The sequence below is a fragment of the Pleuronectes platessa genome, chromosome 5 (assembly GCF_947347685.1).
Source record: "Pleuronectes platessa chromosome 5, fPlePla1.1, whole genome shotgun sequence".
NCBI lineage: Eukaryota > Metazoa > Chordata > Actinopteri > Pleuronectiformes > Pleuronectidae > Pleuronectes > Pleuronectes platessa.
The window spans coordinates 21,440,101-21,681,885 of record NC_070630.1 but is presented as its reverse complement, the minus strand read 5'-3'; the positions used below and the strand labels follow the sequence as shown (position 1 = coordinate 21,681,885).

Here is a 241,785-nt window from a genome sequence, read left to right as displayed (position 1 = left end):
CCGTGATTATAACATAGTTAACTTGACGCAGGTACGTTTACAGAGTGATCCAGGAGGGATCAGTGTTGAGCATGGTGTTGAGGTGTGTGATGTGGCGCGAGACAACATACATTTAACAAATTCACCGCAATATTCCCCAAAACATTTGCGATAAACTATCAGATTTAATCATCGCTCGGGGCGAATAGAATGAAAACAACAACACCGAAGTCTCCACGACACTTTCATCTGTCAGAGCTCCGTTTGACAGGTTTCACAGCGGAAATAAGTGTTCAACGTTTTAATGGCGAAAAGGCGACATATTAGTTCAGTGTAAGAACAAAGTCTGGAGTTGAAGGAGGAGTGAAGTGAAGGAGAGAGAGCAGGTGAGAGCAGAGACAAAGAAAACACTGGACAGCGCCCGTGGTTTCGATCCCGTGAGGGACTGGTAATCGTTATGGTTGAAGTAACCACTGAGCTAAACCAGCGCGAAATTACATGTGGGAACGAGAGGTTATATTGAGAAGTATATGAGTGACGTAGACGTGTCTGTAGACATCGTTGTCTCCATGATAATACAGACATTTAATCATCCCTCGTTTTATTTTCTCTTTGCCAGGTCACAAAACATTTAATGACTTTATTTCCTCAGCGAAGAAGATTATTGTTTGAAAAGTTTGTTTGTTATTTGATTAATTTGTAGAATTAAGTGACATCTAGTGGTGAAGTTTCATGTTGCAGCTGAATACCCCCCACCTCACCTTCCCCATTCAAACATGAGAGAGAACCTGTGGTAGCCTTCAGTTTTCATAAATCCTAAAAAAAGGTGTTTAGTTTGGCCAGTTTGGCCCACTGTCAAAAACATGGCGGCCTCCATAGAGAGGAGCCGCTCCTGACGTTAATATAAAGGGCCCATTCTAGGGTAGAGAAAACAACAATTCGAACAGTTTAGATGATTACACATTATTGAAAATATCGCCAGGATTATTGTATATACAGCTTCAGCCAATAGCTCCCTTCCACCTAAATCTTAGACACAGAACCTTACAAATGATGATGTCAAAACGACTAAAATCGTTTCCATGAATGAACAAGGACAAATACTGTCCTATGAACCTGTTAGATACAACTCTCCTTTCCTTTTCAATAATACAACTCTTCTATTCCTACAGGACTGACCCATATTAAGAGAAACTACATCTGAATTGCATTTTGATGTCATCAACATATGAGAAAGAACGTAATATTAAAGATATCCAGCAAACTTGTTACGTAATGTTAGATAACCTGTCTTTGAAAAACAGAAGCATCTTTGTGCCCAGATCCTCTGCGCATGCGCCACAGGAAGTCAAGTCGCGCATATCCAGTTTTCTTTTAATTTTCAAACTGAAACCTTCTCAAAGTACACACAAAACACTCATATATACGTTTGGAGAACATATAAAGCTGTCAGCAGGGCTGTAAATATTAAGCAGAGATTATCCTGACATTGTCTTGTGTATATTAAACATCCTGTATTCACTGATCAGCAAGAAAGAGAGTTTTATTTATGGTTTTATTTTGACACAGCAGTGGTTACAACATAATTAACTTGACGCAGGGACGTTTACAGACTCAGCCAGGAGGGATCAGTGTTGAGCATGGTGTTGAAGTGTGTGAGGAGGCGCGAGACAACATAAATTTAACCAATTCACCGTAATATTGTCCAAAACATTTAATAAGATTTAATCATCGCTCGGGGCGAATAGAATAAAAACAACAACATCAAAGTCTCCACGACACTTTGATCTGTCAGAGCTCCGTTTGACAGGTTTCACTGCGGAAATAAGCGTTCAACGTTTTAATGGCGAAAAGGTGACATATTAGTTCAGTGTAAGAACAAAGTCTGGAGTTGAAGGAGGAGTGAAGTGAAGGAGAGAGAGCAGGTGAGAGCAGAGAGAAAGAAAACACTGGACAGCGCCCGTGGTTTCGATCCCGTGAGGGACTGGTAATCATTATTCTGAAAGAAAGTAGATGAAGTAACCACTGAGCTAAACCAGCGCAATTCTCATTGTTGGAAAGAGAGTATATATACATGAGCATATGAGTGACGTAGATGTGTCTCTATACACTGTTGTCTCCATGATAATACAGACATTAAATCATCCACCCGTTTTATTTTCTCTTTGCCAGGTCACAAAAAATTTAATGACTTTATTTCCTCCGCCAAGAAGATTACTGTTTGAAAAGTTTGTTTGTTATTTGATTAGTTTGTAGAATTAAGTGACAACTAGTGGTGCAGTTTTATGTTGCAGCTGAGTACCCCCCACCTCACCTCCCCCATTCAAACATGAAAGAGAACCTGTGGTACCCTTCAGTTTTCATAAATCCTGAAAAGGTGTCTAGTTTGGCCCACTGTCAAAAACATGGCGGCCTCCATAGAGAGGAGCCGCTCCCGACGTTAATATAAAGGGCCCATTCTAGGGTAGAGAAAACAACAATTCGAACAGTTTAGATGATTACACATTAGTGAAAATATCGCCAGGATTATTGTATATACAGTTTCAGCCAACAGCTCCCTTCCACCTAAATCTTAGACACAGAACCTTACAAATGATGATGTCAAAACGACTAAAATCGTTTCCATGAATGAACAAGGACAAATACTGTCCTATGAACCTGTTAGATACAACTCTCCTTTCCTTTTCAATAATACAACTCTTCTATTCCTACAGGACTGACCCATATTAAGAGAAACTACATCTGAATTGCATTTTGATGTCATCAACATATGAGAAAGAACGTAATATTAAAGATATCCAGCAAACTTGTTACGTAATGTTAGATAACCTGTCTTTGAAAAACAGAAGCATCTTTGTGCCCAGATCCTCTGCGCATGCGCCACAGGAAGTCAAGTCGCGCATATCCAGTTTTCTTTTAATTTTCAAACTGAAACCTTCTCAAAGTACACACAAAACACTCATATATACGTTTGGAGAACATATAAAGCTGTCAGCAGGGCTGTAAATATTAAGCAGAGATTATCCTGACATTGTCTTGTGTATATTAAACATCCTGTATTCACTGATCAGCAAGAAAGATAGTTTTATTTATGGTTTTATTTTGACACAGCAGTGGTTACAACATAATTAACTTGACGCAGGGACGTTTACAGACTCAGCCAGGAGGGATCAGTGTTGAGCATGGTGTTGAAGTGTGTGAGGAGGCGCGAGACAACATAAATTTAACCAATTCACCGTAATATTGTCCAAAACATTTAATAAGATTTAATCATCGCTCGGGGAGAATAGAATAAAAACAACAACATCAAAGTCTCCACGACACTTTGATCTGTCAGAGCTCCGTTTGACAGGTTTCACTGCGGAAATAAGCGTTCAACGTTTTAATGGCGAAAAGGCGACATATTAGTTCAGTGTAAGAACAAAGTCTGGAGTTGAAGGAGGAGTGAAGTGAAGGAGAGAGAGCAGGTGAGAGCAGAGAGAAAGAAAACACTGGACAGCGCCCGTGGTTTCGATCCCGTGAGGGACTGGTAATCATTATTCTGAAAGAAAGTAGATGAAGTAACCACTGAGCTAAACCAGCGCAATTCTCATTGTTGGAAGGAGAATATATATGCATGAGCATATGAGTGACGTAGATGTGTCTCTATACACTGTTGTCTCCATAATACAGACATTTAATCATCCACCCGTTTTATTTTCTCTTTGCCAGGTCACAAAACATTTAATGACTTTATTTCCTCCGCCAAGAAGATTACTGTTTGAAAAGTTTGTTTGTTATTTGATTAGTTTGTAGAATTAAGTGACATCTAGTGGTGAAGTTTTATGTTGCAGCTGAATACCCCCCACCTCACCTTCCCCATTCAAACATGAAAGAGAACCTGTGGTACCCTTCAGTTTTCATAAATCCTGAAAAGGTGTCTAGTTTGGCCCACTGTCAAAAACATGGCGGCCTCCATAGAGAGGAGCCGCTCCCGACGTTAATTTAAAGGGCCCATTCTAGGGTAGAGAAAACACAGGTCGAACAATTTAGATGATTACACATTAGTGAAAACACCACCGGGATTATTTTGTATGCAGTTTCTGCCAATAGCTCCCTTCCACCTAAATCGTACACACAGGACCTTACAAATGATGATGTCAAAACCACTAATCTCGTTTACATGACATTTTATGTCGGGTTGGAACATGGCCCAATTTACATTTTGTGTAGATGAAAGTTTCGCGAAACAAGTTCTGGTTAGAGAGAACTGCATCGCATGCCACTTGAAGGTACTCTTATAACTAACTGTGAGGTCGGGTCTGACCTACATATCTGACTGTCTGTAGGGACGATCAAAACTTTATTTTTTTTTTTGTGATCAACTTTTTATTTTACTGAGAAATGTAGCAAGGTACAGATCAATGTTACAGTAATCAATAACAACATATATATTCACATGTACTCATACCTGTCAATGTATATAGACACACAAAGGTAAACAATAAAGGAAAAATAATAACTAGGAATAAGTCAAATAGTAAAATAGAAAAAATATATATATATGAAAATATTAAATAAACAAACACAAATATACAATAGGTCATTAATACAAAAACAATAACATATGTATGTAATAAAACACAGGGAAATAAAATAAAATAAAATAACATAAATGAATAAAATAAAATAAAACTATCCCAAACATAAACCACCCACATCCCGGATCCAGCTTCCTAAAGAAACCTTAATCACATATTACAGTTGAAGCGCACGGAGGACAGTTAGGAGCGATTCCCAGGCCTTTATAGCGGATTCTTTGGCTCCATGTACTCGAGCTGTTGACAGTTCTAAATAGACAATGTCCAAGTATGTTAAAATCCATGCTCGGAAAGAAAGTGAGTGTGGAGGTTTCCAGCGTGTAGCAACAAGTTTTTTTGCAGCAGTGAATCCCGCCAACAACGCTTTCCTCTTGTCCAGGGTCAACCCCAGTCCTGATAAATCATTTAAAATGAATGTAGCAGGCAAACAAGGCAACTTAATATTAAACAACTTAGATAGATTCAAGGAGATCATTTTCCAAAATTCTGCCACAGGTGTACACTCCCAAAACATATGAAAAAAGCTGCCGATCGCTTTGGAGGAACATAACGTACATGTAGAATCATTTATAACTTTCATCAGATGAAGCCTTCTAGGAGTAAAATATACTCTATGTATATAATTATAGTGAATTTGTTGATGGTCAGGATTTCTGGATGCTAACCTCACATCAACCCATACTCTACCCCAGTCAAATGTAGTCTTCAGATTTGGAATATCTTTTCTCCATATTTTATCTAATGCCAGAGGTCTGTAAGAGTGTTGCAGAACAAACCAATAAAGTCTTGAAACAAAACCACTCGTGCCTCCAGCAGAGTCAAATAATTTGCGGATTGGGTGTGTTTCAAGAGGGCTCTGCAGAGAAATACCACTGCTTTGTAAGGTAGATCGCAGTTGTAAATAAAAGAAAAAAGAGGTACGCATTACACCATATTTAATACAAATGTCCTGAAAGGAAAGTAACCCTTCTTTACGATCAAAACTTTATGAACAATAGTGTGAGTGAGCATGTGGCAAATAGTGCTGCACAGAGCAATGTGCACAACTACAAGTCAGCAATGGAGGATGACACAGCTAGAGGTGCAGGCGTATGTTATTATAAGAAGTTTCAAAATAATGGTTTCATAATGAAACTGTTGCAGTATTATTCTATCTATTTTTGAAGAACATGGAAAAATCCTGTCCTATGAACCTGTTAGATACAAGTCTCCTTTCCTTTTAAATAATAAAACTCTGCTTTTCCTACAGGACTGACCGATATTAAGAGGAACTCCATCTGAATTGCATTTGGATGTCATCAACATATATGACGAGAAATGTCATATTAAATATATCCAGACATTTTTTCTAAATATAAACAAAATCTCCCTGATAGGTTTATATCATATTTAGAAGTAAATCTTAAAAAAACATGTTTACCTCGAACATTTTGCATCCCTTGCAAAATCAAAAACCTCAGTCTCAAAATTTGGTATCAAATCCATCCAGTGAATTCTATCATTTGCAGATGAGCGCAGAATCGATAAGTCTTGTTAATATTGTGGACATGGAGATTAAATTTCTATCATTTATTCTTTCATTGTAAAATAACATCAACATTTTTATGTGATTTAAATCTTCAGACTTTTAATAACACGAATGTAACTCACTGTTTTACTCTGAAATAAGTAAATGTATTAATGTGTAACCTGTCTCTGACAAACAAAAGCATCCTTGTGCTCAGAACCTCTGCTCATGAGCCACAGGAAGTCATGTCAGGCATTTTATACGATAAGTTCTCTGTTTTATTCATGGTTTTATTTTGACACAGCAGTGGTTACAACATAGTTAACTTGAAGCAGGGACGTTTACAGACTCAGCCAGGAGGGATCAGTGTTGAGCATGGTGTTGAGGTGTGTGATGATGCGCTTGACAACACGATTTTAACAAATTCACCGCAATATTCTCTTGAACATTTACAGGAAACAATAAGATTTAATCATCGCTCGGGGCGAATAGAATAAAAACAACAACATCAAAGTCTCCACGACACTTTGATCTGTCACAGCTCCGTTTGACAGGTTTCACAGCGGAAATAAGCGTTCAACGTTTTAATGGCGAAAAGGCGACATATTAGTTCAGTGTAAGAAAAAGGTCTGAAGTTGAAGTAGGAGTGAAGTGAAGGAGAGAGAGCAGGTGAGAGCAGAGAGAAAGAAAACACTGGACAGCGCCCGTGGTTTCGATCCCGTGAGGGACTGGTAATCATTATTCTGAAAGAAAGTAGATGAAGTAACCACTGAGCTAAACCAGCGCAATTCTCATTGTTGGAAGGAGAGTATATATACATGAGCATATGAGTGACGTAGATGTGTCTCTATACACTGTTGTCTCCATAATACAGACATTTAATCATCCACCCGTTTTATTTTCTCTTTGCCAGGTCACAAAACATTTAATGACTTTATTTCCTCAGCGAGGAGGTTATTGTTTGAAAAGTTTGTTTGTTATTTGATTAGTTTGTAGAATTAAGTGACAACTAGTGGTGCAGTTTTATGTTGCAGCTGAGTACCCCCCACCTCACCTTCCCCATTCAAACATGAAAGAGAACCTGTGGTAGCCTTCAGTTTTCATAAATCCTGAAAAGGTGTCTAGTTTGGCCCACTGTCAAAAACATGGCGGCCTCCATAGAGAGGAGCCGCTCCTGACGTTAATATAAAGGGCCCATTCTAGGGTAGAGAAAACAACAATTCGAACAGTTTAGATGATTACACATTATTGAAAATATCGCCAGGATTATTGTATATACAGTTTCAGCCAATAGCTCCCTTCCACCTAAATCTTAGACACAGAACCTTACAAATGATGATGTCAAAACGACTAAAATCGTTTCCATGAATGAACAAGGACAAATACTGTCCTATGAACCTGTTAGATACAACTCTCCTTTCCTTTTCAATAATACAACTCTTCTATTCCTCCAGGACTGACCCATATTAAGAGAAACTACATCTGAATTGCATTTTGATGTCATCAACATATGAGAAAGAACGTAATATTAAAGATATCCAGCAAACTTGTTACGTAATGTTAGATAACCTGTCTTTGAAAAACAGAAGCGTCTTTGTGCCCAGATCCTCTGCGCATGCGCCACAGGAAGTCAAGTCGCGCATATCCAGTTTTCTTTTAATTTTCAAACTGAAACCTTCTCAAAGTACACACAAAACACTCATATATACGTTTGGAGAACATATAAAGCTGTCAGCAGGGCTGTAAATATTAAGCAGAGATTATCCTGACATTGTCTTGTGTATATTAAACATCCTGTATTCACTGATCAGCAAGAAAGAGAGTTTTATTTATGGTTTTATTTTGACACAGCAGTGGTTACAACATAATTAACTTGACGCAGGGACGTTTACAGACTCAGCCAGGAGGGATCAGTGTTGAGCATGGTGTTGAAGTGTGTGAGGAGGCGCGAGACAACATAAATTTAACCAATTCACCGTAATATTGTCCAAAACATTTAATAAGATTTAATCATCGCTCGGGGCGAATAGAATAAAAACAACAACATCAAAGTCTCCACGACACTTTGATCTGTCAGAGCTCCGTTTGACAGGTTTCACTGCGGAAATAAGCGTTCAACGTTTTAATGGCGAAAAGGTGACATATTAGTTCAGTGTAAGAACAAAGTCTGGAGTTGAAGGAGGAGTGAAGTGAAGGAGAGAGAAAGAAAACACTGGACAGCGCCCGTGGTTTCGATCCCGTGAGGGACTGGTAATCATTATTCTGAAAGAAAGTAGATGAAGTAACCACTTAGCTAAACCAGCACAATTCTTATTGTTGGAAGGAGAGTATATATACATGAGCATATGAGTGACGTAGATGTGTCTCTATACACTGTTGTCTCCATGATAATACAGACATTTAATCATCCCTCGTTTTATTTTCTCTTTGCAATGTCACAAAACATATAATGACTTAATTTCCTCCGCCAAGAAGATTATTGTTTGAAAAGTTTGTTTGTTATTTTATTAGTTTGTAGAATTAAGTGACATCTAGTGGTGAAGTTTTATGTCGCAGCTGAATACCCCCCACCTCACCTTCCCTATTCAAACATGAAAGAGAACCTGTGGTAGCCTTCAGTTTTCATAAATCCTTTCTCTCTGGGTGTCTCTGTCTCGTCTCTCTGGGTCTCTCACTCTCTCTCTCCCTCTCTCTCAAATTGACACAGTCTGTCTCTCTTCCCAATACAAAAAAGTTTAGTCTGTGGATCCGGCAGCAAGCAAGGCACCCATTCGAAATTTCTTGGCAGGAGGAATTTTCTAGTTATTAGTAACATTACAATTTATATAATGTGCCTTTCAAATGTGAACAGCGCCGCAGGAGATTCCTGAATGGAGCTGGATTCTTGCCAAAACAAAAGTACAGAAGGCTGTGAATGCTGTATGGGTGTAACTCATGAAAAACAAGGGCTTACAACATCAAATCTTCTCTTGATAGTTAATGTATGGTAGTTACATTTACATTTAAATCTTAGACGTCTGTGAACTTGTTGCAGAGCAGCAATGAGGTTTCTCTTGTCAAACACTGAAAGGTGTGTCTGTGGGATTTACTGAGATAATGTCTCGTCCTCACCCATCAAGGATTTTCTTTGGTTTATCTTTGGTTTATATGTTAGGCTAGGTGATTCTGTCACAGCAGGAAATATACTGCACATTTATATCTCACTTATTTGAAACCATGTGAAACATATTCAATATTGGACAGCTTCTGTTGTTGTGTACGAGTCTGACACAGACGATGCTGCTTCTTGACATTTGAAACACAAACTCCTGAAATTGTCTTTCTAAAATCAACACACAAATCATTGTTGGATCAAGTCTTTATTGATTAATACAAAACCAAGCTAATTAGCCTAAACCCCAGAAATTGAAGCCCACATTTAAAGGATTAAGCCTTTATTTGAATATCTCCCTCTCCTGGTTCTGTCTACTGAGGCGACGAGAACCTGCCGAGGAAGAGCAAGGACTTGGTTTTGTTGTGCCTGATGAAGAAGAGGAAGGGGTGGTCTGCTGTGAAGTGTTCCTCCTTCAAGATAGGGCCACCCGGAGTGACCACGGCTGGTGTTGCCGCAGCCGCCTCCTTGCCCTCCTCATTCACCTCCACGAAGGCCTTGTGTACCACTGTAGACAGGAAGAGATCTCTTCCGCCGTTCATGCCAGACAGGTCGGCCTTTGACGCGCAGAACACGTCGGTCATGCCCAGCTCGGACAGAGGCTCGTTCAGCTTGTATTCCTCCTCCAGCTTGAACTTTGGCAGGTGAACATGGATGTCTGAGTGGACTAACATATTCTCCCTGTCGGTCCATCCATTCAGCATCTCCAGCGTCAGCTCTTCCTCCAGCTGGAACAGAGCAAATACATGTTATCACGTCTCTAAAGACTAAAAAGAGGGTGTCTTGTGATTAAAAGGCTGAAACATGTGACGCGATAAGGTACACAACAGAAGTTATGTCCCTAACACCAACTGGTGGTAGGCATTAATAACTTCATTACAAGGGATATTCTCCATCTTGTTGTATATTCCACCCCCTAAAAAAACATTCATCGATTGAGTTGCTGTTGCCTCCTTTTAACTAAACTTCAGTTGTTTAGTAAACACAGTTTCTGTTTAAGACAAAAAACATTGCACAGGTTGGTAAGTTGTAAGATGCATAATATACACATGTAGTAGTTTCACCATTTTGGTCTCTACCAACTCCTCAGGAAAATATCTGGCTGTTTAGTGCATAGATGTTCTACTTATTTTCACCAGCTTGTCTCCATCTTTGTCTGTCTGCTGTTAGGTGCTCGACAGGGAGTGAGCAGTAGGTTTTATCTGAGCTTCTCAATAAGAAAAAAATCTATTGATTGAACTCTGTGTACCTTCAGCAGAGGGTCGGATCCGTCTGTGGACTGGGCAGGCAACAGGATCAACATGCTGAGCTCCTCCTTCTCATATGGCAGCTCCAGGATCTGCAGACCACCGATGGAGTTGTAGCGCAGATTCTTCTTCTGGAACATCATCTGGACTGGTTTGCTCACAGTCTGACACAGAGACACACAAACAACTGAGCCGTTTGGATCAAGTTTCTAACAAATCCCATTGTAAGTTTAAGTGAAATTAGTATCTACTCTAGTTTGAGGAGCTAAGGGACATAGAATGTAATAACCTTAAATGAAAGTACACTTGATACACAACATGCTAAATTGTGATAAGCGACTCTTTTACCTGGCTGACTTTAAAGGGCATCTCTTTGGTGTTTGCTTCATCAAAGCGATACATCCAGTTTCCCTTAAAGTAGATGGCATTGACCAGAGCCAGCCTCGTACCATCAGAGACTGTCTTCAGGAGATCTTTTATTTTATCTGAAATGTAACAGAACACCTGACAATTCAGAACAATGTAGAAATATTTATTCCCTTTTTCATTCAATTCAGATGTAAAGTCGTACTTTCTGTCTGCTTCTCGACCCAGGTGTTGATCTCTCCTCTGCACGCCTCCGCGGCCCCGATGAAATCCACAGTCTTCAGGTTGTCCTTGTAGTACTTACCTATGGCTTCCAGGAATGTCTGCAGAGAGCAGATTTCATCTTATACTTTCAAGGAAGTAAAAGATAAAAAACTGTTTAAGTATCAATTTCTGCTGTGATAAGTGGAAAATGAAAACTCACAGGGAGGAACTTTGTGGTTTTCTCCCCATATAAACGATTGGCTGTTTTCAGAATGTATGATGCCGATGGTGAGTTGATGTCTGCGATTAGCTTCATGGAGTCAGCGTGGACGTCTTCACCAGGTTCGAATGCCAGGACCTGTGTTGAAGTTTGGATTGACACATGACATTTAAATGCTTTCAGATGTGCACCTAAGAGTCCAGGGTCTGTAGGTGAGGAAGCTAATCTCCGGGTCAGTTGCTCAGAACATTTTCTGGAAGTTTTCCTGCCAGCCCACTTGTAAAATGTCTATAAAATGTAGAAATCAGAAGGCGACAAAATCTCCTCTCTCACCTTCAAATTCTACATATTCTAACGAAGAATCTGTTTAGAGAGATTTCTTGTCTAGAAACCCGAGTGAGGCACTGCAGATTAATATCTGCACATTTTCAACACTGAAGCCATTAATAGATGAGACGAAAATAAGATACAAATAAGAAACTGTAAGATTTGTTCTTCTGTTCGGAAAGCAAACTGGTTTAATGAGCTGAACTCAACTGTCAGTTTAATGTCCTGCTGTCAGAGAACAGCGCATACTGGAGCTTGTGTCCAGGGATTTATCTAGAGTCAGAAGTACAGATGGTTTAGAAACCCTGTTCAGTCTGCTCCATCATAACCAACTGCTCCGACAGCTCTGACTCTCTGAATGACAGGTAACAGAGACATGGTGTGATGTACCTTTTCCATTTGATAAGCTGTTTCTCCGCTGGCTCCCAGGTAGACCATAGCCAGAGCTGAATGGATGCTCAGCGGAGACACAAACATATTCCCTGATGGGTTTGCATGGCTCAGAGTCCGGTACAGCAGCACATCGTCTGGGAGGTCGACTGGGCTTGCGAAGTTAACTGTGCCTGGGTTGGTGCCGGTGAAGTGTTGGTGGCTGCTGTGGTTGCCCATGGCTGAGGATGTACAGTTGTCCTGTAATGAACAAAATCAGCTTTTTAGACATATATTTTTAAATCTGAACAGAAATGCACCTGATTGCTGCTTGATTGTATTACAATTTTTTTGCGGGAACAAAATGTGCAGAGACCCCTGAGACCCACCAGATGAGTTGGGATTGAACCAGACTCAATTGTATTTGTTTATGGCGCAAAATCATAACAAACATTCTCTCACAGCGCGAGAAAAATCCCCAACAAGTCAAATCAGATACGAAAATAATAAACGCAAAATACCTGAGAGATGAGAAGATGTGGAAGCAGAGGATGTGAACCTGGAGGTTGAGCCGCCAGGAGAGGAACACGTACACCAGTATATATACAGTATATGTGAGGGCGTGGCGTGGGACTGGGCAATAAGCCACTGACTGCCAGCCAACTTTCCTCATAACACCATTATGAGGAAATGTTTGTTCTTTGTGAGATGACTCTGATAAAGTGTCTTATTTATCTTTGTCACTTTTACTGAGAATCTGAAAAGTGCTCTATAACTACAGCTTATTATTAATATTAATCGTGTGCCTTTCAAATATGAACAATGACTCGTCAAAATAAAAATTACCACTAAATGCTAAATAGCAGGCTTCCTGTTACTTTTTTGAATTGCACCTCAGACTTTTTTGTTTGTCTGGTCATGATACACCTGTGTCTCGATTTTTATGAAGATCAGTCAATGTGAATGCGTTCCAGGGGGCGCGGGGGTCACCGTTGAGCCATTTTGCCACGCCCGTTTAAAATTGCTCCAGAATACTTACATTTTCACCACTTTCTAATTTTTTGCAAAGCCCTCAAAAAGCCAATTCATTTGCCTAAAAAAAAAAAAATCCTTACAATTTCAATAGGGCCTCCCACTGTCTCCTACTGTACGGTGGTCGGGCCCTAATAATAACCAGCTGCTCCTTTGCATCTGCAGAAAGCGCAGACACTCACTGTGCCACCATGTTAGAACCAAGCCGAACATCAGCGTTAGCAGACAGGATTTCAGTCTTACTGTTATGGTCCTGTGATGGAAATCTGGAAAAACAAGAGGCTGGAAACTAAATTTATCTACGTGTATTTTAATAGGGGCTTTCTGTGATAACTTTTCTATAATTTTGACATTTATATCAACATAGGAGAATCCACTACTACGGTAAAACATCCAATACATCAATTCACAAGGATTCTAAAGGCATCACCAACAATACTGTTGAAGAAAGCAAACTGCTGTTGCTGTGGACACAGGCACTGACATGTAGATTTACAATCCTGTCTCACCCTCGCGTTGCATGGGTTTATAAAAGGTTGTAGAAGGAAGCAAGGAGTCATAAGGAGTTCGTCTAAAGGAGTTAGTTATTTTTCAACTACAGACCTTAAATAACTTCTCGGCCAGTGCGGTCATTGCCTCCTTCACTATCCAGCCATCAGTGAACGCATTTTGTGCTTTTTCGTTGGCCTTCTTCATCGGTTGGATGAAAAGACATTGCTGTTTTTTAAGTGTTGCTTTTAGCTGGTTCACCTTTTTTCAGTCCGTAGCGAGCTGCCTGCAGGAAAATCATGTGCAAAGTTACCGTGGACTTGAGTGAGGTGGTGCTCCACGTTACTTCTACTTCCAACTAAAACGCTGGTCCCGCAGATAAGGCACATACACTTGTCCTTCACATTTGTAAAAAAAAATCACTTTCCCACTCAACGTGGAAATAGTACGTTTTCTGCTTTTTCTTGGCCTGGCCACCATCGTTGTCCACCAAACTCCAAACTGTAGCTCAGCTTGCCTACAACGTAACTAGTCCAACATGTAGGTGCAGGTTTGCTGCTATGCTGCTGTAATGGGTTTGGTTCAGATATTAACAAAAAGGATAACCTTTTTTATTGACAGCTGATAAGCCTCTCTGATTATTTTTTATTGGAGGGGGTGAGACTTATCTGTGCTTGATTGGTTTGAAGTTGGAACAGTGGCGTTTATTGTCATCGTTTTTTTTAAGTCACGTTTTGCACATTTTTCAACCCCTCTATTTTCCCCACTGTGGCACGTTTCTTCAAAGCAGCTGCAGGAACAGATACTATAGTGGGAGTACTTGGATCCTTTAGTTTGTCAAAGTTACACAAGATATGAATGTGAGTTTGGTTCTCCCAAACGTGTCATCTGAGGTCAATGGAAGGATTTAGAGAATCACTGCTGCTGACCATCCAGATGGTTTCTGGAGAACCAAACAAAATGATTATGATGAATGATTTCTCATGGTTGAACATCTTTAGGGACACGTTGGAGGTTTATATTTCAGTCTCGGTCGTCACACTCACACATTCATACAGATGTTTGCATGTTTGTGTGGCATCAACTTTGCCTGAGACAGAAACTGTGGGCACGGTGGTGTTCAGGTTGTGGACGATGTGGTCATCCATGGTGCACATCACCTTCAGCACCTCCTGAGAAACCCACAGCGGGAAACGAGACAGCCAGCAGCTTCAGGGCAACTCCAAACCATCCAAAACAAAAATATGTTGATCATTCAAAATATAATTGTGGTGTTGCTCTGTTCTGGTGCAAACATGCAGAGCCGGAGGGAGGGAGAGCACACCTCCATCCACCATCCTTCCTTGCCAGAACATCTGCAGAAAGTTGGAGGATTTTCAAATAGTTGAACACATCATAAAAAAGTGAGGCAGGCAAAGTAATAATGCCAACATTATATCACACTTTAATCAACACTTACAAGAACAGTTGTGAACAAAATATGCAATTTTTTTGCTGTTTCAAAGATCAGCTTTAATTTAACTTTATACAAAGTGTTACTACTATTTGCATAGTGTAATCACCCCATTTGCTGGTTTTCTGTTGTTTTTTCTTGTTAAGTGAGAGAAATCTAGTCTGTTTTGGGCATGAACAAGTGCACTGAAGTCAGGTTGAATATCTGAGGTGGAAATGTGAAGGACAGCTGACAGGTTTCATCAGTGAGAGAGGATCTGTATCTGGATTTGTTAAACTTTATCACAGAAAATGTTTGTTCACATAAGTAAGTAGATCCAAAGAGAACCAACATCTTCTGAGCATGCCTCCTCATGTTTGGAAAGTTCTCCTCTTTGAGAGATGAATAAAACCTCAGCAGCAGAGCTGCCAACTCTCACGCTTCCGCCGTGTGACACACGCTTTTGCATGTTTTCACACGCACTCACGCCACACATCCAATTTCTCACGCCAAAAAAAACCTGGATCTTTTAAGTGAAGTGCATGACTAAATCTATTTTAACTTGTTGACGATACGAGACGAAAATGTTGGCGGTTGACTAAGTCACGATCATTTTTTAAAACATCATCGTATCAGGCCGTCATGAAGTACCAGGAGCGGGCGAGTGTGTGTGTGTGTGTGTGTGTGTGTGTGTGCCCCAGATAGCGCACCGGTCCCGAGGCTCCGCCCCCCGCCCCGCGCACTCGCTCAGAGACACAAGACCAGAGCTCCTTCACGTGAAGGAGCTGGTCACTGACTCACCGGCTGCTCAGTGGAAACAGTGAAAACACAGAGTTTCTCTGGTCTCAGCTGATCAGAGCTCAGCGTCTTGATCAGAGCAGAAGCTGCAGTTGGTTTCTACCGAGCTGCAGTTTCTGTGTCCGCCTCCAGCCTGACCTGCTCTCACTTTTCGTTTAAATATTTCGCCAACTAAAATATATATTTTTAAGCTATTAGGCTGCAGCTATATGTTTTTATTTATTTAAAAATAGGGTACTTCTTATTTCATACATTTTCCACAAATACGGGGAGGACTCAAATAACCCTACAAAGGTCTGTGTTTAATTTATTTCAAAGTAGGCCGACACTTGCCTGTGTATTTTCTTCTCTTCATAAGCGTTTGGTTTTTCCTTTGTTGTAACAGGTAAAAATATCAATCAAATGTCAACAGTTTTCTGTTATATTGTTGTTCGATAATTTCATAAATGCAACAAACCATAGTTTAGTATAGTATAACTTTATATAAAACTTTATTAGCTTTGTTATCAAATATGTTTTTCGGCTCCAGACAAATTTTATTTTGGGGAAGAGGGTCCATTGTGTTGCTTAAAAAGGCTACTGTTTAAGCACTTTATTTGTTGCACTTTTTTGTGTGATGGAAAGTGTGTTGGGAGGCGAACATAAATCATTAACTGCTCTTAAGAATACAATTATTTAAAATATAGGTTAGGTTTCAGTTCAGAATTAGTTGAAAACCATTGTAATCAAAATGTCAATCAACCTACCTTGGTCAAATCTTAAACAAAGGTCTATTAATTAGGCTATGTTGTGGTCATTGAGGCACAACAATAGTTTTCTGGTTGAATGTTCAGCTCAAGGCTAGAAGGCCCTACAAGTCATGATCAGAGGAACATGAATCAGAAGAAGTTCAGGTATTGCACATCTTTAGCATACCACCCAAAAATCCACTAGAATGCAGGAAACAACATCTACTTAAACCAACATTTCCTGGGGGTGGACCTTCAGCTATGTCTTTGCGTCACAGAATGTAACCAATGTTGTCCATCTCCAGTCGGCTGCTCCTATCAACGACTTCGGGCCCCAAAGGCCACCAGAATGCAGCGAACAACATGGATACAACGCCAAATTCCAACAATTCCCTGATATTTGAGCCACCAACGTGTGTGGCTGTGTGTGCGGCAAAATGTTGGTCACCCCCGACAAAATCTCACTCCAAGGTTTTTTGAAAAGTTGGCAGCTCTGCAGCAGTGATACTGACTTAAAGTGCTCTGCCAGTAGTGTATCAGACTGCAGGTCAATGAGTTCGAGCTGAACATCACTGGGTGCATTATCCACGCTGTACGTGAAGGGAGCAGAAATCATGTGCATTTCACTTTCAACTGTTTTGAAGTCTTCAAATCTTCTTGAAAACTCACCAAGCAGTAGCCCTAACATGGATGAGTACCTGCGGAGGTGATCAACTGATGGTGTGGCTTCTTTCAGTGTTGGCATGTGGTTAAGAATGTTACCCTCCAACTGACTTGACAGAAACTGCAACTTTCTCATGAAAGCCTTCACCAGGCTGTACATTTCATGTGCAAATAGGCCCTTGCCTTGCAGCTTGGTATTTTGCTCATTCATTAGTGCAGTGACATCAACAGCAAATGCTAAATCTGCCATCCAGTCTGCATCTGAGAACTCTGGGATGTCCTTTCCTTTCTTTTCACAAAACTCTCGAATCTCTTCTCTCAGGTCCCATACTCTTTTAAGCACTTCGCCTAGACTGAGCCATCTGACAGCTGTGTGGGAGCCTATGTCACCATGTTCAGTCTCATGCTCCTCCAACAGTGCAACAAACTGTCTGTGATTCAATGCCTTTGGCCTGATAAAGTTAACTAATTTAGTTACAACATCAGTAACATGATTCACTTTTAGCACTGACTTACACAACACCTCCTGATGTATAATACAATGCAAAAATAGCAATTTAATTTCTGGGTTAATTTCCCTCACTTTATCTTGCATCCGCTTCAAAAGTCCGACATTTGTCCCTGTCAGATTTGGACAGCCATCGGTTGTAACACCTGCCAGTTTGTCCCATTTGAGTCCCAGCTTGTCCAAGCATGCAGTTACCTCCGTGAACAACTCACTCCCAGTCGTCGTCCCTTTTATTGACCGCATTGTTGCCAGCTCCTCCGTAACCTCAAAGTCTTTCGTCATCCCACGTACAAAGATGAGTAACTGGGCTGTGTCGCGAACATCACAGCTCTCATGCAGAGCCAAGGAGAAAAAGTCAAAATCGACCACTTTCTTTTGCAGCTGAAGCTCGAGATTTCCCGCGATGTCCTCGATCCTTCTCGTTACGGTTCGTCTGGAGAGGGACACGTTCTCAAATGCCTCTTTCTTCTCAGGGCATATTAGTGCAGCGGAGTCCACCAAGCACTCCTTGATAAACTCCCCATCAGAGAATGGCTTACTGTTTATGGCGATTTTGTGGGATAGCACAAAGCTGGTCTTTACAGCTCCATCCCTGGGGGTGGGAAGCTTGGTAATTAAACCTTTTTGCTTCCCCAGCTTGGCTAGCAAAGCGTCCGATGTCCATGCACGTTCTTCATCGGTCAAGTTTCTGTAAGTCTCTCCGTGCTTTGTCTCGTAATGGCGATTCAAATTGTAATCCTTAAAAACAGCGATCTTTTCTCCACAAACCAAGCACACAGCTTTCCCTTCGACTGTCACACCGTGGTGAGGTCTGTCTTGTCTTGGGTTTTTGTCTCGTAACTTCCTGTTTTATTTTGAAATCCTAACTCTCCTCTCGTTTCAGATCACTTGCCCTTCCTCATGTGTCACTGATTCCGGATTGTTTCCACCTGTTCCCTTCACCCTCATGTGCTTATAGTCTGCGTCTCCCCTTTGTCTTGTGCCGAAGTGTTTCGTTCTTGTTCGTGCACCTAAGCCCTTGTCCACAGCCATAGTCGTGTTTTGCCTTGATCTTTGCTACACCACGTAAGTTGTTTTCTGTATCCTCTTTGAGAGTGATTTTTTGTTTGTTAAAGATTTTCTAGTTTAGCTTTGTGTTGTGTTCTTTGGTAATCTGTTCTTCTTCCTCCCTTTTGGAGCGATTTATGTTTAGTGAGTTCTAGTTAGTTTGATGAGCCTCCTGTTTAGGTGAGCCTTTTCATTTGTCCTTTTTTCATAGCTTGGTTTTTCCTCCCTCGGGAGCGCTTTTGTTTTATTACTCGAGCCTTTTGTTTATCATCCTTCGGGAGCGATTTATGTTTATAAACCTTCTTTTCCTAGTGCATATTTTGAATCTTTTAGGGAGTTTTCTTCCCCGGTTTATTTTTTGCCAGGTCCTAGAAATATTTAGTAAGTGTTTCATAGCCAAGTAAGTTGTCACTCATCATAGAGGATCTGAACACAATAAAGTGTGCTGTACGTGAAATCCTCTGCATCTGAGTCCTCATTCTAGTCCAGGCCTGACACTACACTTCGGCCAGTATGGACTCAGCAGGGATGGAACAACTCACGGCAGCCCTGCGAGCCCAAGAAGCCCGGCTCTCCCGTCAGGAGGAATTCCAGACCGCCATGGCATCCCAGATGGGGCATCTCTTGACACAATTTCAGGGCCTGCACGATCATCTATTGCAGACAACCACAGCCACAGAGCCTCCGGTAGCAGCGGCTGCTACACCCGTAGTACCCGTCCTAACTGGGCCGGCTGTTGGAGCAGGATGCAAGCTAGCCCCACCAGCACGATTTGCTGGTGAACTGGGGTTATGCAAGACATTTCTCATAGACCGCTCCATACACTATGAACTAAACCCCCATGCTTTTCCGTCTAACCGATCCAAGATCGCCTTTTTGATTTCCCACCTTACCGGAAGAGCCAAGGCATGGGCCTCCGCAGAGTGGGCCCTGGATTCGGCAGTTTGCCACTCCCTCACAGAGTTTGAAGCGGCGCTGCGGAAGAGTTTCGACCCGGTAACGACCGACCGGGAGAGGGCTGGGGAGCTGAGCGGGCTGAGACAGGGCAGCGAATCTGTGTGTGATTACGCTATCAGTTTCCGCACCTTGTCGGCGGAGAGTGGCTGGAATGCAACTGCCTTATACGACGTGTTTTTGAAGGGGCTGGCAACTCCTATCCAAGACCTTCTGGTTCCCTTGGACCTACCTACAGATCTCGACTCATCGCACTTGCCATCCGGACAGACAACAGAACCCTTCAAACAGGCAGCAACGTCTCTCGAGACCCACAACGATGGAGAGACCCCTACGCACTAAAGCACCAGGATGCTCTCAGGGGCGGTTCTGGCTAATTGGAGGCCCTGGGCAAAGAACAATTTTGAGGCCCCCCCCCCCAAAAAAAAAATCTATTTTGACTATGTGTGTATGTGTGTGAGAGAGAGAAAGAGAAAGTGATTAAATAAGTGTGTGAGAAAGGGAGACATGTGAGTTAGTGTTTGTGTCATACTAACCCAGGGGTAGTCAACCTTTACTATCGAAAGAGACATTTTGCCCCCTCTTCCCCCAAATTAAATCTGCCTGGAGCCAAACAAATATTTGATAACACAGGTTATAAAGTTATATATATAGTTATACAATATATATAAAAACTATAGTTTGTTGCATTTATTAAATTATAGAACGACAATAAAAAAACTGTTTAACTGCTATTTTAACCTGTTACAAAAAAGGAAAACACCAAACTCTTATGAAGAGGAGAACATAATACATGTGTAGGCCTACTTTGAATTAAATGAAACACAGAACTCTGCTTTTTTTGCTCATCTCCAGCTTGGTACTTTTCAGCAGATGCTGTGTGCTCGCTCTGGAAATGTCTTTCAACATGACATTGCATATTGTTTGCTAATTCCTCGCCACATATCAAGCATACAGGTGTATGACAATGTATGGTGAATTGTCATACACCTGCATCGTTGCATCGTTGGCAGTGAAAGCAAATTAATCTGTCCACGCAGAATTAAACTCTCTATTTACCTCATCTTCCATCCAGTCTGCATCTGAGAGCTCTGGGCTGTCCTTGACTTTCTTTTCACAAAACTCTTGAATCTCTGCTCTCAGGTCCCATACTGTTTTAAGCACTTTGTCCAGACTGAGCCATCTGACAGCTGTGTGGGAGCCTATGTCCCCATGTTCAGTCTCATGCTCCTCCAAAAGTGCAACAAACTGTCTGTGATTCAGCTCCTGCCCTGATAAAGTTAACTAATTTAGTCACAACATCAGTAACATGATTCATTTTTGGCACTGACTTACACAACACCTCCTGATGTATAATACACAGGGTTCATACACATTTTTAACCCATGGATTTCCATGACTTTTCCATGACTTTCCATATCTTTAAACCAACTTTCCATGACCAAACATTTTGTGAGATCTCAGTGTATACATGCAAAAGAGACTAAATTTAGTATTTAAGCCAACAATGAGAATTTCAAAGCATACAGTAAACCTTGAATTACACAAATGAGTGAGACAATAGTTTGATTGACGTCTGTTGTAACATATGGCATGTACTTTTCCATTTGTAGCCAAGCATGGTTAAATCTACACTTCCCTGGCGTAGTGCATTATCTCACCTGCTTCCCCACCGAACATTTCAATTAGTATGAGATGGTATGCCTACTTATATTTTGAGCGTATTTCTTTTAAAAGCATTTGAATTAATTAAAACTCAGCGTAAATGAACGATATGAAAATATGAATATAACAAATCTCCATGACTTCTCCAAAACTTTGGGGATTTTTTTCAAGCACTTTTCCAGGACTGGAAAATAAACATTTAACAATTCCATGACTTTTCCAGGTTTTTCATGACCGATGTCCTCGATCCTTCTCGTTACGTTTCGTCCGTAAGAGTCTCTCCGTGCTTTGTCTTGTAGTGGTGATTCAAATTGCAATCCTTAAAAACAGCGATCTTTTCTCCACAAACTAAGCACACGGCTTTCCCATTGACTTCAGTAAATAAATACTTAGCAGTCCATGTCTCGTTAAAAACTCTATCTTCTCTTAACGTGGGCTGACATTTTTGCGGACGCTCGCGGCATTCAGGATGTACGTCAGGTAAATGTTAAAAAAAGGCACCTTCAAAATAAAAGAAATTTTGTTGTATTCTCTGCATGAATTTCACTTATTTACATGTGATTCCTAATATTCCGTTGACCTCACGCGGGCCGGTCACAGACAGCCAAAGGGCCGGATGCGGCCCGGGGGCCGTACAATGTCCAGGTCTGCTGTACAGTGTTGTGCGGGCGAGTGTGTGTGTGTGTGTCCCCAGACATCACACACAAACAGGCCCCGGGGCTCCGCCCTCTCACATTCGCTCAGAGACACAGAGTGAGATCAGAGCTCGTTCCTGTTAAGCAGCCGGTCAGTGACAAACAAGACACAGTGTTCAAAAACCAAGTTGAAAAGAAAGTACGATGAAGCCTGTCTTGCTATTGGGTTCATATTGAATGAAGGAGGACATGAGGAGTGATTTATTTGAAAAATAAAGAAAAAAATCATAAATACGACGAGGCCCCCTGGTGGCCGAGGCCCTGGGCAACTGCCCGACTTGCCCAATGGGACGCGCCGCGCCTGGATGCTCTACAACCCGTCGATCACCGCCAGAGCAACATCATCATTCCCCTCCGGAAGAAGAGGGAGACCCCATGCAGCTAGGAAGAGCTCGACTAACACCCGGGGAACGACGGAGACGTCTGCAGGAGGGCCGATGCTTCTACTGCGGTGAATCCGGTCATCTCGTCGCCACCTGCACTGCCAGAAGGACCATGGTGGTGAGTGAATTCAAGGGTTCTGGCACCACCTCACGCACTCTCACGACCGTCCAGGTAATGCACCACACCACCACTGAACTCAAGGCGCTCATCGACTCGGGGGCTGATGAAAGTTTGATGGACTGGGAACTAGTAGAACAACTGGGCCTTCACACAGAACTTTTAGCTAAGCCCATCAGAGCTAAAGCACTTAATGGACAGGAACTTTTTACTATCACACATATCACAGCACCTCTCAAACTGTGCATTAACCATCACCAGGAGAACATTCGTTTCTCTGTATTCAAGTCACTGTCACAGACTCTAATTTTAGGACAGCCATGGTTATTTCAGCACAATCCCCATATAAACTGGAGAACAGGAGAGATCCTGGGCTGGGGAGTGTACTGTGAGAGCAACTGTTTGAACCTCTCGGTTCGGGAGGAGGGAGTCACGAACATTAGATTGATCTCTGTCAGTCCCGTCGCAGATCCCAATTACCCGGACCTGAGCTCCGTGCCTTCCTGCTACCACCACCTCAAAGAGGTTTTTAACAAGACTAAAGCCCTCTCACTTCCTCCTCACCGACCCTATGATTGTGCCATTGAGCTGATTCCGGGCTCAACCATTCCCAAGAGCCGCCTGTACGCGGTTTCTGGACCTGAGAAGGGAGCCATTTGGGAGTACATCGAAACCTCCCTGAAAGCGGGGCTGATTCGCCCATCATCAGCTGGAGCCGGGTTTTTCTTTGTGAAGAAGGATGGCTCCCTAAGACCGTGCATTGACTACAGCCCACTCAATGACATCACTATAAAGAATCGCTATCCACTTCCTCTAATGTCATCCGTGTTTGACCAGCTCCAACAGGCCAAGATCTTCACCAAGTTGGATCTTCGCAAAGCCTATCACTTGGTGCGGATCAGAGAAGGTGATGAGTGGAAGACTGGATTTAATACACCCAGTGGACACTATGAGTATAAAGTCATGCCTTTTGGTCTCACAAATGCTCCTGCCGTTTTCCAGGCAATGATAAATGCCGTGTTTAGAGAATTTCTTGACCTTTTCGTGTATGTTTATTTGGATTACATACATATCTACTCCTCTGACCTGAAAAAACACCAAGACCATGTAGCTCAGGTACTGAAAAGACTGCTAGAGAATAAACTATATGTCAAAGCAGAAAAAAGTGAATTCCATGCCGAAACTGTCTCCTTCCTGGGCTTCATCGTAGCCCCTGGAAGAGTGCAGATGGATCCGGCTAAAATTAGCGCTGTGGTCGAGTGGCATACACCTGATAGCCGCAAAAGGGTTCAGCAGTTCCTTGGGTTAGCTAACTTCTACAGGCGGTTCATCAGAGGCTTCAGCGCAATAGCTGCCCCTCTCCATGCTCTTACCTCCACACAGGTGCAGTTCCACTGGTCTCCTGAAGCTGATGCTGCCTTTCGGACCCTCAAGCACTGCTTTACCTCGGCTCCCATCCTCACCCTGCCAGACCCTCAACGACAGTTCGTGGTAGAGGTAGACGCTTCCAACAAAGGGGTCGGGGCCATCCTCTCCCAGCCGTCAGAGCAGGATGGTAAGGTGCATCCGTGTGCCTTCCTGTCGCGGCGGCTATCCAAAGCGGAGCGGAACTACGATGTTGGTAACCTGGAATTGCTGGCGGTCAAACTCGCGCTGGAGGAGTAGAGACACTGGCTCAAGGGGGCTGAACATCCGTTCATTGTCTGGACAGATCATAAGAATCTAGAATACATCAAGAAAGCCAAAAGACTCAATTCTCGCCAGGCCAGGTGGGCGCTATTTTCCCCGGTTTATTTTTTGCCAGGTCCTAGAAATATTTAGTAAGTGTTTCATAGCCAAGTAAGTTGTCACTCATCATAGAGGATCTGAACACAATAAAGTGTGCTGTACGTGAAATCCTCTGCATCTGAGTCCTCATTCTAGTCCAGGCCTGACATCGACTTCAGTAAATAAATATTTGGAAGTCCACGTCTTGTTAAAAACTCTACATTCTGCATCGATCTTTCTTCTTTTAACGTGGGCTGACATTTTTCCTGACTTACAGCTAACTCCCATCTCTCCTAAACTCCGTTCGCCAACACATGATCCGCTCGTGGGCATTCAGGATGTATGTCAGGTAAAAAAGTTGAAAAAAGGCACCTTCAAAATAAAAAATGTAGTTGTAATCTGGGCATGATCACTTATTTACGTGTGATTCCTAATATTCCGTTGACCTCATGCGGGCCGGTCACGGACAGCCAAAGGGCAGCATGCAGGCCGGGGGCCGTACAATGTCCAGGCCTGCATTAGACTCTACTTTTCATCACTTTGTTTAAAAGTCCACACCTTCAGGTTGTAAAACAGACTTTATCACTGTTTTTGTTGCAACTACTTTAAACCCCCGGCCCCCGTTGTAGGTTGAAAACTGTTGTAGTGTGGACAACAAAAACGCAGACATTTGAAGCCAATGACCCAGTCATCAACATTCACTTCCTGATTGGTCCTTATCAGTCCTGACTCAACTACCGGCGGCGAAGGCAAAGCGCTGTAAACACTTAATGTCAAAATATAGTTCCACCTCGTCGTCGTTCTGAAAAAACACATCTTACAGCTTTGATGTGTTTTTTTTATATTAAAGACAGGACGGACTTTGGACTGCTCATTCCTGAGTTGTTTGATGACTGCCAGGTCCTCGCAGTCTTTTGCTCTTACCTCACCCAGCTGTCCCATCACAGCAGATGTTTTGGCTATACAGGCCTTGATAGCTTGGTCTCTGCTCAGATGGGCCTCCATCATCTGTGTGACGCACGGAGGACAAAAGATGCCTTGTGGAGAAATCTCTAGAAGGGACACTTTGGAGGTTTATATTTCAGTGTCTAGCATGAAACGAGATACTGTATACCATGGATCATAGTAGATCATACTGAGAGTCAAAATTGAACTTTTTTGAATTAATAAACTACTGAATAAATCTGATTTGTTGTGTATCTTTCGATGTGTTGCTTTTCTTTCCACGCTGGTTTATGATTTGTAAAATAGCTGCAGGAACACACGCTTGCTCCAGAAAGTGTTCACACACAGTCACGTTTTGCACATTTTTCAACCCCTCTATTTTCACCACTGTGGCACGTTTCTTCAAAGGAGCTTCAGGAACAGATACTATAGTGGGAGTACTTGGATCCTTTAGTTCGTCAAAGTTACACAAGATACGAATGTGAGTTTGGTTCTCCCAAACGTGTCATCTGAGGTCAATGGAAGGATTTAGAGAAACACTGCTGCTGACCATCCAGATGGTTTCTGGAGAACCAAACAAAATGATTATGATGAATGATTTCTCATGGTTGAACATCTTTTTCCAATGAACTCTAGAAGGGACACTTTGGAGGTATATATTTCAGTCTCGGTCGTCACACTCACACATTCATACAGATGTTTGCATGTTTGTGTGGCATCAACTTTGCCTGAGACAGAAACTGTGGGCACGGTGGTGTTCAGGTTGTGGACGATGTGGTCATCCATGGTGCACATCTCCTTCAGCACCTCCTGAGAAACCCACAGCGGGAAACAGAGACAGCCAGCAGCTTCTGGGCAACTCCAAACCATCCAAAACAAAAATATGTTGATCATTCAAAATATAATTGTGGTGTTGCTCTGTTCTGGTGCAAACATGCAGAGCCGGAGGGAGGGAGAGCACACCTCCATCCTTCCTTGCCACAACATCTGAGGAAAGTTGGAGGATTTTCAAATAGTTGAACACCGTTTTTTTCCATGAACTCATATGCCTGGGTCAGAGGTGTTGCTTCATCTTGATTTCCATGGAACTGATAAGATATGTCAATAATATTTTAATAAAAAAGGGTTAAACAAAAAATAAATAGAAACTATTTTACTGGTCATTTGTGGTATTTGGAGACAGATGCAGGTCAGATAGTTTCTTTAAATTTTCCAGGATAAATGTTTGTCAGTGTCTTAGATTTCTGTTGCTGATACAGAGGAGAACTTAATCAAAACCAAACAAAACCCCCAAAGAGTGAATGTAAAAAGAAACTAAATAGAAGTCGAAGTAACAGAGGCTGAAATATTGTGACTTTTAGTCTCTAGTATGGGACAAACTGTTACAACTCAAGATCTTACATTTCCCATGATGTTCAATAGTGTGTTCCATTAGACTCTACTTTTCATCACTTTGTTTAAAAGTCCATACCTTCAGGTTGTAAAACAGACTTTGTCACTCTTTTTGTTGCAACTACTTTAAACCACTACTAATAAACAATGTCACAAGGTGGACGTCTCAGTCTACATCCACACGACAGTTATAAAAAATGCATCACTGTGACTATTTCACACGACTTCCAAGTTTTTGCTCACCTCAATGGTGAAGTTTGGAAATGCCCCGGCCCCCGTTTTAGTTTGAAAACTGTTGTAGTGTGGACGACAAAAACGCAGATATTTGAATACAATGACCCAGTCGTCAACATTCAGTTCTTGATTGGTTCTTATCAGTCCTGACTCAACTACCTGCGGCGAAGGCAAAGCGCTGTAAACACTTAATGTCAGAATATAGTTCCACCTCGTCGTCGTTCTGAAAAAACACATCTTACAGCTTTGATGTGTTTTTTTTATATTAAAGACAGGACGGACTTTGGACTGCTCATTCCTGAGTTGTTTGATGACTGCCAGGTCCTCGCAGTCTTTTGCTCTTACCTCACCCAGCTGTCCCATCACAGCAGATGTTTTGGCTATACAGGCCTTGATAGCTTGGTCTCTGCTCAGATGGGCCTCCATCATCTGTGTGACGCACGGAGGACAAAATATGCCTTGTGGAGAAATCTCTAGAAGGGACACTTTGGAGGTTTATATTTCAGTGTGTAACTTAGTGGGGATTTGTTGTTTCGTAAAATATTCATTTTAGGACAATCATCTTTATGTATAAGCTGATACTCATAGTACAGCTATCTAAGCAAGATGCCTTAAGCCTCAGTGTACCCTCAAGTTCGGCCTGTATCTGTAAATTACTAGGTCAAAACACTTGCTGAAGCTAATTTAACAAGAGCTGATGCTAGTGTTGCGGGTGGAAATCAAAGGAGAGGAGTCGTCGTTCTCAAGTTGAAATTAAGCAAGTTTATTCAGAGGTCACAGGTCAGGAAAACGCGGTGTCCAGCAATTGAACATCCATGGGTCTCTAGTTCTACGCAGGAGGCTGCACAGGAAAAGAGGCGCTTAAACAGAGTGCGCACATAGATTATATATTGATATATTGGGCGTGACAGGGGTTCTTCTTGGACTGGTCAAAACTAGATGGAGGCTGCTGCATCTAGACGGGACGGTGCCTCATCCTCTTGGAATGTTGTGTGATGAAGACGTCGTTCGTGCAATCCGTTGTCTTGGTTACCAGAGGTGATAATGTTCCTTTCTCAGAGCAGCTGCCTGAGTGTGTTGTTGGGGAGAGATTGTAGGCCAAGGTCTACCCATTATCTGCTGTTGGTGTTCTACTTTGTGTGTGTGTGAATTGAAACAGGGAGCTGGGATGTGTGATATAAAGTGTTGACTGTGCATCAACAGAATGTAATAAAAAGGTATAAGGAATATATGTGGTATATCAATATGTGTATGTGTTATGTATTTGGTGTATGTCAATATGTGTATGTGTTATGTATTTGGTGTATGTCAATACTAGTGTTGATGTGCTGTTCACAAAAACACTTGGAGATCCTCTGCAGGTCTGCCAGGCCATGTGTGAAAATGGAATTATCTGAAGGGGGGGGGGGGGGGTGTCAACAACCTGTTAAATATAACAACTGTCAACTTAGTTGAACAGACCCTCAGAGGTTCACCCCTTAATGCTTGAATTAATTTCCAATTATATAAAAAAAATATTATTTGTGTTTTTGGCTGTCATACAGATGCTTCATTAATTGGAGATTGTTAATTTCAATATATCATATACAATAGATATGAAATTGAGGTATGAGGCAAATTAGCGACATTAGGCATAATTGGGGCATAACCTTAATTTAACACACTTTCCAGTCTCTGGTATGTAGATTGATGTTGCTTTTCCTTGAAATTGAAAAACAACATATGTATCTGTACAATCATTGCGGTTCCATCATCACAGTATTTCAAATACAGCTTAATACCTCAAAATAACTTTGCTGAACAGTCCCAAGGGGCTTGTATATATTTCCCACTCCGACCACCAGATGGCGGCAAAGTGCTTCCAATACCTTCCTTGGTATGTGTAGTATTTGCACCATCAGAAACAATTGTCACCTCGGTGGCAATAAGACCGGAATGGGGTTTGAGGCGAATTCGCGACATTCGTCCACAAGGGGTTAAATACCTGCAACCTTCCATGAATCACTTAGAAGTGAGGAAGCCTCTTGGATGAGAGAGGAAGTGTCTTCATGAAACACAGGCAAGTCCAGTTATACAACCCCTGAAGATACCATGACCTGGAGAACTGAGAATGTTCACAGATACACGCTCAACATATTTCTTATCACACTGATGTTTGTTCAAGTGTTAATTGTCCAGGCAAGTTTGGTTTTAATTAGTTATTTCAGGGGTTTTCAAGTGGTTTTGTCCCAGGGACCACCATTCTGACTAGAAAGTAATCCGCGGCCCACTGATGTGCCTACGCGCGCATGCGTGCCTACGTGTGTGTGTGTGTGTGTCTCTGTGTGTGTGTGTGTGTGCATGCGTGCAAGTGGATAGAAGGAAGTTTTAACATTTGGTTTTCCATGTTGGTTTTATTTTAAAAAACCAAACAAATCTACAAAAATGGGTAAAATCCCAAAAAACTGTTGCTTTTCAGTGCTTAAGAATTGAAAACAAAATAAATGCAGTTTGTAGTTGTACTGCATCTCAGAACCATATGTACCTCAATATATAACGTTCATGACTTAAATCTACAGACATGTAGCTGAAATGTTGAGAGAACGTTAAATTAACGGTGATCAATAACAATCAACATAAACTTGGGCTACAACTGAATAGGGAAGATGACAAAGTAATGCAGAATATGTCACAAATGATAATCATACAATATCACACAAACAATTGAGGCCTACTTAAATTTAACCTCATGATCCCCAGCAGCAAATCCCTCCTACTGCGTGAGTAGTACTTCTGTGTGTGTGTGTCTAGAGCTCTCTTAAGAAATTGTTTCTTTTGTTTAATTTAATATTTTCATTATTAACTCTGCCCTTTTGGGCCTTCTTTTTGGGAAAATAAAAATTCCTATCATAAAAACTACATCTCCAAGGCCTCCTGAGAGTTTTTCTACCTAGCTCAACCGCTCTTCTACATCTACCTTTAACACACATGCACAGCGGAAAACTATTGGCAGTTTCTAGCCCCAAGCCGGTTTCAAGGTTCCCCTCATCACCTTTATATTATATTAGACATGTTTTTCTTATTTTAAATGTTTTTCACGATATTCAAGAGTAATCTGGAAATGTGTTGAAATATCAAAGCAAATTTCGCGGACCCCCTGCAATGCCGTCGCGGACCCCTGGTTGAAAACCCGAGTTGTTTGATACTGTATAAACTAAAGAAGGCATGTTTGAAAGCTGAGCTGACTTGAGTGTGTATCGGCTGGACCTCGATACCCACAGCTTCATCTTGCTCCACATGACATCATCAGCATGAGGCCTCAGCATTCATTTTCAAGATACTTTGGCTTAGTTTCTGGATAGTGGTAGGAAGGGCAGATACATCAAGCATCTTTATATACAGTTACTGATCTAAACAAAAGTGTAAATCAACATTATCTGAGCTGATCTGAGGTTTGGTTAATTAATAAAACAAGAACGGGACGGTCAGGTGTAACACAAAACTCTTTATTGACATATCGGTGTTTCTAATTTGACATGACTTCCACATAAGTGTCACAACATGTTACCGTGAAACAGAATCTAAATAAAAGAACATTCAATGTTAACTCATACAGAAATTAAAGCTGAAAAATAATTATGGCAGATATGACCTCCTTTGTCAGGAGGTTTAAATTAGGTATAATACACAATAAAGACCTAAAAAAAAAAAGGTATACAACAACACACTGAAGACTAAAGATCTACTGTGATTTCAGAGCACAAACAGACAGTTCTTAGTTCTGCATTTCTGTAAGGCAGCATATTCAGTTTACTCAGGCACAAATGACAGCTGGCACTTTGATAGAAGCTATAGGAAAGTTGACAAATCATTTACGTTTATTGCATTAGGGAACCTATTATTGTTAAGCAGGTTGGAAATCTGCTACAGCATCAGGTTTACATAAATTGTACAAAAACATAAACTGCCAACATTTTGAATATGTCTGGATGAACTATATAGAAACGCATTGTATTCACCAACATATGCATTGGCATATCTATGTTGTAATAAGGACTTCGCAACTCAGGATAACAGCATAAATATCTTGTTGGTGATTAGATACAGATTCCATATTTATGAGTTTAATGATTATTCATTGTATAATAACTTAGATTTTCTCAAGAAAACTACACCATGAATATGAAATCCATCTCAGGAGATACAGATGTAATTATTACCAGTCAATATGAAGTGACAATGAATGAATTTCTTATGTTAGGTGAAGCAGGTGATTCTTTAAAATTCAGCACAACATAGTACCATCAACATGACTGAGTCCATAATGCTAATTTAATCAAGCTTTGAGCCAGTGTTTAGAGTGTGGCAATACAACAGTAATATATACTGATAAGGTAATGTAATATTGTGCATTATTTTCAATGAAATAGGGTCTGTACTAACTCTACACAACAGGAGTATCCCCCATAGCCAACACACGACAGCTTATAACTTGCTGTGCTTCTGTATCCTTCACCTTTTAAACAGTTCATTCTACTCCTTTATAATCAAACAACGTAGCATTTATAGCTTAGCTAAAACCTAGTTTGCTGCCTAGTCTGTTACAGATATTACAACCATTGATTGAGATGCTAGAAGTGCAACATAAACAGGACAAAGTAACACTACACAACAGCCCAGACCGCATTTAAAATCAAAGGCAAGAAAACAGAGACCACATGAACTCCAGAGTTCACACCCAGTCACGTTTTGCACATTTTTCTACCCCTCTATTTTCCCCACTGTGGCACGTTTCTTCAAAGGAGCTTCAGGAACAGATACTATAGTGGGAGTACTTGGATCCTTTAGTTCGTCAAAGTTACACAAGATACGAATGTGAGTTTGGTTCTCCCAAACGTGTCATCTGAGGTCAATGGAAGGATTTAGAGAAACACTGCTGCTGACCATCCAGATGGTTTCTGGAGAACCAAACAAAATGATTATGATGAATGATTTCTCATGGTTGAACATCTTTTTCCAATGAACTCTAGAAGGGACACTTTGGAGGTTTATATTTCAGTCTCGGTCGTCACACTCACACACTCACACATTCATACAGATGTTTGTGTGGCATCAACTTGGCCTGAGACGGAAACTGTGGGCACGGTGGTGTTCAGGTTGTGGACGATGTGGTCATCCATGGTGCACATCTCCTTCAGCACCTCCTGAGAAACCCACAGCGGGAAACGAGACAGCCAGCAGCTTCAGGGCAACTCCAAACCATCCAAAACAAAAATATGTTGATCATTCAAAATATAATTGTGGTGTTGCTCTGTTCTGGTGCAAACATGCAGAGCCGGAGGGAGGGAGAGCACACCTCCATCCACCCATCCTTCCTTGCCAGAACATCTGAGGAAAGTTGGAGGATTTTCAAATAGTTGAACACTGTTTTTTCCCATGAACTCATATGCCTGGGTCAGAGGTGTTGCTTCATCTTGATTTCCATGGAACTGATAAGATATGTCAATAATATTTTAATAAAAAAGGGTTAATCAAAAAATAAATAGAAACTATTTTACTGGTCATTTGTGGTATTTGGAGACAGATGCAGGTCAGATAGTTTCTTTAAATTTACCAGGATAAATGTTTGTCAGTGTCTTAGATTTCTGTTGCTGATACAGAGGAGAACTTAATCAACACCAAAAAAAACCCCCAAAGAGTGAATGTAAAAAAAAACTGAATAGAAGTCGAAGTAACAGAGGCTGAAATATTGTGACTTTTAGTCTCTAGTATGGGACAAACTGTTACAACTCAAGATCTTACATTTCCCATGATGTTCAATAGTGTGTTCCATTAGACTCTACTTTTCATCACTTTGTTTAAAAGTCCATACCTTCAGGTTGTAAAACAGACTTTGTCACTCTTTTTGTTGCAACTACTTTAAACCACTACTAATAAACAATGTCACAAGGTGGACGTCTCAGTCTACATCCACACGACAGTTATAAAAAATGCATCACTGTGACTACTTCACACGACTTCCAAGTTTTTGCTCACCTCAATGGTGAAGTTTGGAAATGCCCCGGCCCCCGTTTTAGTTTGAAAACTGTTGTAGTGTGGACGACAAAAACGCAGATATTTGAATACAATGACCCAGTCGTCAACATTCAGTTCTTGATTGGTTCTTATCATTCCTGACTCAACTACCTGCGGCGAAGGCAAAGCGCTGTAAACACTTAATGTCAGAATATAGTTCCACCTCGTCGTCGTTCTGAAAAAACACATCTTACAGCTTTGATGTGTTTTTTTTATATTAAAGACAGGACGGACTTTGGACTGCTCATTCCTGAGTTGTTTGATGACTGCCAGGTCCTCGCAGTCTTTTGCTCTTACCTCACCCAGCTGTCCCATCACAGCAGATGTTTTGGCTATACAGGCCTTGATAGCTTGGTCTCTGCTCAGATGGGCCTCCATCATCTGTGTGACGCACGGAGGACAAAATATGCCTTGTGGAGAAATCTCTAGAAGGGACACTTTGGAGGTTTATATTTCAGTGTCTAGCATGAAACAAGATACTGTATACCCTGGATCATAGTAGATCATACTGAGAGTCAAAATTGAACTTTTTTGAATTAATAAACTACTGAATAAATCTGATTTGTTGTGTATCTTTCGATGTGTTGCTTTTCTTTCCACGCTGGTTTATGATTTGTAAAATAGCTGCAGGAACACACGCTTGCTCCAGAAAGTGTTCACACACAGTCACGTTTTGCACATTTTTCAACCCCTCTATTTTCCCCACTGTGGCACGTTTCTTCAAAGCAGCTGCAGGAACAGATACTATAGTGGGAGTACTTGGATCCTTTAGTTCGTCAAAGTTACACAAGATACGAATGTGAGTTTGGTTCTCCCAAACGTGTCATCTGAGGTCAATGGAAGGATTTAGAGAAACACTGCTGCTGACCATCCAGATGGTTTCTGGAGAACCAAACAAAATGATTATGATGAATGATTTCTCATGGTTGAACATCTTTTTCCAATGAACTCTAGAAGGGACACTTTGGAGGTATATATTTCAGTCTCGGTCGTCACACTCACACATTCATACAGATGTTTGCATGTTTGTGTGGCATCAACTTTGCCTGAGACAGAAACTGTGGGCACGGTAGTGTTCAGGTTGTGGACGATGTGGTCATCCATGGTGCACATCACCTTCAGCACCTCCTGAGAAACCCACAGCGGGAAACAAGACAGCCAGCAGCTTCTGGGCAACTCCAAACCATCCAAAACAAAAATATGTTGATGATTCAAAATATAATTGTGGTGTTGCTCTGTTCTGGTGCAAACATGCAGAGCCGGAGGGAGGGAGAGCACACCTCCATCCACCCATCCTTCCTTGCCAGAACATCTGAGGAAAGTTGGAGGATTTTCAAATAGTTGAACACTGTTTTTTCCCATGAACTCATATGCCTGGGTCAGAGGTGTTGCTTCATCTTGATTTCCATGGAACTGATAAGATATGTCAATAATATTTTAATAAAAAAGGGTTAATCAAAAAATAAATAGAAACTATTTTACTGGTCATTTGTGGTATTTGGAGACAGATGCAGGTCAGATAGTTTCTTTAAATTTACCAGGATAAATGTTTGTCAGTGTCTTAGATTTCTGTTGCTGATACAGAGGAGAACTTAATCAACACCAAAAAAAACCCCCAAAGAGTGAATGTAAAAAAAAACTGAATAGAAGTCGAAGTAACAGAGGCTGAAATATTGTGACTTTTAGTCTCTAGTATGGGACAAACTGTTACAACTCAAGATCTTACATTTCCCATGATGTTCAATAGTGTGTTCCATTAGACTCTACTTTTCATCACTTTGTTTAAAAGTCCATACCTTCAGGTTGTAAAACAGACTTTATCACTCTTTTTGTTGCAACTACTTTAAACCACTACTAATAAACAATGTCACAAGGTGGACGTCTCAGTCTACATCCACACGACAGTTATAAAAAATGCATCACTGTGACTACTTCACACGACTTCCAAGTTTTTGTTCACCTCAATGGTGAAGTTTGGAAATGCCCCGGCCCCCGTTTTAGTTTGAAAACTGTTGTAGTGTGGACGACAAAAACGCAGATATTTGAATACAATGACCCAGTCGTCAACATTCAGTTCTTGATTGGTTCTTATCAGTCCTGACTCAACTACCTGCGGCGAAGGCAAAGCGCTGTAAACACTTAATGTCAGAATATAGTTCCACCTCGTCGTCGTTCTGAAAAAACACATCTTACAGCTTTGATGTGTTTTTTTTATATTAAAGACAGGACGGACTTTGGACTGCTCATTCCTGAGTTGTTTGATGACTGCCAGGTCCTCGCAGTCTTTTGCTCTTACCTCACCCAGCTGTCCCATCACAGCAGATGTTTTGGCTATACAGGCCTTGATAGCTTGGTCTCTAAACAGATGGGCCTCCATCATCTGTGTGACGCACGGAGGACAAAAGATGCCTTGTGGAGAAATCTCTAGAAGGAGTCTCACTCTGTGGGTGGTTTCTCAGTCATTTGTCCAGGCTTGTTGAGATCAGAACATTGATGATCCAGCACAAAGCCAGACCCTGAGGTGAAGAAGCACAAGCTGAGAAATATGTTTGTTACCAGTTCTCCATTATATTTTTGCATAAATTTCTTAAAACCTACAGTTCCTGCTAGGTTTTGGTGTTCGTTTTTGTATCCTAAGCTAAATTAGTTAATATTAATTTGCTACTTTCAGCCTATGTTAAGTTTCTGTCGATTGTGAAAAAAATATACAAAGTGTTCCAGAGTTGTTGTGCAATACAACATAACTTTATAATGCCACAGGGTGGTTAAACTTAGCAAATACAGTTATGTTCTGTCCCTTATTGTCATTCACAATGTTGTGCTGCAAACAACAGGTTTTTATCCCATCGACCACTGGGGTTTGTTGTAGTCTCTTACTAAGCCTAAGTGTGTAACTTAGTGGGGATTTGTTGTTTCGTAAAATATTCATTTTAGGACAATCATCTTTATGTATAAGCTGATACTCATAGTACAGCTATCTAAGCAAGATGCCTTAAGCCTCAGTGTACCCTCAAGTTCGGCCTGTATCTGTAAATTACTAGGCCAAAACACTTGCTGAAGCTAATTTAACAAGAGCTGATGCTAGTGTTGCGGGTGGAAATCAAAGGAGAGGAGTCGTCGTTCTCAAGTTGAAATTAAGCAAGTTTATTCAGAGGTCACAGGTCAGGAAAACGCGGTGTCCAGCAATTGAACATGCATGGGTCTCTAGTTCTACGCAGGAGGCTGCACAGGAAAAGAGGCGCTTAAACAGAGTGCGCACATAGATTATATATTGATATATTGGGCGTGACAGGGGTTCTTCTTGGACTGGTCAAAACTAGATGGAGGCTGCTGCATCTAGACGGGACGGTGCCTCATCCTCTTGGAATGTTGTGTGATGAAGACGTCGTTCGTGCAATCCGTTGTCTTGGTTACCAGAGGTGATAATGTTCCTTTCTCAGAGCAGCTGCCTGAGTGTGTTGTTGGGGAGAGATTGTAGGCCAAGGTCTACCCATTATCTGCTGTTGGTGTTCTACTTTGTGTGTGTGTGAATTGAAACAGGGAGCTGGGATGTGTGATATAAAGTGTTGACTGTGCATCAACAGAATGTAATAAAAAGGTATAAGGAATATATGTGGTATATCAATATGTGTATGTGTTATGTATTTGGTGTATGTCAATATGTGTATGTGTTATGTATTTGGTGTATGTCAATACTAGTGTTGATGTGCTGTTCACAAAAACACTTGGAGATCCTCTGCAGGTCTGCCAGGCCATGTGTGAAAATGGAATTATCTGAAGGGGGGAGGGGGGGGGGGATGTCAACAACCTGTTAAATATAACAACTGTCAACTTAGTTGAACAGACCCTCAGAGGTTCACCCCTTAATGCCTGAATTAATTTCCAATTATATAAAAAAAATATTATTTGTGTTTTTGGCTGTCATACAGATGCTTAATTAATTGGAGATTGTTGATATCAATAAATCATATACAATAGATATGAAATTAAGGTATGAGGCAAATTAGCGACATTAGGCATAATTGGGGCATAACCTTAATTTAACACACTTTCCAGTCTCTGGTATGTAGATTGATGTTGCTTTTCCTTGAAATTGAAAAACAACATATGTATCTGTACAATCATTGCGGTTCCATCATCACAGTATTTCAAATACAGCTTAATACCTCAAAATAACTTTGCTGAACAGTCCCAAGGGGCTTGTATATATTTCCCACTCCGACCACCAGATGGCGGCAAAGTGCTTCCAATACCTTCCTTGGTATGTGTAGTATTTGCACCATCAGAAACAATTGTCACCTCGGTGGCAATAAGACCGGAATGGGGTTTGAGGCGAATTCGCGACATTCGTCCACAAGGGGTTAAATACCTGCAACCTTCCATGAATCACTTAGAAGTGAGGAAGCCTCTTGGATGAGAGAGGAAGTGTCTTCATGAAACACAGGCAAGTCCAGTTATACAACCCCTGAAGATACCATGACCTGGAGAACTGAGAATGTTCACAGATACACGCTCAACATATTTCTTATCACACTGATGTTTGTTCAAGTGTTAATTGTCCAGGCAAGTTTGGTTTTAATTAGTTATTTCAGGGGTTTTCAAGTGGTTTTGTCCCAGGGACCACCATTCTGACTAGAAAGTAATCCGCGGCCTACTGATGTGCCTACGCGCGCATGCGTGCCTACGTGTGTGTGTGTGTGTGAGTGTGTGAGTGTGTGAGTGTGTGTGTGTGTGTGTGTGTGTGCATGCGTGCAAGTGGATAGAAGGAAGTTTTAACATTTGGTTTTCCATGTTGGTTTTATTTTAAAAAACCAAACAAATCTACAAAAATGGGTAAAATCCCAAAAAACTGTTGCTTTTCAGTGCTTAAGAATTGAAAACAAAATAAATGCAGTTTGTAGTTGTACTGCATCTCAGAACCATATGTACCTCAATATATAACGTTCATGACTTAAATCTACAGACATGTAGCTGAAATGTTGAGAGAACGTTAAATTAACGGTGATCAATAACAATCAACATAAACTGGGGCTACAACTGAATAGGGAAGATGACAAAGTAATGCAGAATATGTCACAAATGATAATCATACAATATCACACAAACAATTGAGGCCTACTTAAATTTAACCTCATGATCCCCAGCAGCAAATCCCTCCTACTGCGTGAGTAGTACTTCTGTGTGTGTGTGTCTAGAGCTCTCTTAAGAAATTGTTTCTTTTGTTTAATTTAATATTTTCATTATTAACTCTGCCCTTTTGGGCCTTCTTTTTGGGAAAATAAAAATTCCTATCATAAAAACTACATCTCCAAGGCCTCCTGAGAGTTTTTCTACCTAGCTCAACCGCTCTTCTACATCTACCTTTAACACACATGCACAGCGGAAAACTATTGGCAGTTTCTAGCCCCAAGCCGGTTTCAAGGTTCCCCTCATCACCTTTATATTATATTAGACATGTTTTTCTTATTTTAAATGTTTTTCAAGATATTCAAGAGTAATCTGGAAATGTGTTGAAATATCAAAGCAAATTTCGCGGACCCCCTGCAATGCCGTCGCGGACCCCTGGTTGAAAACCCGAGTTGTTTGATACTGTATAAACTAAAGAAGGCATGTTTGAAAGCTGAGCTGACTTGAGTGTGTATCGGCTGGACCTCGATACCCACAGCTTCATCTTGCTCCACATGACATCATCAGCATGAGGCCTCAGCATTCATTTTCAAGATACTTTGGCTTAGTTTCTGGATAGTGGTAGGAAGGGCAGATACATCAAGCATCTTTATATACAGTTACTGATCTAAACAAAAGTGTAAATCAACATTATCTGAGCTGATCTGAGGTTTGGTTAATTAATAAAACAAGAACGGGACGGTCAGGTGTAACACAAAACTCTTTATTGACATATCGGTGTTTCTAATTTGACATGACTTCCACATAAGTGTCACAACATGTTACCGTGAAACAGAATCTAAATAAAAGAACATTCAATGTTAACTCATACAGAAATTAAAGCTGAAAAATTATTATGGCAGATATTACCTCCTTTGTCAGGAGGTTTAAATTAGGTATAATACATAATAAAGACCTAAAAAAAAAAAAAGGTATACAACAACACACTGAAGACTAAAGATCTACTGTGATTTCAGAGCACAAACAGACAGTTCTTAGTTCTGCATTTCTGTAAGGCAGCATATTCAGTTTACTCAGGCACAAATGACAGCTGGCACTTTGATAGAAGCTATAGGAAAGTTGACAAATCATTTAAGTTTATTGCATTAGGGAACCTATTATTGTTAAGCAGGTTGGAAATCTGCTACAGCATCAGGTTTACATAAATTGTACAAAAACATAAACTGCCAACATTTTGAATATGTCTGGATGAACTATATAGAAACGCATTGTATTCACCAAAATATGCATTGGCATATCTATGTTGTAATAAGGACTTCGCAACTCAGGATAACAGCATAAATATCTTGTTGGTGATTAGATACAGATTCCATATTTATGAGTTTAATGATTATTCATTGTATAATAACTTAGATTTTCTCAAGAAAACTACACCATGAATATGAAATCCATCTCAGGAGATACAGATGTAATTATTACCAGTCAATATGAAGTGACAATGAATGAATTTCTTATGTTAGGTGAAGCAGGTGATTCTTTAAAATTCAGCACAACATAGTACCATCAACATGACCGAGTCCGTAATGCTAATTTAATCAAGCCTTGAGCCAGTGTTCAGAGTGTGGCAATACAACAGTAATATATACTGATATGGTAATGTAATATTGTGCATTATTTTCAATGAAATAGGGTCTGTACTAACTCTACACAACAGGAGTATCCCCCATAGCCAACACACGACAGCTTATAACTTGCTGTGCTTCTGTATCCTTCACCTTTTAAACAGTTCATTCTACTCCTGTATAATCAAACAACGTAGCATTTATAACTTAGCTAAAACCTAGTTTGCTGCCTAGTCTGTTACAGATATTACAACCATTGATTGGAGATGCTAGCAGTGCAACATAAACAGGACAAAGTAACACTACACAACAGCCCAGACCGCATTTAAAATCAAAGGCAAGAAAACAGAGACCAGATGAACTCCAGAGTTTAACATGGATTCTCCAATCATTAAGTCAAACTGAAATAATAAAATATACTTGGGAGAAAGCTGTCAGCGTCAGAAAAGGCTTATCGTCATGTACAGTGCCTTGCATAAGTATTCACCCCCTTTGGACTTTTCTACATTTTGTCATGGTATAACCACAGATTAAAATTTATTTCATCGTGAGTTTATGTAATGGACCAACACAAAATAGTTCATCATTTGGAAGTGGGGGGAAATATTACATGGATTTCACAATTATTTACAAATAAAAATCTGAAAAGGTTTGAGTGCATATGTATTCACCCCCTTTACTGTGAAACCCCTAACAAAGATCTGGTGCGACCAATTGCATTCACAAGTCACATTTGCAAGTCACATAATTAGTAAATAGGGTCCACCTGTCTGCAATTTAATCTCAGTATAAATACACCTGTTCTGTGACGGACTCAGAGTTTGTTGGAGATCATTACTGAACAAACAGCATCATGAAGACCAAGGAGCTCACCAAACAGGTCAGGGATAAAGTTGTGGAGAAATATGAAGCAGGGTTAGGTTATAAAAAAATATCCAGAGCTTTGAACATCTCTCTGAGCACCATAAAATCCATCATAAGAAAATGGAAAGAATATGGCCCAACCGCAAACCTACCAAGAGGAGGCCGTCCACCCAAACTGAAGAGTCGGACAAGGAGAAAATGAATCAGAGAAGCAACCAGGAGGCCCATGGTTACTCTGGAGGAGTTGCAGAGATCCACAGCTGAGGTGGGAGAATCTGTCCACAGGACAACTATTAGTCGTCTACTCCACAAATCTGGCCTTTATGGAAGAGTGGCAAGAAGAAAGCCATTGTTGAAAGGGATCCATAAAAAATCCCGTTTGGAGTTTGCCAGAAGCCATGTGGGAGACACAGCAAACATGTGGAAGAAGGTGCTCTGGTCAGATGAGACCAAAATTGAACTTTTTGGCCTCAATGCAAAACGCTATGTGTGGCGAAAAACCCAACACTGCCCATCACCCTGCGCACACCATCCCAACAGTGAAACATGGTGGTGGTAGCATCATGCTGTGGGGATGCTTCTCTTCAGCAGGTACAGGGAAACTGGTCAGAATAGAGGGAAAGATGGATGGAGCCAAATACAGGGAAATCCTTGAAGAAAATCTGATGCAGTCTGCAAAAGACTTGAGACTGGGGCGGAGGTTCATCTTCCAGCAGGACAATGACCCTAAACATACAGCCAGAGCTACAAAGGAATGGTTTGGATTAAAGAATGTTAATGTCTTAAAATGGCCCAGTCAAAGCCCAGACCTCAATCCAATAGAGAATCTATGGCAAGACTTGAAGATTGCGGTTCACAGACGGTCTCCATCCAATCTGACTGAGCTTCATCTTTTTTGCCAAGAAGAATGGACAAACCTTTCCATCTCTAGATGTGCAAAGCTGGTAGAGACATACCCCAAAAGACTTGCAGCTGTGATTGCAGCGAAAGGGGGTTCTACCAAGTATTGACACAGGGGGGTGAATACTTATGCACCCAACAGATGTCAACTTTTTTGTTCTCATTATTGTTTGTGTCACAATAAAATGTATTTTGCACCTCCAAAGTACTATGCATGTTTTGTTGATCAAATGGGAAAACGTTTATTTAAGTCTATTTGAATTCCAGTTAGTAACAGTACATAATGGGAAAAAGTCCAAGGGGGGTGAATACTTATGCAAGGCACTGTATATGAAATAAATTCTCTCTATATAGTAGCTAGCATACTCTGAAAACATGGTAAACCTCCTTGGCTAAAAATGTTACAATCAACATGAGCTGAATGAAGATCATGCAGAAAGAAAACCTCTGTTTAAGGAGCCTACATGTTAAAACACAATACTTTAACACTCCAGTGGATGAGGTCGGATCAACTTGTGAAGGTGGAATTTCGGAAAAGAAAATCCTCAACCTCCATGGAGTTTAGAGCTGACAGCTGAATGACTTAAATTACATATTTATTTACATTTCACAGCCTCCCACCAAAATGAGCCGTATTTCAGTGGTTAATTACGAACCAAAACACAGAAAACGTGCCCATGTGCTTGGAAACAAGTCTTTGGTACCATCAAGTCATCCTTTTCCAAAAGCTAGTACAGATAAAAGCTATGAGAGGAGCTCTGGTTTAACAACCCTTTTCTACTTGCTTGGGGAAACCGATACTGGATGCTGATAAAACTTCCTTTGGGAAAAATATACAAATGTTGTATTTTTCTGAGACACTGATACTGTATTGATATGCTTTAAAAAACAATGCAGGGTTTCACCATTAGGACATCAGCCAGTGATGGTACTCTAAGGCCAGCTGACCACACTACCGCAGAGGTTTAGGTCCGCTAAAACTGAAACGTTTGGAAAACTGTTCTGGCCCCGTTTTAGTTTGAAAACTCTGGGGTTGTGTTTTAGTCGGGACAGATAGACTCAGAGATATTTGGAAACAACATAAACACACCAACTTGCTGATTCTGTCTTTTCGGTCATGATGTAGCCTCTGATTCATCAGGCTCCTATCACATGACCCTCTTCCGGAAGAAAACAACAGGCATCGGATCATCAATGACAAGTGTGGCGGAGCGTGCTGCTTTTGCTAACAGTTGTTGTGCAGCTACACTGTTTTCAAACAAAATTGTAGTAGTATAGATGCAGCCTAAGGGCTGAGGGTTAGGTTTGTGTTACCGTTTGAAGGCCATTTTTTGCTTCCCATTGTTCATCACAGGTAGTTTGTCTGTGACTCAGAGGATAGCTCCATGAGGTACTATGAACCAAGATCAAGAGTGCTGCACACGGCAGTGACTCTGAACAAGAGGATATTGACAGGAGACATTTTATCAGACTAAGCACAACATTGGTCCAAGTAACAATTTATTGGCTGCTGGCCTAGCTCAGTTGGTGCAGAAGGTGTAAACGCCACCATTTTGCTCATTTTAAATGTGTAACATTAAATAAAAAAAATAAAAAAATCAAATCTTTACTTGACACAAGACTGTGACTGACTGTAACCGAGGACCCAGCCAGCTGTGCAGCCCTGCCCCTCAGTGGAGCAGGATTACCTGGCATCATTAAGCTGCCTGGCCACTGTTAAGATCTCCTTGGCTCCTTTGCTCAGCAGTAGGTTGGCAAGGTTAAGCCCCAGCCTCTCAGCTCTGTCTTGGGCTTCACCTGAGATCTTGGTGGCTGTCACTCCCACACGTTGGACCTGCTCGTCCACCTCTTCCGAGCTCTGTCACACAGAGACACAATTTCAAAGTACAGTTAGGGAGGTGATAACTAACTCACTCACTCACTCACTCGCTCACTCGCACACTCGCACACGCACGCACACACACGCATGTTTGTGGTCCCACATAGTTTATTTTTTTTTTTTATGTGTTTGGCTGTTACCTTGTCAGCAGTAGCAGCAATACTAGTCTGCATGGTTTCCTTCAGACTGTCTGATCCGTCCAGGCTGTACACTGCTCCTGTCAGGTACAGCTGAGAAAACACAACAACAAACTCTATTCAATGTTGTTCTTTCATCATTTAACAGTAAATATTAATTAGTTTAACCCAGTCTCCTAGTCTGCTTATTTTTTTTACTTGTAGTCCTAGGACCCAAATGAGTCACATAACGTCACTTGATGTCTGCCACAGAAACTGGGAAACATGAACATGCCCGGTTGAGTGAATTCATTAAAATGGAACGACTAGTTTTTAACCACCTATCTACCAGGCGTATATGAATGCCGGGGCTTGCTGACACTTGGATGACACCACACAAGCAGTATCTAGGCATAATGTGTTATTTCAGTCGTTTTATTTCGTCTGAAAAGGTGGTCACTAGTTACTTCGATCAAACACTTCACCCAACCCTCCATCGGCATAGTGCTGAGTAGATAATGAGTGAGTTTTCGATTCTGGGTGAACTATCCCTTTAAGTGTAACCACACATTTATTGTTGAAATTGGGTTGTGCAAGTAACTGAAGAAAATCTTTACTGCAGTAACTTTGATTACTTGATTGCAGTCCACTAATAGCTATAAACAAATCTTATATTAGAAGACAAATATAGAATAAACTAGTGACACACATCCCTTTTCTTTCACTTTAGTCTGGTATCATTATAATCAATTCAGCAGCAGCCAGTCCGTACAAAAAAAGTTATGGGTTAGGGTTAATTAGGGACGGATACAGATGTTCAAAACATTCCATTCCATGCAGTCTCAGGCAATAGATATGGTTATATGAGTTTAACCAGATTCATGACGAAGTAAAATCATCACTCAGACACACAGCTTTTGTTTTGGCTTCTCCAAAAATATCCTCTATTAGCTTAACCAGTGAAGCATCTCCTCTGAAAGCACTGTGTGTTAGCGTGCAAGCGCGGGTCAGGTCGCCTGTCAGTGTTTGTGTGCTATCAGGGTTAAACCTCACTTTTATTATATCACACATATACCAGCTAGTTGGACAGACCTGGCGTAGAAGGATAGACTCTTTCAAACATTTGCTCTGGAGGAACTACAGAGATTTAGGTCCGGACTCTTTCCAGAGGTTTATTTTGATACGCGAACAATGCAGCAAGAGATTCTATGCTCAGACGTGTGCACACAGCAACAAATCCCTCTCAGGATTCAGGTGTGTCTGAGTAGACCTTGTAATATTACCTGGGAGTCTTTCACTTCGGTGTTCACAGCCACTGGAACGCTGCACCCACCCTCCTGCAAAGTGGCAAACATATTTTATTGATTACACTGTGTATGCCATGTTCATAGAAAAGGAAAATGAGTGGAGGGATCTGTGTGTCTGTGTGTGTACCAGCTGTTTGAGGAAGGCTCTCTCAGCTATGCAGCGCAGAACAGTTTCAGCGTCGTGAAGGACGGACACCATTTCCAGGATGTCTACATCTCTGGCCCGAATCTCCACTGCCAGAGCCCCCTGGAAAAAACAGGCATACACACATATTAGCATAATCGATCATCAGTCGTCCATCAATTATCCTTCTCTTTTATGAGTCATAAGTTGTATTCCATTACCTGTCCAACAGCGTACATACAGTCTTCAGGCTCCAGGACCTACCAGTGGAAAAAAGTTTGTTAGATGAGAAAGGTCACACAATAAAGATTTAAACAGAGGACCAGGATATGGTCAGAACTGTACCTGGCTGATCCGGTTGTCCCAGCCCATCCTCTTGAGGCCAGCAGCAGCCAGGATGATGGCATCAAAGTCCTCCTTCTCATCCAGCTTCTTCAGACGTGTGTTCAGGTTTCCACGCTGAGGAATAAAGTTAAGGACAGAAACTGCCTTGCTCATGAGAAAATATATCCTTAAACCAAAACAAAAAACAGACGGTTTGTTGTGTGGTAAAACACAAATCATTTCGGTCTCATTTTCAGCTGCAATCATTTGCTTTCTTGGAGGATACGATGTCTTTGAACACGAGTTGGGGGAATCTCTTCTTCAGCTGAGCAGCGCGGCGCAGTGAACTGGTGCCGATGACACTAACCAAACACACAGTATGAGGTCAAGCAATTCATACCTTTGAAATGACTGTGAGCAAGTACAACTAAAGACATCATTCATTGTGCTTTACCTGTTTTCTGGCAGAGAATCAAGAGTTTTCCCTGCATTTTTTGGGTGTAAAACCACTGCATCATGGGGATTTTCTCTCCTAGAATGAATAAAAAAGCAAAGCCCGGTGAGCCATTACACCTGGTCAAAACAACCTTAAAGAGTTAGGTTTACCCAAATTCTATAGGGATCTGCAGAACAGACAATAAGCAACATTTGACTTGTATGAGATCAATTATGGATCTGGGAAATAGGAACCGTTTGGGTCCCAATGACAGCCTTACAATCTCCACTGTTCCACTTTAAAATCAGAGGCTTAAAATAATAAATGACGGTGTCCTCCTGATAAAGTTTTACACCAAGTTCTCTACACAAGTTTATCAAAAGTCATTCTCCCTATAGACCTCCCTATAATTCTCATGGAAGGGCTGTTATTTAAATGATTTTAAATCTCACAACCGAAATAACACACTTAAAATATGCAGACTTCCTCTGTGTGTCGGCGCACTTACTTCAACACAGCTCCAATGGTGAATCCTGGAGGCAGAGTGGTGGGAAGGTCTTTCAGTGAATGAACAACCAAATCAACCCTGTAGGACACAGAAGAACCCAGTCATATACATGATCCTTTTATGTTTCAATACATAATACAACCACTCAATGGTGAGACATATGTTATATCTTCAAGGCAGCCACAGATCAGAGAGATGTGCAGCATGTGAGGGCTGCAGGAGAAATCAAAAGGATTTCTCTCTGCATGGATTTCTTTTGTTGTTGAGAGGAAGTTAAATGGCAGCTACAATACAAGAAGTATCAGTCTTCCAACGTGAAGCCCATTCAGTTAAACCGTTTGTGTCAGCTGGTGAAACAATGAAGTGAAGACAGTGTGGTGTCAGCCACAGATGACACAGGTCCTACTCACTCATTCCTCTCCAGAGCAGTCTCAAGCTCTTTGGTGAACAAACTCTTCTCTCCAATCTGCAGGACAAACAAAACACATTGTTATTATACATTCATCTGTTATAGTGAATATGAGATACTTCTACATTGAGTAAACATGATCTGCATTTTAACGCAATTTTGTATTTGACTTAAAAAATCTGTACAATTTGAATAAAGATAAATAAATTATACCAGGAATCGAGGTTAAATGTAAGTGTTATATTTGAATATGCCACCTTGGGCTCTGGGATGTTGTACAGGAATTGGGGATGGCATTGTCTGGGATATTTTGAGATTAATCTAGAAAACAATCGGCAGAAATTTAAAAGTAACAATAATTGTCAGCTGTGACCCGAGATGTGTTCATTCTTCACTTAAACAATGGTCACTTAATCACCTTTGATAGAGCGGTGTCAAGGATTTTGTCCCCTGTAGTAGACATGCCAACTGAAAGAGAAGACAGAGTGATTCCATTTATATAATCAACCACACACAGAACGGTGAAAACACAGATCAACAGGTTTTGGACACCAGTAATTTGTCCCCAGTTATGACACAGAGGACATAAAGGTGAAGTAACACACCCTGTAGCAGGGTAATGAACGGCTTCAAAACCGTAACAGTTTTTTTATCAGTGAGTCAGACAAAAGGAATGACTTAGCGTTGTTACTACGAGTATATTGGGCTCAATTTAAAAAAGGACCTTTTCATAGTTCACAGCTACAAAAGTGTATTTGACATGTGCAATGCATTTGTTGTTATCAAAAACAAATAAGTAAGTAAAACAGAAGTTTGGGATGATTCTCACCTATTTCCAAGTTGAGTTCAGGGTAAAGGCCTTTCAGCTTCTCCGCCACACTGTCAGTCTGGATGCGAGCCAACTGGGATAGAAAATAATAGAAACCTTCAACTTTAGCGAGACTTTTTTCATATTTGTTAAAAAAAACTAAACAAATTAAACAATCAAATGAAATGACCTTCCAATCAGACTGAAGGAGGAATCGTTATCTTAAAAAGACCTTGTGGTGTATATTATCTCTGCAAGAAGAGCTCCAGACATCTCTCTTTACTGTATCTACAGCAGCATACAGGAACGGTGCACGAGATAACTGGCAGTTAACTGACACATTAGGAATCTGCTGGATCTAAGTTCGCACATTTTCATCAAAGCCCCCTAAAAAAATCCTGGAAACATACAGTTGTACTTTACCTGACTTTTGCGGGTTCCGATCCGGATGACCCGACTAACCTTGCCATTCCCATCCTGCAGGGGCAAAAGAGAAGTTAGCTGAAAGACTCATTGTCTGCAGAACCTCTTCCTGATATTGTGGCTGGTGTTCATCAATCCCCCTACACGTTTATATAAATGCAATGGAACCCTTTCTCTGCTTGCCTCACCGTGATGTATTTGTAAGGTCCAGCCTCCATAATTCTGAGTCCGTACCGGGTGTCAGCACTGTGGAGCCTATTGTGTGCTCTGCGTGGCTGGGAATGCCTGCTGTGTCTTGGTAAGGAGCTGTGCTGAGGTCATATGGCCTCTACATACTAAACAGAGGTCTTTTTTACCAGGAACCACCCCACTTCTTCAAGATCTCCACCCCAAGATATCTCTGGTCCCTGAAGATAAGGGCACTAATTCACCCGAGTCCGTTATAAGGGGCAGGGAGGGGCAGCTCCAGGGTATAAGGTGTGGTCATTAAACACACTGTGTTATAAAAATATAAAAATATTGTAAAACTATGAAAATTCAAATCACAGTTTTGCTGCTACTTGAAAGGAAATGTGGAATATCATTAAAATAGCTATATATACAGAATGAGGCATCATATATAAAACACTATGCACTACAATATCTTAAAAATGATCTACACATATTCCTCCTGTATTAAACATTTGTGATGAGGAAGGAATAATGTTTTATTGAAAAATTACCTTTTTTTATTATATCTAATTTGTTGACATTTTCTGCTAAGAGATGTTGAGGAGAGGAGTATTGAAGATAATAATACTGTTATAAATAATTATATTGTGAAATAGAACATATAAGAGAGTGCCTGAGAGAAACCCCAAAAGGAAACAGTTCAAATGTTTGACCATTGACCTTCCCCATGTGTATAATAGGGCTGGGCAACTGAGGAACATCAGTGATTATAGCAATATAATTTCCTCAATAACAACAGTAGATAAGTCCACTATCATACTTATGACTCAAACACAGTGAGAACATATAACACATCATTGATCTACATTAGATTTAGTTTCTCTTTTTTCAAGTGTTTGTCATTCTCCCCCAACCCTAAATTCTTGATATAACTTTGGTGGGTCAGCATTTTAAAAATGTCAGATTATCTGTACAAATACATCAAATTTCTTTATGTTCTTCATGTTATTGAAAATAACTGTTTCATCTGTTTTTATATACAACAGTTCATCCTATCAAAAAACCTTGAGGCTGCAATTGAACTGTTTAGTTTGTCAAGAGCCGTCCCTCAGAAATCTAGCTTTTTACTTGAATCCCGCCAAACGATGTCTTACTACACCATGGAAATTACTCAATGTGTTCTTACGGGAGCTTATAATGGACACTTCCATTCGGCATCTTTGCAATAGAGTTTAAGGCACTTTATAAACGAACACTGACACGATAAATCGTGTGTCCCTTCCTGACAAATAAGAAACGTGAAGTTCGCAGAACTAGTTTTAACAAAGTAAAACACAACAGATGTGTTTCTGCTCGGTTTCTGAGCCGAAGATCGGGGTCACTTCTTTTTAAACGTCAGAAACCATGACCCTGTCAGAGGCGTCATTAGTAACATCAGCCAGGGAATCAAACTCCAGAGTAACCGCTTATCCACTTCTTCTTTTACACACCCCGCCCCTCCTGCTTCATACTGCCCAATAGAAAACAGAATACTAAAACAGACCGAAGCGTGAGCCAATCCCCGCGCTCCATTTTACGTCGCATACGGAAATGGCGGTCGCCAGCACGGGGAGCAGTGAATGAAGGCGCCTCATGCCTGATGTAAAAAAACCGGCACAAAGTGAGAGAAAACCTACCGGAGAGTTTTTCTCCTCCGACATGTCGACGGTCCGCTTCCCTCTTTCGATGTTCAGTCAACAGCGCGTCTGCGTGGACGATGACTCCATTAAAACTCCGTAAAGCCTTGAAGTAGTGGCAGTACTTCTCTCAGACAGCTCCCACCCGGAACGTCGTGATGTCATTGGACCGGTTGGAGGTCATTTCCTGGTTTAGTCCTGCGGTTTCCTATTGGGAGAGAGCGTGAGAGAAGTCAGGCTATCACCCTATCCGTGCTAGCTGTGTAAATCCTTATTCTGTGTGAGGATAGTGAAATTATTTATTTACATACTTGGATCATGAGAGGATGTTTTAAAAGCTTATTTTAAACAATTATTACAAACCTTTAACTTAAGGTATTTAGCAACATTTTAAAGGGATTGTTCCCCCAAAAATGTTCACCCCAAAATAATATTGTATTTGATTTGGCTGAAACTCCAAAAGTGTTTTTGTGGACTCAAACCCTTCACCCACCTGGCATAGTAGTGAGTAGATGATGAGCGGATTTTCATTTTTGGTTGAACTATCCCTTTAAAGCTTTAAACTCGAATTTTTGATTCTCAATTTATAACATTGAAAAATAAATTGAAAAATACTAATTTGAAGACTGAAATTCAGTGTAAAAAAAATATAACCGCATAATTTCAATGTAAAAAAAATTCAGTGCTACAAATTTTTAAGGATTTAAAATGGCCAACTATGATTAGACTGATTTACTTCCATAATATAAATGTTGGGTGGTGGAGGAAACACTCAAATAGTTTACGTTGGTTAAAGTACAAATAATACAAAATAAAAGCACCACATTCATTTTTCTTGCGTTCAAGTAAGCAAGGAATCTCTTTTTAAATATACTTAAAGTATTATTAGTACAAAACTCACAGTGTCTCCTATTCTCTAATGCCATAGGTCATTGTGGCTGAGTATTCAGAATCCACTTTCTTCAACAATGAGAACGTGTAACAAAGTACATTTAAAAAAATGTCACGTAGTAGAAGGTACAAATATTTGCTCATACGTGAGGTGGAGTAAAAGTACCTGGAAATAAATGTTCTTAGTCACAGTACAGATACATGAAAAATGTACTAAAATGCATTAACAAAGTAAATGTACGTCGTTTGATCCCACCACTGGTTAATTATCCAATTGAATGGGGCTGACAATGTGGTTCTTCGTCTTCTTTTCATACACAGTTGAAATGGTGACATCTGGTGACAAACAAACGCTACTGCAACATTACGAAGTTTGTGACAACGCCATGGATTGTATATAGGGCAACACCCACCTGAAGGCCCTTGTGTCACTTGATATGGTGCTTTATTGCCACAAACCAGTTATAACACTGTACCAAAGGCAAGGCAAGATCACATTGAACGACAATGAACAAAGAAACAACAGGATTAGTGTTCTCTCTGAACTAAAAGCTGGATCATTGATCATGCAGTGTCTTTTTACCGTGTCTTTTACTTTACATATAATATGCTATATGTTATCTGTCACTTTTAACTACTGTATTAATTGTGTGTATTCTTTTATAACTAGCAGTCCACAGTTTCCTGTACAGTGATGAACCTCAAGTAATACTGACAGGGCATTTACAATTCTTCATTTCGTGTTAGAAAAAATTTGAAAATCCAACGAGAGATCTTTTTTTTTAAAAGGCACATCTGAAATGTTATGTCAACACTGACTTCAATTGAGATGTCAATCTGCATGATGTATGTAGCTCAAGTGAACCTACCTCTATAACCTGATGTTTTCATTTTGCATAACACACGTATATTTTAGTTTCATTTTATTCTTTTCACATCTGTTGCATTTTCACTCTTACATTTCTGCCATATTTTCATGTGACCTTTTAGCTCTTGTCTAATGTTTGCCTTCAGTTCTTCATTTGGGTTTATCATTATTATCGAGCTATTATGAATTATTATTATAAAGTTATTATTATTGTTGCTGTTGTTGTTATTACCCATAGACACACACAACCTGTGTTTGATTTCTAAACGTGACGGCATTTTACATGTTTTTACTGACATGTTTCATATTTACATCACACAGGCAAGAGCTGAAGATGGACAGTATTTAGCCCCGTGTTGGAAATCTGATCAGTGTGAAGAAGAACCGCCCGTGGAAGTCGCACTAGTAAGTTATTTATGCAACAACAGTTTGGGGCCCACGTCACTGGTTCCACAGTGGGCTGATCTAACGCTGCTCTTCCGGTGGAGACGTGGCTCTGTGCTGCTGCCATATTGACGCTAGCTAGCTAACAACCACACAACGAGAAGTCAGCTGCACAATCGCTCCTTGTTATTCCAGAGTGATACGAAATCCCCTCAAAGCGAGACACGCGAGAGACTGAAGACCGCCATACCATAGCGAGGGACCAAAATGGTGAGTTATTTCCCTGCCTGTTATCGGGCCTTGCATTTATCATAACATTGGCTAACCTGGCGAGAAGCTAAAGCTAGATGGGTCTCGGTTAGCTAGCTTCTCGATGAGGAGAAATACAAACGCGTCCTGTCAACTCCGTCGGGTTGACAGGTTCAACTCACTACTAACATGCTAAAGTTAGACGAACGAATCGTCGTTTCGTGACCCAGTTGAGCGTGTAGTGAATGGACGACGCTGAATGTGCTGATACGGCTGACGTTAACTAGCGCTACAAGCTAGCGCTGAGGTTAGCTCCTGTCATTAGCCGGATCCGGGCTAAACCTGCCAGACTGTCCCCAGCCAGACTACACCGTGCGGCAGAAAACCAGTGACATGTGTATGCAGGTATAATTAGTATCACTCGTATTATTACAGTTGCTGCTCGTTAACATCAAGTTGAGATACATTGCACTCGGTGTCTGTCATTCCCAGCTTCAGCCATTGTCAACGTGGAATTAATGCACCAACCACCATTCAAGATTGTGGTGATGCAAAATGGGTTTTACGACTAGTCAGATATTAACACAACTTAAAAACGACCTAACTGCTGCTGGAACGCAGTTACATGTTACAGACAGACACGTTGTCTTTGCTCATAGTGGATCTGCCATCTACTTCCATAGTCATCATTCTCATCTATAGTTGTAATGTTAGTTGTAATATTATTTTGTGTGTTGCACACAGAGTGCCGATCCCTCATGGGTTCTTAACTTTCTGGCCATGGTTGTCTTTTTCACCAAGATCTTCTTTTAAAAACTGTCCTCCCCGAGCCAGAATAATTTAACATATATAGAGGACGTAAGCCCAGAAGACCTTCCCATATGTCTTTGTTGACAGCACAATAGAGCAAAATGTGAACTTTATTCCTAATTTCACAAAATGCACTCAACAAACATAATTTGGCAACACTTTCTCTCACCTGAAACAACAAACGTTTGGGGCATCCGGAGTTAAGGTAAAATGATGAATCATCACCTTTATTACTAAGTTCCTGTAGACACATAGTTTACTTCTGCCTTTTGGTCTCATTTGTACTCTCACACTGTGACTGTCCAATATGTTTTTTTTTAATTTACGGTCTGTAGACAAAGTAATCATGATTTCTCATCGCCTGCAGGTGCTGTTGGCAGCGGCGGTGTGCACCAAGGCCGGGAAGGCCATTGTATCGCGGCAGTTTGTGGAAATGACCCGGACTCGTGTAGAGGGTCTCCTGGCTGCATTCCCCAAACTGATGAACACGGGCAAACAGCACACCTTTGTGGAAACAGACAGTGTTCGCTATGTGTATCAGCCTCTTGAGAAACTCTACATGGTCCTCATCACCACCAAGAACAGCAACATCCTTGAGGACTTGGAGACGCTCAGACTCTTCTCCCGCGTGGTAAGAAACAATGTCGTCTTCCTGTATATTTCTGCCACATCTGCCAGATATTTATCCAACAGATTATAGATATTTAACATTATCTACATTTGAAACCTGAGCGTAAAATGGTTTAAAGTCTGCTGCTTTAATCTTTTAATCTAAGTTCATAATCAAAAAAGTTGAGGATAATATTTTTCTAATCTTAATTTCACTTGTAGCTTTGATCATATTTTCCCATACTGCTTGACTTGCATAGATACTTGTTCCAAAATGAATTTAAATAAGGAAAAACTGTTTGTCAGACACAAATGTAAATCAGTTGATCAACATTCACACCCTGTAAATGTGTTTAGTTTACTCATTTGGTACAACTAGTTCTCTTGTGACAACCTGAATTTATGTCTACAGTGTAACAGCAAACACTTGTGCACTGCCTTCCTCTTTCATTTTCTCATAAAAATGTTGGTAGCACAGGAAATGTGACATAGTTGAGACTGGGTTGATGTTTTGAGCCAGAAGTTCATATTTTCTACCTGGTCAGTCTAACACCTAGTGATTGCTGGTAGATTAGTGCAGGTGTGTGATCTTGATAAACTAAAAGCTTGAGGCTGAAAAACAGCAAATGTTTGACACTATTTGAAATACATTGAATTTGAATCTAATGAAATCAGATGCAAGACCTCTCCACTTGTAGCATCCAAATATAGATGGGTGGCATCAACGTATGTTAAGATCAGGATGCACAGCCACACAAGCTGTTTTCAGACATGAATACTGGGTCCAGACTTTCTTCAGAGGTTGCCTCCTGTCTTGGAGGTCTGGCACTTAGATCACGTGGCGCTGCTGCCTGTGATATGAGCCTGAGAAGAAAACACATGGGTAGTCTTACCAGCATGAATGCAACCCCCAGTGAGGCTATCAACTGCATCAGTTATTTAGGTGAGCTATTCTGACTCTGGCTTCGGGGATGGAGGCTTGTCCAGGATGGGCAGAGATGACTTAGTGGATGGAGCCCCAATGGGCCCACATTAACAAGCTGTTGCGCTGGGTGTTAGGCCCAACTTTTCACTGCCAAAGCCAACAGGTTTGATGTGTAATGAGCACCCTATTCATTACTTTGTCATCTTTTGTTGCTCTGCTTGTTTAGCTCATGAGATTTAATGTCAGTAGGTGGCGTTAATTGGCTGTGGATTTACTAGGGGCTATAGTGAGTGGGTAGGGAGCCATTCAGGCTCGTAAAGCTAATTACTGCTGAAAAGAAAATAAACCACTATGGTCATTCCCTACACATGACTTTATTCATGTTAGTAACTAAATTTAATATTTCTGAAACATTCATTTTATTATTATTATTAAAGTTGTTGTTTGTTAAATGTTAAATACATTAAATGTGCATGGATTATTCTCTAGTGTTGGCTTGTTAGCCAGTAGAACACTGACACTATGTTGAATATTAACAGTGTTTTTGGAACATCTTGTTTCTTTGTGACTTCAATGACGAGGAGTTTGCTTTAAGTATTAGTTAAGGCCAATGGGTTTGTTGAAATGATAAATGTAAAGATTACATTAACCAACATCAGATAAAAACTTATTAATGTCTGGATATGGACTTCTCATGTCAGCTATTGTGCAATTCCTGTGGATGCATATCTGGTCTGTTCATATTAGTGAAGACTAAGAATAGAGCTGAGACATGGACCATGCATGAAGCATAGTGAGTGAATTTGGATGAGAGAGATAGAATGTTGAACAGTGTGTACACAACAGCGGCTGTACAACATTTCTTTAAAGCGAACCTTGTTGGCTGGTGGACTGTCCACAGGAAACCACATGAGAGTGTGCTGTGTGTGTATTCTGGGACTCACTGGTCATGAACAACCAAGTTAGTTATTTCACGTGACATCATTCTACAGTAATCTTTTTCTCCCTGATTCAAATTATTCCTATTAATGTCCTGATCCTTAAATAGTGGGTGTCTGCCGTGTCCAATCTGATACTTGTTTTTATGTTATTTAAAAGGTCTATGTATCTGACATCTATCATCTTCCATACATCATTTTTGTTAACTTCTTTTTCCAAATCCAGAAGGACAGTGGTTGTAGGGCAGTCAAGCTTTTACCGTCATAAAGAAATTTGTTTTCTTTAATTTATTCTAAAAGTACGCATCTCTTCCTCAATGCAGTGTTTAAATGTTTGCCCTGATTCAACTTGCTGAAATCAAACTCTTTCCCCCCCACCTTTTCAGATCCCAGAATACTGTCGTGTGCTGGAGGAGAGTGAAATATCAGAGCACTGTTTTGACCTGATCTTTGCCTTTGATGAGATTGTGGCATTAGGCTACAGAGAGAACGTCAACCTGGCTCAGATCCGCACCTTCACAGAGATGGACTCCCACGAGGAGAAGGTGTTCCGTGCTGTCAGAGAGGTGAGAGATAAAATAAGATTCACGATTCGCAATTGGGTCATTAAAGTGACATCCTCAAGGGATAATACAAAGAAATTTGATTATTTGCAAACATAAATATAGTTTATATTTTGAACTTTTGGCCAATTTCATGTATTTATCAGAGACAAGAGTACTGTAAACATCAGTGAAAGTGAACGGGTGTCTCTCTGTTGGTATAACAACTTCTACCTGACCATACTACACAGACCCAAGAAAGGGAGGCCAAGGCAGAGATGAGGAGGAAGGCCAAGGAGCTGCAGCAGGCTAGACGGGACGCTGAGCGCTCCGGAAAGAAGGTGCCTGCTTTCGGCGGCTTCGGCAGTGCTGGCATGACCAGTATCTCCTCAGGATCCATCATCACAGACACCATCGTCGAGCCGGAGAAACCCAAGATCACACCCAGTACAGCCAGGTACAGCTGGGAGAAGTACACAAATGAACATTGTTTTTTTGTCATTGTTTTGGTTTGCATTATAATTGACATGTATTTTTCTGGACAAACTTTGTTGTTTGGCAAAAAATGATGAAGCCTTTTTTATTTTATTTTTTTTATTTTCAGATCAAGTGGACCCAGTAAGGCTCTGAAACTGGGCGCTAAAGGGAAAGAGGTGGACAACTTTGTTGACAAGCTGAAGTCTGAGGGTGAAACCATCATGTCCAACACAGGAAAGAGAAGCTCAGATGTATCCAAGGCTCTTCCTCCGCCAGTCAATGTGGAGAGGTACAAACACACCAGGGACTGTATATTAATCTTCTGATATCTTTTGAAATCAATACTTCCTGTCCTAACCTAAATTAAGGGGTCTTCACAGTGCATATCCTGTCTATTATGAAAATAAACAAAAAAGATACTTAGGATTGTTTTAATTATCTTAGATGATTGTAATAGTTTTGTTGTATATTATGATCATGCCAAACTATATTAATGAATATATGACCATGCAGCTCATAGTTTGAATGTGTTTTTACCCTAGTGTACATCTGCGTGTGGAGGAGAAGATCTCGCTGACTTGTGGTCGTGATGGTGGCCTGCAGAACATGGAGTTGCTCGGCATGGTGACGCTCCGAGTCATGGATGAAAAGAATGGACGCATTCGCCTCATCCTCAATAATAATGACAACAAAGGGTTGCAGCTGCAAGTAGGTCAACACAAATCTTATTGTGACTGAAAAACAAAGATGTTGGAGGAAATCATAAAAGTTATTTTTTGAAATACCTGTTACTATTGCTATTGTTACTATTTATTTATCAGTTCAGTACTAGCAACCACTATTATGTCTGGTGTACATACAGTGGATTACATAAGTTCTGGGTGATAATCTTGTTTCTCTATCTTCTCTACTCAGACACATCCCAATGTGGACAAGAAGTTGTTTACAGCGGAGTCTGTGATTGGCCTGAAAAATCCAGAGAAGTCCTTCCCTCTCAACAACGATGTTGGCGTGCTTAAGTGGAGGCTACAGACCACAGACGAGGCCCTCATACCTCTAACCAGTACGTCCTAACATGTGCTTTATCTGGGGACTTGAGGAGTAAAGTTTAAATGATGCCACTCTATTTATTTCTGTAGATAATCTGAGCACTATGCTGCACATGTACTGTGACCCCTTTACACAGTTCATACACATGTATTTGTATGGCCAATATCATCATAAACTAACCTCTATAACTCTACTGCTGCACAACATGCTCTGTTTTCCCTGATGGCCACAGTTCACTACAGGGGCTTTGGCACTGCCATAACCAATGTAGTATAACTGAACAGTCTCCTGCTGCTGTCTCCCCCTCTTCATATTTCTCTCACAGTAAACTGCTGGCCTTCAGAGAGTGCTACTGGCTGTGATGTCAACATTGAGTACGAGCTGCAGGAGGATAGTCTTGAGCTCAATGACGTGGTCATCAGCATCCCTGTACCGTAAGTCCATCAACTAAACAAATGTTTACGCTCCCACTGACTTTGGTCGATGGGTTGTTGATGTATTAAAAGTAGCTGTAATTGTAGTTCCAACAAAAAATGATACCTAGCAGTTCATAGGATTTAAGAACTTAGTTATCATCAGAATTCACTCTTCAATCTATCAGTTTGTGGGTTTGTAAACTTAATCGTATTTGGCTACAATTAGTTGATTTTGAATTCAAAACCACAAAGGCTAGAAAATTATCTTCTTTTCTCATTTAGTTTTATTGATTTTTTTTATAATGCATCCATAACGAAGATCCATAGATAAATGTTTTGGGATACTTTGTTTTATTTAGATGCATTTTTAATAAAAAATGTGTTTTCCTCTGCAGGTCTGGGGTGGGAGCTCCAGTTATTGGTGATTTGGACGGCGAGTACAAACATGACAGCAGGCGAAACATCCTTGAGTGGTGCCTACCTGTCATTGATTCCAACAACAAGACCGGTAGCCTGGAGTTCAGCATCGCCGGACAGCCCAATGACTTCTTTCCTGTCAACGTGTCCTTTGTGTCCAAGCGCAACTACTGTGACATCCAGGTGGGTTACTAATCAGACATGTTACCTGTCAGGAGTTTCTGTGCGTTTGGTGGCAATCCTTTTTTCACCAATGTCTTCATGAATGTTGTTATCGTGTGAGTTGTGGTGCCGAAGACAGTTTTTAACTGAGTTGAGATCTCAAACGTTTGCAATTTAGGCTCCAAGAGTCTGGATGTGTTTGTCTCTGAAATGCTTTCAGCTGTTGGTTAACCCTTATGGCACCCTATGGATTTTCACCTTTGTGGCAAAAAATGCCCCATTGAAACTCACTATAACTGCCGTATATTCCCCTGTCCTGGCGACAGCCAGTGGTCGGAGGCATTATGTCTTTGGGTTGTCCATACGGACCTACATCCATTCCTTTTGAGCGTGATATCTCAAGAATGCCTTGAGGGAATTTTCACAAATTTTGTACAAACATCTACTTTAGCTTGGACTTCATCTCGTTAGCCAAAGGTCAAGGTCACTGTGGCCTCACAAAGTATGTTTATATTTGATATGTTCTTGAGGTCCTGTCTTCAAATTTGGTACAAACTTTCACTTCAACTAAAAGTAAGCGGTTATACAACCGCGGTGTTGTAATTCCAGTTTTAAATTTGACACTTCACCACAAATAGTATTGCATTAAAGTCAATATTTTTGCTAATCAATGACATATGCCAGGCTGTATTAACCATCCAAATGAACTGATTGTGCTCATTGATGATAAACTTCTTACACGCTGTTAATTAACTTCCTTTTTTCCCCCAGGTTACCAAAGTGACTCAAGTAGATGGCGACATCTCCACTAGATTTTCTTCAGAAACCTCCTTCGTTGTCGACAAATACGAAATCCTGTAAAATATTCAGAAAACCATAAAATCAACAAAAAAAAATCACCAACAAAAAAGTTCTATGCTACAGAGAAAGATTGAAGGTTTCTTGCCTGCCCACCCTGTATACTATTTCAAAGACTGTGTACATCAACAGGACGACAACAGCCCTCCGGTCGAGGCCTCTTCCTGTGGTGGAGCAGAGCAGCGGTGGTGTATTTATATGTTTGTATGAGAGAGGATCATCTATATATAGAGTTAATTGAACAGGTAAAACCATCAAGCCCACACAAAAAAAAGAAAACTACACTGATGCTGTTGTGTTGGCCAACCAGAGCAGTAAAGACAACTTTAGACAAGTAGAGGATGACTGGGGGGACTGCATTGGCCATCTCGTCATCAGGCTGCCATGTGGTAGAGAAGAGAGAGACAGGGAGACCACGGACCTGAGGCCATTGTTTCAGTCTCCAACAGAAAGAGCTGGTAGTTGATCATCCTCCACAAACTTTCTCATTCTCACTCACATTGCAATGGTTCATCAAATCTTAAATGGGGTTCTTGCTTTCTGTTATCCATAGTAACTGCAGCATTGTAGCTGTCTCAATCATTATAAGCCTGTTGCTCTTTAATTGTTAAACTATTGTGATTTGCTCTAATGATCTGACTTCCAATTTCTTTGTTTTTCTTTCTTGTGGAGATTTGATTTTTCACTTTTTGTAGGGAGGTAACACATTTGTTCTTCGCTGAAAAGCTAAATATGGCTTATTGCTAAACATCCTTTATTTACTGTCTGTGGTTATCATCAGCAAAGTTGTCCTTTTATTTTTAACTTCGATATTTTTTACTGTTTGCTGTATAATTTGTCAATGTTTATCATTAATTTGGATATTGAAATTTGACAGTGAAGAGCAGGACTTTGTAAGGGAGCCTCAGCTGCAGGGCAAAGTGAATAACCAGTAAATATATTGGACTTTCGCATCAATTGAATGTTCTGACTTTTTTGTAACATGAGCGCAACCACTTCTCACTTTGTCAGAAGAAAACGTAGCCATGTTTCATTTTGCTCCATTTAAGTCCACTAATCAGCCCTTAGATACGTCGGAATGAAAAGTTCTTTGAACACAGCCCAGAAACAACACGCAACTAATCTTACACCTGCACCCCGCAAGGCGTTGTTGATCTGGAGTGGGAGTGGGTCTGAGTCGTTTTGATGGTAGAAATCCGTGCACAGCAGGAGAGCAGGGATCAGACTGTCAGCCTGATAGTCAGCCCCACAGGTTCGAGGTAGGCAGAGAGACTACTGGAGCCCTCGCAGTGAAGTCTGCTGCCGACCACCTCTGACCATTCACCCAATCATCCTTTACTTACATTCTCACTGTACATCAATATTATTGAAAACACTGTTTTTCATCTTGGTTTCTTTTCCTTTTATTTTTCATTTGTACTCCCCAAATTACAATTTGCCAGTGGATGTGGGGTTGAAAATGGCTATTTTGAGCATTTTTAACTATAGTTCTGAAGGGGAATCTTAACATTCCAGTGTACAATTAGGAAAAAAGAATCTTTAATGGAATAAAATGTATTATTGAAAATGTAAGTCTGACTTTTTTTTTTTTGCCCCGGGGGGGGAGTTGGTAACTTAAATAGCTTATCTTCATTAACACAAGGAATATCTAACAATATCAAACTCAATAATTATACAATGGATAAGAAAAGTCTTCACACCCCTGTTAAATTTCAAGGTTTTTGTGATGTAAACAAATTAACATGAATAATTCAGTTGAACTACAAACAAATCTATTAGGAGGAAAAATAAAAAATAAAAAAATTACAATAACCTGGTTGCATAAGTGTGCACACTCTTAACCTAATACTTTGTTGAAGCACCTTTTGATTTTATTACAGCACTCAGTATTTTGGGATAGGAGTCTAATAGCATGGCACATCTTGACTTGGCAATATTTACCCACTCTTATTTGCAAAAGGGCTCCAAATCTGTCAGATTGCGAGGGCCTCACCTGTGCACAGCCCTCTTCAGATCACCCCACAGATGTTCAATTGGAATCAGGTCTGGGGTCTGGCTGGGTCATTCCAAAACATGAATCTTCTTCTGGTGAAGCTATGCTTTTGTTGATTTGGATGTGTGCTTTGGGTCGTTGTCGTGCTGATTGGTGAAATTCCTCTTCATCTTCAGCTTTCTAACGGAAGCCTGAAGGTTTTGTGCCAAAACTGACTGGTATTTTTTAACTGTTCATAATTCTCTCCACATGGACTAAGGCCCCTGTTCCAGTTGAAGTTAACAGCCCCAGAGCATGATGCTGCCACCACCATGCTTCACTATGGGTATGGTGTTCTTTGGGTGAATGTGCAGTGGTGTTTTTGCGCCAAACATACCTTTTGGAATTATGGCCAAAAAGTTCAACCTTGGTTTCATCAGACCATAACACATTCTCCCACATACTTTTTGGAGACTTCGTGTATGTTTTGGCGGGCTTGGCTGTTTTTCTTGGTAAGAAAAAGCTTCTGTCTTGCCATCCTACCCCTGAGCCCAAATATACGAATAATACGGAAGATTGTTGTCACATGTAGTACACAGCCAGTCCTTGCCAGAAATTCCTACAGCTCCTTTAATGTTGCTGTAGGCCTTTTGGAAGCCTCCCTGACCATTTTTTTCATCAATTTTGGAGGGATGTCCAGTTCTTGGTAATGTCACTATTGTGCCATATTTTCTCCAGTTGATTATGGCTGTCTCCACTGTGTTCCATGGTATATCTAATACCTTGGAAATTATTTTTTGCCCTTCTCCTGACTGATACCTTTCAACAATGAGATCCCTCTGATGCTTAGGAAGCGCTCTGCGGACCATGGCTCTTGCTGTAAGTTGCAACTAAGTGAATGTCAGGAAAATCCTACTAGAACAGCTAAACTTTATTTAGGATTAATCAGAGTCACAGTAAATGATGGCAGGAGTGTACTGACTACTATTTAACATGAGTTTGAATGTGATTGGTTAATTTTGAATACAGCCACATCCCCAGTTATCAGAGGGTGTGCACACTTTTTCAACCACATTGTTTTATTTTTATTTTTCCCTCTCAAAGATTTCAGTTTGTTTTTTCAATTGAATTGTTCCTGTTATAGGTCACATTAAAGCTGGAAAAAGTTCAGACAGGATTAATCTTTGTCTCATTTCTTTACATCACCAAAACCTTGCATTTTAACAGGGGTGTGTAGACTTTTTATATCCACTGTAAATGCTGCTTTATTTAAGTGCAGGAAATGTGGATCTCCCTGACTCTGGGCATCTCGTGACAATCTTACTCCATGCAAGTATAGAGTGATGTCGTCTATTTACAAATGTCTCAAGCATAGCATTTGTTATGATTGTCGATGCATCTCAATTTCCTCCCAATTTTCAGAAATTTGGCTAAAATATCCTGCATACAAATGCTGCCATCTTGTGCTGATGATGTCATTTTAGATTCTACAGTAAGTGTTTGGGAATGGAGCTGTGGCACTCAATCAGCCAATCAGAAGTCAGTCTGCTGTCAATCATGACATTTTACCTTGTTTTTATAGCATCAAATCGATTAAAAACCAATCTTACCAGAAACATCCATTACACATACATTAGTTTAGTAAGATCTACCTGAAACGACAGAAATGGGGAAATCTTTTTTAGCTTTTTTAGCTTGTTACATGTTCCATCTGCAAACATGGAGTAGGCAGGATTAGTAACTTATGATGCAGCCAGCCAACAGGGCGTGATTGAAATGTGGCTTCACTTAAGGGGGGCTATCATATCGTCCATTGTTATATACGGTTCGAAGTAGTTACACAAATAACATTTTCCCTTTGCTGCTTGCAAGGCAGTTTTATATTTTAATGGCATTTCAAGATTCAAGAAGATCTATTGTCATTTTGAAACATGAGGTACATGAGAGGAAACATATCTAAGTACAGAGGAGTAATGTATATATTTAACTTAACACTAGAATGTAAAAACCAAGCAGACGCAGAAAATGACCACATTGAAATAAAACAAGAAAACATTTATATTATATATCCGAGGCGATCTACACTGTACAGTAATGTAGATAGGTAATGCCTGTTATTTCTCTAGACATTTTCTGGATTAACTCAGATAAATTGTGTTGTGTCTCTAAGATGACTGATCACAGTCACTTGTAATCCCTCACAATGCTTCATCCTTGGAGGGTGACAGAGTCCAGACCAAACATGGAGCTGTGAGCCGCAGGTGGAACTCTACGTCCATGACTCATGTCTGCTCTCCACAGGTCTTTTTCACTGCAGACATTTAGTTTGCTTGTTCGTCTGTTTGTTGTTAGCTAGCAACAATTATCACAATTATTGGAACGATTTTAAAATCAATAAACAAAGTTTAAAAAAAAAGTAGGTGTCCTAGGGACATCTAGGGATGAATTTGCATGTTGCAGTTGAATACCTCTCACCTCACCCTCCCCCTCCAAACCTAGGCTTATAACACAGTGTAAATGAACTCATTTTGAGTGGAATATGAACGTCCGCCTCAAGGACACCTGGACGACAGCACAGAAGCAGTATTGCCGCATAAAGCATTTAGTATTTAAAAATACTTTTTCATTAGGAGGTAAGCTGCTTCCAGTTTTATTAACTATTGCTATTTGCCTATTTTTTTTTTGGTCCCCTCTGTTTGAAAAACATTAGCATTATAATGTTTAAAACTCATCTCCCCATACCTTGATTTCAAATAGTTAGATTCTTCCTATAATTTTTTTTCTATGTCATACAGACAGTATTCTATGATTGTAAACTGATCTGACTATATAATGTACAATTAACAAAGCAAATTTAAGAAAATAATCTTTACATACATTATTTATCCACTACACAAAATATGCAAGATGGTAAATTACAACATAAACCATTTAATATTTAAAAAAAGTTAGTTATCGCCAGTTTAGAAACATTATCACATTGATTGTAGTACAAATGAAATCCTTAGGATGTGGCTCAGGGGGAGAGAGGGCTGTCCACTGAGGGCTGGCGGTTCAATGCCTTGCTCCTCCAGTCTGAATCCCAACGTGAACTTGCCACTAAGCTATACGGCTTCGATGAATGGTGTGGGATAGGAGAAACCCATCTAATGCTTCTGTGTGTATGCAGCTTGTATTGTGAAGTACTTTGAGTTGTTGCTAAGACTAGATACATACAGCTGTATGTATTTCAGTGATACAACCAGTACTTTTGAATCTTGAACTGAGTGACATTCCAGTTAATATAAATACTTACAACAAAATAAGAGCACATGTCAACAGGAGTTTATTTAGAGCTACAAACTTTATTAACATGTTAAATTTGTGGAAGTTTTCACTTCAATTAGACTTTATGAGATTTACTGGACACTGTGTGGTCTATATGGATTCGAGAATCATTACAGCCCTAATGAACACTAACCCACTCATATAATGAACCATGAAAGGGTTCTTCCAGCAGATGGAGCTGGATTAAAGAAAAACTCTGAGCTGGTAACAGATTTATCTTTACATAGTTGAAGATGATCTTAACTGACTTAACAGCCAAAGTTTAATAGAGCTCATAAAATCATAGTATTCATTACTGGTGATGTTCGGGATCACCAGGGCAGCACCTCTCCACTGAAGCTCACAAACGACCCATGATCCTTTTCACTCAGGCCACCAATCACAGACAACATGGAGGATATGCTCTCTTCTGGACTCAATGGAGCCTGGAAAGACACAAAAACACACAAAAACCATGATGTGTACATCACTCAGAACACTATTGTAGTAAATCGTTTGAATATTTGGAATGTTATAGACAATTCTCACTTCGATTTATGTTGTAACAGCTGGAATATGTTCGGGATTTTAATTCTCACTTATCTAAATAAGAATTCTTTCTAATATTTTATTAGTGTTCAAACAGAGTTGTTTGCATGATCTTGTTTAAGTCAATCTTTTGCTCTTTTTAAAGCAGAAAGCCGAGGCCCGTCTTCTGCTTTGTAAAAAATATCTTTAACTATATGTACAACACAGTCGTAGGGATTCTTATACATCAGGGTTAAATGACTCAAATAACCATATAGCTTAGGCTCTACAGATTTTACGTAAATGTGCAGCATTTGAAGATTCTCTCCGACGGCACTGAGACACTCTTTCTATCCCAGAGGATGATATGACTGAAAAACAGTTTGTGTTCAGAAGGACTGTGACTGTCTGGCTCTTACCTGAGACCCCCCCATGTCGGTGTGGACCCAGCCGGGGTGCATGGCCAGACAGAGAATCCCATCAGGCCCGAGGTCTGTCGCCATACAGCGACTCACCATGTTCAGGGCACACTGAGGAGGCACATCAAACTACCATGAAACATACTGCTACACTCATCCCACTATAGAGCAGTTTAACACATCATCACAGCAGCTGACACTACACCTTGGATGTCCTGTAGGGGTACTCTTTGACATTTGCACTCTCCCCCCAGTTGAGCGCCACAGAGCCCAGCTGAGAGGAAATATTGATAACTGCTGCCCTCTGGATGCTCATGCTCCCTGAGCCGCCTGCCCCTCCTCTGGACGCAGCTGCTTTTAGCAGAGGGAGGAAGGCCTGGGTACAGACGGAGGAGAAAATATATACATTACATATTTTATTATAAACATGATAGTTGAGACCGAAACACAACACATGTATAGATATAAAGTTATTAGGAGACTAAAGCGTTCACTGCCAGATTCAAACATACATAACCATGTTTGGAAACAGACAGTCAGTATCCCCCTCTGGAGGCAGAATTTTATAATTTCAGAGAGAAGGGCTGAACTCTCCATACAGACTTTTCTAAAAACAATATATAATATAATATAAAGCATTTCCGGCCACGTTAAAGTTTTACAGTGAAGCCTTAAGGTAGCAATTGCTTTTTTACATTTCCTTTTTTATTAAAGTTTCAGATTTAAATCATTGTGTTTATAAATAATTATGAGTGCCATTTTTCTCAGTTGAGCCCCTTCCCCCCAAAAGCACAAAGCCTATTCATAAACATTACCTTGGTGATCATTAGAGGAGCCACAGCGTTGGTGCGGAAGTTTTCTACCATCTTGTCGGCAGTAACAGTGTGAAAGTCGGTCCTAATATTAATCCCTGCATTGTTGATCAGGCAGTTCAGACCCTCGTCTTGCACCAGCCGGCTCACCTCCTCTGCACATTTATCTATGCTCTCCTGACTCAGTACATCTGGAAAAAGAGACATCAACACTGGACATGAGCAAAAACAGGGACAAAAAATAAAGAAAAGTGGAATATACCATGAGGAAAGGAAATGAATACTTTGAACAGGTAATGGTTTATGTCGCTTGAGACACATGTAAATATTATTTTCCATTTCTATATGATAACAACTTTATTTTGATTGCACTTATCTCAACAAGGTTACAAAGTGCTTCACAAAATCAATGGCAAAAACTGAATTAACTAAAATAAAAGGTTCTCAGTCCCTAAAAATCATAGAGAAACAACAGTTCCCACAAAGAGCAGCACTTTGGCGACTGTGGAGAAAATTAACCTCCAGCAGAAGCAGACTCAATGCTGGTGGCACCTGCCTGGACCCGGTCGGGGGGAGCAGAGAAAAATGGGGCATTGTGCATTTGAGTAGTTGACTGTTATTGATCCTAATTGAATCGAGAGGCTAGTGAAGGTGAACTATTGAGCACTCAGTCATCACAGACACGTCAGACGGGCAGCACCTCCCAGCTCCTGTTCCAGTTGTGCTGGGTTTTTTTTGCTCGCGACTACCAGTTACCAGTGACTCGAGTTTACAGCTAGACAAAAACACCAATGTAGAGAAGTTGTCTTGGTAGCGAACAGACAGAAGATACAACAAACACCATCTAAATGTATATTTTGACGTTTTCTTTCTGTTAGAGTGAAAGACGAAATGGAAGCCAAATAGACCAAAATCTCAAAATTGACCAGTCCACGAAAAAATGGTTTTGCCTGTAGTCTCCTGCCATAAACAGTAACTGCATCATTTTGATTGTAGGCTCCTAATTTAATAAGTGCTCATTAGTTGTTGTTTGCCTATATATCATTATCAATACATGATACAGACAGCCCTCCCTCAAATGTTAGAGGGATTTGTAGGTATTGATACTGAGTCTTTGTCAGAATCAGTTATTTTGTGTGTGTTGTACTTAAAAAATGTCTTAGTGTAGTGAAAAATAACTAAGTGTGGTTGAAACCTACTTTATAGTTAAAGAGACTTTTTGCATACCTGTCTAAGTCTCCATGAACTGAAACCTGTATGACCTTTCTATATAGCCGTTTGACCTTTCCATTACTTATTGACTGTCTAAAGAACCCAAAGGAAATGTATGCAAATCATTCTTTTTGTGCTTTAGTTCTGGTCTTAAACTACGCCTATAGAACCAGTCTGAACTGGCTCAGGCAAACAGCCTTGTTCTCCTATGTAAGATCCTTGCATTCGATTGTTCTCGAGCTTCACTCTGAGATCCCTGTGACTCTCTGTGTTGATCCTTTCTGCAGAAAGCCCCTAATCAAATACATGTAGATAAACTTGGTGTTCCAACCGCTTATATTTACAGATTTCCATCACAGTGTGTTATTTTAAATATATACTGGTAACTAGTAGCATAGAAAACAAGCACATTGTGGCCTATTTTCTTTAGCTGTTTCTGCTCTTGTGATAAACCTAGTGAATACTAAAGAAGACCATGGTCTCTGTGAACGGTGTGTGTGCGAATAAATACAAATATATTGTTAAGCAAGTCAGTGATATGATACTATATTTTACTTTTGTTTTAAAAACTTTTTTTATAAATTATTATAGGAAGTGCCCTTTTCTCACTTGATCCCCTGCCCCCCAAAATGTCTGAGCCCTGATAACAATTACTATGTGATTCTTATTATTACAGAGCTGCCAACTTTTCAAAAAACCTTGGAGTGAGATTTTGTCGGGGGTGACCAACATTTTGCCGCGCACACAGCCACACACGTTGGTGGCTCAAATATCAGGGAATTGTTGGAATTTGGCGTTGTATCCATGTTGTTCGCTGCATTCTGGTGGCCTTTGGGGCCCGAAGTCGTTGATAGGAGCGGCCGACTGGAGATGGACAACATTGGTTACATTCTGTGACGCAAAGACATAGCTGAAGGTCCACCCCCAGGAAATGTTGGTTTAAGTAGATGTTGTTTCCTGCATTCTAGTGGATTTTTGGGTGGTATGCTAAAGATGTGCAATACCTGAACTTCTTCTGATTCATGTTCCTCTGATCATGACTTGTAGGGCCTTCTAGCCTTGAGCTGAACATTCAACCAGAAAACTATTGTTGTGCCTCAATGACAACAACATAGCCTAATTAATAGACCTTTGTTTAAGATTTGACCAAGGTAGGTTGATTGACATTTTGATTACAATGGTTTTCAACTAATTCTGAACTGAAACCTAACCTATATTTTAAATAATTGTATTCTTAAGAGCAGTTAATGATTTATGTTCGCCTCCCACCACACTTTCCATCAGACAAAAAAGTGCAACAAATAAAGTGCTTAAACAGTAGCCTTTTTAAGCAACACAATGGACCCTCTTCCCCAAAATAAAATTTGTCTGGAGCCGCAAAACATATTTGATAACAAAGCTAATAAAGTTTTATATAAAGTTATACTATACTAAACTATGGTTTGTTGCATTTATGAAATTATCGAACAACAATAAAGAAAACTGTTGACATTTGATTGATATTTTTACCTGTTACAACAAAGGAAAAACCAAACGCTTATGAAGAGAAGAAAATACACAGGCAAGTGTCGGCCTACTTTGAAATAAATTAAACACAGACCTTTGTAGGGTTATTTGAGTCCTCCCCGTATTTGTGGAAAATGTATGAAATAAGAAGTACCCTATTTTTAAATAAATAAAAACATATAGCTGCAGCCTAATAGCTTAAAAATATATATTTTAGTTGGCGAAATATTTAAACGAAAAGTGAGAGCAGGTCAGGCTGGAGGCGGACACAGAAACTGCAGCTCGGTAGAAACCAACTGCAGCTTCTGCTCTGATCAAGACGCTGAGCTCTGATCAGCTGAGACCAGAGAAACTCTGTGTTTTCACTGTTTCCACTGAGCAGCCGGTGAGTCAGTGACCAGCTCCTTCACGTGAACGAGCTCTGGTCTTGTGTCTCTGAGCGAGTGCGCGGGGCGGGGGGCGGAGCCTCGGGACCGGTGCGCTATCTGGGGCACACACACACACACACACACACTCGCCCACTCGCCCGCTCCTGGTACTTCATGACGGCCTGATACGATGATGTTTTAAAAAATGATCGTGACTTAGTCAACCACCAACATTTTCGTCTCGTCTCGTCAACAAGTTAAAATAGATTTAGTCATGCACTTCACTTAAAAGATCCAGGTTTTTTTTGGCGTGAGAAATTGGATGTGTGGCGTGAGTGCGTGTGAAAACATGCAAAAGCGTTTGTCACACGGCGGAAGCGTGAGAGTTGACAGCTCTGTTATTATAAACATCCCAGCCTTAGTTCTCTCTCTTACCCAGATGGATGATGTGGACGTTGGGATGTTTCAGAGCCAGATCCTGAAGTTTCTGTTGATCAAAAACCAATCCAGTTACAGGGAATAAAAACAGATTTACACCGGTGGTCTCTGTGATTCAATCATGTACATGATACACCCTCAGCCCGGCGAAGACCCAAGTTTGACCCGGTGTCACAGCCCCACACACTCGGCGGATAATCAGTTAGTTTAGAGGGTGTTTGCCTGGGCGCCGTCGGGGTTCCGGGTCGTGGCTAGAATCTTCCCCGGGGAGAAGCCTCCTCCAGCCAGGCTGCCGACCATCTGCAGCCCGATCCCGCGGCTGGCTCCGGTCACGAGCACCGAGCCGCACTGTCCGAACCTCGTGGCCCCGCTCATCACTGCCTCTGACAAAGTGCTGGAGTCGTTGCAGCGGAGGATCTCTCTACTTCAAGATATTATCCGTGTCTGGCGCGACGCACCTCCGGCCAGTGGAGTCTCCACTGTCACATGACACACCTACGGCCAGTGGAGTCTCCACAGTCACATGACACACCTCCGGCCAGTGGAGTCTCCACTGTCACATGACACACCTCCGGCCAGTGGAGTCTCCACAGTCACATGACACACTTCCGGCCAGTGGAGTCTCCACTGTCACATGACACAATGTCTGCTGCGAATTAGTGCAGTGGTGGCAGCTTGGTCCATAGATATATATGTATAAAGGCTAGATGTCTCGTCCGCGTTTCCGGCCAACGGAGACGAACGTCCGCACATGGCGGCCATCTTGCCACAGGCAGCTTGCCCACCCATAACATTGTGATCGTAGTGAAACATGTACTTTTTAAATAAAAGAAAAAAGAAAAAAAAATCTTAATGTATATTTGTAAAGGAAAATCTTGTACCTATATAGAACATTATTCTATTTATTAGAAAATAACATAATTATTCATAAGTATGCAGTGTCATAACTACATCTCTGACGTTTGTTACAAACCGAACCGTTTAAAAATCGGTTGAGAATTTAGCAAGTTATGGTTATTTAAAAAGTACGTAACACTACAACACAATGTTATGGGTGAGCGAGCTGCCTGTGGCAAGATGGCCACAATAAAGAGCCGTGTGACATCAGTAGAGAAACTCTGCGTCATGTTCGGGGGGGGCTGTTACATTAACTGTTTCTCTCAAAAATGCTGACCGTGTTGGTAAGCTCTCCGTGTATCCTTAAATTGTTTTTACAACCCCGGCAAAAATCATTTTTACTGATCTTCTTCTACTTCTTCCAGCGTGCGTGCAGTTGAGTTCTGTTGACAACAACTATGCTTCGCTTTACATACGTCACATACTACGTTGCTCTGATTGGTTGTAGGTCTCACTCGTTTAAATTATATAGACGTATTTAATGTCACATCTGCATTTTAAGAGCAGCTGTTTAAAGTAGCATTACGTTTCCTAAAGCTCTTTATTCAGAGTATTGATGTTAATGGGATGTAACGTGTTACAGTTCTAAAAGTGTTAAAACTAAACTTGTCTGCTTCATTCAGTTTTTACATCGTTATTCTGAGGTGGACTTTACTGAATTATTGTGTGGACATAAGTGGACGTACAGAATAATGTATTTTTGTCACATATAAATAAATTATAGAATTTATTAATTTTCCTGGGTGAAAAGTATTGCACATATTACATGTATTAAATAATATATGCAATATTTTGAAAGTGGAAGAACTCCATACTGTACATTCATTGTCTTGGTAGTGCACTGTTTAATCCAAAACCATATTCTAATACATAGTTGAAAATCCACAGAAAATAAGTATACAAACTTTGTTCATAAGTAACACTTCCTCTACAATAATGCCTTATGGCAAAGAAGATAAATAAAATACTGGGTTTATATCTAAAGTGTGGCAAATCAGAAACTAAAAGATAAACATTGTTCTGATAAGTGTTAATTTGTTTAACCAACCATAATGAATATAGAAAGGAACTCTATTATCCATGACACTTAGCAATGACTGCCAGTTAGCAGATGTTAGCTCTGCGGGCGTGGCTCAGCTGTCAGTCTTCACTCGCGCTCCTCCTATTTGCCCATTTACGGGTTAGCAAGGAACTAGGAGGAGTCAGCGCGGGCAAGATAGCGCTGGGTGAAAACCTACTGCAAGCCTCTTTTTCACTCTTCAGAAACCAGCAGGTGACGTCACGGACCCTACGTCCATCTATATACACAGTCTATGGTCTGCAACCTTTGAAGATATGTCAAGCCTCAGTTGAAGTTTGAGCTAAATGTTAAAGGGATAGTTCACAGAAAAATGAAAATTCCCTCATTATCTACTCAGCACTATGCCGAAGGATGGAGGGGTGGGTGAAGTGTTTGACCCTTTAGGATTTTCAGGGGTAAACATTGTTGCAGGCAACAATCAAAGTAACTGGGGACCTCTTCTCAAGCGTAAAAAAAACACAAACAGAAAAAACACAACATGCCTCCATACTGCTCCTGTGGTGTCATCCAAGTGTCCTCAAGCCCCGACATTCATATTTAACTGGAAATGTCGTCATTTACACTATGTTTTAGCCTAGTGTCTTCTGATCAGCCTGTTGGAAATGTTATAGATGTTTAGGCATTTGGTCATAGATCTAAATTCATCCTGAGGGGAACATGGAAGTCACTACTGGATTTTAGATTAACCATTGACTGAAACGGTCACACAGCAAAGGTAAGGACATTTAAATGATTTTAGTTTAGCGAAGTATTTTTCTTCTTCTGAGCTTTCAACTTGTAGGCGTCAAGTTTTGTTCGATTACCAAATGAGAGGCCAAAAACAAACTTATTTGAAATCTTTGATATACCAGATGTTACTATTGTGTGGACATATGGGGAAACACCGAACACAAATCAAATCACGTTACAGAGGAAGGCTATAAGAATTGTCATTCCATCTGGGTACTGTGAACCAGCTAACACCACATATGAGAGAGAACCTGTGGATCCTTCAGATTTCATAAAAACTCAAAAGGTGTTTAGTTTGTCCAGTCTGGGCTACTGAAAAAAACATGGCGGCCTCCATAGAGAGGACCTTTTCTTGATGAAAAATAAACAGCTTTTAAACAAAACGGCCCATATGGGTAAACAAATATTCATACAATTTAGATCAAACACACTAGTGTTATTTCATATTAAATTTCCTCCAATAGATCCCTTCATCTTACACACTGGACCTATAACTACCCGTTTTGGTCTTTCACTCTCTCTATACATATATCTATATAAATATACATTATGTATAGATATATATACATTCTTATGCAAATTTGTTTTACCTATTGCTTTATTGTTTTTTACCAAATGTATGAACCAAGCGGGGGCAACACTGAGAAAAACACACTTTAAAATATTGGGAACTACATTTAAAAATGTTTATCATTAAATCAAAGGCACAACCGAGTTTCTGTTTGCTCTTTGATGAACTCCAAAGCTTGATATAGTCCAGAGCATGAATGTAAGGAAGAAATCATTAGGTCTGAATGTATCCATCTCTCTGAAAAACATGTGAAATCACATAAACACAGTCTTACACAAAATAATGTTGTCTAACTTATTTTCAACTTGTTACTTTCTGAATTGTGTAGAAGTTTGAAATGTGTTTCTGTTGGGCCTTATTTAATTTTTTTTGATAGTTGTGCTCTTAAACTAGCAATTCACCAGAAAGTCATCTCATTTAATGGGAGATATGTTTAAACACTGGAGCTGCTTCACTGACAGTCAACAGGTGACTAACGCTGTGAACCAATGTGGTTTTTATGGGGTAGACATGTTTAGTGTGTATGTGTTTTCAGTAGCTTGAGGTCTAAGGTCAAGCAAACATGTCCCTCTCGTATTACTTCAGTCACATTGGGTCTCGCTGTTGTATTAACCTCATAGATGCAAAGATTTTTGCCCTCCTGTAAAGTGGTCACAGCAATGTCCGGAAATCTTTTTTGAACGTCTCACTCATTTTTCAGTGCAGTGATCAGTGACCTGTCGCATATGTGAATTCATTTGAATTTACTGGAGTGTAGATAATCCTTTGTTCTCTTGTATCCTGCACATACAGATGGATTATGTGACGATGGGAAGCGGAACAGCCCAAAAGATGAGGTGAGTCAGCTGAGACGCTGCGGCCAGACAGATGGGTAAGGGTTGCGAGATGATGAGTCTGGGCGGGGGGGCGGGGGGCAGCAGGGCTGTAAAAGGGTCAGAGGGGGCGAGTTCAAGAGGGCTTACCAGGACCCGTATATGGACTGTGTGGCAGGGGAGGGATGGGGGGTGTTAATGGCAGCCCTCCAGTCATAAAAAGAGGGTGTGTCTGTTTTACGGATGAATGAGCAGGCTGATAAGCTTTGTGAAGGGTCTCAGAGGAGGGCGAGGGGCGAGGGGATAGCAGGGCGACACTGAGGCAGACACTGTTGTCTTTGGCATGTTAAACACACAGGGTGCAGGCAGACAGCTCACTCTGCAGAGCACACAGTGACTCAGGCTGGATGTTGTGATTGGACCTGGAATCAGAGGATCTCAGCTGATTGGAGTTTTGGTGGGGGTCTTTTTTCTCAATGCAGCGTGGAGTTGGGAAAGTTTGGTAACATCTCATACTTGTTGCTGTTTTGAATTCAAGGATGATGCTCAAGAAAGTCAGATTCAAGGTAAGAAAGTTCACCCACTTTTTTTCACTGTAAAGCTCATTCGCTTTTCCTGCATGTATTCTGTACTAATGCGATTATAATATTTCAAACGGTCTTGTGTTATAGACACATTCAGCTTGATGACTGTCCACAGGCTATCACTTTATATAGTGTACTTTCTGTAGAAATCCTCTTTAGAGTCAGTCGGATCAAAGTCACACTATTCAGGTCTAACATGTGGAGGTGCCTAAGAGTTTATGATGTGACATTGTCATAGAAAAAACCTTCATCTTGTTGCTCTCAGTCTTAAGATACCACAGTGATCCAGCCAGTATCAGCTTCATGAATCTTTTCCTGTGGATGCTCTAAACTCCTAATGGTTCCTTCCTGAGGACACTCGTCTGTCTCACAGGATGTGTTCTGTACTTTTTCCAAATGATTTGAAAGATAAAAAAAAAAGAAGAAGAACCATCAAAATCAATCAAACTAAAACCCCATTGGCTGACTTGTGATCTGCTGAAAGTAAATATGAAAGAGACAACAGAGGAAAACCCCCATGATGGAATAAACAGTAAGAAACAGGTTACTTATCCAATCTGTGTAACCACTTTACCCATGTTAAAAAAGACTTAATCCACCCGTAATCCACAAGCTTTGTGTCGCATCCTCCTTAAAAAAAAAACTACAGTGAGCGAGTGAACAAAGCTCTGCTGGGCCTCTGTTGGATTTCCCTCATCCGCAGCGTTTGCCTGCAGTTCAAAGAGAAAAGCTGCTGCCTGCTGCTCAGGCTGTGTGGTGACACTGAGATGATAATTACAGCACAGGGACAGCAGCAGAGAAGCTGCAGCTCCTGCTTCTCACCATCCTTAAATACGGCTGTAAAAGATTTACTATTATCACTAAAGTGGCTCTGGAACAAGAGACACGGCAACAGCTCCCGACATTTAAAATGATTTCATTGAAATATGACGCATTCTTGTAAGTAACTCATATTTTCTTCTATATTCCCATGTACTGCCTTTTTACATTTAGTATAGTAACTACTTATTTAAGTTTCTGTATTTGCACACCTTTTAACCTTTTTCATGTGCTTGTTCCACAACATTATAAAACATACACGTATTATTAAATTTAATCAAAATCATCAAAGTCTCTTAAATTGTGTTTTGTTGGGTGGCTTCACTTTGTGGCTACCCTCGCTTTTGTTCGTTTTACCTAATGCTAACAGTTTTGTTTTAACTCTCACTGTATTCTTTGGATTCAAAGCATTTAGTCTGGACACTAGAAAGTAGAAGCTGGCTACTGATGTCCAGCATTGACTTGTGTGTAAAGAACAAAATACACAGATGGACTAGTCTCTGTAGGGGGTGGGGCGGGGACACAGCATGCGGCGCTCACATCAGGGGGACGTGTGACACACCATTATTTGGTGTTACAGTTTTACACAATTGTTAACACACGTTTTTCAAAACAATAAGGGCTTTCTCAAAACTGCACACAGACAACTGAAAACCTCACACACAAAATGCTAAACCTGACACTCCCTTTGCAAGATGACTCTTTGCCATCAAATCACTTAACTTTTCACAAAATGGAACTCGTGTTTTCATTTGGTACACACAACCATATTTTCAAATGACACACACATACCATTTATTGAGTACAAACAACTAAGCATTTGCTTGCACACCACCAAGCATTTACAGCACACTGAAGTGCAAAATTGAAAACACAATCATCAAAATGGAACACACCATATGAATGACAATGACTCTGGAGAATGAGCCATTTCTCCTTTTGAAAATGTCTCAGTGTAGGCCTACTTTTTTCATAGTCAAACATAAAACAGCACACAAATATGCAGCATTAAAAGGTTTATATTGGTACACACAGAGAACAGTAAAGTACTGTAAACCGGCCTGCTCAACCCCCCCCCCCCCTTCACAAAAATTACCCCTAGGTGGGCATGACGGTGCAACATCCCATGGTGATTCATTGCAGCACACAGTGTGATGTTCCCACCACGCTGGCCAGGGACCTCAACATTGGCCCGCTGACCAATGACATTTCTGCCCCGTCGCCTCCTCTTCACCAGGTTGAATCCCACCTCATCAATAAAGATGTACTGGTACATCACATGAGCTGTGTCATACTCCTGGATCCACTGACACAGACAGCATGAGAATGCAAGTTACAGTATGGACACAGAGAGGTCAACACAGTGGGCTACAGTGAGACACTGTAGAAAAAGGAACAATATTGGATTACAGGTACAATACATGCATGTGTCAGTGCTGAATGTTGGTACTTACAAGAAAAAGCTCTCGCCGTAACTCCTTGATGGCTGTGTTCCGTTCTAATGGGACCCTGAACACTTGTTTCATCCACATGGCATTCCTATGAAGAATACGCTCCAATGTAGAGATGCTGACGGTCTGGACGTTTCTAAATGTACCATGGTCAGCCAGGATCCTAGATTTTATTTGTTTGAGTGTGATAGAGTTGTTCTCACGAACCATATCTACAATTTCAGTCTCCTGTTGGGCTGTGTAAATGCGTTGAAATTGCTCAACAGACCTGAATGTGTAGAGATTTGATTATTTGTGTGTTGTAGGTTGTTGCTTTGAGATTTTACTTGAGAAGTGTGTGCAACAACTGAACATTGTGTGTAGTGTTTTGACAACAAGGTGATGTGTAATTGACATCAGAGTGTAAAGAAGGAAAGTCAGAGTCTAATGCTGATAAGGGAGTGTGAAGTAGTGCCAAATTGGGTCGAGCGATTGGTACATGAAGTGAAGGTTGTGCAAATTGTGCCGAATTTTTGCTTTTTGTGTACAACTGAGAAAAACTGTAATGTAAGGAGCCTGATAGCACACGGTTGCTGATGTCCTGTAAGTTAAGTCAAATGATGCAGGATAGAGTAGGTGGGACTGATCAAAGTTTCATTCATAAGCTGAAGTCGTCTACTTCCTACAACCCTCACCTGTTACTGCAGCTGCTCCTGTCATCCTCTCAGAGGTGACACTTTTCCCAGGCAGTGTGTCAACAGCAGCGAGAAGCAGAGGGACACAAGTGAGAGTGAGAGAGGCCAAGTAAACACTAATTGTGAGAGAAAGGAGGAGAGAGTGATAGAAAGGTTGTAAGAGTGAATATATACTGTACACTCCAAAAAATGATCATGCCTAAAACGGTGACTTTATGTATTTCAATGACATATTAAATTGTGTTAAATGTTTATTTTTTACACAAACAATGACCAAGTTATTTGATGTATTCAATCTAACTCAACATGATAGACAACACTTCACCAAGTGTGACTCTTTAGTCTTTACATTGAACTTATTCAATAAAGTTACCTAGAAATTTAATTTGTGATGAACATACATAAAATTAGGATTATTTTTCTGAGCGTATATCAGACTTGACAATTTTTTTTAATTTATAATTATAGTTGCACTTTCTATAGGTTTAGGTCCAGAGTTTAAAAAAAAAGGAAAATATTAACAAAGACAAATATTAACTTGGAACATACTATAAACTATTATTTACTAACCTTTACTGGAAACTCATGCAGTTGCATCAGTATATTGTCAATTTATTATCAATAAAGAGCAAAGTATATGTCAGAAAGTTTTGCGGCCTCACAGAGGATATTGGATGAATTCTGTATGTGTCTGTGGAATTTCCTGTGACTGACGATCAAACTGTCCTCAGCAGCTTTTTGTTTGGATCTCTCCTCACACGGCTCTGCTACATTCTGTCTGCAAACCTACGAAGCAGCAGCTTCTCTTTGACAGCCACAGTTACTTCAGGGATTTCAGAGCAATTGCAATTGAAGGTTTTGAATAATGGGATGTGCTCAATCGATTATTTTTTGTAATTTGGAATAATACTATGAGATGACATTCCAATTTCGGTAAATGAAAACTTTTCTTCCACTTGACGGGAAAAAGAGGGAACTTATCAACTGAAGTCAATGAAATGTAACAGACAGACAGGGCATGAATTCACAAATATATTAAAGGTTAAAAAATGTCATCAATCACCTAATGCACAAGCTGAAGAACTGGATGCAGGTGACAGTAATGGTCATTTTTAGCCGATTTGGGACAATCATGAACTTCAATTTTTAAACAGTGATTTATCTCCAAATACGTAGATAAAAATTTTACTATGCTAAATTAGAAAGAAACAGAACAAATAACATTAAATCAGCGAAACCTGTTTAATTATAACTATGAACTTGTTAACACGACAACATTCGCATTCAGCTGAAATAGCCACCATGTTTAACCAACGCTTTGTTAAACTAGCATCTCCGCTTAGTTAAGCTAAGAAATTTAATAGTGGGACATATTAAATAATACATTTTTCTGTTCCTCATTTATCTTTATATAAAGTTTTTTGAAAATGACATGTTCCAGAATAAAATAAAAATGTAGTGTTAATTTGCACAAAACTAAGTCACAATTTTTCTGTCTACATGAAAACGATAACATTTTTGCAGTGAACAAACTCTGGCGGCCCTTTTTGATCAGATTCAGTCACTGTTGGCATCAAAATTGTGTTTATTACCAGAGCTCTGACACCCAGAAGGCAGAGGGAGAGGAGGCAGAGCACTAATCATTGCAGTACTGATCAATTTAATCTCTCTTCTTCATAACCATCATGCATAATTATAACTCAATAATATGTGTAAAGCTGCTGCCTCTAATTTCTCCTGTGGGCCATGAAGCAGCATGCGTCAGCTGCACTAGATGGCGCTAGTGTTTTGTTTTTCAACTGTTTCCTGGCTCAGACGCAGACTGATAAAGAAATGATGCCTGAAGCTAAACTCTCAGTAATCCTTTGGAACACCAAGACTCCCAGACATGTTGTCTATTATTAAAACACTGCTGGCCATTGTCGGAGACAGGAACAACATTTCAGCGCTGAAAGACAGAGCATGACATGAAGCTTGACGTGGAAGTTATTGTAGGAATACTCGGTCACTCAGCAGTAGTGTTGTTCAATAAAACAAAGCCGCAGCTTCCTTCAGTACGGCCCCGGGCTGAGGGGGCAACACGTGGGAGTCTGATCCACCACCCGTCAACTGCAAATACATCCTGGCAAAAAATGATGACCCATTTCCTTCAAGTCTTCACAGAACATTCCTCCCCCTTTGCCGGCCATGAATCGCTTGGTAATTGAATTTTCCAGCCCGGTCGACAGTATCAGAGGCGCGCAGAGACGTCCAAGCTTTTTGTTCACTGAGTGAGTTACTCCAATCATCTCAAAGGATCAAGTCAGTGCCCATCGAGGCCTTTGATGTTCATAATGAGCGCTTCCCTCATTTCAGCCCTGCAGCGCTCTACTGTATGTTTCTATAAAGGCGTTAGGATTTGAAGGGGTGCGTGGGTGCTGCTGTGGTGCAGGGGGAGAGAGGGGAGCCGAACCAAATGTGCTTTTCATTAAAGATGAAAGCAGGGAGAGCTTTTACTGTTTCAGACGTCGGTTTATGCTAAGTGTGAGGGTGTGTGTATGTGTGTATAGACATAAAAGAGAAGTTTACCTTTGACCCCCCAGGGATTTGTTGTTACCTGAGGGCACGGAAGTGGTGAGCAGAGGAGGCTCAGTGCCACATCGGCTAACATTTGTCTTTTCCAGACAGCCGCTCAAAAGGAAATTGAAGGTCTTCATTGCACGCTTCACTGCATTCATCTTAAAGCTGCTCAATCATGCACATATTCAGCTCACAGAGAGAAGTTTACATTCCCGGCATCTGTGGATAGAAATCCAACTGGTTACATCAGTCAGACGTGCGTTAACGTTCCAGTTACAGATATTACTAATAGATTAAATGTCTACTGTGATCGATGTGGCTTGTTGTGACTCAGTTTGGTCAAAGGGGAATCTGTGGAAATTTGTCCAGTAGTAGCGCCATAGAGCAACGTTTTCATTTGTAGTTTCCTGTTATGTTTGCATTGGATGAAGGTGGATTCAACTGCATTGCTTGAGCATAAAGTGAGACATACTCATGTCACTGACTTCATGCTATTCTGGCAAAGAAGCTTAGCGATGTGCCCACAGAGGCAGGGAGTAAGAAGTGTGCTGGCTAACACACATGGATGTAAATAATTAGGGACTTGGATTTTTTTTAACTGGCCTTGTAAACGTTTCATGAGGAATTACATTTTCCCATGGACAGTATGTAACACTTTCCTTGAATAAAGCCAATATATTCTGGATACAGACGAAGCCATCGGGGGATAGATCCATGCTTTCTACAGTAGATTGCAGCTCAAGGTGCAATGTTCTGTCTGACTCTGACCGAACCCGAGAGAAACCTTTTTTAGTCCAAGCTGGTCGGGTCAGATGGGTTCGGGTATCCTGACTCTAACAAGCTCAACCAATCTTGAGTCAGTCTCTGCAGTCAATCATGACATTTGTGCCATTTTTATAGCATCAAATAATTAAAACAAAACTGACTGGAAAAAATTGCGCTTGATCATTAAAGTGACAAGTATAAACAACCTAAAATGACAGAAAACCTTTGAGAAAGAGGAATTTGATGTGTATTTCTACTTTATATTTTAGGCCCCGGGCCCTTCCACTAACACTTTGGAGCTAGGGTTTACTGCAGACAGCCACCAGGGGGCAATCGAGAATCTTTGGCTTCACTTTTTGGGAGCTGTCATGTCGTCTATCTTTTAATACATATGCAACGTGTTTGTTATATGTAAAATCATTTTGAGCAAACATGAAGTAAGCATCAACAGAATTTTTGATTTGTCCATAGGGAACCTTTAAGATTTCAGGATGTGTTAAATGAACTCGAGGCTAAATGTGAAATGCATTGAATCATATGGGAATGACAGCCCACACTTAACACTGTTACACACTCATTTTGTTTGAAGCTTTGAGGTCCTTGTTGTTGTGGTTTTATTTATGTTTTCTTCTAACTGCTTCATAAATTTTATATCAAGTGGGCAGGGTTTTGTTTTTAGTAAAATAGGTCCAATAAACAAATCGTATGCTCTGTGTTGAGCATCAAACAGAAACACTCACTAACAACAATAAGTTAGCGAATAGACTATAAAACTAGTGTATGGATAAAAAATAGTTTCCAAGTGAATCCATTCACTAGTTAGTCTTTTTCGGTAAAACTTAGAGAAGGTGATCTCAACATGAAATATAACTAAGACGTTGACAAAGACAGCAGTGACGCTAGACAATATATGGACAGCACAATATCACATAAAGTAACTTGAACAGCACGGAGTGAACTTTAAACACAGTAAATACTGGATTTGTGTTCATCAGCTCCTGACCTACATCCACGTGTCCTTATTGCGTATCGCTGCTTAGACGTGATTGGCTGATTGGATAATTGGATGAATAAGCACGTGTGCTGTCGTGCACCTGCAGAGAAACACGGACTAGGATATTTACAGCCAACACACATGTCTGGAAGAAAAGGAGTACACAACCATGCAACTGGAAAAACTGAAGCAGTGACAGCCCTTCAGCTCAAGATGCGCTGTTGTAGCTGAGCACTTGAATCTGTGAGAAGGTGGTCACGGTGGGAGGCAGAGCTTGCTTCTTAAGTGGTGATTAACACTCCTATATGCTCATGTACGTCCGCAGTGACGATTTAAATAAACACATTGAACATGTTGGGCCTGGTTCAGTTTGGGATCTTCTTCTCTATAACAGCTGTGTGATCTAGGCTGACAGATGAGTGTGCTTCATATAAATCATGTTAATTCCCACCCAGGCTCACAGGAATGTGAGGCATGTGCCTTTTGTCATACAACTAAAAATCAAGCTTTTCCAGATCAGGACATGTGTATTCACACATTAAAGTGAACGCAGCGGTTTCACCAGGAATTCAGGCTCATTGATTTCACAGTGAGGAGTGCCTGGACATTTGCATCATATTTATTTTCACATAAATCTATAAATGTTCTCTGTCGACAACAATCATTGAACACAAACTATAACAGATTTTCATGATGTCAGTTTGCCAAGTCACAACTTAATCTACTAAAGCTGCAGTGAGAATGAAACAATGCATAATGCCAAATTTTCGTCCATGTAATCCCTCATTTCTCTCACCTAATCAGCCCCCTACTGTCTCTGGGTCCAGGATTGTGGCAATGTTCTTTACAATTGTTTGTTTGATTCATGTATCTATCTGTGTTAATTCACATTTTTTCGAATGTGTCCACAAAACTCTGGATGTGGATTTGTCAGTTTAAAAAAAATATAGTCATGCACAAGGCCTCTGTAGACAATGTCCAGTACACGTTAGAGAATGGCGTTCAGATTAAGCTGCTTAGGCCCGACAGAATCAACGTCTGTTCCCCTCACTGTATGCTCAGCGCTCAGCGAGTCTGGTTTAAGGTTAACTTGAGCAACACAGGATTTCTTTATCCAGAAGAATGAGGGCCTTGTGCACTGTAACCGTGTTGGGGCGAGGCTGACCGGACAGGAAAACTGGGAGAGAGAGAGAGGTCCATGTGTTCAAGCAGTGTGTGTGTGTGTGTGTGTGTGTGTGTGTGACTGAGTGAATAACGCCAAAAGAGAGAGAGAGAGAGAGAGAGAGAGAGAGAGAGAGAGAGAGAGAGAGAGAGAGAGAGAGAGAGAGAGAGACCAATTGGAGAGTGAAGAGATGGAGTGAGAGGGAGGGGACCAGCAGCAGCCAGACAGTGTGTGTCAGCAGTGTCGACCACATGGCTTTAGCAAAGTGTGTGTTATGACCGTGAGGGACATAAAGAGAGTGTGTGAGGTGTCAGAAGAGAGAGGGGAGGGGGGGGGGGGGACACACAGAGGAAGCCACTACTTTGGATGTCAGTCAGAGATTTGTGTCTTTCCATGTGTTTTTGATCTGTGACACGAGCAGTGCCGTCCCGTCTTCATGAGCAGCAGTGGTGTGTTTGTGTCTTCCTGTGGTGTTACTGGGCCCTCCCACCACACACACCCACCACTCAGCCAGGTACAGTGGAAGTTTCACACTTGGGTGATACAAGGCCTTTGCCAGACTGGTAGTTTTCAAAATACTGCGGTTATGTGTGTATTTGTGTGTGAGTTCATGCTTTGTGTATTTCTATTAGTTAACAAAGTCAAATTTGAATTTAAGTTATTATTGGCAAATTCTATTTGTGTCTATAGAAGCTCCTCAAAATGTGCACAGTGCTGTGGTGGTTAGCATCGTTTCCCAAAAGCAAGAATGCTCCCAGTTCGACTCCCAGCCCGGGTCTGTGTGTGTGGAGTTTGCATGTTGTCTATGTGGGTTTCTTTGTGCACTCCAGCTTCCTCCCACATTCCTAACCCATGCAGATTGGGGTTAGGTTAATTGCAGACTGTGAGTGTGTTTAGTTGTTTGTCTCTCTATGTTGGCCCTGCATGCATATACCTCTCACCTAATGTCAGTGGGGATTGGCTCCGGACCCCTGTGATGAGCGCGATAGATAATGGATGGATGTGTTTTTCCCTGTGGGACCTCTGTGTTGTTTTCTCCTTCTGAGGTTCATCGTGTCTCACGTTTATCAGCAGCACAGACACAACAGTCCAGGCTGAGCTTGTCAGGTGCAGGAGTCTCAGACAGTTGTTTACCTTGAAAGAGTTTGTGTCTATTCCACTGAGAATGATCTCCTGCCTCAGCAGCTCCTCTCAGCGCTACAGAGCCTCTTATTGCCTATAAACTCATTGTTTGTTTTGGTGCCCACAGCTTGACCAGTGTGCCAGAAACATCAGGATGTTTTAAACATTAACAACTAGCATGCACAGTGGAGCATATAACAGCTAATGATACAGAAATGTTTGTCAGGAGTGGGTAGAGACCAAAACAGAGGCAAAAATAGAGGGGTCGCTAATGTTGCTTTGTGTCTGCTGGATGTGTAAATATACCATAATTCACCATAATAGAAAAAGATAATAATACATCTACCTCCAAGTACATTTCATTATTTATGCCTTGAGTGTATGTTTTGTAATTCTACTGACTACAGATTACTGTGAATAATGCCACTGTAAATACCTAATCATATTGTGATACTAATTTCCTACTGTCTTGAGTAATTATAGTTTTTGAGACTAGAGGACATTTGAGGAGAACAGCAAATCATGTTTCTGTGAGAGGCAGTGCCCTCTCAAATGCCACGTTAGTGAGTCGGTCCACCCCCCCCCCCCCCCTCCCCCCGAAACACAGGCTGCTTTATGGGTACAGAGAGAGAGAGAGAGAGAGAGAGAGAGAGAGAGAGAGAGAGAGAGAGAGAGAGAGAGAGAGAACGCCTGCACAGAGTTCCCAGACTGCAGCAACTCTCCAGCCAATGATAATAATTCCTTTGTTACGTGAACTCATTCTGTTCAGGGCCCAATCAGGCCAGCACAGAGGCACTCTATCTACTCCCCTCATCAACCTCACCCCATCACCCCCTCACCCAACATCTCTCCGGTCCCACTCTCGTACTGTGATTGGCTCTGAATGCCTCCTCTGCGTTCTGGCTGCTCCACTCCTGCTGGTAGCGATACTGGTGACCTTCTGGTGAAACATCTTGATTTTGTTTTCCCTGGATATTCACCAGCAGAGGACTGTTATATGCTTACGATGTCAGTGGCTCCCGGCTGCTCAGTTTATGACCCGTGGGAGATGAATGAATTTAATGTGGAAAAATGAGCAGATGCTGGCAGTTATCGGTTGTAAAAGTGGAGCAGGAGACAGAGCATCATTACATGAAGCCAATTTGCCTCATAAAACATCAGATTATTTGTCAGTCGTGTGAAACTGTTCGAGTGGTAATTGACCTCCGTGTGGTAACTGGAGAGGATGGGTACTACAGATGTGGTTGTGCTCATTTATTTTACATGTCACTAATTGAGTGTAGGGAGGCTTTATGAAAGGTTCATATTTGCAATGAGCTGCAGAATTAAAAACGACTGCACAGAAGGGGATCCTTAAAACTTTATTTAAAATACACACTGAAGAGATGGAGGTTCTGTAATGAAGGAAACAAAACGGTCTTGACTAATTCAATTTCAGATTGTAATAATGATGATATTTGAAATATTCCCCCAAAAATCTGAATGGAGTCTTCTTTACAACCTTCTGATGACTCCCATGAATAAGTTAAGCTGATTGGTTTTATTGGGATGAATTATAATTAAAGGGTTAGGGTTAGTAATCCCGATGAAATGTTAAACATGTCATAGGGCCAAACTCTTGTCAAATTAATGTTGCCCTGCTTTGAAAACCTTTGACAGACTGAAATGTATAGTTGAAGATGTGAAAATCATAATGTGACATCTATCACTATAATTATTGATACTTTACTTTATTGAAATACATTTTAATCTTGTTATAGTTCTTGGCCATATCGTCCAGCTCTAATCAGCAGTGGCTCAGTTGTACCTGTGTTATGTAAGATATGGCTCGTAGTGACTAGCTCACCGACTCCCTAGCACCTTTCAGCTCACTGGTTTTGGTTTTACAGGCCACAGCTTTACTGGTCTTGTTTGGTGTCACCATTCTCATTAGTGTCGTTCACAGCAGCAACAGGGCGCTGGCTTCAGGAAACACAAACTCTTTGTACACTCGCTGGCAAGCAGCAAACAGCAGGCACACACAGTTAACAACCAGTGAATGTAGTGGAGCATTTAGCAGCTGAAGAGCCACACATGTTTCCAAAGAGTTGATGAAGGTCGGAGCCACAGGAGAGTGAATGTTGGACTTACATTCATCAAACATGATTCCAAATATTTGATAATATCACTAACATGTAATCTTTAACAGCTTTTTCCACTTCCACTGTTTATTTCTGTCTGATCTCTACATTAAACTTGATAATGAGAACGGAGAGAGCACATATCTCCACCAAGGTCCAACAGTTCCCTGTCGAAACAACATTTAAATTCACTTGATCTAGATTCTCATATATATCAGTCCCCTAAAAATGTTCATCAAGATCCATGAATTATTCCATGAAAAATGCCCCCAAAAATTGTGATAAAAGGTTATTGTTGATGTATTGTTAATGAAAGTGTTTGATGAAAAAAAACCTCACTGCACTCTGCTCCTCACACAAACAGCCTTGCAGTGTACTGTCTGCTGCCACACACACACACACACACACACACACACACACACACACACACACACACACACACACACACACACACACACACACACACAAAGGCAGCCAATCAGAATGCATATCTTCTGCAGACTGGGATATGACCTCTGCAGATATTTCCCCCCAATATTCTTTCCTCCTCTATCATTTCCTCCCTTCATGTTGTTTCTTTTTGATCTGCAGAATGCCTTAAGGCCAGAGATTCAGCCCCAAACAAAGACTGAACCATTATCAGACCGCTCACCTCACCTCACCTCACCTCACCCCACCTCACCTCACCTCACCTCACCTCACCTGGTTTGGGGCTGCAAATAACTTCATATACCCTGCAGTTAGTTGCAGCATCTAACCGTCTGTGAGGAAGATACTGCAGTCATATATATATACACAAAAAAACACACATCCCATCCCAGTGTTTTGCCCCAGGAGGGGTTGCCATGGTAACTAAGGATTTGGCAGAGACAGTAGTCTGGTAAGGGATGAGATGGTGATTAAGCTGCTGCTTCTCATCTTCACCAGGCCAACAGACAAACACACAGCTTGAAACTCTGTTGGGCAAATATGGTGTGGACAACATATGGTGTTGACAACATATTAATTTGAATTTGAAAATATGTAATATATTAGATAAATATAGTATTAATTAAGATATTGCTGCACATAAAATGTATGTAGCAGGACATGCTGAGACGAACATTTAAAAAAATATGTCTGTAAATCTGATATTTACTGCAAAACATCCTGTATAAGTAAGACTTTTAAAGAATGGGTATTCATCAGATGAAAATGAGGCAAACATGTGTAAACGCATCATATATTTTGACTTTTCCATTTCTCTATTCAAAGCTCACTTTTGCAGAAATCTTCTTGCAGTTCTCTGTACAGCTCAGCTCCACAGCTAATGTCACATCTCTGGATCAACTCCTGAACAGAACACAACATCTGTCTCTCAGCAGTGACGCTTTGTCGCTCAGAACTGAGGGACCTAAAATCTTGTTAACAGCAGGTGGCATTACAATACAAACCAATCTTTTTATTTGAAATAAATCACTTTATTTATTTATTTGGCATTAACTAAGATTTCATTAAGAATAAATAAAAGTCATATAGTTATGTAGTCCAAAACTATACATACCTCTATAGCATATCTGCTGATGAAGACATGAAGCTCTGTTAACTAGTCAGTCCAGTCTTCTGCATCGGATCACACATTCTGATCAATATTGTTCTCTGCCCTGCAATACACCGGGGGAAAGATTTATGTTTATTTTTTGCATATCTGATCCATCCCTGACAATCATCTGCAGATGTGTGCAGACGTCCAGTATAACTGCGTAACCCTCCACCTCCACCTCCATGAGGAGAAGAACTCCTCTGTGGAGCTGAGGAATGCAAAGAAGGGCCAAAAACTACTGTCCCGCACAGAGATGAGGATTTGACCTCACCTCGCTCCTTTCCCCCTCACCTGGCAGCCACAAGTCTTTTTTACGTGGATTGAAATATGAAGTCAGTGTTGTGCAATGTGCATTGAGCGAGCGCTTTACAAAAGATCTCACATGAGAGAAAGTGTTGAATACAGACAGTGTGTGAATTCACTGGTGATATTATACATGTTTTCCAGAGAAGGAAGCACAGTAAGTGTTTCCAGTGTTTCTGCTGGTTGTCCTCAGTGTAATGAGGCTGAATGACTGGACAACACATGGAGGTAACAGAGGGCTCATTGGCTGCCTATGAGCATGTCTGCTCCTTGGATCAGATTCCATGACTCAAAGGGATATCCCACGCTGCCTCCAGCCTCTCTCCATTTCCCTTCCCTCCCCACCACTGCCTCCCACTCCCCGTCACTCCCTTCTCTTATAGTTCCCCACCAACAATGTTCACTCCAAAAATGCGACTGTGCTGGGAGCAATTTGGACGTATGAAAATATGGACACAGGATGGATTTTTGAAGCTTAACTTTGATTGAACTGGAGGCATCAAACTGCAGAGAAGAGAGAGGGGAGGGTGAGTGACAGTGTGTGTTTGTGTGTTTGTGTGTGTGTGTGTGTGTGTGTGTGCGCGTATCCCATTAACGTTAAAGGATTAGTTCATAGAAAAAACAATATTCAATCATTATCTACCCACCACTTGGATGACACCACACTAGCAGAATGGAGGCATTTTATGTTTTCTTTCAGTGTTTTTTTTTTCATCTGAAGAAGGGGTCCCCCATTTAATTCAGTTGTATTGGATTTGACTGCAACACTGTTTACCTCTGAGACTCCAGAAGTGTCTTTGTGGTGATTGTTCAACGGCATAGTGGTGAGTAGATAATTAGTGAATATCCATTTTTCGGTGAACCATCCCTTTAATGCTGCATCTTCAGGAGAGAATAGTTAAACATTATGTTTTTTGAGACAAATTTAAATAAAAATAAAAACAGTTTAAAAGTTCTTTGTACTATTCTTAAATATTTTCTTTCATGAAAAAATATAAAATTCATTTTTTCTACTGTAATTCTATTTTAGGCTGGTCTGAAATCTTGGCTGCGTAAAACACCTTCCTTACCACCTGAATGGATTGAAAATGTCCCATTACCTCATTCAATAACTGGTAGTGAGTAAGCACTGGCCCCATATGTACTGGTCTATTCCTTATACCTACAAACACATGTTCCTCCTCTCTGGCGTGTAGTGGTCCTGCAGTGTATGTGAGTCGTGGTGTGGGTCCTTCAGTCCTGGACGCAGCAGCCGGCCAGTAGCGTTCCCGCTCCTCCTCCAGAGGATTACTGCTGTTGAAAGAGTCTCTTTGTACCACCAGGCTGGAATGCCTGTCCAGCTCCACGCCTTTGGGAAACACTGAGCCAAAAGTCAACGGAACCACTGAGCAATGGAATCCCCCACCCCACACTTTCCCTGTCCAGTCCCCCTGCTCCAGAGCTATTGTGGATGTGACACCTGGCGTTCACACGTGCATTTACCACTTTATTCCAGTGTATCATCTTCATTACTTTATGAGGGCTTTGAGGCAAAACAACAAGCACAAGAGGGTTTGTGCTGGTTCATCACTGGGAAGACAATGTTTCTATATTTCACCCAAAGTATAGAACAAATTGAGAAACAGAGCAGTGGTGCTGCTGGGATGATTTGAACTCTGATCTGAACAGAACGCTGATAAAAAATGTATCACCTCGTGAGACTTTAAAGCTGCATTGATCCGTGTTCTGTCCACTATGAGGAGTAATGTGTCCAATATATAAGCAGTCAGTTAGACCCATGTTTGTGTCCAGCTTAGCTTTGTTTTGTGCTTCACTATAATGAATGATAAATGGACTATATTTTAAAGAGCTTTTTTCTAGGATGAGTCAACCACTCCAAGTAATTTACTGTACAAGTCATATTCACGTTTCAAACATCTTGTCCAAGGGCACTTCGGACTGGAAACTTCAGGGATCAACCTCCTGAGTCACAGCAGCTCGCTGACTCCCCAGCTGTTTGGTGCTGGGGCTGAAAATGACGTTAGTGAAATTTGCCAAATTTAAGCAAAACAGTAAAGTTGTCGCTGTTAAAGCCAAAACAATCAAACCATCAGAGCTGCTAGTGCTGAGGGGGAAACTGAGGCCTGGTAGTAAGATTCACCTTCACATTACATACAGTTATTTTATCAAACGTTCATATTCAATTATAAAAACGTTTGATTTATGCAGCTTTGAGTTCTCATAATCTGACCTTCTGGATGACATACCTTGGGACCATTAGAGGAAACACTTCTTTGAACATGTCGGAATCAGATTCGGGAATAAAATCTGTGGATTATGATTTAAACTGGACAAAGAAAAGAGTTTACAGTGATTTTTCAGAGTTCCCTGAAAATCCCAAATCTCAGTCTGTTGGTTTATCATCAGCTTTTTTTGGGACGCTGACAAACTATTCATGCAACTCATATCATCACTGATAATATTTGCCTGCTGTGACTAACCATGTTTTGAATCTGGTCGTGTTTCTCGTCACCGTCATTCTTATCACCATATTATTAGTCCTTGGCTCTCGGGCCTTGGTTGGCGCAGCAGCACACTTACAGCTGTTGTTGCTCTTGGACGGTACTTTAGTCTCAGTAGATTGACTCATTTGAAACAGGGGAATTAAAGGAACAGTTGGTGGAGGACATTGTTTTTGTTTTCATTACAGACGTGAGCGTGATTCACAACAGATGGAGTTCCAGTAAAGGAACCTTTCATAACTTACTATCGGCAACACAGCAAATGGAAATATTGCGTGGTTGGAGGGGAGGGAATTCTTTTCATAAAGTTAAATAAATCATATTTAATAACTGTTTCCACTTCTACTCTTGAGTAATGAAGCACTCGGAGAAACCCTGAGTCATCTGTGCCTCAGGGTCTCAGTGCAGTTGCTGTTTTGCTGTGCTCGATGACAGTGGTTTGGATGGTGACAACATTTCCTTCATGGAGGCATTGAGCTGTAATTTCTACTGTCACTGGAGACAATAATCTGATAATGGCAAGTCCTCAGATCCCCAGAAATGCAGAGCAGCAGTTTCCCTGCGCGTAATAATTTCAGAGCTTTGCTGAAAAACGCAAGCTACAACAGATCCACAGTCAGGTTGTTATGTCATGATGTACGCTGGGCTTACTCGTATCTTAACCCTTATTCATCTGTGGAAAATAACCTGAGTGATTTTTCAGCCACAGATCGTTACTGCGAGATATAGTTGGATAGTTCGAGGGCATCACAGCAGTAGTCATTAAGAAGGTGGGATCTATTTTCATTCACTTAACTCACATATTTTCTCCCATTCTGTCCTGGGACGCCTCTCATTTCCTGCCAGTCCAGTGTTTGTCTATGTGTGTGCACACTTTGTGTGTGTTCCTACCACTTTGTGTGTGTGTGCGAGACGCAGAGAAGGGGCAGCTGGTGTGTTTAGCTGCCTGCTGATAGTGGCGCCTCTCCAATGCTCGGAATTTTATGCCAAAATCATGAATCTGTGTTTACTCATGCTGTCGGGCTACAAGGGACAAGCTGGTATCTCACTGTGCATAGATTTGCATTTTAACGTGTAGTTCCTAGGCTTATCTTTGGAAAAATACTATATTGGGTTGGGATTGGTCGGCCCTACCTTCCTTTCTTTTAAAAGAGGGGGGTGAGGGCTGGGGGCTGGGGGCTGGTAAGTAATCTGAACTAAAACATTCACAAAAAACTTAAATCTAGTGAGAATGTAACTCCTCAACGGACAGAGTCCCTCCTAAGAGGTCTGGGAGTGGTCCAAGTCAGGTAGAGGGATAAGATCTGCCCAGGCAAGCGCCCTCCTCTGGGCCTGGGCCTGGCATTTAAAATAGGGAAAAGGAACCAGGTCCACATCTGTTTAAAACTGTAGTGATATGTTGATGTATAAAAGAAGGGAATATATATATATATTTTTTTCCAGTTATATATATTTTTGTCAGTATTAAGATATTATAGATGCATAATGAACTACATTTTTGTTTTAATGTCACTTTGGGTCAGAAAAAATAAAGTTTGACACCTGTTGTCGAAGGAAACACCATTATTGAGAAACATCCAAAATAAACCTGTTAGCTTAGCATAACGACTGCCAACAGCAGGAAATAGCAAGTCTGGCTGTGTGATAGAATACAGCTGCTAACACTTTTAAGACTTATGAATCAAAACATTAGATTGGATTCTGAATTATTACAAAAAGTGCACAACAACAAATTAAAATACAAGGCTCATGTTAAGCTAAACGACTGCTGACTGTTGCTTCATATTTCTTTGCAACTAGTTTAAGAGATGCCGAAAAAAATGATTGAAGTTCACCTGGACTTTATCATGGAGGCAGACAAATATTCATGAGTAAAAATATATCAATCTACATTTTTCTCTATTTTTCTATTGTTCACCGTTGAGACCAGCTTGGTCCTGCAACAAAGGCCAACTCTGACCTTGGCCTGTGTCACTAACAGGAAATGGTCCCTGGAGCAGTTCGCTGTACAGGAAGTCTACATATAGTGACACTTAGTGACAGCGCAGAACGGAGCGTCTCTGTATGTCATCTTCTTCCTCAATCTGTCTCACACTTCCTCCTGTTGCCAACACACTCTGTTTCTGTCCCTGTTTAAGAATGTATCTGTTTAAAGACAAAGGGCTAGTGGGAGATGATCCCACATTGTAATCTACATCAATGGAAATGTTCAAATATAGTGTTTTTCTTATCTAGAATAATTTGTCAGTTTGGTCTTGAAAACAAACTTGATTCATTATTAACCCCGTTAGTGGGACATGAATAACAAAACTGAAGAGTGTCAGTCTTAAGATAAAAGAATAGGGGTGTTGTCTCAGAGGTAGAGTGGGCCGTCCACTTTCCAGAAAGTATGCAGTTTAATCCCAGTCTCCTCCCCCTTCTGCTTGCCGAAGTATCCTTAGGCAAGATACTGGACCCCGAATTGCACCTGATGGCTGTGCTGTGCAGCAGCACATTGATGCACTGTATTCATGTTTGTGTGCTTGTGTGTGTGTGTGTGCGTGAGTGTGTGTGTGTACGATCGGGTGAATAGTAAAACTATATGTATAGAAATTAACTCCAGAAAAGTCATTAAGTCCATAAGGGCTCCACATGAAAACAGTTATTATATACATACACACGCACACACATTATATTTGTATCAAATAGATGACTATTAATTTTGGTCAGGGTTAAATGATTTCCAAGTTGACTGTTGATCTCATATTTCTCAGTTCAGCTCTTCAGTCACACTTTTATCTGTCAGCCACATTCTTTGTGTCGACGAGTTGCCAGAGCACAACATGGAGAAAGTTTCTGCTGTGGTTTTTGTAGCTTTTTTGAAGCTGAGACACCACAACTGAAGACGCCACTAACCAAAGCTATTCATGCTGAGGGTATGAAGTTTGTACATGATATGATTAAGTTTGAATGCCACTGATATTTACTGTGCAATAAATAATGGGAAAATGGGAACAAGTTAAAGGACCTGTTTTCGTACTGTGTCTCACACTAAAAAGTAACAGCTCCAGGGTTTCCACTGACCTCCACAACATTCAATTCTTCAAAAAAGAAAATGTATTTTATGTTCCTTTAGGTCATCATGAGTTTATTTGTGTGCTTTGTGTAGTTTGATAAAAAAAAACACTTAAATGTATCCATGGTTTCATCATATTAACATGTCTTGGGGTGGGATGTTTTATAGATATAAGGACCTGGTTGCATCGATATAAACTGTTAAGTCTGGTTTGTGCCATTTGTTCATGCGAACATGTATCTGACCTGCGTGTGTTTCCAGTGTCAAATCCACATGTGTCCAGTTGTAACAGAATTCTTTTTAGCTCCTGCCTTATTTTCTCAAACAGAACTTTGGTAATTTTTAAATGAATAAATGCAGTGGGTGGATGAGGTTTTGGGTGGACTGAACCAATAGGGTCTGTGGGCGGGTGTATGAGATCAGATACAGGCTGTCTGCTGGCTGTTGTCAGACTGTGGTCCCATATAAAGCGTGTTGTGTGTGAGCCATAAATCCTTTGAGCTCGGTGTCGGACTGTGCATTCCATGAGAGTAGACTTGTGTAATTTATGTGCTTGCTTTTTAGGTGTTTTATCTTTTCATTGATGTTAACATGGTGTATCCACATAAATGACCTCATAGCAAAACTCCACTGTGCTGCTGAGCCACTGACCTGAGTCATCCAGCTGAAAGAGGCTTTTATCTCAGGGTTTTTGACACCTCTCTATGTTGAGCAACATTTTGACCATTTGCTTCTTGAGCTGTGCAGCTGTATATAAACAGCACATTGGCAGGCCTGTCTGAAAAGGAACCTACAGTGGATCCACCCTTCTCCACTCGGCACAAGTTTACCGCATTTCTGTGGTGGATCTCTAAAAACGGAATGTGTCATTTTACTTTGGCCACATCCAGCAAGAAAATACTACAAAACACCTCACCATACACACACAAGACTGCCGGAAATGGCAAGCATTCATCTCTTCATCTCTTAGGCTGTGACGGCTGCTGGAAATCCGGACACCTGTCTCTGAGCGACTTTGTGCAATTTTCATACAGTACGTTTACCTGAATTGTAGCACGAGGCATTATTTGGACCAGATTTTTGACAAAATGTTTGCATATGAGTGTGTATCTGTGAGAGAAAATCCTTAGGTCAGAGGGAACGAAAAGGATGAGAAAAAAACACTTACGAAGAAGAGGGAAATATAGAGGATTACAAAGATGGATGTCCCTGCTGGAGGAGGACTATATGGCAGGCTTCATTATCAGAGGCCAGGAAACAAGACCAGAGCTGTGTGTTGGCAACTGGACCCTTGGTCTGGCTGTTAAATCAGGTCTAACCAACCGGCTGTTTCCTTCCTGAAATAAGTAAAATGTCTCACAAATTACTAGTGATTATTGCACATTGAAAGCACAGATACAACTTTACATGACCTCAGTCATTGTGCTTTGATTCCTACCCCCCCCCTGCACATGCTGATCACTGATGATGTCATCCAGAAACCCTTTTTGGTCTCGCTGTTACACTGTCATGTCTACTGCGATGGAATCATTAATGTGATTAATGTTACACATGTGGTTTTCCTATAAAAGTCAAAATATCTGCTGTTTTGTGCGTTACTGAGCTGAAACGATGACTGACAAACCGAGTCATCGTTGACTGACGACAGGCTGAAAACTCACAAGTCCACATTGAGTTTATTCATATTGAAAGCTACAGAGTTCACTTATGTGTAAAAGATATTTCAAAGGATAAAGAGCAGAAAGGAATTTGACATCCCTCTGGTATTTCTGTGTCTGTTCTCAAGCCAATCTGAGAACAGTATCATTTAACAATGTGATAGATCATCTGTTCAAGGGATTTGAGAGGCTCAATAAGTTAAGAAAGATGTAGGCCTGAGTGTAGTGATTATTGGATATGTGTGTGTGTGTGTGTGTGTGTGTGTGTGTGTGTGTGTGTGTGTGTGTGTGTGTGTGTGTCTGTGTGTGTCTGTGTGTGAGTGCATGATTGTCACCAACACACCTCATAAATCACTATTTGTAGTCCCAGTAGTTAAGATTAAACATTTCATTTCTAGCGGCACCCGTCTAAGAACTAAATGGAATTAAATTTGAATGTTCAATGTGAACATTCAAAGTTTTTCCTTTTTTTTAAATAGACGAAAGAAACCATGATTTATTCAACTGACAGATTTTTGAACAGTGTTTGGTGGAACATTCAGATAATCCAGTGAACGAGCCAAGTTATCCCTCTGAGCTAATGCTTTTACTAAATTAACAAACAAAAGACTAGTGGCGGAAAATCATGAGCATGATGAATAGATACATGCTCAAATCTGAATTGTTACTTTATTCAAAAGTGTGTGAGTCAAAGTCACATTTTGTCTGATCACTGGAGAAACGACATATAGGTTAAGAATAGAATAAGAATAATTATGAAAAAGTTGAGGTTAAACAATTATGAGTGAGACTGTCTCTGTACAGTGACCATGAATCCAGACAACTGATATAAAAGAGGAGGTGGATTCATGCACCTGTCAGGGGCTTATGAAATGTGTCATCTTTTTCTCTTTCTTCACATTCCTGATTATTTCCACATTCTCTGAGAGCCGGTTTATTTAAGCTGCAGTAGTGACTGGAGCTGGAGGAGAAGCTGCGCAGCATGAAAAACACAGATTTTGACTGCACTGCAGGTTCTGTCCACGTCTGATGCCCTTAAATAAGTCATATGATCTGGTTTGATTCCAACTATTTCATGGCTTAATTACAATAAGGTGCTGGTATGTGACTTTGGGTGTTGGTTCATTAAGAAAAACAGATAGTGCTGCTAATTCTCCAGTCCAGTGTCTTCAGTGGTCACCGGGGTCACAACTTTTTTTCACCAAGAATTTCAATTTAATAAATAGACATATAAACAAGCCTATAAAGCTATTGGTCGGAAACATATTATGCTGTTGGAATATTAATGCTCAGGGTAATTTGAAAAAGAAACAGAGACATATTTTAGAATTTTAAGAAACCACATAAACAACAATCAAACCTACATTTAATAACATAAAAAACAAACTACAGGTAAGTCAGTGAGGATATTCGAAGATAAAATATTTTTAAATTTTACTGAATAAAATCAGTCTCTCTGCAGCTGCATTCCATTACACCTTATTTTTCTCCCTCTATCAGCTAAGTTATTCATTTCAGCTCACATTTGTATTCTACTTGGCACACTGCAGCTTCCCTCGCGTCTGCATTTCAAATTCCAACTAAATTATGAGCCTCTCTCGCTTTCATAACCCCATCAAAAAAAAGATCCCCTCATGTGAGAGAAGAGGTCCATGCCTGTGCAACGGAAAACAATGCCAGCCTTTCTGCCCCTGGCATGAGAGGAGGGAGGGAGGGATAGAGAGAATAAGAGAGAGAGAGAGAGAGAGAGAGAGAGAGAGAGAGAGAGAGAGAGAGAGAGAGAGAGAGAGAGATGGAAAGAGATGGAGAGATTGAGTTTTCTTTGTGTGTCAGTGAGACTTGGTGGATGTTAGAGAAAGAGAAGCTGCTGATGTCCCTCCAAAATCTGACACAACTGGACGTCAATATGGTGAGAACAATTAGTCACACTCATCAAAGTTCTCTTTTAGAACATTTAATTTAAAATCAAAATAGGAATTCTTGCTGAAAAAACCTTTTAATTTTATTTAGTGAAGTCTGAAAATCAGCCAGTTAGATTACTAGCTCACTTAGATAACTATACTGTTTGGCTAATGTGGTTAGTTCCAGGCTAGAGTAGGGCAATATATAGTTTATGAAAATTAAAAGATAAACAGATACAAAAATTCACGTCTGTGTCCATAAGCCCCGACATTTTTATTCGACTAAAAACAGCGTCATATCTCAGTTTACTTCAGAAGAATAGCTAGTATAACTAAGCGGATCGTGTTGGAGCTGAAAGATGTTGAAGAGCAATAACTTTTTCTCAATGAACTGCAACAAAAAAAAGAAAGACGCCATCCATGTTTGCTCCTTCAACACAAATCAAAAATGAAGGCGAGTCTGTCGGAGATGCGATGCTAACAAGCGGACCAATCACAACTCTTGTGGTCTGCTCTGCACGACGCGTGGTAAAATTGTGGGTGATTTGCACGTCAGGGTTAGGCGTAGGTCTCTGCGTAAGGCTACACGTCTACGCGTAGTCTATGATGTAACTTCACTGCATGGATGGGAATTATTCTGCAGATGGGTCAAGAGCGCGTGCACAAGGTTAAACTGATAGTAAATACAACGTCAAAATGTCTGAGGAGCTTCGAGACTGGATACTTTGAATTTGAACAGATCACTGCAGGTTGAATACGAACTTTTCCTTCCATATTGGAATTAATGTTTGAATTTCCATTAATAAGTGACAGTTCTAGATGTTAGAGGTGTCCACTTGAGAATGCATTTTTTTCAGCCCATCTCAGGACACTCTTACTTTTCCATCCACCTTACTCTCCATTCCTCAGGCCCACAGAGGAACTCTTTTCCTCATGGAGGTTGACATTATTTGACCACCAGCCACAAGATCGGATGTCCTTGTTGGAACCAGTGAATGCTGAGTGTCTGGACATACAGCATCTGCTGCCAATTACCAGGACGCATCATGCATGTGAAAAGAACTTGTGGTCAAGTGCAGAACACAGGGTTGACAAGTGTGGTTGCACTTCCATGTCTGTAGCTATAATGTACTTGTACTATAAGTAGATATGTACAGTTTTTTTGTGGAATTACTTTGGTTTCCTGTTGTGCACTTAGAAATACTATAATGTATATAGTGGCAGTTCTGATTCATTTCTCTCCATACAGTAGCTCAACCTTTAAAACTAAACAAATACATTGAATACATAAAACACAGCAGTGATCCACATTTTAATGCCACTTGATGTTAGTGTTGTCAGTTCAGTATTTCTTGTTGGAGGACAAATGGTGTCAGCCTCTCACACAATAGTTCATCCAGATCAGTGCAATATGAGACTAACTGTAATGCTAAGAAGCTATAGAGACTTTTGATTAAACTATTCAATTAATTAGATTTAATTAAAGTAAACTGAGAATAGAGAAATATTAATTATTAATACACACATAAATAATGAATAAAAAAGGAAAACATTTTCTATCATGATTTGAGACCTCCAATGGAGCACTTCCATGTATGTGTTGGGAGGCTTCAACGTAAACTCTGCTAATTCACTTCGCATGGTGTGACATCAATGCTTTGTAGAATTGCATTGTGGTTCCAAGGCTTCACTGTGCTTGTGATGTGGGGTAGAAATTGAGACGGCAAGGCAAGTTTATTTGTATAGCATATTTCAACAACAAGGCAATTCACAGAGCTACACTTAAAATATCCAAGGCATCGTGGTAAATTGTAAAAGCAACATAAGACAATATAAAAAAAATATGCATTTTAAAATAAATTAAAAGTTAAAAAGGTTGAATACAGAATTAAACTAATAAATAAAATACTAAATAACTAAAACATTGATAGCAACAGTGAATTATAGATATTAGTAATTATTTTATTTAATAAAAGTCCATGGCAAAGTACATTTTCAGCATTGATTTAAAAGAACAAAGGGTTGGAGTGGACTTGCGGTTCTCTGGGAGCTAGCTCCACAAATACCAAGGATAAAGACTTAGCGCTGCTTCTCCATGTTTAGTTTTGACTCTGGGGACAGAGAGCAGACCTGTTCCAGACGACCTGAGGGTCTGGATGGTTCATAACGTAGCAGGAGATCAGAAATATATTTAGGCTCTGAACCATTCAGAGTTTTACACAGAGCTCTAAAATGAAGTCTTGAGGTTTTCCACATGTTGGACTCACATGGGTGATCATCAAGCTACAGTGCAGACACCAGCCAATCCCATCACGTTATTACAAATATTCAGGCAGCGACGATAGCCTATCAAATCCCGTTGATGCAAATACAGACAATGTCTGACATCCAAAGTTAGAACAAGTTTAGAGCATGGAGGTAGAGGCAGCTGGTGCACCTGGTATTTTTTCATCTGGTTGTGTATTTCCTTTGTAATTTCCTTTAGCACTGCATGTATAGCTAGCATGGCACTTCCGCACCAAAGCCTGAGTTGTTTGTTCAGAGCGGGAAAATATGGAAGCCAAGTGTCAGATGTCAATATCACATACGGGTGAGGGCTCAGTGAAGCATGACCTCTTTATATTGGAACATAAAACCTACTGTATGCATTATAGTCATGCCTGTTCAGTCATGCATCATGGTACATCAGCGCAGTGTACAATACAGAGCTCCCCCTTCCTGCTTCTACAAGTTCACCACTGTATCACTTCATTTCTATCCTTTTGTTTTTTTATGAAATCATTTCACTCGTCACTCTCTCCTCCTTTACCCTTTCTTCTACTTCTCTCTTTTGATCCTTACTTACACACACAGACACACACACTCACACACTCACTCACACACACATGCTTGTTTTTCTTTCTTTGTGAAACCCCTCGCTGAAATGTTGCATTTTATTGCCCCATACCCGAACCTTCACCATCACAACCAAATGTCTAAGCTCAACCTTTAACCTTCATCTAACCTACACCTGATTCTAACTCTAACCTTAAAACCAAGTCCTGGTTTTTAAAAGACACTGAAGATGGGTCACAAAGTGACCCATCTTCAGTGTCCTAAAATGTCCTAATTCTGAAATCGGTCATGACAATGACACAAGTACAAGTAATCAGACAAACATGTAATTGTAGGTCATTTTTTGAGAAATTATATGTATTCATTTCTATAAATTTGACCTGAACCGTAGCCACATCTTGTGTAACCCTTTAATTTGCACATTAATCTAACCTTGACTAAATTTAACCTATCCCCATTTGGACAATTCAAAACTTTGTACACAGTATGTATGTATTTATAATCAAGTTTTTAAACATGTTAACATTTTTCACCTTTGTGCCCTTAAATTACAAAAGACATATATTAAACAAGAGTCAGTATTTCCACATTAAAAAAAACGAAAACAAATGCCAGTCTAATAAAAACTGTTTCATACAGCCAGGGTCTGTTCTGTGATGTCACAAACCTAGGAAACCTATCCTGGTTAATTGGTGACAGGAAGGAGGGGAGGGGCTATATCAGCATATTTAGAGAATTATGTCACAGAATTAAGTTTAAACCACTTGAAGACCAGGAGGAGATTTTTTTATGACAAACCTGAGGAACTAAGAATAGTTTTAGGGGGTGTGATAAGCTACTGTAGTGGGACTTGTTATATTTGATCACTTTTTACAAATATCTAAAGTTCAAGCTGTATGTCTGTCGGGGTGTATATCCGCCGATTCTTATCCTCCAACTAACAGGTCATTAGCCTGCAATATGTTCCCCAAAGTAGCCTTCATCATGCACACACACACACGCACACACACACACACACACGCATGCACACACACACACCTCTGTTATCTGGGACTGTGGTGCTGCCAGTCAGGAATGTAGGTCTTTAGTTGAGCAAGCAGCAACAGGTCCACCTCCCGAATGGGAGTTTGTGGAGGATCCAGCACCGGTAGCTTGAGACAAAAGCCTCAGATCATCAGACAAAGAAACAATCTGTGTTTCATGAGGAGAAGCTGCACTGGTCACACTTTGTTGAATTCAGTGCGCGGTGTTAAGAGGTGTCCTGCTCAATCAAGTTCATGCTGATAGGATTGAGTCAGTAGCCCGGAGCAGCTCTTCACCATGGAGGCGATGCATTTGCTGGACAACAGGAGGAAGGTAATTGTCACTTATAGAGACAACGAAGGACAGGTTAGCATGAAAAAGTTGGATGGTTTATTTCCTCTTCTGGCTCAGAGAACAGTTTCTTGTTGCAGTGGGAGACTTTTGCAGATGGAATTCTTGAACATTGAATTTTTGTTTTCTGGGTGTTTTGTGATTTACTGTTTGAGGCTTGCTTGAGGCTGACTCACTGAATATCATTCCGCCATCTGTCAGAGGAGCAAATATGATGATACTGCTGCAGTGTTTTGTTATCCTGAGGGCAGACTACATCAGAACCACAATTTCCATCCCTGTTGCACAACATTTTAGGCGAGCAAACGACTGCGGGTCCTCTGATTCCCTGTGATTGTGATAATTATGTGTTTTTTAACCTTTCCCTGTGGTTTTCTGTGTTTCCTCACTACCGCAAGATAATGACTGTGAAGGTGTTTTCTCCCATATATTCACCCTCATACAGATTTCACCTAAAACTTGTCCTAATATAGACGTGGGATTTATTTATAGCCACTTGTTCGTAGCTGACTTGATGGAAATACCTAAAACTGAGTTAGTAAGTAGGGAGGAATTTGTGTGTGTGTGTGTGTGTGTGTATGTGTTTGTTTCAAAGAGAGAGAGAGAGAGAGAGAGAGAGAGAGAGAGAGAGAGAGAGAGAGAGCTCTAGTGAATGTGTCAGGAGATTTAAATGCGTGTGTGTGTTACTTCCTCTAAGTGTATTGCTAAATTCTTTCAGCCATCTGGTGTGTGTGTGTGTGTGTGTGTGTATGTGCTGACAGTGTGATACATTAATGGGGAAGGGGGAATCCCAGTGAATATTAGTCAACTTTCTTAGGCTACAGTGGGAAAATGTGTGAGTTTAAGATAAATTAGAAAAATAAAACCTTTAATGTATAATTCAGATGTAACCAGAAACTGACCATTGTCTTCCAGCACAGATCAAGTCACCCATGACGACATTTGTTACTCATGTTTTGGCTCACATGGATGTTGTCATTTCCCCTCTCAGGATCTTCATGTGACGCAGGGAGCCGTGGACAGCTCAGTGGACATGGACCGTCTGAACAGGAACATGCCCGAGTGTGGACGGCAAACCCACCAGGTGTTACAGGTGAGTCTGGTTCTGGTATGTGTATGTGTTAGGCTGTGGGAGATGGGAGAGAAGATGCAGAGCGGGAAAAGAAAGAGAAGAGGAATGAGTTCAGAAAGAGCTTTATTGTTCTAAACTTGGCAGCTTTCACAGAAAAACCCTGTCATATGTCGTCAGTGTGTCAGTTCTGATGCATGTCTCCAGTCACACACACACACACACACAAACACACAAACACACACAGTGAGCGCTTTCTTCTTCCGATAACTGGAGCCACAGATTTTAAATGTCATCACTTTGGAAGCTCTGACAGAGTGTTGGCTATCAAGTCTCCATGGATGATAAAAACCAGAGAAGACTCATCTAGAGAAGGTCAGGTGGGGCCATGACGCGTCCTGACAGCTTGTGTCAGTTTGTTGTCAAGGAGGAATCTTCTGCCAGAGTCAGTAATTAGACAGACCTGCAGATTGGATGTCTCGTTTCCCACCTGCTGGCTCAGACAATCCTATCAGGCATTAAGTTTGGGCTTTGTGTGTGTTTGTGTGTGTGTGTGTGTGTATGTTTCCAGTTTTTGCATTTATATTAAACAAGAAGAACAAGAACCGGTTGATAAAACGAGATAAAAACGGAATGAAAAAATGTATCTCATCCCAACACAAACCAGAAAGTACATTGAATTTTATTATTTAAAATTAAACTAAAAATCCGCCCCAAATCGGCAATAAAAGATTTGAGCAAGTTTATATACAAAGTGTGAGTTTTGAATTCTATATAGATTATTTACTGTTCATGTTTTCATTTTAATGGGGAGATCCTGTGGCGGGGAAGTTCACTATCAATTAAAAAAGTTGTAATTTTAATCATTTTATTATAAATAACTGTACGAAGATAATGGAGAATTATACACAACAATTTTCATAATATGTATATGTCTCTTGTTGTGAGAAATGTTGCAGACTACGCTTTTTTCATTATGCTTAAAATTATATATATATATATGTATATATACACATAATGAAGTATATCATAATTATTATATAACAATAACAAAAACAACAACAATAATAATAATAATGCAAACATACATACATTACTACTTTAGATGTTAGTAAAACATTTTACTGAAAAAAGCACCAAATGAAATGCATGTAATTCATAATTGTAGTCAAAATGCAGTGTTTTCCATGCACATCAATTTAGATGAATGCATTACAGTGCACAGTGTGTGTGCAGACAGAGAGAGAGGGAGGCAAGCTGTTGAAGTGTGCACCACATGGGAGCAGCAGCACACTGCAGATGAGGCCGTATGAATCGTGCAGCGTCCCTCCCTGCTCCTCTCATCGCTCCCAGTGAAGCCTCCCAGTGCCTCGCAGCCAGTCTCTCAACAATCCTCTTAGTCTTGACCCCACTCCACCGACAGCACCACTACAATCACATAATCCTATTAGGAAACACACAACTAACTAACCAGCCGTGAGGCTGAGTCAATGATCGCACGCATTTTGTCAAACAGAAATGTAGGGGCTCCAAACTGGGACAAAAAGAAACAGCCACAGCTGGTTTTAAAATGCAAGACCATGTCAGTGAGTGACTCCACACTCCTTACAGTTTATTTAACACTTTCAGCACTGTTACATAAATAGGACTATCTTTTTAAGTGGTGGTTATTAAGTCAATGCGATCTGGATTGTGACCAGATGGGGAGTCATCGGAGCGACATGGTCCTGTGAGACTGATATATTATATGCTTTAGTTGGTCAGGGGATTGGTGGGAGCCCAGTAAGTACATTGGTAATGCACAACAACAACAAAAATTGTAAAAACACAAAGTGCTACGCTACTTCTAAATAGGAATCTAACAAGGGAACAGTCTGCTTGCAGCTAATAGCCTTGTCAGTCTGTGAAAGGGGTTAAGAGAAATTATATTGCTTCATTTGAATCTATTCATTTGAAAGCCAGAGAGGTTGGAACCAGTGTTGTGTCTTCTGTATCACAGGTCATGTTGACATGTCACTGGAGATAAACCACAGGTAAATGATCAAATGAGTTATAAAGATCAAATGAATGATAATTATGTTGCTCACAAGGAGAACAAGTTCAATTCTATCCTATCAAGTCATCAAATAGAGTTACAAGGCAGAGTAAACACAACAATAATAAATAATACATTTTGCTATGTGTGTGTGGGCTAGTTTCACAGTGAGAGCATCACTGAAAAGCAGAATGCTCTTTACATTTAGACATTGCTGTGCTCATCACAAGCTCGCTGAACACCCTGCAGGAGCTTCATGTTTCTTAATTGCGGAGTGCAGTTGCTATGGCGACATCCCTTCCCCCTTGCTGAGCCGACAGCACATGGTGGTTTGGCTCAGGCAGAACTAACACACACACACACACACACACACACACACACACACACACACACACACACACTCATACACGCTCACACTACTCGGTGTGTAGAGGAATATGTAAACAGCCAGAGCAGCCAGCTATAGAGCAGCCAGCTCTCATGGTGAAGACATTCAGACTCCTGTTCTCCTCCCCAGAGCAGAGGATGAACCTCTCTGTGGCTCTGATGCATCGATGAAGCAGTAAAACTACAGTTAGTGCTCGACAAAAAGATGAGCCTCATATCTTTTTTTGTGATTCAGAGACAATTAGTTCAGCTAATGGACAGGAAATGATTGCCTATTGGGTCCCATTCATGGAGAGCCACTTACAGTCCACACATAGCGTAGCTGTGGAGACAGAGGAAGTGACCTGCTTAGGTTTAGACATGTAGACACTTTATCAGATTAAACACAATATGTTGCATCGTCTGCAATGAAACCTTCAGTGTTGGGGATTCCAGTCATCTACAAATCCTCTTATTGCACCTGTAGCTGTGAATGAAATGTTTTTCTAAATTCTTGTTTTGATCATCTAAAGTTTTGGATTTTTTTGTAATACAACATTCTTGTGTGTTTTAAGTAAAATTGGAACAAAAGGATAAATTCCAACAATCAATGGTGCTAAAATGCAAATAAAATCCAACCAAACCAGTCAGTGCAGTCTTATTTTACAAGCAACCTCATTTAGAACAGTCAGAATTGTTATGGGCACACCACAAGTTCCACAAGTGTTTTATTTTTCTGCCAAAAGAAAGATACTATCCAATCAGTGAGTTTGAAGTATAAAAACCGCTGAAAATGATGAAAAAAAAAAAAAAGAATGGCACTCAGTAGAGTGCATATCTGCACCAAGACCCTTCCACTCCTCTCAACATCAGGCTGCACCAAATTGCACTCACTCAAAGATATCAGTTCTATTAATAAAGAGAAATACGTTTCCTGGATCAGGCCCCTGATTCAGATCCACACCAAAATGTGATGACTTCTTAATTAACCCAAATGTTTAGATAATAATAATCTCTCTGACATTTGACTTTTTCTGCAGAGCACCCCACTGGACCTAATTGAGACCGGAAAGGGGCTGAAGTTTCAGGCGGAGCGCCCCCACCTGGTCAGTTTGGGTAGTGGACGCCTAAGCACTGCCATCACCCTGCTGCCCCTGCCTGAGGGTGAGACCGCTGCTGCAACACCAACACCAACACACCAGTAACTGTAGCTCCAGAAACACCATGAACCAAAATCGAATGCCAGTGCTACAAAATACACAGAATCATTCATGTTAAGAAAAACTCTTTTGAAAATTGCTTCCTAAGCTTGTCCTGAGTCACTGGTACAATTACATTGTCCCATTCATAATTACACAATTACCTTATTGTGGTAATGGCTTTTTTTTAAACTACATATATTTAAGATTATTGTATTACAAGGTACCACAACAACACACACTTGTGTCTGTGCTGACCTGACCCTGTTATCACGTCTATATCCATCTGACGTCCTTCTCCGTCTCTTTGTCTGAACAATCGAAGACAGTTTTATCTTGTAAATCTGTCCGGTGACTTTTTGACCTGAGGTCTTACTTGTCTGTCCGTCTGTGTGCTGCCCTTCCTGTCTGTGTTTGTACTTCAGCAGGCTGATAATTCCCCTGTCATGAGTCAATGGTAGGAGCAGGCAAAGAATATGTGTGTGAATGTTCAATGTGTGTGTGTGTTTTTTTTTAACTTGCCTGTGACATTTTATTTGCTCTTGGCCTCTAATCTCGAGGATCTGGACAGATCAGGTGTGCTCTTGTGACCTTCTTTCCCCTAAATAGTGTCTTATCTCATCTTGTTGTTTGAGGTTGAGTTGTTTAACCTATTTAGCTGATAAACAGTCTGTTCCCTCTGTGTGTTCAGAGCTATGTGACAGGTCTTCAGGTTACAAACAGACTAAAAAAGGATATTGTCAATATAATTTTGCAGATTAAAGAAATAGAACTGAGCATGAGTCAACAATACAATGGTAACTGCTCTTGGTTGTACATTTTGTAGTAAATGTTACTTATTGAAAAGTCCGGCATCTATAGAGAAAACGATTCAAAGCATGGCTGCAGAGCAGAGGTTTACAGAGAATATTTTCTAATACTATTATGTTGAGCCCAATAAACATACATTTATATATGTTTGCTTTTACAAGAATAATAATGGCTTGCATATAGATAGTGCCTTTCACAGGACCCAGGGACACTTTACATATATAAATATAATTCACAATGATATTTATAACCAAACCTACTTTGTTGTTACTACAGTAATCATGATTATATCTAAACCTGATGGAGTCCAACCACTTGACACCACCAGTGTCTGTAATAATATTGCATTGTTGTCAAGTCAGGTTCATCCTCTTTGCTTTTATTATCCATACGATGTTTTTAGAACTTGACTGAAGTTCACCTGTGGCCATTTGAAGTGAATTAGACAAAGTTTAGAAAAGCAAACACCTGTGTGTATATAAGGCCCCACAGTTCACACTACAAGTCAGGACAAGACACAGAGCTATGAAGTCTGAGGAAGTCTCTGAATTTGTCTTTGACTAAACTGTGTCAAAGCATAAAGGTATATTACCACATGTCAGCTGACAGAGCTTGAGATGAATGAGAAACTGTCCAAATACAAATAAACCTGGATGATTGTTTCCAAAGATTTTTCTAAACATAACTGAATAAAGGCTTTTAAAGAGGAAGATGTTTTGATAATATGAATTGTAATATAGTGATATTTATATTATATTATGTTATTACAATGTCATGCTTGGTAAAAATGTATACATTTGAAAAATGTATAAACTATGTTTTCACTTTTATCATTTTAAATCTCTGAAAGCACATTAATCAGCAAAAATATAAATTTAACTCAGCTTTGGCTCAGGAAATAGAGCGGGTCGGCCACTAACCATAAGTTTGATGGTTCAATACCTTCTGTTTCTATCTTTGAGCAAGTTACTGAACCCCAAATTGCTAATAGCTGCTATGAAGACACGTCTGAATGGGGAACCACAGTTACTTCTTCACATCAGATTTTGAACGAACTCTTCTTCCTCCTCTTCCCTCAGGCCAGACCACTCTGGGTCGTGGTCCCATGGACATCAACCTCCAGGGCCCCGGGGTGGCTGCCCAGCACTGCTACATAGAGAACAGGTCAGGGGTCATCACGCTGCACCCCTGTGGGAACCTCTGCGCCATAGACGGTCTCCAGGTCATGCAGCCCGTCCGCCTGTCACAAGGTAACAGTCAGCTCCAACATGTGCCCTATGATTTACTTGGAAGGTTTCTGCTTTTGAATCTTTCATAGCACTTCTGATGTGCAGTCTAAAGCAGTGTGAGCAAATTATTGGCCACATTGATAACAACAGGGCCTCTGCTGTGTATGGTTTTCCATCTTCTCCTCTGTAGAACAAACATTACAGGAAATCTATGACCATACATTGTTATTTCACCTGCCGGTCAACGTGTATGATCCCAGCTAAGCCAGAGATCAATAGACCAGCTCTCTGACTGGTCAATGAAAATGCAGCACAAGAGCCAGCAGGTCTGCTCAATAAAATGTACAGAGTGCTTCTAAATAGCCATCGACGGAAGTACGGCCCGAGGTTTCTGTGTTAATGAGGTAACAGGGTGAGTTCTGTTGTGCCCAGGCATGCAGATATTATGAAGAAACCAGAGGGGAGACGCATTGATTTTTAATCTGCTGCATCTTAGACTGATTGCTGTGGAGGACTTTACTCAAATGATCCCCTGGGATTTTCCTTTAAAGGTTGTTCACAGAGTAATTAAGACTTCCAGTGAATATAACTGGACTCCTTGACATCTGAAGTCAATGATAGTCAAGAAATGGGAAATAAAGCAGAATGTATTGTCAAAGCTTGATCCAATAATTATTACAGTATGGAGGTTTTCAGAGTTGCAGTGAAGAACCTGAATGATTCGGCACTTTGTGATGTGTCTGAGCTGCAGAACAAAAGTGAGACGTCACCTGACACTTTCAGTATTGTGAACAGTATTGGCTTTAATTGTCAATATTAATTATTTCACATTTAATTGTTATTGTTGATCAGGAGTAAAGATTTTATCGAAATCGAGACCCTGTTCTTTTGGACTGGCAAAGGGGCCATATCTTTACACATTTTACTTGGGTAAAATCATGAGTGATAGACAGAACTTTCAAAATAAGTAATAAATAAATGTTACTTCTCCAATTAAATTAATCAAGTCATAAATATACTAGTGTAGGAGTTTTTTTTTTTTCATTATGCGCAATAATCAGAACAAAGTTGAACTTGTTATGATTAGTCGTGTAGGTGGGGCCAATGTAAGTGTTTCAGTAAAGTCACATTCATAGACGTTTACATCAGAGCCTCAGAGGAAGCCCAGTCTGCATGAGAGTGAGTTATAGACACTCGACTCACCATTACTCACAGTGTAAACTTCCATCTGTGCTGATGTGTAATCACACACTGCAGCGTTATTACTCACTCTCCAACAGTGTTCTCCCTCACAATGAAATACTAATAGGGCAAAGAGTACATGCACACAATATGTACTAATGTTATTCCTTTGTAAATGCTCTCTGCACTAAGTATCCAGTGTCCTGCATGACTTGATGTGATGTGTGGGTGTGTGTGTGTGTGTGTGTGTGTGGGTGGGTGTGTGTGTGCTGTCTGTCAATTTGTCCCCTCTGTCTGTTGGTATTTCAACCTGGGCCCTGACAGGGTAACCTGAGAGGGGACACAGTGCTATTTATACTGCCCCTCCTACCCCCAGACAGATCCGACTTTAGCTGCAGAGTGGGTCTCATGGTGGAAGCATCAGTGTGGAGGGTAAAGTTGAGTTCACTGTCGGGGTCCTGCCCAGTGGGGAGAGCAGAAGAGGTCATGAAAGAAATAGTCTTAGTTGTTTACATGTTATTTCCTCAGTGATACTGGAGGAAGACAAAATGGAACACAGGAAGCAGATCAGACTTTAGTGGTTCCTCCAAAGAGTTAGTTTTGCCAGTGCAGTGCCTGTTCTAAACCAGCCTGAATGAGGTTCTGTTCTCTTGTCCTGTGTTAAAGCTCCAGAGCTATACTTCAAAAGCATTCCTTGTCATTAGTGAGTCCACAAGAAACAGTTTCACAAGATACTGTCACTTATATACTGTTGATAATCTTTGTGTTCATCCTACCTGGTTTATCTACAGTGAAGATTTTATAGTTAGTGTTTTTCAATGTAACTGAATTTGCTTTATTACTGTTCACGTGAATGGTTATAACATGTCGACTATTCCAGAGGTCCGTTAAGAAACCAACACGTTGGTCATTTTTAGACTTAATGAAAGCTCTGTAATTACAGCAACAAAACAATTGTTGTGCTTCAACTTTGGAGACAAATTGCTGAAGAGAAAGTGATTGTTGTTGTTGCTTTGGCTGATATCATCACCTGTGACTCATGTGAATGTTCGATATGGTGGAATGAAAAAAATCACAATATTAAAATAATCTAGTGCTGATTTTGGCCCAGCACTTAAAAAGATTGACAATACACATGCAAAGTGTGAATCCGATTAGATGAAAAGTTATGGAGATATGCATTCCATATACAGAAAGACTAGATTATATATATGAGTGATACATCAGAGGACACCTCAATGTTCCATCATATTAAATGTTGTTTTGACACTGACATGTGTCACAGGGAATGTTACGCTGTCTGCTCTCTGTATTTCTACACCTGGCAGATGAATAGTTTACAGCTGGAAATGGCTTTGAAACGTCAGCATTGCAGTTTATAGAGAATCAAGCAGAAACAAGTTGGTATTGTTACAAAATGAAAATGTGCTCAACTTGCGTTTAGTGGTAATCCCCGGGGATTTACAGTATATATCAGAAGAGCTGTCAGAGGGAAATCCCAGCAGTGAAAGGGCATGTTAAAACTAAACCTGTTTGTTCTGAACGTTTTAAAGGGGCAATGGTTGATCGCTTTGATTCAGCCTATCGGGAAAAACACAAGGAGATTATTTTTTCGAAACAGTTAACGATTATCTCGGACGGAACAGAACACTGTACATTTTACTTAACTGCATTTATCTGGCAGCTATAATTATTTTTCTGATTCAGATTTTGCATATAACATATTATAACTTATTTAAAAAAGGATACATTACAATAGATTTAAATATGCAGCAGTTAAAACACTCTACTATGACAAGTTACAGAAGTAATATGCAGTTTACAAATGAATACATCTGTATCAATAGCCCATGATTTCAAATGTATTTTAAAAAACCACAGTAACTTTGGTTACTACTTTGGGTATTTTACTTAAGTTTGCTGCTGATACATTTACCAGAATATGAATGTAAATATTTTTTCACATTCTACATGTTCTATTGCTAGTTTGGTTTCAGCTGTAGAATTTCATGTCCCTTATTGATTACAGTAAATTGTATTGTTTCATTCGGAATATTACAAAAATAATAACATTACATCTTCATTATCATTACATTTATTTCAGAGACTAATGTTCAAGAAGGGAACTCTTATCCTCACTTTTTTCTTGTAACGTGTACTTTTATGGCTTTTTATAGATTTAAGATGATGTGACTTATAGCAAAGAAATGTCTGGCATTACTTTACGCCTTCACCTTTGGTCTTAAGCTATAAACAAGAATATGACACACACACACACACACTCACACACACTGCGTCTCTCTCTATAGTTGTTAGGACACACATTTACCTAACGCATTCCCTAGCCCCTTACCCTAACCCTAACCCTAACCATCACAACGAAATGCCTAACTCTAACCTTAACCTAAACCTAATTCTAATCCTTCCCGTAAAACCAATTTGTCTATAACTATCTATAGACACGCCCACACACAGACACACACACAGACACACACACACACACACCCACACACACACCCACACACACACACACACACACACACACACACACACACACACACACACACACACACACACACACACACACACACAGACACACACTTGCTTAGATTAAATCCTATCATGAGTTTGTTTCCAAAACAGAAATGGTCCGACCTCAATCATATGGAATATATAGAATTGATCATCAGCTATCTGATGTGTGTGTTTCAGAGATAGAACCCCCCACCCCCATCTCTTTCTCTCCCCCTTTGCCACCCCACTTCTGAATCAGGAGGAGGACCCCCCCCTTCTCTCTTTCTCTGTCTGTCTCTCCCTCTCCCCACTCAGGATCAGGGTCTCCACCTTCCTCTGCGAACCCTTCTCTCTCTCTCTCTGAGTCAGGATCTTAACCTTCTTCCGCCCCCCCCCCCCCCCTCTCTATCTCTCTCCCTTCTTTCTCCCTCCCTCCTTCCCTCCCTCCTTCTCTCCCCCCCTCTCTTTCTGACTCAGGATCTCCACCTTCTTCTTCTGCCGCTCTTTACCTCTCTCCCTCCCTCCCTCCCCCCCCCCCCCCCCCCTCTGACTCAGGATCGGGGTCTCCACCTTCTTTTCATCCCTCCTGCTCCTCCTCCTCCCTCCGCTGCACTCTCTCTCTGACAGCAGTGGTTTTGAGGTGACTGCCTGTGTGTGTGTGTGAACCAGCTGTTTCTTCCCTCCGCACTGTGTGGGTGAGATCCAGCGTCTCCAGCGTGTGAATGGCCCCGGGAAGGAGACAATGGAGCAGGGATCCCACTGCAGACAGTAGAACTCCCGCACTGGTTTGAAAGAGCTGGGATATACCACCACAGCAGCAGCAGCAGCAGCGAATGGAGCGCGGTTTAACAAGTGTCCGGGACGCTCACCCACTCTTTAGTGAGCGCTCAGATATGAGCAGAATATATTAAGTCTATATAAGGATTATCATAACAAAAGCGCGTCGGGACAAAAAGCTCATAAACGCGCCCGTTGTTCCACATTAAACTAGCAGGGAGGAAAACACGTGGCTTTATTTAAAGGAGCCGAGGCGATGAAAACACCGGAGGGAGAGAGAGTCTTCATTCACTGGAGTTAAAGTAAGTCCTGCTTCTACTGTTATAGTTGTAGGGTGTGCGTGTGTGTGTGTGTGTGCGTGTGAGTGTAAGTGTTCGCGTCACGCTTATAACTAGTGAAGCCTGTGGTTGACTGAAGGAAAACTGCGGACAAATAACGGGCCAACAACTAGATCCTTACATCTTACTTTATGTGGCTAACTAACAGAGTGCGGACACTGTTCTGCTGATGTGGAAAATGACCAATTTTAGCTTCACTTTTCTTTCCAGTTAACGTGCAAAACCTCCGCTCGAAAAGCTCTATAATACAACACGCCTATGTTGTTCCGATTAAATGGTTATCTGATAGAACAATACTTACTTTTTATAAATTATAATTAGACTCTGTTCCATTCGGCATACAGCCAGCGAACATTACTTAGCCTAGTTTTTAATAATTCCACTATCATGATGTTCTTTCTCAGCTAAGTCGTCCACTGAAGTTCTCACTATTGGGCGGTAGTTAGCTGTGCTAGCAAATTATGACAGTTTCGATTATGTTATCATAAAGGACTGCTTCATGTTATTTCTTATGCCGATTGTTTTCTAATCATCCCTTAGACATGATTTCGTTGTTTTTTTCATAATTGAACACTAAACATGTTACCTAAATGGAATCAAAGTTAAACTTGGCAGCTTTTTTGGATGGAGTTTGGTCTTTCACCCCACACATCCAACTATGAACACCTGCTCCAACTTGGCTGTCTCCTGCCACCCAGTCCCCAGCATTCTACATCCCTGCCTCCATGTGAGTTCTGTTTATAGACTACAAACATATACAGGTCTGTCAGAACACCCCGCCCCCCTGCAGTCTGGCATAACCAGACCCTAATGTGTCTGTATACTGTTACACAGCTATTCCTTGTTGCCAGTGTGACCTGATCAGGGCTGGTACCTGGAATAGAAGAGAGCTTTCCTTCTGTGCATTCTGCTTCACCAGAGGCCTCTGGGTGACTGGGTTCTGCTCATATTAGAGCCCCCCCAGGGGCCTATTTCTCTGAGCCGTTTGCACCATTCACACTCCTTTGGAAATGTGGTCATGTCTGCTGCTTCACTTCTCAACATCTGTCATCTCTGACATATTGTGTTGGCGCCCTTGTAAAGAGAGTAGTCTAAGACAAATGCTCATCAGGTGGCTGCAGATGTGATGTATAGGGCTGCTCCAGCAGGCCCAGAGCACGGGTCAGACATGTGTGAGAGAAGAAAGAGCCTGGCAGCAGCTGGTGTGCATATGCTGCGTTAGTGTGTCTAAGTGTGTGTGTGTTCCTTCATGTTGTCTTTGATCGCACATCCTCTGACTACACTTAGGTCAAGGCAATATGTCCAAATGAGACAGTGGATAAATACTACAAATAAGCTAGTGCCTTGAGTAGACCGGGGTCGTGCTCACTCTATATAATGAAATCCCAACTATTCTTTATATGCTCTTTTTTCTTCTTTTTTTATCTGCTTCTCTCCTCTTCTTAATGGTTATTATGTATTCATGAAAGGGACATAACATAGGACAAATGTGCGATACAAGGAACCAGTGTAGTTTGATTTTGAAAGAGGTTTCCTTACTCCTGAAACAGAACCTTGAAATATCAGTTTCACCTCTCCCCTTAATTGTGGAGGCAATGCTGACATATGCACTCATCCATTTGTCTCTTTCTCCAAACAGATTCTGATCCCTCAAATCAGGGTATCTGCTTATTCCCAAGCACCAATTCAATATATCAGTCGTCTGTTTTTCCTAGATGTAAACTCGCCATTTGCCAACAATTCCTCCAACTCAAAAGAGATCATGTGAAGGAAATCTTGTGGACGTTTTCATGTTAACCTCAGATGTTCGAAGCAGCAGCATTAGGTGAAGCTTGATGCATCGAGGAGAAAATGAGCAATACTAGTTGATAGGTTACCAATGCGACCCCAATCTGATCCATCCCTACATGAGTAGCTTCTGGGTATAATCCTATTTTTTTCCCTAATCCCTTCCAATCTTACCTAACTCACTTTTTATATCTCAATACTTTGTTCGAATAAGAAACACCTTGTGTCAGAAAGTCACCCTGAGAGCCCAAGGTACCCACTGCTTATCATAATACTTTGCTTTCTGGCTGCCACTGGTCACCTTGTCTGTCTTATCTTCTGAGGGCCACCGCCACAACCTTGGCCACTGCTGAACTGGGCGTGTTCATAATTAATCCAACTAAATTCAGATGAAGCCACGCCCATTTCGGCTCATTCTAAGCCTCAAGGCAGCGACCAGACCTATAACCATAAAGAATGTGGAAGTTGTTTTATCTTAAGTCAGTTAGGTATAAAGATAATAATGACACATCTACACAGATGTGCTAGAGAAACAGTGAACTGTAGTCAACAGTAAGTGATAACAGACTAACAGATAACAGTCTCAAAAATAAGGAAAATTCCATCTCATTTCAGATACGACCCAAAATAATGTACCAACAGCAACAACATACCGCACCTTTGTCATCATCGTAACAATAATACAACCTGTAGGAGTTTACCAGCAACAGGTTTTCATCATGGCCATAATAACAAGCAGGAGGTTAAAGCTGTGACCATGGTTTGGTAGAGTTCAGTCACAAACTCCTTGGTTATAAAATAAATCATGGTTTGGATTAAGAGTAAATGCTTCCTTCAGTTTAGAGGACCTTCGTTCCAACACAACATGATTCATAAATATCTGGAATCTCAGTTTATTGCTGACTTTAGGGTAAATGAACGATTGGGAGCAGTAATGGTTATGAGTTTTGAAGCTTGTTTGCTTTTTACCAACAAACTAAATGTAGCAACATTTTGATTGACTTTATTTTCATAAAAACAGCCAAATAAAAATAAAACCAGCCAGGAACAGTTTATAACCAGAAAAAAATACAACCAAAGCAAATGTGACAGGGGGAGTACAGAGAAACTATACCTGTGAAAGGCCTTGACAATTATGAGTAAGTATGCAGGAACACAACCTGTACAATTGCACTTGTCACTTCATGTATTTTGAACCTGGACAATTCTGTAAGTGACAGGTTTGTGGACATACGATTTTACTGAGTTTGCTACAGCAGCTTGGGATATGAGTTGTCACCTGAATTTAAAAAACCAGCTCACACCGTTCTGTTTGATACTGATTGATCCTCAGACCTGCAGCCATCTGCCTGTGGAAGCATGTTCTAACAGCAGGGGATTTGCTCAAGTAGTTGTGACAAAAGGAGAGGGGGGGGAGGGAGTGGACGGGGGAGGCTGGGCAGGGAGGTAACATCTGTTTGGACAAGCAGTAACCAGCCTCCAACCGTTAATTGTGACGAGCGTCCACTAGAGACGGCAGCTGACGGCACTGCTGCAGAGACGGCATCTGGTCTGTGGGATGTGGATGCTGTGAGAGCAGAGGGGACGTGAATAGGGCAGAATGTTTTAAAGGTGCATTCCACTAATTTTACACATAAAGTTGAGTTTACTCTCCAGGAGGGGCACGACTCAGACTGTGCAAACAGTTGTATAATGTTCTCTTGGTCGAAGGAGGGAGCACTTACTTTAGCCCAAACCACAATCTTTTCTTAAGAGTAACAACGTAGTTTTTATAAAAGTCGTAAAGGTTACCAAACTGTCACCATTCCAGAAGTGTAACTGTGTGTTTGTTATTGTAACCGTGACCATGAAGGTCTGCAAGACCTGCGACTGTTTTGGACAATATTTTATTAGTCGTGCCCAAGGGTAAGGGCCAATGACGTCTGAGGACGTGTGGAGAAATCTTCCATAATGGCATCAGACTGGTTTGAACATGTGATCACTTCTTCCAAGTCATTTCTTCTGAACTTGTGTTTGCTCGGATGGTTTTTCCTAATGTGAATGCAGGCTTTGACCCCTCCTCCTCCTCTTCCCTGTATACTCCTTTCAGACCAGTCCTATATCTTTCTCTGGTATGTGCATCTGTGTTTGATGGGCCCTGGCTCAGTGAAAGGCAGTCATTGATTAACTGGTGGGCTTGACTCTCTGGCCTTTGCTGAGGCTGTAAACCATCAGCGTTCCATAGCAACTGTCAGCCATAGTTGCGGGCATCCCTTTGTCTACACCTCCTCTCCTACTTTAGTGACCTGGTTTAGTGGCAACGCCTTTGTCATCCCCGACAACAAAATCACAAGTTTTTTTGCCTCTCAGTAAACTAATAGTTGATAAAAAGTTGCTGTTAGTACTCTGGCCTGGAGAACACAGTTTGGCTGAGAGGATGAGTGGAGTGATGCTCAGCGAAGCTCCATAGCCTCAGGGTTTTACACAGATTTTTCGACTATCTGAATTACTTATATACAAGTGAAGATTTCCTAGGCTGGTGATATCTGTAGTGGTCTCATCGTCATGGAAATTATCTAAAGTAACAAGGCACACCTTTAATATTTTCTCTAAGCAGGTTATGTACTGTAAATAATTTTGTACATATAGTCTAAGCTCTTCTTTTGAGCGTTACTGTCAGTTTGCTGACTCCATGATTCTTACACAAAGGTAAAAGAAGAATGTGAAAAACCTCACCAAGAGAGCTGTCATTCATGTCACCAAATGATCAGAGATCACGCGCTTGTTTTCACAGCACATTGACACCAGTGTTGACTCTTATCACCAAAAGCTCTTGAATCTTGCTGTCTTTTTCAGTTGACAACTTCTTCTATTTCTCATCCTTAGATATTTGTATAATTATAATAATTTTTTTTCTGTTTTGCTTATGCTAATTACATCATTAACTCGCTCTCTGTGAATCATCGGGAGAATCTCCTGCTGTATATGGGCTCACTCCGAGATTACCCAGAGTTTTTACTAGAGGGCTAGCTGGAGAAATTCTAGGAGAAAGCTCAGAGCCTCTCACTTGTAATATCACATAATACCTGTTGAAAATGTCAGGTGATTATCCAAAGTTCGCTGCAGGTCTGAAAACAGATTATCCTATTCATCCATCCAATGAAAGTGTCAGTCGATAATTATCGGTTGTTTGCAGTAGCGTTCATTAGCTGCAGTTCCTGTCTGTCATGTTGACCAATTGTTGCTGCCGATTTAGGAGTTATTATGTTTTTAAGCACAAACTTTTTTTTTTGTTTCTGTTCAGTTTCTGAGATGACGTATTTTAAATCCTACCAACAAAGCTCTGATTAGCTCCGTTATTTTCCAAACAGCTGTCACTGAGTAGAGAACCAGGACTGTCTGAAACACTGAGCAAAACTGAGATGAGGTCTGGAACCAGGCTGCCTAAACCTCCCGCTCTACTGCACTACTTTCTCCAACAAAATTCAGATGATCCCACTTTTTATTGTCCGAGGTCTCACAATCTGCCTTCAAAAACCATCATATTTGAACATGAGAAGAAAAGCCGCTGTACATATGGAAGCTTCCTCAAAGAAAATCCAAGAAGAAAGACTTCCACAGTACGGCAGATAGTGTTAAACCACCAGTATTCAGGTTTCTTCGTTTCCTGCTTGTTCTTTTTGCCATGGTGTTGGGTGACAGTGATCCTATGAACATGCTTGAGATGAAAATGTGTTTTCACAGCTTCTGACAGACAGGCTGCTGCAGAGAGTCTAATTGGACAACACTCGTGAGCCGGATCTGAAGCCACAGACGTGATGTGCTACTCAACAGAGCAGAGCCAGTGTTACTAGCATGTAACGTTTACAGAATAGCATTTCTTTAACATATATAAGTGTAACTCTAGCACTTTAACCAAACTCCCTTGACTCTACATGAACTCACTCTGGTAGAATGTGAAGCGTTCTCTCTCTGACCACCTCTGGTTCCTCTGATCTAATCTTCTGGGAAATGTACTTGAGGCCGTCGCTCTGGAAAGATTTAATGTGGCCGCACCACAACCCATGGAATATTTGTACCACAGACACTTTTCAGATCAGGTCCAGTGCTGCCAACCATTTCTCTCTCCAATGCCACAGTACCCTTGAGGCATGATATGGCATTAATGCTGATTGGCATGAAGTATCCCAAATAAATACTCAGAAGGGTTCTTAAAATTATTAATCCAGACAGCTCTGGCATTAAGTTAGAAGATTTAGTAGATGTTCCTTTTTTAATGATTTTTTTCTAGACTGACTCAGGATTAGTAAAATGCTCTATGTGTGTAAATAATGTATTTATTTTCTTGGACTTAAATCAAAGCCACAATACTGGACCTTGATTGGTTCAAGTCATCTACTGGATTTCAGTTATTCTTTAACGACAGGTTCAGAACAGTACATTTTTCTTCCATCTGCTCCTGGCTTTAGTTTTTGGATTGTTGGTCGGACAAACCTGAAAAATCAATCAGTCAGTTTGAACTGTGACAGGCATTTGTAAGAATCACTCACAGATGAATCAACAATGAAACTAATCAAGAGTTAAAGCCTTATTAGACTTATATTGCCTCGAAAACCTGGGTGAAATTAAACAAAAACAAGGCAAATTCAACACATCTTTTAACACATGTTTTATACTTCACAAAAATGTATTAAATGGCAATGCACCTGCATTTCGTTAAAAAGGCTCCTCTAAGGATTATTTTGTGGGAAAATGTCCGTGTCCTATTATTTCGCTGACTGACAAAGACTATTTATAGATTGCCACCTTGACTCAATCTGTAGCAGTGTTTTCTCTTACAGTATGTGCTCTATAATCCACTTATGTGTTCCTGTAGTTTTATCAGAGAATGGGGTCATAGTGCCCTTGTGGGAAGGTAGGGATGACCTTTACAGTAAAATGTATGTCCTCACTCCACATGATGAGCCTTATGGTAAATTCAAACAGGTATTCGGTTTTTACAGCAAAGTAGAATTGATGGAAATCCACATTTTCTTATACATATATTGTACTTTTAACCCACATTCCTGATTAGTATTTGGTTTTCTCTTTGTTAAAGTGGAGCCACGCAGGAGCACAGCACAGTGCAGGGCTGAAAGATGCTGTTCTTGCAGTAATGCTCAGAGTGCACTCTGTGTGATGAAGGCGGTGATTAGAGGAACAGTTCCTGGAGTGTTGGAGAAGAAATTGTTCTTTCACACACCATCGGGAGAATCAATCTAACTGATTAACTCTCACACACACATGCACCACTCGTCCTCCGCTCTGTGACTTCAATCACTCTTACCAACATTGCCCGTCCTGTTCTATTTGACTTCATGCGTTGTAAATCAGAAAATGGCAATGTGTCATATTTTCCTGCTGGAAAGAGTATGAAAAGCAGCCGTTGATTAAACTGATCTCAGTGTCTGCAGCTCATTTCACTGTGTTCAGCCTTTCAGAGAGCTAATCCTCAAATGTTTGTGAACCGCTGGCTCCTGGAAGAATCTTGACATGCTTATCCAGGGTCAGGGGGTTCTTGTGAAGGAGGGGAAAAAGAGATACTGCTGTGTTTTCAATGTCTGAAGCTAACACAGTCATGTCCAATGTGGGGCTGATACTGCACATAACAGAAGAGATCCAAATCACTGCTAATGGACTGTTGGTGACTGGTGCATAGATGTGATTGATGTTTGTTATGTTGAATGTGAGGAGTGAAAATATGAGCCCCAAAATACGTCAGAGCAAGTCAAGGAAAATGACTCGTATTTTGTTTTCAATTAAGGCTTAGTGCAAGAACAAGGTTATTAAGAAACCTCCACATGGTTTGGAACAATTGAAACCAGATTGTGGTGCAGTGGTTGTCCATGGAAAAAATGATGCCACACACAGTTTGCTATATTCGCCACCAACTACTGAAAAACAGACGGGAAAGAGCTTCTGAGTTGGCACAAGGATTATTAGTGGAAACTGGAGCCAAAGAATATGAATTGGGTCGAGGTGAAACCAAAATACAAAAGTTGCAGTAGAGATGGCTTTAAAAAAATCATGAATTCACCAGATTCAGATTTTTATGCACCGAATTGCCCAACCTCATTGATATCAGTCCCCCAATCAAGTCAGCCTTTTCCATCATGGTCCACGTATTATTCTCTGAGAAATTGACATGTTAAAGAAAGTGGGAAAAAAATGTCCTGGCTTCTGATCCGGGTTTTCACCTAAATTGATTGGCTTCTTTCCTGACCCGTACCACATTCTTCCACCAAGTTTTGTGGTAATTGTTTTTTACGTAACCCCGCTAAATAACAGGCAGACAAATGCAGATGAAAACATAACTTCCTTGGCAGAGGAAATTATGCTATTTCTCATTGGATCTAACATTACTGCTACAGTAGCTGAACCTTTTGAAACTTCATTAATAAATGTCAAAGAGACCACCCCTCTGCTGTGGAGAAAGTTGATCCCCAGAGAGCTCGACCTCCATCAACCCCTGGTTCTCCTTTCCTGTCACCGCAGCTGATTAGCTCCTTAGATCACTGAGGAAAACATGACCTTTGAAGACGAGGCCTCACAAGTTGAAGCTCAGGATACACAGGAGAACGTTTTGGGGAGCTCTGGGCGGCTGTGGCTGAGGGGTAGAGTGGTCGTCTTCCAATCTGAAGGTTGGCAGTTCACTCCCCAGTCTGACCCATCTGCATGCCGAAGTGTCCTTGGGCAAGATGCTGAACCCTGAATGGCCCCCCATAGAATAACAAAGTGCTGCGAATAGATGCACTGTATGAATGTGTGTGTGTGAATGGGTGAGGGTAAAACTGTACTGTAAAGAGCTTTGAGTGCTCATCAAGACTAGAAAAGCACTATATAAATACAAAACCATTTACCATTCTTTACACGAAAGAAAGCATCTTAGTGCTTTGCTCAAAGAATTGTACAGAACTCACTGCTAACTTGGTGCTTTCCGCAGAAGCTGCGACCAATTGGATGTTGAGCCCTGTTATGTAATTTTGAGGATTCATAAATGTGCTGAGCAGCTCACAGACATACCAGAAAAACAGACTCATCCAAAACATCTCTCACCTAAAGCCCTCCCAGTCTAAATAGAGGATTTAGTGGTTTGGGGTGTGGTTTATGGATGGTCAACAACTCCACCCATTGGTTTGGTTGATATGAGAATGGTATGTGGTATGTGCTGGCGATAAGGTGAGAAAAATACCCTTTATTTGGGTGGAGACTGGTGTTTGAGACCAGAAACAGCTGCTGTTACGTAAAGTTACAGTTAACATAAGTGATTTACTAGCTCCGTTTTTTTCTGCTCCTTCAATCTTGGTTTTTAAATGTTGTTCAAGTTGGAACTATCCCAACAGACCTCTCTTCATACATCGGTCATTCACAGTTCATTGACTTTACACAGGTGCTTCCATTAAATTAAACTGTCATTCCCGTAATTGCGAAACGAACCACTGCTGTTTCTCTGTGTCAACACTTGCAAGGGTGCTCTTTAATGGATAACTGTATGATTTACGATCCGAACCATCCCCACCTTCTCCCCTATGAGGATGATACATGGCCTGTTTAGAGCAGCTCCATATTCCTAACCATTCCAGGGACCTGGATAAATGCTCCATGTCTCACAGGATCATAAATCTACTGCTACTTAGACGAGATCTATTGTGTGACGCTCCCTGCAGTGTGGCTCCTCGCTGCTGGAGGATCCATCATGATAAGTAGCTGTGCGGTGTTGTAATGCTCGACTAGATGAGTGCTAATTGGTATCAAGAGACTGCCAGTAATGGTCTTCAGACAGCATTTCACTAAAAGTCAATGGATTGATTAGGAAGATGCTGTGTGTTCTGCCTGACATTGGCTTTGCTTCGTAAATAGTTTTTTCACTTTTTTTTAACTGAGCAAAGATGTGAGGTATTTTGGGACGATTATGTAGCTATATTATTAAATGCTGACTAATTCGGGATCGGAGATTATAAAGAAAGTTGTTTGGACCATATGTAAAGGCATCAACCAATCACTCTAGACTGATGTAGTTAAGGATACAACTTACCTTAAACTGGCCCACACTGGGTCAACACACTCCTGGTTGTTGGTCCTCTGCCTCTACACATCTGGTGCTAGCTTCCCAAGGACGCAGGACTGGTAGGATCTCAAACCGTCCCAGCGACTTCTTAAAACATGTGCGTAAGTGCTGGGAGTAGAGCTTCAGCCCCTGTGTGAGGCAGTGGAACCTACCCTTTTTCTTTCTTCACCCTGTAGAATGGGAAATGGGGAAATGTTAGTGAGAATGAGGACAAGATCGTCTTCACTGGATGATACTGAAGACGTTATATTTTTCCAAAGAATGATCTAATGCGCGTCTATTTGAGACTTTTATTGAACAAGTTTTGCAACGGTTGCAAATTTTCAGCTGCTGGGAGTAGTTTTGATGTGAAATATTTGCAGGACTGTATTTCACTTTTTCATGTTTTTATCCATCACAAACCCTGGTGGGTAAAGACAGACACGTGTTTTGTGCCAACATGGGCAAAGGGATTTAAATTAAAAGTGTTTTCACCTTCATGAAATGAATACAACGGCCAAATATTTGGTTAGTGATATAATGTTGTTAGTCAAGTGGGAGCTAATGCTATTGACAGTTGTCAGATCGTGAAGTCAGTGTTTCTAAACAGAGAGATTGATTTCATTTTGGTTTAGGTAATGTAAAGTAGGAGAAACGTTTACTAGAGCTGGTTGATCATTTAATATTCTCAATTATTGATTTTGGCTGGCAGCTAATATTATAGTTTTCTAATTGTTCTACAAAAGTCTTTTATCTGAACAATTGTTGAAATGATTAGCTTAATTTATGATCTGATCAAACTTGGGGACATTTTTGTTGAGCATAACAATCATTTGATCGTATTATGTAGTGTTTTTGGACTACTGGACCAAAACAACAAGATGTAAACACATGCTCTGGGTTTTGGTATATTGTCCTAACATTTTTGCTGTTTTGTTACATTTGAAACAAAAATCACTCCTGTAATTCACAAAGACATTAATTTCTCATTACCACTCTAGTCTAACTTCTGATTCCAAATGTAGTAAAAGCTTGAAAATAAAGTATGATAGTGAAACAATGCAAATAAATCACACATCAATTTTTCTATGCAACTATCAAGTCAAATTGTGATTTGTTGATATGGGCTACTAATGCTGCATCATAGCCAATGCTTCTGAATGAGCAAGTGTGTAGCGTGTGTAGACGGTATTTGTGTGTATGTGTGTGTCTTTCTGCTCTGTTTTGCTGACTCATCCCTGGTGGCCACTGTCCTGTCAGTGACCACACACAGGGCGCTGAGGGTGCACAGATACAGGGGCCGGCTCCCTCAGGGGCAGCAGACCTTTCAGTGTTTGAGTGAGTGTCAGCTGCCAGCAGCAGTTTGTGCTGAGAGAACAGAGGAGAGGAGGAGAAGTGTCTTTTCTCATCCATCAGCAAAAACCTCTGCCCCACTCTGGTGCCTGTATGTTCATGCACACATTACTCACAGATACTCTTTGTTAACTCTTGGAACTTCAAAAGCATCAACTGAAGTTCATAAGTTGTGGGAAAAAATGTATATATATAACATTTAGAAAACAGATGTGTATGGGAACTTTTTGGAGATTTGTCCATTTAGTTTTTTTGCCATTTGTTTTCCAGTTATCAGAATTACCAAAACTACTTTTCATGCAATTTTGTAGAGGGGTGGGGCATAACAGTAAGGTGCCATTGAATTTTGGCGCATCTCCGGATCAGGGTGCGGATCCAGGAATTTTTCTAAAAATTTCTTACATGTTGTGAGAGGGCGTTTTTTAAACATGTTTGTTGACTTTTCATAGAATAATTTATGGATCTTGTTGAGGTTTTAGGGGCTGATGTTTATGAGTGTGTGCAATACCTTGCTGAGCCAAATGAAAATCTGGATCTAGTGAATTCAAATGTGGTATGTTGGGCTTTGGCAAAGGTATTTGCTCTACTGAGTGACATTCTACGTTTTATGTTTATTTTATATCTTCAGAATCCCTGCTTGTTAAGATCCATGCTAATTGTGTATTGAGTGCGCTAATTTAAATACAAATGAACAACTAGGAAGTTAACTAACTAACTAATATGAATTTAAAAGGAATTAGCTACAGCTGATGATTGTTATATAATTATTTTTGGAATAGAAAGACATAGAAAAAAGCCAGCTTGATGCCATCCGTGGTACTTTGAGCTAAAAGATGCCTGTTCCGTAATATCTTCATGGTCTTTTCATAGAACATTTGAAGTCAATAGTTTTTACTGCTGCCAGATATGAATTTACTTGACCTGGAATTCAAAAGGAGGTGGTATTAGTGTATAATTTAAGATATATGCTGTTAAATAACAACCTTCCTCTTCTGGTTTTTCACAACCAGATAATATCTCACTGATATAGGATTTTCATTTACCCCTAAAGCAGGACTTTATCAAGTAATTTATAACAGGACACGGTTGGAGGTGTAGAAGTGAAGTCATCATTGTTCTCCCACGTCTCCTGTCACTGTTTTTACCCAACTGCTGAGTAAAAATGTCGCACGGTGTGCCACAGAGCCAGCTCTGTTATGACTGCGTCAGATACATGCGATTTCAAGCCATGCTCTTTTACCTAGCATTCTTCCATGAAGCACCTGAATTGATCTTTACTGGGGAAATCGTGTTAGAGCAAGTCCGAGTTAGCAGTACGTGTTGGGAGTCAGGGAGGTGACGGGAGGAGAGGTAGCAGTACGTGTTGTGAGCCAGGGAGGTGACGGGAGGAGAGCGCTGCTGGCAGAATCCAGAGGAAACAGGAGCTAGGTGAAGGAGTCGGATGACGCCTGAAGTGGGGAGCATGAAGACACGGTGGCTGAGCTGACGTGGCTCTGCAGACCGCGGTATTAACATCCCGATGGCTGCTTCCAAAGGCCTTACTCAGCATCTTTTTGTTTTTCCTTTCATGAGCGAACTGATGGTGTGCTCATTTTCCTGCTGATGAAACGTCCAACTATTGACAGAAACCCTTTCAACTGTGGAAAATACAAACCAAAATTATGTTGAGGATAGTGTTGTAACCACTGAGGGAAACGCTGATGGAAACTTTAAAAACAGGCTTCTGCACCACTTTCTCCAGATACTGATGGTAAAGAAGACTTACTAATGCAAACAAGCAGAACTCTATTGGCTCATGCGATATGTAGCACTTATTGTACCAATATAAAATATCTATTTCTAAATGCTTTTTAGCACTGTCCCTGTGCTAGTCAGCAATTATTTACAAGCTTAGGATTCCAACTTGCGGATGTTACTGTTCATCTAAGTTATTCAGAAATGTTTGTGAAGAGATTTCTTATAGTTCAGGGAATTTAAAATGTTTTAAGAACAGCTGCCATGATTCACAAGTGTGGTCGTGACCAAAAGGTTGCTAGTTCAAATGTTGGCATTGTTTACACTTGGGTGAATAAAGACCAAAGAAAAACCACAAATCAACACCCAACAACAACAAGTGGCTTCTCCGTTCAATATAAAGAAGGGCTCTTGCTTAATGTGTTTTCATCCCGGCAGTAATTATCCCAACCCTGATGACTTGCATGAACTTGTTGTAGCTTAAGCAATCAGTTTGGAACTCCTCAATACACTGCACCATTTGAATTAACACTCAAAGCAAGGTTGAGTGTTCAAGAGTCCTATCTTGTGTGGAATTTGATTGTTCTCTAAGTGTCTTGATGGGATTCCTTGTGTTGCTCCAGTTTTCTCCCACTGTGTTAATACTTACAGTTTATTTGGTGACCCTCAACTGCCTTGTGATGTGTGTCTTGGTGGCCCTGTTAGACTACATCCATACTGCTACCTTTTTGGATGGAAAACGGCTTATGTGACCACTTACATGTCGATGTACACAGATTGATAGCTAGGAAAGAATAATTCATTTCCTGAGCATGTAAGCAGTTGTATCATTGTAAAATACAGAATTTACCGGCACAACAGCTGTTAGCAAACACAACGAGTCAACACAATTTTTATTGATTATCCATGTTCAGTTCTACACCGGTAGCCGAGTGTAATGCCAGTTGTTCTCTTCTGGAAGAGGTTATGCGATAGGAGTGTGAGGAATCAGCAAAGGCTAAATTGTATCCATAGCCAGGTTTATGTATTTTCAAGCAAGTTAGTTAGTTCATGTGTTGGGTGAGGGAGCCCAGTGAACGTGGAAAGATTGGGTAAGACTTTTTAAAAATAGAAATGGAATTATGGTATTTTCTGGTGGAAACCGGTGTGATGTCTCTTCTGAGTGACTCCTGAAGTGTCTCTGCTTTTACTGACCTGTTCCGCTGCCTCTGGGCTGCAGATTTATCTATTTGTCACACCGGCCACTTTCCATCATTGTGCGTCAGTTGTGTCCGTGCCCGCCGCTTGTGATCTAATCAGGTGTTTCCTCCCAGCCTGTCAGTGTGTGTTTGTCCAGAATAAAAGGGCATCTGGCTTTATTGTACATCACCTGTGTCATGGAGAAGTTTCCACCTTCTGGTTCTCCTGTGACGACAAGCAGGAATCTTATCTCTGCTCTGCCTGGAAGACCTCTCCCTCATAATCTCAGCAGGACAATGGCGCTAAATTGAGAGGGCAATTAACATGTGACCGCTTATCTTTTATCGGCCGTGTTGCACATGAAGAGGGTGAATTATTTATGTGCATTACGTGTTTTGACCTTTCAAATCTTTATGGAAAGTGGATGTGATTGGTATCACCATAGAGACTGAGTTAGTTTGTAGGGTCTGGGGCCTGATCAACGTGAGGATCAGCTGGGTCACTTCATGACTAGTGTTTTTAATATTGTGCGTCTGCTGCTTAATATTAAGAAAAATAATCCTCAGCACATTTGTATCCCTTACTCTTGAATAAACACAAACAAAATATGTATCACACAAGTAATGGATGTTTAGGAAGAATTTGGGAAGAATTCAATATTCATATATTGTTAGCCATCCAAAGTGGATATGGCACATTTGCTAGCAACATTCGGGTGGTTGCAGAGCATGAGGTAGAGTGAGTTGTCCATTAACCATAAGGTTAGTGGTTTGATCCCAATGCACCTCCAGGCTGCGGGCCAGTGTCCCTGGGCAAGATACAGCTGTGCCGGCAGTGTGTGTGTCTGAGTGTGTGTTTGAATGTGTGCATGAATTGGTGAATGTGACTTGTATTTAGTGTTAGAAATTCTATAGATGTTGACCTTCAGAACAAGGCGAAAATGGTTGTTTGGTTTAATGCCACATGAGACTCATGGTCATTTTCTCCCGTTGTTGTTATAAAAATATTGATAAGTACAGCCAGCGTTTAAACGTTGAAACCTAAATTGAGGCACCACTGGCTGCATCAGCTGCCTTATAGTAGCACTCTATGTATTTATACATTAACTTTGAACTTTCTAGAAACAAATGCAAATATGAAATCATGCCAAAATATCAAGAGTTACAGCTTGCACAGTTTGGTACATATTCCACATATTTTTTTGATCTATAAATTAATATTTTTCAAACAGAAGACTCAGTCTCTCATTACTTTGTCTTGTGTGGGATTAATCATCTACCAAAACAGCATTTTTCCAGTTTATTATCTCCATAATTAGATGCATTTCCTGTAAGGATGTTGTGGCAAGGCACATCAGACAGTTTGAATGTCTAAACCCATGGGTTTAGTTTACGGAAAGAAGACTCATTTAGCGTTGGGGGTATTTTACTAATTAAAAATGTAATTAACATTCCTGATGCAACTTGCTGCTTTCCAGAAAGAAAAAAAAGAGGCTTTGAAATGCAAATGAGATGCTAATGTTTTTTTGTGTAAATTATGAATTTCTCATTTTGATGCAAAGCCCAAACTGGTGTGATTCTTAAAGATGATTGCTGCACTCTGTCTTTTATGTAAGCAGTAATTTGTATCATGTGAGTTTATCACCTCACAGTGATAAAGGCGCCCTAATGCTTTGTTTTTCCATAAGTCAGTGTTGATGATGTCATCTGAGTTAGCACAGCCTTTTCATACGGTTGGTTCCTGTTTTAGCAACTTGCACTGCTTCAACACCCCCACCCGAGCAGACACACACACACACACCTTGCCAACCTCTCTTGGCTATTACGACATTCCTCTGTGTCTCTGTCCAAACTGTGTGCTTAAAATAGTTGCAAGCTAGGTTAATGTTTAATTGGAAAACTTAAAAAAGTCATTTCATATTTCAGAAAATAAGCTAATTTGTTTCACATCTGAGAGTCAGATGAGAGGGAGGGCACCGCTCACACATCTGTACACTTCATATTAGGCTAGATATAGCAGGTGAATAACTGAACTTACCATTCAGACTGGTAGCTGGGGCCTCTGAAGCTTACTGATTAACATGCTGTCTCGTTGTGTTTACTCTGTACACCAACAGCTGGGTTATGGTCCCGAGTTAATGATATAGCATGGCTTGATATATTCAGAAGTCTCACCACAGATATAAGTGCATTCAGTTATGTAACTGTAATCTTTAGTTTATTGTCTATCCACTTTTATCTCGCAAGAAAAGAGGTCCTTAAAGAAAAGCTGAGGCAAACTGCTGTCATCTGAGGTACAGTGTCAGCGTACAGGCTGCTGTGCATAAACAAATCAAATCAGTTTTGTTAATAACAGGCACAATAGACCATAATCAATAGTTTGTCTACTTGATTTAAAAAGTTAAAACTCTACTTTCTAAATCTGCTCAATGGATTGTCACATTGACTCGTCTATCCATCTTCTGAGATAAGACTGATAAACAGGAAAAAATATAAACAAAACTACAGTATTTGAACATTCAGAAAAGGACTTCTTGACTTGTTGGCAATCTATCATCCTGGGACGCCACTCAAGCTGCTGCTCCTTTTTGCTTTTTATATTGTTATTTAGTTCTTTAAATTATAATTATAATGATATTGTATAGTATAATATATGTATAGAATACAAAATAACAAGGCCCTAATTCTGTTCTCCATCTAGTGTTTTGCACATGAATTAAAAAAGAGACTCACTCCTACATGCTTATCTGCCATGTGTACTAATATGTTTATTTATAAGTCTGTATGGTCTGCATTTAAAAAGTGCTTTTTAAGTTTTGATGACCACTCAAAGCTCTTTACAGTTTATGTACTTTAAAGAAATTGCACGTTTAGCTCAAGTGGGATTCTGAGCCTCACTAACTTCTGTAGTTCCCTGAAACTAAAGGTAGAACATTTTAAACTGTGCTGTTTTTTGTGTGGGTCTAAGAAATTAATAGAAACTACATTTGTGCTCTTTTCCAGGCTGCATGCTGTGTTTTGGCCAATCAAACTTCTTCCGCTTCAACCACCCTGAAGAAGCCTTCAGAATGAAGAGCATGATGCCCCAGGGAGGAAGCGTCTCCACGGGGGACTACAGAATGCGTGCAGGTAATCTAATCAGGCACTAATGTACACCTTTATATTAAACCCATTGATTTGTGTGTTTTTCTGCCTGTTTTCACTCAAATGCTCTGTCCTTTTCCACCTCAAAAGAACACAAGGCCAACATCTGGGCACATTTCCTGATTCATTAAGGTTGACATTTAAGTCATTCCTTGTTTACTGTTAGTTCTATAGCTTTTAGCAAAGCGACACATCACTGAATATATCTTTTTTAATTGTTCCTTGTGGACACTGTTTTCAAAGAAAATTATTTTTAACAATTGGTCATACTTATTGTTGGTATTGTTATTTTTTTTTAAAGACTACTGACTGGACAGGGGCTGTTCAAGGGGACAATCATATTCTAGCTGCCAACCCTGAATTTGTCTCTGTATACAGGGCTGAGCCAATATATTGCTTTTGCACCTTGATTACCTTTTCAGATTTAGCTTTTTTGTGTTTTAATTATTATTATTTATTTATTTTGTATTAATAAGCTAAGGGAGTTTACACCACTTTTGCTGTTAGATCTGCTTTAAAGCATGGGCACATTTCATTATTTTTAATGCCCCAAATGGTTCTGTCTGAGCATTTCTACATTAAACATGTTGACTATGTAATAACAGCTCTGCTACTAGAGCGTTATTGTTGGTATCAGCATTTAAAATGCAGCACCCTTTGAACCATGAAGCCTGAAGAGTGGCCAGCATGTTTTATGAGCATCTCATTCCTCTACTACTACAAGCAAAGTTTTTATCTATACGTATGCCTTCGTATATTCTGAATATTCCTCCTCATAGGCTCACTACTATAAGTGTATCTTTTCTTGGCCAGCTCCACTAGCATGGATCTGCCACGGCGTTGTGTCATTTCCCTCCTACTGTTGACGCTGCCTGCTACCAGGGCACGACTGCAGCGCGCAGTCATGATCGCCGAGTGCTTTGTTCTTCTTCCCCGGCTAATGAAAGCCTTCCGTTGTTTAGAAACCTACCATTTTCCTCAATTATGCATTCCTGAGTTGCATCCAGATGAAGACTGCTTATGCCACTCCCATGATAAAGAAGGCATATCTGTCATATCTGCTTGGAGAGACTTTGAAATTGCACTTGTTATCTGTGTATGGACTCGTTAACCAGAGTTTTGGCACGTACATGCCTAGTGTACGTGAGTTGCACGTGATAATGCGTTTTAATGCGTGTTATTATTGGCTGAGATTAAACATGATACAGAGTGAAAGCACTTGCGTGCATAGTTTGAAACTGCTGTTTTCTATTGGACCTAGTGATATGGATGTAGCATATAAGTGCCAATGTGTTCAGTAAGATAGGAGATCAGGTAAAGGTCAGGTCTATTACACATTGGTTATGAATATGAATTGGAAGGTGTCATGCACCATGAGGCCAGCAGCAGGTGAAGTTGGGAAAAGAGGAAACAAAAAGTCCAGTCAGTTACCTCAAAATGATGAAGTGTGCAGACACCAGGCTGAAGTTGGTTTGATAATCACTAGCACGTGTTGTACCAAAGGGTCTGTATATAGGTGAAGTTGGTGAGAAGTTTACATTGACCCCCTGCATGTGTCAGTCTTACCGAATGTACACACCAGCTGTGATGAAGATTAGGTGACTGGTACATTTGCGTAAAAGTAGCTTTTCCATTTTGCATCTGTCCTCCTCCTGTGTCCATGTGTCACACAGCTTTGCGGTGCCGGTCACGTTCACCTGTCTGTTGTTGGGTTTTGGTGAGCCTTGCCAGGTCAGTGACGGGTCCACTGACCAGCTGTCTCCAGCCAGCTGTCTTCCAGCTCCCACCTCTTCACTGATTGGACGTTTCCTGTGCCTCTCTGCCAGGCCAGCAGACGGCTTTGTGGCGCTGAGCTGTTTGCTTAAAGAGGCCGAGGGCTGGGGTTACAGTATCTTTCTCAGAAACTATTTATATACCTCCAGTTCGTTCTACTGTCTGCCACCTCTGCCCCCTCTGCCCCCTCCATCCCTGGGTTACCCCTTCAGCTCCCTCTGCACTCCCCCCCACCTGCCTGCTATGTGTTTGCTTCGTCCACCTTCCGTCTGTGGTGCGACGGCTGTATCCGACACCGGCTGCTCGAAAGTGTTTGTTAAGCATAGCTGCGGACAGAGCTGACTGTTTGGGATGCGGTTGATTGTTATTGTGGTTACTCTATTATTCATTATTCATTTTAGATTTTATTACGCAATAAAAACAATGGGAGAAATAATCGAAATACAATACAATAGAGTTTGATTATTTACAGGACAACAAGAGAAGTCTGTACCTTTTATTCCGTTAACTCCGTTAATGGATTAATAAGGTCCCTATTTTAGGATGCATTTGTTTAGTTTTATTCAGAATTGTATATAAAAAAGCTCAGCATAGGTATGGTACATACAGTATAACCTATTAAATAATTGTTCTGCATTTGTTGTTTTTTTGACAGGACATATGACAGACTGTGAAAACTGAATATTATTGTTAAGACTGTATCATATTTTATTTGATTATATTATAAGCATGTGTTTAAATGGTGGCAGGATATAATTAACTCAGTTAACTCAAGTATTTTTATGTCGCTCAATTTATGACAACACCTACTGCAGTAAAAATGTTCTAATCCATACATAATAATTAACTTATACAAAATATACAAGTATTCCAGTATACCATACACATTGCCATTTATTTGTTGCTTTATAAATACTTTTAATTTTGATACTTCAATTCCATTTTGTAATAATAATTTTAATTTATGAGACATAATTAAGTATTTCCACTGCAGGAATTTTTCTTGAAAGAAACCGTTAACCGCGCTTAGTTTTGGTGAGTGTCATAAAAAATCAAAGAAGTTTACGGTCATATAAAATATGTTTATGGCTTGAGTTCTTATTGTCGGCTGTGTGTGTGTGTGTACCGGCAACTTCAAACAGATGCACTAAACACAGTGTTTTTAAATTAATTAACTTCCACAATAAGAAAACAGTTGTCGACAGAGCTCAGCGTCGTTTTTTCTTCACAGTTTACTCCCATTGGAAGTTGTTGGAATAAGACTTTAGTTCCTGTTTAAGCTAATGTTCTGTCCTGATTATCAGACTTTGATATAAAAAAATATATTTTAAAAAGTCTCTCATTGTAACTGAAGAAAATCAGTGAATGGCATTCATTGGTGTTCCGATAGCAGAACAACTCAATGCACTTAATGCAGTTGAAATACCAGTAAAGTAAAAATAATTATTTCAGAACAAACTTCTCATCTAAAATTTGGAAAATAACAGAGAACAGTCCACCGCTGACAGAGTACAGAGTACAAGTTCACAGCAACCTGAATAGGAAGCGCGACGTCACCTCAACCAGGACACCGGGAGGAGGACGATTTTACCTTCAAAATAAAATACAACATCATTCGTTTGCTAGGAGCGGTCTATTTAAGAAGGTATTCAACTCAGCATTCTGGTATCATGTTTTTCTTAAAATACAGTGTACAGTGTAGAGCCTGCCTACTATTACCTGTCATAACTCAAGTGACAGCGTTGGTATTTGACGTAACGAAAATACACTTACTCTCACACATCTCACTCACTTACTCTGAGGACATCACATTTACCCTGAATTTGTTTGGTTATAAGCGATGTCACGAGGTTTACAGTAATATTTCCCGCGTGCACTTAAACATGACCGCTGGTTTTATTTTGAAGGCCGTGGTGGGGACAAGACGTGTTTTGTTTCCGGTAGCTTGACAGCGGAGGTACCGTGGGCAGCGGCGGTGCCTCAGGTCCCCAAGCCCCGGCTGAAACATCCCCCTCGCCGGTGAATCTCCAAATTTCCCTCGGTGTGCGCAGAGCCAGGCGCGGCAGGGCTCCGTCACACCCCGGTGCGTCTGTCCGCGGGGTCCGGAGGATGTGGGCCCCAGTGTGCGGTCATGTTAGCAAGTGAAGCCCGATGACACTGACCGGGTCGCAGTTGTGCTCCTTCATGTGAGTAACCCCGCTGCTCGGTGTGTGAGGGCGAGAGAGGTGATGAGGCACCGGCCACAGGACACGAGACCGTTCGCTTGTTTGTCCCGGAGGTTTGACACAGGTCTCCAATAAAACACCTGATCAAGTAGAAAAACACACATATATTTTCTTGGAGCACCGAATCACAGTGTGAGGGGGGGAATGTGGGGGGACAGTAGAGGATCCTCATGTTTTTGTATCGTAACAAGCTCTCGCTGATGATGTCACCGATGCCGAACAGTAGACGTCATCGTGTTTAACCACATCTCTCGTGTCGTGTCGTGTCAGACTCGCAGTTTCACCGCCGTGGCAGCGAACGTCAAATAGCCCGATTTTCCAACGAGGTTTGGCATGGTGCACTCAGAGGCGATGACATCATTGCATGGGTTTTCCCTCAGCAAACGGATGCATTTATTTTTGTCGCCCCCTCCTCTCTGCAGCCCACCCCCCTTATTTTTGACCCTGCACGTAATAACCCATCAGGGTTGTTGTCATTGAGATTCACGTGGAGCTCAACAGATGAGGCGTGTCTGTGTGACCGCCTGCAGACCACGATGCTCTATGATGCTCGTGTGAATGTGTGCAGGTGTCGTGAAGGCAGCGTCATCGCACGGGAGCAGGCAGCGTCCATCCCTGCCGAACACAGCTGATGCATTATTTGTGCCTATTCTTTTGGCTGATGGTACTTCGCTCTCTGACGTCATCTCCACTAAGAGACACTAAATTGACTTCTGTTTCTATTCTGGTCTGTCTTTTGTGTGTTATCTTCTGCTTGACTCCGTTGTCATCTGTCTGATTTCTAATGTTATTACAACACCACTGAACATGACAGCTCTATTCTTCTGTCGTCTCGCGTTACCTCTGTGTTCGCACTAATGACTCCTCACTGCAATTATCCTCATGTTTCCATTGAAACAGACATCGAGTCAATTTACGCAGATTTCATTTAGCAGTAATAGAACCTGATCTGTGCTCTGATCCTTGCCCTAAGGCCACGCTGGTGAATCTCCCACGTGGCCATGTGTTTCTGTTGTAATAATCGACTATGCTGACATTAAAGAGAGATGGTTAAGATTAGATTATTCGGCCTGTGTGCTACGTTGCTTTCGGGCTTTACTGTAATTGGGTTACGCAGGCACATTTTCTCCTGATCCCTATCCATTGCACACGCCTGTCTCTCGGTTCATCTCCTCGCCCGTGTCCTTCCCTCTTTCCTCACCACTAATACCTTCTCTGCCCTTGTGATTGTCCGGAATCTACACTGGGCCAGGAAAGCATGGATATTTAATGAAGAAGTTTTCCAAAGATCAAGACTGGACGTGGAGGTTCTGAATTATCAAGCCAATTTGTCATCATTCCTGGAGGAGTCCGATTCTTTTGCAGTGATTTGCAGTGTGCGATTTCTGGACAGAAACACAACCTGACCAAACAAGGCACAAAATAACACTTTGCAGGAATGAAAGCAACGCACCTTGTATTAGTGATGGGAAGATAAGGGGCAAAAACAGCAGCAAATATGAACAAAATCAGTTAAACCATATTGCAGTAATTCGCTGTCAGAGTAAGAGTCATTGAGGGTACTTGTGCTAAGAGCTAAGGTGAGTTGTTAAGAGATCTGTGAGCAGAGTCTTTATTCTGATGAATAAAGAGCCATGACACTGGTTGTGTTTAAGTTCTTACTTGTGAGAAAGTTAAATGCAGTGAAAGGCGGTATTACAGCCATGAGTCTCAATATTTAACACTCTCCAAATAGTAATGCTGTGACACACAATTTCCAACTCTGCAAAGTTATGACAGTGTCACTCAGTTAATCATCTGTTTTGCCAATTTCTGGGTAAACAGTAGAATTACACTGTTACACACTTGAGAGACATATCCTGGGGATATGGGCTTGAACCCATTTGATTGACAAATGCAGAACTCTGCTGGATGACTTTACATTGCATTGCCAAGTTTATCATTCTTGTTGGAGAAGCCTGAAAGTTTCTTGGCAGAGCTCTCAGATTCAAAGTTAATGTCAGTGTGATTGTTACACATAGCCCTTCGTTGTATCAAGTCTTTTTAAACCCAAAGCTTGATATTCTTTTCCTGTTTTCTCCCCCTTTAGACACAGAGAGCTTCGTCAATGGGAATCACCAGTCCAGTCCCGCCAAGTCGCCCTCAGCTCCTGGAGAGAGAAACCAGTCTGAGCACAGTGCAATCGTCAGCTCAATTGAGAAGGACCTCCAGGACATCATGGACTCCCTAGTCATGGATGACCCTCAGTCTTCTTCCTTGGAGGCCAAAAAGCCTCCTGGAGGCCAATCGATTCCTCACTCGCCTCTGTCACCCATGGTTAATGGGGGAGGACGTTATCTGCTGTCCCCTCCTACCAGCCCGGGGGCCATGTCTGTGGGGTCCAGCTATGAGAATAATTCCCCTCCCTTTTCCCCCCTCTCCTCACCCTCAGCAGCCAGCAGTGGGAGCTTTACCAGCCCATCTCCCAGTGGAGGACCCCAGGACCAGAGTTATTCTCTGCCACCAGTGCCTGTACGCTCCTCTAGCTACAATTTCACCTCCCAGCCTCCACCTTTACCCCAGCCACGGACCATTTTGCCTAACTTTAGCAGCGGGGGGGCTGGTCAAAAGGTTCAGGAAAGCCCCAGGCTGCAAAGGAAGGTCCTAGCAGAAGCTCCTCCGAGCCCTAAGCCAACTCGCAGAGGACTAGGCCAAGATGGCTCTGAAAGCCCTAGACAGATGTCCCTGCTGTCCTCTTGTGAATCTCTCAATAGTAGAAACATTGTGCCGAGTAGCCCCAGACTCACTCCTAAATTTCCTACTTGTTCGTCCCCATCTCCCTCTAGTCCCAGGACCAAGTCAACCACAGTGCTCCATGAAAGACCTGCCAGCCCCTTTAGAGAACAGACCACTATAGCTGATCGCTCCCTCACCTCTAGCCCTTCCAGGCAGCTTTCCCAACCCATCAGAACCTTCCAGCCTCCTTTGGACCCCATTGTGCATGTCATCCAAGGTTCGCCGCTTCAGCAACACCCACGTTCACTGCAGCCCCCTGAGAGCCCTCGCATGGCCAGGCGGAACCTGGAGCTGAATGGTGGGAGCGGAGCAAGTAACACTATGAGAGAGCTGCCTCCTCTCAGCCCCTCCATGGCTCGGAGAGGGGTCCCAGTACTCCCAGGAGCACTACCAGGGACAATCCCTTCCTTGAGGACCCCAGATAGTCCCTCAGGTCTTTGCAAGCTTGTCCCAGAGAGTCCAAGGCTCAGACGAAGGAGTGGATCTACATCTGAGGAGCAGATGTGCAGCCGGGGAGTCAGAGCCCGCAGTCCATCCCCCACCTCTATGATGATGGAGGGCAGTGGAAGTTGTGCGGGGGTACGGAAGGCGAGCGTGGGGAATACCCTCTCTCCTGCTTACAGTCTGGGCTCCCTGCCTGGCTCGTCCCCTGCTGCCAGTCCCAGGACCCACAGGAAGATGTCTTCAGGGAGACCCCACCCTGGGATGAGGGAGAGGAAGAACAGCATCACCGAAATCAGCGACAACGAGGATGAGCTGTTGGAGTACCACCGACGACAGAGAGAGGAGAGGCTTCGAGAGCAGGAAATGGAGAGACTGGTGAGTCAGGATCACATGTCAGCATGAAAAACTGTAATTCAGTTTAAGAATAACTCTCAACATCTCTTTACAGGTTAAAGTAGTTTTGCTTAATACTTCAATTCATTTCTGTAGCTGCTTTTAAAGAGATTTTTACTCATTGTTATGGCTTAATTTGACATTTTACTAGTCTTTTACGAGTTTGTCACACAGCATCTTCGCTGTTATATACTTGATACCGAACCGTAATACACAATATAAAAGTTATTCTGTGACAGATAATGCACTATTGACAATTGTTTTTTATACTGAACATGATGGAACCCAAGGTAAATATACACATTTTGTCGAATCAACAATCTAGATGAAAAGTAAATCTTTGATACTCTAAGTTGTGTGCTAGCCAACTGAAGGCGTTTAGTATTTATAATTACAACTATCTCTGCAATGTTCCCTTGAGCAAGGCACTTAGCCCCCAAATTGTTGTGGTTGATTATTTGAAAAGTAATGGACCATGCATGTTTAAACAAGATTATGCAAATGTACTATTTTCAATAAGTTTTGTGTTTTAATGAAGAAAAAAAGCCTCCATGAGTGGTAGCTATTTCTTTTGGACTTAAATTCAGATTTTAACTTCTTCTTGAACATATTTCAGGTCTGTGATCTGCTCAGCTCCGAGAATGTTTTAAAGAATTAAGAATCAGTAATATCTTGATGATATTACTGATATAGTGATATCATGTCCATAGATTGAATACATTGGTACTTATAAGACAAAGATTACTTGTGGGAGTTGATTTGGGCTTTGTGAAATAATTCTTTCACTATATTATTGTTGAATTATCGTGAGTTGCAGCAGTAAGCATGGATATGATTACTCATTTAGTTTTTTCCCCCCAAGGTGATGTGTGAGGATTTTACTGAGGATCTAAGGTTTGTAAAGACCCTCAAGCTCCCTCTAACGCATCTGAAGAAGTTAATTAGAGTGATTATCACCTGAGGAATTTCTGTTTGTGATTACATTCTGCTTGTCTAACTCTTATCTGTCTGACCTCCTAGAGGAAGGGAGTGTAAGGCCTAGAGTTATCTCCATCGAGATAATTTTCGGAACTGGTTACTCCTTTTCCAAACAAACACAAACTGTCTGCAACTTGGCTTGTCTGTCTAAACTGCTGCTGACATGCGGCCTCAAGGCGCCAGATGAGCCCATAGCAACCAATTGTTTGTTGTTTCCTAAACCCAACAGAGGGGGTGGGGAGCGGTGGTAGACATCTTGAACTTGTCTGCCAGTCTGAATGAAACAGCAGAGACAAAGTCCCTTTAAAGACCCTTTACATGCGTTTGTGCTTGTGTGAGTAGGCGTCTGCCCGCCCTGCTTGTAATTACAAAGTGTGAGACTGAGTGAAGCCAGCTCGGTTGGATAGACTGAGACGACATGCCCTCTATCCCTATGTACCAGGTCATGTAGTACTGGTACCTCCTATAGAGACTTGGCAGCGCTGCATTCATTCAAAAGACCCGGTCTAACCCTTTATAGTGAAGAGAGCTGAGGTCTCTGCTGCAAGGCCAGTGAGAGAGAGATCTACTCAAGTTACTCATGTCAAGACACACTTGACTCATTTGACTACAACAGTTGGCACATTAACATTTTTTATAATTATTATTGTTATTTGGTACTTGTTATTTGTTAGATTTGGTCCCACCATGGATTTAGATTCTTTACTGTTTAGATAATGTCTTCTGAAGATCCTGATTGGTCCCTGCATGATTCTATGCATTGCACTGCTGGTTCATGATTGGCCGATTTCTGATTGAAGGAATCAGCAGCAGTTCCTTTAATAGTGTCAGTAACATTTGTAGTAGTGCAAAATGCTTGAAAGACAAACTACAGTATGAGAATGAACAAAGAGGGTAAACTGTATGGACATTTTACAGTCAATAGACATTATAACAAACAGTTGAAAAGAAATATATGTTCAGAAAACTGTTAAGAGGATGTGTAATATGCACATTGCTGTGTTGCACACATTTTCATGAGATATGTAGGTTTTTAAATCATGAAATAATCAAACTGTTCTATCACTAACTCATCTTTGAATATCAGTACTAAACACATGAAACAAAAAAGCTAGTATAGCTTTAGTATTGCATAATATAAAATCATTTAACATAACTACAATGACAGTCAGAGAGCGCAAAACTCCACCACATTTGCCAAGAGTTCCTTAATAAAACCACGTTCACATTTATATGAATTCATTAGATCCAGAATTTGATTTGGGTCTGTACCGAAAGCACACTTTCATAGATATCAAGATTTACGACTTGATCTCAGAGAAATAGATGATTTTCCTCGTACCCATGCACACCTCCCCCCAAGTTTGGTTTTAATCCCTCCAGTCATATTCATATTAGACCCAACGTCTTGAAATGTACTTCTAACATGTACACACTCACTTCTCACTCGCTATACACAAAGTTGATGGAGCATCCTAACACACACTAGTTAGCTCTCAGTATTTAGATGATATGTCATATTGGTGGTTGGACTTAGTTTGGAGCGAACTCCCAGTAAAACTTCAGGAAAGGCTCTAAAACGTTATACCCAGCAGTCTGCATTATGTTGGGTGAGTCCAAACCTTTGAAAATGTTCTCACAGGTTTGTCTCTCCCTCCACTCCTGGACAACAGATTAATCCTGAAAATGTTGCACCTTTCTCCAAATTAATGTGACACAGGCAATTTTTTTACCAATTCATCTTTACTGCACATATAAGCCGTCACTTACGCCAGTCTGTCAGACCTCACATCCTTTGTTCTCATCGTCTTTAGCCACCACAACCTTTGGACTAGTACAACAATGGCCACACTAAGGATAATATTTGCTTTAGATTTGTGCAAACAGCCCACAGACTACAAGGTCAGAGATACATTTGTATGGAGTAAATAAGGCTCACAGGGACAAGCAGCCTGAGAACAAGGCAAGATTCCTCAGCAGCCTGTTATGTTATTGTATTTTTCGAGTGCAGAAACTCAGGCGTGGAGCTGCAGGCCCTGTAATTAGTCACAGTTGACTCACTGTCATGACAGATTTTTCTTGCCCCGGAGCGTCTGGGTTTAAAGCGCTTCACACACAGCCTGCTTACCAGAAAACAAAGTTATGAGTTCTAAGAGAAGTTTGTTCACTGAAGAGACTCTTATTGTGAAATCAACAGGAGTACACAGCTCAGAGGCAGCAGGAGGCTACAGCGACTCTCTTCCCCACATACACTGATGTATTTGCCTGATGTTAGACTTTGAATGGGTTGTAGCACGTGTCTTTTTTAAAGGCATAAACCTGTGACAATAACCTGTCTTAATGCAGATCTCTTATATTTATATAAGGTGAAGCTAGTAAGCTCAACATTTCACTGTTTTAAAATCACACATCTATTTTGATATTTATGTGCTGCAACGTTTGCAGACACAGATGCTGAATACTAGTATACTATATTTGCAAAAAGTTAATCAAACCAGATAGTATTTGAAGTGCAAACTAATAGATTTATATGATATGATATTATAATTGTTGCCTTCTGTTAAATGTATTTGGTCAATCTGGAGATGTAACAAACTTCTAAAGCAAGTCCCCTTTAATAGGCCTGTGCTATTCTGAAACTGATTCTGAATCTGTGAAACGAAAGTCCACAATTGGTTTTCTATTCAAAGTTAGGGAAGTATCTATATACTTTTCTTTAAATTTCACATACCATATATCTTAATTTCTTACAACTGGAAATTGAATGCGACTACTTTGGTCCAATCATTTCTGAAGGATCACGCCTGCATTCACAGTTTTTCTGCCTGGCTCCAGATGAATAATAACCCTGAGAGTGCAGAACCCACAGACACATTCAGGTCAGCAGTGTGGGAACATTTTTAGTTTTTGGCTTGGTCAGTTTTTAACCCTCCTCTCATTGGTCCCCCAGTTTCATGGTGGCGCTGAACTAAATTAATGCGACATTTTGACTGGACTTCACACAAGTGTACACAATATATTATTATCCTGTGTCTCCCTCAATTTGTCATGCTTTTTCACAGGAGACTTTTGACGAGAAACAGGTGGCAGACCAAACATCTCAAGTAATTGTTGGGAAAGAGGATGTGGATGATGTGGGCATTATCATTTAAAAAGATCACCCCCCCTAATATCAGTAGGGGTGTTTAACGACAGGGAAAACTCCCTTAAGCCTCTTTTACTTCTGCTCATATTCATGTTTTCATTTGGAGCATTGGGGCTAAGTCCACTCTAATGACCCGTCTGCAGGGAAGACCCTTTTCCTGAGTCCATCTGATCCAAGCTGTCAGGCCTGGCACTCCTCTCTCCCCTCGGCCACCCGACTGACGCGCTGTCTTGCCAAACACAGTTGGCATATGAAGCGAGTCGCAGCATGTTTCATCGGTGGCAGACACTCGCCCCCGCACGTCTGTCCACGAAAGATGACCTCATCTTTCCAGTGACGTTAGATAAGAGGACACCATTGTTTAAATGAGGGCTAACTTTTTTGGAAGGGACTGGATCAGTGTGTGCTGTTACTTTAAAGGGGGCACAATGAGAGTTTCAGATGACTTCAAATGACATGGAAAGTGTTTCATGCAACCAGAGCTGCAGGATATTTTGGTGGGTAAAAAGCCTCGAAGCTTCTCTTTCAGAAAATCACGAAGAAGCTAGAATACTTGCTTTGTTAATCGCCGTCTCGGAGGATGAAGAACTCCTGATTGATTTCCACTGAAATTAGCCAACTCGACCTTTAGTGAGATGACAGGGAGCTGGATTCAAGGAATGTTTTTTTCAGGGAACTCCACATGACATATCATGGTTGGAGCTCCAGCTCCGAATATATATCCTAGGGCGAACATTCGATTCGGTGAGAATTTAAGAGGAAGTTGGCCTTTATTGTCGAGTAGTCGCTATACCACTAACCACCTGAGCCAGTCTGCTATGTCCCCTCCACCTTCTCTTCTGTCACAAATGTTGTCACGCAGAAAAATCCCTCCTGCATTGTTGGCATCTTTGCCGCTGTTCGTGTGGATTAACAGACCAAATATACCTTCGCACTTGTCAACCCCACATGTTTACCAGCATCTTGTAGAAACAAATATATCCAGCTCCTCTGGGACACCAGACCTTCCCACCTAGACAGCCAAATATATCCTGCACCTACACTGATACACTGCTGCAAGAACCCACTGACCAGAGGGTGTAACTTTAGTCATGCTGAAGTGGTGACTTAGGAGATTTGTATTTGAAGGAAGCAAATGAATGTTTGGACTACTCGATCAACCCAACCATCTGCATGTTTGTGTTTAAATCGTCGGTTGGGTGTCAGGAGGCAGATTACTGTGATTTTAAATGTTTTGGTTGAAAACTTAACAGAAAGAGAGAGAAGAGCTCGGACAGATAAGACAGTTGAGTCGACTCTGTGGCTCTTTATCTGGGACAGCAGCAATACATCTGTTTCTGTGCCCGTCCAAAGGAAAGCTGCACTAATCCAGTCTTGAGACTGCCCCAACAAATAAGCCACGTGTGGATTTTCTCCTCCGAAGACAAGTGGCAGATCAGGACACATCATGTCACTTGATGCACTGTTGCCTCTATACTTCCTATATCGATGCTATTTGCCTAGTCATCAGTATTAATGATGATTTATCAGATGTGTCTTTTTTTTTTTATAAAACTAAAAATATCTTGGTATCGAGGTGCTGCCTGCTGTTTAATGCCCTCTCCACTAGAGGGGGTCATTTAACTGTTCAGGACTACAGTGAAGTCCGCTCTTATATTCATTTTATTCTTCACGGACCAGCTTCCAATTCATTTAAATTGTTCATTAAGTTCATGGTAAAATGTTTAATAATAATTAATAACTAAATAAGATCAATTAAATGAATAGTCGCATGAATAAATACAGTGAGATTAAATAATTCAACAATGATTAATTTAAATAATCCAATAAATAAATAATAAATCCAATCAGTCCTTTGTCTTGGTTTAACGTCAGCGGAATAACCGGTTCTACTGTTGCTGTCTCGGCCGATAGATTGTGATGAAGTTGCCATAGAAAGGTTTTTTTAGAATTTTTTAATAAAAATGCAGTTAATTCCTTTATTGTAAGAAGAGGTAGGATTAACAAATGTAATAGTAATATCACAGGTTTGCAGATTTATTGAATTATTTCACTATTTATTTTGTCTGATTGTGTCATTGTAAGTATTTATTTCATAATGTCTTCTTTTTCATTCATTCATTCATTTCAGGTTGAATATTCTCCGGCTACATTGGAATATAGAGTTCAGAGAATGTTAACACTGAAGTGTTGTATTTCGGGTATTAACTGCAAAACCAAACAAATATACAAGCCATTTTAATGTTTTTTATATTATACTAAATATGTATTGTGAATAACCTCAATTATTTTAGATGAATCATTTGGTCTGTAAAATGTCAGAGTATACTGAAAATGATAATCACAAAATAAGAGTAAACTAGGCTGTGGCTTTCAGATGTCCTGTTCAAGCAACAGTACATGTTAGCTTACACGAACAACCACGACAAACTAAAACGCATTATTAGACAGTTACATATTAGGTGGTGTTTTAAATTGAACAATTTCTCCAGCTTTCAAATTAAATGAAAAAAAAATTGTCTATCAACTAATAGATTTGTTGAATAAGCATTGCTTACCTAGTATATCATTTTTTTCTTTCGGTACTTAGAGAAAATAGACAATATTACTTTATAACACAACAATATATAACACAAAGTCAATTCAGTATTTTGCAGGGTCGGAAGACCGGTTTCTGTGTCCTCCCCATCATTAACATGGTTGACCCACATAAACTGATAAACTGTCGGCAGGTCTGTGTTCTTTGTGTATACACAGGATGTTCTGCATTATTTAACAGCCAAGAGAGAAATAATTACACAAACTTAGATCGTGGGTAGATATGCCTCATACTTTTGAAACAGTTTAAGAGTCCTTCAAAGTAGGGCTGTCTGTCACTGTAACAGATTTAGATCATTATGACCAACAGAATTCTTGTTCATATTATTGTGACAATAATTAATTCCAGATACACATGTCTGTCTACATGAGGAGCACATATCTCAATTCATCTTATCAACTTCACACTTGGCGTATGTATTGTTAGAGGCACAGGGAAGGGCTGTATTGAAATAGGTACAATTTGGACATGTGTCAATATTGATAAAACGTCAATAAATGGCACATTGCAGTGGGGGCGGGGCCCTAACAGGAAGTTTGTGGACCGAGTTAAAAGAGCATTTTGATCATTTGCTTATTTTTTTTCACAATATCAAACTGACACAGACATTCCCTGTTGCAGTGGGTGCTGGTCTTTATTATGGCAACAACAATCATAGAATCCCTTCCTGTGTAGCAATAGTCTTCAAAGTAAAAGCACATGTTCATCTTGTTGCTGTAATGCTTTATATCAAGTGACATCTGAAATATCATTTAAACGTACATGTTAGCCACACGTGAACAGTAAAGCAAATTCACTTTCATTACATAAAAAACATTGACTATAAAATTGGTGCAAAAAGTGCTGTTGATCATGGGTTTCAGTTTCAGAACGAAAGCTGCATAACATGTTCAAATACTACAACATACTAACACGTACCTATGCTTTGTGGGTACAAGCTTTTAATAGAGTGTTCAGCTCACACCATTATTTCATTTTAAAAACATCAATTATAAGGCAACACCTCTACTCTAAGCCTGTTATCTAAACCACTGAGTTCTGTATTTATATCATTTGAAACTGAAGACATTACAAATTGACACTAGATTATACTGACGGCCTATTTCCAGAAGCGAGCAGACTCTGCAGACTGTTTAAAGTTATTCTTGGTATATAAAGTTAGACACTTTTCTTTTCGTAGAATCAGCCTGTAAGCCTGACTTCAGGAAGTCCTTACAAATGTCAATCTCTAACTCCGCCCCCCCTGTTCTCACAGACTCCTCACCATCTCTCACAAGACTATGGTAGGGGTAGGGCTGAGGTAGGGGGGGGGTTGGTAGGTTGCTCGCCCTTCGTCCCAAAGTAGTGCAGCCGGTTCTGAAATCACTTTACAGTACAGCAGGAGCTGCATGGAAGCAGAGCTCTGAAGACTGAGTCATCTACCAGTCCTACTACCGACCTGCAGAGTGTGGATCCTGTGTGTGTAGTTGTGTATGTGTGTGAGAGAGAGAGAGAGAAAGTGAGTTTGTGTGTGTGTCTCATGGACCGGTATCATGTGCTGGGGAGCAGGACTATACCGGCTAGACGAGGTCAGAGAAGGAATCACGATGGGTTGTATATGCTCGCTCTGGCTAAAGAGAAGCCAGTCTTCCTCAACAGTGTGGCAGAACTCATGAAGGTAACTGATGCTGCTGCTGATATTAACAAATATCTAAAATACACAGTGGATTTCCCTGTGCTGGGATCTTTGGATTTGATCTGATCAACGAGTGTGCTGCTCAGGGCCTGTTGGCTACATGTGATTATGTGTGGTTACAAGCTTTCAATTGATTCAGTCATTACCCGTTCAGCTCAAAGGGAGCTTTCAGGGCCGTTGGACTTTATGAGTTGAGCTTATGCTATGTTACATATATTCCCATTATGGCTGAGGAAATTACACAACCTTTAGTCTGTGGAAATCTCAGATCTACAGGGGTTCCTGAGCTTTTCAACCCCAAAATAACTGCAGATTTAAACAATGGCCAGAGATTTGGTAACAGCATACAAAGATTATTGATTTGAGCTAGTTTGCTAACAGATCCCCTCTGTGCACTCGGGCTGTCTCTTTTTATTCCAATATTCATTCAAAGGTTGGGCGGAAAGTTCTTATTCGACCTGTAATGACCCGTTGAAATTCAAAATTGACGGTCTAGAAGCGCATTTGAGGCTCTGAAGCAGTTTGTGAACTGGTCCAGCAGAGGGCAATCACTGTCGACTAGACACATTGCGTGGAACTCTTGACCTATCAGTAAAATAATGCCGTAATGTTTTTTTGGGGGGGAAAATGGAGGTCGTAGCAATCGTCACACCAGCACCACCCGCAGCAGTGTGTGGAAGTGTTTTGGATTCTACACTGTTAAAGTAGATGTTAAAGTAATGATCAAAGGTGCGGCTGTTTGTCGTCTTTGTATCAAGCAACTGCCTAATAACAAATCTGTGGGCTCACCCGTTAGCAGCAGCTGAGGAGGCACCACAGACGATCGGAGCAGCATCAAGTGTTCAACCTCTGCGTGCAGGCGCGTTGTTCACGTGTCGCAGTGGGTCATGTGGCGCTTTATGCTAACATTCTGCAACTGATGTTATCGCTAATCTGTCATGATAATCGGGGAACACGGGACTCAGGGAATCACGTGGCGACTGATTACATCATTTTTATTTCCATTGTTTTATGTTGAATTTAACTACTATTTTATCCTGTGGAACAATTATTGATAAAAGAAATAAAATAAAAACGTGTTACAGTTATTTTGTGTTTCAGTCTGTCCCAGAAGAAACCTTTGATACCGTTGAGCCATTTTGCCACGCCCATTGAAAATTCCTCCAGAATACGTAAAATGTCACCACTTTCCAATTTTCTGCAAATTTTGGTAAGAATTTTAGTATGTTAAAGCCCTCAAAAAGCCAATTAATTTGCCTGAAAAAAACAGAAAATCATTTATTCTGTAGAATGAACTGGAACTATTGTAGAGAGTGGTTAAGTCATGGAACTGACTTTACTGATTCAGTCGATGCACATGGAGCAGAGGAGTGATAAATATGAGGGGATACAATGATGACAGATAGGAAAATAGAGAAACATTTATCTTTGGGTGAGAGAAAGTGAGAGTGTTGTTTCCATCCATCTTTAAATTTTCAGTTTCAGAGTTTCAGGAAGCTGCGAACTGTATCAAAATCTATCTGAGGTTCCATAAGCTGAGGGAAACATGAGAGAGCAGTGTAGTGCACTTTGTAATTACCAAGGAACATCACTGGATGCCATATTGATGTTTTACAATCATCTGAGAACATTCACAAAATGTTTTCACCTCGTATATCATCTGTCATATGCAATTTGTCATGCTTGTTAAGTCTGACATTTCTGGGGAGTGGTAAAAAGATTCCTAGCTCAGTTTGCCAGAGCCCAAACAGACTTGTGACTCTGAACAGTGTATTTTGGGCAAACAATACTCAAAACCTTTCAGTTGACACTGATATAAAACCCCAAAACGCAGTATATTCTGCAACGGTTTGGCATATTCACAGGCTGCGTGGCTCTGTGGATGGCAATGTTTATCTGTTGATTTTTTTTTTATAGCAAATATATATATTTTTCGCGCTAATAAAGATACACTACTTGGTAATTTGCCATGAACTGTTTAAATAGACAGCGGGCTGTGGAGCTGCAGGCGGCTGTGTGCATCCTCCAGTTTGACAGCTGGTGACCGTTTGCTGCTGTTTACTTTTGCTGGTATGCTCACTATAAATCTCCTCTGGCTAAACAGTCTCACATGGATATTCAGCACAATGGTCCACTACTGTACCGACCCCGTGCTGTTAACTTAGAGCTTTCGGGGGATATTGGCATTTAATATCACAGTTGCTTGTTCACAGCAGAATATTAAACAAAATAATGTTCTTTCAACTGACTGCGCACCTCACAAACGTGATCTTACCTCTGCCCCATAACATTTACCAAATCATAAGCCTGTTGATTATCCCCAACAATGTTTTGAAATTGTAAAAAATAAGACTCCTGTCTCGCCTCTAATCACTGTATCCAGTCTGGAATAGTTTGACATGATGACTGGAAAGAGATGCCTCCAGGGCTCAGCATTTTAAATGGCAGCCACCCCCACACGGAGCAGCAACTCCATAATTTCATCTGGAAATCAGTGCCAGCGACAGCCAACATGGGGGACCACCAGCTTGTTATCCACAGAGGTTTACAGCTTCAGGAGAACCTCCTTGTCTTATTCTCCCTGACTGGCTTTGATGCTTATGTGTTCAACAAGGCTAGAGAAAAGAAAACTGCAGCTGGAAATGAAATACAAATATATTTCTTGTTTGGATCACGATGAAGCCTCTGGGGATCAGTGTGATCATGAATGAGGTTTGTTTCTGTTTTTGGAGACGCTGAGTGTGAGTCTCCCCCTTCGTTTACCCTTGAAATACTTCGCACGGAAGATTTACACCTGTGACATAGGTGCGCGCTTCAAGGAAAGAAAGGAATAACTGCTCTGATCAAAGGTTTACAGATGTGGGAGCAGCCCTGGGGTGCTCGAGGAGGAGGAGGAGGAGGGGGAGTGAGAAGCAACAAAGAGGCTCTCAGGGGAGAGAGGGAGACACAGGGACGAGAGGCTGCTGGGAGGAAGGAAATAAGCAAAGAGTAAAGAGAGCGTTGTGAGTAAATGAGGGAAAACTGACAGAGGCAGATGCTGGATGTCACAATATAAAACTGTCTACACTCCATAGCAGAGTAAATTAACTGGGCTCATTCCTAATTGCTGCACTTTAAGTGTAGGAAATGTTTTGTGTACAACAAACAGCATTGTTGCATCAATTAGAATAGGAAACAGCAGTTGACTTAATAATACTCCACAATGAGATTAAATGAGCCGCCTTGTTATATTGGAGATTTTATACTACAGCGTACTTGGTTTGATGAGATGGACATGGTGCCTAATATAAGCAAACCAATACACACAAACAACATCTGTGTAACACATCTCTTGTGTTACAGTTATTTTGTGTTTCAGTCTGTCCCAGATGAAAACTCCAATGATTAAATAAATAAAATAAGCAAATCACTTCTGGGTTTTGGCAATCTCTCTCATCTTTTAGCTTGCTTAAAAAATTATAACTTAGAACTTTACAATACAACATTCTCACTTTTATTTCAACAACTCATTGTCATCATAGCACCAGTTTAAAAGGGTTGCTGAAGATTGGATTTTCACCTGAAGTGCATTTTAACAGTTTAGTTCTTTTAAGCCACTTTTCTTAGATGCAGCAGCAGCCTCAACCCAGAAATCTCTTCATTAGTTATAATGAGAGCCACCCACTAGGTGAGACACGGGGGGCTGTGGAATGTGTGAACTGTGGGAATCAGGCATTCCTCAACAGCCCCATGGTTGTTTGGTTCATAAAGAGTCACGTGACTGGGATTTAAACTGACTGCACACCACATCTAACAAATACTCTGTTATTTTTAATAATGACTGTGGGTCTTAACTGGTAATTAAAGAAGAGAATAACATTTCACATTCTCATTTTATAGCATTTGTTAGATGTCCATTGTTTACTTCTTCTGCTGCACTATATCTAGGAAGTAAGCTAGCCGATGGTGCTATTTACAGTTGGAACGCTTATAGTAGTGATGAATCAGTGAGGGAAAGTTTACGCATGCCTTCATATGGAAGTGAGTGCACTATATATGACTGCGCTGCCTTTCACGGGCTGTTTGGGGAAACATGTCTGGACTGAGCTGTGTGTTTGTATGTATCACATCCTTGGTTGTTTCACACTTGGGACTCAGCTGTTTTTTCAGTATGCCCTGATGACACAGCAGGGTTAACAGAAGCAGCTTGGACTCCGCACACACATATCAGCTGGTGTGGCTCGGTGTAATATAGTGAGCTTGTCATACATTCCTCGAAGGAGCTAGTATGCAGCTTAGGGTTAAGTACAGGTTACAGTGTTATTGCTGCTTTTCACCTGATCTAACTATGATGTAATGTAAAGTGTGTGATGTGTGGGTTTAATGTGGGATTTGTGTGCAAGAGGAGAGCAGTAGACACAGGTGATGTCATGCAGTCTCCTTCCATCACGTCACTTGACCTGTTTATTATCGCAATAGATTTCATATACACATCATTGTTTTCTTTTAGACATAGATCTGATCAGCTTGACCTAGACAGCATTGAGGTTTCAACTTCAAGTTTTAATGTAGTGGTTGATCATGTGTATATACATTTTGTAATTGTTTGTTGCCTTGATATTATTATTTTTATTATCATTATATTTATATTATTACTACCATATTTTTCCTCTAGTTATCAGTCAGTTTTTTGAGTTCATGTTGTGTAGGACTAATCTGGGACTGGGAGTATCACATGAACACTATCTCAAGTCGGAACAACATCCCAAAGTTATCACTTATAAACTGATTCATTTCATTTTACAATCAGCTCTAAATTAAAGCTTAAAATGTGAACTTGTTATCTAGTCACATGAATACTGCACGTCCATCTCTCACAGACGTGTAACACCAAACCTTTTAACCAGTAGAGACGTTACTGAGTGTTTGCTTACAATTAACACTGAACATTATAATTTGATACCTTTACTAAATAGAAATAGTACCACTGTACTAAGTTAATTGCAGAGAGATAATTAATGTTGTGATTTAGTGCTTTACAAATAAAACTGTACTTAATTAAATAGCGGAACCTAATTAACTGGTGTCTATGAGCTGCATGCAAAGTCCCAAGTAATACACTATGTTTCAAACAGAATATTTTTTACAAATAATTATACGCGCTAGCTGACTTTTCTTCCACCAGTGTTGTACATTTGATGTTCAGCATAAGTGAAGACAGCAGTTTTTTCTTTTGCACACCTTTTATATGTTGACCTTGAACACAGTTTAAATCTCTATAAAGTGGTAGGAGGACTAACAGTTGCCGTGGAGTCACATCCAAACCTCCCAGAGAATGGGTGGGTTTGTTGTTACGCTGGTGTCAGGAATTGTGGGTGGTACCTAGCTTTCAAAGGCCAGTATTGGTTCATTTGCCTTTTGGCCACGCTGGCTCAGTCTGGATGAGAGCCTCATCTCAAGATTCAAGCTGTTACTTCTCACAGTGTCCATCATGAGAGTGAGTATAAGACAGATTTTGTCAATTTCTCTATTCTTTTTCCTCCAGGATCACATTCAATTTGATTTGCCTTGACAAGGCTAATTTAAGAAAAAGAAAGAAATGGCTAGTTGCAATCTTTGGGGACGTCTTTCTCATCAGTTTACCCTGGCAGAATTAATAAGGCTTAAACTGCATATGCTTATTGAACCATCGTGCAACCTCAATATTTCCAACCCGGACATGGGAGCTTGCATTCTGGCCAAAAGTTTTGGATTAACACACTGACCTGTTGTACCAACTTGTTCTCTCCCAGGCAGCTCTGAGAGCTCTGAGAAACATGCTAATGATATCTGCAGAGAGTCCTAGATACTTAGAACTTCTAAAAAAAAAATATTACTATAACCTGTATTTACAACATAAGATCATAAACATTCTACTGACGGTTTAAAAAAAACAACCAAATCAGAAAACCGATTTGAAAACCGTCAAGTTGATTTATGTTGAGAGTGTGTCTGTGATGCTGCTACTCATCCACCACACAGGTTTGTTAGCCTGGAGGCTGTCTGGCATATACAATGATGGTGCTGGCTCTCAGAGACAGGCATCAGAACGCTAAATGGTCTAATCTATGAGTATGTTCAAGCAGATGTTGAGTGGGAGGACTCGAAAGTAGTCATTGACTTGCCAGAGAATGTTTGAAGTTTGACTCTGTTTCTAGTGAATACTGCTCTGCAGCCTAAAGGGGGTCTTTTACTCCCACCCACTCAGTTAAAATCTGACTGGTCCCAGATTACAGGTTAAAACCAATCTTCCTCATGCAGATGCTAGCTCAGTGGGAACGTTATGCTGAAAAGACGATGCACCTGGCTTGTCAAGCATTCCAACACAAGAACCCCCAAAAGGTTTTATAGTGTGTTAAAGTTTGAGTTGACAGTTGTATATGACAGTTGTATTATTTTGAAATTTGACCATTTTATACCTGACAAAATACAAAAAAATCCTAATCTTAATGCATAACTAACATAAACGTGTGTCTACTAACGATGCAACGATTCTGAAACCGCCTCACAAACGTCAACATTCTCATATCGCGATACAGGGGGATGGAACCAAGATACCTCAACTTGCTGCCCTCTACAGGCAAACTATAGTAACTATAACGCATGTAAATCAATCAGGAAAAATAATACAAACAGAACCGAAGATCGAGGTCTGAACTAAACTGTTAAATTTGGAAAATCATTACACCCCTATATTGTACTTTTTTTTTGCATTTATCTGCGTCTTTCTCAGCAGGTTTGCTCAGAAAGCTGAAATCAGTAGAAAAGCTAGTAAGTGTACCTTGAATCAAGATATCTATCACTTGAAGACATTAACATATAGGATTAGTCACTATTCAACTTGAATACTGATACTTTCAAAATATTTCTGTCAGCCCTTGAAATCTACATATAGTAGTCAGATCACGGAGAAGCGGAGTCAGTTATTTATGAAGGCGATGTGTGATGCAGTTCTGCTCAGCAGACGCTCTGTCTGCAGCTGACGTTTTAGGGTTAAGAGGTGACTCTGTCGGCCTGGACTGCCGGGACCCCCATAGGTGGGCTGACCCCTCCGTAGTGACAGCTGGACAACCAAGCTGAGTCTGAGTCGCAGGCAGCACCCAAGAGAGAGCATTGTGTGAAACGCTGTGTTGTTTCAGGCGTGAGAAGAGTCTTGATGGACTTCGTGCTCTTACTGAAACTGAGGCTGGTTGGAAAATCTTCATTATAGAGTCAGATCATCAGTTTGGGTTAACTATTGATGTGAGACTGGTTAACTGTATTTAACCAGTCAAAGGGATAGTTGACTTGTTGGTAGCACCTGCAGTTCATTCAAATCTGTACTTCAATTGAATGTGATTGTTCTATAATATAATCATAGATACAACAGTCGTGCCTCATACATATGATATCAGTGTTTGCCTTCAAGGTGAGGTGACTGACCTGAGCACAAATATGCTCATGTTTATTGAACACACCCATCAGACATCAGCTCGGTCATATTCTGAGGATGTGTAGTTTGATCGGCTCTGGTCTGGACTCTGACCAGGCCACTCGTGGATTTACCTGATGTTATTGATCATTGTGTTGCTGCATCATCAACCTCCTACACAGTTATAGTTTTTTGTGTAACTCAGATTAAGATCACGTCATGTTTTCTGCATACATGTTTTAAATGTATGCAGAATTGCTGTTATTTTCCTAGAGCTCACTTAACTTTTCTTGCCCACAGGACATTAGAAAACATTCATATATTCTCTACCAGGGCTGGTTCCGATGTATAGAAGGAAGCTAATGCTGACAAAACAGCAGATGTCATGGTCAAACACAGGCACAGGTTTAAGAGTGTGTGTAAGAGTTAATGTTGATATACTTTAAAAAGCCAAGGGCAAGAGATGTGAGAAAGAGATATTATTTGTTCTCCTTGTTTTTAAACTTGTAACCATTTGCTTGTCTTTGTTTTTTGCCACAGGAGAGACAGAGACTAGAGACCATCCTGAACCTCTGTGCAGAGTACAACAAAGGAGAGGGCACCGCTCTGGACCCTCTAGGCCTTGGTAGGACGGGTTTCCCAGGGGGGCTGGCTGATGGCTCTGGGCAGAGAACGTCCGTGGAGAATGTCCACGGAGGGACACCGTCCTCAGCTGCACTACGCCTGGCACAGAGAATGAGGGAGAGCGACGAGGAGAATCTGAAGGAGGAGTGTAGTAGTACAGAGAGCACTCATCAGGAGGTGAGGGCATCTCCTGCTGCCAGCACAGCATCAGCACTGCACAATGGAGACAGACAGGTCAGGGGGAAAGCATGTTTTCCACTGAAGACGCTCTCTCTGCATGTCGCTGTGGAAACCAGCATGTGCCAGTGATTTCCGCGACTCTTTCTGTATCAGTTGCTCTTTAAAGTGAGGAACAGGGACTGCAGAGGATCCTGAGCTGAATCCTGCAGAAAGAAAAAGTTTTAGAAACACATGGTTACATATTATTAAACCTCAATCCATGTTACATAATAGTACAAAGCTAATGGGTCAACTTCAGTCTTTGAACAAATGTGAATATTACTGTAAATATTTCTTGCATTTGTCAAAATATCAAAGAAAACACACAATCATCTTCTTCCTGCACCCTCCTTCTCCGTCTCATTTCCATCAAATTGATTTCAAGGGCTGTTAGTAGGTAGTCTCTGTGGCTTCTGCATGACCTTTATTTATCAACCAACTCCTTTGTTCCCGCTACTTTGTTTCATATGTGTCTGTTTTCTGTGACAAGTTTCTTAATGCTTCTTTAAGTTGTCATATAATAGATCATACATTGTTTTATTATCCAACATTTTCCTTATTGATTTCAACAAACGATTTTGAAGAGGTTCCTTCTCAGTAAGATAGAAAATCCACTGAAACGACATTTAGACCAGAGACAACAAGCATCAATAGCACCGGGAAACACGAAACCCTGCAGAAGTAATAACCCTGATTTCAAAATACAAATTAAAAAACATAATATAAACATATTCTGGTTATCAGTAGGGCGCATACCTCCACTCCAACACTCCCCTTAAATTCAATCAAGCTGCAACAGATTGCACACACTCATAGATGTAATAACCCCTTAATGTATTTTTATCATTAAGATAATCGTTCACTGTGAAATCATTGAAAATGTCAATCTCACAATGTGAAAGTGATACAAAATTCCTGGATCAACCCCTTTGTGCAGACTTGCTTAGATTTTACTGGGTTTTATCCTGGCCAATCCTTACACAAAGGTTCAAATTTGTTGTGTAATTTGTTTTGTAATCCTGTGTAAGCAGATGAAAATGTCCAAATATAATAATGACAAAGCTAAGGCTTAATTTAAGAGACTATACAACATAAATATAAATCATATGTCATTTAATATCTCACGCACTAAAAAGGTGTGTATTTTCTGGCTTCACTTCCTTTCTTGAAAGCCTGAGCTCCTCTGTTCTCCCTCCTTGCAGCACGAGGACTCATCCAGCACCGCTCGTCTGGAGCTGGGCTACATGGTGGAGGAGCGGGTTCGCGTTCTTTCTCGGATCGATGAGCTCAAAACCCGACTGACAGAGCTGGAGCAGCAACTCCAGGAGTCCAAACAAGAGGTAGTGTTTAACGGCGGAAATCGGACACCTTCAGTCTAAACCGAGCTTAAAGAATAGAGGTAGAAATGTACAGTTCCTATGTAAAGGGTCTTCGGGTCCCGCTTTACAAATGCAAGATATTATTATTATTATTATTAGTTCATTGTCACAGTATTGTAGGGGTTTGGCGATGTTGTTATGTGGAGGGCTGGAGCTCAGGCCAGCAGCGTGACTGTGTTTGACGCTCTCTTCCAGGCCGAGATGGAGCGTGCCTTGCTGCAGGGCGAGAGGCAGGCGGAGCACGACCAGATAGAGGCTGAAACGGACATAGTCACTCAGCTGCAGCGCAAACTGGATGAGCTGGAGAGCGCCATCCAGAGGGAGAAAGACAAGGTAGAGGGACCAGTGGGGTGGATACATCTCACCTTTGAAATGATTTGAATCCATTGATTTTACAGAAGATCCCAGGTTTACAGGATTCAAACATTTTTTTACTGATGCTTTTACACATTGTTTGACACTAAGAGACAAAACACACACACACCCACACTCACTGCTTGTGTCTTACATTTACTACTGGGTCAGTACTGTTTGAGTCCCAGTTCTAAGTTTACAGTCCTGTCTGTTTACCTGTTATTAGAGAATATTTGGCCACATAAAGGTTTAAATATGGGACCTGGCTGTTCTCTCTTGCACGTTTTCGACTTAGTAGTTTGTCATTTTAATCTGTTTTCTCCTCAGCTTGACTCCGCTAACTAACTGACATCCATTAACCTCTAATGTTTCTCTCAAGTCACTGGACCTCTGATCCACTCGGCTCACCTTTTTCCTCCCTGTGTGCATGACGGACTCTGTCCACAAAGACAGCTGCCCTCCAGTGGCTGTCTGGGCTCTGTCTATGGTTGTAGTACACGGGTTCTGCAAGATCATTTTGTGACGGTGTTCCAGTAGCTGAAACTACCTGCATGTCCTCTATGGTTTATATAGAGCTCCCTATTTTTTTTCTTCCTTTTACTTACATCCAACACATTCAAGCACTCACAAGAATGAAAAGAAGTGTAAAGAAAGCACATTTAACTTTGTTGTTATATTGTTTTCAAAGTCAACTCTTGGGAACATTTTGTCTGCACATCACAAGGGTTACAACAAAAAAGTGAAGGTGTCATTCATGTTAATTTTATTGGGGGATGTGTCAGGTGACCATGAGTAGTGACAGCTCCGTTCAGGTGTCTCAGTGTTACCTGGCCTTGGAATTTTGTGCCTTATAACAACCAAGAGCCCAAGTCTGCTTATGTGTGAATGTAATGAAACCCCAGTTAGTGTGAATGAGAGGATACATTCTCCATTAAGCTGTGGCTCTGCAGCTAACCAAAACAGTTTGCCATAATTTTGACGGTTTCTTTTAACTGTTCTAGGCTCTGTGCTGTATAATTGAAAAAAGACACTGCCTCTTTGTCTTTCATAGTGAGACTCCTGTTTGTGCTGTCAGTCCTAGAGGACCTTTGGTTTTTCACATCAAACACAAAGTATTATTGATCGATCCCCAAGTCTGAAAGTCAAGCAGCACCCAGGAGAGATGAGGCTTCTGTAGTTTAACTGTCACTACTGTCAAGTTAATGTTGCTCACTCAGCAATTACTTTTTTAATTTGAGTGTTAGTCTGGTCCATTGACTGCCCATAACCATAAAGTGCTAGGTTTGCTGTTAAGACAGTTGCAAACATTTTACTACAAAAATATGTCAAGTAGCGGAAGAATAGAGCTTTGAATTGTCATTAAAGCAAAGTTTGTGCAATGTAATTGTCATTTCTCACTAGTATACAGGTCCAAGTTGAATTCAGAGCACACGTTTGTAGTTCAATAATCCCACACTGTGAGTTGTGTCATCCCTAGCCAAGCCCTGAAAATCTGCCACAACGAGTCTATGCTAACACCTTGCAGGTTTTATTTTTTTCTTAAATTTGCATGGCGTGGATATTGAGAAGTGTGTTTTTCTTTCTGTCTCTCTCCGGCTTTCTATCTCTCTCTATCTCTCCCCTCACCCCATCCATCCTATGTGTGGGTGTGTGCTGTGTCTTTCTAGGAGAGGGCTAATGTTGAGGCCGAGCGTCGGGCCCTGCAGAGCCTCCAGGAGGGCTACGCTGAGCTGAAGAACCAGCTTCATAACTGTCCCGAGTCCCTGCGGGAACAGTTGCAGGAACAGCTCAAAAGGGTGGGTCATCAAGTCAAGCAGAAGCACCTAGAGACCACCCCCCTCACCTGCCGGCCTCGGTTGCATTATCCTGCCGCGTTTGAACCTGCTAAACGTGACCCAGGCCGTTCACCCCACACGCAACTCCCTCCTGCCTTCATAGATAGTAGCACCGACCTAGTTACCGTCTTTTAAAAAGAGTGTGAACCATGTTAAACACCCAACTGTAAATTAAGAACTTATGACAACAGTTTTTTTAACAAAGCGTGTTGTAAAGTTAGTACTGTGTATAGGGGGTACTTGCACTGGACAATACACATTCAAAGCAGTAGTCACATGTTTGGTCAGAAGTGAGTTAAGACCTGCATTTGACTTCTCTACATCAGTTTTACTTCTTAAAACTAAAATGACACTTATATTTGGAGCTGCTCCAACCTACACATAAACCAGATCTTTTCACCAAGATCCAAGATTTATTGTCTGAGAAGTCAACAAAAATGTGGAAAAATGCCACAATATTAAAGAAAGTGAAAAAAAAAATCCTGTTTCTCCCATATGAACCAAATCGTCTCCAAAATGTAATGGACTGTTCCCTGATTTACACCCTAGAGCAAGAGTTTCATGGAAATCCGTTTCTGTGTAATCCTGCTAACTAGCAATCAATGTCATAAATCTGTGTTATTTCTCTGAGTTTATATTTTTAGAGTAAAAACCATCAGCCAGCTAAAATTAAGAGAAAAATGTAATGACAGATTTTTCCCATGCTGTCAAAAGTATTAACTTTGATAAACTGACATCATGGATGTTCAGTTTGTTATTTCACATAACCAAATGATGCTTCTACCTAAATCCTGTCATGATGAAACTTGGCTAAACTCCTGCTAAGAGTTACTAGCTTCTAGCTAGCTTACAATCTCAGCCGAGTGGATACTACGTGATTTAATGTTGTTTAACCACCATTAACTGATATTTAAAAAAGTTGTATTATGTTGTTTGTGGGGAAACCATACAGCAACCTATTAAACAGGAAACTTATATAAAAGAAACATTTTAAACTATTTTGTTTACTCCCTACTTCTCTCTGCATTGGTAGGCAGTGCATGTTTCTCCACTCGGCACATACAGGTGCCAACACACACAGTGCTACTGGCCTGACCTTTAACCCTTCAGCACACAGTTTACATGCACATGCTCTCTGCGTGTTCATGAGCCGCCCCCTCTCAGTGCCCTGCTGCAGGAATTCTCCCACCTCCTCGCCGCACCTACGTGCTACTGGAGCCCTGGGTTCACACAGGAGCACACAAATGGCCCCTGGTCACTTCAGCTGCTAGTGATGCATTTTGGTTAAACGTGCTCCATGTAATACGAACCCCTCCCCACTGCGCTGCATGCCCGAATCTGATGTGCATCTCCTCTGAATTGTCATGCCTCCCATAATATGTATAACTCCTCACTAATCAATTAACATACGCTCTGACTAGACCAATTGTGTGTCTGTGCTTAATCTCTTCCTTTGACTTCTCTTACGGAAACTACTGTTGTCGATTTAGGGTCGAATGTGAATTTAGCTTTCTTTACCTATCAGAATGGTAAAGATTGTAAAAAGATGCAATTTTACCAGACAGAACAAGATTTTATGTAAAGTAAGAGGCTTTTTTTAAATGAAGTAATATGAGTCATTTGTTTGGATCCCACTCAGAGAGTAGAGCAGCCAGTCGATATGAATTCTGAGATCAGGATGTTACGACGGGCAAGTGGGAATCCCAGGCTCAGTAAGGAGAGCGGAAACCCATTGCAGTCAGAGGTGTAAAGGAGATAAAGTCAAAACAAAAAACAGAAGTTATTCCCGAGGTGTCTAGCTGTTTGACATCCGAGTCCTCAGTTCTTGTGTTTTGATCACTTGTAAGAAGAAGTCATGTTCATCACACACATGCATGTCAGTGACTAGACATTACAGGCTGTTGGGTCACAGGAGCTATACGCCGACTCAAGAGCCTTCAGCGATTTATACTACTCTACGAGTTATTGTTCATCGTTTATGTATTAGTTTTAGAGTTTCACTTTATATGTCTACATTGTTAGTGTTTATTCCTTATACTAGCAAGAGAGCGAATTGGAAATGATAATGGGAAGAATCAAATCAGATTTTAGCCATAAATCTTCCATCTCCCCGCCCACTCCCCATATTCTATAGTAAATCTAATGACGAGGCACCAGTAGCTGTGCTGCAGTAGAAGCATGTGTTTCACGGCTGCCTGCTTGACTGAGCACGAGCTTGCTGGGAAAACTATTTTAAAACTATTTCATGCATAAGTGTCAAATATGTTTTTGCTTTGCTGTCAGCAGTAATGCTAGTCCGGTGATAGACGATGGCTTTAAAATGAGCAATGTAAACAGTGCGTTTTTCTGTATATGATGTCACCGCTCATTATGTGCACGCGCCTCCATCAGGATGGAGAGATGCTGGAAGCAGGAACCAAAAAGTTTGAGGACCTGGAGTTTCAGCAGCTGGAGAGAGAGAGCAGCCTGGAGGAGGAGAGAGAAACCATCAGCCAGCAGCTGCTCCAGGAGAGAGCGGAGTACCACAGCAGCGTGGCCAAGAGGAAGGTGAGGAAACGCCTGATCGTCTGTGGAGGAACAGGAAGACTAGTAGATCAAGATTATGCTCTTAACAATATGTTTTTTTGTGTTAGAGATGAAGCTGCCTGTGGCAAATAAGTTACTCAGCTATGCAGTATCAACTTAGTCTGACCTTATTTTTGCAAAGTTGTGCAATAGTTGGTGTGCTGCTTGCATTGAAAGTCTAATTGTTTTTTGTGTTGTCCTCTGCACAGGAGAAGGTGTCTGCTTTAGAGAACCAGGCCAACCAGCTCAGCCTACAGGCATCTCAGGAGTGTGAGCGTTTGGTTAAAGACAGAGGCCTCGTACTGCAAATGCTCCAAAAGGTACAAACTCATCCGTCAGTGCATTACATAATGTTCTAATGTTCTAATTTGAAAGTATAGAGATTTTGTGTTTAAGGAGTTTACAAGAATACTGATGTTTCAGGCACATTATCGATCAATCAAAGTTTGCCTGAAGAGCCGATATTCACATATCATATTTTGCCTCGTAGGTTTTATAAGGGAGCCCCATCTTCTTCCCTTTAGAGTAAGAAAAAAACACAGAAGAACAATATTTCAACAGAGGACAAAAAAAAAAACAGCGACCTCAGAGAGTCACAAGTGAGGGATCCCTCCCCCAGGACGGACAGAAGTGCAATAGCAAAATAACATTCATGAGATAAGACCGTTATTTATAGTGGTATTGGCAGTAATAGTTGTATATGTGGGCATATTGCACATCTAAGCAATCAAGTTGTAATCATAATCTACGATTAGCTGCCAACACGATCCTTCGTGTGGCTTGACGATAACAGTAATGAAGGAGTTGATTGAGTACATGTATTGATGAGACAATAATGTGATGAATCTGTTTCTTTACGTTCTAGGAGAAGGAGAGACTGTCAGCGCTGGAGAAGAGATACCATAACCTGACTGGAGGAAAGAGCTTTCCCAAGTCCTCCACCGCGATGAGAGAGGTGAGACAAGGGTTGAGGCTCAGTGTGTATCCGGTGAAAACAAACACTCATTCACACTCAGTGCTCCAGGCTTGAAAACGACACAGAGCTTTGATGACTCACAGCTGATCCTTCACCACGTTCGCCTCTCTAACTGGCTGGGATTGGTTGCAGTGTAGACTCATGGGTAATCCCTTGGATGCTACATGTGGGGAAATCAGTCTAATCTGCAGATTTATGTTGTGATTCAAATGCTCTTTCACGATGAGCTCTTAATTAATATTGTGTTGAGTGAACTAATTCTTATTGGTCACTAATTCCATTCACTTAAGTGTATAACTTGTTAACCTGTTGTCACTGGTGAGGGCCGCCTGAGGGAAGGCAAAAGACAGAACGCCTGAGCCGTACATGAATTTGTTTCCAGGCATTGAACACTTATTCCCGACTGTTGAAACAGGAAATGCTCCAAATCAGCGAGGCTGACCTGTTGTCGGAGGATGTCCACTCCTCCCAGCATTCCCTCTGTCAAGCCTCTCCTCCCTACTTACATCCCTCCCCTCCCTCTCAGTTGTACCCCGGCAGCCCAACGGAGGTAATCAGACTAATGATCCCCTGCATGAAGCCCACTACTCCCTCACGGCTTTTAATGCAACTCACCCCAAAGGTCATTCATTGCACTGTGGGTGTCGTACTCGCACTGTGGCTATAATGACGTCTGTGATGTATTGTGCTGCACTATGTTGGCTCAGGCTGATGAGTTTTTCAATAGAACATCATTAATGATAGTTAAGAGGAGCAAGCACTGCAGCTTTAGGCTGAAATCGGGTTTTGTCAAGGGATGTAGTGGATTAACTCACCTACATTCTCCTCTGCTCACATATTATGCTCAGCAGAATCAACACTCTCCTCTCACAATTCTTTATTTGCATTGTGATCAACCAGAGGTGAACATTTTAGATTTTTCTTATCGGCCACTACATCATTGGCTGTTGTGGAAACCAACAGTGCCTGTTTGTGACCTGATTGTGTGTCCTCCATGTTTGACGCTAAAGATGCTCTGTGTTCGTTGCTTAGTGTGTTCCTCTCTCTTTTCACACACACACACTTGCGTACATACAAACAACAGGCTGCTGAGGAAATTCAATTCACCTCAAATATGCAGATATACAGTGGAAATGTACCTGTTCACAAATAGTAATATTACATCCTCTCTCTCATGTCACTCACACTGTGCACGTTTCATTTAATATAGCAACAACCATATAACACATGGTCGTTGGCTCAAATAATCTCTAAACCAAACGGCTCAAGGCATTGTGGGAGGCCTTCATTTGTGTGTCTGCGTGTGTGCGTTTATATCTGTGTTTCTATTTTCATATTTGCATTTTCCTCATGGCTTCTCATCTTGTCTGACTGTTGTTGGCTGGTGCCTCAGGAGTATATGAAGCTGTCGGACGTTTATAAGATGTACGACGGTGGCAGCCGCCATCGCAGCAGCAAGTCCGCCTCACACGGCCAAGTGTTTGCCATAGATGCTACATTAGCTGGCGCCGGCGAGGTACCATCACTTCCTGTCTGTCTCCTCCCTGACTTCTTTTCTGCCTCTAACTCACTCTGTCTTCCCATCCCTGCGTTTTCATGTCACGCTGCTCCCTCTGCTGGCTTGCTGTGTATCAGCCTGACTCTTCTGTTGGCCTTGTTTGTACTCACCCTCTGTAGCTGTGAGGCAGTGTTCATTTCACCACTAAGAGAGCACATCAACATCGTAACAATATTTACAACATTCAGGAGAAAAGACAGTTTTTAAGATAAGTGAATACCGGTGTCAGTATAATAGCTGTTTTTTTGCAAACAAAATAAGGTATTCAATAAAGGTGGTGGAAATGAGGGTCGAGTGAGTTGGTTGGTAATCAGCCAAAAGGACATCCCATATATAAATATATAATATTTTATCATTTTATGCTTTGTCTCCTTTTTAACAAAAGAAACAAATCATATTAAATGGATTTCTGTTTTGTAAACTTAACTAACCATAATAGACCAAAACCATTTGACCAGTTTCTTTTCCAGTTAACTGTGACAAGAAAAAAACAATAATAAAAAGTGATTCATATGTGTCCGTTTATGTCACATTTAAATAAATTGAAATGAAAGAAAGAAAGTGTATAAATACAAAATCATACTAATCCCAGGATGTTGCTGGTGAATGATGTAATGAGGCCAGTGATGGTTCTATATACTGGTCTGACTCTAATGCAGATTGTGTGTATTGTGTTGCCCTGTGCAGTTTGTTTTAATCCAGTGTGTGTTTTGTTTCACGTCCCTGCCTCCCTCACACCTTCATGATGCAGTAGGTCACTGCTTGATATGTTTCCCACCTGCTGCTTCTCCTGCTGACTTATCTCTCCGTCTCTCTCTCTCTCTCTCTCCCTCTCCCTGCATCTCTCTCTCTCTCCTCCTGCTCGTCCTCCTTCTCCACCTGTATGTTTGTGTGTGTGTGTTGAAAGGAGTATGTGACGGTGGGCCAGTTAAGTCAGATGTATGGGATGCCAAAGGTGGAGTCGTCCCCTACCTCCCCGCTTCGCCAGCCCCTGCAGTCTGGAGGGGTAGACCCCGCCTTCTCCTGCCTCCCCTCTCCTCATGGCTCCTCCCTGTCTCTCTCTGTGGAGGTGTGTGCCTTTCTTCCCTTCTCTTCTCCCGCTGACCATCTGTGTGCTCGCACTTGTTTGAGGGTGTAGGGCAGTATTTGAGAACCCTGCTTAAAAGGCTTAGAGCTCATAATGATTAGCAGTTGTGTCTGGGGGCTTGAAGTAGTTGTGCAGTTGTGGAGGTTATTAAACAGCAGATATTTTGACTTATTACAGCAGGAAAAACATGCAGTGGACCACTAATATTCATTCACAACATGTCTGTTCCATCCAGTGTCTGAGGAAACTTTCCCAGTGGGACAGGAAGTGCAGAACCTGGTTCACACAAGTTGTGTCTCAACTAAAAGTTTTAATACCCCTTATTTTTTAATGTGTGTACCATCTGCTGGCCGGTTGTGTTGAAGTATGACACTGAAGAATTGGGCGTCTTGTCGTTTCCCGGCGGCATTGTCATCACTGAATCTCAATGAATCATGGGATCGATGGGACAGGGAAGGATCCATCAAAGGAGCCTCTGAAATCAGCTTAGTGGCGTCTCTGTGATGCAATTGGTCTTCAAATGCAGCCTCCAAAGGACGCCGCCCCTGAATTGAGACACAGCTATAAATGGAATGCACCCTTCAATAATGTTATTAATAATATATTTATCTTTTCCTGCTTTGACATGAATACATGTCTGGTGTGAAAGAGCCCTGTTGTTTAACCTCATGAAATGGTTCCCAGACAAATTCAAGAGACGAGATCAGTGCTTTCCTAATCCATACTATACAATTTTTTTTAAATACAGCTTAATTAAACTGTGACTTATGTGCATGAATTAAAAATTCTACTTATTTTTTAATTTCCCCTGCTCTTTCTGGCGATGTTTCACCGCTCACAACAATGAATAAAAAGTTTTGCAGGCGTCAGCAGTTCACTCTCTCCTTTTTTGCACTGCATTCTGGGAGAACAGTGTACATCAAACATTGACTGCACTTAGTATGCAAACTGTCTGCTTTAAGTACAGTTTATTTTTCCCTTAAATGAGACAGCCCTCCCCCTTTCTGTCTTCTAATCGCCTCAATCCTTTGTATAACGGTGCCTTGCTCTGCCATGCATCTCCTCCTCACAGCCTCATGCACAAAAAGGAAATCTATTTTGACTTACTTAAAGATGTAGTCAGTGTATATTGCTTTAAGCACTACAGGAGAACACTGAAGCCCATGAAGACGCTAAACCCTGCGATGCTGCTGAATTTGTCAGTCTGGAGCTGTTGCTGTCTATTGTAGTGCAGCTTTGCCTGAAGTCACAGACGCCCATTGTTTTCAAAGATCTGCTGCAAACCGCTCGCAGTCATTCTCATAGTTTAACTGATGTAATCCGTCACATTAGATATCACCTGTGTTGCATTTTCCCCCCAGTCACTGCTTCTGTAGCCTCAAATTAGAGAGTCGCAGCTTTATTGAACATTAATAAGTCACCGTTATCACGTCATATCCACGAGGAGAAGACTGTGGAACAAATAAGGACAATTCTACATGGTTATTCTCTGCTAATGCTGGTCATGTGAGCAGCAGATGTGTGTGCAGCATTTCTCAGTCAGCTGTTAAAAAAGCGCAGCAGAACTATTGAGATGGAACAGACCAAAGTAAAAAACTCAGCAATAACATCTGCAAAATGACAACACAAATTCTCATGTTATTCTGTAAGAAACTGTAAATCCTAAGCTGCAGAGATACTGTGGGTATTATGGTCCAAGGAAAGCTGAAGTGAAGTGAAAATTAGAGGAAAACTTGAATGTTCTTGTGAGAAACTGGGTCAATGCAGAAGAAGTAAAATACATGTTCAGACGATTGAGCAGCTGCAGGGTATAAAGCATAAAGCAGCGCACAACAATAAAGTGTTGCAGATATTTAATTTCCAAAGCATAAAAAACCTTAATTACAGCTTTTTCAGAGTGTACAAAGCAAATGTTTCTACCCTCTTCCTTCCTACTGTCTTTGAATGCTTTCTAATCTTTTTCTTGTCTTCTTTTTTCACTCTCTTCTCTCCTCTCCTGCTGTGCCGCTCCTCTGTGTGCTGTGCAGTACCAGTCTGAGGGCAGCAGGCATCACCTGCCCAAGCTAGATTTAGAGCAGTGGTACCAGGAGGTGATGACTGACTCCAGCCAGCTATGTTCTCCCCCTCTGCCATCCAAGTCTCTCTCGGGCCGCAGGCCTGTGCTGCAGGTAGAGGGCCTCCTTTCCTCCTTCTCCTCATTTTTTCCCCACTCACCCTTTTGCTGTTTGTGTGTTTCCAGAGGTGGGGTATGTTCACCGGTGTCATAGTCATCACCCATGTGATAGTACACTATAATAGGAATTGTGCAATACCGTGAACACCGGGATAAATCAACAGTTAAATTATATTAAAAAGTTAAACATAAAGGCTCTATCAGCGACTGTCTCTTACAATGTGCATAGTAAAAACATGGAGCAGCCCAACTGATCTATTAGAGCGCCTAAACTTAGAGAGATGAGCAGAGTGTCGAAGCCAGACTAGGACACAGAGGCAGCCTCAAGAGTGAATACTCGGTTTAAATCATCCCACACGGAGAAAACGACAGTATTGGGCTTGGGTAATTTTCCTGTCTGTGCCTGTCCAAACCAGAAAGAAAACTAACTGAGCCTAACCCTAAGGGAAGGCTCTCTAGTTTTTTTCCAAACCCGACACGAGCCTGATGTAGTTATTATAATTAGAAATTTAAAAAATCAATAGCTCAATGTCACAGAACCCGTGAATATGAGGAGGGGACCCGGGTCAAAACCAGTGTGTAGACAACCAGCGCAGGTGGAGCACATCCCGAAACCACACCAGTGTCACCTCACGCATCGTGTACCACTGGAACGCCATAATTGCCTGGACTGGTAAGAGATGGAAAGATATCATTAGACAGAACTTGAAAATAATATCTTGATATGAGACCGTAATATAATACTGTCACCCATGTATTCCTCTGCCAACTTTCAATCTGCTGCTGCAGACTCACACCCAGAGAAGAAGTTGGCTCTGTGTGTTTTGTCAAGAGGATGTAGAGAAGAAAATAAAGCTTTTTCATGACAGCTGTGTCATCATGCTGCCTTCACATCAGAAATAAAAAGTTTGCAGTGACAGTCTTCCCCCTTGAAGCCTCTTGAAAGCACCAGACACCACAGCAGTTCGCTGTGACACTCTTTGAAGAGACGCTGCAGGTCACAGATGTGTGCTGTGAGCGTCTCTCTTATTTTCACTGTTTCCTTTGGTGTATAACATGAAGCCATTTATGTGCTTAAGGTTGGAATAAAACTGAGAGTAGCTGTCTGTCGCTCGAGTCCACAAGACACTTCAATCACTGCTTCAATCTCGTCTTGACTTTGAAGGAGTCCGCACAGTTGTTAAAGTACATGAATGCAGCATTTGCTTTTGGTGGCCTTATTAATGAAAAGGGGCTGTGCTGCTGTATCAGGTGTGTGTTGTGTGTCTGCGTGTGTGTTAACTCACATTTGTGTTCTGTCACTGAAGTTTCTCCATGCAGACACTGGAATAAACTGTTGATGTAGGGATACCAGCACTTTGTTTACTGTGACTACATCAGTGATCAGTAATCTCAGCATCATGCTTATCATACTTTCAACCTCACGTTACCACCAGGTTCTCACAACTCATCCATGGTGGATTTCATTTGTATTTACGACCCCGGTTCGAACATGCCAACTTGCAGTAAAATTGGTTGGTTTTAGCACCTATAGCCGGTGATTCCTAATGTTGACGTCTACATCATGTGTGGGTTCTCACTCAGGTGTTCCGCTCCAAGCTGGACAGTGATCCAGGCCTTTCTCTCCATCAGCCCAAGTCGGGCTCCGCGTCCCCCCTGCAGCACGGAGCAGCGACGCTGGGACGCAACACCAGCTCCAGGGTACACTTCAATCTCAAACCTTCTTTGGGAATGTTGAGCTCACATCTGCAGTCTAGATGAATACGTAAACACAACATTACATTCTGATATTCTTGTCCTCTCCATCTGACCCAGCAGAGCCCCCTGCTGGTGGCCAACAGCACCGGCAGTCTGCCCAGGAACCTGGCTGCGACGCTGCAGGACATAGAGACCAAGAGACAGCTCACTCTGCAGCAGAAAGGTGAGTGACCTGCCCTGCACCTGAGTTTCACTCAACTAACATCAACACGTCTTGGCAAGGAAAAATCCATGAAGCAGGTTGTTTCATAATAATTAAATAATCAGGACCATATATCTCTCTGAACATAACACAGGCATCCAATTTGTTACAAGCAAAGAAATCATGGTTTATTTATCCATGATAAATCAGTCATTGGCATATAATGACACAGTTATTAATAGATGAAATAAATATGTGCTTTTCTCTGTCAACTTTCGTCATCTCGGGAACCAACCCCCTCCGAGGGATTGCAAGATAAATGTGAGGTGTCGTAAGACAACAGGATAGTAAAGCGAGGATAAAAGAAACCATTTGCAGCACAGTTTTTTTTTTGTTGGTCTTTAATCTATTTTTTTTTTTTTCTCCTTCTTCAGGCCCATAGTAAAAAATAAAAATACCCTATTCCTTTTGTACTCAGTTGGAACCAGTATGTTACAAGCATAAAAGGTTTTGACGAAGGTTAAACATAGGTTAAAGGTGTTCACTTTTCCTGAGAGATCAGTTGACTTACACTGCGACTTTAAGTGTTTAACACAGAAAACAAATGACAGCTCGACTGTGGACTGAGGAGCAGACATGAATGATAAATCTGTCTGAGAACAGAGGAAAACATCAGTCAGTTATTCAGCTGCAGTTGGCGCCTACAGCAGTGCACACTCAAATTCTCATTAACTTGTTAGTGGTTATTGTGAAGTGTTGCCATGCCCTCTTTCATTGAGCTCTTTGCATGTATCTGAGCGACATTAGAGAACAGTGTTGCTGTTTGACTAAATGGATCAATGCAAAGCAGCTGTCTGGTGCTTAAGCTCAGCTGGCTGCCACCCACGGGTGCTGCGTTTGGAGATGGGAGCTGGTCACACTCGTCTGCAGTTCAGGGGTTTCCTTACGTCCCAGTCTTTGTCTGTGAATGTGTCTCTTCCTGTGCTGTTGCACCACAGAGCCCCAGACCTCCAGACAGAACCCCGTAGAGGAACGCTCAGCAGGTAGCTGGGTCACAGTGTCCAGGAGTCGATGAGTTCTCATGTTTTCTACATTTTGTTCGGCGGGACTCGGCATCTCGTTTCTCTCTTTGTTTCATCTGCTGTCTCTTCATACGTCACATGCGGTGTCTGAAATTAAATGTTTTTCTGCCATGAATAATCTCATGTTCACCCTTAAATCCCTTAAAAAGTGGTAATATCGATTGAGCCGCTTTCTGACATTCTCAGGAGCGGCAGAATGTGAGAACCCAAATGTCAGAGTTCAGACATAAAATAAAATAAAACAAATATCCCAGGTTGAATAACAGCTGTGACATTAAAGTCAAAGACACACACACACACACACACACACACACACACACACAACAAAGATGTCAAGAGAGCTTTTGTTGTTGGTGTCTTTGTGCTGTAAACAAAAAAACATGTCTGTAGAGGAATGAATAAGTTACATCCTGCCTCTGCCTTCTTTACAAGCCCTCACCTGCACTCAGGCTCAGGAGATTCATGTGTTGTTGTGAAAGCGTCTGAGCGGAGAATCTCCTGCGGCACTGCTCATATGTGAAAAGTCTGGACCCAATTTTACAGACATCCTCCGGAGGTTGTGTCTGAAAACAGCTTTGCAGAGTTTAAATTCATCATTCAGATAAATTTCAACAGCAGAGCACAGAGCAGCACGCCAGGCAGCCAATCAGCAGCCTTTAAACTTCAATACATATAAAAAAAACAAAGACTGTGTAATAACCATAAAAGTTTCGTCCATGTGTAAAACCAGTCTGGCAGGTTTGATTTCTCTATCGAAGGTGATGTTTACCCGAACTTAACACTCGGTGACTGTTAATTTCAGACCCTGTCTTCACCTCCCCCTCCTCTCCTCCTCCTCCTCTCCTCCTCCTCCTCTCCTCCATCTCCAGTGTGTCATTAACTCTTCTCCCCCAAAAGATTTCTTTTCATCTTTTTTTCTTTTATCTGTAACATCGAACGCTCTTTCTCGTTCCATCAATCTTCGATGAACGTTCCTGCTCGTGGAGAATAAATCTTGCATGTTCAGTGTTCAGCGCGCCGCTCCTCCACTGGAGTGCACCGACCTCGGCGCCTCTATCCAGATGCAGCTGCCCGGTATCAGGTTCTCACAGCAGCATGGGTGTGAAAACGTTACACGTGAGATAGAAACTTGCCCTTTGCGTTTGCCCCAACTTTGTGGTGATTTTGTTCGGGTTCCACAGTCATCTTTCGAGCCTGTGATTCTGAGAGAGCACATACTTGTATGTGTGGTGCATGGTTAATGGTCTCATAGTCTGTGGGCTGGTGCTGGTTGTTCATTTTGTGGGTCTTCAGTTTGATATGCTTGGGACGACCTCCTCCACAGCGACTTGTTGGTTACTGTAGGAAACACACAGGCCTCTGCCGGTGTTTTGATGGTTTTGCCCGCGGGGTCTCGGGTCAGTCATTGAATCTGATCAGATCAAAATCCAATGATCTGCTCCCTCCCTCCCTCCCTCCAGGTCATCAGGTGATCGAGGAGCAGCGCCGGCGCCTGGCCGAGCTCAAGCAGCGAGCGGCGGTGGAGGCTCAGTGCCAGTGGGAGGCGCTCCATGGCTCTCAGCCCCACCTCATGTCCGCGTCCTCCTCGTCGCCCTCCTACTCCCCCGTCATGACCTACAGCCCTACGCTGAGCCACAGCTCTGGGGGGCTCCCGCCTCTGGTTCACCACTCCATCCTGCACCACCATCCCCCGTCAGCCGGAGAGCAGCCCTATGACACCCTGAGCCTGGAGAGCTCGGACAGCATGGACACCAGCATATCCACGGGGAACAACTCGGCCTGCTCGCCAGATAACATGTCCAGGTACGATTGAGGAAGAGACACACGAGTCATGGCCAAGGTCAAGGCTTTATATTGATCACTTTTCAATGAAGTCATTGTCACCGTCTGATGACATGAACCAGAATTAATATGACTGATTACATAGGTATCACAGAAGTAGTCAGTTCTACTCAGACTGTATAACAGAATAAAGAGTGAAATAAAAATTATAATTTCCACTGAATATCTGACAAAATAATGGCTGTTTGATTTGCTATTACTTAGATCGCTTCTCCAGCCCCTAACCTAAACCTCATTCTAATCTTAACCCCAAAACCAAGTCTTAACCCTGAAACAGCTCATTAAGAGTGTGTCAGTAAGTGACGACCGGCCAAAATGTCCTCACTCTATAGGTTGTAGGCTTAATGGTCCTCACAAAGATATCTGTACAAGTACCCGCACACACACACAGCAAGCCGTCACACTCCCAGATTGCTCTGCACCACTTAAAGTCTTTATCCACAGATCGGTTAATTTGGAGACCATCTGTCCATGTGACTGTGACTCTAAGCTGTGTTCCGTATCACACGTGTTCACCACAGCAGGCTCCCAGCACCACACACTGTTCATATCTCCTTTATGGCTCTCACGAGTGCAATTCAAAAAGCTATTAGTGCTACTTTGATTTGTTGGAGATACATTTGATGGGATTTGTTTTGTAATGAAGAACGCACAGTAAAGACAGTATGGAGGAAAGGGTGAAGAGGACGCAAAGTTTAAGAGACAAGTTTTGGCCAAGACATAGTTTCATAGCATTATATCAGTAACTTATTTGCTATGATTTCATATAAATTGTAATAACGCTTCATTAAAATATCTAAAAACAACTCCACCTGCAATGTTATTTATATATATATATATATTTCCAATTTTATTGGCAACAAGGTAACAGAACATTTCCTTTTAGTCAACTTTACCTGTGGCTTTGTTTGTCTCTGCTGTAACTTCAGGGGCCAACAACATTTCCTTCTGCTGTTGTATTGTCATGGATCATAATTATTCATTGCCGTTTTCTACGTAACGTGCATATGTTATAGTTTTTATTGAAAGCCCCCCTGCTGACAAAGTAATACATTGTACGTTTAACAAAATAGAAACATTTTCACCCTCCCAATTCACTTTGGTTATTTTAACGTGTTAAAATGTTTCCGTCTGTGAAATAAATAATAGCTTCATGTCTGTGTTATTCACAAAGTTGCATCATATAATGTGCACACTCTCTTGGAGCAGTTAGGAAAAACTACATCCTTACAACGATTCTAAGGTAGAGGAGCTGTTATTAGTGTGTTACAGTGAGAAAATACACGAGACGTGTGTTGTGCTGGCGAGCGGAGACGGACTGAAGATGTCTATATTTCGTCATATTTTCAATCGCAGATCCTCACAGCACAATAACATCAATTTTTAAATACATTTACCTGCTTGAAGCTCTCCTCCAGTGCGGCTCCGCAAACTCTCTGGAAACTAAAGCAGGATCAGACTGGTCGAAAAAACAAACTGACACGTCTCTCTCAGATCTGCTCCAATCAGTGTCAGCCGCCTCGGGTGCACAGCGTTCGGCCAAGTTTGAGTGAACCCATGTTGTGGATTATGACGAAAAGCTTCATATTTAAAGGTCTAATGGACATCTAAGGTTAAATTTGAGTGTGGGGGGGGGTCCTCAAAACAGGTCAATCTGAGGAGGGCTGTTTTAGACAGGGTAAAAAAGGTGCTGTTTTAAATGATCCTTGTGATTTTTTGACCAAAATATGTTACAGACATTTCATTAAGACCCCAAGGAACCATATCAACTGTGGTGAAATGGGCACAATATGTCCCCTTTAAAGTCATGAATTATCATCATTAGTGTGGCCTTGCTCTTGTTCTATGGGAGTGTGAAGAATTTTTGTTTTGGCGAAAGTAGTGAAGAACTATAATTTATCTGTGACGAAGTTCAGAAATATCTACCCCTACAAAATTACCCTGTGGATAAAGATATTGTATGAACCCTTTGCATAAGATTTATTTGTGTTTGTTACATTGTTCAATGTAGTGGTTGGTTGTTGCATTAGGTTATAACATTTGAAAAGTTAGAATAGATGTAAATGCATGAATGAACGTTTTCGTTGTTGTTGTGCTTGTTACCAGTGTTGGAGGAGTGGACACCCTGAAGATAGAGGAGATGGAGAAAATGCTGAAGGAGGCGCACCTGGAGAAAGCCAGACTTATTGAATCGCGGGTAAGACAACTTCAAGGCTGCGTGTTGCTGCATGAGACTGGGATTATCCTGAATCCATTCACAGTGACTGATGAGAGCTCTTACAGCGTTCCTGTCAATAGTTTTCTTTTCCATATAAATGACCTGACAGCAGCTCAGACCTTTCATTCATTTTTATCGGCCCCCTTGTTTCAAACCTCTTTGTGCTTTGACGAGGAAGTTTAGTGTGAAGTACAAAGGCCAATAATGATGGTCCAATCAATTTTCTGCTCTGAATCATTTTCTCTCACATGTCCCTTTACTCTGCTGAACATCCATCCATCTTCACACTCCTTTCTACAAGTTCTACTGTATTGATTGAGTCAGTTGAGGTGATTTAAACCTGGATGCCACCGCTCGGAGTCCGACTGGTCTGGTTTGAGACAAAGTAAACATCACATATCATAAACATTCTTTTACACCAAAATTAGCATGAAGGTTTTTTTAACACAAGGCTGCTAAAAAAGGTGATGAAGTCCTTTTCCGTTACGCGTAGAGGAGTTCACCTCTCTTTATTTTGTTCTCCCCTGGAGCGTCATGGTTAACGTCACAAACACACTGAAAACTGAGCGCTCTCTCACCTCTCTGTGTTGTTAAATGAGCGTTCAATCAGATTTCACATTTCCATGACTGCAGAGTCATTTGACCCTGGAGTGAATGATCGAATCCATTTCCATTGGAGACGAAACCCAGAGTGGATGTTAGTTGTGTTTTTACCAGTGGAAAAGTGGCTATAGGCATATTCGGCATGTTTAAAAGCTTTAGAACTTTATTTAATTATCACAAAGCTCATTAATACCTGAAACTCCTATTACTGTAGGACGTTAATGTCTGAGGACCAACATGCTGCTCAGAAAGAGGACGGCAATGTGCTGGACATTTTTTTTTTGTTAAAATGAATGCATGAATGTGAGGCTGAGCTCTGCCCTGCTAACGCCTTTCAAAGATCAAAAACCTTTATTTAACCGAAGCACTCTCCTCTAGGAGCGAGAGAGCCTGGTTCGCCGTCAGATGCTGGAGGAGGAGAGGAGGAGGAGGGAGGACGCAGAGAAGAGGCTGCAGGATGAAACTTTCCACCGGCAGCAGCTTGTGGAGAAGGAGGTCAAGATGAGGGCCAAGAACTTCTCTCAGGTCAGTGAAATGAGACTTAATTCAGTCTGCACGGTAGAAAGGTGTGAAATCACTTCAGCTCTCTGCTGAAAACATGACAGGGCTTCACAGATGTGGGCACCTGTAGGTAAATATACATTTTTTCAGACTGGTAAATGGCATGCTCATGGCAGTGATATGTGCCAGTATTCAACATGATTACAATTCCAATTTTTTTGGTATACAAAATTTAAAGCAAAAACTAATGCAAAACAACCCTGGGACCACTGAAGGACACTCAACCTCTGCAGGAAAGAAAGGGATTTCATTTCACTTGTAACCAATCTTTGTAATATCCAACCTATTAGATTGTACGGGCTAAAATATGAACCAATACTGCCCCATCTCATTATGACAGTGCACCCACCCTTTTGTACGAGTTGTTTATTCTCCTTTATTTTTGTCTGATTGATCCCAGGCCCGTCCGATGACGCGCTACCTGCCCATCAGGAAGGAGGAGTTCGACCTGCGCTCCCACGTGGAGTCGTCGGGCCACAGCGTGGACACCTGCTACCACGTCATCCTCACTGAGAAGATGTGCAAGGGCTACCTGGTCAAGATGGGGGGCAAGATAAAGTCCTGGAAGAAACGCTGGTTCGTCTTCGACCGCCTCAAGAGGACCCTCTCCTACTATGTTGGTGAGAAGAGTGAAGACACGAGATTCATGTTCTAATTCGGTTTCAGTGCTCTGAGCCACGTGCTCGGCTCTGTGAGGTTTCGGCTGCAGACTGGTCTCATCCTCCTCAGACCATCTGGCTCTTGAAGCAGTCGGAATTATTTGAGTGAGGGACTCTGGTGACTTGTTCCTTTTGATATATGGTTCACTAAGGCATTACTATCCCAAAAATATATTTGTTTTGTCTGCGGCAAAAAAATGAAGTAACGTAAATTTGCGAAAAACATATGGCAGGTCAAAGTGGATTTACTCTCTATTCACCATCAGTCTAGAGACGTGCAGGTGCTGTAAAGGTATAGAAGGTGTGTCGGGAAAACAGCATCACCTTGTAATATTAAATATAATACTGTATACACAGTTTATAATGTGATATAATGCTGTTGAACAAGTAATTAATTGTATTTTATTATGGTTAAAGGTAAAGGAAGTATTCCAATGCTTTACTAGCTAACAATCCTACAATGAAGCAATAGTTGATAAATGTCTGAATTAAAAAGGTATTTTTATGTAAAATGCACTTCAGGTATTAAAGGTGAAAGTACTCATAATGCAGTAAAAATACTAATTATACAGTTTATGATATAATTGGATTGTGAATACTATTGCTGTAATGTGTAAACACCATTTTATTGATATAGTTAGTCAAGTCGCTGGCGCTGACTTGAAATTACTTTACATTTATATCCTATGATCTACAACACTGCATCTTATTGCATATTTTATCATTTGTATGTTACCCTTACATTTTTACTCAAATCATCAAAAGAGGGAAAGAAAAGCAATTTGCATACAAATAAACAATTTAATCTCACAACAGAATTTAACAAAATAAAAGCATTAAAAACAACTTTGGATTAAGAACAATCAGAGGAATCAACATTATCAAATTGTAGAGAAGCGTAAAAAACAATTTTGCAAACCTAGAATACTGAATAAAGTACAGTGATCTGATAATCTGTAATGCAGTGCAGGTACAAAAGCACGATAATTAAGTGACATTTTTTTCCTTATAAATACAAGTTTTCACTGAACCACTGAAGTACTTCTTTTCAGTACAAATGATGATGATTGCAAAGTGTCCTGCTCATCCATTTAATAAAATAAAATTGTATTTGTATAGCACCAAGTACATTACCTCAAGGAAGTTTACATAGCACCTTTTTTTTTAATCATATGTTCCGGTAGGTTTGCTGTTGAAGGGTTATTTACAGCAGTCCACTTCACACACAGTCAGAGCATGATATAACATCTATATGGAAATGTTACAGGTCACAGATGGAAGATGGTTCTCAGGTAGAACATGTAAATAGGCAGAAATCTGCTGCCACGCAGGAGTGACGCTGAGAACATGCGTCCTCTGCACCCCGTGTTGTACGAGGCGCGCACGCTGCTGTAATTGATCTCGGCTCTGTGAGCTCTGGGACTCTTGTTTGCTGTCGGGTCTTTGAAGTCCCTCAGAAGGTTCCGCTTAAAGCTTCTTAAAGCGTTACCTTGTTGAAAGTGAGCCAGGTGTTCTGAGATTGCTCTGGCAGGAGTTAACATGCGCACGGTGCAGCGCTCTCTGAGGACGCTGATTGAGATGCAGCGCTTACCCTTGTCTCTTGACCTTGAACAGTTGAGTTACCGGGGAGTGACGAGAATAAGTCATGAGCGCCGCTAATTCCCCGTTAATCACAGTAACAAGCAGATTCTTTTTGTGATTTGGATGCAATGGAATTCAAATGAGATGCAAATGCAGGGTTATTTGAATGCTAAAGAGGTCATTAGCAGATAATAGCTGCGTGTTAAGAGGAAAATGTTATTCCTCGAAATGAAGCGCTGCATTTTTTACCTACTACTCTTAAGTTGGCTTGTGGAGTGTTTGTGCCTGGAGGTAGAGAGGGGTGTTGAGTTCCCTAACGGTTCCTTACTGCAGTTCTGCAGTGGCTGATGAAACAAACTGCAATGATGTACCAGAGTAGCGTAAGAATGCAGTCAAGTCTGAAAACACAATGAGAGCACCGTTGGTTTTAAAAACAGCCAAAAGTGCTGTGCTTGTCTTATTCCATCCATCATCATGAACCATAGATTGGTCATGATCAAAGTATGATTTCTGTTTTTTTGTTTTTTTAATGACCGTATCGTGTGTTGTCACTGTCGCTGTTTCAGGTGACTCAGAAGTGATGTGCTCTGTCTTCTCCCGCCAGGACACGTCTGTTGTCGTTTTCAATATAGTTTTGTCCAAACCCCTGTTTTTTTCCCCATCCCCACAGATAAACATGAGACCAAACTGAAGGGTGTGATCTACTTCCAGGCGATAGAAGAGGTCTACTACGATCACCTCCGCAGTGCCACAAAGGTAGGATTTCCATCACATCGGAAAAAAATGACAATTTTCTCTGTTATTTCAGTTTTTCTCTTATTATTTTCATTCAACATGTTTTTTTTTTTGCTCCTGTGGTTTTTCCTCTTTTCTCTCTGTTTGTGCTTTTGCTTTGTTGGCCGTTGGCACAGAGGGGATTTTTCAACTTGAATATGACCAGTGTATGTATCCGCGCTCTCCGTTTTGCCGTGTTACCCTCTTTATAGACAGTCTATAGTGCAACCCCCCCCTGAACCCTGTGTGTACAAACCATGTGTGGTCATTAGAGTAAGGGAGGCGACGACGCATGGTGACCAAGAAACAAAAGAAAAAGAAATGAGCAGAAAGTGCACTGGTTTGAATCATCTGTGTTTGTGACTTGAGTTGCTAATCCCGTTTGATCCCTCTGACTGTCAGTGATCCCAATGTCATCCAGTGGAGTGGTTTCAAAACAGCAGCTTTCTTATTCATATTCTTTTACTGTAACAGAGGAAAATATCCTCATTAAGTTTTTAAGAACAGTTCATTTTTGTATGAAACGGACTCATGTAGGGAAGAACAATACTTCTGTACAGTCTGACACATCTTGACATTTGTGTGTGCGTGTGCGTGTGTGTGTTTGGTTCCGCTCTTGAACTTTGATTTTACTTGCAGTGTCACGTGACAAAGACAAAAATATCAGACTGACGCACAAAATCACCAAACATCACAGCTTAATAGAAGAAACACTTTTTTTACACATTAAAAAATATATTTACCGAAATCATACAGTTTGTTACAAAACACTCTTTTTTTTTTTTTTTCCTACAATTATTCTTAAACTTGTTTTCACATTGTTATAAATGGGTTATTGAGTGTAGACTGGGCAAAATATGAAGGGGAATTCCATTCTTTTTCAACCTGGATCCTATGTTTCTAAATGTTGGTGTGTAAATAGTAGGTACAATGTACCTGATGGAGAAGCTATGACAGTTCACGAAATGTCCATCGCTATTCTGGAATTTTAAGCCATGTATTGCCGAAAAAACACATTAAATGGACCTTTCGTGAACTGTCGCAGTTGCCCCCCACGTTTTTTGCAGCTGCCAGCCTTTCATGGCGGCTGACGGAACCGATCAACTGGACAAATATTAAAAGTAAAAATTCCCGAATTTCCCTTTCATTTATGTCTTTAGAAAATTACCTCCACAACACAATAAAGCATCAACTAAGGGGTCTGAATAGTTTTGTCAAAATAATCTGTGGGTTCTGGGAGCGCAGCAGTGTTCTCATCTTGTTTTTCATTGTTCTCCTCCTTCAGAGCCCCAACACCTCGCTGACCTTCTGCGTGAAGACCCACGACCGGCTCTACTACATGGTGGCCCCCTCAGCAGAGGCCATGAGGATCTGGATGGATGTTATCGTCACAGGAGCCGAGGGATACACACAGTTCATGAACTAGGGGACACGTGGCACAGTGGTCAGAGTACAGGTGATGAGCAAACAGTTTCGGCAGGGACAGACTCTACAGGCCCTCCCTGTTCCAAGTCCACAGCAGACACAGCGCCTTGTCTGTTACTCATTTCTAATCTCACAGTTTGATTTTACCAAGTAGATGTTCACCTCAACATTTTCTATGTCGTTCTGTTTGGATTTAAAAAGGGAGCCCTTGAAGGACACACACACACCCACACACACTATTGTATATAAACCAAAATGTATACCTGTCAGACGTTTCAAAAGCCTTTCTATATTGCCAAATGGAGATCTTCTAGTTACCGTTTGTTGAACCTTTTGTATTATTTGTTTCGTTTCACTCTTCTTTTTTCTTTTTTTTTACTTTTTAAGAAAATTGCCAAATGACATAATGCCAATGTTTTGCTTGTTCCATCACGAATATGCTGAGTATAGACAAAAAAAGAGTTTGAAAGGATCGTCATGGGGTGGAAGCCTTTAAAAAATATATATTTGAAAGAGTTGTATTCAAAATGTTGTACAAATCTATAAATTATGAAAGAAATCAGTCAGTCAGCTGGAGATGATCTACGAGTCCAGCGACACAGTGAAGCACTGCTTCCTCCATGTGCACAGCGGTCACTTCACCCCACTGCTGCTCCTGTAGATTGACACGAAGTTCAGCTATAATGAAGGTATCCGGAGATTCACCCAATTTATTTTATTTCACCCACAACAAAGTAATTGGAGCCATTCTGTTAGACTTGGAGCCAGTACAGCTCAGGAGTTCATGCTCTGGTTTTCCAATATGGAGTTTGACAGAAGCCTGTGTGGATTGTCGCATTAAGGGATAAATGGTTGTGCTCATTTGCTTTCCAGAGGCACAAGACGATTAGCTTAGCCTAGGATAAAGTCTGGCTCTAAAACAAACCAATTAGCCTTATTTGAAAATATTGGAATATTTGGAGAGACTACTCTTTTCCACCTTTTCCTTTTTTGTTCTGAGCTAAAGCTAATTAGCTGTTTGCAAAAGCACCATATTTAGCCAACACTCAGACACAAGGGTTATTAATATCTTATTCTAAAGAAAGAAAATTAGGGTGTTAACCAAATGTGAAACACGCGTCAATTGGAGCTAGAATATTCTCTAGATTTTCAATTGTTCTAAAAATTGAAATAATTGAAATAATTTTGCTTAAAAAAAAGTGGTCAATCACGAGCCTGAGGAATCAGCCGAGGTCGACTCCCCAAAAACACCAACTGTCTATTGGTTAAACCATAGCTGCCACATTCTTGGTGTCCTTGTGAATATGTTGAACAGGAATATCCCATTGTGTCTGTATGACGCCATCATGTCACCACCTCCAGGTGCAAACTGCATGTCCACGTGTGCACACAAACACACTAATAGAAGCTTGACTGTTTTCCAAGTAGCCTTTCACCAACTTGACGCGACCACAGAGCCGGGATGCTGCCATTATCACTGCCAGCCTAAAGCAACAACCCCTAGAGGGCGCTACAGAGACCACGCTCACACAGGAGCGCACACGATCACCAATACGGACTAATGCAATTCAGAACTGTGCCTTGACTACGTGTCGTTACTGATGTGTCTGAGTCCAGCACAGCCTCACTGGAAGGATACAACCATTTGAATGCATTAAATGCATTACACAGCTGTAATGCTGTGTGGACAGATACGCATGGTTAACTTCTTTATAATGGAAACGTCTCCCCGTAGCATTATTACAGACCGTGATATCAGAGGCGCTGATCACATTGGAGATCAGCATTCATTTAAAGCCCTGAATACACAAAATGTGTTTTTAAATGAGCATTTCCCCAGTTTAAGTTATCAAAGTCACTTACCAGCCAGGAGGAGTCCTGATCAGTCTGAACAAACAGTTAAATAACCCTGATGAAATCTGTCATGTTATCAACTTCAGTCTGCTGCAAACTGGTGGTTTGAAGGATGTGGTAGATTGTTCTCTTGACCCAAACCAAAGACTAAAAGTCTGACATCTCTTGTTCCTGCGACTAAACCAGCTGGAACTTGGATTGTGGAAAAGAACCATAAACTTAAACAAATATTCCTCATTTTTTACTTTCATTATTGCAGTTAACTCTTTACGTACTTTGCCTACTTTTTGTTTGCAAAAGACTGCTGACTGTAATATTCGCATATTCTACAGGACATTATTTAAGTTTTTCGTTTTACCTTAAAAACAACAAATCACTTTAATTTGCTGCAGCATTATTAAATACCATCAGAGAATAACTCAACCAAACTCTGCAAGATGTCACTTCCTGTTTTGAATCCCCACTGTGAGCGGAGTCCTGCGTGCACGAGGACGGTTAAAAGAAGCCTCACATCTTCAGCTTTAACAGACTGTGACGGACGGAGCCCGCCCGGCACCACCGTGGTCACGTTGTGTATCGGTTTGTGTTGGGACAGATCCCGGACGCTGTTTTCTGCTGTGTCGAAGCAGAGGACAGACCTGACGCTGTGATTTATGGAGCATGTGGAACCTTTGTTGTGTTTCATGTGTCGGTACAGTAATGATAATTTATGATTGTGGTGCCTGAGGTAGTGACATGTTTACTTCTAGAACATGAAGTAGAAGACCTTAATATATTCTGTCCCCCTTGCCTTTTTAACATGTTCAAACCAAACTATTCAACACTGGCAAGGCTGTTAAATCATGTCTGTTGATAGTAGATGGTATATACATTACTGTTATATATGTTGAAAAGAAAGGAATCTAAATATACTGTAGAGGATGCCTGAATCATAAAAACATGATCTTACTATTGAAATGAAACAGTATTGTATAAAAAAAAACAAGTACAATTTTTACTTATTTTTGTCATTTTAGAAATTTTATTGTCAGTCAGTTACATTTTAAATTGTATGGTAGTGATGTATCAATCTACTTTTTTTTTATTACTGCTACAGCAGAACACAGAATTACTCACTTAGCACTCATGTGACTGTACTTTTATTTCTAGAAAGTAGTTCCTGTTTCATACACACACATACACTCTACTCGGACCATACTGTGTTCTTGGTACCCTGTAGGTCTCATGCGTCACTTTCAGGTATGAATAATATGGATTTTGTCAAATCTATTAAAAACAGAGCTGTTACAGAGTGTTGTCGGCTTTTCTTGAATTCAGTGGGTTATATTAAAGGTTCCAGTGTTGAGAGAGAGAAGCAGTGACTACTGAGAGGAGCAGCCGATAGCAGGAAGTAGAACAAAAAGGAAAAGCAAAAAAGTTAAAATGTTTTCCTAAAATTACACACAAAGTTGGATTCATTCATTGAAAAAGATAGAAATGTTTAAAAGGAGAAAGAGAATAAACATCTAGAGGTTTCTTTCTCTAACACAGTGTTCCTCTAGCTGACAGAGGTCCTGTCAGGACGCAGCAGAGCTCCAGGTGGATGTTTTACAGCTGGTTGATGCCGTCACCTGCAGAGAAAACTGTGTTATTCACATTTAAACTACACACGTGTTATATCTGCTTTCAAAGTCAGTATAAGAAAAACATTGCAGACTTTTCATTGTTTGACCTGGGACCCGTACTATGAAAGAGGATTTGTGATTATTAAGGTTCAACTGAGTTTCTAAATTCTTTAACAGGAACTTTCAGTGTGTGGATTTTCTCAATTCGTGAGATATCAGGTTCACAGAACCAAAAACAAGGAGGTAGAACAAGTTAATGATAAGCTCGCTGTGAGACATACAATCTACTTGCTGCACTTACCCTCTGCACAGGGGGATGTGTAGTCAGTCACTGCCTCATCACCTGCAATGCAAAGAAAACCAATCATTAAAACGACGTGTGACATTGAGTGACGTGAAAGAGCAAATGGAGAGGCCTGCAAAAAGTCCAGTGGAGTGTATGGAGAGAACAGCAGGAGATCCTCCACAGGAGTCACCCTGGTCGAGTAGAAGATGCAAAAAAGGAGTTGTTGCTGTGTTGGACTGAGTGGAGAATCTAAACTAAACCTCTAGAGAAATTCTGGACCAGAATCTCCGGAGTTCCTCCAGAGAACATGAAAATGTCTTTATAGTGAAGCAAACCGATCAGATACATAAGGAACGAAGAGAAAATGATGTTGAAGAGGTTCTTACTTGTCTGGTAGTAATCATAGACTTTGACCACAGCCGGCTTCAGGTTCCTCACAGGAATATCCTCCTCCAGAGTCACAATGAGCAGCATTGTGTCGTCCTTCTTCAGCTGCACACACACACACTCACAAATCAGGCGGCTGATGAAATTAAATTTTACTATTTACCTTTTAACTCAAATATGGAGATATATAACGAAAATGTACCGGTTCACTAATCCTAATATTACAGAACAGACCTTTCTCACACACACACACACACACACACACACACACACACACACACACACACACACACACACACACACACACACACACACACACACACACACACACACACACACACACACACACACACACACACACACACACACACACACACACACACACACACACAGCTTCGTACCCCATCTAGGTAGATGTTGATGTATCCTTCCTCCACGTCCACACGTTTCACTGAGCGGTCGCTCTTCAGCTGCAGCAGCACAGAGACACACACTCAGCGAATCATTTTAACAGGATCAACAACACAACACCAACACAAACAGTGTGTGTCCCTAACGGCTCAGTGTGTAAACTGCTGCCTCTGTTGAATTACTGACCGGTTCCAGGGACTTCTTATCCAGGATGTAGCCAGACAACAGTTTGATGTTGATGATCACCATGTTGGTTTCCTCTCTCCTGCCCTGGTACCTGCAAACGCACACACATTAACACTAACTGCTCGATACAATATAGAGTTCCTTGTTGTTCTAGCTCTGTGCTTCAGTACATACAATTTGAAATAAAAAAATAAATACGACATGAAAGTTATCATTTATTAATTTGAGAAGGTCTAAGTCTAGATAATAATAACTGTGAAAGAAAAAACCCTTTAAAGTGCTGATATGGGACATTCTGGGTTGGTTGTGGTCGTCTCAACTGCTCATGGACTAATGATCTCACATGTGGGTCACAGTTGACTGAGGTGCAGTTGTTTGTCATTATGAGAAAGAGGCTCAAAAATCTAAAACCAAAATACATAGTTGGATACATTCTTTGAATAAAAAAACTGAAAATAAGAAGTTTGAAGAAAACTAAATTGCAGATTAACCAATGACATCTGATCAGTTAAAAAAAACAAAACATGCAATCTGTAACAAATAATCATCACACACACACTTACCTGACAAGCACAAAGAGGATGAGCTGGGGTCTGCTGGCATTACACTTGTCCACGACGATACTAGAGATGTTGAAGGCGGAGAAGTCCGGGGGAGGGGGGATGTTGTAATGCATGGAGATCTGTGCAGAGACAGAATGTCAATAAACATCCGTGCACACTCATCAACATACCACAGTGAAGACAACCTTTACTGTCCTGAGTGTGTGTCACTAACACGTGATTGAGGTACATTCAATTCAAACTCCCACTGAGCAGGAGGTGAAATGTCAGGAGTTGCTCTGCTCCTCTCCCCCTGCACTGGGTACAGGTTTGTCTACTTCAACCACTTCATACTTCTACTTGATCTGAGAGAATTGTTGTGTTTTATACTCCCTTGCATTTATTAGATAGCTTTAGATCCTTCAAAATTAAGATTTTAAACAATAGATAGTGTGAGAAGCTGATAAAACACATTGTGAAAGACTAAACCAGTGGTTTCCAACATTCTTCGCGTCAATGATCAAGTATCTCTCCACAAATCAAGGAGAGAAACAAGCTCTCACAATATACCTAACGTGCCTGTATAGGAAACTGTTAATGTATTTTACTGTAGCTTCACTTGCTGCTTGCACATCTGCCTCGGTATAGATCCGATGATGTCATAGAGCTTAATAAAATTAAATAATAACCGGTCAAACAACTACTTTTACTTTAAAACTAACTACAGTCAACTAGACTACGTCTGACGGTGTCAGGTGTAGTTAAATTTAAATATTTCAGACCTGAAACCTCAGCAAAATGGTACAAACATGTTGAGATGAAATGTTTGTCACGTGACCAGCAGGCAATTCTCTGCTCAGACGACAACACAGAAAAACAAAGCAAGACGTTCCTCGTCCCACATGCGTCCCTCACGCAGCCAGTGTGACCGGGCGTATTCCCTGCTGCTCGATGCTCAGCTGCCGAGTGACTCAGCGGTGAACGTGGCGGTCGAGAAATAATTCTTGGCTAAACAAAAAACGCCCAAGACGGGCGACGCCCCTGCATAGCAGAAGAGGAGGGACCAGCAGAAACGTATTGGGGCTACCTCATCCTTCCTGTCTGGTCCGGACAGACAGGGGCTCCTGTAGCAGAAGTGATGACATGCACTAAAGGTCCTGGGTCGCTGCAGGACTCAGCCTTGCTAGTGGCACGAGCTCTACCACCCAATCATTTTCCTTTTTCATTTCTTCTTCACCATTAACTTCTGTACCTGTGCCAGCACACAGCTCTGTCCCTGGGCCTGGACTGTGTACTCTCCAGGGATCTCATCCAGCTTCTCCTCCTGGAGCAGCAGCCTGTTGCTCTGATTCACCGTGAACTCTTTGCTCAGGCCCCCTAATGATGTCACTTTCACTGCCGTGCTGCCCTCCTGGCTGTAGGTGGCAGCTCCGTACATAGAAAGTGCCTGAAGGGCCACCACCGTGTCCTGAGGAAGAAGGTAAACGTGTTGTTAGCGTCAATTTAGGGTCAAGAGTTTCCCATAAACCACCGGTGTTGCGTGTCGTCTGTCATACCTGCGTGGAAGAGAAGCCGCCGTATGGGTTCTGCTTCTGAGCGAGCCAGCGGACAATGCTGGAGGAGTAGTCCAACCCGAAGTCAGGCATGCTGGGACCTGAGAGCAGAGCCAGCAGCACGTAGGAGGTCATCTCCACCTCCAGAGAGTCCAGGCCTTTCTCTGAGGCCCCGGCTCGGACCCAGTGACGGCTGCCCGCTGTCGGTCACCACAGAGGAATCATCCGTTAGCAGGTTCATGTGATCCTGTAGGTCTACTGCAGATGTTCTCTAAACTCTACAGTGGATTACAGAGATTCTCTCTCGCAACAACAAACAAGATTAAAAAAAGGTGTTTCAGAAGCAAACGATCAAACCTACCTTGAAAAATCCAAAGCTTCCACTGTTGCCCTTTTTATAACCTGTGCTTTCAGGGTTAAATTCATCTAACCACTGTTTACAAGACAGTTTATCATCAACACTTCAACTGGCACCTCAACTCCTTTCAGGTCTATAGTCACTTCAACTTCATTCAATGCATATATATTTATCTATCATTTTTAATTATTATAATATGTGTACATTTGACAGCCACTTCAACTACAGCGCCAACCGTTTTCAGGATTTCATTTATTTACTTCATGTGTTTTGTGTTAAATCTGTAGTGACAGAAACATGTGTCAGTGTTCATGCTGCTCAATGGAGGCAGGAAAATTGTTTGTGTGAAATACAGAAGAAGAAGTGCAGGTGGAGCTGGTGGTTTCACTGCGTTACCCTCTGTGCTGGACTTCTGGTGCAGGTATGTGATGAGTTTGCTCCTCATGTCCTGGTCTCCAGCCAGAGAGAAGGTGTATGCCAGCAGGGCTGTGGTGTACAGGTTGTCCATCTGACCGGCCACTGCTCCCTTCAGACAGCTCAGACACCTCTGCATGATGGGATCCTGTCAAAGAGCCGGCAAAGACAAAGATGAGGCCGTGCACTGGAGCATGTGTTATAACAGATGAATATTAACATGCTCCTTAGTTTAGCTTCCTGTCTACAAATATATCATCAAAATGATGCATTCTAAAAATATCTCTTTAAATTAACATAAATATTGGCTCCCGGCACAGGCAGGCTACTTTTTGAAGACATTTTTTAAACAAATATTTCATCAGACAGATTTCAAATGACTGAACATGGGAAGCTGAGACAGATGAGACTCACCGTGGTGCTGGCATTCAGCTCCAGCATGGCGGCGGTGATGTAAGCCGTCAGGGACACGTCATCGCTCACTCCTCCCTTGTGGAAACACAGGAAGCGTCAGTTCCCTAACTCAGCAACCTGGCTTTTCTTTTCACTGAACTGAAAAAACGTCAACACTGTTTCTCTCAATAATCACAGAGAACGAAGGAGCATGCAAACTGTTCCAGCACCTCCACCAAGGCCCAACAGTCCCAGTAAAGTCCATCAGGCTGCAGCACATTTCACACACTCACAGATACAAGTTCCCCATGTGATACGGATTCTTTTAATTGAGATTCATGAATCATTTCCTGGGAAAACAGTGAAAATAATAAAAAAGTCCCATCTCACAATGTTAAACAAAGTGAAAATCCTGTATCGCCCCCTGATCAGGATCTGCACTATATTTAAATTAAAAAAAATCTGACCAATCCGACTTTCGTGGTTTTACGTTGAGTAGCTTTTGCCTAATCTTGCTCACATACAAACAAACGCCCGAGGGGGAAAACATCCTTGATGGAGGTAAATAAGTGTCATAAAACTTTGTACTTTCTAGGTCGACAGTTTCAGAGTAAAAGCCTAACACAGTGCTACAGACAGAGAACATCATGAGGTGAATGCTAACTTATAAGGTAACTAAGGACTAAATAATACACTATTCAAATGATCATTGAAATTTCTTCAATCAAAAACTGTCTCTTTTACTGCAGTTCTCCCCACATTATATAACAATGTTGTGCTCTGTATATTTTCATTACAGCACATGTAACACAGATCCCTGTCTGGATTAGAACAGCAGTGCAGTTCAAGCGTGATGTCTTTATCCCACAGGCCACCAGGACATCCCCCCCGCTCTGTTTTCAGCATCAGACATTAGTTCTGAGGCCACATCATTGAATATAAACTCAACAGAAACCTGTGCAATAAACACGATGATGAAACACTCGTCCTTCTACTCGTCCAAACATCATTTGAAGTTGTCACTGAGCCAAATTTATCAGAAAAGACTTGGATTTCGTTTTTTGAAGTTCTTATCTTGTGTGTAGCAGCAGAGCAGATAAGCTCATATCTTATTGGACACCATGTCTTGGTACAAGATGGTTCACTAATTAAAAAAAGATTTCTGATGCAATTAGGACACAAGGAGAAGTAGTGCAACTGGCATTTGCTTTGCTCATCCCAGTTGTAAACCGTTTGAACACTTACACATCATAATAATCCTCAGTACGCGGCTGACAAAAAGATTTTCATACATAACAAATAAAAAGACAGGTACCTGGCTTCCTTTTGGAAAACCCCAGTGGATTCCTCAGACACACTTGTCAGAGCTTTTTGGCTACAAATAATTTGTTTGGGATATTTCCTTCGCTGTGTGTGTGTTTGTGTGTGTGTGTGTGTGTTTGTGTGCGCGTGTGTGTGTGCGTCTGCGTGTGTTGCCCTGCAGGCCCGGGGCAATCTCCTGTCTCAGCATTCACTTACAGCTCCACAAGACTCTTCTCCATTCCAACCAATCCTCATACTGAGCTCCTCATGCGATTTTTATTTTACAGGACAAATTCACCAGAGCAGGAATATGAGACCATGTTAAAAAGCATATGATATATCTCAGCTCATTACCTTCATGCCGTTGTGGAAGAGCTTTCCGACGGATCGGATGCATCCATCAGGTTGCTGGTGTGTTGCCAGCCACCTCCTGGCTTCAATGATGTGTTTGGGATCCACAAAAATGTATGGTCTCGCCCCCCCGAAGGACTTCATCACAAAAGAGGTCAGCCTGGAAGGTCAAACGCACATAAACACACATTTATTTTAACAAAGTAAACCATTCACATTTCCTCTGAGCAGACAGAGAATCTCCTGGGATATTTTAATATCCACAGCCTTTACGATTGGGTAATGTTTTCAAAAACTTCTCATGAGTCAGGCTTCTGAAAGATCCCAGTTATAGACGTTCTACACACAATGAATTGTACAATGATAAATCATACAAATATTTCAAACAGCAATTTTTTTTTGCCACTGGGGGGCAGTACAACAGGCTGCTAACACAATACTGAAATATCATCGTCCCATTCTGTCCTCTTGCGGGATCCAGTCAACGCTATCTTCGTCTGTCTGTTTGGTATCGAGCAGGTAATTTACAGTGGGTTCAAAACAGCTGGATAAAATGTTGCCGACCAGTGTTGTAGTTTATAAGAGGATGTAGAGGAAAACCTGTTGAACTCTGGCCACATACTGAGGGCACAGTGCTCCGCTGTTGGACTAATTGTATACAAGTTATCATGAACTGAATATGACCTGGTGTAGGAGTTGTTATTCAGTGCTGTCTGGAAAATGTTAACCCTAACCCTAACCCTTCTTACACAAGAGTTAGCCTGACTAACCACTGCTGTGCCTTGCCTAAAGTTGATTTTTAAGGAACTGTCTGTTATGGTTATGAAACCATAAAGGTTATTTCTCCATTATGTGTAGAATAGGGTATTACCAGATAAAGCAACACCCCAAAGAGAAGGAGTTATCAAGAAATTAAAACCCCACCAAAATGATGTGTTGTAACTTTGAGCTGTGCAGATAAAAACACTGTTAGGGAAGTTCCGTTGAAGTTGGCTGCAACCTACTCAGAGGTGCGGACTTCCCTTGCAAGTAAAAACTGAGTACTCGTGTATGTCTGGTGTTTGATTCTGATTCAGTTCTTACAGCATTGTTACATGTCTGGGTGAAATTCCCTCGACACCCGCCCACACTGGCTCAATGCCTGTTAATTCAAATTCTATTAATATTTAACATATTGCTTGACCAAATTGCACCAAACATCCTCTGGCCATAAACAATACACAAGTCCGAAGCCGAAAACACTTCGTGAGATATGTGATCCACAGACATTTGTGTAATTAGTAGGTGGAAGCACAAAACTAACACTGTCATATAGTGTTATCAGGATTCAACAGTATCCATCACGTGTGTTTCACATGGTGAATGTAGCCTGGAATCCAGACCAATCATCGAGCTCGTGCTTTTTCACTCTTGCAGATGCTCTCGTTCAGATTTCCACCCGTCCTCAGTCAGGCTGGGCCAATCACAACTAACAACTGATATGTGCCACGGCCGCTAAATCATTATCATTTAGAAACAGGATGGTAAGATCCAGACCCTTTCCCAAATGTGTGACTATGATGAATGTACAACGAGCACAATATTCAGTCACCTACTCCACCAATGTCTGAGAAAGTGGCATTGACGGAAACAGCAGTCGTTTCTTTGAGCGACTCTCTCATGTTACATAAGCCGCTTTTAGAAATGACCTGTAGACTTTATCTGCTGTTTTTGTTTGCATGCACAACGCAGGGAGAGCTTCTCTGCACAGACGCTTTCACAAGAGCAACAAGTCCTCCATATTATTCAGGTGAGGGGTTGTGCAGCAGGCAGAGGGTAACATAATAATTCGTTTTGTCAATTTCTTTCATTTTTGCGTCTGACGCTTGAGGCCAGGCAGAGACAGTCCGCAGAAAATCCAGAGCCTCTCGCATTTTCATTCAAACACGCACCTCCTCCTGAGAAAGTGTGGAGAATCTGCATAGTTCAGTGCAGCAATATATAAACAATACACATGTATATGTTTGCTCACACTTTGATAAAAGTTTCAAAGTTCAAAATCACTGCATGCGGTTATTTTCATCCAATATCCAGATGGAATTCTAGTGTAATTGAACAATTAAGAGCCCTAGTTTCTCCTAATCACAAACACACACCCACACACACCAACTGCCAAACTGCCCAGCACCCTTTGAAAACAGCAGACGGTTTGTTTAATCCCCGCAGGCTCCGTGCTTTAAGCCCATTACATGAAAATATTAATATGTTCTGCCATGTTCCTCAGAAAGTAAAATTATTAGAATGCTTGCTGGTGCCAAACACCAAAGAGGACACTGAGTGGATGCATGTATGTGTGTGTGCGCGCGCGTGTGCGTCTAACACCCACCATTTCAACTTGTCGTTTTCTATTTTCTCATCAAATGAAGTGTGAGATTTTAGGGGAAACGTTCAGTTTAGCAGCAGAGCTCTAAATAAAGGTTTTATTTTTAGTAGTTAATTCTTGATTGTGGTAAATTTATGAAGTAAAAAAACAGGTTAGGACTAAGAAAAGGGCTTCCTTGTTTATACTTTCATCTAAATTCGACTCTTGTTTGGCAAAATTATTTAAAATGATTTTATCTCAACTTAAATGTAGAAAATAGAATGAACATAAAACACTCCGTATCCAAAAATGTATGATGAAATTAAAAGCTTCTATATAGAATATAGAACAATATAGAATACATGTATAATATAATTTTGTGTGGGTTTATGTCAAGACTATGACAAGATTTTGTCACTGGTTTCAAATGTTCAATATTGATATAATATACAAGTTAAAAAATGGAAAGTTTTGATTAGCAGCATAGAGAAGCTGCTGCTCTACATTCATTGCTTGAAGTCATTACAATCAAAAATCCCTTTGTGTAGTGCAACCATCCGGAGCGGCATCTAATAGTTCATGTTACTGAAGCAAGTGTGTGCATTTCCACTGACCAGGTGTTTCCAGATTCATCGCTCTTTCCGAAGGCGCTGTACGAGCCGTCATCGTGCTTGTAGGTGAGCTCTCTCTGATATCCTACAACACAAACACACAGGCACACACACACACAGTCAAATTAACATTGTTAAGCTCCTTCAATCCCACAAGACCTTTAGCATTAAACTGGGTATTCACCTTAGAAAAGGGTTAAATACTCAGATAATGATGCAATATGCAGACCAGAGCAGACGATTTAAACTGTATTCAGTGAGAGATGGTGCAACTGACAACCCGCTCAGAGCGACAGTGACCTGGGTTCACCCCCCGTCAGGGGTCCATCTGTATGGGTCCACCTGCGGGAGCTCAGCACGAGCTTCGGAGAACTGGTGTTATTATCAGGAATGCAAATTTATTAAATGATACGGAGATAATAGAAAGTGTAAGTCTTGTGTTTATAAGTCCTTTCATCCATTTCGTTATCTAGCAGCCTTATCGTTTGGGGGTCGCTCCGGGGAGCTGGAGCCAATCCCAGCAGACATTGGGCAAGAGGCAGGTCCAGTTCATGAACACATCACAGGGCCGACATACAGGGATCATCTGCTCTCTCCGCAGGCGTTTGGACTGAGGGAGGAAATCCATGCAGATGTGGGGAGAACATGCAAACTCAACACAGGAGAACTGTGGTCGGCCAGGTGTTTAACAGTTATGGAATTCACACTGTAGACTAGAGTCTCTACAGTTCTAGTCCAGTGAGCTATGTCATACATAGGTCTGCTCTCTGAAAGATGGTATGAGAGAGAAACCCATGGGATAAAGCCTTCACCTTTTTTAATAGTAGTTTCACTAATGTAAGTCCATCTCATACGTTTCTCTGACGTTACTGACTTTAGAGGCGGTCCTAACCACTCACCGCTCTCCAGGAAGCGAGTCGCCCTGTCACGAATCTCCTGGGTCAGCTGACCGGTGCTCTGCAGGTAGTTGAGGATGAAGATGTTTGGGGCGAACAGCACCATGTTCTGCTCCCCACAGCCGTACGGCATGGCCAGCAGCTTGTCCAGGTTCTTCATGGCTCGGCCCATCAGATCACCTGCAGAAGCAAAAAAAAGGGAAGGTAGAGGATTTCATCCTGCAAACATTTCCTATGTGACAGGGTAGAAGTATGCTCTACTAAGTCATGATAGCAGAGAGTAAGAAACCTGATGTTACTGACCCAGTACAGAGACGGAGGCCCTGGCTGATCCAGCCACGAACATCTCAGGGAGCAGAAGAGAGATTTTCTTCTCCACTGGTCCTTCTGGAAACAGAGAAAACACAACATATGACACAAACTGGAGGTGAAAGAGGAATGAGCTCTCTTTAACACTTCCATGCAACACATTATTGCATTTCTAATGTAGGATTCAACACTGGTGTCTTTTGGATTATGTCTCTCATCCTTTACTTTGCACAGGTTTACTGTGAGCAAACCAACAATTCCAACTGAAGTTCAAGATGATTTCATGGACTAAACACTAAAGTTAGGCCACCAGTTGATTTACGTTCAATTATATATAATAATCCATCATAATATTTAATTATATGCAGTCAGGCCCAAAAAAAATCACCACTCATGGTACAAATGATGAGCTAAATGTCAATGCATCAGTGTAAAAATATGCCAAACAAACATCTGTGAGAACTTTAACCTCCGACCCAGACGGACATAGGTCTCCAGAACAGAATGACATTTAAACATGCATCTTTTGAGCTCTCTGAACGAGAGGGTCAACATGGCCGTGTGCCTGGAGGCTTTCAGATAGCTGCTCGTCTGAGAACGCTCACCTGCAGGGCAGAGGAGAGCGTTGTGACTGACCATCTGTGGTGTTCCTTCAGCCTATCGGAGACACAAGAAATCCAGAAGTTAGGGAACAACATTGATTTTAATTGATTCATGCACATGAAATTAGACTTAACTCTGTGTTTCTGATTGTCTTTATCAAACTCAGAGATCCGTGGTTGGATTGGTAACTCTGATCTTGTGACAAACTGCTCAAGTGTCATGTTGTGACAGGCACTGACCTCCACCAGCAGGGTGCGCACCACTGTGTCGATTGCGCCCATGTCGGGGACGGTGGCCACCTCGTTGCCACACAGCGTGTCAGTCTTCAGGGCCTCAGCGCTCACCTTCAGTTTCACCTCACCTGTGTGCACACAAACAAACATGCCCTTATTCTGAAAGCCTAGGATTGGTTACAGCTCCCTTGCCCTGTCACAGTCCCATTTTGCACACGGAGGCAAATATGACTTCCCCATCTGCTTTCAATCCAGCTCATTATCCACACTCTTCCTCCATCCCTCCTCTCTGTGTTGTACTTCCTCCCCCTGCTTCCTATTGTATTTGCCCTCATTAATCCCCACTTGTTGCCTTATTATGCTGCCTCTCTCCCACACGGCTCCATCTCCCACACCCCTCCCTTCCTCCCCTCACAGCCCACAATCCTTCACACAGAGGACAAGTACAGATCAGCCCCCGAGGGAGAGGTTTCTGAGTGTTTCGTCAGAGATACTACCTGACTTGTTAGTACAAGTGATTGTCAGCATTCCTCTAAGGGGGAGTTAGAGGAGTGCAATTTGGCATTCACAAGAGCTTCATCTCCATCCTGCCTGATGGGGGCTGATGGAAACGCTCTGCCTTCAGCCCAGGCAGCGTAACGACGACAGACGGCTTGTCTTTGCTTCCAGCAGTGCAGACACAACAGCTGTCAGCGCCTTTAACAGGGATTAATTAGCTTGTTCTGTTTTATCTTCATCACTGAAAGTACACTGCTCCAAAAAATTAGAGGAACACTTAAATCAGGCATCAGATCTTGACGAACGAATTATTCATGTTGTAAATCTTTACTGATGTGCATGTATAATTTTGTTGAGAACAAAATGACGCAACCACGGTCAATGAAAAACCAAAATCGTCAACGCGACAATGGGCTGGATTCAAAACCACACTGAAAATCATAGTAAAACATTTTAATCACAGGCTGGTCCCACTTGCATCATCACTTCTACTCTTAATGTGACTCAGTAGTGTGTTTGTGGCCTCCACGTGCCTGCAGCTCCTGATGAGTCTGGATGGTGTCCTGGGGGAATCAGGGCATCAGTGAGCTCATGGACTCCTATGGCGGTACTTGGCGGCATCGGATGATACATAACATGACGATGCACAATGTCTCATAGGGGCTCAATTGGATTTAGTTCAGGTGACGGTGAGGGCCAGCCAATGGCATCAATGCCTTCATCATCCAGGAACTGCCTACACACTCTGGCAACATGAGGCTGGGCATTGTCCTGCACCAGGAGGAACCAGGGGCCCACTGCACCAGCGTAATGTCTGACCATCACTGAGGATTTTACCCAACAGCAGAGCACAGGTCTCACTAGAGGACGTCGGGCCCTCATGCCCTCATGCCATGTTGTCATGGAGTCTGTTTCTGACAGTCTGGTCAGAAACATGCACACCAGTAGCCTGCTGGAGGTCATTTTGCAGGGCTCTGGCAGTGCTCCTCCTGTTCCTCTTTGCACAAAGGAGCAGATACCGGTCCTATTGCTGGGTGGATGACCTTCTACTGCCCTGTCCAGCTCTCCTTGTGTAACTGTCAGTCTCCTGGTGTCTCCTCCATGCTCTTGAGACTGTGCTGGGATACACAGCAACACTTCTTGTGGCTGCATGTAGGTATGTATGTAGTCCAGCTCCTACTACCTGTGCAACCTGACTGGGCTGCAGCTACCACCTCACGATACCAGTAGTGACAAGGACACCAGCAGAACACGAAACTAGAGAAGAATCAGTCAGGAAGGAGAAGGAGAGAGCCACTGTCTATAGCCACCACATGTAAAAATTATCGCCATATTATCAAGGTTAATGTAATGAACTATATTAACTCTCTAAAACTTTGATTTTGATACGGGAATGAAAATACAGCATGATTTTTGTTTGTATATTAATAGTTATAAATAAGTGGGGGGGAAAAAGTTAAAATTTAATCTAATCTGTCAATAATTATTATTAACGTAATATTCATGTTGAGTTGTCCAGATAAAAAAAAAGAAAAGTGACCTTCTAACTGTGCAAGCTCAATGTGTGGTGTGAATAAATATATAGCATATATAATTTGTAATAAAACAAGACAAATATAAAAAAAGATCCATACCAAGGGCAGTTGGAGTAACAATCCATGAGAAGGTCCTGCTCTCATCTCCACAGAGACACACAGTGTACTGGCAGCCATCACAGTTTCTGAGAGTGTACTGGTCTGATTCAGCCAGTGTTACATTCACCTGCAGGCAGGCAAAAAATACATAACAGCTCAAATATGTTAAGTATAAGGCACAAGGTTCATTAAATATTTAAAAATATATTTTTGTTTATCACATGTCTGTAATCCCTGACGAGCTCACAGCCGTTACAGTTTGAATAAATCTTACCCACGATCAATCTTTACATACTTGGAACTAACTGAAAGTCATTCCATCCATCATTGTCATTCAAATATTTACCATAATGCATTTGGAGAGATAGTTGAAGACAGTGGCTTTGAGTGTAAAGACCTCCCCTCTGATGACAGAGTAGGGCAAGGTGAGACTGACAAAGAATGGCTGGAAGGCCGTCAGTCCGATGTTGGGCGCGACGCCCAGGCCGACAGAGGAGACGCAGAATGCTCCAGCTGCCCATTTAGTGATGGTGTCAGGGACGGTCTTCTCCACATTCACTGAACCACTCTCACTGCACAAACAGACAAGCATTTTAACAAATCAACAGCTTCTAGTGGCATGGTCTTTCCCACAAAGTCTGATAACTGGATAAATGAATATGTTTTAATACAAATTTCATGGCAATATGCAGTAAAATGTGGTGAGATATATAAAATTATCGAAACGATCTTGCGGGACAGATATAATTTGTGGCAGACCAGTTTTAACCCACGGGTTGCCAGTTGTCGGCCACTGCTCTAATTTATCTAAAAGCAGAGGAAGACATGTTGAACTCCGTCTACAGACTGCCTGTTAAGCATTGCCCTGACAGGAATTTTACTCCTGCACAACCAGGGCACCCAAAAAATAACTATAACTATGACTCTGCAGTCATGTAAGAAGCTGAGGCTGTGTGTTGTACCTCATAACAATAATACTACTTAAGGCAACCAACGAGCAACCTCCAGACTGTTGTTTAGCCTGTCACTGGAATAATCAATTCAGTGATTTACTGCAAATCACCTGAGAGACCAGGTAAGCCTCACTGTGGTGCTAAGGGAAAAGTCTGCAGATCACTTAAGTCATTTGGTTGCTTTGTCTCGTAACAAAGTAGCCTGACGTTGTCAGACTCACAATTCTAGTCAGAATGTGAGTCTGAGACCGCTCCATTGGGCTGTGATTATGGGGCGTGTTTCAACTGACCAGGAAGTAAAATTCCTCTTCGCTCAATTGGATAGACCTACAACCAATCAGAGCAACGTAGTATGTGACGTATGCTAAGCAACGCATTGTGAGTTATTTACTAACGCCGGGTTCGCACCGGACGCTTCCGCGCAGCTCCAAGCCTTAAATAACAGCTGGCTCCCATCCACTCCCATGTTAAAACTTTGTGCCGGTCACACCGGAGGCTGAAGCACCGCGAGGCAGCCTTGGCGCAGCGCGGTGCTTCAGCCTCCGGTGTGACCGGCACAAAGCCGTGCAGCGATCTACTGGATCAACGGGTGATATTATTAGCGCTGCCCGGCGGTACAGCGTCGCTTCAGTGTCCGTTGTGAACAGCCAAGCGCCGGGGCGATAGGGATTAGCGCGGTGCTTTGGCGTCGCCTCCACGTTCTGTGTTCCTCTTTCAAAATGAATGCGCTGTCGATGTCTTCTAAAACAGACTCAATGGCAGCATCTACACATCTCAGCTCGCCAGCGGCAGGCATGTTTGTTGAAAACGAATTCAACCCAAGGGCACTTTGATGACGTGGTTGATTACGTTACCGTTGATCATCTGTCAATCATCGTATAAAGCCCGCCCTGACAATCTGATTGGCCCGGTCGGGCCATAATTTTTCCTCAACGGAGCGACTCCAGACCGAACTGCCCGACCTAAAATGTTGTGGGCGGGGCTAAGTTCGTCTGGCATCCAGGCTAGTAACAAAGCAACGTCAGTGTCATTGTCAATGTCAGTACAACATTTTATGCAAATCCATCCTAGAATTCTGAAGACATTTTGTTAAACAAGCCTATAAGCAAGATTCTCCAGCCTCCACCACCATCACAATCCACAACCAGCTGCTACCATGATCACAATCCACAACAACTATCAACCAATAATTATGTGTTGATCTATTAAGTAGATTCTATTTCACAGAATAAGTTGAACCAATTGGTGGCATTAGTGAAAACCTTAGACAATCTCCAAAGTTATGAAGAGTCTGCTACAAGTCATGAATATGTGTATGGAAAAGCTTTTTAATAGCAGTTTATTCAACCGTTAAGATATTTTGGTAAAAACCAACTTTTACAAAGTGCCAAACCCTTAAACCACATTGCTACAGTGGCTAAAAACAGAGTGCCTCATGGCACATGATGTTGTTAAAAACATGTCAACAGTGGTAAAACAAACATTTTAAGTCCTTAGAAACTCATTTTGCCAATACGCTTACTAATCCTACTGTGAGTGATGGTGTACAGAACTAGCATGTCTGTTTTGGCTAGGAAACAGAAAAGATGTGCGTTTTGTTTTCCATTTCTTCTAAGTTTCACATAGCTTCATAGTTTAGATTAGTTTCACATGGGGAAATATGTGATGTTACATCTATAAATCAATCTGGACAAAGCAAACATTTACTTCAGGGCCTCTGGTAAACTGCAAGTAAAATTAAGACAAATTTAATATATAAAAGTCAACACTTTTCCTAACATATACTCTGCCAGCTTAAAATGCACATCTCTGAAAATAGGAAAGATCGTATGATCTCTTGTTGGTTTCATATGATTATTACCCCACAGTAACTAGGTCCCAGATCCAGGTTTCAGGGAAGAATGTCCTGACGGTTTCCTTCTTGTGTTCAACTTTATCTCTCCGCCCGACACCTGGTTCATCCGGCATCATGTTGAAGGCCATGGGGACAGGAGAGTCTAAGGCATCTAGGAACACGTGGATACAAAAAAAAAAAAAAAGAAAAAAAAAAAAAAAGTAATTACATAACTTACCCAACAAAAAACAGCTCCCAGATCCAGGTCTCAGGGAAGTATGATCTAATAGTCTCCTTTGTCTTTCCAGTTCCTTCTAGGTGACCTTCACGTGCCAGAGAGCCTTGTAACATCACTGTTAAATATACTTCACAGTAAAATGACAAGTTTCTTATTCTGGGACCAGTATCAATGGACAGTTGGGTGAGCAGCCAGTGGACAATACAAGTTGCATGTTGTAAAATAAAAATCGTACCTTCTTGTATTTCACCATACCGGCGATTACAGTCAATAGGTTTTTTCACATCGGAGTTGGTCACAATTTTAATTCCAATTCCCTAGAAGAAGAGACAGAGTGATGATAAAACCAAAGGAGAAACTGTCAAGTCATAACCTGTATAGAATTTGATCGCTAGTGGTGAACCCAGATGCTAAACCTCATCTAAACTGTTAAAGGGGACATATTATGCCCATTTGACCACAAGTTGATATGGTTCCTTGGGGTCTTAATGCAATGTCTGTAACATATTTTGGTCAAAATACCACAAGGATCATTTAAAACAGCACCCTTTTTACCCTGTCTAAAATAGCCCTCCTCAGATTGACCTGTTTTGAGTGCCTGCTCCTTTAAAAGCTAATGAGCCAGCCCAAGGCCATGTAAGAGAGACTCCCATTTCATTGTGACGAGAGACTGATACGGAAGCTCATTCTCATTCACTCAAGCATGACGTTTCTGACGTAGAGGACCCCTAAGACATCGCGGGAGTTGTTTTTTTCCACAGTTTTTGGGTCAGTAGATAGCCAGACACCCAAATTAACGTGTAGAAGCACTACAAAAGGGGAATTTTCATAATATGTCCCCTCAAAATACTAAATGAAGCTAGATCAAGGCAGCTAGAGGAAAAATCAAAAGAAATAAACAGAGACAGAAGGAGCCAGAGATAGAACGATACATAAAGACGAAAGAGAGAAGGAAAGAGAGGTAAGAGGTAGAGACTGAGAGAAATAGAGTTAGAGTCAGATTTAGATCTAGAAACAGAATAAAAAGTGTAAAGAAAAAGTACTGTACTAAAAGAAAGCAATCCACAGAGATCAATGGACTTATAAATATGCATTAGCCCACATATCTCTGATCAATATCTACTTTATCCCCTTCCAAACAAATGATTCCAAAATTGTTACTTTAAAGATGCTGTAGACGTCGTTGTTCTGCTCAGGTTCATAGTAGATTGAGCGTGACGCTCGACGAGGTGCGCTGAGTACAACCAGGCAGGGATATGGCTCTCCGTCTTCAACCTCATACGTGTAACCTGACATCTTCTGTAAAGGCAGCTGTTTGTACACCTGCACAACATCACCAGGGTTAATAGGGGTATGTCAGCACACTGAATGATGGGAGCTCCACACAGTGATGATGTAAATGCTGAAAACACTGAGACATTGGGTTTTGTGGATAAATCGCTACTTCCACTTATCCCTAAAATCAAGGCTTCATGTAATTTACATCCAAACACCATGTAACATTTTGCCACCGGATTAGTTGTTGACATGGCAAAATAAGCAATGAGGATCAATGTCTTACGTAGTTGATAGAGAGTTCCTGCTGTCGCTTCAGCAGGAGGACACTCTGGTCGATGGCCCTCACAGAACACATGGAGCCTGGGTGAGCCTGGAGACTAAGTGTGGTCTTCTCCGCTGGAAGATTCTGGATGGAGGAGAACTTCAGAACCACCTGCACAGCAGACAGCGAGGGGCAGTTGCTTTAGTGTCCGAGCAGATTAGATGACATTTATGTCTATCCTCTTGTCAAGCCTCAAATTTATGTACAAAAATAATCACTATATCTTTTTATACATCAAAGGGTCTTGTATTAATTTAATAATCCACCTTGTTGTTGAGGCAGAGCTGAATGGGGAAGTCCTGGCTGTCGGCCACTGCTTCTCCACTGGGCATCAAAGTGTAAACTACCACCTGGGCAAATGGTGCCAGGTTGGTCACCTCTTGGAGAGATATGGACAACTCCCCTTTGTTGACTGAGGCATGAAACACAAAAGGGACAAAGAAACGTGACAATTGTCAAAACACATATATAAACAGAAATTATATATTTCTTGTTTGCCGAATGAAATAATATTGTTTAATGCACATGAGCAACTATTAGGTTGCTACTTAGGCCTGAAGCAAAAAAAAAAAAACATACTTGTGTTTAACCTCAACCATGCTCCATGGTAAAAGGAATAGGAGAAAATCAGACTTGCCTAGACTTAATTTGAGGGTTCCATCCATATTTTCATTATGAAATCAGTATTTTCAGACCAAAAGTCCACAAGTGTTTTGGCTCCATATCAGTTATATCAATATCCAGGCCAACAAGCCTGAAATCACCCATCATGTGACCCTTTACAGTCACTGGTCATGTTCAACATTTCTGGTTCTCAATTACAGAGTTTTCAATATAAAATAGGACCAGCAGCATTTCCGAACTTCTATTTAGGGCTGCTTGATTATGGCAAAAATCTGCATCCCAATTATTTAACATGATTACTTTGGAAACATCGCTCTTAACTGAACTTTGAAGAACAGTACATCATTTCGGCGCCATGGTCTAAATGAGCAGCAAGTGTCCGGCACGGCGTGACACTGTGACTCTGCTCCTCTGTTCTTGACCAAACTTCACCCACAAATAGAAATGATCTTCATGAAAACCTGCTGAATTCATATTTTGATACTTTTGTGGATTCAACAAGGCATTGCTTCTTATGCAACAATGAAGTTAACACACAGCGTTGCCTCATAATCTGTTGGCAGAACTTCTCTTCTGTCTGCAGGAGTGCTTGTGTGTGTGTGTGTGTGCTCATCTCCGTTACTCTTCACGCACAAACTCATAATCACATTTATTCAGTTATCAATAAATGTTGTCAGATCGTGAATCCGTTCCAGACGCTTTAACCCTGATGTCCCGGTTGTGTGCATCACGTCTCGTCTTCTCCTCCTGTGTGTGTGTGTGTGTGTGTGTGTGTGTGTGTGGTATTTGAACAAAGTTGCCAAAATGTTCGAATTTTTTTCCATGACTTTAAATATGGGTCACATAGACTCCAGAGCCAATCAAACACACGCAAAGTCAATTTAAAGTACTGAATATGTCTTAATATCTTCTGATTAGTGTTGGTGTGTATTGTTAACGTGTAAAGTGAGTGCAGGTCAGCAGGAGAGTGAGATGGGAGGACATGCGGCAGTGTGATACAGCACCATAAAAGATACTGGCAACTTTAACCCTAACCATAAGAGTAGTGTCCTGAGCCTGACTTTTTTTCGGGGACAAGCAGCAGAAACGCTGCCTGTGTGAACAATGGAGCTTTAATGCAAGACGAAAAATGGGATAATAATGGTTTAATGTCGGTTTTCATAATCATCATAATTCATGATCATTAGAAGCTGTAATCTTATTGAAATGCAATGACTAAACCAGGCGCTCTCTGTTTTAGCAGCTCTAAAATGATGGAGTAGTGTGGACATATCTTTAAGCAGAGTTGTGTTAAAAAATAAAATGTAGGTCTGTGGGTGCCTTTCTAAAATACTTCACATTAGCTTGTGGTCTTTTCATGAGGTTTGTTGTATGCAGAATATCACCAAGGTTTCTTTGTTCAAATAACAAAATATTCTGTACCAGTTCCCTCTTTAACAGCCACTGGGATACGGCCATGCTGCACAATTCGTCCTCTGGACATCACCTACAAAGAAAGAGGAAGGAAAGAAATGAAAGACAGACAGGCACAGATGTGTTTTTTTCACATTAAAACCCCTCTTTGAAATTGAATTAAAGATTTACCTCTGCTTCTTCTCTGCAAAACTTTGAGTAGACACTGAGCCATTGGAACGTAGCCATGAGAATTGGGTTTAATTATTGGTCATCGAAATATCACCATAATGTAATACAGTGGAAATAGCTTATAGTTATCATATCTGTCCCATGTCAAAATTATCTCTCTCTGCTCTCTCTCAGCTTAGACATTAATTTAGTTAAAATGACACCACAATATCAACACTCATCATCACATAATAATAATGACGACGATACTTTTCTTTAACAAGTAAAATCTCTTTCTCTCGGGTTGACATAGACACGCATACCGATACGCTCACTCTCACAAACAAACGGTGCCATCAGACCCGTGTGAACTCAGACTGGGTTAAAACAACATAATCTGTTGCAGGAGATGGCGAGTACTCAGTTTAAAAAAATATATATAAAAAAGACCCAAAAGGAACACTGTAAGCAGATTACTTGATATGTTTAGGAAGGATCCTGTCCCAAGCTTTTTGATCCATATAAATGAGTGATCACTATATCCGGTTTCCACTGTATAAATTAATCAAAGAGTTCTCACAATATGATGGATGCCACAGACATTGCTTCCGGTTAATCACTATGTCCCTATGATGTTATTTGTATAGACTGTGTTAGTAAAAAAATAACACAGGCAAAGATGGATGTTACAATTTTGAGTAGCTTAAAACTCCGTGATACATACCAGGTAAAAAAAGTCAAGGACTTCCTGTCCACTGTTTAGCTCCTCCCCCTGGATGATGTACTGAGCGCGCACAGTCGCATCTTTGTTACAAGGGATCTTCTCTCCGACCTGCATGAGCTTCAAAAAGCTACTGCTCTTAGAGTAGAACACGTTGACTTGGTGGAAGGCCGACCTGTACGTTGGACTACGCAACCTCGGCGAATATGGTTCGTCCAAGTTGTGGTTTTGAGACTTTGCCTGTTGACATAAATAGTGACAGGTCAAAGGTCAAATTCACACTCAACTATCAACAACAATATCTCCAAACCAACATGACTGAGTAGAATATAAACCTAAGTGGGCCACCTTCAACATAATGGATGGAATGACAGTTGCTATAGTTAAATGTTGATTGTAAATTTGGTGGAAACTAAAAGAAATGGGGGAATAAATCCTGAAGAGCAGTAACCCACCCGCAGATTCACTGTGTCCTTCCAGAGAGATGTGTCCAGAGAAAATGAAGCCATGCCTTTCTTGTCCGTAGTGAGTGTGAGGTTTTGTGAGGGGTCGGCAAGCAGGTCCACCAGCTCGTTGGCGACAGGTTTATTGTCTGGACCAGTCAGTTTGACCTGCAAACAAGACAAGAATACAAACTCAAACTTTGCAGTGGTGTCATTGAAGTGGTCATTTGATTTGTTACTTCTTGGAGCTTGAATGTGCTCAGAAATAGTATTGGCAATCTGACTTTAACACTGCAGCTTTATAAGGAATGGTGCTAGAGTAGTGTAGGTGGCCAAAGAGGAACGTGAATAGAGTGTCTGAAATTTAAATAGTTCCTCATCTGGTAAGCATCAAAGTGATCAGTCTTAACTGAGATGGTCTTATCAAAACTCGGGGGACCAGGAGGATTTACAGCCTTTTGCATCGTTACCTGTTTAATAGTTGTTAAGCTGCCTTGGTATGAGGTTAAATATAAAGTTTGATGTCCTGGTGGCCTGTGAGTTAGTGTGAGGGGTCTACAAAAACAAGTGTTCACCTACTGGCACTCTAATTAACCTTTTTCATTATTTCATGCCCATCAGGGTGGATGGTGAATCAGGAATCGGTGAAATGTCCACTACAGGTTCAAATTGTTATTTTGGCATATTTGCCAACAGTCTGAGAACATGAGAAGAACAATGATAGGCAACAGGTCAAGAATGGACATCGAGCTGCTGCATGGTTGAGAGTGAGACTTCTCAGTGAGCTACATTCCGTGGATGGTCGCTATTGTAGCCACTGCAGCCATGTCTCAGGTGCTGATGGCGGCGATCCCCTGGGCTAATTCCAAAAGTTGTTGTATGTACCATTCAATTACACTACCACATTTGTTAACATAGGGTCCAGGTTTAAAATCACTGGACGTCAATTAGTCCAAATGTTGAGTAACTGCATTTTGGGATATTTGGTTCCTTGTTTTTCTGAGCAGAAGTTGAAACATAATACCCACAGGAACAAACACCTTCGGAAGTGAGACGACTAAGACTCCCAAGGAGCATTTCAGTCAGGAACATTCAACCACCAAAAATCTGCTACAGTGTCGACTCTAAATCGTCCGTCTGCTTTGTTGGCAAAGCAAGAAGATCATCAACATGATTCATCCTTATGGAAATCAGTCCAATATTTGTTTAGATATTTCAGTCTGGACTAAAGTATTTGGTCGTCTGACATCATCAACCCTATGCCACAAGCACTGATAGAAAGAAATGCATAAACATATCCAAACAAATTACCTTTCCTTCAAATGGAATGCCAGGTTTGTATGATTCAGGTACATCCTCAAAGCTGACAGTTCGGATGAGATAGTTGAAACTGGTTTGTCCACTGCCTGTAAGGGTCACCCCTGGATGGTGATAAACAGAGGTCGTAGCTCATTAGGAACTGCTGCTCACTCCTTAATGAACAGTGAGCATCCAGTCAACCTACCTGTGCCATACTCTTCCATTTCAGCAATCACCTCGAAACCATCCTCGTAAGTGGTCTTGTAGGGGCAGAAGTCTGCTACATTTACAATTTGTGTGGCACATCCATTCTTATCCGTCTAGAAGACATAAAAAAATAACATTAAAATATTCTGAAAGTCAAATTTCAGAATAAATCAAAGTGATAACAGAGTCAATCCATTTTCCTCTGGTATACTCACAGTTAGCTCATAAGTCTTGCAGATGTCCTTCTCTTGGGCTCTTGAATACCAGTATGAAATGGTAGCCTTTCTACAGAGCACTGCCTTGACTGAACCAACAACTGGTTTCCCATAAGTGTATCTGCAGGAAACAGCACAAACAATTGATTCTGATATTACACAGATCAAAAAAAAAGCTGTTTACTTAAACTAAACCATTTAAAGCCGTGTGACCACAGCAAGTGTAAAATGGAATGAGAAAGCGAAAAACTAAAAACAGAAGGATATTCATCATGTAAGATGGATACAAGGTCTAAATTACTTAATTTAACAATTACTGTTCTTAATTTTGCACTCATGACTGACACACACACACACACACACACACACACACACACACACACACACACACACACACACACACACACACACACACACACACACACACACACACACACACACACACACACACACACACACACACACACACACACACACACACCCCTCTTCTCGCAGATTATGACGCAACGCAGTGTTTTCAATTGAAATGATACAGCGCTATGGCTGCTGATCATTGATGGTACATTAAAGTACAAAAGTTGGAATGAAATTTTCAGTGTGACTCAACAAACAGATGGTGCTGTCCATCCTGAACATCAGTGACACTGTGAATCTCTATCTGTTGTATTCCAGTGGGACACTCACTTTCCACAAATCTTTAGCAGTGCCTCTTGATCCAGGATGCTTATGACACTGGGCAGGTCAACCTTTACCTCATACTTTGGCAAAACTAAAGCAAAGGAAACAAAATATTACATATAAAAAAGACTTTTTACTAAATGTGAGATATTTGTTGGGATGTAACTGCTGCAGACCGTATTCCTTGATGTCAAATTGGTGGGATTCTTGCTCCCCTTTGTCCGTTGAGGCAGTGATCTTGTAAGTTCCCTGCACTGCTTCAGGAATCATGGGGTGGGAAAGATCAAGGATCCCGCCGTCAATGGGCCTATCCAACCACTGGGCAATGCGATTTGAATTGGGATCCTACAAACAGTAAAGAGACATTTACTCAAGGCTGCTCCAGCCTTCATTATATTGAAGCATCTAGGTTTAGTATTGTCAAGTCACTATTATGTCAAATAATGAACATTTGTTTTTAGAAAAATTACATAGGTGAAGTCTTGAAAGAGCTTTCTGCCCTTTCACCTCAGTGGGATTTGATTGGTTGATATCAGTGCAGAGCTGGCTATTATTGGTACAACTGGAGGTTAAAGTCAAACACATAGGGGCTTAAAAGGGGGCCTAATAAGAGCCCAGTACAAATAACTATTTTACAATGATGTATATAATAATAATAATGCCTTGACATGAATTATACTGTTGGCAGGAGTCAATTAGTTTTCCTCACCTGGATCTCCACCACTTTGTACTGAAAGAAAAAAGATACAACAAAACTTTAATAACCAATATTGTATTTTTTACACTGTGATAATGTGATATAACAGTAGTTTCGAAATACATAATTAGTTCACAGAGTTAGTTAGTTTACAGAGATAAAACTAGTCCATTTGGCAGACTGTGTGTTACACAACATTTTGGAGGGAAATGCGTTAATGTTAAGAGACTTTTGCTCCTCTAAAAACATATAAATATTGTATTATATGACGTGTCCAAATAAGTAGAAACATAGTGTTTGATGCTGTGGTGCAGTGTGTAAAAATACTTAAGATTATACACATTTCAGCTTTAATGTTCAGATCATTTGAAGTATCCTTTTTAACTGATGGGATGTACTACGAGCACGCCACCCTCATGAAGCGATATATTTGAATGGATTTCACAGTCACTGCACACCGCTATGTTTCCAGCCTCTCATCGCCAACGGAAAAGGCCTTGAGCCCATATTGACTCAGATGTTTGGGTCAAATGCAGTGTGCGCCAAATGAACTCTGACAGCATGTTTATCACACTACTCCACACAGCGCCACACACCCACGCTGTCTTCAAGATCAACAAACAGTCCTCCTTTCCCCTCCCACTCTCCTGAACCAAAATAGACCTCACTGTAAGATTCACCGACTGCTTGGTGGAAAACACACCACATTGCAAAAGTTCCCCGTTTGGAACGATTGCACACATCACACGAGACGGAAGAGAGTAAATAAAACTTACCACCCGAGCCACAGGGATGAAATTCGTATCCATGGACACGATTCGGAACTTGACTTTAAAGCAAAGGGAAACAAACGATGACCATCAATCAAAATGAAGCGAATGGACAGAAATAAATTGAACAGAATATAACACTTTCCTTTGAGTTCTAGCTCAAAGGAAAGTGAGAGAGAGACTGTTCAAACAGACAATTGTGCTCTAAAAACAATCACACAAATACAAAATTAGGGGGGAAACCCCTGCTTAAAACCTGCATTGTATTTTTTTAAGGCTAAAGTTGTGGATTATAAACAACTTCACCAAGAACTCAAGAGGAACAGCCATTTACAGATAATTCCTAAAGTTGTCAGGCCGTACCTCAGCATTATGCAGATTCCATGAACTAAAAACCAAAATTTTTTGCAAGTACAGCTGAATTTGTAAGCAGTCTAGAGATTGGGGGCAATAACGAACAGTCCAATCGCAGCAGAGTATTACACGTTCTACCACACATCATATTCTGATGAGTCATGATTCACAACGCGAGACACCTACCAGTCTGTCCAGGTTTGTAGATTGGTTTATCGGTCTGCATAATATGGATGAAGGCAGGAGGCTCAATGAGAACTTTAGTCGTCTTCCTTATTGAGTCACTCTCGCCCTGAACAGTCACACAGAGGTTTGCCACAGTTTTGACGGGCACCGTTGGGACCTATGGGATCAAAGAGAGCAATGTGCAGTTTTAAATGCTGTCTCATGCGAAAGCACAATTTGTTCTGTACGGAATTGAACTTTTTCCGCATTTTCCTTCTTTGGAGTGGGTTTGCTGGGAAACATCTGTCTTCTATAATGTTACAGAATGAGTACTTGGTAGCAAATCCATCTGAGTATGATATTGAGCAATATCATACCCTTTCCACTAAAAAAGGTTAATGAGGAAGTGCTGTCGTACGTGCACAGCATATGTTTTCACTTAATAATGGAGCTGCCGTTACACAACAGGGACTGCAGCTACTGTCAGGGGGTGATGTGTGTGTGTGCGTGTGTGTGTGTGTGTGTGTGTGTGTGTGTGTGTACGTGTACGTGTACGTGTGTGTGTGTGTGTAGACTCAGAGTAGGGGGTCAGAGGATATTTCCCAGAGGAATACAGGTACATAACTAGCCTTTGCAGCCTTTGTTTAGTTGCAAATAAACTAATTCCAGACCAGTCCAGCTCGAGGCCCAAACAAAGGGGAATGAAGTGAAACTAAGTGTTATTGTCAAAGAGCTAATTGGGGTTGGTGGATCGTTTCGCATCAATATGTAGCAAGGCCCGTAAGTTGCATAACAGCGAGCAGCGATCTGACAGAGACCAGAGCAGTAATTTACAGAGCACCATTGGAGTTGACAGCCTCAGTCATGGCGGCGGCTGGATAATTAGGTACATATTGACCACAGGATTTGAGCAATTAGTTTTAATGGAGGGCTAAGGGATAAGGAAACAGCATTGTGCGTGGAAAATATTTTTGTTAACATTTGCGAGCAAGCAAACTGTGTGTGCATGTGCTGAGTCAGACCTGGAAATTCAAGCAGCGGTAAAAGTCCTGTTTGACAGCTTCCTCCAGGAGGACGGTTTGACCAGAGCCCATTTCGAGGGCGACAGTCAGAGAGACGGGCTCTGTGGGGCCGTGGATCTGGGCACACACAGTCTCTTGTTGACCTGCTGTGAGGCGGGAGCTCACGGTCACTGCGAAAATACTGGAGGTAGAGAAAGGATTAGCTGGTGAACATACAGGAGGATATTCTTCGCTGTTTACGACCCTGACCTTTCTTTTTTTTCTGGAAATGGTGGAAAGGAAAACAGAGCTAAAAAGGAGAGTGAATATTGGACTCAAGTTTAATCCAGTAGCTGGAAACTTGACTCAATGCAAACAATGTTGCCACATGTCTGTTGGATGTGTAAACAGACAACTGTATGCTCAAAAGTTTTCCACATCGACTTGAACAGATAAAATCAGTTGCTGCTGATTTAAAAGCACAAATATGACCAGCGGGGACAAGTACACTTCAGATGTCCTACTTTTTACTTCTAATCTGCTACTTTTGAGAGAGAAATACCATTTACTTTACTGTACTTGCAATATATCTGCCACATAACTCAGGAGCTTTTGATTTAGAGGTGCAGTTTGATGATTAAAATATGAATGCATGTGGAATAGAATGTGGCGAGGGTGCTTTTGCTAAAACAAGTAATACTTCTTCCACCATTGAGATGGATCAACTATCTTCTGCACGACAAGCAGGAAGCTGCTGGTGCCATGTATAAATAAAGACACATTTAATTAAGCAATGTGTGTTGCCAAAATGTAATTTTGCACATTAACGTCCTGTTGCATGACTTAAATGTATTACTCCACATGTACAGCTCTTTTCATATCCTGCTATATAGTATAAGCTACTACTATAGCCATAATTTATCACATTTATACTCATTCATTTACAGTGGACTTTCTTGTGCAATCCTCCTGTGCCACTGCACTTCACACAAGTACATTTCTCTACAAATACTTTCCGTCTTCTTAAGTAATAAGTGTATATTTTTTTTATATTATACTTTCATTGACCTCATTTTTATCTGCTGCTCTAACCAGTGATTTTTTTTTCCAGTGTGGGATTAACAACGTTTTATCTTATTGAGTATCTGACTCGGATACTGATCTTTGAGAAGCCTTCTGAGTCATGATGGACCCAGAGCTGAACACCTACGCACCTCCACCTACACACACACACACACACAGAAACAGACACACAACAGCAAACAAAGATCGGAATGGAAATCAATATCCAGGGACAGTGGTCATCATGAACAACAAAAATCAGTGAGCTCCCCACTTTAGTTATGACAGCACATTCTCTCATTGTTGTCCAAATAACTGGCAGATACAAGCAGATCGTTGATGGGATGGTGGAGGGACTTTTGACACACGAACAATCACACACAAACACACCACACGCACGCACATGCACTCACGCTACACTCCTCATTGCGTAACGGTGTCCTGACAACAACCGCTGGACTTTAATTGGGACCAAGTTATTGACGATAACAAACACGCAAAAAACAGACCGCGACACAACTTGACTTTTTGAGTAACTTTGGGTTAACCCAATCACGCACAGCTTGACTCGCATGCATTTAAACAAACCCTAAACCTGGCGCGTGCACTCGGCGTCTTGCTGGCGTGACGCACATGCCAAACTTTTGCAGCGCAGCAAAGGGACTTACTGCTCATTGAGATGCGCCGACGTGTTTAGGAGCACCGACGCCTCAGTGGGCAGGAGCACCGACGTCGCAGTGTGCAGGAGCACCGACGCGAGGATGACAGCGCAGAGCTGGAGCACAGGTGGCATGTCTGCAGACAACACGACAGAAAGCGGACTGAGGCAGAGGAGGAGAAGGACGAACTTCCTGCCCGGACTCAACCAGAGGGAGAGAGGGATGTGCACAAAGTTGACCAAACGCAGGGGGCGGTGGTTTGCTGTCTATAACCCAAAAGCACCTCCACCCCCCCCCTCCATCGGAGTCACTCCCCCAAGTTGGTTGGAACCTTGCAGCCACCTCCCCATTCCTAAAAAGTGAGATCTCATAGTCCTTCCAGTATCCTCCACTATCGACTTTCTGCAGAACTGGGAGTTTTGGGGAGGGCCTTGTGAAATACACAACAGGTCCCCATGCAGTTTCAGCACGGTTGAATAATAAACAACAGGGAGCTCATAGTTCGGAGGAAAACAGAAAACTTCTCCAAATAGTATTTAAGTGTCTCAGAGGAAAACAACGTGCCCCAACAAACTGCTCTGTGGAACATTTTACACAGTGTACGTGCCCAGATTACAGGTCTGTGGGGGCCCTGAATAACTTTATGAAGGCCCCCTGTGGTCCTGTCTTTAATATGTGTAAGTATAAGAATAACTTATGTCAGCAAACATTTTGTAGCTATAACTATTTCTATATGCTGTTCTCTGTTTCAGCTGTAAAGATAGAAATACCAAACTGGGTCAACATTTGAATAATGTCACTAAAGGCAGAATTGACGGATAAAGTTCAAGAGGCCCCAAAATGTTCTATTAGGTCATGTGACCTTGACCTTTGACCGTCTGGATTTAATCAGATAATCTGTGAGTTTTATAATTGAACGTCCGTGCCGAATTGGAAAGGATTCTTTTAAGTTTTTTTTAAGATAAAACATTCACAAAAATAGTTTTGTGAGGTCACAGTGATCTTGACCTTTGACCCTAGACCACTAAATTGTAATCAGTTTATTTGAGAGTCCAAGTGAATGTTTGTACCAAATTAGCATCAATTCCCTTCAGGTGTTCTTTGGATATTCTGTTCAAAAGGCAAACAAATGTTTTGTAAATTCTATCTAATCTAATCAGTCCAATCGAAATTATAAAATTGTAAGAAATTCCCCAAAATTTTTCTTGAGATATCGTGTTAACAACAGACAGACGGACAGCCCTAAAACATAATGCCTCAGACCACGAGCTGTCGCAGGTGTGAAAAAAAGTGAGTTTGGTAGTGAATTAGCACCTGAAGATCAGTGAGTGGGACAATATTGTGTGTGTGGTAGTGCTTGTGCATGTGCATTTCATAGCCTATAAATCAAAATGGATGGTGCTTCTTGACTTCCAGACATGAGGCCAAAATATCCACGATAGGAATGCTGCCATTTTGTTTACCCTGCACAGGAGGTGGACCCACGATGGGGAGGTTCTGTCAATACACATGCTCGACCAATCCTGAGTCGGTCTCAGCTGTCAGTCATGACGTTTCAACTGATTTTCATGGCATCAAATAACAAACAAATACACTTGGACATACATCTGTGTGATTAAAGATGCATAAGAAGCCAGAAACCATCCATTTTACTTCTACTCTGACTCTTTAATTCGGTCCATGTCCAATTAACTGAAATGGAAGAGGCAAGGTTTATGAGCTTTGGCTTCCCTTTTGGAAAACTGTCATGTCATCCATCTTTGTTTACAGTCTATGAGTTCAACCAGTAACTTGACGGAGGTGAGTGAGTCACACAACAGAGGGAATCTGCCACATGACATTGTGTATCAAGAGGGAGGAGGCCAGTCATCCTGTGAGGAGAGAGGAAACGTGGGGTGAATTCCTCTCTGGATATTAAAAATATTCTCTCAGAGTATGGTCTGAGCTTCCCAGTTTGCAAATTTAAAGTACAAGACATTTGCATAAAAATATGAAGTGCGATATGTCATGGTCTGCTGGGTTGCCTGTTAACCAGGACCGGAGGTGACATGGTGACAGTTTTTAGGATGTGTTATCTCTGACTCTTCTTTTATCTTCTTTAATCTTTTGTCTCCTTTAGCCTTTGATCACTGCTGCTGAAAAAAATCAATCAAATACGGGAATGGATGGCAGAGAAATGCCAACAATGTACTGCACTTCAGTCAGACAGTTTGCAGACCTATTTTCATCCATCTTAAATGTGTCAGCTTTACCTACATTGTTAGATTTCTAGTTTAGTCTGAGAGTCTGTCCCTGCAGTCAAAATCACTCCTCAGGTCAGTGGATGATATATTGCACAAATCAAGGGTTTGGGAGCAAGACTGCATTCAATATCCAAAATTATTTGTTATGTCCTTAAGTCAAGTTTTCTATAGAACATATGTGTGTTCCATATGTGTTTAGCTTGTTATGTTTAGCCTGTACAGCAAAAATAAACCAGAACTACCGCACTGTGGTTGTCTGCCGCTGCCGACCACGGCAGTTTCCGTCTACATTAAAGGGCCCATATTTTACAACTTTCTGGGATTTCATTTGAGGTATTGGTACCCCTAAGATGATATATCAGTGGTTTAAAGTAAAAAAACTGCTGCAATTTGTATTTCCATCTCTCTTCTGCCTCTCTCTGGAGCTTCAGACAGAACAGGCTGTTTTTGACAGCCTCTTGAATCCCTCCTCTGATTGGCTGACTGCACTTTGAGTGACCCGCGACCAGGCCTATCACTGGTCTCATTCTGGCGCATTCTGGGAAACACAGCTGAAAGATATGTTTCTAAGTTTGGATATAGCTTTAGAAGACCAGCCACATGTTTACAGTGGGTTACAACACGTGGTTTTCTGAGGTGCTCTGGAGATATTACATTCACAAGGTAAAACATGAGCTTTAAAATTACAATGAACTTTACCTTGGACCACCAAATTATAAACAGGTCCCCATAAGTGATTTATTGTGTTCGATTTTATCAAATTCACTTTGGGCATTCCTGATATATCGTGTTCAGAAGAACATGGGGTCACGTGACCTTGACCTTGGCCACCAATATCAGTTAATCCTTGAGTCCAAAAATCATATTGGCTTTCAAATCAGTTTAGGGAATTTGCACCAAATGTGAAAGAACTCCCTCTAGGCGTTCCAAGTTCACAAGGCAAAATGTTGGATTCGTGAGGCCACATTGAGCTTGATGTTTAATCGAACACCAAAATCATCCTTGAGTCCAAGGGAATGCTTGTGCCGAATTTGAAGAAATTCCCAAAAGCTGTTCTATAGATATCACATTCACAAGAAGGGGACGGTTGGACGTCCATACAGACGTAAGGACATACAGACAGACAGTTGGACAACCCAAAATATAAGGCCTCTGGCCACTGGCTGTCACCGACAGGGAGGCGCCAGTAAAGACTGTTATTGACTCATCACATTGATTCTTTTTGGCTTTATTTCACTCCAACTACTAGTAACTCACAAACACATTTTTATTTGGAGGTTATCAATACAATATGCCTTCAGCCAATAGACTAACACTATCATGGCTAGCATATTTAGTGCACAGTATTTCTGTAGCAAGTAGTATATATTTTTGGTTTAATATAACCATGATGGGCATGTGACAGCTGTGTTTACAATGTTTGTGTACTTTAAAAAATCATAATGCAGAATAGGAAAAAATTTCGGTCCACCAAGGTGTCATGGCTGTCATTGTGAAACCATTGTACATGGTTTCTAAGCACAGTGACAAAAAAACCCTGTTTTCTCCACACTTTACTTTTAAGACTTGAGTCAATTTTGCTTGTTTACTTTTAGCCAGGTAACAAAGCAGTTTTAGCTTTGACATGAAAAGAGACTTTTCTTTTCTCCCTCTTAAAATATCTTTAGTTAAACACATTGCTCAATGTGCATCAACTTTACTTACAGCAAAACAATCAACATGTTAGTAATTTTTGTAATTAAACCCCAAAACATACATAATGCATCAATTAAAAAGAGTGTTTATTAAAAATGTATGAAAAAGCAAAACCACCTTTAGCACATTTTTGAAAATTCTGGGACAAGGATGTCATTAAAGTTAGGTCATTAGGACATTAAAAAATGAATTAAATATTTTGACTCCAGTTTATCAAATAATACAGATTAAATTGGAAAAAACATGGGCAAAAAAATGGATATGTGTATTTATATACATACACATACACATACACTCCAGATCAAAATCTTAAGACCAGTTAAAAAATTGCATGAATTTGCATTTTGCACTGTTGGATCTTAGGAAGGTTCTAAGTAGAGTTTTTGATCAGGAGTGTATATAAAAATTGAGAGCAACTGGAAACCTTCAAACTAGATTCACATTCACGTTGCTGTTGACCTAATCGGGTGCTGATATCGATATTGATGCATTTGATATTGCATTTGCAATCAGCTCACAGAATTATTTCACCAACCAAAACTCATGTTGTGAAATATTACCTGAACCCAGCTTTTCAAAGTCTCAGTAATGTCAATTGTTGCTCTTTGATTTAACATGACCAAAACAATGCATCACATCAATTAGAAACCAGATTTTCACACAAAGCTGCAAGACAAGGAAAACAAGGTCGAAACATTAGTTGATAATAAAAATATTAAAAGTGTTAAGCTTATGTCCACATTAAAAAAATTACAGAAACCAACTGACATACCAGGAACATTCTTGGATTTTACAATCATACTGGCAGTGGGTATGGGTAATTATTATTTGGTTAAATGCTGAACAATAAGTACTTTGTTATTAAAACACTTAATTGGTTTCAACATACCTATTGTATCAGAATGTGTGTGTGTGTGTGTGTGTGTGTGTGTGTGTGTGTGTGTGTGTGTGTGTGTGTGTATGTGTATGTGTGTGTGTGTATGTGTGTGTGTTCACAGCAGCAGACAGGGGAGGGCAGCAGACATCACGGCTGAGAGCAGAGTGTTTGCTCCATGTCTCTCATTCCCATTACAGGGAAGGGCTCATTAAATCTGGCTCCCCATCTCTGGCTGATGAATTCTTTATTAAAACAATATGTTCACCCTGTGCTCCTACAAGGATATCATATAAAAGTTCAATTAACTGGGGCTTGATGATCTCAATGAGAGGATCTTTTACAGCTAAAAGCTCCCTCTACACTGGAGCCTTTCCAGAGTGATAGCACATACGGCAAAACAGTGGAGGAGCATCCACCAGTGAATAACAAAGGGAAGTCAGTCGCTTGCATGGGGATTTGGATGTTCAAAGGAGCAGCTTACGCCTCTGGGCCATGTAGGGCCCTCTTGAGTCGGAGAATGAAATCTGTTGTTTAACAAGCCTTTATTGGAATCCACACTTCTACCAAAATGTTGAAGATCAGGGACAAACAGAAGCCCACAGCACTGGTACATGAGCCAGCGATGAGCACAATCCCAGAGAATTTTTGTCAGTGAGGCCATATCACACTGTATGATTCCCATATTGGTATAAGAAAATCAATGTGTGTCAGTGTGTGTGTGTGTGTGTGTGTGTGTGTGTGTGTGTGTGTGTGTGTGTGTGTGTGTGTGTGTGTATGTGTGTGTGTGTTCCCACAGTGCCTGGGCAGGGATATGCAGAGCTTCAGGTGGTGGATATAGCAGAGAGCTGGCTGCCTTTGGTCTCTTCAGTTCTATTGGCTGTGTAGTTTCCAGGGGTTTATTGCCTTGGTTTGATTCAACAGTCCCATGGGTGCACAGGCAACGGGACACTTTGAGGTGTATTGTGCTTTGCACTTAACAACTTAAGATTTAAAGCTAGAGTCCTCTTCAGACACTTTCTGTGAGATATCATTTTATGACATTTCGCTTGGTTTTTGACAAGTTATTTGTGTTCATATTGTGGCCAATTAAATAATTATTGTTTGCAGCTACTTTATTCACTTTATTCAGTTTACACTTAACTGCAGTGTCCGTTCTCAATCTGCTTGTGTGCTCGACCTAGACAACTTTGTGTTAATCCTAATTGGTTTATCTTCAATGACGATTTTATAGTCAATATTTTCATAAAATAAAACTGAATTTGCTTTATTACTGTTCACTGGGTAGTTTATATATATAAATTTGATTGACTAGCTGTTAAGGTTTATTTTTTTTACATTGCATGTCGGCTAATTCAGTTCAATATACAGTAAAGCATTGCAGCAACCAAACGAATATATACAAAGGATATTGTGTGTGTGTTAAGACAATAACAAATGTGAAAATGTGTTGAAAATTCATTCATTTATATTGAGCTGGAATAGGTTTTAGCGGAAAAAAGCAGGGACATGTCGGCTGTGCTAATATATTACATTTCTCTTTCTTTTTGCTAGCTTTGAATAAAGAAGTTTAAATTTACCATAAGTCAGAGATGGGGATATATACCTGAGCTGTATTCATTGAAGAAAAATGTCCTACATTAGTTTTTTCTACACAAAGAAAGAAATTATTAAGATTATGATTGCAATTCTTGTTTATTGTTGCAACTGCTTGTTCCTCATTGGTGGGTTTGTCTGAGCTGATGACATAAGCATCCATTAAAGCCTGCAGTGAAGCAGTGTAGTAAACAGTATATGCTCCAGAGATCTATCAGTGCACTGAAAACACATGTTTAAACTATTACATATTTAAGACCCAGGCTCAGCTATTGTCAATGTTTTTATGTGACCGATAGGGTCACATGACCAGTCACATGTGAAAGTGCTTTTTGTACTAACAAGTCCAAGGAGAATTACCCTCACCTGAACACTCCAGGGATTTCTATGTTGTTGTGAATGTGTCTGAGCGCAAAATCTCCTGCTGTGTTGTTCATGTGTGAAAGGCAAATGCAATTGTCCGGACATCTTACTGAGCTCATGTCGGAACGAATATAAGGGAGGCAAATCCTATATTACAGCTTGCGGCCACCAGGGGGCAATCAAGATGGATTGTATACACTTTTGGGGAGAAGTCATGTAACTTATCTTTTAAACATATCAACCAAAAGCTTCAGTCAACAGCCTGTTAGCTTAGCAGAAAGACTGGGAACAAGTGGAAACAGCTAATGCCTTCCAGCACCTCTAATTGTAACATGTGGTATAAATAATATGTTGTATTTTTTGTCCATACAAAAAATGAAAGACATTTTTTTATTTTTTGGGGGTTTTCTTTCTTGACTGTCGCCATTACCTCTGATGAATCCGATTTAAAGGTTCAGAGTATGATATTTAGTGATATCTAGTGGTGAAGTTTCATGTCGCGTCTGAATACCCCTCTCCACAGCCTCTTTTCCAAACATGAAAGAGAACCCGTGGTAGCCTTCAGTTGTCAGAAAAACTCAAAGAGAGAGTTTGCCCAGTCTGGGCTACTGTAAAAAACATGGTGCCCTCCGCAGAGAGGACCCACACCTGATGTCCATATATAGTATTTAAATATAAAGGGCTCATGCTAATGTATAGAAAACAATAGTTCGTACAATTTAGATGAACCACACTAGTGAAAACATCACTAGGATTATTTGATATCCCTTTCTCCTAAACCTTACACACTAAACATTTGATATGTTTCACTTGTGTGTTTCGGAAGGTGCTGCCCAACATATATGAAAAAATCAAAAATAAACTCCTTTCCAAACCACTATTCCAAAACTTCCAAGAAAAATTTCAAGGAAATATCCATAGGAGAAGCTGTAAGTTAGTGAAGAAAAGGAAGATAGGTTTTTCTAAAAAACACTTTACTTACAACAGAAGTGGCAAACTGTGCTATGCAAGATAAGCTTCCTGTCAAGTACAGACTAACAACTGCTAAGAAAATATGTAATTATTGTACGGAGGGGAGAGTAGATATTGTTGAAAAAATAAATAAACTGGACTGAAAAGTGGAGATAATTCTATACGTGAAGAATGTACAAGTAGATTAAGTTGAACCATTAAAATAACAATTGAATGAAAAACAGAATAAATTTGCCAAGAGCCAGAGTACATGATATTCGGACGAAAGTATGTAGTGTTTCTTGGCATGATACATTTGACTTTTGTATAATTGTTGAGTGGAGAGAATTATTTTGGTTTCTTTTGTGTTGTCCCCAATCGGGGTATTGAGAGAATAAAATAGCTGTTCTGTTTCTTCCATATTTACATGGCTTTAAATTCTGCTGCTGCAATGAATTGTGGGAAGGCATTTTCTCCTTTCTGTTCAGAAAGGAGGGTCAGGTGTTACCTATGCTGAAGCAGATAGGGTAGGAATCCGTGAGGATCCTTTCCTTATCATTTAGAGAGATCACAGAGCTCTCAACAAGGTTTATGTCATGATACTTCAAAGTCATTTCACTGGAACACAGATGATTTGAGCGCAGCACGAGTCTTTAGTGCACTTAATGTGCAGATGTTTTTGTTCGGGCTGGTGCACGTTAGCATTCTGATCCATCTGCATTCACACACATACACAGATCACATCTTAATGACATTTTGGGGTAGAAGACAGTAGTAAATAGCAAACTGCGTTAGGATTGGCTTTTTTAGTTTTGTTTTGACAGTGCTTTATTGTTTTTAAGTTTGAGAGTGAAAGTGGCATCATGTGACTTTATTCAGACAATCTGACATCAGGATTTTGACTGTGTTTCTTTTTATACTTTTTAATAAAATATATTCCAACCGTATTATTCATTTGTTTGTTTACATCCATCGCTGCAATCCTCCCACTAAATTCTATTCCATAGTAGTCCCTAAAAAACATTTTACATTCATCTCCACTTAATGTAATGTACACAATGAGTCTTATATATAAAACTACTGTGATGCTACATGAAACCAATGTGGGCTTGGTTTTATTATGAGTCTACAAGCTCTGTAATAAATGACCATGTCTCAGCAGATGTATAAAGGATCTTTTCTGTGACCAGACATTTGTATGATGATGAAGTTGTTGATTAATTTTGTTCTCTGTGGGTTTTTGTGTAAGTATTATATTCTGTGCTCCAGTCTCTCATTGTTTGTGCGCTCGCCGGCTTTGAATCATCCCTTGAGGCATGAATAAAATATTCGGAATTGACTCGCATTGAAAGTACGTCCCGTCTGACCCCATTGTTGGAGCGTGGAACCCCTCCACACCCCCACCCCACATCTCCTTGTGGTTAACCTCAGATTGACTTTAACACACTACCAGCAAACCTCCATCTGTCGCTCAGTCTCACCTGCATTCAGCTGAAAAACAAACCAACCCCCCCGACTTCTTTCCTTGTGTGCCAGGCTGTGGCTCCTCAGCCACCACAGGGCTCCTGGTGGAGGTGCTGAGGGAGCACAGAGAACATTGTTTGAACTGCAGCAAAACGCAGCTCCCTTTAGCTCCCGGATCAAAGACGGAGGATTACCAACAGCCTGCTGTAATGAGACCACGAAGACTTGAAATAGCTGGGATGGCTCGGTACGCTCACCCCCAACCACAACATCGTTACGGGAGACTGCAGTGGAACACCCTGAGAAGCACAACAGTAATCTAGTAATGTGGGTTTCTCTGGGTGTAAACTCCTCTGCTCAGCTTTGAGATCCTTCTAGAAAACCAAAGTAAAGATTTAATCGTTTTATCTGTGGCTTTATGATGAAATAACACACACTCCTCAAATGTAACTGCTGTGCATGGGAATAACATTTGTCCATGACACCGTATTCTTCTCTCAAAACTGTGACACTGCTTGTTGACCTGTCGTCGTTATTTATTTTAGAGATTTTAGAGATTTAAAGATTAATATGTTTGGTTGTAAAGGAGCGGACGGTAAATTATGGCACAGAGATGAGATCCAACGAAGGCCCTTGACCCAAATCAGACCTATACGTCTGGTAACCAGCACTCAGCCAACACCAGAACATCAGATTATTAGTAGATTTGATTATTTTTAATCCCCCTTTGTTTTCAATCTCAGTAAAATCTTCTTTCACATGTAGCCAATTCAAATTAATCCAAAATATATTAGGTCCCTTTTATGTCTGTTTGTCTGTCCACACACACACGCAAGCACGCACGCACACACACACAAACACACACACACACACACACATTCACACGTAGATCAGAGTTTCCAAATCTTTTCTGTCTGTCATCCTGGAATTATTTGTTCTTCCTTCTCTTCCTTATCTCCCCCACTAATTAGTCTGTTCCCACGTCCAAATAAAGAGCACTATGTTGTACAGATAACAAAGCCCTAATGCAGGTTTGTGATTTGGGGCCTTATAGATGAAATATATTTTTGTCTTTTGTGTGTTACTTCCTCTCAATGTAAAGCTACATTATAACTCTCTTAACAGTGTGTCTGAGAATATAGTTTTGGGGATCAGTGCAGCCAAAACAATGCAGTAATTCAGGGGAAAAAAGAAGGTTAAAAATAAGTGACTTTCTGTTATTATTGGGGCATCCTACTGTTAATTTGAATGATTATTTAAATTTTCTTGGTAAAGGCTCAACTAGACAAAATTTTGTGCCATTCCTTTTTTCCCATTTTTTTAAATACCAAGGACAGGCTGTTAAAAAACAATATCATGCCACTGTAAGAGCGAAAAACTTATAAGGGAGATTAGTTTAATGCACAAAAGACAAGGTCTATGCATTTGTGTGTTTTCCAGGTAGAAATGTATGTGAGCCGGCAACATTAAATCTACAAATCTATGAAACAAGTCAAAGTGTCGTCATAAAGAGATTTAATAATGCGACCTCCCATAATCATCATTTCATCTTCTAAAAGATGTTCATGGCCAAAGTAATGGGTTAATTAACTCATGTTTATTCATGCCCCGTTTGTAATTTGAATTTGTAAGCAGAAACAATGCAGCATTAATTACAGTCTCAGACTCACATTAAACAAATATGGAAATTCACTGTGTATCTGACATCGTGTTTTGTCTCATAACAAGCACTTAGAGTAACTGATAATCTCGCAATGATGAAAGCAGATGTGTGTATCATGGGGACTGATTTACATTGTCTACATTTTATATTCTTTTATATTCTTTCTTGCTCCCAGTGCACCCGTGTTGTTATTACCGTCTCAGGGTCTAACATGTTCATTTAATTTCACATTTAGAGCAAATTAATTCATTTGCATGTTTCGTTTGTGCTGCTGTGCGAGTGCGAGCCAACCGCTTTGCAGCATTGTTGTATGAACGCTGTAATTACGGCTGCTTTTTGACATCCCACCAGTGCTCGGCTCGCTGTATCGCAGAGATGAGAGGAGAAAGTGACACGTCGCCTCACATGTCCTCCTCGGGGAACACTTATCAAAACAATACGCGAGCCATCATTCAAACACAGCCCTGCACACTTTGCCACTTTGAAGTCTCCCCGTCCTCTTGTTTTTTTAAATCCCCCTCGCCTATTCTCTCAATGTAATCCCACTGTAACTGCGGGGATTATTCACAATTCAGACCATTTGTTCCTTCAAATACAGCACTTCATCAACAAATAACAATATGCTGAGAAAAACTATTCAATTGGAGGCTAACTCTAAATGGGCTCAAGTGCTGGCACTGACATGCATCTCTGCCTCTTTGCTGCCAATCCCTGTAAAAAGTTAATGTAAGCAGGATTCACAGAGAGCTGCTGGTGATGAAATTATGGTGTAACTGATACCAATGTGCCATAGTAGAGGAGCGCATGGCCGCCTGCGTCTTTGAAGGAGGCTCTTCCCATCCCACGATGCTCTGCTGGAGAGGGCTCCTGTATGGTTGTACAGTACAAAAGGACAGATGGAGGGCAATACTGCACAAAAAGCAAGCAATCGGTTTGCCGCAATATAGAAAACGCCTGCAAGTTCAGGAATTCATTGTAAATTCACTGTTGCACACGGGGCTGAAATCTGTGGACTGTAAATATATACAGTAGCTGAAGTGGGGATTAATATCAAACAGAATATTTAATTTGTAGGCCAAGATCACGGAGGTTTCACTTTTAAAAAATGCAAATATCAATATTTTATGTCTATAAATTTGCAACAAATAATAAATGTAATGTGACATTTGAACATTTAGTATAAAATAAATAAAACACATTAAGAGTTAACTTAAAATTTGATTGAGTTGATAATGTTTAAGGAATGTTATGTTTATAGGTGAGAGCTGTAAGAAGAAAAGCTGTTACTGATGTGTTCAATAAATGATTTTGATGAGTGATTTGTTAGAGGGGATTTAATATCAAAATCTGAAAGGGGGGGGGTTGCACAAATCACCAGAACTTTGTCCTGATCTCCGCAGAATAGGACGGTCACAAATTGATGCGCAACTAAAGAGGCGCATCACGCATGATAAAAGACTGCAATGCCTGCAAAAATAACGAGACGATTATTGTAAACAATGGGGGAGTCTGAGCTCTGAGGGGGAGGCCGTAAAAGCCACAACCGCAACGCCAAAAACACGATTTTTTTGAGAGGGGCGAGCCAGTGTTGCCTATTACTATAGCAACAGGAAGACCTGGCTGCTTCAATCAGCTTTTGGTTTGTTGGGGAGAACGTGGATAGGCAGAGGAGCTCTAGCCAGCAGAGCCATCCTGGTTTTACTAATGAGGGCAGAGGGACGAGCTGGGTGTCAGCCAGCCTGGCCGACCTCCACACGTCCTACCTGTCACCCTGCCTGTCACGCCACATGAGCAGCCCCAGGGGGGGGGGGGGGGGGGTCAGCTACAAGAAACACAAACAGAGCGACAGCCTGGTGAGAGAGAATAAACACATCTGATCTGACTGCAGGAAAACTGTAATCGTTACCAAACAGCCTCATTACCACAATACAGGAGGATTTCAAACAGACACTGTGTTCGCTGATGGTTTATCACACACACACACACACACACACACACACACACACACACACACACATACACACACACACACACACACACACACACACACACACACACACACACACACACACAAACACACACACACACACACACAGACAGACACGTTTGTTATTGCTGCCACCAGAGAAAAGTTGTCTTATCAAACCTGACAACTTCACCGACTCTTTATATGTTTTGTGCTGTGACTGTAGTTAAAATAATGGATCATAAACCCCACTATCAAATTAAGATCCTGTTATTAGAAGCCTGTTAAATGATAATGATGTTGCTGTGACAGTGATGACAGTTTCAAAGGTGTCACAGGTGGAACTAAAGAACTGTATTATTTTAATGTATTTAGGGCCCGAGCACTGACAGGCACTGAGAGACAGACTATTGAAATTGTAAGGATTATCATTATTATTATTTTTCAGGCAAATTAATTGGCTCTTTGAGGGCTTTAACATGCTCAAATTCTTACCAAAATTTGTGTCTTCTTACATCAGATCAACTTCAAATTGAGATGAGTGTCATCACAACAAGATGGAGATACAAACTAACTCAAAGATCGATTTTTCGTCACACGGTGTGACCGTGAAGTCCAAATTTGATTTCATGCTCTTAAAACACGATGTTCTGTATCTGACATACATGGACCATTTTCCTTTGATGGTGAGCCGTAAACAACAACTCCACTCCTGCAGAGACAGTGTCAGTGGTCATAGATCAAAGGAATATTTATGTCTTGCAAAGACATGTCTCTGTGTTATGTCTCTCTCAGAATTGGGACATTTCCTCAAACCGGGTAAACAAAATACTCATTGACCGTAGAAAATAAGTATACTGATGAGGAAGAGTATATGTATTAACTATGGTCAATACCTGTGTATGAAAGGAGAAAAAGTCAGTTCCTGGTCAGAACTAGGAAGGGAGAGTGTAATAGTTCAAAGGGATTTCTGTCTCAAAGGAGGAAGTTCTATGTTCATGTACTATAATAGGTGATTTTACAGAGTACAGACGAAACCCAGAAGCAGAAGAAGACAACGACGACAAGATCGGTGGCATAATGACCAGGAGACTAACAAAGGAGCTCGGTGACATCAGGAAATCTGGACTGAAGCATTTCCGCAACATTCAGGTCGACGAATCAAATATCTTAACCTGGCAAGGGCTAATTGTTCCTGATTGTCCTCCATATGACAAAGGAGCATTTCGCATTGAGATCATCTTCCCTACTGAGTACCCCTTCAAGCCACCCAAGGTCACTTTCAGTACAAAGATCTACCATCCCAATATTGACGAGATGGGTCATGTCTGCCTGCCTATCGTCAGTGAGAAGAACTGGAGTCCAGCATTAAAAACCATCGATGTGATCAATGATATCATGGCTCTGTTGAACGACCCCCAGCTCGAGCACCCGCTGAGGACAGACCTGGCAGAGGAATACACCAAAGACCAGGGTCAATTCATGAAGAATGCCGAGGAGTTCACGAGGATACATGGTGAAAAGCGACCCATGGACTAACATCAACCCACTGACACTCACGGCTGTTGGCCTCCTTTCTGTTTCCTACTGTGTAAACCTTCCTCGAAACATATACTTAATGAGAAGTAACACACATAAATCCTTGTATCAAGCTCTTACTGTAGCTAATAAAATTCCCTATAGTTTAAGAATAAACCTGTGGTGTGGCCTCTGTTAATAGTTCAGACATAATTACAAACAAAAAGTATATTAAGAAAAGCATTATCACAAAAATGTATTTTAGAAGAGTGAAAAAGTAAACAATTTTATATATATATATATATATATATATATATACAGTATATATATGGCTTGATTATGTTTGGAAATAAGAAAATAAATGTAGTGCTGTTATTAAAGTTTTAAGATTATAACTACTTTATAATTAAGTGAATTCTAATAAATATACATACTTATAATTCATTTCAGACTCTAAAATACTCAAAAGGCCTTAATCTACATGTATTTTGTGATGTATTATAGAAATACTTCTGCAAACATTCGATTAACAATTGAATTCTGAAATATGAACAGTCTCCTCTCCATCTCTAGTTGTAGAAGCGGGTGAACCTTTCAGTATTCGCTACATCAAGACTTAGAGGAATAATATCAGTATAAAATGATTTGCCAACATTAGAGTTAGAGCTCACTAAGTCCACAGAGGGTTCACGCAGCAGCAGTAGACAGAGGCGGTGGAGGAACATAAACAAAGTGTAGTGCAGAGTGATGAGTGAGTTTAGGCTCCAGCACCGCATCACCGCTGCTTGTACCAGACTCTCCTCCGGTCCCAGGTCGGTGCTAATGTGTGCTGATCAGCAATCAGTGTGAGACTGACGGCAGGCCAATAGAAACAGAAAACTTCCCCGGGATAAACCAATGGTGGGGCCACATTGTTACAGCGCTCAGCGAATCCCCAGCGGATCTGATGCAACAGGGCTGCAACTAAAGTTACACCTTCGAACTGCAACAGCATGTCCTTCCGCCGAGGCGCACAGACAACTAGTGCCGGCTGTGCCGTCTGCTGAGCGCTTCCCCTGTGTGAAAGTGTGTTTAGAGTTTTAATCGAGTCTTTTTCCTGCTGTTTTATTACTTTGACTGTGGATGGGATGAGATACACTGAGAACGTATAGACATTAAAGACTGCTGTTTCCTGGGAGAGACTTTTTCCAACAGGGTAATAACTTTATTTAAAAAACAGCAACACTCACGTACATTGTTTATTTATAAAGAAGTAATTTCTGATTTCTAAAGAAAACATGACTACAATTCTGGAAACGATGCGATACTTTTGATTAATTCTATAACAAACGATTCAGATTTAGTGTAAATATAAAATTGAAAGAGTAACAGAGGATGAAGTGTAATGGATAGCAGGAGGAGGTGGGGGTGAGGGGAGGGGGGGCAGAGTGTGTGTCAGGCCTGTGGAATCATGGGAAAGTCCCCGGGTCCATGACGTAACGACCAGGGTGAGCGCTGCAAACCGCGCAGTGATCCCGTCTCGCGTGATCAGGTCCCGGGCATCAGGAGTTGGAGAAGTAGCGGCTTTTAAAAACTTTCTGTCCGCAAGTGATCTCGGCGAAATAGCGCTTCGACAAGAGTCTGCGGCTTCCGGAGGAGACAAGATGTCTTTTTAAAGTGTCTCCGTGTTCGTGCTCGCCTCACTGCTCCGTGTGCTCCGCTCTTGCAGCGCACTTCTACCGCACCACTCAGAAACTATGGGGTAAGTCACCAAGTGTTGTGTGTCTGCCGACTGAGCCGCTCCGCCAGCTGAGACTTAGTTAGCAAAGCAACCCAAACTACTGTGGTGTGGTTCTCTCGCCTTATTTTTCAGCCATTATTACTTTTTCCACCATGCAACAATATCAAAGTTATTATTAGTTATTTTTCAGCTATAAGAGTAGTGAATTTCTTTTATTTGATAATAATGATAAATTCAAGTGGTTCTCTACTTGACATCATGTCATGTCAACTTTTTAGTTGACATGTAGGTCAAGTTGGTCAAGTAATATAAATGTCATAAACATGGTTTTTTTATCGTTTTCCTTGTTTTCTTTAGTTTATTGTTGGTCTGTCATCTTCTCCATAAATATATTGTTGTGCCATTTTCATTGTATAAGCTGACAAGTGTTTGGAAAAGTTACATTTAACTTAATAATCACTCAAATCAAAGTTATTATTTTAGTTCTATTTTTACATATCTATATTAATAATGTCATTATTAATTGGATATTAATGGGGGATTTAATCATTAACATCTTTAAAGGGGAATTTTTTTATTTAAAGGCTGAATTCATATTTGTGACTTTTTTTTGTTTATTTCCTTATTTTGACCCCCCCACAGGTCTTCCACCGTTCTTTCATCCACCCAGTGCACGGTTTGTGCTTTTGAACAATTCGATCGCAGCAGACGACACAATGGCGGCATCGATCCTTCGCAAGAAAATTCCTCCCATTTCCACAGGCGGGCTCGTCGCAACCCTTCTCCAACAGGCTAGCCACAGCCAATCACGGACCAGGACAGGGGCGGAGCCTGTGGAGAGGCAGCACTTAATTGGTGAGTTTTGCCAAGACACTTTTTTATTTTTCCACATCCCGAGGTCGGAGCCGCAGTGCAGCACGGGGCTAATGTCGTACAGTGAGTACAGCTAAGTGGATATTTATCGAGTGCAGACGATGCTGTTCAATCATTTTCAGATGATCGGTTAGTTGTTCACTTTGATTTTCCGGATGTTTTGCTTGATTTTAACTTCAGCCTTTATCCCTCTCAGCCTTGCGTGGTTTAGGAATTTTTTCCTGAATTTGTAGTTTTTAATTTCAGTTATTTTACACAAATAGCTGAATGAAAAAAATGGATTGTTTTACTCACTGTATGGTTTTTATTTTTGAATGAATCCTATAGGTGATGGTCACTCAGATTGGATGACGGAAAAAGTTGATTTGTCTTCATTTGTGTCGACGAGCGAGTCTTCTCCGAGCTCTTCCCTTCCACCCTCGCCATTACAACAAGATGTCAAGGTGCCCTCGGATCTGGAGGTCATGACCTCTCTGCTGCAGGAGGAGCTGGCTCAGCTGGAGGACTACTTCCGCTCCGAGTCCACATCCACAACAAGCAAGTTGGAGAAATCTTCAAAATGTGACAAGGGTGCTCAAGCCATGGGCTCCCAGTCTTATTATCAGTTACCCTATGGGTCCTATGGGTCCAGTCAATCAGAAGCCAGCCCCGTGGTTGTTACCTTGGCAACAGGGGAACTGGACCTGGCAAGCTTCTGCGGCGGTCCCATCGGCAGAACCAAAATTGCTCGACCCGCACCGTACAACTACCATCACCGCTACCACCACCACAACAATGGGCGGAGAATCATCAGCGAGGCTGTGAAAGTCGGGGAGGAAGTTGGACTTGATACATGGGGCTCCAGGGGAGGTTACTCAGGAAGCACAGACTTGTCTGTGAACCACTACTCCACACTAAAGACGGTGAGCAAGAGCAGCCTGGGCAGCGTCAAGAAGGTGAGAGAATGTCCGTTATCGTTGAAGGAAGAGGAGAGTTACTGTTTCTCAGAAGGAATGTTTTGCAGCGAAGAGATTGCTCGAGGTTTTTGTCTGGGCGGCTCGTACGAGAGCCACCACAAGCGAGATGGACAGCTGATGCACAACGTGAAGGTCAATGTAAGTTACGACAGTTCGGGGCTCGATGTTTTGCACTGCGGCAAAGATGGAGGACTTTCTGGAAGTATTCCCCAAGAGACAATGGTGGCCGGTGACGGCTACTTCCACCAGTCCATGGCCAACGCAGAGCCTTACCATAGCTTTATAGGGGACCTAGATCAGCCGTCACAAGCACAGGCTGTAGAGCCCCAACATGGCCACTACCTCTATCCAGAATGCCTTGCAGACCAAAGCTACGAATGTCTGTCCAGAGGGGAGGAAGAGGAGTCGCTGATGGGAGCCCCCATCATCCACCGCCCCACCCAGAGGCTAAAGGATGAGCACTGCTCCCTCAAACCGTCCCTGGTGATGGGCTCCCCTTCTGTGGAGGGCCACACTGGAGAGAGGAAGCAGAAGAAGAGAGACCAGAACAAAACTGCTGCTCACAGGTAAACATGTGACTTTTCCTCCTTCTGCTCGTTTTTCACTGAAAACACACTTCAACTCTCATAAACACCTAAAACCAGAATATGTGCTCAGAAGTCTGAAAACATGATTTATAATTTTAAATTAAATTAAATTAAAAAAACACCACCACTGCTAAATTAAGCTTGTTTTTCAATCAGCCATTGTTCGAGTGGGTCATTATCCATCCATGAATGATATAATATAGTGACGAATGATATAATGATATATTATGTGCTTTGTTAACATGGCTGGAGTTTTACATAAACCAGTCAGCCCAGTGCTTTAAATGTCCAACAGAGTGTTGGAGGGAAATGGAAAGTCCCTCACAGCTTGCCAGATTCAGCCCCACCTCTCCGTTTGTACAAGTCTGCTCTGTCTCTGTGTGTTTCACTCATCATGTCTGTGTAAAATTCAAATGTACATTTTTAAAAGTCTGTAGAAGAAGGTAGAAGAAAATAAGAAAAGGTAGAGATTGATCAATGCAGTGGGTGGAATAGGGAATGAGGGACGGTGTGTCTGAGCCGTGTGGGTAATCCACGAGACGTAGCCCAGAGGTCACGCTCACTCACTCGACTCATGAATAAAGATGCGAGGCTGCACGAACCTGCGAAACCAACCGAGGGCATTCTTTTCTCTCGCAGGTACAGGCTGCGTAAGAGGGCGGAGCTGGACTGTTTGGAGGAGGAGCTGCATGGCCTGGAGGGGCAGAACCGGGAGCTTCGTGACAAGGCGGAGTCGGTGGAGCGAGAAATCCAGTACGTCAAAGATTTACTGATCGAGGTCTACAAGGCTCGCAGTCAGCGGCTCAAACAGGATGGCAGTGCCTAGAAAACGCCCACGCTGACCTCACCTCCCCGAATCTCCCAACCAGCAAGAGAAAAATCAAGTCAAGAGCACCAACAGATTTTTGTCTCACAAAAATGAAATGGTAGTTGCATGATTTTCGTAGATCTTTTATAAAAAAAAAATTAATATATATATATATAAATATATATATATATAATTGTTCCAAGAGGACGGCGACACGAAAACCCGGCTTTCTGAAAAACAAAAGAAAGGAGGAGTTTCCAGATGGGTGACTAAAACTATTACAAGCCTTAGTGAGGTGGCTTCTTTCTGGAGGAGATGCTGAACTTGTCCGTGACCACTGTGATCCGAACTGCACTCACAGCCTTGTGACGACTGAGTCTGCACTTGCGATGGTTGATCGTTTACAAAAACGCTCTTTGAATTAGTAGTAGTGATTGAATTTGCTCGTGGTTTTTTGTGACACACATCGGCATTATCGAGGCAGATCCACACTAAATATATATTTTATTTTGTATTTTATTTTTACCTATTAATGCTCATTTATCTTTTGCTTCAAACAATCAAGTGAATAAAAGGGATTGCTGATTTTTTTTTTTTTAAGTGTGTAACATGCTCTACAAATGTTCATTATCAGAAACATTAAGAAATTTGTATTGCTAAAATCTCCTTACCCCGCTGAAATACCCAATGCATGTTTGATTTTGGAAAAGCATGTGCGAGTGTTATTTGAAGGCAATATTCTGTTAACTGCATGGCTTCAAGATCTCCACCGCGTCAATTGAACTCTTCTCTGAGTTTCACCCCTCTCTCTTTCCAGTGTGGCTCATGCTCAGGTTTTGCTTTTCAGCTCTGAGGAACAGAAACATTCACTGGCTTCATTTTGTTCCCCCCCTTTTTCTCTTTTCTCTCTCTCTCTCTCTCTCTCGGCTGTATTTTTGCGAACAAACAATCACCTGTTGACGCAACAATAAATCGTTGTTGGGTAATGGTTGGACTACATGGGAGTTTGTTGTTCAATGGATCAATTTGATGTATCTGAAATTCAGGTTCTTTTAACAATCAATGTCAGCGACAGGAGATTTATACATCAGGTAAATTGCAGCCAAATAAAAAAAAAGAGTTAGTATAATTTATCTCGGACTGTTTTTCACTGCCTGCTGTTCATTACGCATTCATTGTGCTGCCATTGAAACGCCTCGCTACAGCCGCCAAAAGCACATGAACTGCACCCAGAACAGCACACACACTGAATAAGAAGATGGAGGGATTAAGAGATAGAGAGAGGTGCAGAATAAACCCACTCTGCCCCTCCTGCCTTGTTACTCTGCTCAGCCCCATATCAGCTGCTTCCAGCTCTCTCTCCCGCTCTCTTTTTTGTCTTTTTGGCTGCAATGCAGTCGGGGTCCAGGTTATTTCCCATGATCCACCACTGGACGGCAGCACATCAAGGCAGCCTTTGAAAGACACCTGCCAATTCAGAAACAAACAACCTGCCATGCTTTAAGATTTTGGAGCCAGGAGTTGGTTAACTTGTCCGCACAATAAGGAGGGGGTATGTTTGGATAAATATGAATGGACCCTCCTCTTGTTATTTTCCCCCATATTTCCGTGCTATGTTGCTGCATGATTGATCCGCAGGGCTGAGGGGAGTGATATGAAGCTCCGGCAGTCAACAGACAACATAAATTGCCTATCTCATCTCCCAGCCTGTGGAGGGTGTGCGCATGCATGCACATATGTGTGAGTGTGTGTGTGAGTGTGTGAAATCTCTTGGTATCTCTCCTAGCAGTCGTAGGCCTTTCAAGTGCATGAGGCAATATCACACAATACTTGCACACGGAGGAGAGAGATTCAAGTGAACTATCAGAATAAAAAAGTACTGGGTTGACAGAGAATGCCATTAAATCTGTCGATTCAGTTTTCTCCCTGTTTGTTTGATACACATGAAATGTAAAAACGGACTGTACTGCTGATGTGTAATATAACCTGTTTTTGCAGCGTGTTCAATAAATTTCTTCAGTATTACTTATTTAATACCTTAGAAGAGCTGATAATCCAAATGAATAAAATAATAAAAAATGAATGTTCCCAAATTTGCTAAATTACAGCTGGAAAAAAACCCACAAATATAAATATACTGCAGCGTATGGAGCAAATTCGAGGTATAAATCTGACGAATTATTCCACATGTCAAACAAAAACACTGAATTGAAATGTATGAATTAAGTTTCAGTTTGTACATCATAATTATACTAACATTAGTGTGTTGAGACAGATATATGACGCACAAAACTAGACTAATGTGACATGTAAAAATGAGTGATTAATACGTTTATGCAAATATGTGTACATTCCACATGAGCAGGTCTACAGAGATTTGTCAGGGGAATATTCCCATAGGACTTACTGTGCATCAGGCTTCTTCTCCACCAGGTGTCCCTCTTAGCCCAGAAACAGACCTGCTGCACTTGGAGGGTATGTTTCATACTTAGGATCTCCACAGTTACACTGAAACAATACACTGTAATAACACACTGTATTTCAGTCTAGATGTTGTGCATAGTTCGGTTCCTAATGATTCCTAGTGACTCACATCCCACAGAGCGGCAACAAAATGTCACAGCAGTGATTAGATGCTCGATAGAAAGAAATGTAAAGGTGGAAGAAGTACTCATATACTGTATATTACTTCAGGGAAAGTATCTCTATATGCTCCATTACAATTAAAATATAATTATATATAAATATATATATATATATATATATATATATATATATAATATAATTAAGTACGGACGAATTGAAATTAAAATGTGTTTTATAAAATTTTACATCACATGCCAGTAGTTATATAACTTACGTTAATGTGGTAGTTACATATTCCGGGATGGTTTCACTTCTTACACTGAATTCCATTTAATTAGCTATTTCTAGTCTGTCATATGTTTGGTATTTACAAGCATGACTGTGAAGTGAATAGTAATTACAGCTAGAGTAGAAACTTCTAATTTACTAAAGTGGCATTTGGTGTGTTGTATACAGTGCAAACTCAATCCAGTACCTAGTAGGTGCATTTAATAATTAACACATTGTACAGACAAAAAGCAGTGAGGGGACGCAGCGTCTGTCAATAGGACTATTAGAAGAGGATTAAACACAGATGTTGCACTTGAAGTGAGTCTAATAATGAAACATCGTATTGTAGAAGACTGATTTGAGATCACCTGAGCCTGTCTGGATGGTAAACATGTTCATAATGGACTTGTGCAACTAGAAGATGATTGAGCTAAATTGGTTTCACGTTTCATTCCTTTTTGTTGACTGGAAACTAGATGACAGCAAGTACTAGTAGAATGGTTACGAATAATGCATTTGATTTATGTAGCACTTTTAAAAATGCACTTTACTTAGGTTAAGAACAGAAAAAATAAATAAAAGCAAACAATTAGAAATATATAATACACATCATTAATCACACAATCAAGTCCCTTCTTCTTCAGCCAAAATAGAAAAACAAAAAACACAACATGCCTGCATAGTGCTCGTGTGGTGTCATCAAAGTGTCCGCAGGCCCTGACATTCAAGTTCGACTCGAAACGGCGTCACTTTACGCTGTGTTTTAAGCCTGACTGTCAGTGTCCACTACCGGAAGTAGCGATTCTAGCGGACGTAGCGATGCGAAGTGTAGGCGAAGCTGCAGTGTCATCACAACACCAACACACTGAGGATGTTGTATTTTGTGTAACAGGTAATTATAGCATGTACTTTTTTTATTAATTTGGCACTATTGCTGTTTTCAGGAATAATCTGACAGATGATCTGAGATCTGTCAAAACTCTGGATGCACCATTCCAGAGCTGCCAACTCTCACGCTTCCGCCGTGTGACACACGCTTTTGCATGTTTTCACACGCACTCACGCCACACATCCAATTTCTCACGCCAAAAAAAACCTGGATCTTTTAAGTGAAGTGCATGACTAAATCTATTTTAACTTGTTGACGAGACGAGACGAAAATGTTGGTGGTTGACTAAGTCACGATCATTTTTTAAAACATCATCGTATCAGGCCGTCATGAAGTACCAGGAGCGGGCGAGTGTGTGTGTGTGTGTGTGTGTGTGTGTGCCCCAGATAGCGCACCGGTCCCGAGGCTCCGCCCCCCGCCCCGCGCACTCGCTCAGAGACACAAGACCAGAGCTCCTTCACGTGAAGGAGCTGGTCACTGACTCACCGGCTGCTCAGTGGAAACAGTGAAAACACAGAGTTTCTCTGGTCTCAGCTGATCAGAGCTCAGCGTCTTGATCAGAGCAGAAGCTGCAGTTGGTTTCTACCGAGCTGCAGTTTCTGTGTCCGCCTCCAGCCTGACCTGCTCTCACTTTTCGTTTAAATATTTCGCCAACTAAAATATATATTTTTAAGCTATTAGGCTGCAGCTATATGTTTTTATTTATTTAAAAATAGGGTACTTCTTATTTCATACATTTTCCACAAATACGGGGAGGACTCAAATAACCCTACAAAGGTCTGTGTTTAATTTATTTCAAAGTAGGCCGACACTTGCCTGTGTATTTTCTTCTCTTCATAAGCGTTTGGTTTTTTCTTTGTAACAGGTAAAAATATCAATCAAATGTCAACAGTTTTCTTTATTGTTGTTCGATAATTTCATAAATGCAACAAACCATAGTTTAGTATAGTATAACTTTATATAAAACTTTATTAGCTTTGTTATCAAATATGTTTTGCGGCTCCAGACAAATTTTATTTTGGGGAAGAGGGTCCATTGTGTTGCTTAAAAAGGCTACTGTTTAAGCACTTTATTTGTTGCACTTTTTTGTCTGATGAAAAGTGTGGTGGGAGGCGAACATAAATCATTAACTGCTCTTAAGAATACAATTATTTAAAATATAGGTTAGGTTTCAGTTCAGAATTAGTTGAAAACCATTGTAATCAAAATGTCAATCAACCTACCTTGGTCAAATCTTAAACAAAGGTCTATTAATTAGGCTATATTGTGGTCATTGAGGCACAACAATAGTTTTCTGGTTGAATGTTCAGCCCAAGGCTAGAAGGCCCTACAAGTCATGATCAGAGGAACATGAATCAGAAGAAGTTCAGGTATTGCACATCTTTAGCATACCACCCAAAAATCCACTAGAATGCAGGAAACAACATCTACTTAAACCAACATTTCCTGGGGGTGGACCTTCAGCTATGTCTTTGCGTCACAGAATGTAACCAATGTTGTCCATCTCCAGTCGGCTGCTCCTATCAACGACTTCGGGCCCCAAAGGCCACCAGAATGCAGCGAACAACATGGATACAACGCCAAATTCCAACAATTCCCTGATATTTGAGCCACCAACGTGTGTGGCTGTGTGCGCGGCAAAATGTTGGTCACCCCCGACAAAATCTCACTCCAAGGTTTTTTGAAAAGTTGGCAGCTCTGCCATTCTTTTAGGTGCTTCTGGTTTGGAGACGGAGAGCATGCAGAGATGATTTATAATGAAATGTGCTATGAAACCACTTAAGCGCATTGATATCATATGATAACATTTGAACCCTTACATAATGTTTATATTTCAACGGCTTCACAGTGTAAGAATTCTCTGATAATACGTTTCTAGACTGAATTCTGAACTACAGATCTATTTAGAATGTAAAACAGCCTACCTGACAATAATAAATAGATGATTTATCCTTAATACATCTTTCAGAGAGCAGGGAAAGTGTAATTTTTAGGTATTCCACCAATCTACCATCACACAATATCATGTCCTGTTTTATCAAAGACATGAAAACATAACAGCCATTATGATTCTAATATAGAAGGTCTGTAATCAGAGTTTTCCTCCATGTTTACACATCTTCCTCCGAGCCACTATCTGCTTCCTCATCTTCCTCAAGGGCCTCTTGTACACTTTGTCTGGCTGCCATAACCTCGGCCACTGAAGTGGCAGCTCACTCACCTTTATATTCTTGTGACCCCCCCTCAACCCACTTTGGATCTTTGATTTTATCTCAGCTAGCTCAGAATAAATTCGAAATTTGTTTATTTTTAGATTATTTTGCTAGATAGCTTGTGCTTGCAGGTGCAGATCTCCTGTCTGTGTCAAGGCCCTCTCTGACCTCTGTATGTCTTCTGTTCCTTATGTGCTGTGGGAAAATGTGGTGGGAAGACAGACACACTAGGTCCCCCTTGAACCACTGTTCAATTAAAAAGTACATACAGACATGACATGTACAGTTTCACATTTTCAAGATATCCTAAAACCACCATTTTCCTTGATTTGACCCACACTGGTTGATAAAATCCATATAAAATCCATTTCAATAGATACGGATCAAATCTTGACCCTACAGTTGTAGCATTTATACGAAAGTATAACATTTTAAAATATTTTACGAAAGGTCATCAAATTTCAGGCTATAAGGCCAAACAGGTCAAATTTCTAGCATGTTTACATTCATAAGGTTCGAGATACATGGTATAAAACTGTTTATTTTCTTCAGCAGATGGAGTTTGCTGATTTTCCTTGAATTGTAGGTGTTAACCTTTTTCAAGCCATTTTGGATGACTTGTCCTCTCTCTAGTCCATTTGTGTTTGGTTGTCATTTTTTGTCCTTTTCTTTAACTTTAAAATTAGATTGTCTTATTTAATCTGCTCTCGTTGATTTTAGATCTTGAATTGTTTAATTATTTGTATTTTTTTAATGGCTGTTTTGAAAGGTGCTATATCAATAAAATGATCATTAGGTTCACCTCCAGGTCTTTTTTTGCCATCCATAATTTCAATTTTTTCTGTGCATTGCATTGTGGTCGATCCACTATCAGCACACTGTAAAAGCAAGAATGTATATGCAGTGTGTACACTGATGTCTTTAAATGTACTTAGATTCTAGTGAGACCGCAGACAACAGTTGTGCGTGGAATTGGTATTTAATACTACCAATACTAAAATAAACAACTACTGTGTGCGAGTGGTCATCCAGGCGAAAGAAACAACGGGGTAAGAAGAATGCAACGCAGGATTAATTTAAAGTTGGGGGGATGGGGGTGAGGTGGGTATGCGGCGAGAGAGGCGAGAGAGTGATGCAAGAAGAGGAGAAGTGGAGGGGGGGGGGGGGGAGCGGGTGGAGGGACCGCAGCGAGCATTCGGCGTCGGTGGAGAGAGGACGAGCTGCGTTGCAGAATGGCCTGCAGCTCAGTTTGAGGCTGTGTGTAAACCAGCGTGCAGCTTTTAAATTCATTATGAGCAGATGTATGCAGCTATTGGAGGAGCTGTGAGGGTGGGTGGGGGGGGTAAAGTTGGTGGGGGTGAATTGGGGGGCTCTCATGCGACTGAAGACCAGACCAGGGGTACAACTCTTTCATTTCTACCATTAGCGTATGTCATTTTACAAGTGTTAATTAGTCCCTGGACTCCCCTTTTCTCTCCCTGTCGATTAAACTACAGGATTAAATCAAAAGTAGACATTTGCCCACAAATGGAACCTCCTATGAGATCTTTAGACGTCTTTTGGGCCAAGATGAGGGCTGGCGAGATGCTGAGAGGGTTTATCTTCTTGGGAGCAAGAACACACTTCGTAATTTTATGGAAATCACGCCATTAGATTTGAATGTTTCTTCTCTGATGCTGGAGAAAGAAGGTTTGTTTTATCCTCTGCATAGCATGAATATTTCAAATCAGAGTTCACGGAATCTTTCCGTCATTGTTTGAGGAACCTGCATCTGTATCACACCTGCATCATTAGAAAACATTCACCTGCGTGAAACACTTATATTTGCAAACTCTTCAGGTATCTAACTCTGGGCAACAGCTTTAAACTGACAGCAGCTTACACCCACACACGTTTGCATGCTGGTTGGAAAGCTGCACAGTGACTCTCAGATCAGTTAAGTAGGACTAGATGTTAATTTCCTTTAATTGCACATGTGAGACATTCTGTTGGATGATATGAGTCTGGGGTCTCCCTCAAAGGCACTTGGACATTGTGTGCGGACCAATATTATATGGCTGCTCACAGCCCTAAAGCAACTCTTTGCCACTGTGTCTTTATTGTGGGCTATTGAAAAGTAACTTATATATATTTCTCTTATTCTTGAACTTTAAAGCTTCTACATGACATAATAGAAAATACCAACGCTTACTGTTCAAATTTTGTTATTGAATTATGATTTTTTTAGATGCTACATTCAATGCTATTTCATTAATAATGTGTTTTCCTTCCAACTAACCAGAGCTTCATGTATTCACACTGGTTTGTTGAGGCAATAACTATTCTCCCTCCGGTGAACAAACATTCTTTAAGTATTTGAACATGCAGGTGCATGACGCATGCAAATTCTTTCAGGTTGATTTTGTTTTCTGAATTAAAACTTCTTTCCGGGGCACCGCCATTTGCTCCTTTGTGACTTAGACCAGAGAAATGTAGCCCTCCTGCTTGTAATGGCGTTTAATTACTCCTTTATCTTTTGTTCATTGTACTGTGGTTACCTTGAAATTGTTGACAATTGAGGATTTTCTGAAGAAGCTGAGATATGTAAGGTCTTGTTTCCCTGTAAACCCGTGAGTCACATGTCACTTACACTCACTTAGTTTGCCAAATGCTCTTGTTACTCATATTTTAAGTTGGCACCAAGAACAAAACTGTTCATAGCTGGCAGTCCTCCACGCACGGCAACCCTGCAGGCCCAGACACATGAAGGCAACAATCGTAAAATTAAGAGACACATGACACGATGCCAGTTTGAGGAGGGTGCTGTGTGACTGTCTTAAGGTCATAATGGTAAAGGTCTTTGTTGATATGACTGAAAATCCCATATAACAGGGCAGCAGTTTTAATATACATTTGTATATGTCTGTGTATGGCTCCGCTTTCCCTGCTAATGCTAGCGATAACTTTAAGCACAACAACAAGAACAGTGGCGGATACACCGTATCTAAATGAGTGTTGCTCGTGGCTTTGCATTTCTGTTTTTTGAGCATACACACACATCCAAACAAAACTGGTTCAGCATATTTGTGCTGCTCGTCCCCATAGCTACAGACGGCAATCAATCCTCAGAAATGTTTGCGGTGATTAACATTATTTGTTTCCATGAATGCTATTCAGTAGTTGCATAAGACGCAGTTCTACTACTTCCGTTTTTTAAGATAGTGTGCACAGCCATTTCTGGCTCAGGACGCCGGTCAGTGACAACACAAAACACAAAATGACTTTCTAAACTCTGTGTCTCCAGGAGCTACCAAAGATCAGAATTCTACCATTGCCAACGTTATGCTACTGCTATCCAAGTCAACCGGGCACACTCAGCCACTCACCCAGCGACCTCCTGTCATGCGCATTAAGCTAAAATATTAACGTTGTTGTTTTTTTATCAGGGATTTAAGTGAGTGCCGTCATGTCGAAGACAGTTTCTAAGCCTCTAAAAACAGGAAAAGTGAGTTGAGAACAGTGTGGAAATGAGAACCAGTAAGCTGATTACTAGTGCACAAGATGTGTCAACGCTTCTTGATGTAACTTTAATAATCATTGCTATTCAAACCTCTTTACTGATAGTATTTCTTTCATGTTCACTTTGGTGTGATCAGAGTAAAGAGAGCGAGAGAGAAGGAGAGAACGAGGATGCGGTCAGGACAAGGAGAGCAGGTGACATGGAGGTAGGTGAGAAAGGTTTGTGTTGATGATTATAACCAAATAAGGACATCATACCAGTGTAATCCGAATGTGGAGACTTGGCCTACATGTATTTGTTTCTTAAATTGTTTTTGTAGTCCGTAGTTTGCTAATAACAGACAATACACAATTATATCTTCTAGTGAAGCCCAACAACCCTACAAACCTGTCCCGTTAAGTTGTGCGTTTGCTGTCGGGGCTCCTTTACTCTGGAACGACGCTGTCAAGGCAATAAAATATTTTAACGCAATTAATCGCATAATTGTCCATAGTTAACTCGCGATGAATCAAACAAAATTATCATATGCTTGCTTCATACTAAATTTATATTTATAATTTTTTGCAACAATCCAAAACAAAGACAAATACTGTCTAATATTTGGCTTTGAAGCTGAACTTGCCATACAAAAGACCCTTTTCTTTATCCATTGGAGGCTTGTTTCTGCTTGCCATCCACAACTTTCCTGCTCCACCGCTTCCTGATTGCACAAACTATGGGCTGGGCCGAGGGTCATAATCACAGAACCTGCGCGCATTAATCTCCTGTCAAAAAAATAGTTGCGTTAAGATGCAGGGCATTGCTTGTTTACTTGCTATTCTTTTTTGTCATTAGTCTTTTTTGTCAGGGATTACTTTTTCACCTTCTGTAAAAAACAAAGGAAACATACATTTCGACTGTTAATTTCTCTGTTATGTGATTGGTTTCCCAATAAACATATTTGAAACAAAAAAATTGTGGCGTTAAAAGGAATTTACATTAACTCTTTATTGTAGTGCTAACTTTGACAGCCCTTTTTTTAACCCTAACCCTAGTTATGTAATTGTATTTTTTTAAATATAAAAAAAGGTATATATAATAAAGTTACAAAAAATACACAAACAAGCATCTGACTTACAATACAGTATTAAACATTGTTTTAAATAACAAAATACATAAAAAATGTATCTTGTGTGTTCATGACTACGGCCGGGCGATATAACATCTTAATGTTACAAAGACCAAACTTGGTGGTGAAGTGGGTCCTTCTGTCTCACAGGACAAGTTGCTCCTGAAAAGTTTGAAATGCCTCCATTGTCCTAATGGCTTGTTTTCCTTACAGCGTCTTCATTACCAGGTAACATGTAACATGGCTGGTGGCATTTTTTTTTATGATAATGTTCACTTAGTAGTCAGTCAAACATATAGTTTTACTTGTAAACTTATTGGATTTATATTTTCTGCCATTAGTTTAAACTGTTAATCTGTAAACTGTTTCCTGTTTCAACAGGAACCTCGAATCATATATGTTGTTGTGAATTAAGCAGGGGCCAGTGTTTCCATTGGCTTCGTCAAAACTTTTGTAGTCTTCAATCATATGTAATTCTTTAGAAAAATACACCAAACTTCTTTTTGTTTTAAGATTTGCTTTATTGAACTTTTCTAAATGAATTGTTAACATCATGCATGAAGTGTCATATTGACATTGTCAGCTTCTGTAATACGGAACAGTCCAGTACAAATAGAAACCCAAATCCCTTAACCATCTGTTTACATTAAACACAAACACAGATATGTAACATTTCATTTCTTACTAAGAGCTATATGAAGGGACATCCGTGTGGGAAAAATATAGTTTAACATTATAATCAAAGTTGCATGTTGCCATAAATCATGTCCTCATCAGTTTCAGACTGTAGACTCGCTGAGAGAAAAATTGGAACGATTATCGGGGAAAAAATCTTGAAATTTGCCCACTCAAACCACCTTATTCTGCATAGAATTGCTGTGGAATTGTGGAAACCTGTGAAATTATGAGTACGTTATTTGATCCCAGACTCTGAGGGATTGGAGTCTGGGTGAGTCTCTTTAAGCACATCAAACATAGTTGGTCTGTTCAATGCGATCTCTTTGTAATTACTAATGTAATATCTTCGCACTTTCATACACTGCCCTCAAATGATTTGGAGCCCCCATGGACTAATCTCCCACTCTGAGAAAAAAAATACTAATATACTACATTAGTGTAAATGAGAATACTGTAAATACCTCTTGTTCAATAAAAAAATACTGTCACCATTTAATGTCTCTTTAATCAGTAACTAAAAATATTGATTA

The 241,785-nt window shown here is 41.1% G+C and overlaps 8 protein-coding genes and 2 long non-coding RNA genes across 12 annotated transcripts; 4 read left to right on the top strand and 6 right to left on the bottom strand.

The window, feature by feature from the left end:
- Nucleotides 1-9,409: 9,409 nt before the first annotated feature.
- LOC128440778 (leukocyte elastase inhibitor) lies at nucleotides 9,410-12,623 on the bottom strand. Its single transcript, XM_053423607.1, has 7 exons — nucleotides 12,472-12,623; nucleotides 11,972-12,211; nucleotides 11,255-11,392; nucleotides 11,036-11,153; nucleotides 10,813-10,949; nucleotides 10,467-10,628; nucleotides 9,410-9,945 (listed from the first exon to the last, which is right to left on the bottom strand). Exons 2-7 carry the CDS (start codon nucleotides 12,188-12,190, stop codon nucleotides 9,532-9,534), a joined length of 1,188 nt encoding a protein of 395 aa, XP_053279582.1. The 5' UTR covers nucleotides 12,191-12,211; nucleotides 12,472-12,623; the 3' UTR covers nucleotides 9,410-9,531.
- A 13,519-nt stretch (nucleotides 12,624-26,142) lies between these two features.
- Nucleotides 26,143-27,247, bottom strand: LOC128440028 (uncharacterized). Its single transcript, XR_008338467.1, has 3 exons — nucleotides 26,960-27,247; nucleotides 26,810-26,858; nucleotides 26,143-26,262 (listed from the first exon to the last, which is right to left on the bottom strand). It is a non-coding gene; the product is annotated as an uncharacterized LOC128440028 (long non-coding RNA).
- Nucleotides 27,248-30,267: 3,020 nt separating this feature from the next.
- LOC128440029 (uncharacterized) lies at nucleotides 30,268-33,253 on the bottom strand. The gene is made up of 3 exons (XR_008338468.1): nucleotides 32,966-33,253; nucleotides 32,816-32,864; nucleotides 30,268-32,268 (listed from the first exon to the last, which is right to left on the bottom strand). It is a non-coding gene; the product is annotated as an uncharacterized LOC128440029 (long non-coding RNA).
- A 5,477-nt stretch (nucleotides 33,254-38,730) lies between these two features.
- LOC128439762 (porphobilinogen deaminase) lies at nucleotides 38,731-49,730 on the bottom strand. 2 transcript variants are annotated; one of them, XM_053422151.1, is made up of 14 exons: nucleotides 49,549-49,730; nucleotides 47,702-47,755; nucleotides 47,300-47,372; nucleotides 46,889-46,938; nucleotides 46,472-46,527; nucleotides 46,062-46,139; nucleotides 45,572-45,649; nucleotides 45,404-45,479; nucleotides 45,139-45,252; nucleotides 45,015-45,053; nucleotides 44,797-44,916; nucleotides 44,646-44,699; nucleotides 43,387-43,476; nucleotides 38,731-43,225 (listed from the first exon to the last, which is right to left on the bottom strand). In XM_053422151.1, exons 1-14 carry the CDS (start codon nucleotides 49,570-49,572, stop codon nucleotides 43,052-43,054), a joined length of 1,080 nt encoding a protein of 359 aa, XP_053278126.1. In that variant the 5' UTR covers nucleotides 49,573-49,730; the 3' UTR covers nucleotides 38,731-43,051. The 2 variants fall into 2 exon arrangements, with proteins under 2 accessions (XP_053278126.1, XP_053278125.1); XM_053422150.1 differs by lacking the exon at nucleotides 49,549-49,730 and adding an exon at nucleotides 47,890-48,040.
- Nucleotides 49,731-51,751: 2,021 nt separating this feature from the next.
- Nucleotides 51,752-60,716, top strand: arcn1b (archain 1b). The gene is made up of 10 exons (XM_053422149.1): nucleotides 51,752-51,961; nucleotides 53,118-53,381; nucleotides 55,609-55,788; nucleotides 56,016-56,221; nucleotides 56,369-56,530; nucleotides 56,784-56,949; nucleotides 57,157-57,304; nucleotides 57,617-57,725; nucleotides 58,103-58,307; nucleotides 59,058-60,716. The coding sequence occupies exons 1-10, from the start codon at nucleotides 51,959-51,961 to the stop codon at nucleotides 59,145-59,147; spliced, it is 1,533 nt and encodes a 510-aa protein (XP_053278124.1). The 5' UTR covers nucleotides 51,752-51,958; the 3' UTR covers nucleotides 59,148-60,716.
- Nucleotides 60,717-64,440: 3,724 nt separating this feature from the next.
- On the bottom strand, nucleotides 64,441-70,216 carry LOC128440813 (C-factor). The gene is made up of 6 exons (XM_053423655.1): nucleotides 69,928-70,216; nucleotides 69,703-69,754; nucleotides 66,185-66,372; nucleotides 65,575-65,745; nucleotides 65,370-65,480; nucleotides 64,441-64,868 (listed from the first exon to the last, which is right to left on the bottom strand). The coding sequence occupies exons 1-6, from the start codon at nucleotides 70,078-70,080 to the stop codon at nucleotides 64,755-64,757; spliced, it is 789 nt and encodes a 262-aa protein (XP_053279630.1). The 5' UTR covers nucleotides 70,081-70,216; the 3' UTR covers nucleotides 64,441-64,754.
- A 30,750-nt stretch (nucleotides 70,217-100,966) lies between these two features.
- phldb1b (pleckstrin homology-like domain, family B, member 1b) lies at nucleotides 100,967-182,197 on the top strand. Its single transcript, XM_053423106.1, has 24 exons — nucleotides 100,967-101,236; nucleotides 102,246-102,347; nucleotides 105,765-105,888; nucleotides 107,813-107,983; nucleotides 129,895-130,020; nucleotides 136,123-137,627; nucleotides 154,012-154,329; nucleotides 155,517-155,654; nucleotides 155,889-156,026; nucleotides 157,715-157,843; nucleotides 160,274-160,429; nucleotides 160,657-160,767; nucleotides 161,313-161,402; nucleotides 161,839-161,973; nucleotides 163,889-164,050; nucleotides 166,096-166,236; nucleotides 167,826-167,942; nucleotides 168,057-168,162; nucleotides 170,684-171,026; nucleotides 173,172-173,262; nucleotides 174,265-174,411; nucleotides 174,848-175,067; nucleotides 177,358-177,443; nucleotides 178,747-182,197. Exons 1-24 carry the CDS (start codon nucleotides 101,201-101,203, stop codon nucleotides 178,885-178,887), a joined length of 4,833 nt encoding a protein of 1,610 aa, XP_053279081.1. The 5' UTR covers nucleotides 100,967-101,200; the 3' UTR covers nucleotides 178,888-182,197.
- On the bottom strand, nucleotides 181,732-210,951 carry LOC128440409 (alpha-2-macroglobulin-P). 2 transcript variants are annotated; one of them, XM_053423105.1, is made up of 36 exons: nucleotides 210,745-210,951; nucleotides 209,036-209,216; nucleotides 208,035-208,191; nucleotides 207,501-207,553; nucleotides 206,737-206,757; nucleotides 206,204-206,372; nucleotides 206,034-206,118; nucleotides 205,350-205,470; nucleotides 205,133-205,247; nucleotides 204,940-205,049; nucleotides 203,641-203,796; nucleotides 203,189-203,425; nucleotides 202,324-202,387; nucleotides 200,544-200,689; nucleotides 200,239-200,388; nucleotides 199,839-200,000; nucleotides 198,913-198,994; nucleotides 198,678-198,792; nucleotides 195,999-196,224; nucleotides 195,653-195,779; nucleotides 193,527-193,648; nucleotides 193,290-193,341; nucleotides 192,679-192,762; nucleotides 192,379-192,555; nucleotides 191,483-191,564; nucleotides 188,531-188,687; nucleotides 186,896-186,970; nucleotides 186,464-186,629; nucleotides 185,713-185,909; nucleotides 185,409-185,624; nucleotides 184,178-184,296; nucleotides 183,615-183,705; nucleotides 183,419-183,487; nucleotides 183,017-183,122; nucleotides 182,646-182,687; nucleotides 181,732-182,350 (listed from the first exon to the last, which is right to left on the bottom strand). In XM_053423105.1, the coding sequence occupies exons 1-36, from the start codon at nucleotides 210,867-210,869 to the stop codon at nucleotides 182,328-182,330; spliced, it is 4,380 nt and encodes a 1,459-aa protein (XP_053279080.1). In that variant the 5' UTR covers nucleotides 210,870-210,951; the 3' UTR covers nucleotides 181,732-182,327. The 2 variants fall into 2 exon arrangements, with proteins under 2 accessions (XP_053279080.1, XP_053279079.1); XM_053423104.1 differs by lacking the exon at nucleotides 198,678-198,792 and adding an exon at nucleotides 198,467-198,611.
- Nucleotides 210,952-217,448: 6,497 nt separating this feature from the next.
- On the top strand, nucleotides 217,449-225,089 carry LOC128440234 (ubiquitin-conjugating enzyme E2 L3). Its single transcript, XM_053422890.1, has 2 exons — nucleotides 217,449-217,462; nucleotides 224,639-225,089. Exons 1-2 carry the CDS (start codon nucleotides 217,449-217,451, stop codon nucleotides 225,087-225,089), a joined length of 465 nt encoding a protein of 154 aa, XP_053278865.1.
- Nucleotides 225,090-226,510: 1,421 nt separating this feature from the next.
- On the top strand, nucleotides 226,511-230,998 carry LOC128439971 (uncharacterized). Its single transcript, XM_053422511.1, has 4 exons — nucleotides 226,511-226,809; nucleotides 227,431-227,643; nucleotides 227,989-229,183; nucleotides 229,844-230,998. The coding sequence occupies exons 2-4, from the start codon at nucleotides 227,505-227,507 to the stop codon at nucleotides 230,028-230,030; spliced, it is 1,521 nt and encodes a 506-aa protein (XP_053278486.1). The 5' UTR covers nucleotides 226,511-226,809; nucleotides 227,431-227,504; the 3' UTR covers nucleotides 230,031-230,998.
- The last annotated feature ends 10,787 nt before the right edge of the window (nucleotides 230,999-241,785 follow it).

What these genes read in the sequence shown, in the direction of transcription:
- LOC128440813 (XM_053423655.1), bottom strand. Translation starts at nt 70,080, where the DNA reads ATGAGCGGGGCCACGAGGTTCGGACAGTGCGGCTCGGTGCTCGTGACC. An exon ending in CTCCTCTAATGATCACCAAG is followed by an intron (nt 65,746 to 66,184) that starts GTAATGTTTATG and finishes GTCTGTACCCAG; the next exon opens with GCCTTCCTCCCTCTGCTAAA. An exon ending in CCGACATGGGGGGGTCTCAG is followed by an intron (nt 64,869 to 65,369) that starts GTAAGAGCCAGA and finishes GTGTCTTTCCAG; the next exon opens with GCTCCATTGAGTCCAGAAGA.
- LOC128440778 (XM_053423607.1), bottom strand. Translation starts at nt 12,190, where the DNA reads ATGGGCAACCACAGCAGCCACCAACACTTCACCGGCACCAACCCAGGC. An exon ending in GGTCGAGAAGCAGACAGAAA is followed by an intron (nt 10,950 to 11,035) that starts GTACGACTTTAC and finishes GTTACATTTCAG; the next exon opens with ATAAAATAAAAGATCTCCTG. An exon ending in GATCCGACCCTCTGCTGAAG is followed by an intron (nt 9,946 to 10,466) that starts GTACACAGAGTT and finishes GCTCTGTTCCAG; the next exon opens with CTGGAGGAAGAGCTGACGCT.
- arcn1b (XM_053422149.1), top strand. An exon ending in TGTTCCGTGCTGTCAGAGAG is followed by an intron (nt 55,789 to 56,015) that starts GTGAGAGATAAA and finishes CATACTACACAG; the next exon opens with ACCCAAGAAAGGGAGGCCAA. An exon ending in GCAACTACTGTGACATCCAG is followed by an intron (nt 58,308 to 59,057) that starts GTGGGTTACTAA and finishes TTTTTCCCCCAG; the next exon opens with GTTACCAAAGTGACTCAAGT.
- LOC128439762 (XM_053422150.1), bottom strand. Translation starts at nt 47,919, where the DNA reads ATGGAGGCTGGACCTTACAAATACATCACG. An exon ending in TTGACACCGCTCTATCAAAG is followed by an intron (nt 46,528 to 46,888) that starts GTGATTAAGTGA and finishes TTTGTCCTGCAG; the next exon opens with ATTGGAGAGAAGAGTTTGTT. An exon ending in GTATGTACGCTGTTGGACAG is followed by an intron (nt 44,917 to 45,014) that starts GTAATGGAATAC and finishes TGTTTTTTCCAG; the next exon opens with GGGGCTCTGGCAGTGGAGAT.
- phldb1b (XM_053423106.1), top strand. Translation starts at nt 101,201, where the DNA reads ATGGAGGCGATGCATTTGCTGGACAACAGGAGGAAG. An exon ending in CCCTGTCTCTCTCTGTGGAG is followed by an intron (nt 164,051 to 166,095) that starts GTGTGTGCCTTT and finishes TGTGCTGTGCAG; the next exon opens with TACCAGTCTGAGGGCAGCAG. An exon ending in GACCCTCTCCTACTATGTTG is followed by an intron (nt 175,068 to 177,357) that starts GTGAGAAGAGTG and finishes CCATCCCCACAG; the next exon opens with ATAAACATGAGACCAAACTG.
- LOC128440409 (XM_053423104.1), bottom strand. Translation starts at nt 210,869, where the DNA reads ATGCCACCTGTGCTCCAGCTCTGCGCTGTCATCCTCGCGTCGGTGCTC. An exon ending in ACCGCTGCTTGAATTTCCAG is followed by an intron (nt 208,192 to 209,035) that starts GTCTGACTCAGC and finishes TTGATCCCATAG; the next exon opens with GTCCCAACGGTGCCCGTCAA. An exon ending in ACAAAGTGGTGGAGATCCAG is followed by an intron (nt 206,373 to 206,736) that starts GTGAGGAAAACT and finishes TACTGTTTGTAG; the next exon opens with GATCCCAATTCAAATCGCAT.
- LOC128439971 (XM_053422511.1), top strand. Translation starts at nt 227,505, where the DNA reads ATGGCGGCATCGATCCTTCGCAAGAAAATTCCTCCCATTTCCACAGGC. An exon ending in GGAGAGGCAGCACTTAATTG is followed by an intron (nt 227,644 to 227,988) that starts GTGAGTTTTGCC and finishes TGAATCCTATAG; the next exon opens with GTGATGGTCACTCAGATTGG. An exon ending in AACAAAACTGCTGCTCACAG is followed by an intron (nt 229,184 to 229,843) that starts GTAAACATGTGA and finishes TTTCTCTCGCAG; the next exon opens with GTACAGGCTGCGTAAGAGGG.